The sequence below is a fragment of the Cetorhinus maximus genome, chromosome 4 (genome assembly GCF_964194155.1).
Source record: "Cetorhinus maximus chromosome 4, sCetMax3.hap1.1, whole genome shotgun sequence".
Classification (NCBI taxonomy): Eukaryota; Metazoa; Chordata; class Chondrichthyes; order Lamniformes; family Cetorhinidae; genus Cetorhinus; species Cetorhinus maximus.
This window is the reverse complement of record NC_135882.1, coordinates 162727329-162971121: the sequence shown is the minus strand read 5'-3', so window position 1 is coordinate 162971121 and position 243793 is coordinate 162727329. Positions and strand designations below refer to the sequence as shown.

The window sequence follows — 243793 nt, the reverse complement described above, 5'->3', positions numbered from 1 at the left end:
CCCAACCAGTCTTCATCCTCCACCATCCTCCTCTGCCTAGCTGAACTTGTTCTCACATTGAACAACCTCTCCTTTGACTCCAATCACTTTCTTGAAATAAAAACTTGTTGCTGTGTGAAACCATTTGGTCATAGCCTTCTTGTGGGAAATGTAAAATTATTTGTCCCAATCCTACTCAGGTCTTCTCCCTCATTTCCTTTTCCGTTACCATGAAGATTGTATCAATGTCGTTTCCTACTCTCATCTTGAATTGGAAAATTTAATTAACTTTGCTTCTGAAATTTCCACCCTTCCCTTTCCTCCATATGGTTCAATTCCAACTCTTCCCTTTCTCAACTTCTTTGCATCCATTCCTGGGGATAGGCTATTGGCCACTATCCACTGTAAGCTGGCTGACTCTCACAGCTACCTTGACTACACTTACTCACAACTCACTTCCTGTCAGGATTCTATTCCATTCTCTGAGCCTGTCCATCTTTGTCCCATCTGTTCTGACAGTGCCAGCTTCCATACAAGTGGTTCTGATATCTTCCTTTTTCTCAACCAAGAATTCCCCTCGTATTCCACCTGATTAGCCTCCACATTCTATGGATCATCCTTTGCCATTTCTATCACCTCCAGTGTGATGCCACTGCCAACATATCTATCCCTCCCCTTTGAGCCTTCCAAACAGATAGATCCATCCGTGACATCCTGGTCCACTCCTAAACAACCCAAACACCCCCCTCCCCTTCCCATGCAAGTGTAGGGGATGTACAACATTCCCAATGCGCAAGGTCTCAGAAGCTCCTTCAACATGAAACTTGTACTACTTTCAATTTAGCATACTGTATTTATTACTCATTGTGGTCTCCTCCACAGTGGGGAGCCCAAATCCAGATTGGGTGAGCACTTTGTGGAACACCTTTCAGTCTGCAAGATTCTGGTCACCTATTATTTTAATTCTCCACCCCACTCCCAACTCTCTTCTCTGTCCTCAGCCTGACTTACAATGAAGCTCAATGTTAACTCAAGGAACTGTACCTCATTGAAATGGCACTTTACAGCCTTCTGGACTCAGTACTGAGTTCAAAAGTTTGAGATCAGAACATTCATCTCCATTTCTTTGGATGACAGGTATTGGGGGCAAGGGTACTGCTATTTTCCATTTATACCTTCTCTATACACATCTTTTGTTTCTTTATTTGTCCCATTATCATCTCCTTTCTCCTTGAACTATCAGCCCTTTTTGTCATATAATTTGTCCTACCCCTTCCATCCTATCATGGACACCAATGACATGCATGGTTTCTTCAGCAATGTCAAGACCATCTATGGCCCAAGCACTCAAGGGCCCACCACACTGAGAGCCAAGCATGTAGGGGAGCTCATCAAGGACAGGGAGGTAGTCAGTATCCACTGAAGACAGCATTTTTAAACTCAACTGAGACTGACTTGAATGTCCTCAACTCCATTCCTGGCTCAGTCTCCATGTCACCAAGAAGTCCACAGCAAGGTTGAAAAAGTTATTCGACAGCTGAAAAACAACAAAACCTCTGAGGCAGATGGAATCCCTGCTGAAATTCTGAAACATGGCAGAGATACACTCCTGATATGGCTGCAGCACCTCATATCCCTCATCGGGGACAAGGAGTGCATGCTGGGGGATCGCAGGGATGTTGTGACCTGACTGAGGAGAGACAAGCTCAACTGTGCTAACTACAGAGGAATCTCACTGCTGCCTGCCACAGGGAAGATCTTTGCAAGGATCTTCCTCAAATGCCTCCTCCCAGTTAGACTCTGAAGAGCTCCTTTCAGAGTTGCAGTGCGGTTTTCACCCATTGAGAGGCACCACAGACATGAGCTTCACTGCGTAGCAAATCCAAGGAAAACACAAGGAACTAACTGCCGTACATGGCCTTTTCTGACCTCATGAAAGCCTTTGACTCAGTTAACTGTGAAGGCTTATGTAGCACCCTTACAAATTTGGCTGCCCTCAAAAATTTGTCACCATCCTCCACCTACTCCATGATGACAAGCAACTTGTGATCCTCACCAATTGAACCACAAGCCCTATCTCAGTGAAAACGGGTCAAGCAAGGTGATGACAACCCTCTCCTCCATCTTCTTCATTGCAAGACTGCATCTCAACAATTTGCAGAACAGACGGGAAACTGTTCAATGCCACCTTCAATTCAAAACTGAAATCACTCCAATTTCAGTCATTGAGTTTCAGTATGCAGATGATGCACTCACTCAGAAACTGAGCTCCAGGTCATTGTCGACTCCTTCTCCGAAGTATATGAGAAAATGGGTCGTTCACTTAACACCCAGAAAACTAAGGTCCTCTTCCAATTACTCCCATAACAAGACATCTCCCCCCAACCCAGCTGGAAAACGTGCACCATTTTACCTATCACAGGAGCTACCTCTCAGCGAAAATCATTATCATCTCCAATGTGCCAGCTCAGTTTTCAGCCGACTGAGGAAGGGAATATTTCAGGAACAAGATCCCAAACCTGAGACTAAGGTCATAGTTTACCGGGGAGCAATGATCCCCACATTCTTATATGCTTTGGAGACTTGAACAATCTACAGCAGGTAGCTCAAAGCACTGGAGAAGTGCTACCAGCAGTGCCTTTGCAAGATCCTCCAAATATGGTGGCAGGAAAGGCATTCCAACAGCAGCATCGTTTCCCAACCCAACATTCCCAGCATTGATGGGCTGATCACTCAAAACTTGCTACCCTGGGCAAGACATATTGTTCCTATGTCTGATGCCAGACTCCCAAAGCAACTACTCTACTCAGAATAAAAACAAAATACTGTGGATACAGCAGAAGCTGGAAATCATAAATAAAAACAGAAAGTGCTGGAAAAACTCAGCAGGTCTGGCAGCATCAGTGGAGAGAGATACAGAGTTAATGCTTTGGATTCAATATAACTCCTCCTGAACTGAAGAATCATATTGTACTCGAAATGTAACTCTGTTTCTCCCTCCACAGATGCTACCAGACCTGCTTAGCTTTTCTAGCACTTTTTGTTTTTATTCTCAACTCGGAAGTTAGTCACGGAAGGAGACTTCCAGGAGGACAGTGGAAAGGCTTTAGGGATGTTCTCAAAGGATCCCTGAAAAGGTCAAACATCCCCATCGACTCAATGGAGTCCTTGGCTTGTGCCCAACCAAACTAGAGAAGGTTCCTGTAGGAAAACACTGAACGCATTGAGAGACTTTATCAAGAACACACAGAGATGAAGTCGAGGCATCGGAGAGAGTGCACAAACTTCCAAACAACTCAAACCCAGCCCTCCAGGCACCGCCTACCTTGCAAGTGGCAAAATCTGCAGATCACACATTGGACTTATCAGCCATCTCAGAACTCATCAAATTGGAGTGGAGGCAAGTCATTCCAATCCTGAAGGACTGCCTAAGACGACAGTGCCAGTGGATACAATCCCAGCAATCACACAAGAATCATGACTGTGGATTAGCAGGTCTCATTTTCATTTGTTTGCTTAGGAACAGAAGAAATAGGAGTGGGAGTAGGTCATATTGCCCTCAAGCTTGCTCCATCATTCAATAAGATCATGGTTGATCTTTGACCTCAAATCCACTTTTCTACCCAATCATCACATACTTTGGATTCCCCTAAAGATTCTTCTCTTACATTGTACACATTCAAAATATACATCAGTATGCAGTTTGGAAGAATTTGCAGGAATGCTGTTTGAAACAATGCAGTTACTAACATCAGGTAACGCTAATAATAACTGTTTCAAAGAAAATATTCTTTATTTTTAAGCACATTTCAGTCAGTACTTAAGTGCAGCAATGTTCAACAGACTAAATTCTATTAAATACTTTAAACAATTAAAATTAAATAAAATTATTTGAGAAAATTAGGTTAAAATACTTGTTTGGTAGTACAGAAGTTGAATATTGTTGAAAAGAGGTATGTTGCCGAAGAATTTAGTCTTGCACTCATTAGGACAAATGTAAGAATGCCAAATTCCAAATGATCACAACAATTTATACTGCAGGAGAAAAGGGTGTCAAGTGGTTGACAAATTGACACTGATTGGCCAAGGCATTGCCATGGAGAAGGCGATGGGAACTTTTGACTCCCAAACTCCTGGGTAATTCAAAAAAGGCGCAAGGCTTGAACATATTACTTTTGTTTTCAGAGACCGGGCTCCATATGTATGAATGTATGTTGCTTCTACCAAGTGTAAATGGGCCACATTACCAGCTTGACTCAATCTTAAATTGGTATTTAGGTAGCTATTAGCATATTCAGGATTGTTCAGTAAGTGCCGCTCAATCGCAGTGTTGTGGTGCCTTTTAAGGTTTGACCACAAGAGACTCAGATACTGGTTAATGATTGTTTTATTCAAGCAAATGCAGGGAGAGTCTGCCTTAGACTGGCTAAAACTAAAATATCTTATTCATTGTATATTCTGTAAACTTGCATGAGGGTCAAAGGCCGCCATTTTTGGACCTGAAAAGTACCCGGTCTTCTTCAAATTACCCTAGAAATCAAAGTATCTCAAAAATTTTAACAACAGGTTAAGCAGGCCATTTTGGATTGCTACTATGCAGTGGCTAAACAAATAGTATTTTCCATGAACGGAATGCTGTCAAAAGTCCAAAAAGACATTCTGCCTACCACACAATTGAGCACCCCCCCATTACTGCCCCCACCCACCTCTCCTCCTAGCCTCCAACCCCATCTCCACGGGGCTGAGAAAATACAGCCTGACACCAAACTCACTCCCCCACCTACCCCAAACCACCCACCCCGGAGGCCCGACACTCCTACCCGACACCACCCTTGAGGCCCAACCCAGCAACTACCCCCTGTAGAGTCCTTACCCAACCACTCTGCCGAGAACTTCCCACCCCCAATTGAGCAACATTGTGTATGAATTTCACTGTTGGTGTGATGCCAGGTATGTGGGTTGTATGTCCCAATAATTAGCTGATCAAATCAAACAGCACGTTCCTTCAGTTTGTTATAGGGTACAGACCATACTCGACCAGCTCACGCTTGCAAAACCCAAAATGTTTTCCATTAGATATCATTCTGCTGTAAGAGTTAAGCAGGGATTTCTATGTTTTTAGTAAAACCAAAGGTTAGCACAATTCTCCAGACGAACCTTGTATGCCACAGGGCCGATAGCAGCAGAACTCTCCAGAATGACCTCGGGGATCATAAGGAATTAACTGGTCAGGAGACAGAAGGGGGGAATGAGGATAAATAGATAAGGTAAAGACAAACAGTTGCCAGGCCTAGAGCCAGACTAGAACGAGATAAAGAGGCCCTGCTTGGGTGAGTAAAGATAGGTACCTGGGACTGGAGACATCTGCTTGTGTGATTATATACTGACAAGAATAGAATTTGAGTAATGCAATGTGTACGTGACTAGTTGTGTATAAAAAAGATGGCTTTCTTGTAATATGTAAAATTAGTTCAAATGACAAGCACTGAGTGCTGGGGAAGTTTATAAAAGTAGATTTGCACAATAATCCTTCAACCCCAATACAATGGAAGCATGGCAACTGACCTGTTTTGACAGAAAGGAAATTACCTAAATATGACTGAAACATAACTGTCACAGAGAAGCTTTACACTTTCACAACCACTTCAACATAGGTCAATTTGAGAATCATTGGTCATAGTGACATTGATAGAGTTCACATTGATAGTTCCAATTCAGTCAATGTACTTCAGATGACTTAATCAGAAATGAGTTTGAAACCAAGTTTAGGAGTGAGGTATTAATAACGTGCTTCAGGATCTCCAGCCTGCACCCCTACTCACCCCATATCACATCACATCTGGATAGATCTTCCACAAAAATTACATACCTAAATTCCAACCTAAACACTGATTTTAAAAAAAGTTATAAAATTGGTGATGTAAGTTTGCAAGACCATGTAAACGTAATTCCAAAATACGTACACTTCATTTTATTGATCCAAAGCCTAAGGCAGTAATGCTATAATAACTCCACATTCAAGTATTAGTCCAATGCATTGCATCAAATACAAGACAGTGCATAATTCAAGTGTATATGTTTGTCCATCATCTCCAACTCCATTGTGAGAATAAGTCTTTTTCAAATGTACCAAGCTGATTTATCTATATACATCTGAAGTTTGACTAGTGAAAGATGTTACAAAAACATAATTTTTTTATAAAGAATCCTAAATGTGGCACCCCATATTCACAGGCTTGCCTGCTGGTTGTTTTATTTTAAGAAACTGAAAAGGTTTGAAAATTTGTTTGATACATTCAAGGTCAACTTTGTAGCTTATATTCTTCTCTCTGAAAAAAGGCATGAGTTGCACCTTAAAATGACACAGAACGCAAGTTACTAAGTGAATCTTCTGAACAGATGTCAAAGGGTGGCACAGCAATAAGCTAACCATAAATCTTTGGCAGCTGCGGCGGCCATTGCAGACTTCATATTTTCTTGGACAGACATTGCCAATTCTTCATTCTCCATATTTATTTCGTCTAACACCCACACTATTGTTTTGCAGCCCTGAAAGCAAACATATTAGAAGGGATCAAACACAAAATAGGACCAAACGAACTAGCAAGTAAAGGTTTATCAAAACCTTTCAAAAATGTTCAAATCTTACACTTTTCAAACGATGTGTAGAATATATTAAGCATTAAATCTAAATACTCAGCACCTTAAGACAAGAAATTTTGCATCCTCTTACATTTTGCAGTCACCCAGTAGAGGCCACTTAATTTGCTACTCGAGACATAATTTAGATAAGTTCGTTATATAATTGCCTATAAAACTGCTATAAATGTCCATTATTTCACACATTCGTATAATATCTAGCATCTATTAAAGCACAGATATGAGAAAGGATATCATAAATAAGAATTTAATTTGAATTAGAATTTAATTTTTGAGAACTATCCTATCAAAGGATTACTTATATAGTGGCACATACATTTTGTTTGATATAATTCACCAATTTATATTCCACACAACAGAAAGGCCCAGCTTTGCAGCACTAACATATCCGAGGCCACGAGAGTATTAGAAAGCTGCAATTGAAATCCGGTAAACAAAGCAGTTAAAATACAAGACATCCGAGCAAATATTTAAGCAAATTATTGCTTAATTATGGCTAATGCAAGGTTAAAGCTGAAATCCAGGAGACAAACAGTTACATTCAAAATATTCTTTTCAATACTCAGCTCCTGATTTAATTGATAAAAATAAGCTTTCCTCAGCCTAGTGTAGCAGGGACACTGAAAATTGGAGAGAAGATAACAGTATTGTTAGGGAATCAAGGGCTGCAATTAAAAAATAGGTACTGGACAGATTATATAACAAAATAACAGGCAAATAAAACTTCCATCATGCATTCACAGGTTCATAGGCAAATACACTAATGAAAACATACCACACATAAACGAGAATCTCAAGGGTAAATGCTAATGCTTATGTATCCAATTCAAGTGCATCATCATAAAATGTTGCCAATCAACAGAAATCTTTATTCTAAAAATAAGTCTACATTTATCTGGACATGCATTGCTTTCCACAGCATGCACAGATAAGTATATTTTATAGTTTCCAAAAGCCTTGTAATAGGGTCACCTTGTGAATGGTTAAAAAGTAAAGGCTATTCAGACCATCTAGCTGGCTCAATCTACTTTATCACAGATTCACTCTATTTAATCTAAGAGAATTTCTTCCATCAATACACCACAATCCCAAATCGAGCAAAAACATATCGATCTGTTACTGCTTCCCACTATTCAAACGAGTCACTTGAGGAAAGCTTTTCTTGGTTCCTGTGCACGCATTCCATGAGGTGATTTGAACATAATGGCCAGGATTTCTACCTTGTCGGGTGGGCCCGGGAGCGGTCTCGAAGCCGACTGCTGCCCATGATTGGGCCCCAACATCGATTTCATGCTGGCTGGCCAATTAACGGGCAGCCAGCATGAAACGTGCGATGCAGCGCTCAGTGCTGCCGGGTGGGGGGGCAGGAGGAGGGCGAGTGCGAAGTTCGTGCATGCGCACAAGTGCATGCAGTGAAGGCTCCCTGAGGCACAGAGCTGCCTCAGGGAGATGAAGGTTCAAAAACACAAAAATAAAAAATTTACCACTGTTAAAAACATGTCCCCTCATCTGACTCTGTCACATAAGCAGGGACATGTTATGAATTAAATTTAGATATTTTAATTTAATTTTTAATTGCTGTTGGAAACCTCATCCTGCCCGTGGATGAGCTTTCCTAAAAAATCCAAAGGCTGCTTGGCCTTTTTGCCTGCAGCGAAAAGTTTATGTCAATTATTACTTTAATAGCCTTAATAGGCCTGTTAATTGTCAGCGAGCTCGCTGCCGACTTCGGCACGTGCCCGCCGACTGAAATATCGCGTGCCATTTTATACTTGAGCAGGGTTGGGCGTGCACCTGCCCGCTCAGCGTAAATTTCTGCCCCATGTGTGTAAGCACTACACATAGCATGGCCCCCAGGTTTCCTCAGTCATTCGACATGTAACACTCGGGGTGGGCAAGGAGGAAAATTACTGCAAAGAATGCTAGCTGGTTACAGGATTTGGGAATGAAGTCCACATTGCTTACTATTTAGTGGCTGGACTCAAAACTGGTCTAACTGCAGATCAAAGTGAGATAGTTCTGGCAGATGCTGCCATAGTAATAGACAGCCAGATTTTTACATTGTTGTTTTAAAGAGTATTTTGGCTCCTCTTCTGTCTCAAGATAAAACTTCTGGATCCAAAGCACACAATGCACCCTCCTCAGTTAACAGAAATTGTAACTTACCCTGGATCTTTCTGAGCTGAAAGCTGTTACTATAATTTAAAAACCTTGAATTTTATATATGTATCAGTATTTCATAGAGTATAATAACTTGCAAAGTGCTTTGTACATGGCTATTAAATAGAAAAATCTCTTGTTAATGTGCTAATGAAATTGCTAATGTGGCTTGTAAGCTCCATTGGGCAGTTCAGGGCTCTGACATGATTCACTGTCCTATCAAAGTTAGCTCAAGATGAACTGCACTAGCTTTTTAATAACCCATAAGGGACAGATATTATAAGGGACAAATTATATAATGAATAGATTTTCCAAACATGCAATGCTTAGAAAAAAATGCATATAGCTGAAATAAACTCAAAATATTCAACATTTTCAACACAAAATAACACACCAAGTTCTAAAGTGGGTAAACATACAAACTAGGCGTGCAACCCATGCTACACAAACAGGAGCACATTCCATGTAATAAAATGCCATTAGATTGTTAGGTATTTTAATAAATAAATAGTTACCACTGGGGGAGTGCAATATGCAGAAGTGAAAGCTGTTAGCTAACAGCAGAGTTTTGAATTATCCACTCAATAGCATCCCACCCCTAGAGCAACACAGAAGAGGGACATCACACATGGAAGAACAGATACACGTTTGAAGTATTTTCACCATATGATTAAACAAATCTGTTCAGGATCACTCAGAGAAAAATACTTAAGAGGCAAAAGGAACCAAATAAATTCTTCACACAGTCCTGTAAGTGCTGAATCTCTGTTTTGTGTGCATTTAATATTCATGTAAGGTGTTCAGTAATTTTCAATTGTAACAAGATTAATTAGGCCTGTCACCTGTATTGCTTTGTATAAAAATATTATCAAGTAGCTCTGTCTGTTTCTGGTGCATTGATATAGGTTATATAGAAAACATATAGAAAATTCACACAAATAGAAAAATGATATTTATGCACATTAACACAACTCTCTGTAAAGTATATTTGTTCAACTAATGGTACTTTTGAGATTTAAGCTCTGCACATTGAGTGTTATTTTTCTGCTTATTTCCTATGGGAGTCAGTGTCTTTTATCAGAGTAAGCGAGTTGGTTTGAATGATACCATTATTTGCCATAATCTAGCGATGATCCTGAGATGGTATCAGACCCCCATGTAGAAGAACATTGGGACAACAGTGATCATTAGATTTGAGTTCATTAGCCAATTTAATGTAATGGCCAGATGTTAGGAAAGGTAAGTTTTTAAGGATGAGGAGGATTTGGGGTAGGGTTAATTGGGACATGATAATAGGTAAGGAAAACTACGGTGCTGATGATAAATGGAAGCCACACAAATGGTCAAGGAATATGTGCAAGTGCCTCAGATAAAAAGAAGGCTGCATGTTAAATGCAACCAAAAATGGCTTAATAGTGATGCCCAAAGACTAAAGAAATATAAAATGACTCGCATTTGTAAAGCACCTTTCATGACCTCAGCATATTCCAAAGCACTTTACAGCTAATCAAATGCTTTTGAAGTGTAATACCTTTGCAATTTAGGAAACACGGCTGCCAATTTGCACACAGCAAGCTCCCACAAACAGCAATGTGGTGGTGATCAAATAATCTGTTTTTGTGATGTTGATCGAGGGATAAATATTGGTCAGGACACCAGGGATAACTTCTCTTCTCTTTTCAAAATAGTGCTATCAGGTCTTTTAGGTCTACCTGGGGGGTAGACAGGGTTTCAGTTTAATGTCTCATGTGAAAGACAGCACCTCTGACAATGCAGCATTCAATCAATACTGCACTGGAGTGTCAGCTTAGATTTCGGTGCTCAAGTCTCTTGATACTTTATGAAATGAAACAAAATACTTCAGCACTCTATCAGATGTCAATTGAAGGTAACAAAATCAGATTTCCCAAATGATCAAAAATAACTGAGCGAAAATGCCTGGCCACTCACTTATGTTAGGACACGGAGTGATCAAGTATTACATAGGGTCAGGCATATTAGGGTAGAGGTCCAAGAGATGGTGGACATGCTGAATAGTTATAAGATTTAGACTAACACTCCAGTGCAGGATTGAGGGAGTGTTGTACTGGAGGTGCCATCTTTAAACCAAATCTCCCTCTTCCCTTTTGGGTGGATATAAAAAATTCTGGCACTATTTTGATGAAGAGGCAGGGAGTTCTCCCCATTGCCCTAGCTAATACTTATCCTCAAGCAATACCTAAGAACAGTAGGTCCTAACATTATCACATTGCTGTTTGTGGGGTCTTGCTTTGCACAAATTGGTTGCCATGCTTCCTACATTACAGCGTTGGCTCCATTTTAAATGTATTTCACTGATTGAAAGAAAGGAAGCAAGAAAGAAAGAAAGGAAGCAAGAAAGAAAGGACAGATAGACTTGGATTTATGAAGTGCTTCTCACGACCATCGGCACCCCAAAGTGCTTTACAGCCAATGAAGTACTTTTTGAAGTTTAATCACAATTGTAATGTAGGAAACGTGGCAGCTAATTTGTGCTCAGCAAACTCCCACAAACAGCAATGTGGTAATGGCCAGATATCTGTTTTTTTGTGATGAGGGTTAAATATTGGCCAGGTTATCGGGGATAACTCCGCTGTTCTTCTTCAAAATAATGCCATGGAATCTTTTACATCCAACCGAGCACTCTCTCAGTATTGCACTGGAGTGTCAGCCTTGATTTTTGCGCTTAAGCCCTTGGGATGCCCTAAAGTTGCGAAAGGCATTATATAAATGTTTTGCATTTGCTTTTACTGGTTTCTGCTGAATTGATAAAACTGAGAGGTAGATGCAATGCTAAAAATTAATTAATGGAAGTCAATACAAAGTAGTCATGACTTGATTTAGCAGGTGGCAGGGCTTGCTGGAGTATGAAGATGGGCACTGTATTGAACTAGCTACTTTAAAAACTTGTTGAGCTCTGGGATTGTTCCCATGGATCAGAGGGAGCTCATATGCTTCCTAGGGTTAAAAAAAAGGGAGCAAATTGGAAAGTGGGAATTATAGCCCAGTTAGTTTGACATCAGTTACAGTCAGTCTGTGTGATCATTTGGAAAATGCAGCTGTTATTAGAGAATTCTACCACAGTTTTTGGAAATGAGGGTCTTACCTCATCAACTTTGGTTTTTTTTTTGAAGAAGTTAAAGTTGATAGATGATAGTAGCCCATTAATATTTCAAAACTTAAATTTCTAAATACCTTCAAAAAGTGCTGTACAGAGGCTTAATGGTAAGTTGGCAATAGTTAAGATTGGGTTCTCAAGTCAAATTTTAAGGTGTATTATAAATTTGAGTATTGCTGAAAATAGAGACATGCTGTCAAAGCTTTTTACCTTGCACTCATCAAGACAGTTCACAAGAATACCAATAGTAAAGGGAACAACAATTTATACTGCATGAGAACACAGTGCTGATTGCTTTGCAAGTGGACTCTGATTGGTAGAGGTGTTGCCATGAGAATGCAGCGGGGAAGAGTTAACTGCCAAGCTTCTGTTCAAATTCAAATCACGCAGGTCGACTCTGATTGGTCAAAGCATTGCCATGGGAAATGAACCAGGCAATGGCTGTCCCCCGAACTTTTGTTTGGTTGAAAAAGGCACAATGTGTAGACATGCTCCTTCTGTCTGCAAAGAACAGGCCCCTGTGTGTAGCTTCTAGCATACCTAAGTGAGCCACACTGCGAGACTGGTGATTTTCAGTGTAATTCTTAGCACAATCAGGATTGTTTACCAAGTGTTGTCCAATTGCAGAGTCACATCTAATGTTGGCCACTATGTTTTTAAGTTTTGCAAGCATGGGCTGGTTCAGTACGATCCATACTTTGCCAGTTGCGGACAGCTGAATGGATGTGCTGTTGGATACAATTCGCCAGTCATTGGGACATATGGCCTACATACCTGGCATCACACCAGCACTGGAATTCATATACCACATTGCTCATTTGTGTGATAGACAGAATGTTTTTTTGGCTTGACAGCAGCATCCTGTTAGCGGAGAATACAGTCTGTGTTGCTACTGCATAGTAACAGCATGAAACAGCTAGCTTTACCTGTTGCTCAAATTTTTGAGGCACCTTAACCTTTCAGGGTAATCTGAAGTAGACTGGACACTCTTCAGGGCCAAAAGTGGTGGCCTTAGGTCCATTCATGACTTTGCATGATGTACAGCGAGCATTATCCTGCAGGATGGCTTTGATCCGCCCCAATTCAGTATAAAGCTTGCACGATGAGCAAATAGCTCAGGCTCTATTTAGAAAGCTGCAGATAAGGCCAATCTTATAGCACATGGTACTGTAGGTATCCCAATATGTTTATTGACCAGTGAAGGTAGGCTGACGGTGGACAGTAGTAGAGAACCCATTAGCAGATTTCTCAACTAGCACGTCGAGGAAAGGGAAATCCTTTGATTGGTCCATTTCAAAGGTGAATTTGAGGGCAGGATAAAGCCGATTAAGGTGGGAAGGAAGTTCTTACATGCATCTATGGATTCAAATATAGTAAATGTATCAGCTACAGAGATATGCAAGGGTAGGAGGTTAGTTGTCATTCCATCGAAGATGCGTTTCTTGTGGAAACCAACAAAGATGTTTGCGAGCGCATGGCAACACCATCTATTTAGGCATACATGTGTCGTTTTGACGGAATTCAACTGCATGGGTTGCTGAGTTCTTAAGTTCAATCAATATAGATTCAGACATGCTGGTGCATCTAGCTTGTCATGATATAGTGACGCAGTACATTGATGAATAGGCTAGCAATGCCAAACAAGCACATGGACACGGCATTGTTATCAATATGCAAGTCCTGTATGGTCTTCGCAAAAGTGCAGGAATCCTATGTATGTGGAAAACTTGTTGAGAACTGGTTGTAGCAACTTACCTAACCATTTGGCCAATTCATGTTGTGCAGAACTAGTTATAAAGTAGATTTTTTAAAAATTCCTTTATGGGAAATGAACATTGCTGGCTAGCCCAGCATTTATTGCCCATCCCTAATTGTCCTTGAGAAAAGCAAGATAGGGTGTAAAGGGCCATCACTTTTGTGTGCCTTGAGCAGCCCATATATACGCAGGACACAGTGAGTTGTGAGGGCAAATCGTATCATATATACCCCCGGCAGCTTGTTACTCTTACATAAGTTCAACAAGCATTTTTGTAACTTGCTTTCAAGCAGGTCTGTCAGGTCATGCTTAACGGCAGGTCCAATGCATACAAATTTGGACCCATTACTAAGAATGACATGCGTTTTGTTGATATAGTTACACTTTTTAAGGGTGACTATTCCAGTCCTTCTGTTAGGTTTACAAATATCTATGTCTGGGTTGGTCTTGAGGCCTTGCAACACTACCAGAATTCACGTTGCATGTGAAAATCAGCCAAGTCGTTCGGAATCTCGCAACGTGAGGCACTAAATCAGCTAGGCGTGCTTTCAAAGATTCAGCATCTTCAGTGGACGCTGGTTTGTGGTGGATAGCTGGGAGTAGAGGAGTTCGAACTCAGCAAATATCTCTTCCCATTTGATGTGGGATGAAGGCACACCAAAATCGAAGCCATGCCCTAGAACAAACTCTTCACTTTGAGAGAGTTCATGGTCAGACAGATTTACTACATGTTTGGCAGCATCATTAATTGTGCTGCCAACCCACTTCTGCTTAAGTGCAGGTGTGTTTCAAGCAGGTATTGTTTATGGTGGGGTCATCTATTGAGGCAATATAGCGGCACAAACCGAAAAATGAAAGAAATTTGCACACCTCAGACCAAGCTAGATCGTGGGGCTGTGCTTCACTTTAGCATTAGCTATGTCCCAACAACTGGCAGATTGTATCAAACAGCACGTCCCTTTGCCTGTTTGCAAAGTACAGACTGTACTCAACCAGTCCGTGCTTGCAAAACTCAGAACACAGTGTCCAAAATTAGGTACAGTTCTGCGATAGACAACACTTGCTAAATAATCCTGACTGTGCTAAGAATTACACTGAAAACCAATCTAAGATTATCAGTCGGGCTCACAGTGTGGCTCACTTACGCATGCTAGAAGCTACATATATTCACACACAGGGCCCTGTCCTTTGAAGACAGAAGCAGCATGTCCACACATTGTGCCTTCTCCAACTAAACAAGAGCTTGGGTGAACAGCCATGCCCTAGTTCATTCCCCATGGCAAAGCTTTGACCAGAGTCAACCTGACTCATTTGAATTTGAACAAAAACTTAGCAGTTAACAGTTCCCTGGTGCATTCTCCATGGCAATGCTTCTACCAGGGTTCACTCACCAACCAATCAGCACTCTCTTCTCATGCAGTATAAATTGTTGTTCCCTTTACTATTAATATTCTTGAACTGTCTTGATGAGTACAAGACGAAAACCTTCGACAGCATGTCTTTTTTTTCCAGCAATGCTCAAATTCTGTACTACCAAACGACTATGTGATTATAAATTTGCTGTATTTGGATTGTTAGACTTTGTAGCAGCTCTGAGAACTGTACAGATGGAAGCCTAGGGGAATCCCTGTTTGAACTGTTGCTCTTTGCCATCTTCAATGATTTTGATGAAGACACTGGAGGTAAAATCTCTGATTGCAGATGACACAAAAAGTTGTGCACGATTTAGGACATCAGTCAAGTTAACTAGACTGCATGCTGATCTAGACTTGTTTAAAGCATGAGCTCAAGTGTTGCAATTGTTCTTCAGCATGCAGAAATGCAGCCCAACATATCTGAAGTCGGATAATTCTTTGCATATTTGCATTATACAGGGTTACTTGCTTAAGGCTAAGGAACAGGGTGTGGTGTAGTAGTTCATGGAGTGGAGCCATGACCAGTGTCCTGGGAAATAGCAAATTCAAACAGGGTGTTAGGTTGAATAGTTAGGACTGTTGAATACAAAACTAAAAATGCAATAAAATTGTGAAGTACAACACCTTGGTAAGCAACATCTAGAACTGTGCCCATTGTAGTCCGCTCACAAGATGGAGAACACTGAGGTCTGGAAAAGGTCTCAAGGAGAGCCAGTAGAATGACACCTAATCTTAGAGCTCAGTTATCTGGATAGGGTTAACAAACAGCGATTTTTTTAAGTGGAAAAAGTATAGACTTCAAAAGGTTTATGATTGAGATCCTGGAAATAATGAAGGAATAGGCTCTATTTTAGATGGACAGGTTACTTGAACTAGTCAGAGAGGGGAGAACCAGGGGCATCAACTCAAAATAAAGGAAACAGGGTTAGAAAGTACTTAGGTTGTGAGTATGTCTCATGAGTGTGGAATCACTGCAGAGTTCCAATAAGGAGCAGATAGCTTCCAGCGAATGGAGAAAATCTTGTTTAGGAAAGTGGGCATGGCTACTTGCGATTAGTGCCATTTGTTACAGTAATCTTCTGGAGCTTTCTTGATTGATCTAGAGGGATCAGAGAGGAATTTCCCCAGAGTGCTATTTTTCCTTTTAAATGGATTAAGGGTTCTTTCTTCTGTTTACTGCCTCTTCTAAGGAGATTGTATAACTGTGGGTGGGTGTTGATGGCCCATGTAGGTTGCATCATGTCTGATATGATGAGTTGGTCTTCCTTCATCGTGGTCACAATCAAGGTAATTCCATAGTTATTCAAAGGTTACCAGCAGAGAGCATCACTAGAGCACAGTATTTCCTCCCAAGGCTGAGTGGAAACAACAGTTTGTAATCTCAAGTATTAAAGATCCAATGGACTCAAAACCAGCCATCAGCTCAGACCTGTACTAGTTCGTTGTTGGTAAATGTAAGTTAATGCATCAAAATCTTGAAATGTTGTAAAAATAAGTCTTGAGGGATCTGACTGGTCTCCTCTTGTTCCTATGTTTATAGACAGAGAACAATTAAAAAAGCCAAATTCAACTAACTCGTCAGGTCAGTGATCAAACTTTTCCTGTATGGGTCAGCAGCAGAATAAATGATGCATTTAACAAACTGTAAAGACTTCACAATGATTTTTAAAAAAGTAACTGGTATCTACATCACAAATCAGCAAAAATCTAAGACATTTTTGCCACCACATTCACAACCACTCATCGATTCCACTGCATATTCATTTCTGCCGCTGGGAGGTCATGTCCCAAGTCATCGCTTGTGCTGCTGGCTATAACTGCTACAAATTGTCTTATTACAATTATATTTCACATATTTATCTTTTCCAATTTGATTGAGAGCAGGAGCTCAACTCAGCATCCCACTATTTTACTATCCACAAAACAACCCAAGACAGTAGGTGCCCAATAACATTTTAGATGGAGGGTGAAAATGAGGGAGGGGGAGGAAGAGGATGAGGAATGGATGTAGATTTTTTTATCTGATTTGCTTTTTAGGAAGGTGAATCAGCCAAATTGAGACTCACTTTAATTAGTGACAACTGTGGTTATTCATTTATTCCCAACCTAAAGATTAGAAGTATTTGGATTGCAAAAGGTTCAATTCCCATTCAGAATGGTTTTAGCATTGTGTGGACCAAAAATACATCCATTTTAAATGAAACTGTACACGTACCTTTCCAGCATTAGCAGAAATTGTGCTGGCCATTAATCCTTCCAAATAGCTACTTAAAATAACTCCTTTCACTGTGATTATTGCCTCCTGGGTCAAAATGGTCCTAAAAGTCAATGTATTGTCAAGTGAGCCAATATTTAGTTGCATGGTTATGATTATATCAAAATATTCACATTTTAACTATCTTGGCATAATTAAATCTATAAATGTTTGCAGTTATTAATTGCATACCCTTAATACTCAAAAATTTGGATTAAAACTGAAATGAATCAATTTTATATACCGTAGACCACTCTCTCTCAAGTTGATTTTTTTTTAAAAAAAGGACCATTTACAATTTGATTCATCCAAAAGTACGCTTGTCAACTCGAATAAATTCCAGAAATCTGAATTGGACATAATTGGACATCTGTAACATTTGGTTACACGGCCCCCTCAAGTGCAGAAGTGCAGTAGCATTGGGTGCAGTATGTAATATTTTCCAATCCCATAAAAGAAATCACAGAAGTGATTCTTTAAAAATTAAAGTCCTTCTCGTTGTGATAAGCAGCACACTTCAGTTCTGGTCTCTCCATTTGCTTTGTCGTATCTTTGCATCTCAACAACCTTGACTTCAATGGCAGACTCTTGTATTAGCTTAATCTAATTGAAAACTAAAGTTTATAGCTCCTTAAATCTGAAGCCACCATCTCCCATGGCCCGGGTTTTGTTTTGAGAATAATTGTGAAGCTAACAGCACTCACCATTATTGTGAAGAAAATTAGACTGCCACTTCCAGACCATGCACATGTACAGCTAAACGCAGAGCCCTAGAAGTTGCATTTAAGTTACTCTGCTCATCCACAGGTTGCGCATCGAAATCAATGTAAGGACGTGAAGTTGCAGTAGTTACCATTAATTATTCACTATACATAACAGAGAAAGTTAGAGCTGGTGCATTCAGGTGCAAGTGAAATTTTTAATGGTGTGATCAGTCATAATTAATGCCAAACAACTTCTCTGGCCCTGAAAATTTAATTTCACAAGTGTGGAATTCCATTCATCAGGATTTAATCAGTGTTGAAAATTTTATTTTAAATTTTAAAAATACTTTTTGTTACTCTAATTTAAATCTAAGTTATGCTTCCTGGTTTATTCTCTAGGTGTGATTGATGTGCCTCACTGTTACTTGCCCAGCTCACACACCGCAGATCCTCTGTAGTGGGTGCCACTTTGGATCAGATGTCCATTGATGGTGAGTTTCTGCTCAAATGCCTGCAAAAACTCTATGGACAGCTGTGAACATAGCGAGTGGCAAGTGCCATTTGTTCGTCACTGACCACAAAATTCAGGCCATTGTTTAAAATAAACGGTTCAATGTAAATTACATTAGGTCATGGCATTTAAACTTTGTTTCTTTAGATAGATAAAATATCCAAAAAGCAAGATATAACCAGTAAAATAAAACAAAACAAAACAGTCTTATTTAGGTGTTTAATAAAATTACATTGAACTCACTTTTCTGGATTCTCAGGATGAGGTCGATATATCAGTCTTTCATCAACTGATACAAGGTTACTGAGAGTTATCTGTAACAAAAGAATTGAATAGGATTGGAATGCATATGAAATAGTATAGTCCCATTCACAGGATCCGTTCTTCCAACATCAAATATACAGGCCCCGAGACCTGTGTACTAACAAAAAGAAAAGTTAAAGAGAAAAACATTTAAGCTTCTTCTTTGACCTTGAAGAGTTGTTGTTAGAGCAGAATGACTTAACGTGTTAAGTTTCCACCAACAGTGGGAGGGGTAGTAATTGCAAGTCACTTTGGAGTGAAGGTAGGAAAAGTGAAGACATGTATACCTTTCACCTGTTTTCCGTGGAATTATTGGCTCATGGGTCGAGCCTACCATCAGCTTCAGAGAAGGTTCTGTGATCCACCTTGATGGAATTCTCTCTAAAAATGGGTTCTAATCAGTGTTTTTTGAAGCTTTCTTTGCAGCTGTTCCAATATAACAATGACCTGATGAATGATATTTCCTCAAACATAAGGATAAGTTTAACATAAGAACTAGGAGCAGGTGTAGACCATACAGCCTGTTGCGCCTCCTCTGCCATTCAATATGATTATAGCTGATCATGGGCTCAACTCCACTTTCCCGCCAACTCCCCATATCCTTCGAATCCCCAAGAGACCAAAAGTCTGTCTATCTCAGCATTAAATATTTTCAATGATGGTGCACCCACAAGCCTCAGGGGTAGAGAATTCCAAAGACACTCAACCCTTTCGGTGAAGAAATTTCTCATCTCAGTCCTAATGATTAACTCCTTAACCTGAGACTGTGCCACCTTGTTCTAGTTTTTCCAGCCAGGGGAAACAACATCTCAGCATCTACCTCTGTCAAGCTCCTTCAGAATCACAGAATGGTTACAGAACAGGAGGCGGCCATTCAGTCTGTCATCTCTGTGCTGGCTCTCCATAGGAGAAAGTCACCTAGTGCCACACCCAGCCTTCTCCCTGTAGCCCTACACATTCTTCCTCTTCAGATAATAATTGAATTCCCTCTTGAATGCCCTCAATTGAACCTGCCTCCACCACACTCTCAGGAAGTGCATTCCAGATACTATCTACTCATTGTGTGAAAAGGTTTTTACTCATGTTGCCATTGCTTCTTTTGTCAATCATCTGAAATCTGTGCCCTTTTGCTCTCAATCCATCAATCAATGAAAACAGTTTCTCCCTTATCTACACTGTCCAGACCTCTCATGATCCTGAATACCTCTATCAAATCTCCTCTCAACATTCTCTTTTCCAAGAGAAACAGTCCCAACTTCTCTAATCTATCGACGTAACTAAAGTTCCTCATCCCTGGAACCAATCTCATGAATCTTTTCTGCATTCTCTCTCTAATGCCTTCACATCCTTCCTAAAGTGTGACACTCAGAACTGTACACAATACTCCAGTTGAGGCTGAACCTGTGTTCTATATAAGTTTAACATAACTTCCTTGCTTTCATACCAGACAGTTTAAGCTCAGTAGAGAGGAAGCTTTTAGAAACGACTGTTTTTTCTGTAGAAGATGTTGTCCTAGAATATTTATTTCTCAACCTTGGAACCATATCACTGTAATGGTGATTAGAACTAAATCATTTATCTCTATTTGTGCCACTAGTTCATCTATTTTATTACAGATGATCTGCGCATTCAGATAAAGTGACTTTTTTTTTAGCTGCTATTCCCTGCACGGATTGTACTTTATGATGCACTATTATCATTAAACTCTGTCCCGTCCTGTCCCACTTGATATACTTTCCGATTGCCTCAACCTTTTGTTATGGCACAGCGGATGGTAAATGCTGAGCTGCTCAAATCCCAGAGGGAAACTTGAAACAGCTGCCACAACTGTTTTGCAATTTGTATTTTTCTTTCAAAATGCATGCCTTGAATTCAGTAGTAATAAGACAACCGAGTCTTAGAGGTTTTTTTTTACAAAACTAAATTAAACGTTTATTAATAAAAGAAATGATTTTAAGCACATACATGGGTTTACAGATTATTACTATAACTCCTAGCTCCCTTAATTAATCTAGCTCCCAGTTACACCTCCGTTAAGGCAACAATAAAGCAACACAGATTTCAATAAACCCAGGCGAAGCACACAATACCCCTGACAGTGATATTTAAAATGAATTCTCTTAGCTTCAGTTCCTGGAGACAGCAGCTTCGTTTATAGTTTATATCGTTTAAGTATATATCACACTTGTTGGATCTAAGAATGCCATCTTCCTTGCACATAACCTCATCTCCTTTATACATGTTTCTCCCTTTTTAGTGTAAATCCCATTGTTCCAATATGTCTTTGCAACGTTATTATTTCCATAATATAAATCTTTCATGGTACTCATTTAATCAGTAACCTTTGGGAAAAATGAACACACTGTTTAGCTTAGCCTCTTCTGGCTATGTGTAACACCTTACCATCTCTATGAAATTCACTACTCTGGTTTATCTAAAAACACAAATGTTCTTCACACCTCCCATTCTAAAACTTCAGCCATGTTTACGTATTTAGTATTTCAAACCTAGTTTCCCTTCTGATACATCGAAGCACCCAGACCAGCTGTCTGTAATTCAATTAAAACCCACACACACACACCTACACACAGAGAAACTAATCCAAACCCCAATATTAACCTACCTTTACAATAATGTTTTGAAAATTATTAAATTTTCCTGACATTTTATCTTTGGATTTCTAAATCTCCCTTCATCTGAACACTCCACTTCTGTTAGTTTAAAACCATTTTCCAGTTCTCTGACCATTTTTGCTAGTGCACTCTTAAGTTTGTACGCCCTTCCTGTCACACTCTAGATACAATTACCCCATCATCTCTCTTCAATTTTCCAAATCTCCCCTCACATGAACCTCCTTCCCTATGTGGGCAACCAGCCTCATCCCTAGTAGTGTATGGAGGGAGCCAACAGAAATATTATGCAAAATCTAGTCATTAACCCCCAGATGTTCCAACAGAAACACTCAGCTCCAGACCTTGTTACAAGTATGGACACAACTTTTATTTTATTCATTCGTGGGATGTGGGCTTCGCTGGCTGGGCCAGCATTTATTGCCCATCCCTAGTTGCCCTTGAGAAGGTGGTGGTGAGGCCTTCTTGAACCACTGCAGTCTATGTGGTACACCCACAGTAAACATGTCTGAAGGATTTTGACCCAGCGACAGTGAAGGAACAGCGATATATTTCCAAGTCAGGATGGTGAATGACTTGGAGGAGAGCTTCCAGGCGGTGGTATTCCCATCTAGCTGCTGCCCATGTCCTTCTAGATGGTAGTGGTCATAGGTTTGGAAGGTGCTGTCGAAGGATCCTTGGTGAATTCCTACAGTGCATCTTGTAGATGGTACACACTGCTGCTACTATGCGTGGGTGGTGGAGGAAGTGAATGTTTGTGGATGTGATGCCAATCAAGTAGGCTGCTTTGTCTTGGATGGAATCAAGCTTCTGGAGTGTTGTGGGAGCTGCACTCATCCAGGCAAGTGGGCAGTATTCCATCACACTCCTGACTTGTGCCTTGTAGATGGTGGACATGCTTCGGGGAGTCAGGTGGGTTACTCGTTGCACGATTCCAAGCCTCTGACCTGCTCTTGTAGCCACAGTATTTAGATGGCTAGCCCAGTTCAGTTTCTGGTCAATGGTAACCCCCAGGATGTTGATAGTGGGGGATTCAGTGATGGTAATGCCATTGAACATCCAGGGGTGATGGTTGAGTTCTCTCTTGTTGGAGATGGTCATTGCCTGACACTTGCGTGACACAAATGTTACTTGCCGCATGTCAGCCCAAGCCTGGGTATTGGACATGGACTGCTTCAGTATCTGAGGAGTCACAAATGGTGCTGAACATTGTGCAAGCATCAGTGAACATCCCCACTTCTGACCTTATGATGGAAGGAAGGCCATTGATGAAGCAGCTGAAGATGGATAGGTTGAGGACACTACACTAAGGAACTCTTGTGGTGATGTTCTGGAGCTGAGATGACTGACTTCCAACCACAACCATCTTCCCTTGAGTTAGGTATGACTCCAACCAGCGGAAAGGTTTCCCCGATTCCCATTGACTCCAGTTTTGCTAGGGCTCCTTGATGCCACACTCTGTCAAAGGCGGCCTTGATGTCAAGGGCAGTCACTCTCACCTCACCTCAGGAGTTCAGCTCTTTTGCCCATGTTTGAACCAAGGCTGCAATAAGGTCAGGAGCCGAGTGGCCCTGGCGGAACCCAAACTGGGCGTCAGTGTGCAGGTTATTGCTAAGCAAGTGCCACTTGATAGCACTGTTGATGACCCCTTCCATTTCTTTATTAGTAAATGAGGTGATATATTAGCTGTCCTCAATAAGGCAGCATTTATGGAATATGACTTCAAAGAGTCCTAGTCGTAGGTCATAGGGGGTAATAGGGTGTTTAGGTTCATTAATGGGGTGCCAATCAAGGTGCCATCCATGTCCTGGATGGTGTTGAGCTTGAGTACTGTTGGAGCTGCATTCATCCAGGCAAGTGGAGAGTATTCCATCACACCCCTAACTTATGCCTTGTAGATAGTGGACAAGCTTTGGGGAGTCAGATGATGAGTCACTCACCACAGAATTCCCAGCTTCTGACCTTCTCTTGTAGCCACAGTATTTATATGGCTGGTCCAGTTCACTCTGATCAATGGTAGCCTGAGGCTGTTGATAATGAGGGATTCAGCAACGTCAATGTCATTGAATGTCAAGGGGAGATTCTCTCTTGTTGGAAACAGTCATTGTCCGGCACTTGTGTGATCCGAATGTTACTAATCAGCCCAAGCCTGAATGTTGTCCAGCTCTTTCTGTATAAGGACATGGTTGCTTCAGTATCTGAGGAGTCACGAATGGTGCTGAGCATTGTGCAATCATTAGCGAACATCTGCACTTCTAACCTTATGGTTAAGGGAAGGTCATTGGTGAAGCCGCTGAAGATGGTTGGGCCTCCTGCAGCAATGTCCTGGAGCTGAGATGATTGACCTCCAACAGGAACTATCCTTTTGGGCTAGTTGTGACTCCAACCAGTGGCGAATTTTCCCGATTCCCACTGACTTCAGTTTTGCTAGTGATGCCACACTTGGGTCAAATGCTACTTTGATATCAAGGGCAGTCACTCTCACCTCACATCTGGAGTTCAGCTCTTTTCTCCATATTTGGACCAAGGCTGTAATGAAGTCAGGAACTGAGTGACTCTGACAGAACTCAAACTAAGCCTCAGTGACAAGGTTATTGCTGTTGTTGGTAGGAAGCTTTTACCAAATGCTCTGCAGTTGAATACATCCACATCTTGGTAGTTAATCTTAATATCATTTCTGGAGCTCAAATGTTTTTCGTGCATTTGAAATGTAATAAGCTGAGAAATTTAGCCATGGGTTGTAAGAAGTGGAGCAACAATTTTCATGTTCTTCAGGTCTACACAAGACTAGAACATTCAATTTGTACCAGAGCAGTGCAGAAACCCACAAGCATAAAGCAAAATAAAACCTGAAAAGTCACCTGATTCATAATTCTACATGTTGAAAGATTTTATTTTTCTCTTTAGAATGCAGGTACACATTACTAAAAAGTGCCAATAAAAACTAAAATAAAAAGATGGTCCCATACAATTTTTTAATATCTGTCTTTAATGTAATAAAATGTTCCAAGGTGTTTCACAGGAGTATTACCGTGCATAATCTGATACTGAGCCACATAAGGAGATGTTAGGGCAGATGATCATAAGCTTGGTCAAAGAATTTTAGGAAGATTTTTTAAAGGAGGAAAGAGAGGAAGAGATATGGAGAGGTTTACGGAGAGAATTCCCAAACATAGGGCCAACACAGCTGAAGGCATGCCGACCAATTATGGTGCAATGGAAATCAGGGACTTTTTTTTCTTTATTCTTTCATGGGATATGGCATTGCTGGGAAAGCCAGTATTTGTTGCCCGTCCTAACTGTCCTTCAACTGAACATTTCAGAGGACAGTTAAAAGTCAACCATATTGTAGGTCTGGAGTCACATGTAGGCCAGAACAGGTAAGGATGGCAAGCCCATTTTGTGGCACTTTATCAAATGCCTTTTGGAAGTCCATACACACCATATCAACCTCATTACCAGGCTGTAAGATTTTTAGAAAAGACAGGGAAGTTGGGAAAGGAGGAGAAGTAGCAATGTTGATAAATGGCAAAATTGGAGAAGTAGAAAGGGATTTCAGAGAAGCTGAAAGACTATGAGTAAAATCAAAGTATGCAAGACTCTGGTTGGTGTTGTCTACAGACCTTCAGATACTAGTCTCTTGTAGTTGGGGAGGGGAGGGATTTTGGGGATTATAAGTATGGAGATCTGGGAAGCACATAGCAAAGACAAGAGGAGGTGTTAATTTTCACTGATAGGTTGAAGCAGAACAGCCATGATAGTAAAGATAATGAATTTTATAATATATAATGTAATCCAGACAGTTTTCTAGAATATGTTTAAGAACCAAGAGAACAAGCCATTCTTCATATAGTGATGAATAATGAACCACAATTAGTTAACAATCTGAAGGCAAGGGTACATCTTGCGAAGAGTGACCATGATATGATTGAAATTGATGTTAGGGAGGGAGAAGCAAAAATCACGAGCTAAGGTTTTAAATTTAAGCAAGGCAAACTGCAAAGAAATAGATTAACAGCAATTAATTGGGACAGTCTGTTAATGGGTAAATCCATAAACACTGGAAAATATTCCAGGAATAGTTGCAGAAGATTAGGTAAAGTTCCTGTAATAATACTCATGTTTACTATGGGGAATGTGCATAGCAACACCACTGAAAGTACATGCAATCCATGCACACACATTGTAGCATGAACGCTTCAAATCCTATAGGATAGTAAACTCTGCACATATAGTAAAATGTACATTCATGTTTGCTTTATTTTGAACTGCAAGTTTTCTACTGTTTAATTGCACAAAATGGTTATAGCACAGAAGTAAATTCTATATATCTGAATTATATTTGGGGATCACAGGACAATGCAATTGAAAGTAATTCTTTGATTTCTAGGTTACAGCACTTCAGATGCAGATCCAGGTGCCTTTTAAATGAGTTGAGCATTTTAGCCTCAGCCACCAACTTAGGCAGTGAATTCCAGATGCCCATCACCCTCTGGGTGGAAAAGGTTTTCCTCATTTCCCCTCTAATCCTTCTACCAATCACCTTAAATCTATGCCCCCTGATAACTGACCCCTCAGCTAGGAAAACAAGTTTTTCCTGTCTACCCTATCTAGGCCCCTCATAATTTTGTACACCTCAATTATGTCACCCCTTAGCCTCCTCTGTTCTAAGGAAAACAATCCTAGCCTATCCAATCTCTCCTCATAGCTGCGATTTTCAAGCCCTGGCAAATTCTTGTACATCTCTCTACTCCCTCCAGAGCAATTCAGTCCTTCCTGTAATGTGCTGACCAGAACTGTACACAAAATTCCAGCTGTGGCCTAACCAGCGTTTTATACAGTTCCGTCATTACATCCCTGCTTTTGTATTCAATACCTTGCCCAATAAAGGAAAGCATTCCATATGCTTTCTTGGCCACCTTGTCCACCTGTCCTGCCACCTTCAAGGACCTGTGGACATGCACTCCAAGGTCTCTCACTTCCTCAACTTCTCTCGATAACTTCCCGTTAATCAGTGTTCCCTTGCTTTGTTTGCCCTCCCCAAATGCACTTATCTGGATTGAATTCCACTCAACCAAACCATTGATATCATTCTGGAGTTGACAGCTATCCTCTTCACTATCAACTACACAGCCAATTTTTGTGTCATCTGCAAATTTCCCAATCATGCCTCCCACATTTAAGTCTAAATCATTAATATATACAACAAACAGCAAGGGCCCCAACACTGAGCCCTGTGGAACACCACTGGAAACTGTTTTCCATTCGTAAAAATATCCATCAACCATTACACTTTGTGAGCCTTACGTCAGTGGTAGGGAAATTATTGGAGAAGATTCTTCGTGACAGGATTTACTACCATTTGGAAGCAAATGGGCGTATTAGTGAGAGGCAGCATGGTTTTGTGAAGGGGAGGTCGTGTCTCACTAACTTGATCGAGTTTTTCGAGGAAGTGACAAAGATGATCGACGATGGAAGGGCAGTGGATGTTATATACATGGATTTCAGTAAGGCCTTTGACAAGGTCCCTCACGGCAGACTGGTACAGAAGGTAAAGTCGCACGGGATCAGAGGTGAGCTGGCAAGATGGATACGGAATTGGCTTGGCCATAGAAGACAGAGGGTAGCAGTGGAAGGGTGCTTTTCTGAATGGAGAGCTGTGACTAGTGGAGTTCCGCAGGGATCAGTGCTGGGACCTTTGCTGTTTGTAGTATACATAAATGATTTGGAGGAAAATGTAACTGGGCTAATTAGTAAGTTTGCAGACGACACTAAGGTTGGAGGAGTTGCAGATAGCGAAGAGGATTGTCAAAGGATGCAACGGGATATAGATCGGTTGGAGATTTGGGTGGAGAAATGGCAGATGGAGTTTAATCTGGACAAATGTGAGGTAATGCATTTCGGAAGGTCTAATACAGGCAGGAATTTTACAGTAAATGGCAGAACCCTTAAGTGCATTGACGGGCAGAGGGATCTGGGTGTACAGGTCCACAGGTCACTGAAAGTGGCAATGCAGGTGGATATGGTAGTCAGGAAGGCATATGGCATGCTTGCCTTCATTGGCAGGGGTATTGAGTATAAAAGCTGGGAAGTCATGCTGCAGCTGTATAGAACCTTGGTTAGACCACACTTGGAATATTGCGTGCAATTCTGGTCACCACATTACCAGAAGGATATGGAGGCGTTGGAGAGGGTGCAGAGGAGGTTTACCAGGTTGCTGCCTGGTCTGGAGGTTATTAGCTATGAGGAGAGGTTGGAGAAACTTGGATTGTTCTCACTAGAGCGACGGAGATTGAGGGGCGACTTGATAGAAGTTTACAAAATTATGAGTGGCATGGACAGAGTAGATAGTCAGAAGCTTTTTCCCAGGGTGGAAGAGTCAATTACTAGGGGGCATAGATTTAAGGTGAGAGGAGAAAACTATAGGGTTCTCAAGAAACCATAGAGTAAAACTAGGAGAAAACTATAGAGAACTATAGAGTATAAACTATGTGCGGGGCAAGTTTTTTACACAGAGGGTAGTGAGTGCCTGGAATTCGCTGCCAGAGGAGGTGGTGGAAGCAGGTACGATAGTGGTGTTTAAGAGGCAGCTTGAAAAATATATAATTAGGATGGGAATAGAGGGATTAGGACCCCGGAAGTGCAAAATGTTTTAGTTGACAGGCAATATGATCGGTGAAGGCTTGGAGGGCCAAAGGGCCTGTTCCTGTGCTGTACTTTTCTTTGTTCTTTGTTTTCTGCCACTGAGCCAATTTTGGATCCAACCTGTTACCTTCACCTGTATCCCATGAGATCTCACTTTCCTGACCAGTCTGCCATGTGGGACCTTGTCAAATGCCTTACTGAAATCCATGTAGACAACATCCACTGCACTACCCTCATCAATCCTCACTACTTTCTCAAATAAATTCTATTAAGTTAATAAGACATGATCTTCCCCTAACAAATCCATGCTGACTATCCCTGATCAATTTGTGCCTTCCTAAATGACTGTGTCTCAGAACTGTTTCCAATAACCACCGAAGTCATAATGACCGGCCTATAATTTTCTGGCCTATCCTTCGCACCCTTTTAAAATAATGGTACAATGTTTGCAGAACTCCAATCCTCTGGGACCTCACCTGTATCTAGTGAGGATTGGAAAATGATGCTCAGAGCATCCGCTATTTCCTCCCCGGCTTCCTTCAACATCCTGGGATATAACCCATCGGGCCCTGGTGATTTATCCACCTTCAAGGATGCCAGTTCCTCCAGTACTTCCTCTCTCATTATGCTAATTGTATCTAATATTTCCCACTCCTCCTCTTTAATTAGAATATCTGCATCATCCCGAATATCTGCATCATCCCCCTCCTTAGTGAAGGCAGAGACAAAGTACTCATTGAGAACCCTGCCCATATCTTTCTGCACTAACCCACAAGTTACTTTGTACATCTCTGATAGGCCCTACCTTTTCCTTAATTATTCTCTTGCTCTTAATGTACTGGTAAAACATCTTAGGATTTTCTTTGATGCCAATATTTTTTCATATCCTCTCTTTGCATTCCTAATTTCCATTTTTACTTCATCCCTGTACTTTCCATATTCCTCTAGGCTTTCTACAGTATTAAGTCTTTTGTGACCGTCATAAGGGGCTGATTTTTCCCAGAATTGCACTAAGTGCAGTAGCGGGCATTTAAATTGGAGTCCAACTCGCCGATGAAAATGACAGGTTTTCACGCCGTATCTTCCCAAGCCTGCCTCATTATATCTTCACTCCTGCGAAACACGCTGTTTCCAGGGCGGGTGGGCTCTCATTCGCCCGTTCACCATCACCCCACTGTTGCATGACATGGCTGCTATCTTTAAAAGGCAGCCACCAGTAAAGCACTCATCGCCACCAGCTCACCACCACTGCCTGGGAGACATGGCCTGCAAAGACAAAAAAAGACTGCAGCCCCCTGCTTCAATGGCGGGTCCCTCGAGCGACCCAGACACTCCCCCCACCCCTCAGCAGGCGCCTGCGGGGCCAGGTTCCCCCGACCCCCGGTACCCGAGGCCTGTAAGCAACAGGCGAGCTGTGGAGAACGCTGTTGCTCACTCACCTCAGTTCCCCCAAAGTGAAGGCCGCCAAGCGCATGTCGCCTGCATGCTGTTGCAAAACACGCCGGTGTGCTTTCCCACCAATATGGACGGACGATACGGTGGGGTCCCAAGAGCCTGGTGGGATGGCATTTTAATTATATGCTAATGAATTACAATTAGCTCCCCGCCAACCGATGGCGGAAAATGTGGCCCACTGTCAGTGGGCTGAGCAGAAGATCGCGACCTGCTTTCAAGCCGTCGTGAAGTAGGTCCTGCCATATTTTCCGCGCACGCCATCTATCATGCCTGCCCCCAGCGGGCTCGGAAAATTCCGCCCGAGATTTCTTTTTCCGTTTTATCTTGGCCTGTATGCTTCCAGATAACTGGGGGGCTCTAGATTTGGTAGTACCACCCTTTTCCTTTGTGCAGACATGGCTACACTGTGCCCAGAGAATCTCACTTTTAAATGCCTCCCACTGATTTGACACAGTTTTTCCTTCTAATAGCTGTATCCAGTCCACTCTCTCCAGCTCACCTCTGTAAAATTTGTCTTCCCCCAATTTAGAACTTTTAGTCTTGTTCTATCTTTGTCCTTTTCCATAATGATGCCTAATCTAACTATATTATGGTCACTATCTCCAAAATGGTCCCCAACTGCTACTTCATCTACTTGCCCAGCTTCATTTCCTAAGACTAAATCTTGAATTGCACCCCATCTCGTTGGGCTTGTTACGTGCTGGCTAAAAAAAGTTTTCTTGAATGGGGTTCAAGAATTTTGCAACCCCTTCACACTGTTTGTATCTTAATTGATGTTAGGGTAGTTGAAGCCCCCAATGATTACTGCCCTATTATTATTACACTCAGAAGAGCAAACATGTAGACAGATTTCTAACTCCCTTCCACTCTTTGGGGGTCTATAGTACACTCCAAGCAGTGTGGCTGCCCCTTTTTTATTTCTGAGCTCAGCCCATATGGCCTCATTTGATCCTTCATTTAGTGTATCATCCCTCCTCACAGCTGTAATTGACACTTTAACCAATAATTCTGCACCCCCACCTTTTTTATCCCCCCATCCTATATCCAGGCATGTTGAGTTGCCATTTCTACCCCTCCTTAAGCCAAGTTTCTGTTATAGTGATGATATCATGCTGCCATGCGTCTATCTGTGCCTTTAGCTCAATCAGCTTTATTTACTATGCTCCTTGCATTTACATGTATACTTTTCAACACTGCCAAATTCCTGTTCTGTACACTTTTTAAACCTGTGCAGCTTTCGTCTTTCAGAGTCACTCGCTAATACTCTATCCCTGTTCCCTGCTCTGAATTCACCCTCAGGTTCCCAACCACTGCTCATCTAGTTTAAAGAAAGCACCTCCAACAGTGCAGCACTCCCTCAGTACTGCACTGGAGCATCAGCCTTGAGCTTTGCACTCAAGCCCTGGTGTGGGACTTAAACCGTAACCTTGTGACTCAGGGATGAGAGAACTACCAACTGATTCAACAGCTAACACTATAAATTCAATAATGCAAAGCTTTTAGAAAAGACAGTATCCCTGATGTTTTCTACTGTGGAATAATACCAGTTCCTAATTTTTTTCAAAGTTGTATGGAGGAGGAAGAAAAAGCCTTGGGTATTTGCATATTATCATACAGATGCTCCATGGTGTCAGGAGTTTCAAATTCATATACTTACATTAGAAGAACTAAGTTCCATTGTCCGTTCAACTGGATCTACAACAGAATGTTCTTTAATGTACGTAGTGGTCCTGCTCGTACCTAGGATCTAGCAAAAACACATTACGTAGGCTATTGTGTGAAACTACCCCAATGCTACCTTTATTTTACTTCAATTTCTGTATAATATTGTTAAATTCCACTAAATACAGAACTAGAATATAATGCAAATTTCAAGGAGTTAAGTGAATTTAATCCCATACAAGTCTTTTGGAGATATAATTACTGGGGTTTTGTATCTATTTTACAATAGTGAGTGCTGGGTTAATTTCCTTACACCACACCTCACTGCCAAAATTGAAAACACTCAGGCCACCAGCTACAAAATATTTACACTGAAATTGGAAACTTCCTAATTGGTGCTTGTGTTACATAGAAAATAGAAGAAGTAGTAGGTCATTCGGCCCTTCAAGCCCGCTCCATCATTCAATATGATCATGGCTGATCCTCTATCTCAACGCCATCCTCCTGCTCTCTCCCCATACCCCTTTATGCCTTTAGAGACTAGAAATCTATTTCCTTCTAAAATATATTCAGTGACTTGGCCTCCACAACCTCCTGTGGTAGAGAATTCCATAGGCTCATCAAACTCTGAGTGAAGAAGTTTCTCCTCATCTCAGTCCTCAATGGCCTACCCCGTTTCCTGAGATTGTAATCCTTTTTTCTAGACCCCCCAGCCAGAGGAAACATCTTCCCTGCATCCAGTCTGTCCAACCCTGTCAGAATTTTATACGTTTCAATGAGATCCCCTCTCATTCTTCTAAACTAGTCGGCCCAATCTCTCCTCATAAGACAATGCTGCCATTCCAGGAATCAGTCTGGTGAACCTTCACTGCATTCCCTCTCTGGTAATATATCCTTTCTCAGGTAAGGAGACCAAAACTGCATACAATACTCCAGGTGTGATCTCACCAAGGACCTGTACAGCTGCAGTAAAACATCCTTGCTCCTGTACCCAAGCCCTCTTGCAATAAAGGCCACTTGCCTTCTTAATTGCTTTGCACCTGCATGCTTGCTTTCAGTGATTGGCGTAAAGGACACCCAGGTCCCTCTGTACATTAACATTTTCCAATCTATCACCATTTTAAATAATACTGTGCCATTCTGTTTTTCCTACCAAAGTGGATAACTTCACAGTTATCCACATTATACTGCATCTGCCATGTATTTGCCCACTCACTCAACTTGCCTAAATCGCCTTAAAGCCTCTTAACATCCTCCTCACCACTCACATTCCCATCTAGTTTTGTGTCGTCAGCAAACTTGGAAATATCACATTTGGTTCCCTCATCCAAATCATCGATATATATTGTGAATAGCTGGGGCCGAAGTACTGATCCCTGCGGTACCCCACTAGTCACCACCTGCCACTCGGAAAAAGACCCATTTATTCCTACTCTCTCTTTCCTGCCTGCTATCCAATTCTCAATCCATGCCAATATATTACCCCCAATCCCATACGCTTTAATTGTTCACACTAACCTCTTATTTGGGACTTTATCAAAAGCTTTCTGAAAATCCAAATACACCTCACCCACTGGTTCTCCTTTATCTATTCTGCTAGTTACGTCCTCAAAAAACTCAAGTTACCACTCCACAGAAATGCCACATCCAATACAACAGTTTGTAAGAATATACATATACAAACACATACATATACAGGTACAGTGTCTCAAAACTGGCAACGTCAGGACAGAGCGCCTGCCGGATTTTCAATCCTGCTGCTTTTCAGGTCGGGTGCTTCGGGTCCAGCAGTTTGGGCTGGGCTGGGTTGGGTCAAGCCAATAACTAGTCAGCGTGCCATTGCGCCAATGCAGCACCGAGCCAAACAAGCCGGTAAGTTATTTTACACATCTAATAATAATTAAAATTCATGCATGGCAGCTTAAAAAAAAAGTCCCGGTCAGGCATCGCTGGTTTTTGGATAGCTGGATTTGAGACATTGTACCTGTATAAATAATATGAGGGATTAAGCAGGTTGGCTAAATTATTGTACTTTTACACCTGTATTTTCATACAGATTGCCCAACATTCTAACTATAAACCTGGACCTGAGTTCATTTACCATGAATTAGGCACATGAAGCTTACTAAAGGCAATATATAAACATACGAATTAAGAGCAGAGTAGGCTATTTGGCCCCTCAAGCCTGCTCCGCCATTTGATAAGATCATGGCTGATCTGATTGTGGCCTCACCACCACTTTCCTGCCTGCCCCTGATAAAAATCCAATAGTTTCAGCAACTAAATAAATAAAGCAAAGTATATGTCACTTCCTTAATCTCCACACAGGAAAATATTTGAATTTAATTTTGTTCCAGATTTAACTCAGAAACTAGGCTACTCTGCACTAACCTTTATGCAGGCTAACTGTGTGAAATTTTTAGGGACTTGCGCATTAACAGTCCATATAAATGAAGATCTTGGACCTTAAAAGCTCCTGTTGATTTTGACTATTTTGCATGAACAATATTAATCAATGGCATCAAAATTAATTGAAAATAATGTACAAAATACTGCTGTCAAACTTACAGCCATAACAATGCTGGGAAGTCCCCACTCTGTACTCAACAGACGTTGGCTGTGCAATCTTCCTTGAGTATCGAGATTTCTCTCCAACACATCCACTCCCACCACGTTGGGGTTCATGGGGTTAGGGTATTTTCGCATTGCAGCTTTGATGACCGTCTCCCATGGATGACTAAAGGACACAAACAAGTATAAGCAATTGCATATAAACTGACACTACTGTATTAGGAACAGGGAAAGAAGTAGGTGCAAAAGAGGTCCATTTAACAGAAAGGAAGTTACAAAACTATTACCCTAGCCAAGTTTATAATCTGCTAAAATGTGTGTGTACAACAGATACTTTAAATGCTCATATGCAGAGATATAGCAATGCACAGTGCACCACAGCATAGGAATTAACTTTAAAAATATTAGACCATTTAATTCTAGCAGAAAATACTGGAATTTCCTTTTTCCAAACCACAGTCTATTTCTCATCATATTTGTTCACTAAAATGTATTGTATATATTCCCATAATGTATGCCAAATGAATTGGTAGCAGCACTAAGAGTGAAATTACCAACATCACAAAATGTCTTTAGCTCACTCAGTCTGGAAAGAGGTGATCTGTATGATCACCCACAAGTCAGGAAGAACTCTTCAAACGATAAAAGCAAAATACTGTGGATGCTGGAAATCTAGAACAAAACCAAAAATACCTGGAATTCGCTGTTCTCAATGCAGTCTCCTTTACATTGTAGAGACCAAACGCAGACTGGGTGACCGCTTTGCGGAACACCTTCGGTCTGTCCGCAAGCATGACCCAGACCTCCCTGTCGCTTGCCATTTCAGCACTGCACCCTGCTCTAATGCCCACATGTCCATCCTTGGCCTGCTGCAATGTTTCAGTGAAGCTCAACGCAAACTGGAGGAACAGCACCTCATCTTCCGACTAGGCACTTTACAGCCTTCCGGACTTAATATTGAGTTCAACAACTTCAGATCGTGAACTCTCTCCTCCATCCCCACCCCCTTTCCGTTCCCCCTTTTTCCAATAATTTATAATTTTTTAACAAATATATTTTTCTTTTCCCACCTATTTTTAAATTTATTTTGATCTATTGTTTTATCTCCACCTTTCAGCCCATTTCAATCCCTTCCCCCCACCCCACCCCCACTAGGGCTATCTGCCACTAGCTTGTCCTGCTTGCTACCCTTAATGTTCCCATTAGCACATTCCTTAGATAATATCACCACCGTCAACACCCCTTTGTCCTTTTGTCTATGACATCTTTGGTAATCTCTTCTTTGCCTTCACCTATCACTGGCTCCCTATCGAGCTCTACCTGTCCCACCCCCCTCTACCAGCTTATATTTCACCTCATTTCTCGATTTCCTTAGTTCTGATGAAGGGTCATACGGACTCGAAATGTCAACTGTATTTCTCTCCGCAGATGCTGTCAGACCTGCTGAGTTTTTCCAGGTGTTTTTGTTTCTCTTCAAATGATGTTTAACTTTTTCAAACAGAGATATGTAAGAGGGTAAGGCCAATGGGGATTGGCAGAATGGCAGAACAGGCTCAAAAGGTTAAATGGCCTACTCCTGCTCCAATGTTCCTAAATGAAATGTAACGCTAACAAATGTTAGGTATAAGCATTGGAAAGAAAACTGAGCTGTGAAGGAATAGGGGTCAAATAATATGGAACTAATGCAGGAATATTAGGTTAAAAGTTACTTTGGGTAAACTCACAGTAAAACATATTTTAACAGGAGTCAAAACTAGCTTGCAAAAACAGCAAGTTTAGCTCCCTTCACAACAATGTGAATTCACCAATAAGAATTGCCTCACCTAAAAAACAGTATTCTATGGTTCTTGACATTATATTAGCATATACAATGCTACCCCTGATAATTAAAACCACAATCAGATAAAACAATGCTAGGCCTCAAGTCTTTCACCAAATATAGGATACTAATTAAGAACATAGGAAACATAGGAACATAGGAACAGGAAAAGGCCATTCACCCCATCGAGCCCACTCTGCCATTCAATACGATCATGGCTGATTGAATATTTCAATGCTGTTTACCCACACTATCCCCATAACCCTTTATGTTGTTGTTAATCAGAAATCTATCAATCTCTACCTTAAACATACTCAATGACTGAGCTTCCATAGCCCTCTGGGGTAGAGAATTCCAAATATTCACAACCCTCTGAGTAAAGAAAGAAATTTCTCCTCATCTCGGTCCCAAGTGGCTTCCCCCTTATTTTCAAAATGTGCCCCCTGGTTCTAGACTTCCCAACCAGGGAAAACACTTATCTGCATCTACCCTGTCTATGCCTTTAAGTATTTTGTATATTTCAACGAGATAACCTCTCATTCTTCAAAACTCTAGAGAATACAGGTCCAGTTTCCCCAATCTCTCTTCATAAGGCAGTCCTGTCATCCCCGGAACAAGTCTGATGAACCTTCGTTGCACTTCCTTAATGGCAATAATACCCTTTGAGATAAGGGAACCAAAACTGCACACAGTACTCCAGGTGAGGTCTAACAAAGCTTCTATACAATTGAAGCAAGACTTCTCTACTCCTGTGCTCAAATCCTCTCACAATAAAGGCTAACATTCCATTAGCCTTCCTAATTGCCTGCTGCACCTGCATATTAACCTTCAGTGACTTATGGACAAGGACACCCAGGTCCCTTTGTACATCTACACTTTCTAATCTCTTACCATTGAGGAAATACTCTGTTCCTTCTACCAAAGTGGATAACTTCACATTTTTCCACTTTAGATTCCATGTGCCATGTTCTTGCCCACTCACTAAGTCTGTCCAAATCCTCCTATAGCTGCTTTACATCTTCCTCACAACACACATTCCTGCCTAGCTTTGTATCACCCGTGAACTTGGAAATATTACATTTGGTCCCCACATCCAAATCATTGATATATATTGTGAACAGCTGGGGCCCAAGTATTGATGCTTGTGATGCCCCACTAGTCACAGCCTGCCAACTGAGAAAGACCTGTTTGTTCCCACACTCTGTTTTTTGCCTGTTAGTCAATCCTTAATCCATGCCAGTATATTGCCTCCTATTCCAAGTGCTTTTATTTTTCTAATCAACCTCCTGTGGGGGACTTTATCAAAAGCCTACATCAACTCTCCTCTATCAATTTTGTTAGTAATATCCTCAAAAAAACTCCAACAAGTTCGTCAAACACAATTTCCCATTCGCAAATCCATGCTGACTATGCCCAATCAGATCATGATTATCCAAGTATCCATTTAGCACATCCTTTATGATAGATTCTAGTATTTTCCCTACTACTGATAAGGCTAACAGGTTTGTAGTTCCCTGTTTTCTCTCTCCCTCCCTTCTTAAATAGTGGGGTGACATTTACTATCTTCCAATCTTCAGGAACCATTCCAGAATCTATAGAATTTTGGAAAATGATCATCAATGCATCCACCATCTCTATAGCAACCTCTTTCAACACTCTGGGATACAGAATGTCAGGTCCCAAGATTTATCAACTTTCAGTCCCATTAATTTCTCCAATACAACTTTCTTACTTGTACTAATTTCCTTCAACTCCTCATTTTCCCTAGTCCCTTGGATCTCTAAATCTGGGAGACTTCCTGTATCTTCCTCAGTAAAAATAGACACAATGTAATAATTTAGTTTCTCTGCCATTTCTCTATTCCCCATTATGAATTCTCCTGACTCTGCCTGCAATATCTTATTTGTCCACATTTGTCTTAGCTAAACACTTCCTTTTTACAAAACAAAAACAAAAATACCTGGAAAAACTCAGCAAGTCTGACAGCATCTGCGGAGAGGAACACAGTTAACGTTTCGAGTCCATATGACTCTTCAACAGAACTAAGGAAAAATAGAAAAGAGGTGAAATATAAGCTGGTTTAAGGGGGGGGTGGGACAAGTAGAGCTGGATAGAGGGCCAGTGATAGGTAGAGATAACTAAAAGATGTCATAGACAAAAGGACAAAGAGGTGCTGAAGCTGGTGATATTATCTAAGGAATGTGATAATAAAAGTACAGATAGCCCTCGTGGGGGTGGGGTGGGGGGCAAAGGGATTGAAATAGGCTAAAAGGCAAAGATAAAACAATGGATGGAAATACATTTAAAAATAATGGAAATAGGTGGGAAAAGAAAAATCTATATAAATTATTGGAAAAAAGGGGGGGGATCGGAAAGGTGGTGGGGATGGAGGAGAGTTCATGATATAAAATTGTTGAACTCAATATTCAGTCCAGAAGGCTGTAAAGTGTCTAGTCGGAAGATGAGGTGCTGTTCCTCCAGTTTGCGATGAGCTTCACTGGAACAATGCAGCAGGCCAAGGACGGACATGTGGGCATGAGAGCAGGGTAGTGTGTTGAAATGGCAAGTGACATGGAAGTCTGGGTAATGCTTGCGGACAGACTGAAGGTGTTCCGCAAAGCGGTCACCCAGTCTGCGTTTAGTCTCTCCAATGTAGAGGAGACCGCATTGGGAGCAGCAAATGCAGTAGGCTAAATTGAGGGAAGTGCAAGTGAAATGCTGCTTCACTTGAAAGGAGTGTTTGGGCCCTTGGACGGTGAGGAGAGGGGAAGTAAAGGGGCAGGCGTTGCACCTTATGCGGTTGCATGGGAAGGTGCCGTGGGAGGGGGTTGAGGTGTAGGGGGAGATGGAGGAGTGGACCAGGGTGTCCCGAAGGGAACGATCCCTGCAGAATGCCGCCGGGGGGGTGAAGGAAAGATGTGTTTGGTGGTGGCATCATGCTGGAGTTGGCGGAAATGGCGGAGGATGATCCTTTGAATGCGGAGGCTGGTGGGGTGATAAGTGAGGCCAAGGGGGACCCTATCATGTTTCTGGGAGGGAAAGGAAGGTGTGAGGGTGGATGCGCGGGAGATGGGCCAGACACGGTTGAGGGTCCTGTCAACCACCGTGGGTGGAAAACCTCGGTTAAGGAAGAAGGAAGACATGTCAGAGGAACTGTTTTTGAAAGTGGCAACATCAGAATAGATGCGACGGAGGCGAAGAAACTGAGAGAATGGAATGGACTCCTTACAGGAAGTGGGGTGTGAGGAGCTGTAGTCGAGGTAGCTGTGGGAGTCGGTAGGCTTGTAATGAATATTGGTGGACAGTCTATTACCAGAAATTGAGACAGAGAGGTCAAGGAAGGGAAGGGAAGTGTCAGAGATGGACCATGTGAAAATGATGGAGGGGTGGAAATTGGAAGCAAAATTAATAAATTTTTCCAGGTCCAGACGAGAGCATGAAGCAGCACTGAAGCAATCATCAATGTACCGGAGAAAGAGTTATGGGAGGAGGCCGGAGTAGGACTGGAACAAGGAATGTTCCACATACCACATAAAGAGACAGGCATAACTGGGGCCCATGCGGGTACCCATAGCCATACCTTTTATTTGGAGGAAGTGAGAGGAGTTTAAGGAGAAAGTTTTTACAGTCCGTTTTTATGTTTTTTGCTCGACTGCATTCATATTCTATTCTCCCCTTCTTTATCAGTTTCTTGGTCTTCCTTTGCTGTTTTCTAAAAACCTCCCAATCCTCAGGTTTACTGCTACTTCTGGCAACTTTATAGGCTTTTTCTTTTAATCTTATACAATCCTTAACTTCCTTTGTCAGCCACAGTTGACGGACTTTTTTTGGGTTTTTGCGCCTTGAAGAAATGAAAGCTATGTAATAGTTCTTTGAAGATGATCCATTGCCTATGTACAGTCATATCTTTTAATGTATTTTCCCAATCCACCACAGCCAATTTGTCCCTCATGCCTTCATAATTTCCTTTATTCGACTTTAACACCCTTGCTTCAGAGTGAAATACCTGGCTTTCAAATATAATGTAAAATTCTGTCATATTGTGGTCACTCATCCCTAAAGGTTCTTTTACAACAAGGTTATTAGTTAGCCCCTTTTCATTACATAATACTAGATCTAAAATAGCCTGTCCTCTAGTCGGCTCCTTAACATACTGCTCTAAAAAACCATCCCTAAAACACTCCAGAAATTCATCTTCCACAGCATTAGTGATCAATTGGTTTACCCAGTCCAAATGCAGATTGAAGTCACCCATGATTACTGTATTGCCCATGCTACATGCTTCTCTCATCTCCTGATTAATACCATGTCCCACACTACCATCACCATTTGGTGGCCTATAAACAACTCAATGTCTGCTGTCCTTTGCTGTTTCTTTGCTCTGCCCAAACAGATTCCACACATTGTTCTTCCGATCTGAGATCCTTCCTTATGAATGCACTGATCCCATCCCTTATTATCAGCGCAACTCCACCTCCTTTCCCTTGTCTGTCCTTCCTAAACGTCGAATATCCTTGAATATTCAGTTCCTTTCCACTTAACCATTAATTATACAAAATTCATTATAAATGTCTCAACTCAAACTTGAATCTTAAGATTCGTTAAGATTCTTGTAGATTGACTTCAGACCTGTTCTGAACCAGCGAATCTCACATACTCAGGGATTAAGGTAATATTATTTTAATATTAGATGGATATCCTTACTTTCTTTTGAAATGCTATATCTGTAACAAGTCTAAACCTAGGATTTTCTAAGAACTAGCTAAGATTCTAAGAACTAGGATAAAAGCAAAAAATTGCAGATGCTGGAAATCCAAAACAAAAACAAAAATAAAAATACCTGGAAAAGCTCAGCAGGTCTGACAGCATCCACGGAGAGGAATACAGTTAACGTTTCGAGTCCGTATGACTCTTCAACAGAACTATGAACTTATGAGGAAAGGTAGGACAGGCTAGTCTTGCATCCGCTGGAATTTAGAACAGCAAGAGGCAACTTGATTGAAACATATAAGGTCCTGAGGGGTCTTGACAGTGTGGATGTGGATGTTTCTTCTTGTGGGAGAATCTAGAACTAGGGGTCACTGTTTAAAAATAAGGGATCACCCATTTAAGACAGAGATGAGGAGAAATTTTTTTCTCTCAGTGGGTTGGGAATCTTTGGAAAACTCTTCCTCAAAAGGCAGTGGAAGCAGAGCGTGAGAGGACTAAGACCTCACACTGTATACTTTTTGTAAAATATATATAGATATCCTTGTGGCTATTTCTAAAATTTTAAAAACTGGACCAAGACCTTCTAAAATGGCTGAATCAATGTCTGTCTGTGAACTTTGAACAAAAGGAGCTACCTGGCAGTGTCGAAGAAACTTGCACCTCATTATCCCTGAGGAGACACTAACGACTCCCCAATGGGCTGCACAGACAAATTCAAAGAAAGCTATACAAAGGCCATCTGCATTTCTTAACCCAGATTGAGCAACCGGAGTCTACACGTCTGATAGGACAAAGGGCCCCACAACCTTCCTTTCAATTCTTAACGGTTGAGACATTTAGCCACCCCGGGGACCCAGGCAAGGGATATACATCCTTTGTCATAGATAATGTGGAGAGGTGGGAGTCATGTGACATGGACCTCTAGCTTGTGGAACCAGCTATATTGCCTTGCTGTACTGCAAACTCAGTTTGCTATTTTACCACCTAACCAGCAGCATCACAGAAAAAGGAGCTCTGCCAGATTGAATGCCTGGCACCATCTACACTGTCTTCTGTTGGAACTTCTGCACCATCACCTACAATACTGATTCCTCGCTGCATGCCATCACGTGAAGTCAACTCCACCAGTAAAGTGAATTATACAGCATCAGTTTTCCACCGCCAACCTTCGTGAAGGAATACCTTATTGGACTTTGATTCTAGATCCAAGTGTAACAATATTTCTTTTCTCTGTGGTCTCTGCACTGTAACTTTTCTGTATCCCTCTCCAACTGTATGAATGCAAAGGAGGCAATGCTGCTACCCTCCTCCTGCGGCTTGAGCGTGCGTAAATAAACTAACCCTTTGAGTTCATCCAATCTCGAGTTTGCTTTGGGATTATTAATAGAAATTGGATCACACCAAATCTGAGGGGTTGGGAAATACGCCACCGCTTATAAAGGGGGAAGCAAATCAACAACTTTCTGTTTATGGACCGATAGCGAGGGGAAAAATTAGTGTTGTTTAAATTAATGCCTCTCCTGTCTGTAACAAGTGTCTTTGAACATTTTTAAGGCAGAGGTAGAGCGATTCTCGAAAAGCAAGGGGGTGAAAGATTACTGGGGGTAGGTGGGAATGTGGAGTTGAGGTTACAATCAGATCAGCCATGATTTTATTGAATGGCGGAGCAAGTTCAAGGAGCCAAGTTGCCTACTCCTGCTCCTAATTCATATGTTTCCCATTTAAGACAGAGATGAGGATGAATTTCTTCTCTCAGAGGGTTGTTAATCTTTGGAATTCTCTACCCAGAAAGCAGTGGTGATTGAATGTATTCAAGACTGAGTTAGACAGATTTTTTAAATGTACTAGCGTTATGGGGGCCAGGCAGGAAAGCAGAGTTGGGGCCATGCTCAGACCAGCCATGATCTTATCAAATGGTGGAGCAGGCTCGAGGGAATGAACGTCCTACTTCCTTTTTCTTATGTTGTGATTGATTTTTTGACTCTAAGGGAATCAAGGGAAAGAGGATCTAGTTGGAAAAATGGAGTTGAAATCAAGAATTGTTATAGTCTGATTAAATGGCAGAGCAAGCTCGAGGGGGAAAATAGCCTAATCCAACTCCTACCTCTTATATTTTTATCAAGCTACATAAGGAGGTATTAGGACAGATGACCAAAAGCTTGGTCAAAGGAGTGTCTTAAAAGGAGGAGAGGTAAAGAAGCTGAGAGGTTTAGGGAGGGATTCCAGAGTTTAGAGCTGAGGCAGCACAGCTGGCAATGTGCAGCAATTAAAACCTAGTTTGCGCACGTGGCGGAGGGGGTTACAGAGATACGGAAAGACCAGGCCATGGAGGGATTTGAAAAGGTTTGTTTTCAAATGGCATCGTCAAAAGGATAGTATGCAGATGAGAAAGAGGAGGGGGCAGTGCCACTGGAACGAAGTTCATCTTTGGGGGAGCCTGGGGCCTCGATTCAAGGAATGCACCTCCAAAAGTCCAGCACTCAGCATGACACCTGGACATTTTGTAGAGTCAGTTTGCAGAGTGGGCTTGAACCCTGAACCTTCAAGGGTGCCAGCACTGGACCAGGCTGACACAACAACCATTACTCAGGGCTGGGATTTTGAGGTTTGACACCAGGTACACTGGTCGTACCTGCCGTATAAATCTCCAGATGGTATAACTGGGATTACCATCACATCTGTTCCCAGATAAACAAGGAGTTGGATACAGCTGGATAAGGGATGCAGTAAACAATTAAAATGCCTTCCAATGGAAGGTGTTTTGCACACAGAGATACACATGAATATTTTTTCAAAAATAGCAAACGTTCCTTCAGTTCTCTATGCAGTAGTCTCCGCAGTTTACGGGAGATATTCTGTAAAACATTTTCTGCGCAAAATTCATCGATTTCCACAGAGCCACAAGCTAAACTGCTCAAGCAGAGTTAAACATCATTGGGGTGACAGTCAGCAGCCGCATCGTACCGGCTCCCGACACAATCATCTCAGGGCCACTCACACCTAATCCCGCTGGGGCAGTGACTGCGGGGCAGACTGGAATTACCCCTTCCCCCCACGATTCAAAGCGGGACACCCCCCTCCACCGATTCAGAGCGGGACACACACACCCCTCCACCCCCTCCCCGATTCAGGACAGGACACCCCCCCCCCTGCTCCCCTATTCAGGACGGGACACACACCCCCCCCCCCCTCCCCTATTCAGGACGGGACACACCCCCCCCCCTCCCCTATTCAGGACGGGACACACCCCCCTCCCTCCCCTATTCAGGACGGGACACACACACCCCTCCATCCCCTCCCCTATTCAGGACGGGACACCACCCCCCCCCCCCTCCCCTATTCAGGACGGGACACCACCCCCCCCCCCCTCCCCTATTCAGGACGGGACACCACCCCCCCCCTCCCCTATTCAGGACGGGACACCACCCCCCCCCCTCCCCTATTCAGGACGGGACACCACCCCCCCCCCCCTCCCCTATTCAGGACGGGACACCCCCCCTCCCCTATTCAGGACGGGACACCCCCCCTCCCCTATTCAGGACGGGACACCCCCCCTCCCCTATTCAGGACGGGACACCCCCCCTCCCCTATTCAGGACGGGACACCCCCCCTCCCCTATTCAGGACGGGACACCCCCCCTCCCCTATTCAGGACGGGACACCCCCCCTCCCCTATTCAGGACGGGACACCCCCCCTCCCCTATTCAGGACGGGACACCCCCCCTCCCCTATTCAGGACGGGACACCCCCCCTCCCCTATTCAGGACGGGACACCCCCCCTCCCCTATTCAGGACGGGACACCCCCCCTCCCCTATTCAGGACGGGACACCCCCCCTCCCCTATTCAGGACGGGACACCCCCCCTCCCCTATTCAGGACGGGACACCCCCCCTCCCCTATTCAGGACGGGACACCCCCCCTCCCCTATTCAGGACGGGACACCCCCCCTCCCCTATTCAGGACGGGACACCCCCCCTCCCCTATTCAGGACGGGACACCCCCCCTCCCCTATTCAGGACGGGACACCCCCCCTCCCCTATTCAGGACGGGACACCCCCCCTCCCCTATTCAGGACGGGACACCCCCCCCCCACCGCCCGATTCAGGACGGGACACACGCCCCGCCGCCCACCCACCCCACTCCCCCCCCCACCCCCCCCCCCCACCTCCGGGCTTCCGGCCGGACTCCGACACCCGACCCCCACCCCCACCCCCACCCCCCGGCTTATAAATTACCTAAACAAGTGCTCCGAGCTCCAGATCTTCATGCTACCACCGGCCAGGCCGCTCTCCGGTGCTAACAGCACCGGGAAATGAGCCGCTCCCTCTCCCCCTGTATCCCACGCTGAGGCCAGCGGCTGAAACCGATGCCAAGCCCTCCCGCTCCCTCACTCGATGGTCGGTCTGACAGAAGCCGGTAAACAGGGCCGGATTCCTGGACAGGCGTCAAACCGCCATCCCCGCCCACATTCAGCGGCACTGCCGCTCGCCGTCAGTGCCCCGCCCCCGCGCGCGCAGCGCGAGCCACGCCCACGTTCAACGGCACTGCCCCGCCCCTCACCCCGCGCAATCCGCACCAGTACCTCTGTGGCCCGCCCCCTCACCCACGCCCCGCCCCCACCCAGCACTTCCCCGATGACGTCACCCAGCCCACCGCACTGCTGCCATTCCCGCAAACGGCGCGGTCACCAGAAACAAAACGGATAAAAGCAAACAATTGTGGATGCTGGAAATCCAAAACAAAAACAAAAATACCTGGAAAAACTCAGCAGGTCTAGCAGCATCTGTGGAGAGGAACACAGTTAACGTTTCGAGTCCGAATGACCCTTCAGCAGAACTAAGAAAAAATAGAAAAGGGGTGAAATATAAGCTGGTTTTGGGGGGGGGGGGGGGGTGGGACACGAAGAGCTGGATAGAGGGCCAGTGATAGGTGGAGATAAGCAAAAGATGTCACAGACAAAAGGACAAGGAGGTGTTGAAGGTGGTGATATTATCTAAAGGAATGTGCTAATTAAGGGTAGAAAGCAGGACAAGCAAGGTACAGATAGCCCCACCCTGCTCTCATGCCCACATGTCCGTCCTTGGCTTGCCGCATTGTTCCAGTGAAGCTCAACGCAAACTGGAGGAACAGCACCTCATCTTCCGACTAGGCACTTTATAGCCTTTCGGACTGAATATTGAGTTCAACAATTTTAGATCATGAACTCTCTCCTCTATCCCCACCCACTTTCTGATTTTTCCCCCTCCTTTTTGTTTTTTCCAATAATTTATATAGATTTTTCTTTTCCCACCTATCTCCATTATTTTTAAATGTATTTCCATCCATTGTTTTATCTCTACCTTTTAGCCTATTTCGATTCCTTCACCCCTCCCCACCCCCACTAGGGCTATCTGTACCTTGCTTGTCCTGCTTTCTACCCTTAATTAGCACATTCCTTTAGATAATATCACCACCTTCAACACCTTTTTGGCCTTTTGTCTGTGACATCTTTTGGTAATCTCCACCTATCACTGGCCCTCTATCCAGCTCTTCTTGTCCCAACCCCGCCCCCTCACTTAAACCAGCTTATATTTCACCCCTTTTCTATTTTTCCTTAGTTCTGTTGAAGAGTCATGCGGACTCGAAACGTTAACTGTGCTTCCTTCTACAGATGCTGCCAGACCTGCTGAGTTTTTCCAGGTATTTTTGTTTTAATAAACAAAACAGATTTTATTGTAAAAAGCAAATAACTGCGGATACTGGAAATCCAAAAATAAAAATGCCTGGAAAAACTCAGCAGCTCTGACAGCATCTGCGGAGAGGAATACAGTTAACGTTTCCTTTACATTGGAGAGACTAAACGCAGACTGGGTGACCGCTTTGCAGAACACCTTCGGTCTGTCCGCAAGCATGACCCAGACCTCCATGTCGCTTGCCAATTCAACACTCCACCCTGCTCTCGTGCCCACATGTCCGTCCTTGGCCTGCTGCAATGTTCCAGTGAAGCTCAACGTAAACTGGAGGAACAGCACCTCATCTTCCAACTAGGCACTTTACAACATTCCGGACTGAATATTGAGTTCAACAATTTTAGATTATGAACTCTCTCCTCCATCCCCACACCCTTTCTGATTCCCCCTTTTTTCCAATAATTTATATAGATTTTTCTTTTCCCACCTATTTCCATTATTTTTAAATGTATTTCCATCCATTGTTTTATCTCTACCTTTTAGCCTATTTCGATCCCTTCCCCCCACCCCACCCCCACTAGGGCTATCTGTCCCTTGATCGTCCTGCTTTCTACCCTTAATGTCACCTATTAGCACATTTCTTAGCTAATATCACCACCTTCAACACCTCTTTGTCCTTTTGTCTATGACATCTTGTGGCAATCTCCACCTATCATTGGCCCTCTATCCAGCTCTACCTGTCCCACCACAGCCCCCACCCCCACCCACTCCTTAAACCAGCTTATATTTCACCTCTCTTCTATTTTTCCTTAGTTCTGTTGAAGAGTCATACGGACTCGAAACGTTAACTGTGTTCCTCTCCGCAGATGCTGTCAGACCTGCTGAGTTTTTCCAGGTATTTTTATTTTTGTTTTTGTTACGGATTTATTGTTTATTCGGCTAGTTCAAGATAAACCGAAGCAATTAAAAAAAAAACCTGACCAGCAACGACACAATTTCTTAAACTGCAGAGGTAATAACTGCTTGCTACAATTTAAAATGTTAAGATTTTAAAATACAAAGCCAGCACTAAGAAAATAAATTGCCTCACCATTCGACAGAATGTATTCACCTACACATAGAGCAAAACCAGAAAAAGCCCATTCATGTGCTATCCATATCTAACTTTTTGGGTCCAGCTGGTAAAGAAGTTTTGTTCCACTCAAAAGATAGTTATTGTACTTTAGCTTGTACAGGAATTGTACAAGATGGTAAAAGCTCATTCCCAAAGATATTTCCTGAGTTTCTCACACTGATTCCATAAAAAGGAGCAAGCCTTTTGTAAAAATGTGTATATCTACTAAAACATCTTAACCTTCAAAGAAAAAGCATCAATGGCTTAACTCTAAAAACATCCACCAATTAGGTCTGGTCATCTCCTGATCTTTCTGTTAATGCCACTGAGGAAGTTTGGTCATCCTGGATTGGGTCCACATACTAACGATCTTCATCATGACTCGCAGAATAATAGTCACTTGAGTGAAGTACTGGTGGGTGCCTACCACACGGGCTGTACTGAAGCAGAGGGACAGAAGAGAACTAGCTAACAAAAATGAACAGAGGAAATAAAATTTCTGATGTATATAACAGTGTACTGCACCAAATTTGATTAATGGTTTGAAAGAATGGTTCCTAAGAACCAGAAATATTTTATATGTTCTAAGACTAAATAACAAGAATACCTGAAAAGCTATTTATCCAATGGAGGAAGGTTGTTTGGGCTACTGTTTACCACTCACTTGACGCCGATGGTGTGTTTGCCTCTCTGCCTGCTGATTAAATATCTTGCAGTGCGCTGTTACTCCTACAACTTCATTACTACATTGTTAGAATAATATGTTTATTAGCCATTCCTAGCCAATCTCACACGCTAGGAGTGAAAGTCATCTTGTTTGTAAAATGCAACATACTGTATTTGGATCTAAGAAAAAACTACATTTACCTAACTTCAAATGCAATTGTCTCACCTTACAATCTCACCCCTTAACGTTTCGACAGGTGGCATGTTTTTTGTTGGTTTTTATCTATAATTGTTGGCAAGCAATGGCCACAAAAAGAAGTTGCTAGTCAGGCAAGTAGGAGTCCATTTCAAAAAAAGAAAGAAGGGTTATAGTAAGTATGAAAAACAGAAAAATAAAACAAGAAAAATATCGGCAAATGCGGTAAAGCAAAGAAAGTAAAAAGCCCATCGCAGGGTTTGGTTGGATCAAGGTAACTTTGTTTGGGGTGCATGATGACGTAACTATGCGGGGTAATATGCTAGTAGGCGGGGCTAGGGTGGACCTGCGTCATGACGCAATACGCACATAAATTTCGTATGTATCCACCAGTGTTGAAGGTTCAGGGAATGTCGAAATGAGACTGGTCGGAGGCTGTGCTCAAATTCTGCGCTGTCCACACTGAATGAAATCATTCTTCATGTTAAGCGTTTTAAAACGAGGGAAACAATAGAAAAGAAATGGAATGGCGCATCGCCATCTCCTGATACACTAGAACATCTCTATTCCTCAGCACAGCAGCAGAGGCTGGTCGGAGTGATTGAGGACTTTAATCAGGGGGTCTCAGTTCTCCCAATCTCGCCTTTTCCTGTTACATTTTCTATCCTCCTCGTTCATTCATTTATTTATTCTATTGTTGGCCCTAATGAGAGATCATATCTCTCTCTTTCAAATTTCAATTAGACTTAATACATTTACTAACTTTTCTCCCCGGCTAACAGCTTGAGCTAGATTAGCTGTTCTCTGGTGGAAGTCTCCCATTGTTTGATTTTTCATTATTTATATTTTCTAACACTGAACCTAATGATGTTGTGGTCATTATTCTCCAGTTTTCTCTAAATCTTGTCAGATATGTCCCCAACGTAGTTTCCCAGAGTTATGCTTCTTTCTTTAATCAATACAAGTTATGAAAACACACAATTAAGTTAGATGCTAGAAATTACTTGCAGAGAATCGTTGGCCTTTGCAATAAGGTGTCAGCACGTGTAGATTCGCTTGCTGCATATGTTCAAAAGGCTGTTGGACGAGTTCCTGCAAGTGGAAGGGATCACAAGTCAAGTTGGATAGTGATATGGGTTAACGAGGATAGCGGTATCAGCTTCATGGTCTTTGAGGTTATCTAATTGTCTATGAGGATCAGAGGAATTTTCCAGTCTTTTATTCTCGATATTGGTACATAGTTTTTTTTTGCCTCTTATAGGAGATGGCAGGGGAGGAGGAGGGGGAGGGGAGGGGAGGAGGAGGGGGAGGGGAGGGGAGGGGAGGGGAGGGGAGGGGAGGGGAGGGGAGGGAATGAGTTTAATAGTGTGAGTTGGTTGTACCATGGGCGGGCTTGGTGGACTTTTCCAGGTATTTTTGCATTAGTGGACTAGAAATAAGTTTAACTAGGAAGCAGTATTTGATGCATTCTAAAAGATGTTTTCTACTTTGACTGGGATAAAGTTAATGAATCGTCAATCTTGGGATAGCTAACACCATGAACATTGTCACACAATTCTCCGCAGAGATTTACATTCTCTCATCTCTAATATATGGTTGCAGGTAATGCAGACCAAGAATTGTACCATTCCATTTCCTGTTTCTTAACTTAATCAATGTGGATTGTGTGGTACTGCAATTTTTACATTCTAACCCTGTGTTAAAATCCTTTATTAACACAGCCATTCCACCTACTTCCACCATCCCTCCCATTTGTAAATATAAAAATAATATAAAAATATTATCCTGATTCCAATTATTTAAAATGTTAACCGTATTCTTTCTTCTGGCTCTCTCATTCACGTTTTTGATATTCCTTGCTTTTTCTACAACGTATTTGTTTCTCACAGCACAAAACCTTCCTTTCTTCCCCTTTTCCTTCTGATTTCTTTCCTCACTATTTTAATTAAATCTTCTGTTTCTATTTCCAACTTTTGTATTAATCCTGATTCATGGAGCTAAAAATAAAACTCCAAGCACCATTCAAATTAAATCATGACACCAATGCAAGGACACCTAAATACAAGTTACTTCAGGATGTCAAGAAGCACTTCTCTAGATAAAGAATGACTAATTTTAATTCCTAGAATGGGCTTTCAGGTAGAGTAGTCAAAGGAAAACCTCTAGAGAAATTCAAGGTATATTTAAATGCTGTGATGGGGAAACAGGTTTCTAGAGAAGGGTAAGCCAAATAGTCTGTACACGTCTGTTATTCTCTATGGAATAGCGAATGATTTGTGTGTGCTCTGTTACTTCACAAATTTAAGTTAATTGGCAAAAGATGTAATAGAGATTTGAGGAAAAACGTTTTAACGCAGCGAATATTTAAGATCTGGAATGCATTGCCCGAGAGTATAATGGATGCAGGTTCAATCGAGACATTCAAGACGGAATTGGATTATTTTCTGAAAAGGAAGAATGTGCAAGATTGCAGAGAAAAGACAGAAGGAGTGGCATTGGGTGAATTGCTCCTTTGGAGCGCTAGCACAGACATAATGGGCTGAATGGCCTCCTTCTGTGCTGTAACAATCTGTAATATCTCTAGCAGTTAGTTAATTAAAACTCCGATTTTACAGTTGTTGCTTCACGGAACTCTGTTTTCCTGTAGACTAACAGCTTAGTTGGAATTTTTCGGATTTTTACCTAATCTAAGTGGGTAACCTACCTATAAGAGCAATGCAATGAACGTATTGAAAAAAATTTCAACTGAATACACGTTGCCCCATTTAACACTAGAAAACTCCAGCTCCATCTGCTGACCTGTAGAATTCTAATAACTTGGAACGGACAACTTAAAAATCCCAACATATTTGATGTTAAACCTACTGGGGGAGGGGATGGAGAAGAAAATACAAACAAACGAGTTTCAATTTTTAGATGAGCTTGCAGTTTGTCTCACCTTTTGCGATGATAAATCCTATTCCCAAAATGCCAGCACGTTGTTGGTTAGCATAGGGGAGCAAGAAGTCACTCATAAATTTCGTCATCAGGCGCAAAGAGCATGAAATCGTAGGAATCGAACAAGTAAATAGCAATGAAAAGACAGGTAAAAAATACGAAGAGACAAAACGATGGGCACAAACAACAGCACTGACACAGGCAGTATAAAAGCATGGACATGGCAAACTAGCCCAGAGTAACAGAAAGTTTCCCGAGTTTATTAGAGTCAGTGATGTAACTGTGCGAGGCACGTGACTGAAGCGGGGCTGGGGGGCGGGGCGGGGCGACGCAGTGATGTCACACGGCAGGCCCCGCCCACTCTGATGTCAGGCGCTTGACGACGCCGCCTTCGCCATGAGTGAGGAAGAAGAGGGGGGAGAGAGAGAGGAGGCAAGCCTGATATCCACCTCAATGTCCTCGCCGTTTCAATATCGCAAACGCGGATCCTAAACCACAGCCCGCCCAAAGACGAGGGAGGAGGAGGGGGAAAGAAAGCAAGAGAGGGGGAAAAAAAAAACAAGACAATAAGCAAGTGATGGCACACCGCTATTTCCTGATGGCCCGCTGCTGTCGGGGGTTGTATAAAAGCTTCGGCCCTCAGGATAGCAACCGAACCTGGAGACTGGTAAGCGAGGAGAAGGAGGGCTTCAACCAGGGTCACCGACCGGGCAGCATGTTGACACTAGAAAACCAACCCTCTATGCAAAACACCGTCCGGTATCATGTAATTTAAATCGACTGCTTGATGCTGGCAGGCTTTAAACCATTGACACTTGCATAATGACGTTGATCTTGTTTACAGGGTTACATCATAATACCCCTTTCCCCCTTTATAGCTGGATCACTTCTTAACAGCTAAAATAAACTTCAGTTTAATGTCCCACTGAGTCTTTTGCAGAACAATCTGTAATTTAATTTGCAGTTGTGACTGTGAGATTTTTTTTTTCTTATTATAAGGAGGGGGGCAACTTGATGAAGGTGAAAGGGCATTTTGATCAAGGCTTCACAGATAGATTTAGAGAGTACAGGGGCAAGGAAGCTGTACATAGATTTTATATATCATGTGCTCGGCCCCAGCTGGAGTATTGTGCCCAATCCTGGGCACCACGCTTTAGGAAGCATATCAAGGCAATGGATAGGGTGCAGAGGTGGTTTACTAGAATGGTACCAGAGATGAGGGATTTCAGTTACATGAAGCGACTAGGGAAACTGGGATTGGTTGGAACAGTGTCAGCACTCTCACCTCTGAATCACAAGGTTCTGAGTTCAAGTCCCACTCCAGGGTTTGAGCACCAACATTAAAGCTGACATTCCAGTGCAGTACTGTGAGAGTACTGCTCTGTGAGAGGTGCCACCTTTTGGGTGAGATGTTAAACCGAGGCACCATTTGCCTGCCCGGGTGGATGTAAATGGCCCTGTAGCACAGTCAACATGACAAAAACAGATTATCTGGCCATTATCACATTGCTGTTTGTGGGACTTTGCTGTGTGCAACTTGTCTTCCTTGTTTCCTACATTACCACAATGGCTGTAAAGTTATTTGAGATGTCTGGTGGTTGTATAATGCACTTTTTTTCACTTTTGTCTCTGACTATATTGATTCAGCTTTGCAGCAGGAACCTTGGAATCAGATTTTCTGCTTTTACTCCCAAATTTAGTGAAATTTCCTGCATTGAAACAAAGGAATTGAATCAAAAGAAAGATAAAAGGTTATTATTCTGGGAATAAATCACAAGACATTCTTTGGCCACAGTTTAATGTATTTCAAGGTGAATGGTGACCTTACTCTGCAGCTGTGTTTGCAATTAATCATTGATAAAACATCAGCAGGACATGCATTGACTAAACCTTGCTGTGAAAAATTTCTCTCGTGTGCATGTTTAAGGTTAATTTTCTATGAAGTCTGGCACCCTTGGGATGTTGCAAAACCAACTGAATAAAAAACTTTGATTTGGTATTATATCTGGGCCCTGAGAAAATGGCTCCTGTGACCAACGTTTGTTGGACCTATACCGTACATTTAGCCAAACTGGTGACATATGCTGAATATGAAGAGCAAATAGCATTGCCATCTCAGTCTAGCTTATAGTTCTTCACTACAGAATCACTTGGAATTTTAAATTAGGTTTACTATTGTGCATGTTTGAATAATATGTAAAGCAGAGTATTAGTGTTAGCTGGTACAGCTTGCCTTGGACCATCTCCATTTAGTGTGAAACATTTGTGAGGAGTTTAATGTTTTTAAGCTCTAGCTTTCTATATAGTAATTGCCACTTCTGTATACTACTGAAGCAGTAGATCATATGTTAAAGAGCCATTCTTGAATCTGAGTGTAAGATATAATGGTGTATTCTCATGATATTCTCTGTTGCAGTATCTGGTTGAAGGGATTTGTATGATTTATTGCTCTTGCAGTTCTCAGGTTGTGCACATAATTGTGTGGGATTGGATAGGAACAGCCTACTGGCAAATGTACTAGGTGTCTATGGACGGTTCTGTTCACGACCTCCAAAAGGTGAGATAATTTAAATTCTAACTAAATTTACAATCACTGCGAATAACAGTTAATTCTTTTTTCAAGCATCCAAAATCTTTTTTTAGCAATTGACATTCTCTGACCCCCACATAACCCACAAATCAATACAATTTGCATGTTTTCAAAATAAGATATTTAAATTATTCTTTTTATAGCAGGTTTTAATTCTGATGGGGCCCTGGATTAAAACTTTCTCTGACCAAATTATTTATAAACTGATGTTGGAGTTTGAATTGTGGGCAATCAGGCATTTATCTACATAATGGGACAGTATTACCCTGTCAGCTCCTGAGATGGTTGGTCTCAGAGCTTAGGACCAGGAGCAGAAAGGTTTCCCACCTGCCCGGGAAATTGCGAAGGCGTCCAAAAAAGGAGCAAAGAGAAAATAGCATTCTTAAAATATTAAAAACAAATTATTGGATTTTGTTGGCATATGAATTGGTATTAATTAAATTTGAAAATTAAACTAGCATTACAAACAGAAATCAAAATCACTGCTTTCTGAATTGCTCAGGGCAGCAGGCGCATGGGGACAGCATCACCTCCAAGTTCCACTGCAAATTACACACCACCCTGAATTGGATATATAGATCATTGTTCCTTCATCATTGCTGAATAAAAATACTGGGACTCCTACCTAGCAATGCTCTGGTTGTACCTTTGCTGTGTGGACTGCAGTAGTTCATGAGGGATGGGTAATGAATGCTGGCCTTGCTAGCAATGCCCACAACTTATGAATGAATTTAAAACAAAAATCTATGCTGCAAACAGCAAAACAGAAATATTGTAAAATGTGTTAACTTAAAACGTTTGCTGTGAAGTTAATTGTAGGTTATAATTTATGTCTTCCTTGTTGTGCATCCATAGAGTTGACTATGGGTTTACCAATCCCACCTTTGTAATTGGAATGGTAATTGTGGGTGCAGTAGTTGAGTGATCTCCGCTAGCATAATTTTGACTCCTTTAATAACCCACAATCCCATATTTTTTTCAGTTGGAAATATTCTCATGATTCCAAGACTACAAATAAATTTCATGACAAAATCAACCTGTTTCTATGAGATGGGTGAAGTCCAGTAAACAGGAACAGGGTTAAGGGATATATCACCTTGGGCCATGTCAAAGGTTATCCATCACAGTACCAGGATGTAAAAACTATTATACATTCCCATAGGAGATGCACAGAATTACCCTAATTGAAATTCTATCCCCAGCACAGGGGCTGAGTCATGTGCTTCTGTGTTGATCCTTAGTGTTGCCTAGAAAGGTTTAACTGAGCTCACACTACATGTAATTCTTAAACTGATTTTTATATTAATGTATTATTTCATTCAGGTTTTGAAAAATATTTTCCAAACAAAAAATCCAAAAGAGCAAGTGAATCCAATGAATCATCCAGTGAGGCAAAAGGTATTACTTGTAGTTTATTAGCATCACATGATTTCTGAACGATTTATATGAATTTAGAAATATTACTTGGTTTAAAATTAATATACAGAAAGTGTGGCCTCCATTAGGATATCGCACTTATAAGCAACCTTTCCTAGTACTTAATTTGTATAATAGTTGCACACATTAATTTAGAAAGTCATTCTGACAAGTTAAATAAAGTGAATTTTCCACTATTCTCATTGAATATTCACAATGTTTAAGGACCTAACTAATTGGAAATGGAGACTGGACTGTTTCTCATTAACATTCATTTATTGCATATTTCACAGAGGCAAAATCTGCAAATTCTCAGCGTACAGGGAACAATGGTGCAGGTGGTGGAAGTGGAGGAAAGAAAGGAGGCAGAAAGGATGAGTCTACCTGGTGGGCCAGATTACAGAAGGTATTTTCTGATAATACTTGTTCTAATCTGCTTGTGGAAAGTTGAATTCCCAAAATTCTAAAAACGTTGATTAGGAAGAGTTCAACTCTTTAACCAACAGGAGTAAGCCATTAAAAAAAATAATTCAAGGAATATGGGTGTTGCTGGCTATGCCGGCATTTATTGCCCATGCCTAATTGCCTTTGAGAAGGTGGTGGTGAGCTGTCTCCTTGAACCGTTGCAGTCAATGTGGTGTAGGTATACCCACAGTGCTGTTAGGGAGAGTGCTCCAGGATTTTGACCCAGCGATGGTGGAGGAATGGCAGTATATTTCCAAGTCAGGATAGTGAGTGGCTTGGAGGAGAACTTCCAGGTGGTGGTGTTCCCATGTGTCTGCTGCCCCTGTCCTTCTAGATGGCAGTGGTTGTGGGTTTAGAAGGTGCTGTCTAAGGAGCCTTGGTGAGCTCCTGCAGTGCATCTTGTAGATGGTACACACTGCTGCCACTGTGCATTGGTGGTGGAGGGAATGAATGTTTATGGATGGGGTGTCAATCAAACGGGTTGCTTTGCCCTGGATGGCGTCAAGCTTCTTGAGTGTTGTTGGAGCTGCGCTCATCCAGGCAAGTGGAGAGTATTCCATCACATTCCTGACTTCTGCCTTATAGATTGCGGACAGGCTTTGGGGAGTGAGGAGATGAGTTTCTCACTGCAGAATTCCTAGCCTCTGACCTGCTCTTGTAGCCACAGTATTTATATAGCTCGTCCAGTTCAGTTTCTGGTCAATGGTAACCCCTAGGATGTTGATTGTGGGGGATTCAACGATGGTAATCCTTGAATGTCAAGGGGCGATGGTTAGATTCTCTTTTGTTGGAAATGGTCATTCCTTGGCATTTGTGTGGCACGAATGTTACTTGCCACTTGTCAGCCCCAGCCTGGATATTGTCCAGTTCTTGCTGCATTTGGACATGGACTGCTTCAGTATCTGAGTCGTCACAACTGGTGCTGAACATTGTGCAATCACCAGCGAACATCCCATTTCTGACCATATGATGGAAGGAAGGTCATTGATGAAGCAGCTGAAGATGACTGAGCCTAGGATACTATCCTGAGGAACTCCTGCAGTGATGTCCTGGAATTGAGATGATTGACCTCCAACAACCACAACCATCTTCCTTTGTGCTGGGTTTGACTCCAACCAGCGGAGAGTTTTCCTCCTGATTTCTGTTGATTCCAGTTTTGCTAGGGCTGCTTGACGCCACACTTGGTCAAATGCAGCCTTGGTGTCAAGGGCAATCACTCTCACCTCATTTCTGGAGTTCAACTCTTTTTGTCCATGTTTGAACCAAGAGTGTAATGAGGTCAGGAGCTGAGTGACCCTGATGAAACCCAAACTGAGCATCAGTGAGCAGATTATTGCTAAGCCAGTGCCACTTGATAGCACTGTTGATGACTCCTTCCATCACTTTACTGATGATCGAGAGTAGACTGATGGGGCGGTAATTTGCCGGGTTGGATTTGTTCTGCTTTTTGTGTACAGGACATACCTGGGCAATTTTTCACACAGCTGGGTAGATGCCAGTGTTGTAGCTGTACTGGAACAGCTTGGCTGGGGGCACGGCAAGTTCTGGAGCACAAATCTTCAGTACTATTGCCGGAATATTGTCAGGGCCCATAGCCTTTGCATTATCCAGTGCTATATCTGTCTCTTGATATCAAGAGGAGTGAATGGAATTGACCGAAGACAGGCATCTGTGCTGATGGGGACCTCCAGAGGACAGTGAGATGGATCATCCACTTGACATTTCTAGTTAAAGATTGTAGCAAATGCTTCAGCGTTATCTTTTGCTGATGTGCTGGGCTCCCTCATCATTGAGGATGGGGATATTTGTGGAGCCTTCTCCTCTAGTGAGTTGTTTAATTGTCCACCACCATTCACGACTGGATGTAGCAGGACTGCAGAGCCAAGTTCTGATCCATTGGTTCCGGAATCACTTAGCTCTGTCTACCGCTTGCTGCTTATGCTGTTTGGCATGCAAGTAGTCCTGCGTTGTAGCTTCACCAGGTTGACACCTCATTTTTAGGCATGCCTGGTGCTGCTCCTGGCAAGCCCTCCTGCATTCTTCATTGAACCAGGGCTGATCCTCTGACTTGGTGGTAACGGTAGAGTGGGGGATATACTGGGCCATGAGGTTACAGATTGTGGTTGAGTACAGCTCTGCTGCTGCTGGTGGCCCACAATGCCTCATGGTTACCCAGTCTTGAATTGCTAGGTCTGTTCAAAATCTATCCCATTTACCATCTATTTATGGGATGTGGGGGTTGCTGGCCTGGCCAGCATTTATTGCCTATCCCCTAATTGCCCTAGTTCAGAGGGTATTAAGAATCAACCACATTGCTGTGGGTCTGGAGTCACATGCAGGCCAGACCAGATAAGGATGGCAGATTTCTTTCCCTAAAGGTCACTAGTGAACCAGATGGGTTTTTACAACAATTGACAATGATTTCATGGGCATCATTAGACTTTTAATTCCATACTTTTATTGAATTCAAATTCCACCATCTGCTGTGGTGGGATTCGAACCTCGATCCCCAGAGCCATTACCCTGGGTCTCTAGATTACTAGTCCAGCAACAATACCACTACAATATCTCCTCCCGCCTAAAGTAGTGCCACACAACATGGAGGATATCCTCAATGTGACGTTGGGACTTTGCCTCCACAATGACCGATGCATGTGCAGCAGGCAGGGTGATGAGAATGAGGTCCAGTTTTTTTTTTCTCTCTCGTTGGTTCCCTCACCACCTGCCGCAGACCCACTCAAACAGCTCTGTCCTTTAGGACTCGGCCAGCTCCGACTGTAGAGGTGCTACCGAACCACTCTTGGTGATGGACATTGAAGTCCCCCACCCAGAGTGTACCCTTGCCATCCTCAGTGCTTCCTCCAAGTAGTGTTCAACATGGAGGAGTACTGATTCATGAACTGAGTTGGGGGAGGCAGGGGTGGCGGTATGTGGTAATCAGCAGGAGGTTTCCTTGCCCATGTTTAACCTGTTTCCATGAGACTTCATGGTCGTCCAGAGTCGATGTTGAAAACTGCCAGGGCAACCCCCTCCCAACTATATGCCACTGTGCTGACATTTCTGCTGGGTCTGTCCTGCCTGTGGGACAGGACATACCCAGAGTTGGGGATGGTGATGGTGGTGTCTGGGATATTGTCTGTAAGGTATGATTCCGTGAGTATGACTATGTCAGGCTGTTGCTTGACTAGTCTGTGAGACAGCTCTCCTAATTTTGGCACAAACACCCAGATGTTAGTAAAGAAAACTTTGCTGGGTTGTCAGGGCTGACTTTGCTGTTGTTGTTTCTGGTGTCTAGGTCGATGCCAGGTGGTCCGTCAGGTTTAAATCCTTATTGTAAAAGCAAAAAACTGCGGATGCTGGAAATCCAAAACAAAAACAAAAATACCTGGAAAAACTCAGCGGGTCTGGCAGCATCTGCGGAGAGGAGCACAGTTAACGTTTCGAGTCTGAATGACCCTTCAACAGAACTAAGTAAAAGTAGAAGAGAGGTGAAATATAAGCTGGTTTGGTGGGGGGGGCCGGGGGAACACAAGAAGAGCTGGATAGAGGGCCAGTGATAGGTGGTGATAACCAAAAGATGTCACAGACAAAAGGACAAAGAGGTGTTGAAGGTGGTGATATTATCTAAAGGAATGTGCTAATTAAGGGTAGAAAGCAGGACGAGTTGTACCTGTACCTTGCTCATCCTGCTTTCTACCCTTAATTAGCACATTCCTTTAGATAATATCACCACCTTCAACACCTCTTTGTCCTTTTGTCTGTGACATCTTTTGGTTATCTCCACCTATCACTGGCCCTCTATCCAGCTCTTTTTGTCCCACCCGCCCCCCCCTTAAACCAGCTTATATTTCACCTCTCTTCTATTTTTACTTAGTTCTGTTGAAGGGTCATTCAGACTCGAAACGTTAACTGTGTTCCTCTCCGCAGATGCTCCCAGACCTGCTGAGTTTTTCCAGGTATTTTTGTTTTTGTTTTAAATCCTTATTGACTTCCTAGCGATTTGTTACAACCGAGTGGCTTACTAGGCCATTTCAGAGGCCATTTAAGAGTCCACTACATTGCTATGGACCTGGATTCACATGTGGGCCAGACCAGGTAAGCATGGCAGATTTCCTTCCCTAAAGGGCAGTCTGACGACAATGGACAATATTTTCACGGTCATCGTTGGACTTTTTATTCCAGATCCTTATTGATTCAATTGAAATTCCAACATCTGCCGTGGTGGGATTGGAACCCAGGTTCCCAGAGCAGTACCCTGGGTTACTAGGCTGGTGACAATACCACTACGCCACTGCCTCTCAAACCTGTTTTGCCATTCAGTGAGATCATGGCTGATCTGCGACCTAATTCTATGCAACTCCATCTTTGCCCCATATCCCTTTCTACCGTTAGTTAACAAAAATCTGTCAATCTCAGATTTAAATTAACAATTGATCTGGCAGCAGTTAGTTTGCAGCAGAAAGTTCCAATCTTCTACCATTCTTTATCAGTATAAGCATCTTCTAATCTCTCTCCTGAAAGTTCTGCTTCTAAATTTTACACAAGCCTCCCAGTCCTAATCTTTCCAACCAGTGGAAATAGTTTGTCTTCATCACCTTATCTGTTCCCCTTAATATCTTGAAAACTTTGATGAAATCACTCTTTAACCTTATAAATTCCAGGGAATACAGCCCTGGTTTGTGCAATCTGTCCTCACATTTTAACCCTTGGAGTTCTTGTATAATTCTGATAAATCTACTCTGCACTCCATCCAAGGCCAATATATCCTTCTGAAGGTGCAGTGCACAGAACTGCTCACAGTACTCCAGGTTATGTATAACTAGCACCCCCTTTGTATTCTAGGCCTCTAGATATAAAGACCATCAATCCATTTGTCTTTTTGATTATTTTCTGTACTTGTTCACGATGTTTTAATCAGCTCTGTACCTGGGCCCCCAAGTCTCTTTGGACCACCACTGTTTCTAACTTTTCACCATTTAGAAGGTACTCCGTTTTGTCCTTTTTAGATCCAAATTGGATGACTTCATATTTGCCTACATTAAATTCCATGGAGAGGAGTTTCCCCTCATTGGCTTGGCCTGATGAGTGGGTCCGGGAGCGGCTGCGCAACGGCCCACTGCCCATGATCAGGCTCCGACCGCGATTTCACGCTGGCTGGTCAATTAACAGCCAGCCAGCAAGAATCACGCACTGAACTACTCAGCGCTGCCTAGTGGGGCGGGAGGGGGGGTGAGCGTGGAAGTCAGCACATGCGCGCGAGTGTGCTTAATGAAAGCCCCTGAAGGCACAGAGCTGCCTCAGGGAGCTGAAGATTTCTAACATAATATTTTAAAATCGTTAAGGTAAACAAGTTCCCTCATGTGACTCTGTCACATGAGCAGGGACATGTTAAAAATGAGATTTAAAAATTTTTATTTTATTTTTAATTAACGTCGGAAACCTCATTCTGCCTGTGGATGAGGTTTCCTCAAAAATCCAAAGGCCGCTTGACCTTTTCGCCCGCCAACTGTAAGGTTAGACGGGCAGGGAAAAATTCACTTTGATTTATTAATGGGCTTGGCAGCCCTCTTAAGTGTCGGCAGGCACACTGCTGACTCCTGCATGCACCCGCTGACCGAAATATCGCATGAGTGTGCGATGATGTCGGGACACTCGCCCGACGTCATCGTGTGCAATTTCACGCTTGTGCTTGTCAGCGTGCACCCACGCACTAAACTGAAAATCCAGCCCCGTTTGTCACAGTTTGCCCATTCACTTGATCTTTCAATACCTCTTTGTAATTTTATACTTCATACGAACATACGAATTAGGAGCAGGTGTAGGCCACTTGGCCCCTCGAGCCTGCTCCGCTATTCAATAAGATCACAGCTGATCTGATTGTAATCTCACCCCCACATTTCTGCCTACCCCCAATAACCTTTCACCCCCTTGTTAATCAAGAATCTATCTAGCTCTGCCTTAAAAATATTCAAAAACTCTGCTTTCACCAGAGAGTTCCAAAGAATCATGGCCCTCTGAGAGAAAAAAATTCTCCTCATCTCTGTCTTAAATGAACGACTCCTTATCTTTAAACAGTGACCCCTTGTTCTAGATTCTCCCACAAGAGAAAATATCCTTTCCACATCCACCCTGTCAAGACCCCTCAGGATCTTAAAGGTTTCGATCAAGTCACCTCTTACTCTTCTAAACTCCAATGGATACAAGCCTAGTCTGTCCAACCTTTCCTCATAAGACTACCGCACATTCCTGGTATTAGTCTAGTAAACCTTCTCTGAATTGCTTCTAACGCATTTACATCTCTCCTTAAAAAGGCAACTAGTACTGTACACGGTACTCCAGATGTGGTCTCACCAGTGTCCTGTACAACTGCAGCATAACCTCCCTCCTTTTGTAATCAATTCCCTTCGCAATAAATGGTAACATTCTATTAGCTTTCCTAATTACATGCTATATTTGCATACTAACCATTTGTGATTCATGCACTAGGACACCCAAATTCCTCTGAATCTCAGCTCTGCAATCTCTCACCATTTAGATAACAAGCTTTTTTATTCTTCCTGCCAAAATTGACAATTCCACATTTGCCCACACTATACTCCATTTGCCAGATCTTTCCCTCTCATAACTTATCTATGTCCCTTTGTATCCTTCTTAAGCCCTCTTCACAATTTCCTCTCCTACCTATCTTCGTGTCATCAGAAAATTTAGCAACCATCCAAGTCATTTATATAAATTATAAAAAGTTGAGGCCCCAGCACTGATCTCTGTGGCACACCACTCGTCACATCCTGCCAAACAGAAAAAGACCCATTTATGCCAACTCTCTGCTTCCTGTTAGCTAGCCAATCTTCTATCGATGCCAATATGTTACCCCCTACAGCATGAGCTTTTATTTTCCGCAATAACCTTTGATGTGGCACCTTATCAAATTCCTTCTGGAAATCTAAGTACAGTATATCCACCGGTTCCCCTTTAGTTATAGCACGTGATTCCTTCAAAGAACTTCAATAAATTAGTTAAACTTGATATCCGTTGTACAAAGCCACGTTGACTCTGCTTGACTGCCTTGAATTTTTCTAAGTGCCTTGCTATAACGTCTTTCATAATAGCTTCTAACATTTTCCCTATGACACATGTTAGGCTAACTGGCCTATAGTTTCCTGCTTTCTGTCCCCCTCGCTTTTTGAATAAATTAGTTATATTAGCTATTTTCCAATCTAATGGAACCTCCCCCGAATCTATGGAATTTTGTAAAATTAAAACCAATGCATCAACTATCTCACTAGCCACTCCTTTCAAGATGTTAGGGTGAAGTCCATCTGGACCTGGGGATTTGTCAACCCACAGCCCCAACAATTTGCTCAATACCACTTCCCTGGTGATTGTAATTTTTCAGAGTTCCTCCCTCCCTTCCAATTCCTGATTTACAGCTATTTCTGGGGTTACTTATGCCCTCTATAGGGAAGACCAATGCGAAATAGCTGTTTAATTCATCCGCCATCTCTCTCTTTTCCATTATCAGTTCCCCAGACATACACTCTTTAGGACCAACGGTCACTTTGTCTTTTTTTATTTAAGTATCTATAGAAGCTCTTACAATCCATCTTTATATTACTAGCTAGCTTTCTCTCTTACACTAATGGATTTAAGTAATGGATTTCTATTAGCACTGCTTACAATTGTGTCTCTGAGTAACTGGCAAACTTGGATATTTGGCTTTCTATCACATCAACTTAAGTCATGAATAAATACTGTGAATAGTTGAAGGCCCACCCAGTTTTTTTCGGGATACCGCTTATCACATACTGTCAATTAGATTACCTGCACATTATCCCTACTCTCTATCCCCTGCCACTCAGCCAGTTTCTTAACCTGGTAAATAATTTGCCTTTAATTCCATTAGCTTCAACTTTAGTTAATGGTCTCTTACAAGACGCTTTATTAAATGGCCTCCGGAAGTCCATCCCTGTCCACTACTTTGGTCATTGCTTCAAAATATTCCATCAGGCTAGTCAGGCACAATATACCCTTTCTAAATCCATGCTGGCTTGCTCTGATTAGTTGAAAATTTTCAAGGTGTTGAGCCATTCTATCCTTGCATAGAGACCCTGGTAATTTCCTGATGACAGATGTTAGGCTAACGGGCCTCTCATTCCCTAGTTTTATTCTCAAATAGCGGAGCGACATGCGCAATTTTCTAATCTAAAGGTACGGTTCCAGAATTGAAAGAACTTTGGAAAATTAGCGTTAGGTGACAGCATTGACAATTCCCTGTTTACAACTTTGGGGAGGAAACCATCCGATTCTGGGAATATGTTTTTTAGTGCCATTAATTTTTCCATTATTGTTATTTTGCTTACGCTAATTTTGGGAGTCCCTCTCCCTGATTCAATATTAGTTTCAATAAAATGTCTGACATGCTAACCTCTTTCTCTACAGTAAATATTGAAGCAAACATGTCTGCCATTTCCTTATTTTCATTGACCATATCAGCATTATCAGTTTACAAGAGGCCCACATTGTTCCTGACTACCCCCTTTTTTGTTTCTAATGTAATTTTAAAACCTTTGTGTTGATCTTGATATCCCTTGCAAGTTTCTATTTGTATTCCCTTTTTGCAGTTCTTACCATCTGTCACCCTTTGCTGTTTTTTTTATCTGATACTTGGCAAGATCTATGCTGCATTTTGCATTTTTGTATGTGTTTTAAAAAAGAAAAATTATATTGTCCCTTCTGTGGTTGCCCATGACATTTTTTTTGGCAAGTAAATCTCTTTCCCCTTTGGGTTATAAACTAATTCTGTCTCGTATTAAGTTTTTTTTAACACCTCCAACTGATTGTCCACAGTGAACTGGACAAATCTGTTAATAGGTTAAAAAGCCTATTATTGTGTTTCTCATGTGTCGGTGCAGACTCGATGGGCTGAAGGGTCTCTTCTGCACTGTGATTCTGTGATCTCTATTTCCGCATTGAAGTCAGCCTTACTTAAATTCACAATCACCTTATTTGTTTCTCTTTCCTCCCTTTTCAACACTACGTAGAACGTGATCATATTATGATCACTATTAGATAAATGTTCATGCACCATTAGTTTGTTAACTAAGGCCAGAATTTTCCCGTCGGCAATTTGGGGGCGGGGCCCGCTGACCAACGGGAAAATGACGCAGGATGACGTCAGGAGGAACCCCTGACGTCATCCTGGTCCATTTAAATTTTTAGGAAGGCGGGCAGACAGCGAAATCAGCTGTTTGTCCGCCGACCTGTCAATGGCCAATTGAGGCCATTGACAGAGTAATTAAGATAATTAAAGACCCTGCCCGTCCAACCTTAAGGCTGGTGGGCAGGCCAGGAGCCCCAGCAGGCTTCTGATAATATATGAAACCTCATCCACTGGCGGGATGAGGTTTCATGTCCGTTTTTAAAAACTTTAATAAATTTTGTGTGATATTTATTAACATGTTCCATCTCGTGTGACATTGTCACATGAGGGGGACATGTTGTTAATTTTTTAACTTTTCTATTTTTAAAGTTTTTTAGACTGTCACTAATCTCCCTGAGACAGCACTCCTCCAATCTACCATTTTCCCTATCCTTCCTGCAGACCTCATATCCTGGGACACTTAGTTCCCAGTTCTGACCCTGTTGTAAAGGCTACCATCGTGTCATACCCTCCAAGTTGAAATTGCACCTGCAATTAATTCAGTTTGTTCCTGTACACTGTGTTTGTATATAGAGTGCTTCTTTGGGCCACATGCCCTAACCCGTCCTTCTGCTCTAATGTTTTACCCACATATTTCTTAGTCCACTCTTAACATTTATAACTGGGTTGTGAGCGTTGCTGACAAGGCCAGCATTTGTTGCCCATCCCTAATTGACCTTGAAAAGGTGGTGAGCAAGGACAGATCAATCATGGCAACCTTGGAGAAAAGAAGGCTGAGAGGAGACTTGATAGAGGTATTCAAGATCCTGAGGGGTATGGACAGGCTAAATAGTGAGAAACTGTTCCTACTCAAGAGAACATCAAGAACTAGAGGGCACAGATTTAAGATAATTGGCAAAAGGAGTAAATGTGATGTGAGGAAAATGCTTTTCACCCAGAGAGTGGTTGGAGTCAGGAGCAAACTTCCTGAAAGGGCAATGGAGATAGGTTCGATCAAGGTATTCAAAAGGGAATTGGATTGCTACCTGAAAAGAGAGAATGTGCAAGGTTATGTGGATAAGGCAGGGGACTGGGACTAGGTGGAACACACTTTCAGAGAACCAGTGCAGACACGATGGGCCAAAAGGCAGCCTCCTGCACTGTAAAGATACTGTGATTCCTAATGACCTCTACAAATGGTGAATCACTAAAATTGAATTTCACTAAACCTTTAGGTAATCTTGTTAACAAGACCGCGAAATGAAAATGATGGTGTACTTTATTCCTTCAAGAACTGTAAAATGTTCTCTATTTATACTCCATGCTGAGTTGGTTCTCGTGGCCATGTTGTTAGAGAAAGAGATCTCAACAATGTCATCAGTATTGTTGCTTAATTCACCATTTGCAAGTATGCCAGAGCAATGTGGGAGAATTGGACTAGTGTTTCAAATTTTCTTTGATAATGTTCATGTGAAGCACCTTGTGACATTTTACTGTGTTAAAGGTACTATTTAAGTGCAGTTTGTTTTTGTGGAATTTGACCTCAAGATGAAATCCAATTGTGAATATCAATAATGTCTAAAAGTGAGATTTGTACTGGGTGTTTAGTGCTCTAGCTTTCTTGTTTTGCTTTAGGAAATACTCCTGGGTAACTTTTATACAGATGATGGGATAGCGTATTAATAAAGGATGATATCGGTATAATAGTGAGAAATGATCTTGGATTGGAGGATTAAAATGTAGAATCCGTTTGGGTGGAGAATAGAATTGGCAAATAAGCCACTGGTGGGAGTAGATTAAAGGTCATCTGAGAGTAGCTACAATGTAGGGCAGAGTATAAATCAATAAATAATGGGGGTTTGTAAGAAAGATACTGCAATATCATAGGAGATTGTGATCTTCTTTAGACAAATCAAATTGGTAAAGGTAGCTGGGAGGATGAGTTCATAGGCTGTCTTCAGGACAGTTTCTCAGAACAATGTGTTTGGAACCAACCAGGGATCAGGTGTAGACCTGGTAATGTGGAATGAGACAGGATTACTTTATGCCCTTATGGAAAAGGATCCCCTGGGTAAGAGTGATCATGACATGATAGACTTTCACATTCAGTTTGATGGTGAGAAATGTGGGTCTGAAACAAGTGTCTTAAATTTAAATAAAGGCATTTACAAGGGTATGGAAGATAGAGCTGGCGAAAGTGGAATGGGAAAATAGATTAAAAGATAAGATGGTAGAAAAGCAGTGGCAGGCTTAAGGTGATATTTCATAATTCTCAACAAAGATATGTTCCATCAAGAAAGACTACTAAAAGGATGCACCATCTGTGGCTAACTAAGGAAGTTAAGGGTGGTATCAAATTGAAAGGAAAAACGGACAATTCTGTGGAAATTAGTGGTAGACCAAAAGATTGGGAAAATTTTAGAAACAACCAACCAGATTACTTTAAAAAAGGAAATTGGAGTATGAGGAAAAAACTGGCAAGAAATATAAAAACAGACAGTAAAAACTTCTACAAGTAACTAAAAAAGGAAAAGAGTAGCTAAAGTGAGCATTGGTCCCTTAGAGTGTGTGACTGGGGAATTAATGGGAAACAAGGAACAGGCAGACATTATGAACAAGTATTTTGTATCTGTTTTTGCAGGAAAAGACACAAAAAGAACCCCAAGAATAGTTGAAAAGCAGGGGGCAAAAAGGAGGGAGGAACTTAAAACATTCACGATCACCAGAGAAAAAGAACTGGGAAAACTAATGAGACTAAAGGCTGACAAGTTCCCTGGACCTGATAGCCTGCATCCCAGGGTCTTAAAAGAAGTGGCAGCAGAGATAGTGAAAGTATTGGTTGTAATCTTCCAAAATTCTCTAGATTCTGGAAGGTCCCAGTAGTATGGAAAACCACAAATGTAACTCCTCTATTTAAGAAAGGGGGAGGGAAAAAACAGGAAACTATAGGCCAGTTAACCTAACATCTGTCACAGGAAAAATGCTAGAATCCATTGTTAATGAGGTAGTAGCAGAACATTTAGGGTGGAGGCAAAGGGGTAGTGGTATTGTCGCTGGACTAGTAATCCAGAGACCCAGGGTAATGCTCTGGGGACCTGGGTTTGAATCCTGCAATGGCAGATGGTGGAATTTGAATTCAATAAAAATCTGGAATTAAAAGTCTAATGATGACCATGAAACCATTGTCAATTGTTGTAAAAACCCATCTGGTTCACAAATGTCCTTCAGGGAAGGAAGTCTGTTGTCCTTACCTGGTCTGGCCTACATGTGACTTCAGACCCACAACAATGTGGTTGACTCTTAAACGCCCTCTGAAATGGCCTAGCAAGCCACTCAGTTGTAACATACCACTACAAAGTCACAAAAGAGGAATGAAACCGGACAGACCATCCGGCATCAACCTAGGAACCAGAAATGACGCAATGGCAATTGCAGCCCTGTCAACCCTGCAAAGTCCTCCTTACTAACATCTGGGGGCTAGTGCCAAAATTGGGAGCACTGTGTCACAAATTAGTCATGCAACAGCCTGACATAGTCATCCTCACGGAAGCATAGCTTACAGATAATACCCTAGACTCCACCATCACCATCCCTGGGTGTGTCCTGTCCCACCGGCAGGACAGACCCAGCAGAGGTGGCGGGCACAGTGGTATACAGTCAGGAGGGAGTTGCCCTGGGAGTCCTCAACATCAACTCCGGATCCCGTGAAGTCTCATGGCATCAGGTCAAACATGGGCAAGAAAACCCCCTGCTGATTACCACGTACTGCCCTCCCTCAGCTGATGAATCAGTGCTTCTCCATGTTGAACACTACTTGGAGGAAGCACTGAGGGTGGCAAGGGCGCAGAATGTACTCTGGGTGGGGGACTTCAATGTCCAGTGGCTCAGTAGTACCACTACTGTCTGAGCCGGCCGAGTCATAAATGATATAGCTGCTAGACTGGGTCTGCGGCAGGTGGTGAGGGAACCAACAAGACGGAAAAATCATACTTGACCTCATCCTTACCAACTTGCCTGCTGCATATTCATCTGTCCATGACAGTATTGGTAGGAGTGACCACCACACAGTCATTGTGGAGACGAAGTCCCACCTTCTCATTGAGGATACCCTCCATTGTGTTGTGTGGCACTACCACTGTGCTAAATGGGATAGATTTCGAACAGATCTAGCACCTCAAGACTGGGCATCCATGAGGCGCTGTGGGCCATCATCAGCAGCAGAATTGTACTCGAACACAATCTGTAACCTCATGGCCCAGCATATTCCCCACTCTACCATTACCATCAAGCCAGGGGAGCAACCCTGGTTCAATGAAGACCACATGAGGGCATGCCAGGAGCAGCACCAGGCATACCTAAAAATGAGGTGTCAACCTGGTGAAGCTACAACACGGGCCTACTTGAATACCAAACAGCATAAGCAGCAAGTGATAGACAGAGCTAAGCGATCCCACAACCAAAGGATCAGATCTAAGCTCTGCAGTCCTGCCACATCCAGTTGTGAATGGTGGTGGACAATTAAACAACTCACTGGAGGAGGAGGCTCCACAGATATCCTCATCCTCAATGAAGGAGGAACCAGCACAGCAGTGCAAAAGATAAGGCTGAAGCATTTGCAACAATCTTCAGCCAGAAGTACCGAGTGGATGATCCATCTCGGCCTCCTCTGGAGCCCCCCAGCATCAGATGCCAGTTTCCAGCCAATTTGATTCACTCCACGTGATATCAAGAAACAGCTGAAGGCACTGGTTACTGCAAAGACTATGGGGCCTGACAATATTCCGGCAATAGCACTGAAGACTTGCGCTCCAGAACTTGCCGTGCCCCTAGCCAAGCTGTTCCAGCACAGCTACAACACTGGCATCTACCCAGCTATGTGGAAAATTACCCAGGTATGTGCTGTATACAAAAAGCAGGACAAATCCAACCCGGCCAATTATCACCCCATCAGCCTACTCTCGATCATTAGTAAAGTAATGGAAGGGGTCATCAACAGTGCTGTCAAGCAGCACGTGCTTAGCAATAACTGACTCACTGATGCCAAGTTTGGGTTCCGCCAGGGCCACTCAGTTCCTGACCTCATTACAGCCTTGCTTCAAACATGGACAAAAGAGCTGAACTCCCGAGGTGAGGTGAGAGTGACTGCCCTTGACATCAAGGCTGCATTTGACCGATTGTGGCATCAAGGAACCCTAGTAAAACTCGAGTCAATGGGGATCGGGGGAAAACTCTTCGCTGGTTGGAGTCATACCTAGCATAAAGGAAGAATGGTTGTGGTTGTTGGAGGTCAGTCATTTCAGCTCCAGGACATCACTGCATGAGTTCCTCAGGGTAGTGTCCTAGGCCCATCAGCTGCTTCATCAATGACCTTCCTTCCATCATAACGTCAGAAGTAGGGATGTTCACTGATGATTGCACAATGTTCAGCACAATTCGCGATTCTTCAGAAACTGAAGCAGCCCATGCCCAACTGCGTCAAGACCTGGACAATATCCAGGCTTGGGCTGACAAGTGGCAAGTAACATTCGTGCCACACAAGTGTCAGGCAATGACCATCTCCAACAAGAGAGAATCCAACCTTGATGTTCAGTGGCATTATTATCATTGAATCCCCCTGGGAGTTACCATTGACCAGAAACTGATCTGGACTAGCCATATAAATACTGTGATTACAAGAGCTGGTCAGAGGCTAGGAATCGTGTGACGAGTAACTGACCATTTTATTCATTCATGCGATGTGGGCATCGTTGGCTAGGCCAACATTTATTGCCCATCCCTAATTGCTCTTGTTCAGAAGGCATTTTTAAGAGCCAACCACATTGCTGTGGATCTGGAGTCACATGTGGGCCAGATTCCCTTCCCTAAAGGGCATTAGTGAACCAGATGGGTTTTTACGACTATCGACAATGGTATCATTAAACTTCTAATTCCAGATATTTATCGAATTCAAATTCCACCATCTGCCAGGTCCCCAGAGCATTACCCTGGGTCTCTGAATTACTAGTCCAGCGACAATACCACTACGCCATCATCTCCCCAAAGCCTGTCCACCATCTACGAGGCACAAGTCAGGAGTGTGATGGAATACTCCCTCCCCACTTGCCTGGATGAGTGCAGCTCCCACAACACTGAAGAAGCTGAACACCATCCAGGACAAAGCAGCCCGCTTGATTGGCACCACATCCACAAACATTCACTCCCTCCACCACTGACGTACAGTAGCAGTAGTGTGTACCATCTCCAAGATGCATGACGGGAATTCACCAAGGCTCCTTTGACAGCACCTTCCAAACTCACGACCGCTACCACCTAGAAGGACAAGGGCAGCAGATAGATGGGAACACTACCACCTGGAGGCTCCCCTTCAAGTAACTCACCATTCTGACTTGGAAATATATCGCTGTTCCTTCACTGTCGATGAGTCAAAATCCTGGAACTCCCTTCCTAACAGCTCTGTGCATGTACCTACACCACATGGACTGCAGCGGTTCAAGAAGGCAGCTCGTCACCACCTTCTCGAGGACAACTAGGGATGGCCAATAAATGCTGGCTCAGCTAGCGATGCCCACATCTCGTGAATGAATTAAAAAAAATCACAATACAATCAGGCAGAGTCAACCTGGTTTCGTAAAAAGGAAATTGTGTTTCACAAATTTATTTAGATTTCTTTGAGGATGTAACAGGAGGGGTGGACAAAGGGGTGCCAGTAGATGTACCTGGGATGGTAGGATTGTCTTATGAGGAGAGATTGGACCGACTAGGCCTGTATTCACTGGAGTTTAGAAGAATGAAAGGAGATCTCATTGAAACATATAAAATTCTGGATGGATTGGATGCAGAGATGATATTTGCTCTGGCTGGGGGATCTAGAACAAGGGTTCACAGTCTCAGGATACAGGTAGACCATTTAGGACTGAGATGAGGAGAAACTTCTTTGCTCAGAGGGCGGTGAACCTATGGAATTCTCTACCACAGAGGGCTGTGGAGGCCAAGTCACTGAATATTATTAAGAAGGAAATAGATTTCTGAACTCAAAAGGCAGCAAGGGGTATTGGGAGAGTGCAGGAGTATGGCACTGAGAGAGAGAATCAGCCATGATCATATTGAATGGCGGAGTAGGCTCGAAGGGCTGAATGACCTACTCCTATTTTGCATGTTTTTACGTAGTGTATTTTGATTTCCAAAAGGCATTCAATAAGGTGGGTACATAAAAGGTTCCTACACAAGGTAAGAACATATGGTGTTGGGGGATATATTAGCGTTAACGTGGATAGAGTATTGACTAACTAACAGAAAACAGAAGAGTTTGGATAAATGGATCATTTTCAAGTTGACAAGCTGTAACAAGTAAAGTACTGTAGGGACATGTGCTGGCGCTTCAATATTTACAATCTATGTCAATGACTTGGATGAAAGGACCAATTGTATTGTAGCCAAATTTGCTGATGACACAAAGAAAGGCTGGAAAACATTGTGCAGAGGATGCAGAGTCTGCAGAGGGATATAGATAGGTTAAGTGAGTGGGCAAAAATGTGGCAGTTGGAGTACAGTGTGGGAAAATCAGAGGTTGTCCACTTTGACAGGAAGAATAGAAAAGCAGAATATAATTAAAGGGAGAGAGATTGCAAACTGCTGCAGTGCAGAGGAATCTGGATATCCTTGTACATGAATCACAAAAAGTCAGCATGCAGATACAACAAGTAATTAGGAAGGCAAATAGTATGTTTGCCTTTATTGCAAGGGGAATGGAGCATAAAAGTAGGGAAATCTTGCTACAGCTGTCCAGGGCATTGATGAAACCACACCTGGAGTGCTCTGTACAAATTAGGTCTCCTTATGTAAGGAGTGATATACTTGCATTGGAAGAAGCTTAAAGATGGTTCACTAGGCTGATTGCTGGGATGAAGGGGTTTTATGAAGAAATGTTGAGTAGGTTGGTCCTATGCTCATTGGAGTTCAGAAGAATGAGAAGTGATTTTTTAAAAAACATATATGGTTCTGAGGGGACTTGACAGGATAGACGCTGAGTAGATGTTTCCCTCCGTGGGGTAACCTAGAACTAGGAGGCGCAATTTCAAAATAGGGGTCTCCCATTTAAGACTGAGATGAGGAATTTCTTCTGAGAGTTGTTGGTCTTTGGATTTCTATTCCCCAGAGAGCACTGGAGGCTAGGTCATTGAATCTATTCGAGGCTAAGTTAGACAGATTTTTGATCTACAATGGAGTTGCTGGGGGGCCCCACCCCCAGGGTGTGGTGGGTCAGTTGGGAGGCAACAAAGTGGAGTTAAGGCCACAATCAGATTTTTATTGAATGGCGGAGCAGGCTCAAGGGGCCGAATTGCCTACTTTTTTATTCACTCATGGGAATTAGGTGTTGCTGGTCAGGCCAGCATTTATTGCCCATTCCTAATTACCCTTGAGAAGGTAGCGGTGAGCTGCCTTCTTGAACTGCTGCAGTCCATGTGGTATAGGTAAACCCACAGTGCTGTTGTGGAGAGAGTTTCAGGATTTTAACTTCTGCCCCTATTTCTTATGATCACAGAATTGTTACGGTGCAAAAGGAGACCATTTGGCCCATCGTGTCTGTACCGGCTCTCTGAATGAGCATTATGTCTCCGTGCCACTCTCCTGTCTTTTCCCTGTAACCCTGCAGATTGTTTCTATTTAAATAATCATCTAATGGCCTCTTGAACGCCTCAATTGAAGCTGTCTCCACCACCCAGGCAGAGAAAAATTTTCTTTTATCTCACATCGCATTTGTTCCCTTTGCAAATCACTTTAATTCTGTGCCCTCTCACTCAGAGGGCACAGTTGGTTTAAAGTTCTGCATTTCAGTAAAGCAGATATTGATTACATATAAATTCTTCATTTGATGTATATTTTGAATGTTGTCCTTCACTTACATCATATACTGTTTAAGATCCCTTTATTTTTACTTTCCAGGGTGATATTCCATGGGACGATAAAGAATTTCGATTTTACTTTATAGGAGGTGCTGCATTTTGGGCAACTGTTGCTTATTACATTTTCTTCAGGAATATTGGCAGAGAAGTTACTTGGAAGGACTTTGTCAATAATTACCTTTCTAAAGGAATTGTAAGTGATAAAATATTTTGTATACCTAATTATTGCAAAATGGACTGTTATTTCAGATGGAGAATGGAACTTTGATATGTAAAATGTACACATGCAATTCAGATTATTTTCTTCTATCAAATACAGTCTACAATTATACATTCAAATGGAATTATTTTTAATCTGAAATTCTACTTTCTAATATTCAGCGACGTGAATATAGAGGCAACATGATCAAGGGCACTGGTTCATGGTCTCTGAATAATTCAAAACCTATCTTTATTACATGGATTTCCAGGAGTTTTACTTTCAGTTTAGGGTTCAAGGTTCTTTCAATAAAGTTAAAACTTGTCATGGAGATTGTTTCTCATTGTAACACTTTTAAAACATTGACAAATACTTCATGGTCACTAGAAACAATTTCAACATTCATGTATTTTTAATAAGTGTAATTTTTTGGCAACAACTACAAAATCCCTATGAGCCTTAAAAGTACAGCAATTTTCACCTTTCTCAACTCACTACTATAAAATAACTGCTACTGAGCACACCTATTTCACTTGGCTGTCTCGTATCTGATTCTCTTTTATTGTTTCTTTTTATCTTTAGTTTTTGTTTAAGAAGAACTTAGCTTTTTGAGTGACTTTCGTTTGTGAAATGTACCTATGGATTTGATTAATTTATTTTGATGGCCTTTAATCCAGTTTGGTTTGATCTGGCTACTTCTGATAGCTGTACGTCCCTCTCTCAAACTGACCTGATTTGGTTCTTGTGGCTTGCTGTACCATTTTTTTAACCAAACAGATAAATTGATACCTGACAACCTCCATTCCTAGTGGGGGAAAATAAACAGATTTGTTAAATGCTGACATATGGGTAGAAATTCTAACGGCTGCTTGATGCACTGATTTGCATACACTGAGGCACCTCTTTTGCATTGAAATCTGGCATTTCTTTTTCTAAATTGGAACAGTGTACATGTTAAGCTTACACTAGCCAGCTAGTATTTGATTCAAAAACTTGCTCTGCTTACCAACGTTTTAACTAGTTGACCCATTGAATCCTATTCCCGTGTTCAGCACAACCAGAAAAAATTAGCTTGGCTCTACAGGGCAGTTTGAATTCTATTTTAAGTACGAGTTCTACGTGTTTAAAGTGCCAGTGAGTGCAGTGCTTGTTGAAGGTTTCGTAAACAGATGTTTTGAAAATAAGCATTACTAAGTAAGAAATCCATTCATTGGAATAGTTCCCTAATTTGGAATCTTTCTTGTTTGGATGTCTGAAAGTGTTTCCTGTCGGTGTTCTTCAGGCAGACAGTAAACCAAGCTGTAGGGTGTACTTTTCAGATCTCCAGGTATCAAATGATCTTGTGACATCAGAATGCTCTACAACCAGTTTCACATGTAGGTGTATTCAGTGTTGTGATAGTAAGCAGACATTTTCTTAGGAGGATTTCATTGCAGCAATGTTGACTGGCAGTAATTTCAATTTCAGTAACTCCCAAAATAAGGAAAATTTGGGGAGGGTGGAGGTCGGATTCCCACACAGGGCTGGAACCAAAATCATGTGGAGGAAGGCAGAAGTTGCTGAGGAATGTGGGAAGCAAGATGTTGGGCACAAAATTATTCATGCAGTTACATCATGAACTTTTTTGTGGAATCTTTTTTAAAAATTAAAGAATGTTTGTTTTTGGTTAATGGTTTTTCTTCAATAAAAGTTGGGTAACTGGGCTATTCAGAATCTAGATAGATTGAAAAAAATTGCTTATTTTACTGTCATTGTAAATCTCCCTACTTTCAGTTTAAGGTCTAATAAATGGGTTTGTGAAAGACACATTCCTTGGGTTTCTTGGGAGTGCAAAGATGAAGGGTAATTTGAAGGTAATTAGATTGGTGAGGTTTTTTAATAACTAACCATATTTTCTGTTTTGTTGTTGCTAGGTGGACAGATTGGAAGTAGTAAACAAGCGTTACGTTAGAGTAGTTTTTGCTCCTGAAAAGTTAGCTGTGGATGGGGTAAGTTGGTCAAATACATTTCCAAAATTCCACATGGAGCATTGTTATGATTTGTTATATGCACTATATAAACAATAACTTGCATTCATAGAGAGCCTTTACCATCATAATACATTTGAAGTCACTTCCCTAGACAAAGTTTAATTTGTTAACATAAATCATGAACAACAGTGGATCCAGCAGGGATCCACTCCATTTCCCACCTCTGCCACTCTGAATAGCTACTCTTGTCACTACCCTGTTTTCTGTCATGCAGGTAGCTTGCTATCCATTCTTCTACCCGTCCCCTGACTCCTTTTGAATTGACCTTGCATGTTAGTCCATTATGTAATGCTTTACTGAAGGCCTTTGGGAATCCTGGGTATATTATATCTACTGCATAACCCTTGTCTATTTTATTTGATCATGAGATGAGGGCACCACTGGGAAGGGCAGCTTTTGTTGTCAATTCCTAATTCTGCTTGAGAAGATGGTGGTGAGCTGCCTTCTTGAACACCATCTACAAGATGCACTGCAAGAACTGATCAAATCTCCGTAGGCAGCACCTTCCAAACCCTAGACCACTATCACCTAGAAGGACAACGGCAGCAGACAGATGGGAACGCCACCACCTGGAAGTTCCCCTCCAAGTCACTTATCATCCTGACTTGGAAATATATTGCCTGGAACTCCCTTACAGCACTGTAGGTTACCTGCACCACAAGAACTGCAACAGTTTAAGAAGGCAGCTCACCACCACCTTCTCAAGGGCAATTAAGGATGTGCAATAAATGCTGGCCTAGTCAGTGACGCCCATATCCCATGGACGACAAAAAAAAAGATTTATTGAATTCCTTCCTAACCTGCAATGGTGGGAATTTAACTTATGACTATTGGATTGCTAGTTCAGTACTATAACCAGTACACTAGCATAGCTGAGGTAATGGCCCACATTTTGCAGTAGTAATGATTGCAAAGTGGCAGAAACTTCTGGAGGCCACACATGCACAGTTAAACATGGAAACCCAGAAGTTGCCATCATTGGTTCTATACTTCTCCTCGGGTAGCATCATTGAAATCCACACCGACTGTCATCGTTTGGAAAACACTGAACTGATGAGAACATGATGTTTTATGCTAACTGTCCCACTGTAAAATCTCTTGAAAAAGTTGCACCGTATATATTATATATTTGTGGAATGTCAAATTTCTTCATTAAGATATTAAAAAACCCCCACATTGACATTAAAAAAACCCCCACGTTTGATAGTTCAGATTCTATCTTAATCCCATTTGTATGCACCAATTTCATTCTTTGTAAAATGAAATTAAAAAGTGACGGATAATCATTGCATTTTTTTTCTTGCTATCTGTGAGAATACTTCAAAGTATTATGATATGGCAGGTGGTAACTGCCAGGCTGACCAAATCCCAAAGGGAAACTTGGCCAAGCTATCACAACGATTTTGCAATTTGTATGAGAAGGTACGTGCACTGAGATCAGAAGTAAAGATTTCACTACCACTTTTGGAGATTTTAAACATTAAATTAAAACATTTATTAACAAAAGAAAAGAAAACTTAAACACACAAGATTACGGTTAAACAATTAAATTTAATCATACAACATTTCTCAAAAGATTTCTACTTAACTAGACTCCCAAATAAACACCCTTTTCCAGGCAACAGTCCAAATAGATTCTTAATCTATAAAACATCAATAAAATTACCACAAGGCACGCACTGTTGCTATAAGGGAGGTATTTCACAGCTTCTCTCTTCCTCTCACTCAACACTGGAAATCCAAGGCTTTTATCAAAACCTTGATTTCTGCAACAAGCAAGCGCTTCTCTGGGGTGGCTAGAGGCTGTTTCTTCACAAGTCTGTCGTCACACAGTCCAACTTTCAAGATCTCACATGGCCACAGACCATACAGCTTTCAATCTTTTCTTAAATATATTTTCTCCCTTTTGAGCTTCAGAGACCAGTGTTTTAAACTTCCTTTGAAACTCAAACTCTTCCAAATAAACAACCTTTCATGTTCCCATTTTGCCTTTGCTTTTGGGTCAATAAACCATGATATCCGCACTGCTTGTTTACCTATGAACTCCTGCAAGATGCAACCATTTTCCTTGTCATCTTCTAATTCTCCTTTGAAATTCAAACAACCTCTTAATTTATCTGCAAATGCAAATGTTGGCTCATCCATTTCCATTTCAAAGTGCCTACTTACACCTGAGATAAAAACAAAAATATAAAAACAAAAAACTGCAGATGCTGGAAATCCAAAACAAAAACAGCAATACCTGGAAAAACTCAGCAAGTCTGGCAGCATCGGCGGAGAAGAGCAAAGTTGACGTTTCGAGTCCTCATGACCCTTCAACAGAACTAAGTAAAAATAGAAGAGGGGTGAAATATAAGCTGGTTTAAGTGGGGTGGGGGGGGTTGTTGGGACAAGCAAGCAGTGATAGGCGGAGATAACCAAAAGATGTCACAGACAAAAGAACAAAGAGGTGTTGAAGGTGGTGATATTATCTAAAAGAATGTGCTAATTAAGAGTGGATAGCAGGACAAGCAAGGTACAGATAGCTCTAGTGGGGGTGGGGTGAAATAAGACTAAAAGGGCATAAAAGGTATAGATAAATGATCGGTGGAATACGTTAAAAATAATGGAAATAGGTGGGAAAAGATGATGGAGGTGTGGACCAGGGTGCCACAGTGTCACGCATTCGCCCTCATGACTTCTCCTCCCTCCCAGAAACATGATAGGGTCCCCCTTGTCCTCACTTATCACCCCACCAGCCTCCGCATTCAAAGGATCATCCTCCGCCGTTTCCGCCAACTCCAGCATGATGCCACCACGAAACACATCTTCCGTTCACCCCCCCCGCCCCCCCCTCCCCCGGCGGCATTCCATAGGGATCGTTCCCTCCGTGACACCCTGGTCCACTCCTCCATCACCCCCTACTCCTCAACCCCCTCCTACGGCACCTCCCCATGCAAACGCAGAATATGCAACACCTGCCCCTTCACTTCCTCTCTCCTCACCGTCCAAGGGCCCAAACACTCCTTTCAAGTGAAGCAGCATTTCACTTGCATTTCCCCCAACTTAGTCTACTGCATTCATTGCTCCCAATGCGGTTTCCTCTACATTGGAGAGACCAAACGCAGATTGGGTGACCGCTTTGCAGAACACCTTCGGTCTGTCCGCAAGCATCACCCAGACCTCCCTGTCGCTTGCCATTTCAACACACCACCCTGCTCTCTTGCCCACATGTCTGTCCTTGGCTTGCTGCATTGTTCCAGTGAAGCTCAACGCAAACTGGAGGAACAGCACCTCATCTTCCGACTAGGCACTTTACAGCCTTCCGGACTGAATATTGAGTTCAACAACTTCAGGTCATGAACTCCCTCCTCCATCCCCTTTCCGTTTCTTCCCCCTCCTTTTTTTTTTCCAATAATTTATATAGATTTTTCTTTTCCCACCTATTTCCATTATTTTTATACCTTTTATGCCCTTTTAGTCTTATTTCACCCCACCCCCCACTAGAGCTATCTGTACCTTGCTTGGCCTGCTATCCACTCTTAATTAGCACATTCTTTTAGATAATATCACCACCTTCAACACCTCTTTGTTCTTTTGTCTGTGACATCTTTTGGTTATCTCCGCCTATCACTGCTTGCTTGTCCCAACAACCACCACCCCCCACCTTAAACCAGGTTATATTTCACCCCTCTCCTATTTTTACTTGGTTCTGTTGAAGGGTCATGAGGACTCGAAATGTCAACTTTGCTCTTCTCCGCTGATGCTGCCAGACCTGCTGAGTTTTTCCAGGTATTTCTGTTTTTGTTTTGCCTATTTACACCTAACTCCTTTGATGATTCAAACCTTGCAGTCTGATTGTCTTCAGTTTAATTAAATTAGTTACGCACACAATTCACACATACACATAGTCCCCATAAGCCTGCTTCGTATCCCACAATAATATTTTAAAAAATGACATTTCCTTTACAAAGATGATTAGTTGCATACCCTAGTGGTTCACATCACTATTGCTGGAGACCCCCTTGACTTGCTGCCAGATTCAAACTAATGTTGGGAAAGGGGAAACCTATAGAGGCTGCTAGATCTAAAGTGAGTCCTACAGCTCTCTTTGAGGTCAGCAATTTGCACCATTGCTTTACCACTGACCATAAAACCTGAACCATTCTGTCTTAATCTCTGAAGTAAAATCTAAATACAGTTCTGATGTATTCCAAAAGAGATTACAGTTCTATTCTCATCCTTGATAGTTATTCATAGTGATGGCTTAACTTGGAATCCTATGGTACATGATTAGACTTGGCCTTTTAATCACAGAACTCTGTCTTGCAGACATCACTTGAGTTGTACTTTACTTTTTTCTGTAGTTTTTAAGAAAATAATTACTTTGTGAGTATTCTATTATGATTTAAGATTTTGCCAGATATTTCTTTTGTGCTCTGTACCAATGGCCATTCCTGTATGAGAGGCCTTATACCCTGTGAAGCAAAGTGTGACTAACATGCAACATTTCTAATATAGTATTACCCAGGTGTAGAATAAAAAGCCTTGTTAAAAATATGTTAAAACTAAAACCATATTCTGTTAGTCTTTGGAAAAATAAACACCCTATTGCCTTGGGCTATTGACTATCAAATGAGTCACAGGTAAGTGTTTACTTGGCTTAGTGATAGCTCTCACTTCTGGGTCAGAAGTTGTGAATTCAAGAGGACAAGTACAGATTATCTAGGCTGACACGTCAGTGCAGTTTTGAAGGAGTGGCACATCATCAAAATTGCCATCAATTGGTTGAGAATATAAACTGGTTCAATGGCAGTATTCAAAGAAGAGCAGTGGATATCTGATGGTGTCCTTGCCAACCATTATCCCTCAGCCAGCACTACCAAAGCAGATTAACAGGTCATATATCTCTTCACTGTGTGCTACAATCAAATTGACCACTACGTGTGTCTACATAACAACAGTGGCTACACTTCAAAAGTAATTCATTGGCTGTAAATTACTTTGGAATGAACTGAGGATGTAAAAGACGCTATATAATTGCAAATTCTTGTTCGCAATTAAAGTTGTGCAGTAGTTGTTGTGATATTATGCCTCCAAGCTTCTCTGAAAAAAAATAATTGAAATGCTTTCTATTTTTAAGCAAACCAGTCTTAATTGTTAGACAACAAACCAATTAGGGTGTGGCATACACTTTTAGTGAGAATATGATCAGTTTCATACTTTAATTGCTCATGCTTTAATCTGTTTCCTTACATTTGCAACAGTATGTATGGTTTAACATCGGTAGTGTGGACACCTTTGAGCGGAATCTGGAGACGGCGCAGCTGGAACAGGGCATAGAAAGTGAAAATAGGATACCAGTTGTATATTCAACAGAGAGCGATGGGTAAGGAAAGAGCATGTTAATTATGCTTAATTGCTTTATTCGTAATTTCTTTTTGTACATAATCATTTTGTGCAACAAAAGTAAAAATATAAATTGAGAACGAAATAAAATTCTGTACTTCCTTAGTGTGGAAAAGTTGACAGTACAGAAGAAGGAAATGGGTAAAGCTCACTGATGACTCAGGCCACTCAGAGGATGCACCGTCACATCATGCCCCCCGCACCCTTCACCAGCGCAGACAGTCACCTAAGTGCGAAAGCATTTGAGATTAGGCTCAGGGTTACAACCACGGACATGTTGCAACCTGACGGAGGATTTGACAACCAAAGCCCCTGACTGTTGGAGACTAGACCCATCCTGATGACAGGCCCTGGGAATGTCTGCAAGAAACTTGCTGGAGATGCAGAGATATGTAGGGGATCGTCAGACAGAGATGCCAGAGGCTATGCTCTGCCTGGAGTGAACGGTGGAGGAGCCCATCCAAACCACAGTCCTGTCATATCTCTGGCATGTGAGTGCAGGACTTCCTCTATGGATAGGTTGGTGACCACCATGGAGCCATGGAGAGCTAGGTCCAGCAGGACACTTGGTGGCTGCCAAATATGTGCTCGGACCCATCGCTCTGGCTCTATATATTGCTGGCTAGGTGAGTGGAGCACCTTGATTGCCCCCTCCAGCTACCCACTTCCCCTCCTGGGGTCAGGGAGTGGGAGCACTCACAAGCTGCCTCAGGACCATCATCTCAGGACGCTTCAAGGGCAAGCTGCCACTCCTCCTCCCCTCTACCTGTGATCCCAGTGCCTCCACTAGGTGAGGCCAAGGAGCCTCATCTATTTAGGAGACCCTCAGGTGGCTGGAGCTCTCTAGGCCTCGGACCACCAAAGGACGCCCACCAAGGTCATCTTGGGCAATGGGGCATAGCACTCAGCAGAGTGTCTCCACCTCAGCTTCAGATGTTGAAGTCGTACCTAGGTGTGGTGTTATAAAATGTAAGCAAAGGTGATACAGGTGCCCAATCATTCTATACATTGTAAATTTATGTATGAATATAGTTTGAATCACTTTATTCATGTATGTTGAATGGTCATGTAATGGGGTGTTTTGCAACCAGACGGGAGCTTTTAAGGGCTTGGCACTTCACTGACAATCAATGATGGCTGATTATGGGCACACCATTTATTGTGGTACCTCAGAAGTAGTGGCATGTCTGAGCTTCTTGACATATGTATGCCATCAGTTGTCCCTTGCATCTGGGGAAATCCAGCTATGGAGCCAAATCCAGGTTACTCTGCCTGTGGTATATTCGGTTATGTGCAATTACTCAGGATTGTGCTGGCCCCACGTTGCCATCATCCTGAGCTGCCGCATTTCATTGACGTTCTGGCTGTTGATGTGCCATCATCTGCTGGTTCCTCTCCTGCTGCACCAGAGCCTCCAAAATCACTGGGTGCACAAGATCCATCTTGTCTACCTGAGGTGAACTACGGACACAGGCAGGTAACGATCTGGTCAGCAATGTCTATATGGCCCTCCTCCCTAATCTGAGCACTTCTGACCAATGGGAAGTGTGCCGTTTTGAATCATGAAACAATCATCAATTGTTTTAAAAACCCATCTGTTCACTAATGTCCTTTAGGGAAGAAAATCTGCCGTCCTTACCTGCTTTGGCTAGTAGGGTGGATAAAGGGAAACCAGTAGATGTAATAAACCTGGATTTCCTAAAGACATTCAATAAGCTGTTGTACAAAAGGTTAATAGGCAAGGTAAGGGCACATGGAGTCATGGGTAATATATTAGCATGGATAGAGGATTAGTTAACGGATAGAAAATAGAGTAAACATAAATGGGGCTTTTACAAGTTGATAGGCAGTGCATGGTGAGTGCTGCAAGGATCAGAGAGTAATATATTCAAGTTTACCGATGATACCAAGCTAGGTGGAAATGTAAGCTGTGAAGAGGGCACAGAGAGGCTGCAAAGAGATACAGACAGGATAGGTGAGTGGGCAACAAGATGTCAGATGGCATATAATTTAGGAAGAATGAAGTTATTCGCTTTGGTCGAAATAATAAAAAAGAATATTTTTTTAAAAGTTGAGAAACTTGTAAATGTTGCTTTTCAAAGAGACTTGGGTGTGCTTGTACAAGGAATGCAGAAAGTTAGGATGCAGGTACAGCGAGCAATTAGGAAGGCAAATAGCATGTTGGCCTTTATTGCAAAGGGGTTGGAGTACAAGATTAACGAAGTCTTGCTACAGTTGTACAGGTTTTTGGTGAGACCGCAACCTGGAGTAGCGTGCAGTTTTGGTCTCCTAAAGGATGTACTTGCATTGGAGGCGATACAACAAAAGTTCACTAAGTTAGTCCCTGGGATGCGGGAGTTGGCCTATGATGAGAGGCTGAGTAAATTGATTCTATATTCTCTGGAGTTCAGAAGAATGAGAGGCAAACTCAGTGAAACCTTGGAAATTCTGAAGGGGCTTGATAAGGTGACATTGAAAGATTATTTCCACTGGTCGGGATGTCTAAAACAAGGGGGCAGAGTCTCAGGATAAGGGGCCATTCATTTAGGGCTGAGATGAGAAGAAATTACTCACTCAGAGGGCTGCAAAACTCTGGAATACTCTACCTGAGAGGGTTGTGAATGCTTCATTGTTGAATACACTGGAATAGACAGATTTTTGGGGTCTCGGAATTAAGGGATAAGGGGAGTGGGTGGGAAAATGGAGTTTGAGCTCAAGGTCAGCCATGGTTGTATTGAATGGCTGTGATGGGCTGTGTGGTCTACTGCTGCTCCTATTTCTTATGTTCTTGTGGCCTACATGTGACTCCAGACCACAGTAATGTGGTTGACTCTTAACTGCTCTCTACAATGGCTTAGCAAGCAACTCGGCTCAAGGGCAATTAAGATGAGCAACAAACTCTGGTCTTGCCAGTAACGCTCATATCCCATGAAAGAATTTTTAAAAAATGACCCTGGAGTTGTACCCTCCCTTAGTCACCTTTGAAACTCCCTCCATCATCCATAATCCTTATTCCATCACCATTTCCCTGGTGACCCTGGACCCACCCACCATCACTCTTGATCAACTGTCTGTCATCTTAGAGCTGTCCCCAGCATCCTCGAACCTTGTCCTTGACCCACCTCCATTACTCTGAACTCTCCCAACCGCACCATTGATCTGCCCTCTATCACCCTGATTTCTCCTCCATCACGCTTCAGCTCCCATCGATAGAGATTGATCTTCCAGCTGTCACGCAGCTCCCTCCATCAGTTTCCCCCAAGACCCTCCTTAAACCCACCACAAACCCCTGTCCCGCCCTTGGGCAGCCATACCCTGACTTCCCTGAACAGCCATCACCCTCCAATCCATGGACACCTGTGCCCCAATTTCCCTGGATAGCCATCACCTGAGCTCAATGCAACTGCTCAGCCTCCTCTTCCCCCATCTAAAACAGTTCCCCATAAAAGAATTCAATCCAAATCTATCACAAAGACTACCTTGCCTGCTGCATGCCACCTTGAGCCATTCATAAACCTGAAGACATGTGCTTCTCGTTTGCTGCTGACTTAATTACAAAAGTACCATTAAATCTGGCAGCCTTTTGTTTTCATGAGTATGCACGACCTGCTAATGCGTTAAAAATAGGTTCTTGTTTTGGAAGCCTCGCTCCATCTTTAATCTGCTGCCAACTTAATTACCAACTTTCAGCCCACCATCGGAAAGCTGACATCTTGCTTTCCACACAATTAGATTTCACCCTAGGTGGCAATGTTGTGAAAAAATTACCTAAATGGAGTATATTTTCCCTTTTAATTTCCCTGGCCCTCATCATAAGTCTAGAATAAATCTCAACTTTTTTGTTTATTCTTGGGATGGAGATGTTGGCTGCAAGGTTTGCGTTTACTGACCAACTCTAATTGCCCTGATAAGGTGATGGCAGGGCTTGTTCTTGAAGCTGTTTGATGCAACTTTGTGGCTCGCTAGGTCATGTCAGATGGCAGCTAAGAGTCAACCATGCTGATGTGGGACTGGAGTTACATATAGGTTGCCCTGGATATGGCCAGCACATTTCCTTTCATAAAGTATGTTGGTAAAACCTGTTGAACTTTGCCAACAATCTGATGGCCATTTTTACTAGGAGCAGCTTTTTATTTCCAGATTTTAAAAAAAAACGGAATTCAAGTTCTCAAACTGCTGTGGTGAGATTTGAAGTAACATTCTTTGGATTGCCAGTCCAGTAACAAAGCCATTGCACTCTCAGCCTTTCATCCATGTTGCCACCTTGCACTGATATGGAGGTGTTCTGAAATTAATTTTATATTTTATCAAATTGTATATACTTTTGATTTACATTGTCAAATTGAAACTGAAAGTGCAGAGTTGCAGCAATTTTCTGGGATAACATTTCCACCATCGTTTGACCATTGTGTCTCAGGAGATGCAATTTGATTTATATGGCAAGTCTTGCATGCCTGCAAATTGGATGCCATATCCATTCATTGCAAAACATGCAGTTTCTGCTGTGTAGCCTTGTAATATTCTCCTATCCAAACTTCAGTTTCTTTTCTGGAATGGATGTCTTGCGTATGTGATAAACTAAATAAAGAAGAGTTCTTCCTAGATATTTGTTAAGTTGTAAATTATTGTATTTTCTACAGCCCACCTCTTTGGAGCCACGCTCAGCTAAAAGGGCAATTGAGGATCTGTTGCCTAGCTTTTAGCAACATTGCTCCATAACTGGTATAAGACATTCTTATGATACGTGCTCAAGATTGGGAGCTCCCTTTGGGAAATCATTGACATGAATCTGTGTCTACTGCAATGCTTCGAGCATTGACATTTCAGAACTATCTGTCAGCTTGCCAGTTATAGTCATGGGTTGAATGATGACATTTGAGTCTGGCAATCATAACTGATTAATTTTTCAGGTATATTTCTTTTTAGAAAGTATTGAATTTTCAGTATTTTGAATATTTGCATGTTCTTTGCAAATGCCAAAATTGCAAATTAATGATACTTGCACCAAAAAACTCACTTGATTTATGAAAATTGTAGACTATTGAGCATCTATTTAACTCATTGTATAAATATGTGTAAACATTTTTGTTCAAATTGTAATCCAAATAAGCTGTAGCAGTATGATTCATCCTAACGTCATATATAAATGTCCATGATGGCTGTAGCTGGAACTTGTAATCATTGGAATCTGATTCTAATGCCATGAGCACATGCCAGCAATTTGAAGCAAGGACTGTTTTATTTATAGTGATGTCTGTCAAACATTGAATCCGCTTCTTATTTGATTGCACAGATGTATTTTGTTTTGCATTGCTGATGTTCCAAAGTAATTTGTTGCAAATTTCAGAAATGCTGATTTTTTTTTCTTTTTAGGACTCCAATTTCTTGCATAAAGTCATTTTTTAAATGAATTCTCATATTTATATGTTCTCACTTTAATAGATCATTTATATTCTTCTCTAGCTCATTCCTACTGAGTATGCTTCCTACTATACTGATCATTGGGTTTCTGCTGTTTACCCTGAGAAGAGGAGCAGCAGGTGTTGGCCGATCCGGACGTGGTATGGGTGGACTGTTTAGTGTTGGTGAAACAACAGCAAAGGTTCTCAAGGATGAAATTGATGTAAAGTTCAAGGATGTGGCGGGATGTGAGGAAGCAAAGTTGGAAATAATGGAATTTGTTAATTTTCTAAAGAATCCAAATCAGTACCAAGAACTTGGAGCCAAAATTCCAAAGGTGAGTTGCCTTGTTAATCAATATCCAACTTCAAGATGATAAAGATGTGAAGCAAAGTGCTATTAACTTATTGCTATAGATTTTACTATTGTATTAGGATCCCTGTTTGTCCAAAGCTTTGAGGAAAATAAGCTAATATCCTAGTCTTTCTAAATGTGAGCAGGCAGTGTGGTATCTAAGGTTAATAGCTTTGTTCACTTGGATGCTAACTAGAAATAAAGTAATGGTAAGTGATCTGTGATGTCTCTGTGACTCCCCAACCCCACCAATCATCCTCTACAGCTTTCTGTTGAAATGCCAAATTGGACTGTACCAACAACCTTTCCTAGGAGTCTGTATTGAGTTGTTAGGATCCCTGTAGAGACTGGTTGCTTTTAAAAATATATTTAAACTTCCAGCAACCGACTGAAAGGATCACAGGACAAGATTTCAAGGTTTAAGACTTTTTTTCTCTAACAAAGAAGGGAGACGATGCTGTAGTGGCATTCTCACAGTGCTGTAGTGGCATTCTCACAGTGCTGTAGTGGCTAATGCTCTGGGAACATGGGTTCAATTCCCACCACAGCAGCTGGTGGAATTTAAATTCAGTTAATAAATCTGCAATTGAAAGCTAGTCTCAGTAATGGTGACCACTGCAACTATCATAATTTGTTATAAGAATCCATCTAGTTTACTGATGCCCTTTGGGGAAGGAAATCTGTCATCCTTACCTGGTCTGGCCTACATGTGACCACAGACCCACAGTAGTGTGGTTGACTCATAATTGCCTAGCAAGCCACTCAGCTCATAGGGCAATTAGGGATAGGCAACAAATAAAAGAATAAAGAAAGAAAAGCTAACTAAAAGCAACATTATGTAAACCCCATTTGGTAGGCTATTCATACTCTAAATCACAGAAAAGAAATTCTCCATTTAGCTTTCAACACAACTGAAAACCCCACGCCATGGATATACTTTACACTGTCCCTTAAGCGATCACTTTATTCCCCCAGAACCAGTCCAAAGTTATTCTCAGCTCCCGATGGCTTGCTTTCCTTTCCCTTCCCTGTCAGGTAACCTCTAATCCCAGAACTGACCTTTACAGTGAGGATTACACCTGTGACTCCTCCCTCTAGCCCAAGCTATGCTAATCTTCCAGCCCCCATTAAATCCTCACAAACTCACTTTCTTCAATCAGCGTGGTGCACAATAGAGTCAGCATTTTCTCTGCTGCAGGATTAGCTGCCTCTATCTCTTGCTCTCTGCATCTTGGATGGCTGTAGACCTGTCTGTTTCAGGGACATCTTGGAAAACTCCCAACCTGATACTATCATGGTTTTCTATTGACTTTTCCCTTCCCAAAGCTCATTTTCATGGCAACATGCATCATATGGACCTTGTATCCAGGTAGAAATGCTAATTAGCTACTTTCTAGACCACAAACTCCATTCTATCTTGAAATTAAATGGACAGCTTAAAGTACAACAATTGATAAAACCTGATCTAACACCTCCCTGTGAGACTTGGAGACCAAGGGCGGAATATTCCACTCCTGCCAGCGGCTGGAATCGTGGGGACAGTGACAGTTTCCTGCCATTTGTTTGGAATTTTGTTTCCCCGACTTTGATGGCAAGTTAAAGGCAGGTCGAATTTTCTGCTGATCTGTGTTGGGAACTACATTTGCATTCATATGCATCTTATGAATGCTCATTAAAGGACCAACTTGCCAGGATTATGTACCCCCTCCAAATTAAGCACCCCGCAGCGGATAATTTGGATGGCCTGTTTATAAGTGATGTGCACCTGACAAGCTTCACTTCATCAACATCTTTGAGGTATGTAGATGTTGGTTTTGCCTACCTTTTAAGAGCAGTGCTGCAGGATTTTGGTTACTTGTATCACCAGCTACGCCAAGGCTGGGCATGGGAGGCAATACCAGTGGCGAGGGAGAAGACGGAGGCAGGACTGGGGGGAGCAGTTGGTGGAGCACGGGAAGGAAGGGGGAAGACAGAGGCAGGATGGGGGATGGGGGGGGATCAAGGAGCAGAGTGGACTAGTGAAAGACTGTCCTGGGCAAGAGTTATAAGGCTGTCCATGGAGCAGTCAGAGACTGTCCTGGGGCTGAGGTCATGCTTTTGGAGCATATTCAACACTGTCCTGGGGCTGTACCAGCTATGTTAGAGGGGTCTGTGTGGCACGCATGTCTTGGTCTTGGGCGGGAGACGGCCTGTCTGGGCAGTGAAGGTAATATACCGTATGGTGTGCAGGGCATTGTCAGTGAGCCGGGAGATTAAAGAGCTGGCAGGTGGTGTGTCCCAGTTTGTGGACCAACCAAGATTCGGAGAAAATAAAGTTCGATGTCACAAGGAATCCGGTAAGTGATCGGTTAGTGAGTATTTTGCTCGTTTATCTTTCAAATACTAGTACAATTTATTGGTAACTAAGGGTTTATTCATAATGGGTAGAATTCTCCCTTCAGCAAGCAGGGGCGGGGCCCGCTCGCCAACGCATAAAATGACGTGCGGTGACATCGGCGGGTGTCCCGACATCACCACGTGTCACTTAGATTGTCAGTTTGGCAGGGGCGCAGCTGCATCGGCTGCGCACCCGCAGAACTATCAAAGGCCTAGTAAGGCCATTATTAAACTAATTAAAGTTGTTAAGAATGCTGCCCATCCAACCTTAAGGTTGGCAGGCAAAGGAAGAGCCCAGGCAGCCTTCAGAAAAAGCATGAAACCTCGTCCACGGGCAGGATGAGGTTTCATGAGGGATTTAAAATTTGTTCTACATTTTTAATAAAAGTAATTGACATGTCCCAGCTCATTGACAGTATCACAGGAGGGGACATGTCAGTAAAATTTTTCTCATCATTTATTATCTTTTTAAAAGTAACACTGATCTCCCTGAGGCAAAGTATTGCCTCAGGGAGATCTGTGTGCTTTATCACGCACATGGACGAAAGAGTGCGCTCCCGGCTCAGGGAGTGTGTCCCCCCACCGCCCGCACAGGGAGTGCATAGCGCTTCCTAGCTCACGTCACGCTGGGCAGGCCTTAATTGGCCCGCCCACGTAAAATGGCGGCACACCCCCAATCGGGAACCTGCCCACTCCCGCACAACCCCACCCGACGGGGAAAATGTTGCCCAATGCTTTTGTATGGCAGTAGTAAAGCTCATTGAGAGTAGTAAGGTTTGTTAATTAAAATAAGTAGATAAAAAATAAACAAGTAGAAAGAACTAATATTTTAAAATAAAATAATATAATTAAAATAACTGCCTAAAACACAGATCTATGTAATTAAGGAACATATAACTTTTAGTTGTAGGAGGTACTAGCATTTAATAAACACAGTAAATTGTAGTAAACATAAGAATTAATTGAAGTTACTTAAGAAAGTAATTAAATTAACTAAAAACATAAGTAACAATGGCAGGACAGGTGTTATGTTGCAGCTGTGGAATCAAGGCTGCATTTGACAGAGTGTGGCATCAAGGAGCCCAAGCAAAGCTGGAGTCAATGGGAATCAGGGGCAAAACACTCCACTGGTTGGAGTCATACCTAGCACAAAGGAAGATGGTTGTGGTTGTTGAGGTCAGTCATCTCAGCTCCAGGACATCACGGCAGGAGTTCCTCAGTTCCTTGGCCCAACCATCTTCAGCTGCTTCATCAATGACCTTCCTTCAATTATAAGGTCAGAAATGGGGATGTTCGCTGATGATTGCACAGTGTTCAGCACCATTCGTGACTCCTCAGATACTGAAGCAGTCCATGTCCAAATGCAGCAAGACCTGGACAATATCCAGGCTTGGGCTGACAAGTGGCAAGTAACATTCGTGCCACACAAGTGTCAGGCAATGACCATCTCTAACAAGAGAGAATCCAACCATCGCCCCTTGATGTTCAATGGCAATACCATCACTGAATCCCTTACTGTCAACATCCTGGAGGTTACCATTGACCAGAAACTGAACTGGACTAGCCATATAAATACTGTGGGTACAAAAGCAGGTCAGAGGCTAGAATCGTGCAATGAGTAACTCACCTCCTGACTCCCCAGAGCCTGTCCACCATCTACAAGGCACAAGTCAGCAGTGTGATGGAATACTCTCCACTTGCCTGGATGAGTGCAGCTCCCACAACCCTCAAGAAGCTTCACACCGTCCAGGACAAAGGAGCCCGCTTGATTGGCACCACATCCACAAACGTTAACTCCCTCCACCACCGATGCACAGTAGCAGCAGTGTGTACCACCTATAAGATGCACGACATGAATTCACCAAGGCTCCTTAGACAGCACTTTCCAAACCCACTACCATCTAGAAGGACAAGGACAGCAGATAGATGGAAACACCACCACCTGGAAGTTCCCCTCCAAGCCACACACCATCCTGACTTGGAAATATATCGCCGTTCCTTCACTGTGGCTGGGCCAAAATCCTGGAACTCCCTTCCTAACAGCACTGTGGGTGTATCTACACCAGATGGACTGCAGCAGTTCAAGAAGGCAGCTCACTACCACCTTCTCAAGGGCAACTAGGGATGGGCAATAAATGCTGGCCTAATCAGCGAAGCCCACATCCCGTGAATGAATGAATGAATGAGAAAGAACAAGGAAAGAGGTTCTGTATGAGGAGCTAGGTACCTAATTAGGAAACAGGATCTCAACGGTTATAAACACTGGATTGTTACCTGAGCTGCATGCAATTGGCATGGGACAAATAAGATTAGAAATGAATGCATAGCTTAAAGACTGGTTTGGGAGAAGTGTGTTCTGGTTTGTGGGGCACTGGCACCAGTACTGGGGAAAATGGGGGCTGTGTTCTTGTGAACCACATAACTAGGGAAGTAGAGAGGGTTTTGAGCTAAATAGTGGGGGGCAAGGGATCAAACATGGGAAGATGTGGTGCATCAAAGAGTAGCAACAAGGTAAGAGAGGAAGATATTAATATGGGAAATGATAAAACAGTCCATGACAGGAAAGGACAGAGCGTACAAATCTAAGAGTAAATCAGATAAGACTAAAGATTACAAAAATAATAAAAGGACAAAACTTAAGGTTCTGCATCTGAATGCACATAGTACTCTAAACAAAACAGATAAACTGATAGCTCAAATAGAAATAAATAAGTACGATCTGATAGCCATTGCAGAGACATGGCTGCAGGATGGCATAGATTGGGACCTGAATATTGAAGGGTATGTGACTTTTTGGAAGGATGGAAAGTTAGGAAAAGGTGACGGCGTTGCCCTGTTCATTAAAGACGACATTAGCACAATAGAGAGGGGTGACCTAAGTTCAGGAAACCAGGACATGGGAGCGGTTTGGGTAGAAAGGAAGAAGGATAAAGGCAAGAAGTCGTCTGTTGGAGTGGTGTACAGGCCCCCTAACAGTAATCACATGGTAGGATGGGGCATCAAAGAGAAAATAATGCAAGCTTATCAGAAAGGCACAGCGATCATCATGGGGGATTTTAATCTACATATAGATTGGAAAAATCAGATGGGCAAAGGTAGCATAGATGATGAATTCGGGATAGTTTCTTAGATCATGTTCTGGAGCCAACCAGGGAGCGGGCTCCACTAGAACTGGTATTGTGCAACAAGATAGGATTAATTAATGATCTCATAGTGAAGGTGCCACTAGGTAGCAGTGATCATATGATGATTCAATTTTACATTCAGTTTGAGGGAGAGAGGAGTGGGTCTAAGACTAGTATTTTAAACTTAAACTTAAATAAGATCAATTATGAAAGCAGAGCTAACCAAAGTGAATTGGCAATATAAGTTAAGGGATAGGTGAATAGAGATGCAATGGCAGACACTTAAAGGGATTACTCAGTATACACAGAATAGATGCGTCCCAATCAGAAAGAAATATTCCAAGGGGAGGACCCACCATCTGTGGTTAACTAAAAGTTAATGATGGTATCAAACTTAAAGGTAAAGCATATGAAAAAAGGCAAAGAATGACTAAAAGATTAGTAAGGAGGGAAAAAAATAGAGTACGATAGAAAGCTTGCTATAAAAACAGATAGTAAGGATTAAAAAAGTAAGCGTTGGTCCTATAGAAAGTGAGACTGGGGAATTAAAAATAAGGAGATGGCAAATGAACTGAAACGGTTTTTACATTGGTCTTCACTATAGAGGATAAAAGTAACATCCCAGGAATACCTGTAAATCAGGAAATGGAAAGGAGGGAGGAACTTAAGAAAATTACAATCACCAGGGAAGTGGTACTGAGAAAATTGTTGGAGCTGCAGGTTGACAAGTCCCCAGGTCCTGATGAATTTCATCCTAGTGTTTTAAAAGAAGTGACTAGTGATATAGCTGTTGCGTTGATTTAAATTTTCCAAAATTCACTAGATTCAGGGAAGGTTCCATTAGATTGAAAAATAGCTAATGTAATGGAGGCAGAAAGCAGGAAACTACGGGCCAGTCAACTTAACATCTGCCGTAGGGAAAATGTTAGGAGCTATTATTAAAGATGTTATAACAGGGCACTTGGATAAATTCAAGGTAATCAGGGAGAGTCAACATGGTTTTTTTGAAAGAGAAATCATGTTTAACTAATTTATTGGAGTTCTTTGAAGAAGTTGCATGCGTTGTGGTTAAAGGGGAACCGATGTATGTACTGTACTTAGATTTCCAGGAGGCATTTGATAAAGTTATTGCAGAAAATAAAAGCTAATGGTGTAGGGGTGACGTATAGGCATGGACAGAAGATTGGCTAACTAACAGGAAACAGTAGGCATAAATGGGACACTTTCTGGTTGGCAGGATGTGATGAGTGGTGTGCCACAGGGATCAGTGCTGGGCTCTCAACTCTTTATAATTTATATGATTTGGATGAGGGGAGTGAAGGCATGGTAGCTAAATTTGCTGATGACACAAAGATAGGTAGGAAAGGAAGTTGTGAAAAGGACATGAGGCTAAAAAAGGATATAGATAGGTTAGATGAGTGAGTAAAGATCTGGCAAATTCAGTATAATGTGGGAAAATGTGAGGTTGTCCATTTTGGCAGGAAGAATAAAAAAGAAACATATTGTCTAAATGGTGAGAAATTGCAGAGCTCTGAGATGCAGAGGGACCTGGGTGTCCTAATGCATGAATTGGAAAAGGTTGGTATGCAGGTGCTGCAAGTAATTAGCAAAGCTAATAGAATGTTATTGTTTATTGCAAGGGAAATTGAATACAGGAGTAGGGAGGTTATGCTTCAGTTCTATAGAGCATTGGTGAGACCACATCTGAAGTACTGTGTAAAGTATTGATCTCCTTATTTAAGCGAAGATGTAAATGCATTGGAGGTAATTCAGGGAGGATTTACTAGATTAATACCTGGAATGAGTGGGTTGTCTTATGAGGAAAGGCTGGACAGGCTAGGCTTGTAGCCACTGGAGTTTAGAAGAGTAAGAGGTGACTTGATTGAAACATATAAGGTCCTGAGGGGACTTGACAGGGTGAATGTGGAAAGGATGTTTTTTTTTGGTGAGAATCTAGAACTAGGAGTCACTGTTTAAAAATAAGGGGGTTGCCGATTTAATACAGAGATGAGGAAAAAAAATTTCTTGAGTGTTGAGATTTTGAAATTCTCTTCCTCAATATGTGGTTGAGGCAGAGTCTTTGAATATCTTTAAGGCAGAGGTAGATAGATTCTTGATAAGTAAGGGGGTGAAAGGTTATTGGGGTAGGCAGGACTGTGAAGTTGTGGTTAAAATTAGATCAGCCATAATCTTATTGAATCGTGGAGCAGGCTCGAGGGGCTGAGTGGCCTATTCCTGTCCCTGATTTGTATGTTCGTATGTAAGAAATTGGGTCCTAGGGCTTAGAGGCATGGTACTGTGAGGCAAATGGCACAGTCACGGTCAGCAATCCTGTATGTCGGTAGTTGAACAGTCATTGGTGGTTTTGGATAGACCCGTGGTCGGATGACCCTGGAAAGTCAGAATGCAAGTGGTCTCGAGAAGGGAAGGGGTCAGGCCGATAAAGGGCATGGGACTTCGACATTAAAGGGATCGGGGGGAGGACAAGAATATCAAGATAAACAATGATGGGGTGAAGTGTAACAGGAGGGAGTTTGGATATTGACAGGAGGAATGTGAATTAGGCAGTGACTATGGATAATGATGGGAGGAACTTGGTAGGTGATGGGGTAGGTTAGAAGTTCCTCACACTCACTAATCAGCACTATGTTTGCCTTCAGTGATCAATGACGCATTTGGAAAAACAAGCTTGATGAAACGATATGGAAGGAGTCTCAAGGTGTGTGGGAGGAGTTCTGCACAACTATTTTGGGCTTATTGAAGGGGCACCCTTTAACTGTTTTGCTCAAACTCTGGAGACCTTGGCTTAGCTGAGTGCTGGACTCAAGGGCCTCATGCGCAATGAATAAACTTGGCTCCTTTTCTAACGGTGTGACAATTCACTAAGTTTAGGTGCTGAGCTGCATAGGGTCTTAATTAGCATCTGATCCTCACAGAGGCATGACAGAATGGATGCAACAATCAATGGCCACATCTGCTGTGCAGAGGCAGCATGGCCCCTACAAGCCTCCATCGTCCCAGTGCATTGATCATGGCATTCAAGGCACCATGCTTGCAGTCAGGACAGAAGTGCAAGGATTGGGTATCCTTGTTGTTGTAAAGGCCACTAGAGGACAGCCAACACAAGGCTGACTGTAGCTCCTAGAACTTTTGAGCCTAATGAACCTTGTTGTGAATGTACATTCATGCCTGAGGGGAAAGATCAGCCACATGTTGTCCTTCAGGATGATATCACCCTGCAAGGAGTGGCCTTAGTATGCAATGTGCAGACCAAGGGAAAGTTAAGGCTGGAGAATGCATAGCTACCTTTTATAAGGAGGAAGACAAATCAGCTGGAACTAACATTGATTGCTCAATTGTATCAGTTCACAGAAGAAAGGAGGAGTTGAGAGTGCAGGTTGCAGGCAACGCTGCTTGAGAGCTTTAGCATGAATGAGGAAAAGAAGGGCCTGTTGCTGTTTGGCACAGCTCAGGGAAAACCATCACCTTGAGAATCAAGAGCCAGTGGGGCCCCAGAACGACCCAGATGTTGATGAGGAGGGGCCAAATCTACAAAGATGTTTGGCACGAACAAGGGTGTACAGAAGACGCAGCTCGTACATGGAGACAAATGAAAGATAGTGCCGCAGATGCTTTCACTTGTCTAGGGATGTGGTAGCTCATAATTGCCACATTCTCTCTGAGGATCTCCTGCTCTATGGAATGAACAGGTATCCAACTCTGGTTGCTCTGACGGTTACCGCCGCAACTTTTCAGCCAGCAGATCCTTCCAGGGCTCCACTGGGAACCTGCGTGGAATCTCACAATCAGCAACACATAAATGCATTAAAGAGGGGACTGATGCCCTTTTCAGTAAAGCTCACCATTACGTGCAGTTCAGCATGGTGAAGCAAACCAGGCTGCCAGAGCTGTGGGATTTGCTGCGATCTCAGCCTTTCTGCAAATGTAGGGCGCTATCTACTGTACACGTGTGGTCTTGAGAGCTCCCTGGCAGCATCCTGAGAGATTCACTAATAGAAATCGATTTCACTCTCAAACATCTAGCTAATCTGTGATCACAGAAAGCAGATCATGCATGTTTGTGCCAGGTACCAGGGAGCTCTCAATACTGTTACATCTTGAGTCACCTGCAGGTGCCACAGTCCTTTGAGGGCCCTCATAGCTACAAGATTCCAGGAGGAATAAGGTGCTGACAAGTTGATATGGGTGCAGCTTCCACACACTTCAATTCAGAGGAGACAATCAGACCTTCATTGTCATCTTCGACATCTCATGAAAGGTCATCCATCTCAAAACTGAGGAAGTGTACATAAGTCATCTTCAACCCTAACGATGGGGTCATCTTTGGAAGGCTCAGTAGCCTAGGGAGCATGTGACCACTGAAATGGGACAAATACTCCACTAGCGCTCATACTTAAGCAACTACACTTAGTGCAGATAAAAGCAAAATACTGCAGATTCTGGAAATCTGAACAGAAAATGCTGAAAAAACTCAGCAGGTCTGACAGCATCTTTGGAGAGAGAAACAGAATTAAGGTTAAGTCCATAAGACTCTTCAGAGCTCTGAAGGAGAGTGACACGGACTCGAAACGTTAACTCTGTTTCTGTCTCCACAGATGCTGTCAGACCTGCTGAGTCTTTCCATCATTTTCTGTTTTTATTACACCTAGTGCAGTCCATTCAACTGTGGTGCGAAAAAGTCAATTAGTTGAAACGCCATTGCACACACCGATGCACTCATGCCAGTATGACAGCAGCTTACCAAGGCAGCTCTAGGAGGAAAAACATCCGTCAATAGTTATCACTTGACCATCTGAAGACTGAGCTACACCTGGACAGCTACATCCCTCCAAACGCCAGCTCACGTGCATGATTAATGCAGAGGCTGCATCTTGATATTGAGCCTCAGGATGCCATCTGACATCAGGATGCAGTGATCTTTCACATGGCAGCATGGATGCAAACTTGTGAATTATGTTGGCATTGTACACAGTGGTTTAGCAGGATCATCATGTAATTATTGACAAATACTACCATGCATTGCCTTGGCATTTGGGAGAGATGTGGCCCAATCAGTTTTGCCACTGCAGTCACTGATAACTTAATCCTTTCATAGGTACTGATGAGCACTCAGATGATGTGCTGGAGCATTGCTTTCATACCTCAACATTGTCCATCTCATTAAGGTTAATCTCATGATATGAACCCTGAGACACTGATTGCACCGTCATGTAATGTAATCCATGTCGACTGGCATTCTGTGATCTCATAGAAGGATTCTGGCAAGCAACACTAGGCATCCATTCAGGAGCAAAGTAAGACCCTCACAGGTAATTAGATAGCTTCATCAGGGTGAGCACATGCTACTGACAGTGCACGCTCATGCCCATCTGGCAAACATTTCAGATGTCACCGAGTGGACCTAACTTCCACAGCTCAGCTTCATGCATGTGGAGAGTGGGAACTAAAAATGGAGTAATGTTCAACCTTAAAAGCGGAGACAAAACAACAATGCAGGGAGGTGTGAAAGGCTATGGTGCTCGACAATTACTAATACTTTTACCGAGACCTCTGCCATAAAGGCCATTGCAAAGTGCACTTGGGTGGGGGAAAGACTCTGTAGGCTGTGATAAATAATTATAACATCCACAAAGAACAGACTTCAGTGCGGCAGCATCAGTATAATAATTAATCTTTCATGAACAATTGTCATGCGGTGACATAATGTGAGCCTCAGATGCAAAGCTTACAAGCGCACTGTTCAGCCATCATCCTCATGTAGGAAGTGCCTTTGTTCATTTCGCTGATGTGGAACCAAAGGCGGTTGACTATGATAAAATTGAGTGAGACTTCATGGATCTGAGGGACAAGATGGGAGGTAATTGGGGAGGAGGGAGGTGTTTAGGGGCGTCATTTGTTACCATTGAATGAGCGCGTGACCTTGAATCACATTACATCACATCGATGAGCCATTCAATACCTGAGACTTGGGGAGGGATAAAAGCGAAATATACTTACAATAGTGCAATGAATTAACACCCTTGCCATCAATGTGCATTTAAAACGTCATAATTTTCCTCACTGTATCACTACGCCTAGCTGCAGCCTCAACGTTCGCGGCAAAGGCGGAGGCAACCTGTTGACTGCAATGACTTTGGCAGAGGTCCTCTGGAGGCCCAAGGCAGAGAGGATTTGGAGCAGCAGTACACCTTTGGAGACTCTTGGGTGGAGGCCTCCAGGTTGCATGTCTGGCGCACCCCCTCCCTTTGAGTGCCCTTCATGACTATTTGATGAGAAGGGGCACCTGGAGGGAGGTTGAGGTGCCCTGTCCCCCTCTCGCCTAGACACTGCTGGAAGGCACCCATGGCTTGAGCGATGGAGTGCTGTTCGGAGCTCAAATCGAGCAGAAACTGTACATTCTGCTGGACTTGTGTCTCCAAGGTGGCGGCTGCCACTCTTCCCATGGAGACTTCAGTGCACTCACATGCCAGAGCCATGACATCAGACAGAACGTGGAGGGACTCCTTCACCCTTTCTTCCAGTCTGTGGATGGCCGCTGACAACACTGCCTTATGTTTCCCTGTCTTTGCATCTTCAACGTTTCTCTTAGGACTATTTGCAGAGGTTCATCATTGGATTCAGACTCTGCAGGGGCCTGGTCTCCAGCAGTCCTCTGTGCGTCAAAGACCTCAGCTGCTACTGTCTCTGCCAGCTCTGGATGCATTTCCATGAGGTTGATCACCAGATTGTGAACCTGACCCTACTGTATAACTAGGTCCCACCCCAAGGTGTGTGTGAGCTGATGGAGGTGAATGCAGTGAAGGTTCTTCATCAGATGGAAGGTCTGCCTCCTCATCTGAGATGGCCTGGGGTTGGTCTGAGTCGTCTGGAGGACGACGCCCTTCGCCTTTTCTTGCTGGTGGCTGGAATAGAGAAAAGAAATATTTAGTGATCAACTAGGCAGGAGTGGCCACTATAGGCCACTCACAGTCATTGTCTGCTTGTGGCTAAAGTAAACTGGATGGACCCTCACTAGCTTGTTGGGGGAGGCTGATTTTGCCTTCTGTGCAGGACTGATCCCTATCCTCTCCAGCCGGCACTGCGGCCTGTTCCTTGTACAGGGAGAGTGTCCTCAACTCCAGGTCTTCCCTCCGGTCTTTGAGCTCTTCCTCTGATTATAAGCGAGCTTGTCCTGGATAAAGACAGGTAGATTGACTGTGAACATTGTGGATGAAAGAGCAGTTCAGAAGCATGCATGCTTGCTGTGTATGCTGAGCATTCCCCAGTAAGGTATGAAGACACCATTTGCACAGGATCTGATGTGAGATGGGGATCTTAAAGCAGCTGGCAGACAACATACAATGCTGCCTCCCCATCTCCTGATCGTATGTGACATTCCTGTGGACTCTAAATGCTTGGATGGCCTGATGCCCTTATGAGTGTGAGTTTGCAGTGAGGGGAGTTTCACTTACTCTGGCGAAGCAGATCAGATCATTCATCCTTTTCCTGCACTGCAGGGCTATCCTTTTTTGGTGGCCATGGGCGCTGACCTCCCTGACAACCTCTTTCCAGGCCACTGTGGTCAGGTGGGTGGACCTCCTGTTTATGCCCCTCAGAAAGAGGGCCTCCTGCCTTTCCCCTAGGGCCTGGAGGAGAATTCTCAGAGAGGCCTTGCTGAAGCAGAGGGTTTTGTACATTTGGATAGTGTGCTAATGTAGAAGTTCAGCCGAAATCCTGGCCTGCAGTAAGTGAATGTGTGTGGGGGGCCATTTAAATATGGTGCCAGGACCTTCGACCCCATGAGGTAATGATGGGGTGGACGAATCACTGCCCGCCCCACCATGAGATCCGACAAGCTCCTCGCTGATGCATAATTAATGAGCTGAAAAGCAGAAGATCTGGTGTGAAAATCTGCCCTACCTCCCAGCTGGAATCACACCGATTTTCCTGCCCAGCACCGCACTTAGAGCAGAGATTTCCATCCTGGAGGCCAACAGTCTACCCATAGCCAGCACAACTGCACTTGCCATTGTCTACAAATGTGAACATCTTGCACCTTCTTCCCAGTAAGTCAACCTGGCCTCCCCCTTGACCTCATAGCAGAAAACCACCCAGACTTATTGTCGGGCAGAATTCGGAGCAAGTCACATGACCCTGTCCATTTTATCTTACAGACATAGTCTCAAAATATAACAATCTTATAAACTTAATTTAGCAGAGTTTAAAAAAAGGGGGGTGCACAGTTCACTACCTATAGTGTTTGATTGATTTAACTAGCCAAATATCTTTCCAACTTTGAACATTGACTGTTGCCAGCATTAATCACCTTCATGGACCATCCCTTTCCTGTGTTTCATCCCATGCTTTCTCATCATCCTTGAGGCCATGGTGAACCATTTCTCAGGGTTCGACTTGTTGATATTCTTAAGGATTTGAATACCTAAATAAGATCCCTGCTTGCATTTCGTCTAGTGTAAGTAAGCATAATTTCCATTATCACTCCTTTTGACTCCGATGTTTGACATCAGGTATCATGGAGCAATTCCTCCAGTGCTATGATGCCCATCCTGTCATAAGAACTATATGCAATATTCTCAGTGGCACTGAGCCAATGTCCTGTGTTGGTTCAGTTTCCCATCCTTTTTTTTAAAAGATTTTATTTCTGATTATTGATTGAGAAGATAGAGTAGGTTATTGAGCATAAAATATTAGACCAATTTATAATCATTGTTTGAAGGAGCACCTTTGATGTTGTATTCAGTTAAGTAATAGCCGAATTAGACCAGCGTTGGGTTAGGTAATAAATGGCACATATGTGAAAGATAAAGATCTACATAAAGTCCCAAGTTATTTGCTTTTTTGGATCACAGAGCTGTATTTTGCACTGTACCTATAAATGAATTGATGAACTTCTCTAAGCATGGTATAAAGTGAATTCTTTTTACAGGGAGCTATTCTTACGGGTCCTCCGGGCACTGGAAAAACTTTGCTAGCCAAGGCTACTGCAGGAGAGGCCAATGTTCCATTCATCACAGTTAATGGATCTGAATTCTTGGAAATGTTTGTTGGTGTGGGTCCTGCTAGGGTAAGTCTTCTGCTATTTAGTGTGAATTTCAAATTATTCTAAGTAATTTGATGGTCTCTTATAGATACCATTTTGCATATTCTGGAAGGAACTGAATAAAGGAGGTCTTCAGGAGAAAGTCATTCCCATCCCGAAGGGATGACCTTCTTCCCATCATAAGGTCAGAAGTGGGGATGTTCACTGATGATTGCACAATGTTCAGCACAATTCGCGATTCTTCAGAAACTGAAGCAGCCCATGTCCCCATGCAGCAAGACCTGGACAGTATCCAGGCTTGGGCTGACAAGTGACAAGTAACATTCGTGCCACACAAATGCCAGGCAATGGCCACCTCCAACAAGAGAGAATCTAACCATCGCCCTTTGACATTCAATGGCATTGCTATCACTGAATCCCCCACTATCAACATCCTGGGGTTACCATTGACCAGAAACTGAACTGGACAAGCCATATAAATACTGTGGCTATAAGAGCAGGTTAGAGGCTAGGAATCCTGCAGCGAGTAACTCACCTCCTGACTCCCTGAAGCCTATCTACCATCTACAAGGCATAAGTTAGGAGTGTGATGGAGTACTCTCCACTTACCTGGATGAGTGCATCTCCAACACTACTCAAAAAGCTTGACACCATCCAGGACAAAGCAGCCCGCTTGATTGGCACCCCGTCCATAAATATTCACTCCCGCCGCCACCGACGCACTGCAACAGCAATGTACCAACTACAAGGTGCATTGCAGGAACTCAACAAGGCTCCTTAGACAGCACCGTCCAAACCCACCACTGCTACCACCTAGAACGACAAGGGCAGCATCAACAATTTTAGATCATGAACTCTCTCCTCCATCCCCACCCCCTTTCCGATCCCCCCTTTTTTATCTCCCCCAATAATTTATATAGATTTTTCTTTTCCCACCTATTACCATTATTTTTAAATGTATTTCCATCCATTGTTTTATCTCTACCTTTTAGCCTATTTCGATCCCTTCCCCCCACCCCACCCCCACTAGGGCTATCTGTACCTTGCTTGTCCTGCTTTCTACCCTTAATGTCACTTATTAGCGCATTCCTTAGATAATATCACCACCTTCAATACCTCTTTGCCCTTTTGTCTATAAGATCTTTTGGCTATCTCCACCTATCACTGGCCCTCTATCCAGCTCTACCTGTCCCACCCCCCCCTTAAACCAGCTTATATTTCACCTCTTTTCTATTTTTACTTAGTTCTGTTGAAGAGTCATACAGACTCGAAACGTTAACTGTGTTCCTCTCCACAGATGCTGCCAGACCTGCTGAGTTTTTCCAGGTATTTTTATTTTTGTTAAGGGCAGCATATAGATGGGAACACCACCAGCTGGAAGCTCCCCTCCAAGCCATTCACCATCCTGACTTGGAAATATATCATTTCTTCACTGTTGCTGAGTCAAAATCCTGGAACTCCCTCCCTAACAGCACTTTGGGTACCCACACCACATGGGCTGCAGCGGCTCAAGAAAGCAGCTCACCAGCACCTTCTCAATGGCAATTAGGGATGTGCAATAAATACTGGCCCAGCTAACGACACCCACATCTCGTGAACAAATGAAAAAAGAACAAATAGATAATTTACAATGAAGATACAATCTCCCTCTTGACCTTTTACCACAAACAAGCCTAAATATGAAGATAATTTTAGTGGGAGGTTACTCTGCAACCCAAAGAAACCAGAAAGATAGTAGCTTTGTTCTCTTAAACAATACTAATTGAGTTTTGCATCAGAGCTTGACCAATATTGCTTTATGAAAACAAACAAGACCAAGTCATTCAGCCCCTCAAGCCTGTTTTGCAGATGGATCTGTTTAAGGTCGATGTGTATCCCAAATCCACTTACCAACCTTCAATCCATATCATCTTTTATGTATTTTATCTAGCAAAAGTCTCTCAATTTCAGTGAAAATGTCAATTGATCCAGCATTCACAGTCTTTAGGCAAGAGAGTTGCAGGTTACCACTATCCTCTGTGTTGGAAAAATGATTCTTGATTTCATTCCAAAATTTTAAAATTGTGTCCCCTTGTTCTGGATTCCTCACAACAAGAATTCTTCTATTGAGTACTTTTAGAATTTTAAACACCTTGATTGAAGCATAGAAAGTAGGAGCAGGAGTAGGTCATTCAGCCCTTTGAGCCCGCTCCGCTATTCAATATGATCATGTTTGATCCTCTATCTCAACGCCGTACTCCCACTCTCTCCCCATACCCCTTGACACTTTTAGAGCCTAGAAATCTCTCTATTTCCTCCTTAAATATATTCAGTGACTTGGCCTCCACAGCCTTCGTGGTAGAGAATTCTACAGGTTCACCATCCTCTGAGTGAAGAAGTTTCCCCTCATCTTAGTCCTAAATGGTCTACCCCGTACCCTGAGATTGTGACCCCTTGTTCTAGACTCCCAAGCCAGAGGAAACATCATCCCTGCATCCAGTCTGTCCAGCCCTGTCAGAACTTCATACGTTTCAATGAGATCCCTTCTCATTCTTTTAAACTCCAGTGAATACAGGCCTAGTCAGCCCAATCTCTCCTCATATGACAATCCTGCCATGCCAAGAATCAGTCTGGTGAACCTTCACTGAACTCCTTCTATGGCAGGTATATCACTTCTTAGGTAAGGAGACCAAAACTGCACACAATACTCCAGGTGTGGTCTCACCAAGGCCCTGTATAGCTGCAGTAAAACATCCTTGCTCCTGTATTCAAGTCCTGTTGCAGTTAAGGCCAACGCACCATTTGCCTTCTTAATTGCTAGTTGTACCTGCATGCTTGCTTTCAGTGATTGGTGTTCAAGGACACCCAGGTCCCTTTGTACATCAACATTTCCCAATCTATCACCATTTAAATAATACTCTGCCATTCCGTTTTTCCTACCAAAATGGATAACTTCGCACTTAACTACGTTATACTGATTCTGCCATGTATTTGCCTACTCACTCAACTTGTTTCAATCACCTTGAAGCCTCCTAACATCCTCCTCACTGCTCACATTCCTGCCAAGTTTCGTGTCGTCAGCAAACTTGGAAATATTACAAGAACAGAAAATGCTGGAAAAACTCAGCAGGTCTAACAGCATCTGTGGAAAGGAAAAAACAGTTAATGTTTCGAGTCCGTATGACTCTTCAGAGCTAAAGAAAGAGTAAAGATGTGATGAAATTTATACTGTTTAAGGGAGTGGAGCAGGTGAAGCTGGATAGAAGGCCAGTGATAGGTGGAGGCAAAGGAGAGATTGCCAGAGATGTCATGGACAAAAGGACAAAGGAGTGTTAATAATAGTGGTACTGGCTAAAGGAAGTGCTGATGATGGCATTAAGGTCAGAAAGCAGAATGTGATAGTAGCAAGACAAGGGTAAGCACTCTGGAAAGAACAACATGAACAAGTGACAGATGGCCCTTGTGGGGGTGGGGTGGGGGGAGGGGACTGTGGTGGGAAAAAAGATTGAAAATAAGATAAAAGGTGGGGATAAAACAATGAATAAAAATGAAAATAAATAAAAATAAGTGGATAAAAAATAAAAATGAAAATGAATATTGAAAAAAGGGGATTGAAAAAGGGGGTGAGGATGGAGGAGAGAGTTCATGGTCTGAAGTTGTTGAATTCAATGTTAAATCTGTTAAGTTGTAAAGTGCCTAATCGGAAAATGAGGTGCTGTTCCTCCAGTTTGCATTGGGCTTCCATGGAACATTGCAGTAGGCCAAGGACGGACATGTGGGCATGAGAGCAGCATGAGGTGTTGAAATGGCAAACGACAGGGAGGTCTGGGTCATGCTTACGGACAAACTGAAGGTGTTCCGCAAAGTGGTCACCCAGTCTGCGTTTGGTCTCTCCAATGTAGAGGAGACTGCATTGGAAGCAATGAATGCAGTAGACCAAATTGAAGAAGGTACAAGTGAAGTGCTGCTTCACCTGAAAGGAATGTTTGGGCCCTTGGACGGTGAGGAGGGAGGAGGTAAAGGGGTAGTTGTTGCACCTTCTGCAATTCCATGGGAAGGATGATGAGGGAGATGAGGTGTTGGGGGTGATGGAAGAGTGGACCAGGGTGTCCCGGAGGCAACAATCTCTATGGAGTGCCAACCGAATGGTGTGAGGGTGAGTGAGAGGAAGATGTGTTTGGTGGTGGCATCATGCTGGAGTTGGCGGAAATGGCAGATGATGATCCTTTGAATGCGGAGGCTGGAGGGGTGAAAAGTGAAGGCAAGGTGGACCCTATCATAGTTCTGCAAGGGAGAGGAAGGTGTGATGGCAGAGGCACAAGAGATGGGTCGGACATGGTTGAGGGCCCTGTCAACCACAGTGAGTGGGAAACCTCAGTTAAGGAAGAAGGAAGACATATCAGAAGTGCCGTTTTGGAAAGTGGCATCATCGGAACAGATGGCGAAGGAACTGAGAATGGAATGGAGTCCTTACAGGAAGCAGGGTGTGAGGAGCTGTAGTCGAGGTAGCTGTGGGAGTCAGTGAGCTTGTAGTGAATATTGGTGGATAGTCTATCACCAGAAATTGAGACACAGGGGTCAAGGAAGGGAAGTGTCAGATATGGACCATGTGAAGGTGATGGAGGGGTGGAAATTGGAAGCAAAATTGATAAATTTTTCCAGGTCCAGATGAGATCATGAAGTAACACTGAAACAGTCATCAATGTACCAAAAAAAAGAATTGTGGGAGGGCGCCTGAGTAGGACTAGAACAAGGAATGTTCCATATACCCCATAAAGAGACAGGCATAACTGGGGCCCATGCAGGTACCCATAGCCACATCTTTTATTTGGAGGAAGTGAGACAGGTTTAAGGAGAAATTGTTCAATGAGAGAACAAGTTCAGGCAGACAGAGGAGAGTGGTGGTGGATGGGGATTGCTCGGGCCTCTGTTCAAGGAAGAAGCAGAGAGCCCTCAGACCATCCTGGTGGGGGATGGAGGTGTAGATATATTATTGGAAATATTACATTTGGTTCCCTAGCTGGGGCCCAAGCACTGATCCCCGTGGTACTCCACTAGTCACCGCTTGCCATTCTGAAAAAGACCCATTCATTCCTACTCTGTTTCCTGCCTGCTAACCAATTCTCAATCCATGCCAATATATTACCCCTAAACCCTCGTACTTTAATTTTTCACACTGACCTCTTATGTGGGGCTTTACCAAAAGCTTTCTGAAAATCAAATACATCACATCCACTGGTTCTCTCTTATCTATTCTGCGACTTACGTCCTCAAAAAAACTCCACTAGGTTTGTCAAACATGATTTCCCTTTCAGAAATCCATGTTGACATTGTCTAACCTCATTGATGTTTTCTAAGTATCTTGTTATCACATCCTTTATAATGGATGCTAGCATTTTCCCTACTACTGATATTAGGCTAACCGGTCTGTAATTCGCTGTTTTCTCCCTCCCTCTTTTTTTAAATAGTGGGGTTATATTTGCCACCCTCCAATTTGCTGGGACAGTTCCAGAATCTACAGAATTTTGTAAGATGGCAACCAACGCATCCACTATTTCCATGGCCACCTCCTTTAGTACTCTGGGACCTGGGGATTTACCGGCTTTCAGTCCCACTAATTTCTCTGGCACTGTTTTTTTAGTAATACTACTTTCCTTCAATTCCTCCTTACCAGACCCTCGATTCCCTAGCATTTCTGGGAAGTTATTTGTGTCTTCCTCCCTGAAGACAGAACTAAAGCAGTTCTTTAATTGCTCTGCCATTTCCTTGTTTTCTATTATAAATTCTCCTGTTTCAGACAGTAAGGGACCTACATTTGTCTTTACCAATCTTTTATTTCTTACGTACTTACAGAAGCTTTTACAGTCCTCTTTTATGTTCCTTGCAAGTTTACTCTCATACTCTATTTTTCTCCTCTTAATCAATCTCTTGGTTCTCCTTTGCTGAATTCTAAACTGCTCCCAATCCTCAGGCTTGCTACTTTTTCTGGCAACTTTATATGACTCCTCTTTGGATCTAATAGTATTGTTAATTTCTTTTGTTAGCCATGGTTGGGCCACTTTTCCTGATGTGTTTTTGCGCCAGAAAGGAATGTAACTGTTGCAATGCATACATTCGTTCCTTAAATATTAGCCATTGCCTATCCGTTGTCATGCCTTTTAATGAAGTTCCCCAATCTATCTTAGCCAACTCATGCCTCATATCTTCGTAGTTTCCTTTGTTTAGATTTAGGACCCAAATTTCAGATCGGACTACTTCGCTTTCCAACCTAAAGAAGAATTCTGTCATGTTATGGTCATTGTTCCCTAAAGGACCCCGCACAGCAAGATTATTAATGAATCCTTTCTCATTGTGCAAAACCAAATCTAGGATAGCCTGTTCCCTAGTTGGTTCATCAACGTACTGGTCTAAAAAAAATCTCGTACACACTCCAGGAATTCATCAGCCACAGTATTATTGCTAATTTGGTTTATCCAATCTATATGTAGCTTAAGGTCATCCAAGACTACTGTAGCACCCTTGTTACATGCATCTCTAATTTCCTGTTTACCTTACTACTGTTTGGAGGCCTATAGACAACTCCCACTAAAGTTTTCCACCCCTTGTTGCTTCTTAGCTCCGCCCAGACTGATTCTACATCTAGATTTTCTGAGCCATCTAGATTGCCCATCACCTGCTAAATTGAAGGTAATGTAAACCAAGTTTATGCAATCCTGTCCTCTTAATTTAGCCGTTTCAGCACCATATCATTCTGGTGAGTTTGTGTTTTACACTCAACAAGGCCATTCTATCCTTCCTGAGGTGCAGTACCTGAAGCAAAAAGTGCTACTTCAGATGGGTTCTGAAATGTAACTTCCCCTTTTGTATTGCAGCCCCATTAGAAAAAAGCTAACGTTCCGTTCCTTTTGAACCTATGCATTGCCTTTTAGTGATTTGACTATCTGGACATCCAAATCCCTTTGCTCCTCAACAGCTTCTTGTTTCTCGCCATTCCATAGACCATAAGATGTAGGAGCAGAAGTAGGCCATTCGGCCCATCAAGTCTGCTCTGCCATTCAATGAGATCATGGCTGATCTGATAATCCTCAATTCCACTTTCCTGCCTTGTCCCCATCACCCTTGATTTCCTTACTGATTAAAAATCTGTCTATCTCAGCCTTGAATATACTTAATGACCCAGCATCTATAGTCCTCTGCGGTAAAGAATTCCACAAATTGACTACCCTCTGAGAGAAGAAATTCTTCCTCATCTCTGTTTTAAATGGGCGCCTTCTTACTCTCAGATTGTGCCCTTTGGTCCTAGACTCTCCCACAAGGGGAAACAACCTCTCAGCATCTACCCTGTCAAACCCCCTAAGAACCTTATGTGTTTTAATAAGGTGACCTCTCATTCTTCTAAACTCCAATGAGTACAGGCCCAACCTACTCAACCTCTCCTCATAAGAAAATCCCTTCATCCCTGGGATCAACCTAGTGAACCTTCTCTGGACTGCCTCCAATACCAATATATCTTTCCTTAGATGAGAGGACCAAAATTGTTCACAGTATTCTAGATGTGGTCTAACTAGTGCCTTGTTTAGTTTTAGCAAGACTTCCCTATTTTTGTACCCCATTCCCTTTGAAATAAAGGCCAACATTCCATTTGCCTTCCCTCTTACCTGTTGAACTTGTATGTTAGCTTTTTGGGATTCATGCACAAGGGCTCGCAGATCCCCCTGCGCTGTAGCCTTCTGCACTTTTTCTCCATTTAAATAATATTCAGCTCCTCTATTCCTCCTAACAAAGTGCATAACCTCACATTTTCACACATTATATTCCATCTGCCAAGTTTTTGCCCACTCACTTAATGTGTCTAAATCCCTTTGTAAACTCCTTGTGTCATCCTCATCACTTACCTTCCTGCCTATTTTTGTGTCATCCGCAAACTTGGCGATAGTACATTCACTTCCCTCATCTAAGTCATTAATATATATTGTAAATAATTGAGGCCCCAGCACTGATCCCTGTGGCACTCCACTACTTACAGGTTGCCATCCAGAAAATGCCCCCCTTATCCCAACTCTCTGTCTTCTGTTAGTTAGCCAATCCTCTATCCATGCTAATATACTACCCTCAACGCTATGGGCCCTTATCTTATTAAGTAGCCTTTTGTGCAGTACCTTATCGAACGCCTTTTGGAAATCCAAATATATAACATCTGCTGGTTCCTCCTTATCTGTCCTGCTTGTTACCCTCTCAAAGAATTCTAATAAATTTGTTAGGCATGATTTTCCCTTCGTGAAGCCATGCTGACTCTGTTTGATTAGATTATGTATTTCCAAAATGCTCTGCTATTATATCCATAGAACCATAGAACACTACAGCACAGAAAACAGGCCATTCAGCCCTTCAAGTCTGTGCCGAAATATTAATCCGCTAGTCTCACTGATCCTTTATAATAGACTCCAGAATTTTCCTAATGACAGATGTTAAGCTAACTGGCCTATAGTGACTGTTTTTTTGTCTCCCTTTTTGAATAAGGGTGTTACATTGGCCGTTCTCCAGTCCTCTGGGACTTTTCTCTAGTGTTAGTTATTGTATTTATTTCCTCCCCCGACTTTTGCCCCTTGGTTATTTAGTATTTTTGGAATGCTATTAGCATCTTTTACCATGAAGACTGAAGCGTAGTATTTATTCAACTCATTCATAAAATATTCCAATTTTCTTTCTTGGATCGAAAGTGGATTACTTCACACTTCCCCACATTGATGTCTATGTGCCACAGTTTTGCCCACTGACTCAACCTGTCCCTTAATAATTTCTTGTTCTCATCTACACTAATTGTGCCTCCTATCTTAATGTCACCTGCAAACTTGGATGTAGAACTCTCTTATTTCTTCATCCAAGTCATTAATGGGTATGATGAAAAGCTGCAGCCCAGTATAGATCCCTGGGGAACACTACTTGTCACATCCACCTAATTGGAGTATATTCCCTATATACCTGCTCTCTGTCTTCTACCTCCTAATCAATTATTGACCAGGAAATCATCATTCTGCATTTGCACTTACTCAGTGACCAGACCTGTTGATGATATATTGGGTTCCAGAGCAGTCTCTTCCTTTAAGATCAATCTTCAGGGTTTTGACTTACTAAGCAACACATGAGTGATATGAGGTAAGCTCTTTACCTTTTCATTTAAACAGTATATAGCTGGCTTCAAGTCTGCCTCTATCTTTGATGCATTTTTGTCCTACTGAGAGTGAGGGGTTGTACTGATGGTCATGGTGCTCACCTTCTAGTTTTTGCATAAGGCAATCCCAGATCAGGTGTAGTGTGAACCATAGATAGAATAGAGCTTCTTGCACTCTGCTGCAGCTCCACTGTAAAAGATCAGCAACAACTGTGCCAGTTCCCATGCATTCCACTGCCTTCACTAGCCACATAATACCTGAAGGCAGTTGCCAAAAATACATTTTGTGAAGTGCTATGCTGTGAATTTGAACCCTTTACTTTTATTTTACTGTTGGATCTTTAAAAAGAAATCACAGCTGTATTTGAACTTCAGACTCAGAAGATAATATCTAGTACTGACTTCCTGATGCTCCTATGCCATGCCAAATAAATCAATGCAAGATTTTTGACAGGGAAATTGGATTTCAGCTTCCACACAGTCCATGATGCTAAGGTGTAGAATTGCATATATGTTAAGGACAAAGGCTATATTTAAGTACAGCTATTACTAGTTATGAATGTCACCAATATGAAACTGTGGTGATGAAACTATGAATTGTTGCTATATGTTTCTGAATCTCTGATGTTAGTCTTGCTGTGTAGCCTGCTGCAATCTGTCACCTTTTTTCTGTTGAGGCTACCTCTTATCGACAGGCTATAAATTAGCAGCTCAGAAGAAAAGTCATATGGCGTTAAATCTGCTTCTCTCTCCACAGATGCTGCCCAGACCTGCTGAGTTTTTCCAGCATTTTTTGTTTTTATATTATATATAAATTAGCAAGGTTCCTTTTGTGGTGTAGAATCTGCAGTTGTCAGTTTGTCCCCATTTATTTCCCCACACTTTGCAGAAAATCAGTAGTCAAAGCAGCATTTTCAAAAGAAAACACAAGGATATCCTGTTTAAACATTCATTAGTCATGCTTCTACGCTACCTTTCCAGGTTCGGGTTAGTTTGTTGAAGAATAAACTCTTCTTTCTGCTGAGCTTAACCTGACAAAAACTGCATGCAGAACCATTAATATAACCAATTATATATTTACTCCACTTTCTGTTTGTTTGTCCAATGGTTTTTTCCCTTATCTGATTTTTACTTTTGATTTGGGTGAGGACCTAAGGTACGTTACTCGTTTTGAGTTCCATCGTCACTTGATAGATTGACATATTTCTTTTAATATTCAGATGAGATCTGATTTACATGTTTGGTTTTGAACAAGCAGATTAATTATATTACTGTCATCTATTGATTTAAATCTAAAGTCATTACCTGATTCCCAAAGCTGACTGACAATCATCTGTATATAGGTTTTTAGTACAACTGCTGTAAGAGACGTTTTTGGTCCATGCAGATGCAGATAAATTATGCCGGATAGCCTCATATATTTGAAGGGTTGTGGGGTCTAAATCAAAGACTTTCAGGTGAAAAATCCTGATTTGTGTCAGTGTATGTAGCTAAATGATTGCTCTCTGGCACATATTTCAGACTGAGTGCTTCTGTGCAAATTATCTATTAAATTTGGTATATGAGGTGCAAGTTCCGTTGAAAACTACATTGTAATTAGCTTTTAATCCGATGTTAATTGCTCCAGCATTGGTGGCATGCGTTCTGCCGCTTACACTTGTCTATTATTTGTGTTCTGTCGACAAAAGACTGAATTAATGGCAGTTGTCAGATGAGAGGCAGAAGTCAGAGAAAAGGGGAAGAGAGCCTCCAATTAGCACCTTTTATCCTTTGTGCTCAGAAAATGTTAGCATTCGGATTAATATTGTCTTATTAACAACAGAGAGAGATCACCTTAATTTGTTACCTTTCCTCATTTTCATCCCCTAAAAAATACACGACTTAATAGTCTCCTCCTGTGCTGTAATTTTTATGATTCTGTGATGAACCTAGATGGTTGGCTGTAGAGTGCTTTGGGACAACTTGAGGTTGTCAAAAGTATTATGTAAATGCAAATTTTTCTTCTTCCTTTCTACAAATTGATGAAAGCCAGCCAGCCTGATTTCAGTAAATTTATACCATGTACACATCTCAAGTAACCTGTCTGTCTTCCAGGTGAGAGACCTGTTTGTGATGGCTCGGAAGAATGCTCCTTGTATCCTTTTCATTGATGAGATTGATGCAGTTGGAAGGAAAAGGGGTAGAGGTAACTTTGGAGGACAGAGTGAGCAAGAGAACACTCTAAATCAGCTCCTGGTAGAAATGGATGGTAAGTAGAAGTCACTGGTTAAAGTAGTTGTGACTTTGGTGTGTGTGTGTTGTCTCTGTTGTGTGCGTGAATGTAAAGTTCAATGCCTATTGAGTCACACATCAATGTAAAACTTTTATCCTCGGTTGTAATTCTGAGTTCAGATTTGTGCATTTTCAACTGATAACTGCCCTTGTCATAAAGCCAAATGACCAGCATAATCTGAATCCAACCCTCCTCAGGTTCTCCCAAAGTGCATGGTTTCTGATTGTATCTCAGTTGGAGGGGGCGATATACGTAATATGATATGTAATTCTTTGCACAATCTTAGGGAATTCTGGAATTTATCATGTTTTGTTAGCTGCAGTAATCACCCATATTGAAAATTATCTTCTATTTGTAATGGATCACTTATAATTGGAGCATCTATTTGGAAGGAAACATCATCCCAGCATTGTGAGGTATTTATGCAACCATGCAGTAATGCAGTAAAGTGATGGTCAATTAAAGCTATGTTAGTGCAGATTGTTCATGTAAAGGTGTTACAAAGGAGACGACATAAGTTTTGATATTTGAGTTTTAACATGGTACATGCTATTTGTAGGAGAGTTTCTGTAACTGTACCTAAGCATTTTCACACTGATCTTCAGAGAGCTTTTCTTATTTCCATTCACTTTGGTGACGGTGCATAGCTGAATGCGTGGATGGAAAATGGTACTTTTGGCTTCCTTCTTTCCCCACCTCATTTTTCAGTAAAATAATTATTGCTCAGGGTAAGATAATACTCCACTGAAGTATTGTGTATGTGTTACATTTGGTTTTTTCCCCTTGCCCCTGCCATTTTACATGTTTCTATGCAGCTGTTACTCCCAGACCCACAGCCACTGCCAGTACTTCTTTGTTTAACCAGGAGGTGGTGCGCAAGAATAATCCAAGTTGACTGCCTGCTTACTGTTTTGCTGCAGATGCAGACAAAACTTCTTCATGTGTGGAATTGTATGGCTGAACACCTCCACAAGAAGCTTTTGATTCTCTCTCCTTTCCTGTTGTCACTACTGTGCCTCTGCTTGGTTCCTCTTTCTTGCTATGTTTCAGATTGTGGAAATACAGGGACATTCATGTCAGATGAGTCGATGAGAAGGATGAACCACCCGTGGCTAACAAAGGTGGTCAAAGAGGGTATCCAATCAAAAACTAAGGCATACAAAGCAGTGAAAACTAGTGGTAGGCCAGAGGATTGGGAATTTTTTAGGAACCAGCAGCGGATGACTAAAAAGCTAATAAAAAGGGAGAAAATTGATCATGAAAGTAAATTGGATAGAAATATAAAAACAATCAGCAAGAGCTTCTACAGGTATATAAAATGAGAGTAGCCAAAGTGAGCGTGGGACCCTTGGAGGATGCAACTGGAAAATTGATAACAGGGAACAGGGAAATGGCAGATAATTTAAACCAATGTTTTGCATTGATCTTCATGGTGGAAGACACTATAAACATCCCAAAGATATCAGATAAGCAAGCAGTTAATGGGAGGAAAGATTTGTAACATCTCTATCACGAAGGACAAAGTAATGGGACTAAAGGCAGACAAGTCACCAGGACCAGCACAGAATAAGCAGCAAAGAATCGTACAGCACAGAATAAACAGCACAGAATAAATTGCACAGAATAAAGAGCAGAGAATAAACAGCACAGAATAAATAGCACAGAATAAATAGCACTGAAAAAACAGCACAGAATAAACAGCGCAGAATCAACAGCACAGAATATTACAGCACAGAATAAACAGCTCAGAATAAATTGCACAGAATAAACAGCAAAGACTACGTAACACAGAATATACAGCAGAGAATGATAAGCACAGATTATACAGCAGAGAATAAACAACACAGACTGAACAGAACAGAATAAACAGTACAGTATATACAGCAGAGAATAATAAGAACAGATTAAACAGCACAGAATAAACAGCACAGAATAAACAAAACAGAATAAACAGCACAGAATAAACAGCAGAGAATAGTACAGAACAGAATATACAGGACAGAATAGTACAGCACAGAATAAATAGCACAGAATAAACTGCACAGAATCAACAGCACAGATTAGTACAGCACAGAATAAACAAGACAGAAAAAAAAGCACAGAATATAGAGGACTGAACAGTACAGCACAGAATAAACAGCACAGAATAAACAGCAGTGAATAGTACAGCACAGAATAAACAGCACAGAATAAACAGCAGTGAGGGTTTTAAAGGAAATGGCTACAGAGATAAGGGAGGCATTGGTTGAAATATTCCAGAGCTCACTGGATTCCGGGAGGGTCCCAGCGGCTTGGAAAACCGCTGATGTGACGGCCCTGTTCAAGAAGGGAGGGAGACAAAAAGCAAGAAACTATAGGCCAGTCAGCCTAACATCCGTCGTTGGGAAAATGCTGGAGTCCATTATTAAGGAAGAAATAGGACATTTAGAAAAGGTTAACACAATCAAACAGAGTTAGCATGGTTTTGTGAAAGTGAAATCATGTTTGACAAATTTGCTAGAGTTCATTCAGGATATAACAAGCAGAGTTGATAAAGGGGAACCAGTAGATATAGTGTATTTAGATTTACAGAAGGCATTCGATAAAGTGCCACATAAAAGGTTATTGCACAAGATAGGAGCTCACGGTGTTGGGGTAATATATTAGCGTGGATTGAGGATTGATTAACACACAGAAGACAGAGTCGGGATTAATGGGTCTTTTTCAGGTTGGAAAGACGTAACCGGTGGAGTGCCATAAGGATCAGTCCTAGGGCCTCAATTATTTACTATCTGTAATAATGACTTGGAGGAGGGGACAGAGTGTAATGTATCCAAATTTTCTGATGATACAAAAATAGCTGGGAGGGCATGTTGTGATGATGACATAAGGAATCTGCAAGGGGATATAGATAGGTTGAGTGAATAGGCAAAAACTTGGCAAATGGAGTTTAATGTAGGAAAGTGTGAGGTCATGCACTTTGGTAGGAAGAATCAAAAGGCAGACTATTATTTAAATGGAGAGAGACTCCAAAAAAGTGCAGCACAGAGGGATCTGGGTGTTCTTGTGCATGAAATGCAAAAACTTAGCATGCAGGTGCAGCAAATAATTAAGAAGTCAAATGGAATTTTGGCCTGTATTGCTAGGGGGTTGGAGTTTAAAAATAGGGAAGTCTTGTTGTAACTGTACAGGGTGCTGGTGAGGCCACATCATATTTAAGAAAGGATATACTGGCATTGGAGATGGTTCAAAAGAGATTCACTTAAGTTGATTCCTGGGATGAAGGTATTGATTTATCAAGAACAGCTAAACAGGTTAGGCCTTTATTCATCAGAGTTTAGAAAAACATAATTGAAATGTAAAAGATTCTAAGGGGGCTTGACAGGGTAGATGTTGATAAGATGTTTCCACTAGTGCGGGAATCTCGAACTAGGGGACGTAGTTACAGAATAAGGGGACACACGTTTAAAACTGAGATACGAAGGAATTTCTTCTCTCAGAGGGTAGTGAATGTCTGGAACTCTTTACCCCAGAGAGTTGTGGAGGCTAGATCACTGAAAGTATTTAAAGAGGAGGCAAATAGATTTTTGAAATATTGGGGAGTTGAGGGCAATGAGAAGCTGGCACGAAAGAGTTGTTGAGGCCTGGAGCAGATCAGCCAATTGAGGGGCCGAATGGCTTACTCCTGCTCTTATTTCTTATGTTCTTATATTACTTCCTGTCAGGTCATTGGGCCTGCAGTGTTTTACAGCATCATTCCCCATTGTCTTCCTGGTTTTAGTATTCTTTACTTTTGCCAAGAAAGACAGAAAGAAGAGAAAGGCCTTCTTGTTTGGGTAATTCTTCCAAATTCAATGGAAATATTGCAGTCTTTTTTTGCAAAAAGACCTGATTGCACTACAGTTGATTATTGTTTTGAGTTCAGTATTTAGATGGCAGTTTAAAACCTTCTGTAGTGAGAACAAGGCCTTTTATATTTTATTAAATTGTGAGTCCATTGGCAAAACATGGTGGAATAACAGGATATGGGATTACATAAAATTACAGCACAGAAATAGGCCATTTGGTCTAACTGGCCTATGATCCACATGAGCCTCCTCTCACTATACTTCATCTTACCCTATAATCAAATGCTTCTATTCCTTACTCTCCTGTGTTTATCTAACTTCCTCTTAAATGCATCTATGTTCATCATCCCAATAAGTAGGTTCCACAGTCTAACCACTCTCTGGATAAAGAAGTTTCTCATGAATTACTAATTGAATTTATCAGTTACTATCTTATATTTATGATGACCAGTTTTGGCCTCCTACCCTATCACAAGTGAAATTGTCCATAGGATCATACCCATTACTGTGATTCTCCACACAGTTGAGTCCCCAATCTTTCTGGAGCTGAGAGAAAATTAAGTTTCTTCACTCTTTCCACAAAGAGGAAGGGAAAACTGTATGGAGATTCACCCATCTTTCACAGACCCCTAAGTCACCAGTTACTGAACTCTGGCTGCTTTTTCAATTGAGGAATGGTGTCTAGCACAAAATTTTCTGTTGCTGTTCCTATGTCGTGCTTTTTTAATTGAAGATGAAACCGTACAGGCTGTTCCTACATGTTCTATCAGCCAGTTATTGGCATTTGCATTTCAACAGCCAATGAAAACTCCTGTATCATCTATTAATTTGCAGTGTTGGAAAGTATTATTGGCTGGGGTGAAGGCACTGTGTTTATATAGAAAAAAATTCAGAGCAAATGATGATTGTTCCAGTACATACATTCTCGTTGAGCTTACCCCATCGCAGAGCAAAGATGTCAAATTCAGGATAAAGTCAGTATATCAAGAGAACTTGGCTACCTTTCAAAAGTAAGAAATTCTGAACTTCTGTGAAATACATTTGCATTTTAAACATTATGGAGAAAAGACAGCTGCAGCAAGATTTACATAAATATTTTGATATTACACTTCTTTAGAGGATCTGTAAATTTAGAAGAAAATGTTCACTTGATAGTCATGCCTCAAAGTTGCACAGCCTGTGTTAATCTGTAACAATCCTCCATTCGCTCATCAAAAATTAGACAAATATGGAAGTGAAGCTTGGAACAGGCTGAGCTACAGAAATTGGCTCGAGTGCTTTCCTACTTCTTTCCTGTTGTGTTCAACTGTATGTTCTCGATTAGAGTACAGGAAAAGAAACGGTCCCGACCTTGACGCACATTGATGTTGTTGTATTAATGAAATCCTTGCATCGACTGCAATTGTTTTTGGCAGGGTTCAACACTGCAACCAACGTGGTGGTTTTGGCAGGCACAAATCGCCCAGATATCCTGGACCCTGCACTGATGAGGCCAGGTCGATTTGACAGACAAATTTTCATTGGTAGGTCGGAACATATTACATCTGCTTTATTTTGAGGCAAGTTGAAGCTGTGTGTATCATTTTATGCAAAGAGTATGTATCATTTTATGCAAAAACATATATGAGAGTAAAACATGAGAACACAAGAGATCGGAGCAGGAGTAAACCATACGGCCCATCAAACCTGCTCAGCCATTCAGTAGGATCATGTCTGATCTTCAGCTTCAACTCCACTTTCCTGCCCGCTCCTCGTATTGCTCGAACCCCTGAGAGACCAAAAATCTGTCTATCCTTTCCTTAAATATATTCAATGACCCACTGGAGTAGAGAATTCCAAAGATTGACAACCCTTTGTGTGAAGAAATTTCTCTTTATCTCAGTCCTAATGATCATCCCCTTATCTTGAGATTGTGTCCCATGTTTTAGATTCTCCAGCCAGCGGAAATAACCTTTTGGTCTCTACCCTGTCAAGCCCCAGTTTTGAAGAAGTCATATTGAACTCAACATTAACCCTGCTCCTCTCTCCACAGATGCTGCCAGGCCTGCTGATTTCCCCAGCACTTTCTGTTTTTATGTTTTATCACAGCTTACATTCCGATCTAGCTTTGTATCGCCAGCAAAAGAGGTATTAGAATTGGTGATACGCACTCTTGATTTAATTCTCACAGCAGAACCCTTTGAAAATTACTGTGCTTGGTTGGAAAATTCTCTTTGTCCTGTCCTTGGGACAGCTCACTCCTTCAGCTCCCTCAACTGGACTTCAGGTAACAGTGGGAGACCAAGGGAACAGCCTTTTCAGGTATCCTGTCAATTCCTGTGGGGCCTGCAGCCTAAAAATATCCAACTGCTGGTGAGCTTCTCTGCAAATGTCATGATTCCTTTGGAGAATAAATCATGTCTCTGGTAAAATGGCTGTGTCATCCTGACAAGACACACACACACACACACACACACATGTCACCCCCCCCCCCCACCCTTCTGTACTAATCAGGGAGCTTGGCAGGCAGGCTTTTAATTGATCACTATCTGGAAAGAGCAACCGGAAGGCCCCCCCTTTCAATGTTCAGGTTCCCAACATAAAAATGATTCAGATGTTTTCCACCCAGTGGGCTGAATTTTGCCGTCAGCGAGCAGGGGGCGGGGCCTGATCGCCGAAGCGTAAAATGACACAGGATGATGTCGGGCGGAACCCCCGAAGTTACCCCGCCCCATTTAAATTTTCAGGAAGGCGGGGGCACAGCCAAATCAGCTGTCTGCCCGCCGACCTGTCAATGGCCAATTGAGGCCATTGACAGGATCATTGAAACAATTAAAGGACCTGCCTGTCCAACCTTAAGGTTGGTGGGCAGGCCAGGAGCCCCGGTGGCAACTAGAGAAAACATGAAACCTCATCCACCGGTGGGATGAGGTTTCATGTAGGGATTTAAACAGTTTAATAAAGTTTCAGTGTAATTTATGACATGAGATGGGACATGTTAAGGATTTTTTATTTTTAATGTTTTTCAAAGTGTCAGCGATCTCCCTGAGGCAGCATTTAGCCTCAGGGAGATGTGCGCTCTTTCATGCGCATGCGTGAAAGACCGCACTCTCGCTTTTGGAGAATCCCCCCCCTGCCCCGCACAGGAGCGCATAGCGCGTCCCGCCGGACGTCACACTGGGCGGGCCTTAATTGGCCCGCCCACATAAAATGGCAGCGGGGCCCGCTTCTCTGGTGGGGATCAGCTCCCTGCCCGCCGGAGTTTGGGTCAGGCCCGCCCGGCAGAAAATTCTGCCCAGTATTTCAGATTGACCTGGTTTACTGATCCTGACCATCTAGTGATCAACTCTTGGCAATGCACATGTATAGATGAGGGCAAGATCACATTTGGTAAATGATACCAGTGTACCTCTTGCCTTTCCAAGCTCTCATAGGAAGAATAGTCACTTAAGGTGGAGTACTGGTAAAATTGCCTGTGGTTTCAAAACAGTACCGAGGGAAGAGTAGGGAAGCTTCGAATGAGATGGGGAGAAAATTGGATTTTAAAAAAATTGCCATTAAACATCTGAAACTTGTATCTTTAAAGCAATCCAGAGAGAAGCACTTGAGTTGGTGCAGCCTAAGCAAACTGACACAGCTTGTATTAATTCTGATCTGTAGACTGGATCTTGTGTGCTTTATGTCATATCCATTTTTTTTTTTCTAAAGCATGGAAAAGGTGGAACAGCACAAAATGCTGTTCCTTGCATATGTTATCTTTTTTGATTTCATTAGGAAGAGGATGTGCAGCAAATCAAGCTTCTTGCCATGGACAGGGAGAAGCGGGAGACCTGTTACTCAGGCCTGCACTTGTGTATTTCCAAGTATATGCTTGCAGCAGACTATCTTTAAAACAGCTCATAGGTAGATTGTGTTGATGTAACCTTTTGTTTTAAAATCCTTGCAGTACTAATTGTGCAGTGTGAACTTTTCCTAATAAAGGGCCACCTGACATTAAAGGAAGGGCTTCAATTTTTAAAGTTCACCTCAAACCCTTAAAATTAGAAACTTCTATCAAAAAGGAGAATTTGGCAAGGAAACTAGCAGCTTTGACTCCTGGGTTTACAGGTAAGTGTTAATAATTATGCCAATAGACTAAGATACAGTGCTGATAGTGCATAAATAATTTCCTCCTATTAAAATTGCAAAATTGTCAAATTTATGGTTGCACCTTTTAATTTTCTCTGGTCTATTTATGCATCTTTTAGCTTAAAATTAAATGTATAGATCTCTCCTCCAAGATTGGAAAATTGCAAGAATACTGTATTGTCCATTACAAGAGCATCGTTTGTAATAGCCTCTACATTTTTTTGAGGAACTGGCCATCTAAATAGTCTGTGGAAAACTAAGCAATGTTTTACTGAGACTTCCAAAAACATTTGACAAAGTTTCACATGAAAGCTTTCTAGTTATAAAGCACTGTGAATTAAGAGAATTGGGAATTTGTGATAAATTTGTTTAAGGCTATAAAATTTCAGGTACTAATTGTCAGGGTAGGAGGAAGTGTTGAATAGAGCTACAAGGTTTAGTGTTGGGATCCTTTACAGTTTCTAATGTGCATGAGTTTACACAAATTACTTGAATTGGAAACTTTATGCACATTGGTTTGCTGTCTTCATCATTAGAAGTACAAATGATCACACTTGCATTGATGTTACACCTTTTACAATTTCCGAGCATTCCAAAACAATTCACAATGAAGTACTTTTCAGAGGTAGTCACGAATAAAACTGAAGTCGTTGGGGATCTGGAGAACAATCTCCAATAGCTGGAGTCACACCTAGCACAAGGGAAAATGCTTGTTGTTGTTGGAGGCCAGTCATCTCAACCTCAGGACATCACGGCAGGAGTTCCTCGGTAGTGTCCTAAGGCCAACCTTCATCAATGACCTTCCCTTCATGATAAGGTCAGAGCAGGGCTGATGATTGCACTGTGTTTAGCTTCATTTGCAATTTCTCAGATAATGAAGCAGTTCGTATCTGCATGCATCAAGACCCAGACACTATTCAGGCTTGGGCTGATAAGTGGCTTGTAACATTCATGCCACATAAGTGGAAGGCAATGATGATCTCCAGCAAGGGAGAGTCTGATCCCTTGACATTCAATGGCATTACCATCGCCAATCCCATATCATCAACATCCTGGAATCTGATCAGAAACTTAACTGGGCTAGCCACATAAATGTCGTGGCAATCAGAACAAGACAGAGGCTTGGTATTCTGAGCGAATGACCACTCTTGAGGCTGGGTTGCTATCTTGGATGTTTCAACTGATCCAGCATCCGCAGGATGAGAACTCCTGATTCTGTTATCCTTTTATGTGCAAGAGTGGTTCCTGATTGCACTCCTAAATGGCCTAGCTCTAATTTTAAGATTGTACCGCCTTGTTCTGGATTCTCACAACAGAGGAAAGAGTTTCTCTGAATCTATAAATGGAGAAACTTGCGATGCCTGAAAATGTTGGTTTAATTCCCAATGAAACATTGTTTTCTGCCAGTGATAACTCTTGCTTTTGGAATGTCGTACTGGAAGTGAATCATATTTCTGTTCTTGATGACTTATTTTCCTTCAGGAGCTGACATCGCTAATGTATGCAATGAAGCTGCTTTAATTGCTGCCAGGCACCTCTCTGAGGCCATTATACAGAAGCACTTTGAACAGGCCATTGAACGTGTAATTGGAGGTAAGGGGTATGGGCGTTCTGAATATTAACACTTTACCAACAGCATTTAGAGCAACAGTGCTGAAACAATGAATTGTATTCATTGATTTTTAAAAAAACATCTGCAACAGCATTATTGATATTTCAATAAATTGTCATGAACTGGGTAATATGTACATTGAAACCTGGGACAAGTTCTCATTTTAATAACACGAGCTATGTCCCTGAAATGTGTAAGGAAGAAAATCCAGACTTGGCCACCCAGACTTCCGCTGCACACTTTGTAGTGGATAGTAATGGAGGAACAGGAGAAAATACATCAATTGAATGCAGCATTATGTTGGACCAGTAATAAAGCAGCTTCGTCTTGAAATTCCCTACATTGAGTCCCAAGTCTTGCCTGGGCCATTGGAAGATACCCTGATCTTGCACTCCCTTGAGTATCGGGTAGGGCAGGGTGACGAACTCTTGGAAGAGAAAGAGAATAAGAAAAAATTAAGATACACTTTGGCGTGGGGGAGGGGAATGCTGTCAAGACGGTGGAAATGAGACACCGGTAGCAGTTCACAAGTGCAGATGCATGCTGCACACCTGCGAGAATCGCATCTGAAATAGAGGGCAAAATCCATCCTGGCAGTAAACAAGCCAGGACACCGACAACTACCTCAACTACGGGAGGGAATCCCATAAAATTCAGGATGGTTCATCATTCTGTCGTAGAGTGGTATTTTCATACACTTGTCAATTGATTTTGTGTCAAGCCACTTGATATATGTTGTAGAGATTCAAAGGAAAGATGTAAAAGCAATTGTTGCAATATTTTCTAAGTAGAAACCACAGGAGGTATAATTTTTGGTTTAAGGAATATTGAGTAAGAATTTATTTTTGGTTTGATTGCATAGTCTCAAATATGTCCCTTAACTGGCAGCAAAAACAAACACTTGCAGCTGCTGGAAATATAAAAAATATTGTAAACACTCAGATCAGTTAGCATCTGTTGAGAGAGCAAACAGGTTATCATTTCAGGTGTGATCCCTTTGTCAGATCTGGAAGATAGTACAGATGAACAGAATTGTAAAATAAACAGAACAAAAGGGGAGAGAAAGCACTCGCATGCAAGAAAGAAATAGAATGAGTAGGAAAGTGGCAGACATAATGAGAAAAGACCAAGAAATTCAAGACGCTTGCAAGACATTGGGGAGAATTTTCCCCGTCGGGGGTGTTGTACGGGGGTGGGCATGGACCTGATCGGCGCCCTTGATTGTGTCCACGCCGCCATTTTACGTGGGTGGGCCAATTAAGGCCCACCCAGCATGACGTGTGCCTGGAAGCGCTGAGCGCTCCCTGTGCGGGCGGAGGGGGGTTTCCCTGAGCCGGGACCTGCGCTCTTTCATGCAAATGCATAAAAGAGTGCAGAAAACTCCGAGGCACAGAGTTGCCTCAGGGAGATTACTTTAAATTCCCAAAATTTTAATAAAGAAAAGAGAATTTTAAGACATATCCCCTCATGTGACAGTGTCACATGAGCTGGGACATGTCAATGAACATCAATGAAAAAATTGTATTTAATTTATAAACCCTTCATGAAACCTCATCCCGCCCATGGGCGAGGTTCCATGAAAAATACGAAGGCTGTCTGGGCTCTTTGCTTGCCCGCCAACCTTAAGGTTGGACGGGCAGCTCAGTTTATTAGTTTAATTGACATTTAAATGGCCTTAATAGGCCTTTGACAGTTTGGCGGGTGCGCAGCCGAATTGAAAATGTAAATGACGCGCGGTGACGTCGGGACGCCCGCCCAACGTCACCACGCATCATTTTACACCTCGGCGAGCGGGCCCCACCCCCACAGCCGAAGATTCAGGCCATTAAGAACATGTGAATAGTTGTGGAAGTGGTGGGTTGTAAGGTAGGTAGAAATGGAAGCACAAAAACAAACTGGCAAAGCATAGCAGGCTCCAGTGGCCCAGTAACCTGGGAAAAGAGAAAAGGAGGTTAACACCAATGATGTGGACCATCCACAAGCATAGCATCCTGACAAAAGGTGCTCAGCCCAATATCCAACCCACCTCCCTCTTCTCCAAAATACTGGAACCTTGCCTCACTGCCAGAAATTCCTATATAAGAGATGGTAAAAGTTTAGGTAATTAAAGTCATTATTAAGGCTAGAGGGCCACAGCGTGCCTAATAGATGAAGTGCTGCACTTCAAGTTTGTGTTGAGTGTCACTGGATTGTTGAAATGACCAAAGGTCAAAAGCTCAGAGTGTAATGAGGAATTGTAGTGGTGATAGGTAGCATGAGGTCTCAGACAGAATGGAGATGTTCTGAAATGCAGTCATCTAATCTACATTTAGCCTCCCCAGCCTGAAGTTGGTGGTTGTGTACACAAATTGCTGTCTCACCTGGATCCTGGACAGTGACAGGTGAATGGGTTATGAATTATCTCCTAGTCTGACTCATTCCACATGGAGTCTGGCTCAAAGTTCACTTTTCTGTTTTGGATCTATCTTCTGCACTGTTCCAATGAAACTCAGCCGTGCCTCAGTTGGTAGCACACTTACCTCTGAATCACAAGGTTCTGGTTTCAAGCCCCACTTGAGTACAAGAATCAAGCCTGACATACCAGTGTAGTATTGAGGAACTGGAAGTGCCACCTTTCGGATGAGATGTTAAATCGAGCCCCCATCTTCCTGTTTCAATGGAGGTAAAAGATCCCATGTCACTGTTTTAAAGAAGAGCAGGGGTGTTCTCCCCAGTGTCCTGGCCAATATTTATCCGTTAATCAACATCTCAAAAACAGATTATCTGGTCATTATCACATTGCTGTTTGGAGGATCTTGATGAGTGCAAATTAGCGGCCACGTTTCCTGCATTAGAACAGTGACTATACTTCAAAAATTATTTTAGCTGTAAAACACTTTGAGATGTCCAATGGTCGTGAAAAGCACTATATAAATGAAACTTTTTTATATTTTTACTTCAACCTAGGTGATCATCACTTCATTTTTCTATTAGCAGCCCTCTGGTCATAATATTAATGAATAACTATAACTATCACTTTCCCCTTGGCGGTATAGGTATGCCAGCATTTGGGAAGGGACATGTTGGATTTTTAAATTTAGGGATAAAAGAGACAACAGCTAAAGTGATGAAGAACCACCAGATCAGAAAGGGTTCAGGTATATGTAGGAGACGGTGGGATTGTATGTCAACACTACTTACTGGGCCTCCCATAGTGATGTAGGAACTCATGCACAGTGACCTATGGCAACCTCTGAAGATTTCATGGTAGAGAAGGCAACAGTTTTTGCTTTTTGTGTGACATGTAGATTTAAAGGGCAAACTCACTTAATTCTGACTTGAATACATTTGATGTGAAAATCGCAAGTCATTAAGTACTTTATTGATTTGGTTGCCTCATTAGTGTTATGTTGCAAAGGAAGTATTTCCTTTACACGTTTATTCAGGGATGCATGTTCCCTCCACCTAAAACGTTCATGAGTTCACTAAAGAAATTTGAACCTGCAGATTTTACGCTTTGTGAGTTTTTACATTTTGCAACATTTTCTCCCTGTCCTTCAATTTAGGGCTGGAAAAGAAAACCCAGATTCTACAGCCAGAAGAAAAGAAAACTGTAGCATATCACGAGGCAGGCCATGCAGTGGCTGGTTGGTTCCTGGAGCATGCTGACCCTTTGCTGAAGGTAAGATAAATTAAAGCAAATATTGGAAGCCTAATCCAGTGCTAAGTCATGTTTATAAAACTGTTGAGAGATTTCTCCCCTGTAGAGCCGGGAACATTGCTTCAGAATTCCAGCAAAAGAACCTAGAATATTCAGCGCTAACTCGGTTGAGTTAATATTCCCATTTGAACAATAAATTATTTGATGATATATGAAGAACTTTTACAAATGATCACCAAGAGACAACTGCAATTTTTTTTCATTCATTCACGGAATGCAGGCATTGCTAGCTAGGCCAGTATTTATTCCTTGGGCACATGTTTGGAGAGAGAAACTAGAATATCTGGTGGTGACAGGTAAAATGGAGGGCAGCAGAGTGAAAGGGAGACGAAGGAGGAAGTGCACCGACAGCTTAAGAAGCGGCATAGGTATGAGATTTGAGAATAACACCAAGATGTTGGCTGTTATCAATGACCATGAGAGTTGGAGATCCATGATCACTGACATTACAAAACATGGCACCGGTGGAAGAAGAATAATACATGAAATGTCTTTCCCTCTTAAAGGTGCCATATAAATGCAAATTCACAGAATGCTTGGTAGTGCAGAATTTGAATATTGCTGAAAAGAGAGACATATCTCTCAGCAATAATCACAGAATAGTCACAGCACAGAGGAGGCCATTCGGCCTGTTGTGTTTGTTCTGGCAATTGTTGGATGTATATTGTTGTAGGTACATTTTTGATTTTTTTGTACTTATGCTGGAAAAACAGCAAGTTAGTACTTGAAAAGCTGGAAGGCAAGTTCATATTTTGAATGTGCAATCTATGTTAGAGATATGATTGTAGTTGTTCTCTCTAAGGAAGTAATTATTGATTGCATAACATGAGATTGCCTCAGCTCTGAGACCCTAGCACTCAGGCCAGTACTGCTAAAACAGTTCCATATGAATGGTGTTGGTATAGCCATTATGGTGAAAACAAAGTGTAAAAATCCCATGGGAGATGCTGGGAAGCCTTCCATTACCATAACCTAACAAAAGATACGAAGGAGAGAACTTGCATTTATATAGCACCTTTCACAACTCGCCATCCAAAAAAGCTGATGATTCTTTATTCATGGGATTTGCACATTGCTGGCAAGGCTAGCATTTGTTTCCCATTCCCAATCACCCTTGAGAAGGTGTTGGTGAGCCGGCACCTTGAACTGCTGCAGCCCATGTGGTGTAGGCAAACGAACATTTTTGAAGCATGTCAGTGTTGTAATAAAGGGAAAGGGAGCAGCCAATTTGCACACACTGAGGTTCCACTAACAAGCGAGATGCATTTGTTTTATTAGATGTTTTATCAGTGTTGGTTGACGGGTAAGTATCAGCCAAGTTACTGCGAAAACTTTGCTATTCAAATAGTGCCGTGTGATCTTCTACATCCGCCTGAGAGAGCAGGATGGGTCTTATTTTAACGTCTCATTCGAAAGGCAATATCTCATACAATGTGCTCTCAGTACAGATGTGGGACTTGAACCCAGAACCTTCTTACTGTGGCGAGAGTGCTAACCACTGAGCCAAAGTTGACATAGGGTTTCAAATTAAACCTGTTTTATACTCCTACTATGAAGCATGGGTAGCCATCTCTATTTGCAAAGTTACGATCCTTGGCAATTTATCTTCACTGGGGACTTCACTATCTAAGAGAAAAAAGACACTTTCTCAGCAGGGGAGGATTTGAAGAAATCCAAATGATCCTGGTAATTGGGTATGGATAATATGTTGGAAACCACACTTCATGATCAATTCTCAGCCCCTAAACAAGACTATCAGTGACTTTGCAGAGTAAACAAGAGTCATATTCTTGTCCATAGTGGGGACCACTGCCACAAGAGCCCATGTGGCTGATTTAAGATAGATATCTCTGAAGGGGATGGAGGATGTAATGGTAATGTTAGTGGACTAGTAATCCAGAGGCCCAAGCTAAGTAGCAGGGGCTCAAATCCCATCACAGCAGTTGCAAATTATTCAATTAATCACTGAATCTGGAATTAAAAGCTAGTCTCCATAATGGTGACCATGAAACTATTGGATTTTCATAAAAACCCATTTTTGTTCACCCTTTAGGGAAGGACATCTGCCTTTCTTACCTGGCCTGGCCTACATGTAACTCCAGACCAACAATCATATTTAGCTGCTTCATCAGTGACCTCCCCCCACACACACACTTCCCCCCCCCGCCCCACCACCCCCAATCATAAGCTCAGAAGTGGGGAGTGGGGGTGATCACTTATGATTGCAGAGAGTTCAATACCATTTATTACTCCTCAGATTCAGAAGCCATCCATGTCCATATGCAACAAGACCTGGACAACATTCAGGCTTGAGCTGATAAGTGGCAAGTAACATTCACACCACACGAGCCAGGAAATGACCATCTCCAACGAGAGAATCTAATCATCTCCCATTGACATTCAATGGCATTGCCATTGCTGAATTCCCCACTGTAAACATCCTGGGGGTTACCATTGACCAGAAACTGAACTGGATTAGCCAGATAAAATACTGTGGCTATAAGAGCAGGTCAGAGGCTAGGAATGCTGTGGTGAGTAACTTGCCACCTGACTCCCCAAAGCCTGTCCACCATCTACAAGGCACAAGTCAGGAGTGTGATGGAATACTCCCCACTTACCTGGACAAGTGCCTCTTCAACAACACTCAAGCTCAGCACCATCCAAAGCAGCCTGCTTGATCGGTACCCCGTTCTGCACCTTCAGCATTCACTCCCTCCGCCAGTGATGCAGAGTGGCAGCAGTGTGTACCATCTATGAAATGCACTGCAGCCACTCACCAAGACTTCTGCAACAGCATCAACCAAACCCGTGATCTCTACCACCTAGAAGGACAAGGGCAGCGGACACATGGGAATGCCTTTACTTGCAAGTTCCCCTCCAAGCCCCACACCATCCTGACTTGCAACTATATTGCCATTCCTTCACTGTCAGAAAATTCTGGAACTCCCTCCCTAACAACACTGCGGATGTACCTACGCCACACGGACTGCAGAAGTTCAAGAAGGCAGCTCACCACCACCTTTTCAAGGGCAATTAAGGATGGGCAACAATTGCTGTTTTAGCCACCGATGCTCAAATTCTATGAAATAATTTCCTTTTAAAAACCTACCTGCAAACAGTTGGGTCCAAATGACATCATTGGACCCTAACATTGAAGTGGTTGTGAGACCCTGGCAAGCAACCCTGACGCTTCTGGAAAGCTGGTATTTAAAATTCAGTATTGTGCACCCAATTGCCATTTTAACCACCCACCTGCCTTCCATGTTACTGCTGGGGGAGCTGGGTGAAAATTAACCATTAGATTTTTGTTGCTTGATATTTGACAGTGCCGAAAGAAGCAGGTGGAATCTGCCAGATACAGGATTTCAATCCTGTAAATGAAAGTATTTTGTAACAAGTAAGCGATTACATTTTCAAAGATTATCTAGACAGTGTGCCCAACTTAAAAGCTGCCAACTTCCATTGCCATAATGGAGCACCACTGGAAAGTTTTGTGGGTTCAGTTTCCAGGTGAACAATTAGCATTACAAGGTGTTCAATTTTGGCTTTCCTGTACATAGAATTCTCAGGAATTGCTTGGTCACAACGCATTTCTTGAATGCTTGGTAGAAGAAAGGTCTTGTATTCATTTAGGGCCTTTCACGTCCCAAGAGCATCAAAGGGTCCAAAGCGCTTCAGAACCAATAAGAGAGCTTTATAAGTAAACAAGGTGATCAATCTACACATGAAATTGAGACATTCTTCCTGTGTATTTTTAGGTGTCCATCATACCCCGTGGAAAGGGACTTGGATACGCTCAGTACTTACCTAAAGAGCAATATCTGTACAGTAAAGAACAGCTTCATGACCGTATGTGTATGACACTAGGCGGACGAGTTGCAGAACAAATCTTTTTTGGTAAAATAACAACTGGTGCGCAAGATGATTTAAGGAAGATTACCCAGAGTGCCTATGCACAGGTATGCCCATAGTTCAACAAGTTTGAAATGTAATGTGCTTCAATTGTTCTATTTCAATTTACTCTTTGATGTTAGTTTTTGCTTGGTGTTAATGCCCAATAATTTGCAAGCAAAACCAGTTAGATATAGTTTAAGTATAAAATATCTTGAGGGCATTCTTAGTTGCTATAGATTTTTTGAATCGCGTGTTTGGCTAAACAATATGATCATAATTAGAAGCTGATCCTTCTCAGATTGGGAAGGTGGACAGTGCAAGATAAAATTTGGAATCCAAATTTGAGACAAATACCAATGAACTAAGGAAGAATGGTCTCCTGAACTTCTCATGTTAACTATTTTGAATGACTGGGGCTGAATCACCTTGTCTTCAGAGGTGATGAACAGATACTTTTCAGATAGCAACTTTAATTCATGGGTAGTGAGACCCTGCTCCTAACTGAAGCTTCCCTGTCTATGTTGTACATAATCTGGCATGGTCAAGCTCATGTTTCTACCCACTTGAAATGTAATAATGTCACCCATTTGAAGTAGCTAGAAACATTTGCATTTCACTAAAAGTGCTATGATTTTCCAATCCCTCACACTACAGTGACTTTGGCTGCTTTGCACTATAATATGTACATGATTCCTTGTCACAAAAAAAATTTCAGTTCTTTTTCACAAATATCATGTGTTTCAAGCTACCTTATTCCAACCCTTTTAACCTTACGTCTGTAACACTACTCAAAATGATGACCTTGCTCAACAGCAGGTAGTATCTCTCTCTTCCTTCTGTTATCGATGTTTTGTTTCCTTCTCTTATTTCTTTGTATGTCTTAAAATCCTAAAAGAGTTTACATATTTTCCCCTATAAATATAGAGAAAGGCTGAGTTTGAAACATTGGAATTTTACACTATGAAGAGAGTTGATGTTTTTTTATTTGTGGAACAAGTCATGTCAAAATTAACCTGGGTTAGTATACTCTGCTGAAAAAATTACTGATATTGGGTGGGAGGGGGACAATGGAGAGCAAGGATTGTTTTGCTTGGTTTACTAGAAAAATTAGTCTTTTTTAAAGGGGGCAGGGTGAGGGTTGTGTTGTTGAACTTGGTAACATTGTTCACTTAAGCTACAATATGATGAATGCTCATGGTTGATTTTTCATGGTCTTTCTCTAGATTGTCCAGTTTGGCATGAATGAAAAAATAGGCCAGGTGTCCTTCGACTTCCCACGACAAGGCGAGATGGCTTTAGAAAAACCATATAGTGAGGCCACTGCCCGACTGATAGATGAAGAAGTACGATCAGTCATCAATTCTGCATATGAGAGGACGCTGTCACTTCTAACAGAAAAAAGAGCAGAAGTTGAGAAGGTTAGAAAATATTGATATAACCTCAAAACCACCTTATTATTGACCCTTGTGAAGGTTACTTTGAATACAGTGGGAGCCGACTAAGTTGTTTTGCACTGCCATCTTAATCCATAGATTCAGAGTCATACGTCTCTTAAATGGAAGGAAAATTGGATAGACTTCTATATATGCATGTGTACAGATTTCCTCAACTTCCTCATATCCTATGTGGGCAGAAACCCAGGAAAAGCACTGCTCGTGTCTCCTTCATGGATCTTCACAAAATGTACTTAAAACTGAGCATTCTCTTACACACAAGGACAGCACTCCTCACCAGGCAACCAAGTAGTTCATATAGCAAAATTTTAAAGCCATAACTAAGCTCTCATGAGGTCAGATCCCAGACTTGAATTTAGAGGGCATCTAACCTGATTAGGTCGATTTTGCAATTTTGAGAAATTCTAAGAGGAACCCTGCCTAGCACAGTTTTCCCAATAGAGGTACCTTTATGTAAAATTATCATGAGACTTCATAGTGCCCATTAATAAGCCTACAACCCAAACCACTTAATTTTCATGCCTTCAGAAAAACACATATATATGCTGTCTATCTGTATCTGGAATTTTTCCTACAGGGAAGTTGGTCTTAGTATGATCGCTGAGTGCAGGAAGGCCCCAGTTTCGATCTCTGGCCTGTGTTGAGCTAACCTGCTGGCAGTAGCAATCCTAAGTTCCTTAGGAAGGGAATAAATCAGCTAACATTATCAATTTTTAATGATGGCCAATGATCCACACATGCATGTATGTGGCAGGAGGGTGAGTCTGTGTGTGTGTGTGTGTGTGTGGAGGGGGGAGAGTCTGTGTGTATGTGGGGGGGAGAGTCTGTGTGTGTGTATGTGGGGGGAGAGTCTGTGTGTGTGTGTGTGGGGGGGGGAAGAGTCTGTGTGTGTGTATATATGTGTGTGTGTGTGTGTGTGGGAGAGTCTGTGTGTGTGTGTCTGTGGGGGGGAGGAAGAGTCAGTGTGTGTGTTTGGGGGTGGAGTGTGTGTGTGTTTGGGGGTGGAGCGCGTGCGTGTGCGGGGTCGGAGCGCGCGTGCGCGCGGTGGGGTCGGAGCGCGCGAGCGCGGCGGGGAGAGCACGCGCGGGGGTGTGGGGAGGGGGAGCGCGCACGTGGGTGTGGGGAGGGGGAGTGCGCACGTGGGTGTGGGGTGGGGGAGCGCGCACGTGGGTGTGGGGTGGGGGAGCGCGCACGTGGGTGTGGGGTGGGGGAGTGTGCGCGCACGTACGTGTGTGGGTGTGGGGTGGGAGAGTGTGCGCGCACGTCCGTGTGGGTATGGGGTGGGAGAGTGTGCGCGCACGTACGTGTGTGGGTGTGGGAGAGTGTGCGCGCACGTACGTGTGTGGGTGTGGGAGAGTGTGCGCGCACGAGGGGGTGGGGTGGGAGAGTGCGCGCGCACGTACGTGTGTGGGGTGGGAGAGTGCGCGCGCACGTACGTGTGTGGGGTGGGAGAGTGCGCGCGCACGTACGTGTGTGGGGTGGGAGAGTGCGCGCGCACGTACGTGTGTGGGGTGGGAGAGTGCGCGCGCACGTACGTGTGTGGGGTGGGAGAGTGCGCGCGCACGTACGTGTGTGGGGTGGGAGAGTGCGCGCGCACGTACGTGTGTGGGGTGGGAGAGTGCGCGCGCACGTACGTGTGTGGGGTGGGAGAGTGCGCGCGCACGTGGGTGTGGGGTGGGAGAATGCGCGCGCACGTACGTGTGTGGGTGTGGGAGAGTGCACGCGCACGAGGGGGTGGGGTGGGAGAGTGCGCGCGCACGTACGTGTGTGGGGTGGGAGAGTGCGCGCGCACGTGGGTGTGGGGTGGGAGAATGCGCGCGCATGTACGTGTGTGGGTGTGGGGTGGGAGAGTGTGCGCGCACATACGTGTGTGGGTGTGGGAGTGTGTGTGGGTGTGGGGGGGGGGGAGTCTGCGCGCGTGTGTGTGGGGGGGGAAGAGTCTGCGCGCGTGTGTGTGTGGGGGGGAGTCTACGCGCATGTGTGTCTGTGGGGTGGGAGAGTGTGCGCGCACCTACATGTATGGGTGTGGGGTGGGAGAGTGCGCGCACGTACGTGTGTGGGTGGGGTGGGAGTGTGCGCGCGCACGTACGTGTGTGGGTGTGGGAGAGTGTGTGGGTGTGGGGGGGAGTCTGCACGCGTGGGGGGGAGAGTGCGCGCGTGTGTGTGGGGGGGGGGGGAGTCTACGCGCGTGTGTGTCTGTGGGCGGGGGGGTGGGGGGGAGTGTGAGTGGGTGTCGGGGGGAGAGTGCTTGTATGTGTTGGGTGGGTGAGTCTGCGCACGTGGGTGTGGGTGGGTGTGTCTGCGCGCGTGGGTGTGAGAGTGCTTGTGTGTGTGGGGGGGGGAAGTCTGCGCGCGTGTGTGTGGGGGGAGGTCTGCACGTGTCTGTGTGGTGAGCTGGTTGCGCGTGGGCGGATCTGTATGCGTGTGTGGAGGGGGTGGCGGGTGTGTGGGGGGCATCGGTGTGTGTGTGTGTGTACGGGTGAGGCGTCTGCGTTTGTGGGGGGCCGTCTGTGTGTGCGTGTCTGTATGTTTGTGTGTGGGGCGTGTGTGAGAGGTGGGGGCATGGGTCTGTGTGTGTGGGGTGCATGAGGGGTGGTCACTGATGTCCGTGCGTGTCTGTGTGGGGGGGGGAGGAGGGGCTGGGTGTCTGTGTGTAGGGGAGGGGGGCTGGGTGTCTGTGTGTGTAGCGTATGATACATCTGCTGAAAACACAGTCAGCCTCAGTTACATTTCCAACCCCAGCCCCCTGCCCTGTTGGTGCTCTTTGGCTAAGTTAACATAAGATTGCTCTCTTGCGGAAATTAGCACAAGGCTGCTGGCACATGTGGAACTGTACTGTATCATGAAACGTTTCTTTCAGGGAGTGGGAGGGAAAGAAGAAAACTTATTTTGCCTATTTTATTGTGTTACTGCTTCAAATTCTTTTCGGCTGCATTGTTTCAGAAGGCATAGTGGTTTTGTCACTGGACTAGTAATGCAGAGACCCAGGGTAATGCTCTGGGGACCCGGGTTTGAATCCCGCTACAGCAGATGGTAGAATTTGAATGCAATAAACATCTGGAATTAAAAGTCTAATGACTACGAAACCATTGTCGATTGTTGTAAAAACCCATCTGGTTCATTAATGTCCTTTAGGGAAGGAACTCTGCCGTCCTTACCTGGACTGGGCTACATGTGACTCCAGACCCACAGCAATGTGGTTGACTCTTAAATGCCCTCTGAACAAGGGCAATTAGGTATGGGCAATAAATGCCAGCGACGCCCACATTCCATGAATAAATATAAAAAAAACTTTATAGATCTCATTTATAAACTAAGTTAAGACATATGTAATCTTGGAAATGACATAAAGTGGCTAACCTCTATTTAGTTTGCATTGTGATTATTTAGTTTGCATTGTGGTAACTTGTATTTAATGTTTATCTTCGTTGTTTTAGCTTGCTTTGATCCTAATTTGGTTGCTGTTTACAATTTGTTTTGGGGAGCTACAGCTGGAACATATTGTTTACTTTATTTGGTGGTTTATGATATTTTGCATATCGGTGGTCATAATTGTAAATTAATTTGATGTCCATTTGCACACCATTTATTTAATAAGGGCACCTCCATCCTGATCACATTAGTTACAACTCCTGAAGGTGACCTGTTTCCACATATTTGATGATGATGGTTTGACCAGCTATTTGTAGCTTTCGGAAATTACTTCAAGCAATGGCATTCTCTTGCACCTCTCTTCACGCCTCCCTCACTGTGGGAAGTTCCTAACCTCCACCCAGTTATTTGTTGGGATTGAGAGCTGACTGTGGTGAGGTCCTCCACCATACTGTTGTTTCATAACATTGCATGGAATGTACAGTCCAGAATCTGGCCTATGTGATTATGTTCCATATGAGCCTCCTCCCACCCTATTTCATCTAACCCTATCAGCATGTGTTTATCTAGCTCCCCCTTAAATGCATCAGTGCTATTCACTTCAGCTATTCCTTGCAGTGGCTAGTTCCACATTCAAACCACTCTCTGGGTAATCAAGTTTCTCCTGAATCCCATATTGGACTTATCTTGTGTTTATGGCCCCTAGTTTTAGTTTCACTCACAAGTAGAAACATTGACTCGTCATCTACCCTATCAAGCCCTTTCATAATCTTAAAGGTCAGGGCGCCCCCTCAGCCTTCTCTTTTCTGTTTATTATAGTATTTTGTATTTCTCATTTGTGTCTGGCTATCATTTGTGTTTTGTGCAAATTCCAGATTGCTCAGCGATTATTAGAAAAAGAGGTACTAGACAAGGCAGACATGGTTGAACTGTTGGGGCCTCGACCCTTTGCAGAAAAGTCAACATACGAGGAGTTTGTGGAAGGGACAGGAAGCCTTGAGGAGGACACGTCCCTCCCCGAGGGCCTCAAAGACTGGAACAAGGATCGTGAAAACGAGAGAAAGTATCAAAAGAAGAGCAAATTGGAAGAGGGTTCGCTGGAGGGCTGGGATACTAAATGAGGCAAAATAATTATTTAGCTTTGTGTTTTTAAGAAATTGTGAACCTACAATAGGAAAATTGTGCCTCCTTGATTGTGTTCAGGCTTGTTGGTTAAAGAATTTCAAAACTCACATATGGTTCAGCAGCTCAGCTCTCTACATTCAATGTGGCTTTGCCAGTAATTAATTTCCACTGGGCCAACTTGTTCTGTCAAAATGAACATGAAGCAAAAAATAGCAATTTGTTTTAAGGTCTTAAATGCATTTTTAACAAAGATTGCTGCTTCACTTTAGCACTTGGAGATGTAAGTCTCTGACTCTGCACACTGCATCTGGTTTCATTTGAATGGAACTTTTATTTATGAATCTGTTTTGCCATACATTTGAAGATGGGAATGTTTTGTCTGCTGAGTTAGCAGGCGCAGATGGCTGAGGATTAACGTACACAATTTTCTGTACCCTGTGGCCTCTCGATCCTCCTTTGTTTGGGGCCGCAAACAGTTGAAGACTTGAATGTAATTAATAGTTTGTGTAAATAATGTTTATTTTGAAACTTCAAAAAGTGTACAAAAATAAAAGGTATAATATTGAATTTTGTTATCGGTCTTGGGCTGGTATATAGTTTGTTAGGAAAGGTTGTGAGTTCCGCTATTAATACCTGCTTTAATCAAATACATGCTGTGCCAGACCATCAGTTGATTACAAAATGAAACACCAAAGGGCATCACAACAATAAACAAATGAAGTTTACAACAGCTCTGACTTTTCCTGAAGTGAATATTAACGGAACACTTTGCATGTTACACTCTAGTTAGTTTCAGCATTTGATTGGTCAATGTTTTACACATGATTTTTCCAAGGTTTCTCGGTAAATTCGGATGTTTCCCAGTCTTGATGCAGTTGTTACAGACAGGAGGGAGGCTAATTTAAACAGCACTGATTTTTCCTCTCACCACTCGTCTGTAAATAGAGAGCTGTTTTGATTTGTTTCCCTCTTTATAAGCCATTTTGGTGTGATCCAATTTTTTATTAATAACCCCAGAGCAAACTCAAGATAGGATGAACTCAAAGGGTTAGTTTACACACACAAAATGCAAAAACAGGGTTAACAATGCCGCCCTTGCCTTCAGATAGAAGAGAGAGGGATAGAGAAAAGAAAAGAACTATTGTTTCACATGGGTTCCAGAGTCCAGAATCAAAGTGCAATGAGGTATTCCTTCAGAGGTTGGTGGGTTGAAAACCGATGCTGTATAATTCATTTTACAGTGGTGTTGACTTCACACGATGAGATAGGCATGCAGAGATAAATCAGTCTTGTAGGCAATGGTACAGAACTTCCAAAGGAAGCAGCGTAGATAAGGCCAAGTGTTCTGTGAGGATGCCAGTTAGATGGTAAACAGCAGACTTGAGCTTTGCAGTTCAGCAAGGCAATATTGTCACATGACTCACACCTCTCCATACTGTCTTTGATAAGGGATGTGTATCCCTTGTCTGGGTCCTTGAGATTATTAAAAGTCTCAACCATTAAGAATTGAAAGGAAGGTTGCAGGGCCCTTTGTCTTAGCAGACAAGCAGACTCCTGTTGGCCAGCCTGTGTTATAAAATGCACATGGCCTTTGAATTTGGCTTGTAACGATCCTCCACAAAGGATCGTTAACAGCTCGCCAAAGATAATGATGTGAGAGTTTCCCAGATACTGCAAAGTAGCTGTTTTAGTTCAAGGCTCAGACAGATAGATTTAGTCATTTTAATGGTTTTTGTCCAGTTTTTAAAATTTTAGAAATTGCGATGATATCTATATCTCTATATAATATTTTAGAAAAATATAGTGAGGTCTTAGTCCCTCACAGTTTTTAAATGAGGTTCCCTTGTTTTCTCTTCAATTAGCATGTGTTCCATTAGATCCCACCTTCTTTACTAGACCTCCCCAGCTTGTGCAACTAAATAATGGGGTGGTTGATCTCTTACTAGGCTGCTGCTGCCAAACCTGTACTCAGCCGTTGCAAGCTAATTTCTAAACTCTCCAGCCTTTCAGGGAATGGAGAGGAATTCATCCATGGTATTGGGGGCAGACTCCATTACATGAAGAATGCAATGGGTTCCTTTGCGTATGTTGGAACCATGACTGCAGAAGCATTCTTGTGAATTGCAGTATTTTGCATTTTTAAATAATGCAAAGTGTTTGTTAACATTGCAAAATACTACCTTGTGTTTCCAAAAATGAGGATTCATGTGGCCAGGTGCGGATCATGAATTATGCAAAGGAAGGTGTATCCAGAGTAAGGACGTTAGAAGGCTTGTGAGGTGTTATTTTTCATGCAGCTAGATCCCAACAACATAAAATATCCCAAGGTGCTTGACAGGGGCATTATAAAACAAAATATGACACACAGCCACATAAGGAAATATTCTAAGATAAAAGCAAAATACTGTGGATGCTGGAAATCTAGAACAAAAACAAAAATACCTGGAAAAACTCAGCAGGTCTGACAGCATCTGCAGAGAGGGATACAGTCGACGTTTTGAGTCCGTTTGACCCTTCATCAGAACTAAGACATATAGAAATGAGATGAAATATAAGCTGGTAGAAGGGGGTGAGACAGGAGAGCTCGATAGAGGGCCAGTGACAGGTGGAGGCCAAGAAGAGACTGCCAAAGATGTCATAGACAAAAAGACAAAGGGGTGTTGACGGTAGTGATATTATCTAAAGGATGTGCTAATGGTGACATCAGTCGTCTCAATTTCTCTGCTCCTCTCACCCACTCTAACCTGTCTCTTTCTGAACTTGTCACACTCCGTTCTCTCAGGTCCAACCCTGACTTTGTCATCAAACCCGCATTACAAGGGTGATGTTGGTGTTGTCTGGCACACTGACCTCTACTTCGCAGAAGCTGAGCGTCAACTCGCAGACACTTGCTCCTACCTCCCCTGGACCATGACCCCACCACTGAACATCAAGCCATTGTTTCCAGGACTGTCACTGACCTCATCTCCTCTGGAGATCTTCCCTCCACAGCTTCCAACCTCATAGTCTCCCAACCTCGGTCGGCCCGCTTCTACCTCCTACCCAAAATCCACAAACAGGACTGTCCCGGCAGACCGATCGTGTCAGCCTATTCCTGCCCCACGGAACTCATTTCTTGCTATCTTGATTCCAATCTCTCTCCCCTTGTTCAGTCTTTTCCCACCTACATCCACTATTCCTCTCACGCCCTACATCATATCAACAATTTCCAGTTCCCTGGCCCCAACCGCCGCCTCTTCACCATGGACGTCCAATCCCTCTACACTTCCGTCCCCCACCAGGATGGTCTGAGGGCTCTCTGCTTCTTCCTCGAAGAGAGGCCCGAACAATCCCCATCCACCACTACTCTCCTCCGTCTGGCTGAACTTGTTCTCTCACTGAACAATTTCTCCTTAAACTCCTCTCACTTCCTCCAAATAAAAGGTGTGGCTATGGGTACCCACATGGGCCCCAGTTATGCCTGTCTCTTTATGGGGTATGTGGAACATTCCTCGTTCCAGTCCTACTCAGACCCCCTCCCACCACTCTGTCTCTGGTACATTGATGACTGCTTCGGTGCCACTTCATGCTCTCATCTAGATCTGGAAAAATTTATTAATTTTGCTTCCAATTTCCACCCCTCCATCATTTTCCCATGGTCCATCACTGACACTTCCCTTCCCTTCCTTGACCTCTCTGTCTCAATTTCTGGTGATAAGACTGTCCACCAATATTCATTACAAGCCTACCGACTCCCACAGCTACCTCGACTACAGCTACTCACGCCCCACTTCCTGAAAGGACTCCATCCCATTCTCTCAGTTCCTTCGCCTCCGTCGCATCTGTTCTGATGATGCCACTTTCCAAAACAGTTCCTCTGACATGTCTTCCTTCTTCCTTAACCGAGGTTTTCCACCTATGGTGGTCACAGGGCCATCAACCGTGTCCGGCCCATCTCCCACGCATCTACCCTCACACCTTCCTCTCCCTCCCAGAACAATGATAGGGCCCCCCCCCCTTGTCATCCCATCAGCCTCCGCGTTTAAAGGATCATCCTCCGCCATTTCCGCCAACTCCAGCATGATGCCACCACCAAACACATCTTCCCTTCACCCCCCAACCCCCCACCCCCGGCAGCTTTCCGCAGGGAGCGTTCCCTCCGGGACACCCTGGTCCACTCCTCCATCAACCCCTACTCCTCAACCCCCTCCCACGGCACCTTCCCATGCAACCGCAGAAGGTGCAACGCCTGCCCTTTTACTTCACCCCTCCTCACCGTCCAAGGGCCCAAACACTCAAGTGAAGCAGCACTTCACTTGCACTTCCCTCAATTTAGTCTACTGCATTCTCTGCTCCCAATGCGGTCTCCTCTACATTGGAGAGACCAAACGCAGACTGGGTGACCGCTTTGCGGAACACCTTCGGTCTGTCCGCAAGCATGACCCAGACCTCCCTGTCGCTTGCCATTTCAACACACCACCCTGCTCTCATGCCCACATGTCCGTCCTTGGCCTGCTGCAATGTTCCAGTGAAGCTCAACGCAAACTGGAGGAACAGCACCTCATCTTCCAACTAGGCACTTTACAGTCTTCCGGACTTAATATTTTCAACAATTTCAGATCATTAACTCTCTCCTCCATCCCCACCCCCTTTCCGATCCCCCTTTTTCCAATAATTTATAATTTTTTTACAACAATATTTTTCTCTTTTCCCTATTTTTAAATTTATTTCGATCTATTGTTTCATCTCCACCTTTTAGCCCATTTTGATCCCTTCCCCCCACCCCACCTGCACTAGGGCCATCTGCCACTAGCTTGCTTCCCTTAATGTCCCCATTAGCACATCCTTTGTCCTTTTGTCTATGACATCTTTTGCAGTCTCTTCTTGGCCTCCACTGGCCCCCTATCGAGCTCTCCTGTCCCACCCCCTTCTACCAGCTTATATTTCATCTCATTTCTATAGTCTTAGTTCTGATGAAGGGTCATACAGACTCGAAACGTCAACTGTATCCCTCTCTGCAGATGCTGTCAGACCTGCTGAGTTTTTCCAGGTATTTTTGTTTTTGTTGAGGAAATATTCTGTCAGATGAGCAAAAGCTTTTTCAAGTAGGTAGGTTTCGAAGGTGTTTGAAAGGGGGAAAGCATGGTATTTGGGGAGAGGTTTAGGGAGGGAATTTCAAATCTTGGGGCCTAGAAAACTGAAGGCACAGCCATCAATAGCGAAGTGATCAAAATCAAGGATGCTCGGGAGGCCAGTATTAGAGGAGCGCAGATATCTCAGATGATTGTGGGGGTAGATTGCAGAGATAGGGAAGGGATGAAGCCATGGAAGGATTTGAGGAGAAAAAAAAGGATAGAATTTTAAAATCAAGGCATTGCTTGACCAGCAGCTGATGTAGGTCAGCGTGATGTAGCAAGCACAGGAGTGTTAGGGAACAGGACTTGTTGCGAGTTAAGATATGGGCAGCAGAGTTTTTGATGAGCTCAAGTTAATGGAGAGTAGGATGTAGGAGACCTGCCAGGAGTGCATTAGAGTTGTCAAGTCTAGAGGTAATGAAGGCATGAAAATTCCATATTCAATAATGAGATGAATAACCTATTTTTCAAGGTGCTTCTTGTCATAAGAATATTGGCCAGGACTTCAGGTGGTCTCCCTGCTCTTCAAATAATGCATGGGAATTTAATGCCTTATACTAGGAATAGGCAAATGGGACGTTCATTTAATGCCTCATATGAAGTATGCACGTGCAACTGTGCAGGACTGTATAAGGGTTATTTTATGCACTGTAGCCCTGGAAAGGAGCTTGAACACACATTTATCTAACTTACAGGTGACAATGCTACTGACTGACATGTTGAGGAGAAATGAAGTGTTTACGCTGAAAATGTGAAGTAATAATCTTTTGAGGCAGCTTTAGGAGTGCAAGAGATGGGGGAGTTCTTTTTGTGATAAGGGAAGTAGTGAGACCAACAATGCCAATATATGAGGAAAGACAAAAATTGGAACCATCAAAACCAGTACATGGTAGACCACACCCCCATCTTCCTTACAAGAGTCATGAAGAAATTGTTTGAAAAAATTGAAAGAAATAACATTTCCATTTTCCCCATTGAAATGCATAAAGGAGAACAAGAAGAACTGGTTCCACCAAATAGAGTGTTAGCATTGAGGGTGTAGATCTGACAGATGAATCTAGAATACAACCATCAAAAAAAATTGATTGGTAGGAATGATAGTGGTGGTTATCACTGCTGGGAGGAAGATGGAGAGAGAGTGAACTGGAGGTCCACCCGAACCAATGAAAGAAATCATTAAATGAGCCATCATCTGTAACTCGTGGGTTGACAAGAAACTGCATCGCCATGATCTTAGATTTGATGGAAGATCATATGGTGATGTCAAATGAAAATGTTCACTAAGCATCAGATAATTCACAAATTTTGAAGAACAGATTGCTATAGGTACAGGATGTAGAAACCAACATCCCAGTTAAAAACTGCCTTGCTACAGACCACAATGGTGTTTATGGATTAGGCCAAAATCTTCAAGGCATTGAATAATTCCTTAGACAGCACCTTCCAAACCCACAACCACTACAACTTAGAAGGACAAGGGCAGCAGACAGATGGGAACACCACCACTTGAAAGTTCCCCTCCAAGCCACTCACCATTCTGACTTGGAAATAAATTGCTGTTCCTTCACTGTCACTGGGTCAAATCCTGGAACTCCCCCCCTAACAGCACTGTAGATGTACCTACACCACATGGACTGCAGTGGTTCAAGAAGGCAGCTCAAAACCACTTTCTCAAGGGTAATTAGGGATGAGCAATAAATGCTGGCCTAGCCAGCGAAGCCCACATCCCAAAAATTAATTTTAAAATTGTTGAGTTTAAACAAACTTCTGTAAGGTTATAGTGAACCAATGTAAGAGCAATAATGTATTAGGAAGATAAAAGGGGTTATTTTTCTTAGAAATGTCCATGGACAGGAAAGCGAACAATATATAACAGGTTTCATAAACAATCTGTTATATTTGTACTATAAGCCCTCCTTATTTTAAATATATATATAATTTAATGTTAAAATTTATAAAAGCTTCAAGATGTGTGCCTCTGAACTTAGCCTAAACTACAGCATGTTTTTCAATTTGTGTTACTTTCAGTTCACCTTTCTCTACCTTTGGCATATGACTTGCCTTCTCCAATACATTGGATGTGATGTAACACAGTTGTTTTGGGTTTCTCGCTAACAAACCAGATGAAAAACTGATAGTTCTCAGATATAATGGCCCAGGTCTACCAGTCTCCGGATAATCAGAGACTGGACACACCGCGGAAGATGTGCTACAGGACCCTCGGAAGTCCCAACACACTGACTCTGTGGGAATTGCATGGATTGATCTTCTGATGGGCAATTTCCCTGCTCCCCGGGACCCTCTGAAAAACTCTCCTGCTCTAAGTTAGAGCCAGAGACTTAGGACGATCCTAATTTGCTTACCTAGGTAGTTACCCAGCAAACGTTAGACTGAAAAAGCCTAGTCTAACTCCTGGGTAACAATACAACTGAACATCACCGCCCCCTGCCCCAGTCACTCACAGTGACCTCTCCTAACTCCCTCCTCAAACCCCGACTCCCCAACTTCACCCCCGACCTGATCCTGCCACCTGAGTCCCCCCCTTGATCCGTCCCAACTCCCCCCAACCCAACCCAACCTGATGAGCTCCCACCACCTGACTCCCCTGGCCTGACTAGCCCTGACCTGACAACTCCACGTGTCCCAACTACCCCACCGACCCACCTAACTATTCACCCACCTGCCATCCTACCCAATTACCCACCTACCCTCTTATCCACCCTACTCCCTTGCTTTGCCCACACTACCCTTTGCTTTACCCGCACTACCCCCTTACCCACTTTCTTTACCCACTCAACACCTCCCCCCCCCCAACCTACTTACCTTCTCCTTGTAGCTTTTCAAAGAAGCGGCGGAATATTTGAATATTTACTTACTGGAATACGGCAGTTGGTGCCGTAAAAGGTGTCTTCTTGTCTCCCCGCAACGCCCCCCCCCCCTTCGCCACCCGCCCCAACGACGATCCCGCGCTACGAAGAAGCAGCAGCTCCATTTCGGGTAAAGCACGCTCTGCGTTTCTGGAGAGGTTGCGATCGGATGTCCCGGCCAAAAAATGCAGGGCGGAGAAAAGCGGGAGTGGAGTGACATTCCGATGATGATGGTCACTCTCTCGGGAAGGTTCAGGCCGTCGCCTCTCCGGGCGGGGATTGTCCGGCCCCGACCCCGGCGGCCATCGTCGTGCGCGCGACGGGAACGTTAGGAAAGCCGTTATTCCCCCCCGCGCGCGATGATACCCGATCCCGCCCTCTTGTCTCTCTCCTATTTTGTATGGCTCACGAGCATTGCTTAGAGGGGAAAAAAACTAGTCTGCAAACATGGTGAGAGATTCAACCGTGATCTTTCTCTGGCTCTTCAAAGATTTGAAAAGGATCACTTCAAACCTATGAATGGGGAATGCTTTAACTAGACAAATGGAAAGTAGAACAAAAACCTGGAAAAAAATACCTGGAAATACTCAGCAGGTCTGACAGCATCTGCGGAGAGGGATACAGTTGACGTTAGGACTCCTATTGACCCTTCATCAGAACTAAGACATATAGAAATGAGGTGAAATATAAGCTGGTAGAAGGGGGTGAGACAGGAGAGCTCGATTTCCGCCAACTCCAGCATGATGCCACCACCAAACGCATCTTCCCTTCACCCCACCCCGGCGGCTTTCTGCAGGGATCGTTCCCTCCGGGACACCTTGGTCCACTCCTCCTTCACCCCCTACACCTCAACCACTGCACCTCTCCATGCAACCGCAGAAGGTGCAACAACTGCCCCTTTACTTCCCCCCTCCTCACCGTCCCAAACACTCCTTTCAAGTGAAGCAGCATTTCACTTGCACTTCCCTCAATTTAGTCTACTACATTCGTTGTTCCCAATGCGCTCTCCAAACCAGGATGACAAATGGAAAGTTTCTGTTCAGCTCATTTTAGATCATCCACCTGGAAAGAACCTACAACCTTCCCATTCATAGAATCCAGCTGATTCCCAGCTTTTACCTCTGCCACTCTATCCTACAAGGAGGTCTATTTCATGTCTTAAGGAAAGAAGAGCTTGCATTTATATGGTGCCTTCACAACCTCAGGATGTCCCAAAGTGCTTTCCAGCCAATGAAGCACTTCTGAAGTCTAGTCACTGTAGTTGTGTAGGATAGTTGTAATGTAAATGAGTATTGTTTGCAGAACTTCCTGAATTCAGTTCTAAATTTACATTTCAAAGGTTTGAATGTGTGCTCTCCCCTTGTCTTATTTTGATAATTTAATTTGTGTTCTAGATTGATTTCTTTGGTATTCTTTATTATCTCCTGTTCCTCTATAAAGTCCACTTCTCAATCATTTCCTGTCTAAATCTTTAAACAAAATAGTGGGAGCGAGGGGGATCATGTGAGAGGAGATATGGTAAATTAAAGAGAAAGTGCTAAGACAATAGAGCAGGTTAGCAATATAGGTAATGATAGCCAGCAGGAAGGGGCAGAGTGTACAAACTTAAGAGTGCAGCAGCAGATAAGGCCAGGGTTTGCAAGAATGGTGTAAAGACTCTGGCCAGAATTTTTCCGTCAGTGAGTTGGAGGCGGGGCCCGCTCACCGACGCGGGATGACGTCGGGAGGAACCCCCAATGTCATCTCGGTCCATTTAAATATTGAGGGAAAAAAAATTCTTTCGAGTTATCAACAGTCACAGATTGCAACTCTTTTGAGTACAATCACAGTTCCTGGTTTCTGGGAGTGGGACATGAACCCACAACCCTCTGATTCAAAGACGAGGGTGCTATGAACTGAGCCACAGCTGACACCTCTTAAATATTGAGGAAGGCGGGCGGACAGCAAAATCAGCTGTCCGCCCGCCGTCCTGTCAATGGCCAATTGAGGCCATTGACAGGATAATTAAGCTCATTAAATGCCCTGCCCGTCCAACCTTAAGGCTGGCGGGCAGGCAGGAGCCCCAGCAGGGAATAGAAAAAACATGAAACCTCATCCACCGGCAGGATGAGGTTTCATGTCCGTTTTAAAAATGTTTAATAAACTTTATGTCCTTTTTATTAACATGCCCCATCTCGTGTGACATCGTCACATGAGGGGGACATGTTAATACATTTTTTATTTGTCTATTCTTGATGTTTAAATAACTTTCAGTGATCTCCCTGAGACAGCACTCAAAATGGTGGCGGGTCCAGCTTCAGCGGCGGCCCGCCCGCCACTGAGCCGGTGGGGCTCGCCCGCCCACCAAGGGCAAAATTCTGCCCTCTGTATCTGAATGTGTGCAGCATTCATCACAAACTAATGAATTGATACCATAAGTAGAAATAAATATGTATGACCTGTTAGCCATTTCAGAGATGTGGTTGCAAGGTGACCAAGGCTAGGACCCTTGCATTCTAGGGTACTTGGTGTTTCAGGAGGACAGGAAGGCAGGAAAATGTTATGTGGTAGCTTTGTTATTTAAGGATGAAATTAGTACGGTAGAGGGAGATGACCCTAGTTCAGAAGATCAAAAGGTAGAATCGGTTTGAGTAGAGGTAAGAAATAGAAAAGGGTAAGAACACTTGTGGAAGTAGTTTATAGGCCCCCGAACAGTAGCTATACTGTAGGACAGTGTAACAGGAAGAAATAATGAGGGTTTGTAAGAAAGGAACTGCAATGCTGATGGTGAATTTAAAAAGATTGGGCGAATCAGATTGGCAAAGGTAGCCAAGAAGATGAATTCATAGAGTGTATTTGGGAAAATTTCTTAGAGCAATACATTCTACAGCCAACCAGGCAGCAGACTAATTTATACCTGGCAATGTGCAATCAAACAGGAGTAATCAATGTCATCATAGTAATGAACCTCTAGGCAACAGTGATCATAGTTCATATTCAGTTTAAGGGTGAGAAGTGTGGGTATTAAATGTATTAAATTTAAATAAAGGCAATTACGAGGGCATGAAGACAGAGTTGGCTAAAGTGAACTGGGAAAATAGGTTAAAAGGACAGTAGAGGAGCAGAGGCAGACATTTAAGAAGTTGTTTCATAACTACCAGCCAAGATATACTCTATTAAGAAAGTAAAAGTCTATGAGAAAGATGCACCATAAAGGGGCAACTAAAGAAGTTAAGGATAGTATCAAATTGAAAGAGAAAGTGTGCAGTGCAGTGAAGATTAGTAGTCAAAAGATTGGACAGATTTTAGAAACCAGCAAAGTCTAACTAAAAAGAAAAGGGAGAAATTGGATTGCGGGAGAAAGTTAGCTAGAAATATAAAAACAGGCAGCAAGAGTTTCAACAAGTATTTAGAAAGGAAAAGAGTAGCTAAAATGAGCATTGGTCCTTTAGAGGGTGAAGCTGGGGAATTAATAATTGAAACAAGAAAATGCTCGAAGCATTGAACAGATATTTTGTGTCTGTCTTCACTGTAAAAAACACAAAAAGCATCCCAAGAATCGTAGAAAATCTAGAGGTAAAAGGGAGGGTGGAACTTAAAACAATCACAATCACTAGGGAAAAGGTGATAGAAAAAAAATTAGAACTAAAGGCTATCAAGTCCTCTGGATCTGATGGCCTTTTTATTATTCATTCACAGGGTGTGGGCTTCGCTGGCTGGGTCAGCATTTATTGCCCATTCCTGGTTGCCCTTGAGAAGGCGGTGGTGAGCTGCTTTCTTGAATGGCTGCAGTCCATGTGGTGTAGGTACACCCACAGTGCTGTTAGGAAGGGAGTTCCAGGATCTTGACCCAGTGACAGTGAAGGAGCGGCGATATATTTCCAAGTCAGGATGGTGAGTGACTTGGAGGGGAACTTCCATGTGGTGGTGTTCCCATCTATCTGCTGCCCTTGTCTTTCTAGCTGGCAGTGGTCGTGGTTTGGAAGGTGCAGTTGAAGGAGCCTTGGTGAATTCCTGCAGTGCATCTTGTAGATGGTACACACTGCTGCTTCTGTGCTTTGGTGGCGGAGGGAATGAATGTTTGTGGATGTGCCAATCAAGCAGGCTGCTTTGCCCTGGATGGTGTCAAGCTTCTTGAGTGTTGTGGGAGCCGAACTCATCCAGGCAAGTGGGAAGTATTCCATCACACTCCTGACTTGTACGTTGCAGATAGTGGACAGGCTTTGGGGAGTCAGAAGGTGGGTTACTCATCGCAGGATTCCTATCCTCTAACCTGACCTTGTAGCCACAATATTTATTTGGCTATTCCAGTTCAGTTTCTGGTCAATGGTCACCCAAGGATGTTGATAGTGGGGGATTCAGTGATGGTAATGCCATTGAACATCATGGGGCGATGGTTAGATTCTCTCTTGTTGGAGATGGTCATTGCCTGGCACTTGTGTGGCACAAATGTTATTTGCCACTTGTCAGCCCAAGCCTGGATACTGTCCAGGTCTTGCTGCATTTGGACATGGACTGCTTCTGTATTTGACAAGTCGCGAATGGTGCTGAACATTGTGCAATCATCAGCGAACATCCCCACTTCTGACCTTACGATGGAAGGAAGGACATTGATGAAGCAGCTGAAGATGGGGCCGAGGACACTACCCTGCAGAACTCCTGCAGTGATGTTCTGGAGCTGAGATGACTGACCTCCAACAACCATAACCACCTTCCTTTGTGCTAGGTATAACTCCAGCCAGTGGAGAGTTTTCCCTCTGATTCCCATTGACTCCAGTTTTGCTAGTGCTCCTTGATGCCACACTCAGTCAAATATGGCCTTGATGTCAAGGGCAGTCACACTCACCTCACCTCAGGAATTTAGCTCTTTTGTCCATGTTTGAACCAAGGCTGTAATAAGGTCAGGAACTGAATGACCCTGGGGGAACCCAAATGGGATTTGGTGAGCAGGTTATTGCTAAGCAAGTGCTGCTTGATAGCACTGTTGATGACCTCTTCCATTACTTTACTGATGATTGAGAGTAGACTGATGGGGCAGTAATTGGCCAGGTTGGATTTGTCCTAATTTTTGTGTACAGAACATACCTGGGCAATTTTCCACATAGCCGGGTTGATGCTAGTGTTGTAGCTGTACTGGAACAGCTTGGCTAGGGGAGCAGAAGTCTTCAGCACTATTGCCAGAATACTGTCAGGGCCCACAGCCTTTGCATTGTCCAGCGCCTCCACCCTTTTCTTGATATCACATGGAATGAATCAAATTGGCTGAAGACTGGCACCTGTGATTCTGGGGACCTCCAGAGGAGGCTGAGATGGATCATCCACTCGGCACTTCCAGCTGAAGACTGTAGTAAATGAGTCAGCCTTTTGCACTGATGTGATGGGCACCCCCATCATTGAGGATAGGATATTTGTGAAGCATAAGAACATAAGAAATAGGAGCAGGAGTAGACCATCCGGCCTTCAAGCCTGCCCGCTATTCAAAAAGATCGTGGCTGATCTGCCCCGAGCCTCAACAACACTTTCGTGCCTGCTCCTCATAGCCCTTAACTGCCCAATATTTCAAAACCTCTTTAAATACTTGCAGTGACCTAGCCTCCACAACTCTCTGGGGTAGAGAATTCCAGACATTCACTACCCTCTGGGAGAAGAAATTCCTTCAGATCTCAGTTTTAAATCAGTGTCCCCTTATTCTGTAACTATGTCCCCTAGTTCGAGATTCCCCCAGTAGTGGAAACATCTCCTCAACATCTACCCTGTCAAGCCCCCTCAGAATCTTGTACATTTCAATAAGGTCACCCCTCATTGTTCTAAACTCGAATGAATAAAGGCCTAATCTGTTTAGCCATTCTTGATAAGTCAACCCATTCTTCCCAGGAATCAGCCTAGTGATTGTCTTTTGCACTGCATCCAATGCCAGTATATCCTTCCTTAAATATGGGACTGAAACTACACACAGTACTCCAGGTGTGGCCTCAACAGCACCCTGTACAGTTGTAACAAGACTTCCCTCTTTTTAAACTCCAACTCCTTAGCAATACAGGCCGAAATTCCATTTGCCTTCTTAATTACTTGCTGCACCTGTATGCTAACTTTTTGTGTTTCATGTACAAGAACACCCAGATCACTCTGTACTGCACTTATTTGGAGTCTCTCTCCATTTAAATAATAGTCTGCCTTTTGATTCTTCCTACCAAAGAGCATGACCTCACACTTTCCTACTTTAAACTCCATCTGCCAAGTTTTTGCCCAATCACTCAACCTATCTATATCTCCTTGCAGATTCCTTATGTCATCATCACAACATGCCCTCCCACCTATTTTTGTATCATCAGAAAATTTGGATACATTACACTCCTCAAAGTCGTTAATATAGATAATAAATAACTGAGGCCCTAGGACTGATCCTCGTGGCACTCTACGAGTTACGTCTTTTCAAACTGAAAAAGATCCATTAATCCTGACTCTCTGTCATCTGTGTGTTAACCAATCCTCAATCCATACTAATACATAACCCCCAATACCGTGAGCTCCTATCTTGTGGAATAACCTTTTATGTGGCACCTAATCAATTGCCTTCTGGAAACCCAAATACACTACATCTACCAGTTCCCCTTTATCAACTCTGCTTGTTATATCCTCAAAGAACTCTAGCAAATTTTTCAAACATGAGCCTCCTCCTCCTCCAGTGAGTTGTTTAATTGTCCACCACCATTCACGACTGGATGTGGCAGGAATGCAGAACTTAGGTCTGATTCGTTATTTGTGGATCGCTTAGCTCTGTCTATAACTTGCTGCTTATCCTGTTTGGTATGCAAGTTGCCCTGTGTTATAGCTTCACCAGGTTGACACCTCATTTTCAGGTATGTCTGGTGCTTCTGGCATGCCCTCCTGCATTCTACATTGAACCAGGGTTGATCCCCTGGCTTGATGGTAACGGTAGAGTGGGGGATATGCTGGGCCATGAGGTTACAGATTGTGTTTGAGTACAATTCTGCTGCTGCTGATGGCGCACAGCACCTCATGGATGCCCAGTCTTGAGTAACAAGATCTGTTCGAAATCTATCCCACTTAGCATGGTGGTAGTGCCACACAACACAATGGAGGGTATCCTCAATGTGAAGGCAGGACTTCGTCTGCACAATGACTGTGGTGGCCACTCCTACTGATATTGTCTTGGACAGATGCATCTGCAGCAGGCATGTTGGTGAGGATGAGATCAAGTATGTTTTACCCTCTTGTTGATTCCCTCACCACTTGCCACAGACCCAGTCTAGCAGCTATGTCCTTTAGGACTCGGCCAGCTCGGTCAGTAGTGGTGCTACTGAGACACTCTTGGTTATGGACATTGAAGCCTCCCACCCAGAGTACATTCTGCGCCATCGCCACCCTCAGTGCTTCCTCCAAGTGGTGTTCAATATGGAGGAGCACTGATACATCAGCTGAGGGAGGGCGGTATGTGGTAATCAGCAGTAGGTTTCCTTGCCCATGTTTGACCTGATGCCATGTGACTTCAGGTGGTGTGGAGTTGATGTTGTGGCCTCCCAGGGCAGCTCCCTCCTGAATGTATACCACTGTGCCACCACCTCTGCACCTGCATCCTTGGGTCTTAAAAGAAGTGGCTGCAGAGATAGTAGATGCATTCGTTGTGATCCTCCAAAATTCCCTTGATTCCGGAAAGGTCTGAGTGGATTGGAAAATTGCAAATGTAACACCTCTGTTCAAGAAAGGAGGGAGACAGAAAGAAGGAAACTATAGGTGAGTTCGCCTAACATCTGTTATAAGGAAAATGCTAGGGTCCATTATTAAGGAGGTAGTAGCAGGACATTTAGAAAATCATAATGCAATCAGGCAGAGTCAACCTGGTTTTGTGAAAGGGAAATTATGTTTGACTAATTTATTACAGTTCTTTGAGAATGTAAAAAGCAAGATGGATAAAAGCTAACCTGTAGACGTGGTGAGCTTGGATTTCCAAAAGGCATTCAATAAAGTGCCATGTCAAAGGTTACTTCACAAACTAAGAGTTTATGATATAAGGGATGACATATGAGTATGGATAGAGGATTAGATAGCTAACAGGAAGCAAAGATTAGGGATAACTGGGTCATTTTCAGGTTGACAAGCTGTCATTAGTGGAGTGCCATGGGGATCAGTGCTGGGACCTCAACTATTTACGATTTATATTAATAACTTGGATGAATGTACCAAATAAATATATGGTTGCTAGATTTGCTGATGACACAAAGATAGACAAGAAAGTAAGTTGCCAAGAGAGCATTAAGTGCCTATAAAGAGATTTATATAGTTAAGTGAATGGATGAAAATTTGGCAGATGGAGTATAACGTCGGAAAATGTGAACTTGTCCTCTTGGCAGGAAGAATAAAAAAGTAGCATATTATTTAACTAGTGAGAGATTGCAAAACTCTGTGGTACAGAGGGATCTGGGTGTCCTGGCATATGAATCACAAAAAGTATGCAGCTACAGCAAGTGATTATAAAGGAAATAGAATATTGGTGTTTATCGCAAGGGGACTCGAGTATAAAAGTAGGGATGCTTTGCTACAGTTGTATAGGGCCCTAGCGAGACTGCTCCTGGAGTGCTGTGTACAGTTTTGGTCTCCTCACTTAAGAAAGGATCTTATTGCATTAGGCTGTGGAATTCTCTTCCCCAGAGAGCAGTGGAGGCTGGGTCATTGAACATATTCAAGGCTGTGTTTGCTAGATTTTTGATTGACAAGAGATCCAAGGATTATGGGGAGTGGGGGGTGGTGCAGACAGGAAAGTTGAGGCCAATCAGATTAGCTATGAGCTTATCAAATGGCAGAGCAGGCTTGAGGTTTGAGAGGGTGCAGAGGAGGTTTACCAGGATGCTGCCTGGTCTGGAGGTTATTAGCTATGTGGAGAGGTTGGAGAAACTCGGATTGTTCTCACTAGAGCGACAGAGATTGAGGGGCGACTTGATAGAAGTTTACAAAATTATGAGTGACATGGACAGAGTAGATAGAAGCTTTTTCCCAGGGTGGAAGAGTCAATTACTAGGGGACATAGATTTAAGGTGAGGAGAAAGCTATAGAGGAGATGTGCGGGGCAAGTTTTTTATGCAGACGGTAGTGAGTGTTTGGAATTCGCTGGCAGAGGAGGTGGTGGAAGCAGGTACGATAGTGGTGTTTAAGAAGCAGCTTGACAAATACATGAATAGGATGGGAATAGTGGGATACGGACCCCGGAAGTGCAAAATGTTTTAGTTGACGGGCAATATGATCGGCGCAGGCTTGGAGGGCCGAAGGGCCTGTTCCTGTGCTGTACTTTTCTTTGTTCTTTGTTCTTCGAGGTGCAGATGGCCTATTGCTGTTCCTAATTCTTCTGTTTGTGTGCTCTCATGTTCTTCTGTCAAGGCTGAAAAAACTCCTCCAGATTTTCCTCACTCTCCAGTGCAGTTATCTGATGCCAGGGCTTATGGATGCTGGCTGTCTTATGGTCCCTCTCTGAACCATCCCCAGGCTCCAGTATCTCTCTTACAACTTTGTGCCCAGAGTCAAACAGTGCTGTAGGTAAGGCCTGATTACAGCACTATGCAGTCTAAGCATGGCTTCCTCTGACTTCAACATGACATCAAGTGTTGGAAAACACCCAGAACGACAAAGGCAGTAGGTGCACGGGAACACCAGCACCTCCAAGTTCCACTCCAAGTCACAAGCCAGCCATCCTGACCTCGAAATATATTACCACTCATTCATCGTCGCTGGATCAAAAACCTGGAAATCCCCACCTGACAGCAGTGTAGGAGTAACTTCATCACACAGTCTGCAGCAGTTCAAGAAGGCAGCTCACCGTCACCTTCTCAAGGGCTATTAGGGATGTGTAATAAAATGCTGGTCTTGCCACTGGCACCCGCACAAAAATTGATTAATATTAGAATGAACATTGCATTTAGCAATCAAAGTAATGATTTCTGGAACATTCTTCCTTTGTTGAAGGAAAAGCACATTACTAAAGTTAATCTGCCATGTGTCACACTGAGTACAACAAATATCCAACACTGGTCAAACACAAGCCACCATTTTCTGCTCCAGACGAAAGGCTGTTGTTCTGGAAGTAATTAAGCTGTAATTTGATCAGTGCTGACATTACTAAACTAAGCCAAACAGATGCTTTTTCACCTCCCACACACAATGTTCCACAAAATCCATTAGCTTGTTTCCCTCATATAGTCTCTTCACCCTCTCCTACACAATATACCAATAACACTAGTCTTTATTATCTCTTACTCCTCAATCGTTTACTGAGTATCGTAGAAAAATATTTTCCTTTACCCTCTACTTCCTTTCACTGAGCTGTGGATGTAATCTTGACACTAAATGACAATGAGGTAAGATATTTTTAATAGAATAGCCTTTAAAATTCAGATCTACTCTATTATGTAAAGAACTTCCTAATTCTGGCATTGATAATTTTGTTCACTGAGGTAGATAAGGAAGTACAACAGTTTTGTTTGAACAGATTGATGTAATGCCAGAAATAGTATTCCTTCTGTCAGCCATCCCAATAATTCTAGCCGTAAGCATTAAACTCTCAGACGGGAGTTGTGAGTTCAGGTCTTCACATTCATTCACTTTGGCTGAAGTGAACATTGGCAATTCTAATGTTCTGATGAAAGGTCATTGACCTGAAATATTAACTCCGTTTCTCTTTCCACAGATGCTGCCACATCTGCTGCATCTATTTTCATTTCAGCCTTCCAGCATCTGCATTCGCAATTCTAACACAGGTTGCCAACGGCCGAATCATAGAATGGATTACAGCACAGAAGGAGCCATTTGGCCTGTTGTGTGTCTATGCTGGCTTGCTGAAGGAGCGATATGCCTAGAGCCGCTCCCCCACCTTCTCCCTATCGCTCTGCACATTCTTCCTTTTCAGATAATAGTCCAATTCCCTCTTGAATGTCTCCCATCCTCTGCACCACTCCAGTATCTTAGGAGCATTGGAAGATTGGTCAGTACCTCTTCAAATTCCACCTTAAAAGAGTAGGGTATTTTCAAATCCAAGGTGCACAGTATAAAAATAAATACACTTCTAACAGGGTAAAAGGGGTTGTGTCCAAGAAAGAATGGATAGAGAGATTAACTTTAAACTGAAACTTGAAAGTTTCCAAGTTAAAAGTTTAAAAAGTTAAAATGTTTAGGGCTAACAATACTAAAGATAATCAACAGAAATATTGAATGGCAGCTGGAATGTAAAAATTAGTTTAGAAGGGCAAAGAGAGACTACGCAAAAAAAGACTAGCATGATTAAACAAAGGCAATGGTGACGGTTTTTAATCAGCTAAGGATAAAGGAATTGCAAATAAAAGGGTAGTAGCACTCACGGATGAAACAGGGAGTCCCATTGTGGAAGATGAAGTTATGGCAGCAATACTAAATAAATATTCTGAACTGATCTTTCACAAATGACTGTGGAAGTGGGAATATCAGTATCCTGAAGCTGATCCAGAACAATTGATAGGACTAATTGAAGGGAAGAAATTAGCTCTGAAAACCTGAGTAGAACTCAAGGTGGATATGCCACCAAGCCTTGGTGTTACACACCCTTAATCTGTTAAACAAAATCAGATGAAATAGCAGATGCTCTGAGCACAATTTTCAATCTTCCTCCAATGTGTGGAAATGGAGTGCATCCAAATAACTACAGACTGGTTGGTCTAACATCATTTGTGGGGAAACTCTGAAAATGCACAATTTGTAATAAGATCAGTAAGCAGTTAGAAACGTGGATTAGTCTGCAGTCAGCACAGATTTAAGTCACTTTGGGCAAATAATAGTTTTTTGAAGTAGTGACCACTATTGGTAAATAACAGGAATGAAATTGGTGAAGTATATGTGGGTTTTCACAAGACATTTGGTAAGCTAAATAAGAGGTTTACCAGAAAAATTCAGGCATGTGGTACAAGAGGAAATGTAGCAACCAATTACAAGAGGGTTGGTTGACAGGCAAGAAATAACGAGTTAGGGTGAATGTTTCCTGAACTGGAGATGAATTGGAATGGGTTTACCTCAGGTCTCAGTGCTGGACCCACTTTAGGTTTGGTAAGCAGTAAAGAGGATTGGAAAAGGTTTCCGGATGACAGGATAGCAGAATGGAAAGACAGGTGCAGTTACAATTTCACATTGTTAAGTGTGAAGCCATACAATTTGGGTTATGGAACACGCAATGGGAAGGTGCACCCAGATCAAATCACCCTAGGAAGTGTGACTACAGGTAGTCATTATGACAGAATATGAGGAAAAAGGCCAATAATATTTTGGATTTTATAAAGCACGAAAGAGCTAATGATTTTATACAAGCAATTAACTAGGTCACAGCCTTTCACAGAAAGGACATTAAAGCCATACAAAATATTCACTGCAGATTTGTCAGGATGATCCCAGCTAAGCAGAGTGAATTGAGATTTATAAAATTATGAATGAATAGGGAAGACTATTTTCCTTGTTCAAGGTGTCGTTGATATATTGATGATCATTACCATTGAGAGGGAGGGAAGACGTCAGGACAGTGCAATTAGTTTTGCTTTAGTAAAGATCCAACACAAATGTGATGGGATAAATGGGTAGATGCTGCAAACGTCTAGGGTTCTAAAACAAAGAGTAGGAACAATGAAAGAAGAAATGCACATTGTTGACGTTGCCTAGTGCACGCCATACTTACTGTGAGACACACTACCAGATCTCAGCCCTCCAAACAAGCTTCCCTTAAACCTTCAAGCTTTAGAACTTTGCATTTAGGGAGGTGCCAAAGAAGTCAAGATAACATCCATTTAAGGGGCAAAATCTAAATTTGCTGGTGACACCCAACACATCAGCTAGTATCTATGAAGAAGAGAAAAAGACAGAAACCCAAGATTTCTACCACCGAGAATAACAAGGTCAACTGGTGCATGGGAACATCGCCAACCCCTGCCTTCCTCAAAGTCACACATTATCCTGACTTGGAACGAAATCTTCATCCATTCATCGTCACTTGGAAAAATTCCTGGGACTCCCTCCTTAACAGCACTCTGGGTGCACCCACACCACATGGAATGCAGCGGTTCAAGAAAAAGGTTCACTATCACCTTCTCAGGGGCAATTAGGGATGGACAATAAATGCTGACCTTGCCAGTGGTGCCCACATCCCATAAGCAAAGAACGGGTTAGAAGAATGAGCGGTGATAATATTGAAACCTGAGGTTGTGAGGTTTGATAGAGTAGATGCTGAGAGGATGTTTCTCCTTGTGGGGGAATCTAGTACTTGGGGGCATAGTTTCAAAATAATGGGGTCTCCCATTTAAGATGGAGATGAGGAATTTCTTCAACCAAAGGTTGTTGTTCTTTGGAATTCTCTTAGAAGCATTGAAAAATAGAAGCAGGAATAGGTCATTCTCTTTGAGTCTGCTCCACCATTTAATGTGACCATGGCTGATCCTCTATGTACTCCCGCTGTCTCCATACCCCTTGATACCTTTAGAGTCTAGGCCTAAATATATTCAGTGACTTGGCCTCCACAGCCCTCTGTGGTAGAGAATTCCACAGGTTCACCACCCTCTGAGTGAAGAAGTTTCTCCTCATCTCAGTCCTAAATGGCCTACCCCGTATCATGAGATTGTGATCCCTTGCTCTAGACCCCCCCCAGCCAGAGGAAACATCATCCTTGCATCCAGTCTGTCCAGCCCTGTCAAAATTTTATACGTTTCAATGAGATCCCCTCTCATTCCTCTAAACTCCAGGCCTAGTTGGCCCAATCCCTCCTCATATGACAATCCTGCCATCCCAGAGAGTGGTGGCGGCTTGGTCATTGAAATTATTCAAGGTTAAATTAGATAATTTTTGATTGTCAAGGGTTATGGTAGATGGCTGGGGACAGACGGCGGGTGGGGGGGGCGGGGGGTGCAAGTACAGAAGAGTAGAGTTAAAGCCACAATCAGATCAGCCATAATCTTATTAGTAGCAGAGTAGGTTTGAGGGGCTGAATGGCCCACTCCTGCTCCTATGTATGTTCTTAAAATAACTCATACCCAGAAAGATAAATAGGATGACTTTTTAAGAAATCTCCCTCTTCAAACCCCCATCTCACCCACTGCTTTCTTAATTGCTGTTTATTTGTAATATCTTTCAATTCTGAGGAAGAGACATAAAATGATACAGCAGAGGAGGAGGCTACTTAGCCCATGGTGACTGTTCTGGACTCCCAAACTACCTCATCCATTCTCTCAGATGCTGACTGGCCTGCTAAGTGGACCAGTGTTTTTTCATTTTGTGCCAGTATCTGTGGTGTTCCACCTTTGAAGTGACTTTGATCCTGTTTTACCAGCTGGTAACAAAGCTTGCTAGCGGGTAACCCAAGTCCTCACGCTGAGGCAGTCATGCAAAGCAGACGGAGCTGGAAAAAGGTCAGAATAATTAACCTTGCAGCATTAGGGTTGTAGCATTTTAATAAGCTCAATTTGTAATACAAAAACCAGTTGCCACCTTATTTCTTGACCTACAAGCTACTTCCAATATTTATTTTGAACTTCAGTCTCTTACAGTTGTTAATTATAGCAAAGGCACATCAACTAGGGATTGGGGATAGACAAAAGTAGCTTCAACTTAGAACATTATATCTTCTAAACCAGAAATCTTTTATATTGACAAAGGAAAAGTGTGAAACGTTGAACAATATCATTTGCTTCATTGAGCCTCATCCAGTTCTTCCTCATCCTCTTCAAAATCCTCGCCTTCATCAGCTGTTGCATCTTGATACTGCTGGTATTCAGATACCAGATCATTCATATTGCTCTCTGCTTCAGAAAATTCCATTTCGTCCATTCCTTCCCCAGTGAACCAGTGCAGGAAAGCCTTCCGGCGGAACATGGCTGAAAACTGTTCCGAGATCCGTTTGAAGAGCTCTTGAATGGCTGTGCTGTTCCCGATAAAGGTGGAGGCCATTTTCAGCCCCCGGGGTGGAATGTCGCAAACGGCCACTTTGACGTTGTTGGGGATCCATTCCACGAAATAGCTGCTGTTCTTATTCTGAACTGCAAGCATCTGCTCATCTATTTCCTTCATTGACATGGGACCTCGGAACACAGTAGCGACAGTCAGATAACGTCCGTGGCGAGGGTCGCAGGCGGCCATCATGTTTTTGGCATCGAACATCTGCTGGGTGAGTTCGGAGACTGAAAGGGTGCGGTACTGTTGACTGCCCCGGGCTGTAAGAGGGGCAAAGCCAGGCATAAAAAAGTGCAATCGAGGGAAGGGCACCATGTTTACAGCCAGCTTCCTCAGATCCGCATTCAGCTGGCCAGGGAATCGCAGAGATGTTGTCACTCCACTCATTGTTGCAGACACTAGATGGTTCAAATCCCCATATGTTGGAGTGGTCAGTTTTAAAGTACGGAAGCAGATATCATACAGTGCTTCATTATCAATACAATATGTTTCATCTGTGTTCTCAACTAACTGGTGAACTGACAAGGTGGCATTATAAGGCTCAACTACAGTGTCTGATACTTTAGGAGATGGCATAACACTGAAGGTGTTCATAATTCTATCAGGATATTCTTCACGAATTTTGCTGATCAGGAGTGTGCCCATACCAGAGCCTGTGCCACCTCCCAGTGAATGAGTGAGTTGAAACCCTTGGAGGCAGTCACAGCTCTCACATTCCTTTCTCAGCACATCCATTACCGAGTCAACAAGTTCAGCTCCTTCTGTGTAGTGTCCTTTGGCCCAGTTATTCCCTGCACCTGTTTGTCCTAATAGACAAGAGATAAAGGAAAAAAAATTACAGGTTGATTTGAGCTAATTCTATTCACAGTACAAGTATGAAAATACAACTGAATAGCTTTCACATCACAAATGTGGTTTGCAAAATTTTTGTCCTAAACATAGACACAGAAAATCCAAGAGATCTTGCTGCACTAACTTCTGCAGTCAACTTTTTAACATCAAAAACAGCTTAAACTGCCAATTGTGACCAACTGGTTCAACTGTTGAAATTAACCTTCTAAAACTTGGGTTTTCTAGTGTATTTTAACATGCCATTTTCAAAAATTTAAGAAGACAAGTTTATTCCACTCAAAGACCCACTCGGGTGTCTGATGATATCAGCACTTTTGGGATTAAATTGGTTATGTACTATACCATCTCATACACCCCACACCTCTTTTGGGTCTCCAAATGCTGGAAACAGTAATTATATCTTTTTCTAATGTTAATGACTTTTTGAAATGCCTTTCTAGCGTTGAGCAATTCTGCACAAATAGTCAAGAAATGCAAAAGACCATGAAGAGCTGTAGATAGTGGAGGATGAAGCTGGACAGATGATGAATGTACTGGCATCACTTGTCAAAGCTGCTGTCCCTTGGAGTTTTATCAATTGTGGAAAGTAATCTACCCCCAACAAAACTGACCAGTAAAGTCTTCCCATTATAAACAAACTATCTCACTGTGCATCTGGGCCAGAGGACATATGCTCTATCGAACTAGGTATATCCATTTTGTACTGTTCCCCCTCATTGAAATTTCAGTTGCCCAGTATTGGTCCATTCAACATCTCCAATGGGCATTAACAGAACTCATCCGGTCTGGACAGTAGAGTTGTCAACCCTCCAGGATTGGCCTGGAGTCTCCAGGAAGACTAATGTCCAGGACGCTGCTATGTGCAGCCCTGGAGGAAAATAAAAGAAGACGACTTCTTTTTTCATCATTTTCTTTGAGCATTTCTCTTTACGAAGTATAAAAATATCAAAAAAATAGGGAAAATAGCTGTTTGTCTGACAGTCCAGCATCATCCAATCGGGTAATGAGTCTTTTTGCTTTCCAATTAGTGTAGGAAGGCAGTGCATCACAAGGATGGATATGTTGGCCAACTAATGGCTGGGATATGGGGGGAAAAGTCTTGTGATGAAACCTCCAGGAATACATTTAATCACAGTTGGCAACCCTACTAGACAGGGTTTGAAACACAACCTTTCGAGTGGTAGAACAGTAAGGATTCAACATCTTGTAGAGCTGCTAAATGCTTTATTCTTATTGCTTAGAATTTGTCACTCATCTCATTAAGAGAAGAGCATAGGAAGTAGAAGGTGGCTATACTCAATATGATCAAGGCCGACCTCTGACTTCAACACCATTCTCCCGCCCAATCCCTCGACTCCCTTAGAGTTCAAAGATCTATCGATCTCAGTCTTGAATAAAGTCTATGACTGAGGACCCACTTGGGGTAGAGAATTCAAAAATTTGTAACTGATAAATTTTCCCTCATCTCAGCCCTAAATGGCTGACCCCTTATCCTGACTATGCCCCATAGCTCTAGACTCTGCAGCCAGGGTACAGCCTCTCAGCATCTACTCCGTTTAAGCTCTCTCAGAAGCTTGTACATCTCATTTTTCTAAATTCCTTACACAAATGAAATTATGAATAGCTTACTGTTTTAAAAATGTGAGCACTAGATGGCAGCTTCAGACTTCTAACAGCTAATTGAGTAAAATGGGTTGATTTTAGAAAGTATCTTTTATTTATTTTTCCATTAACTACCCCATCACATCACATCTTATTTCCCAACTCTGAGAAAATAAGTCTTTTCAATCAGTCGCTAGGAAACTGTGGGATTAGGGATCATTAGATTCTCTGATTTCCCCTATTTCTGAGAAAGAGCCTTAAAATTTTTTCTTGGGACCAATATTCCCTGTGTGGCTGTGTGGCCATGCAACAGGGAACAAACAAGCTGTGCATAAACAGTATTCCCTTAAGATGCGTGCATGCATGGCCACACAGTGGTCTTAAAAAGGGACCACACAGAGCAAGGAAAGGGCCACGCACAATCAAGGGAAATTAGAGGGGGAATTATGTTGGACATAGGTAGCATTCTTTTTTGCCCATTCCTAGCTGCTCAGCAGGCATTAACCACAGATTTTGGGACTGGAGTCACATGCAAGACAGACTAGGGTAAGGGTAACAGCTTCCCTTCCCAAAGGTGGGCCAGTTGTGTTTTAAACAACTTAGCAGTTGTTTAACCTGCCAGGGTGGAATTTGAATTCCTGCCCTGAGTTGAGTAGCTGTTTAATGTTATAATCACTAGGTTATTGTACATCTATCTCTAATCCATATTATCCTTCCAGAGACCAGATCAGATCAGGACCTAATCATGTAGGATAAACAATTATAGGACTTAGACATTTTAGATAGGACTCCACTACAACACATTGTTTCAAACTCCAGTACTGTGATATAGCAGCACTAAAGGGAGCTGGTAGCTGATCTTTGTTTTGCTGCAATTTGCCTCTTCAGCTCTCCCAAATTATCTGAAGTCCAGATAATAAATTGCAGAGTGTGCCGACTGAGGTCACAGCCACACTGCTGAATAAGCTGAACACTTTCAAACTGCTGGCATCAGCCACACTGTAGCTCGTCAGTCAGGATTTTCAAAAGAGTGCTGTACGGCTGAGGCAAAAATGTATTGAGGTCATTACAGCTGCATCATCTCATTGTAGTGGGCAATTGAAGAGAAGTACAACTGAAAAGAGTGTGTTTATTTAAACTTTCCGGAACAGTTAGAAACACTTTTTGGGGTGCGGGGGCAGTTAACTCTATTATACACTCTGAAAAACACTTCTGCCATTAATATTCTAGTGGTCACCTGGTTTCTGTAGGATACATTTTGGGGAGTTACACTTACATTCTAAACCCTGCACTGTGCCCCCATCCCCCCACCACACACTCCCATGTGATTCCATTAAGAGGCCACGTAAATCTGTAACAGCTGCTGAATTGCTGTCTCTTTGACAGTTTTTTAAATTGCATTATTTAAATACAAGCTGCATGGATGAGGGTCAGAGCTCAAAGTCCTTGCCTGCATGCAAGAAAAAACTTGTTTAACAGCATCATTCCTTTGCAGTTATGTAATTTTGCCCTCTTATACAAATGTCTATATTTGAAGAGAACAGAGATCAAAACTCCACCTCCAGAATATTGAGTAGTCAAGACAATGTAATTTGGTTCCGAGTTTCCCCCTGTGCGCTGGCCTATAGGAGTTCGATGCAATGACAACACATCATAGCCATAATATCATCATTAGTTGTTAAAAACTTGATAGTGAAACAGTTTGTATCCAAACCAGTCTGTAGGATAGCATCCTGTTCAAAACAAAACTGGGCCTCCATTTTCAGCAGAGGAAGCTCAGACGTTCAGTACAAAACCAAAATTAGTCACACAGAAAAGAACTCTTGTGCATAAAGCTGGCATTTGAGAGAGATGAAATTTCCATTTTGTGTTAGGCTGCAAAATGGGAGATACGCAGTGAATCTGTCAACATTGTACATCAAAAACTGAAATTAACATCAATGGTGTTGAATTAAATAACTGGCAAATTGTGAAATTAAATTCACTTTTATTCCAAATTGAGTTTAATTCGCTGCATACTTTATAGCCTCCCTATTTTCCATGCTTCCCGTCTCCGTACACAGAGGTCACTATGCTACACTAATGAAAGATTAACTGCCCCGCACCCCAAAATGAAACCAGCAGAGCACAAAGTGCTCAGCTTCCTATCACGGTTACAAGTGACAGCTAACTTAGACTATCAGTCAAATTTCAGATTGCTTGGTTGGTGAAGCAAAACTTTACTAGTAAAACAAAACTAGGATCTTTGGTAAACCGAATCTATTTTATACAGCTGTACAGATCATCTGCTCCAGGTCATATTCAGAGATATAGTTTCTTTTACATTAATTCACAGGATGATTGTCGCTGGCAAGGCCAACATTTATTGCCCACCCCTAATTGCCTTTGAGAAGATAGCGGTGAGCCACCTTCTTGAACCAGTGCAATCCTTGTAGATACCACAGTGCTGTTAGGGAGTTCCAGGATTTTGATCCAGTGACAGTGAAGGAACAGAGACATATTTCCAAGTCAGGATGATGTGTGACTTGAGGGAAGTGGGAGTGCAGGGAAGGTAGCTCGTCGAAATGCAATTCACCAGATTAATCTTACCTAGCGCAAGCTTCCTCCCTATTTGCTTTTCCTTCCCCTGCAGGAGGCTATGGTTGCAAAGGAAATAGCTCCCTTGTAGCGCCTCAATCCCTCATTAATCAGAAAGCTATTCAACCATGAGGCATATCACAGTCATCCCTAATTCCATTCTCACTGTGTTCCAGCAGCAATCACATGTTAGTGAATGGAGGGGAACCAGTCATTTTCCTTTCTCCTCTCTTGGGATGAGGAGACCAGTCATAGCACCTTAAGAAACTAATGCAACATAAACTTGGAAAGAAACTCAAGAGTTCCCTATTCTCTGTGGATTACTAATTTATATACCCAATCAGGAAGCTACTCTACAGCCAAATTCAATTCAAAAGGGAAGCATAATTTAATTGATGGATAATTTGATGTAAAGGAGGTCAGTAATTACAGTGCCTACATCTAAAAGAAGGCAGACCTTTCTGACAACCTTTGAGCTGATAGAGGAAGTGTACCAGAGTACTCCAGAACAACACAACCCTCCACACCATAGGATTGCACTGAAATATATGCCCATCTGCCCCTTTTACTAAACATATTGTTTGATAGGGTAGACATAGAGATGTTTCCACTTTCAGGGAAAGACAAAAAAAGGAGCAGCTAAAAATACAAGATAATCATTAATAAATCCAACAAGGAATTCAGGAGAAACACCTTTACCCCGAGACTGGTTAGAACAGTGCTTCCAAAACTTTCTGCCACTGTGACCCCATTTTAATGCCTCAGACCTTGTGACCCCCCAGGGGTGAAAATCCAGGGGTATGAGAGTTTGTTGAATTTGTGGGGGCTGGTGAGGCAGGCTTCAGTTGTTGAGCAGGGGAGGTGGGGAGGAGTTACGCATATCCCATCTCCCCATTCCCACCCTCCCCTTCATCCCCCCCACCCCCAACCATCTCCTTTGATGAAAAGGCAGTGTTTCTCAAAAAAAACAAACATCTAACTATTTCCAGGCTTTTTGCAGCAGCAACTGGACCTCGGAGAGCAGTCCATTAGGCCGCGCCCACTAACAAAAAAATCCTGATGCTTTAAAGGGGCCTCTTGGCTGCCAGAAATCAGCCTGAGCTCCCTGGCACCTTGGAGCTCGAGACCCCAAAATCTCATCTTGCAGCCATGCTGGGGGTCACGACCCATGGTTTGGAAAGCCCCGGTTTAGAATATAGAACTCGCTGCCACATGGAGTAGTTGAGGTGAATAGCATCGATGCTTTTAAAGGGAAGCTGGAAAAACATATGAGGGAGAAAAGAACAGAAGAATATGCTAATAGGGCGAGATGAGGTGGGAGGAAGCTCATGTGGAGCATAAACACCTGAATTAGTCAGGCTGAGTGGCACTACCTAATAGCACTGTGGGTGTACCTACACCACATGCTGCAAGTGTTAGATAATTCCTTTGCTGGCTGTGGAAAAAACTGCTCTTTGTAGGTCCTGAAAGGGACTTTCCAACAGCTGTGAGGGGAGTCTGCAATGGGCCTTCCCCCTCATATGAGAAGTCCGCTCATTGACCTGCCCAGTGTGCAGCTCCATATCTTTTAAAAAATTTATCTATGGGATGTGGGCTTCGCCGGGTGGGCCAGCATTTATTGTCCATCCCTAGTTGCCCTTGAGAAGGTGGTGGTGAGCTGCCTTCTTGAACCACTGCAATCCATGTGGTGTAGGTATACCCACAGTGCTGTTAGGAATGGAGTGCCAGGATTTTGACCCAGTAACAGTGAAGGAACGGTGATATATTTCCAAGTCAGGATGGTGAGTAACTTGGAGGGGAACTTCCAGGTGGTGGTGTTCCCATTTATCGGCTGCCCTTGTCCTTCTAGTTGGTAGTGGTCATGGGTTTGGAAGGTGCTGTCAAAGGAACCTTGGTGAATTCCTGCAGTGCACCTTGTAGATGGTACACACTGCTGCTTCTGTGCGTCAGTGGTGGAGGGAGTGAATGTTTGTGGATGTGGTACCAATCAAGTGGGCTGCTTTGTCCTGGATAGTGTCAAGCTTCTTGAATGTTGTGGGAGCTGCACTCATCCAAGCAAGTGGGGAGTATTCCATTACACTCCTGACTTGTGCCTTGTGGATAGGCTTTGGGGAGTCAGGAGGTGAGTTACTTTTCGCAGGATTCCTAGCCTCTGGTAGGGGATGTAATCTGAACAGTTCAGTTGGCTGGGCCTCTCATGAGCTGTGGTTAGAGTGAGCTGTGTGGATGGTTACTCCACCCATTATGCCGTCTATTTCTACTAGCAGGGTATAATTATATACATGTATATTGGCCCTTTTATTACACCATGGGTTGCTAGCGTGGCAAATGCCATAGATGCAATTAAGAGCAAATGGTTTTCAATCTATGCAAATGTGAGGTCAGAATGAGGAACGAACATGGTACTTTCCAAATGGTGAAACAATGGCAGAACTAATAGACTTGGGGATCCTGGTTGATTGAAACTTATAAGATCCTGAGGGGTCTTGACTTTCCTCCTATGGGAGAATTTAGAACTAGGGGTCACTCTTTAAAAATAAGGGGCCACCCATTTAAAATAGAGATGAGGTGAAAATTTTTCACTCAGAGTCTTTGGAACTCTCTTCCTGAAAAGGTGGTGGAAGCAGAGGCGGGGGGTGGGGGGGGTGAGGGGGGATAGGTTATTGGGGGCAGGCGGGATGCAGATTTGAGGTTAATATCAGATCAACCATGAACTTATTAAATGGTGGAGCAGGCTCAAGGGGCCGAATGGCCAACTCCTGCTCCTTGTTCATATGTACATAGATTATTAAAAATGTCTTGAACAGATACAGAAAAGAATGCTGGTCTTTAAACTTACAGGGCTAGAATATATGGGGGTAGAATGATCCAAATCCCTGGGCAGATCACCTGTGGAGTAATGAGCAGTTCTGGGCACTATACCTTAGGAAGGCTATCCAGAACCTCGAGGGAGTGCAGTATAGATTTACAAGAATCATATCTGGACTCCACAGAGTGATTACACAAACGAAGGTTGAATCACCACCTCCTCATGGGCAACTAGGGAAGGGCAATAAATGCTGGCCACATCCCGCAAACAAATATTTTTTTAAAAATCCCTGGAATCTAGAAGGCAATTTGATTGAAGTTTTCAATGGGAACAGATGAGGTAGATGGAGAGAAGCTATTTCTGCTGGTCAGAGGGTCTAGGACTGGGAGCAAAGCCTAAAAAATAGAATCTGGCTTCTTTTGGGGTGAAATTAGGAAACACTCCAATACCCGAAGAGTGGTAGAAGTTTGAAATTCTGTTCCACAGATGGCAACGGATTCTGGATCAACTGTAAATTTTACATTGTTGTCCAAAGGTGTTAAGGGATATGGGGCAAAGGCAGTTAAGTCACAGATCAGCCACAAAGTGACTGAATGCAGGAACAGGCTTGAGGGGCTGAATGACTCATGTTCCGGTAAGGATATGTTGATGGGGTTAGATGAAGAAGGGTGGGTGAAAGCTCATGTGGCGAATGGACCAGTTGGGCTGAATGGCCTGTTTCTGTGCTGCCATTCGATGTAATATTGAACAGCTAGGCTATCAGGATCTTACAGATAGAGCCCATTCGGCCCATTGTCTCAGTGCTGGCTCCTTTAATCTCAATTTAATCCCTTTTCTGTGCATGAGGGGAGCAATCAGGGCAGATTTGCAGTAAAGGCTGTACCAGGAATTAATACTCTCTGGAAAACACCCAAAACTAATGAGGCCCCACTAACACAAATAGGATTAAACCTATTTATTTGAGAGGATGTTACTTCTCCAAGTTTCTCAGATGTGATTCATACATATGCGAATTCCTGTCATGTGATTTTCATAGCTCCCTGCTCGCCTTGTTTTACTGTTCCGCAGTAATCATTTGGGAATATTGCTCACTTTCGTTATCCCAGGGGGACTGATTGCGAAGGTTTTCGATGGCAAAAAAAAAATCGACCTGAAATTGATTTGAAGCTGGGAGAGTAAATGAGACTGAAGCAAATTGCACTGCATCTGTAATCTATACAACACAGAGGCGTCCAGTTCCTGGCACACATACAGAACAGATTACTCACCGAAGATAAAGTTATCGGGTCTAAAAAGTTGTCCTAAACTACCCGATCGAACACTGTCCATCGTCCCTGGCTCCAAGTCCAACAAGATGGCCCTGGGGACATATTTCTGTGCTGAAAAATCGGACGTATTTGTTTTAAAAAAAGAAAGTTAGTGTATAAAAAGTTAATTACTGCATAAAATGGAACATATGGAAGTCAAAAAACCATGAAGATATCACTCCCATCCCAGCTGGTTGTACCAAGAATTTAAATTCCCCGGTGGTGTCAGAAATCCACCTTTAATTACAGATTGATACTTTATTTGGCTGTATCGAGTAGACTCACACGTCGCTTCGTTATAATAGACATTGATCCTCTCCAACTGCAAGTGAGAGTCTCCATTGTAATTGCCCTCGGGGTCGATTCCGTGTTCATCACTAATCACTTCCCAAAACTAAAACAAAACAGAGCGAAAATTAGTGTCAGCGAGAGGGTCGAAAAATATAAAAAAATCTTGACTAGGTGAGAAAAGAAGTTTATCTTCATTTTCTTCCTCCATTCAGGAGACCTGTCCGTTTTTACGATTAAATTTCTGATCCTTCCTGATTTTATGGATCTGCTGGTTCACCAGTGAAAATGAGTTTATCTCTCTGGCTCCGAATTGAGAAACACAGGCACTGGGGGCACATGGTGACAGCTGCAAACTCAGCCAATGCCACTCCCTGAGCTGGGGAATGAGAGAGAGGGAAAGAATCGGACTAACTGTGTGAAACCGGCAGAGAAACACATACCAGAGGGAAAAAAAAACATCAGCCTTGACTAAAGTACAGTTCACCTCATTAATTTTTAAACTGCACTCTTCAAATTGATTTGGAAAGTCCAACAGGACTTTAATAATGAGATAAATGAGAAACGAGCACAAATTTTAACTGCCAATTATATTCCTAAAGTAAACGGACAGAAATACAACAGCCACACCCACACAGTAAGTTCAGGATTAAAGTGTTTTTTTTTTAAATTACAGTTACACTGAGAATGCAAACTGATTTCACCTTGCTTCCGATTTGGTTTCCACATTGTCCGGCCTGTATATGGACTATTTCGCGCATTCTGCTGCTCGTTAAGATCTCCCGAGTTTGCCCCTGTCCAGACTTTCCTCTGCTCAGACGCCGCTCGCCCTCTCTCTCTCCCTTTTATATCCAAAGTCTACAGGAGATCTCAGACAAGGGCTGTCCCTATTCCGCCACAACCTATGCTGCTCAGGATAGGCGGGACCCAGAGCAGAACAAGTGTTTCCTAAGTGCTAACTTGTGTTTCAGTGAAAGATATACTTCGACGCTGAGGGACAATTTCTTGTCTCTTCTTCGAAACAAAATTCTGCCTTTTATTTTTTTTTTGTATTGTTAACAAAAGAAAATTCTCCATCACTTATTTATTTAATACAATACAATTTAATACAATATTAATATTTAATATAATACTCACCTATTCAAACTTCCCCCTCCCCCCAATTCTCCAATTACACAGAAGCGTTTGACTTTTGAAAGTATGTTCATGGAATCATACAGCGAAGGAGGCCATTCAGCCCATTGCGTTTTTCCCTGCTGCCTGTTTGAAAGAACTATCCAATTAGTATCACCCATCCGCCCCCCTCCCCCTGCAAATTTCTCTTTTTCAAATATTTATCAAATTCCCTTTTGAAAGTTAGCATTGAATCTTCTCGCACCGCTCTTACAGGGAATGTTTCCCAGATAGCTGAGTGAAAGAAATGTCTCCCCATCTCCTATCCGCTACCAGTTACCTTAAATCTGTGCACAAAAACAAAAATTGCTGGAAAAACTCAGCAGGTCTGACAGCATCATATTTCGAGCCCATATGACTCTTAAGACCTGCTGAGTTTTTCCAGCAATTTTTGTTTTTGTGCACAGATTCCCAGCATCTGCAGTATTTTGCTTTTATCTTAAATCTGTGCACCTTCTTAGGTGTCAGCTGTGGCTCAGTTCATAGTACCCTTGCCTTTGAATCAGAAGATTGTGGGTTCATGTCCCACTCCTGGAAACCAAGAACTGTGAATGTACTCGAAAGAGTTAAAACCTAGAATTTCATTTGAGGTGTCAGCTGTGGCTCAGTCCATAGCACCCTCGCGTTTGAATCAGAGGGTTGTGGGTTCATGTCCCACTCCTGGAAAACCAAGAACTGTGATTGTACTCGAAAGAAGTTGGATATTTATTGTGTTAACAGTATTATAAATGAAGATCTCTTCTGCCATCTTGCTGTCATTGTGAGGTAATCATTATCATAGAGTGATAGAGGTCTATTGCACAGAAAAAGGCCCTTTGGCCCATCGAGTCTACGCCAGTCAAACAAGTACCTAACTAAAACAGAATTACCTGGAAAAACTCAGCAGGTCTGGCAGCATCGGCGGAGAAGAAAACAGTTAACGTTTCGAGCCTTCATGGCCCTTCGGCAGAACTGAAGCATAGTTAGGAGAAAGGAGAAATATAAACTGGTTTAAGGTGGGGGGGGCGGGGGGAAAGAGAGAAGTTGAGGGTGTGGTGATTGTGGAGATAAGCAAGCCGTGATAGGAGCAGATAATCAAAAGATGTCACAGACAAAAGGATCAAAGAGGTGTTGAAGGTGGTGATATTTGTCTAAGAAAAGTGCTAATTAAGAATGGAAGACAGGACATTCAAAGTACAGCTCTAGTGGGGGTGGGGTGGAAAGACTAACAAGGTTTTAGTTTTAGATTTAAAAATAATGGAAATAGGTGGGAAAAGAAGAATCTATATAAATTATTGAAAAAAAAGGGGGTGGGGGGGAAGAAACGGGGTGGGGATGGGGGGAGGGGGAGTTTAAGATCTAAAGTTGTTGAATTCAATATTCAGCCCGGAAGGCTGTAAAGTGCCTAGTCGGAAGATGAGGTGCTGTTCCTCCAGTTTGCGTTGGGCTTCACTGGAACAATGCAGCAAGCCAAGGACAGACATGTGGGCAAGAGAACAGGGTGGAGTGTTAAAATGGCAAGTGACAGGGAGGTTTGGGTCTTTCTTGCGGACAGACCGCAGGTGTTCCGCAAAACGGTCGCCCAGTTTGCGTTTGGTCTCTCCAGTGTAGAGGAGACCGCATTGGGAGCAACGAATGCAGTAGACTAAGTTAGGGGAAATGCAAGTGAAATGCTGCTTCACTTGAAAGGAGTGTTTGGGCCCTTGGACGGTGAGGAGAGAGGAAGTGAAGGGGCAGGTGTTGCATCTTCTGCGTGGGCATGGGGAGGTGCCATAAGTGGGGGTTGAGGAGTAGGGGGTGATGGAGGAGTGGACCAGGGTGTCCCGGAGGGAACGATCCCTACGGAATGCCGTCGGGGGGGTGAAGGGAAGATGTGTTTGGTGGTGGCATCATGCTGGAGTTGACGGAAATGGCGGAGGATGATCCTTTGAATGCGGAGGCTGGTGGGGTGATAAGTGAGGACAAGGGGGACCCTATCATGTTTCTGGGAAGGAGGAGAAGGCATGAGGGAGGATGCGCGGGATATGGGCCAGACACGGTTGAGGGCCCTGTCAACGACCGTGGATGGAAAACCTCGGTTAAGGAAGAAGGAGGACATGTCAAAGGAGCTGTTTTTGAAGGTAGCGTCATCAGAACAGATGCGACGGAGGCGAAGGAACTGAGAGAGTGGGATGGAGTCTTTACAGGAAGCGGGGTGTGAGGAGCTGTAGTCGAGGTAGCTGTGGGAGTCAGAAGTACCTAACTATACTATTCCCATTTTCCAGCACTAGGCCCATAGCCGTGTATGCCATGGCATCGCAAGTGCACATCCAAGTACTTCTTGAATGTTGAGGGTTTGAATGATTACAGTACACAAGATGGCAATTCAGCCTATCATGTCCTGGTCAGCTTCATCAAGAGCAACTCAGCTCCCACTCCCCTGTCCTTTCCTTACAGTCCTGGAAATGTTTTCTCTTCAAGTGCTTATCCAATTCTCTTTTGAATGCCTCAATTGCACCTGCCTCCACCACACTCCCAGGCAGTATATTCCAGATCCTAACCACTCGCTGCATAAAAAAGCTTTTCCTCATGTTCCCTTTTCTCATTTACCTCTGGTTCTCGATCCTTCCACCAATGGGAACAGTTTCTCCCCATCTACTCTGTCCAGACCCCTCATGATTTTAAACACTTCAATCAACTTAACTGGAGTCCCTCATCCGTGGAAAAACTCCTATAAAGCTGTTCTGTACCCCCTCTAAAACCTTCACATTCTTCCTAAATTGTGGTGCCCAGAATTGGACACAATAGTCCAGTTGAGGCTGAACCAGTGTTTTATAAAGGCTCACAGTAACCTCCTTACTTTTGTACTCTATGCCACTATTTATAAAGCCCAAGGCCCCAAATGCCTTTTTAACCACTTTCTCAGCCTGTCCTGCCACCTACATCAATTTGTGTACATATACCCCCCAGATCCCTCTTTAGAATTGTAGCCTTTAGTTTAGATTTCCTCTCTTCCTCATTCCTACCAGAATGTACCACTTTAATCCAGTCATGATTTTTATATCATTTTTTCATTGAATTATTCTACATGAGGCTGCCAGGTTGTGAAGGCATGATTTATCTTGATAATCCTCTTACCTTAAAATGGTTTTATTTTTATGTTGTTGGACTCATATTTTCATTCCTGTGTGTTCGAAGCTTTCTCTTCTGTTGGAAACTTTCATTACTAATAATGGGTGCAAAATCTATCTGGAACTCTGAGAGTTCTTGTTTGTGTCCATGTACCATTGGCCATAAGCTGTGTCATGGGGAGTAGGTCATTCATTTAAAAAGAAAGACTTGCATTTATATAGTGCCTTTCATGACTACCAGACACCTTAAAAAGCTTCACAGCCAATGAAGTACTTTTAAAATGTAGTCACTCTTGTAATGTAAGAAATACAAGGTGATAATTGTTATGGGTGTTGGATTCCATTCAGTAGGCCTTAATGACATCTCCATAAATTGACCGTATGTATTCATTAACTTTTTAAAAAATTCTTTCACAGGATGTAGGCATCACTGGTGTTATGACATGGCAGATGATGTGTGCCAGGCAGACCAAATCCACAAGGGAAACTTGGTCACGCTGCTAGGCGGGAGACGATGGCCTGGTGGTATTGTCACTGGACTAGTAATCCAGAGACCTAGGTTCCCGAATCCTGCCATGACAGATGATGGGACTTGAATTCAATAAAAACCTGGAATCAAAAGTCTAATGATGATCATGAAACCATTGTCGATTGTTGTCATTGTTGATTGTTCCCTTTAGGGAAGGAAATCTGCCTAGATGTGACTCCAGACCCTCAGTTATGTGGTTGACCCTTAAATGTCCTCTGAAATGGCCTAGCAAGCCACTCAGTTGCATCAAACCACTACAAAGTCTCAAAAAAGGAACGAAACCCGATAGATTGACCTTGGCACCGGAAAAACCAACAGCAAACTGTCACCTCCGCAAAGTCCTCCTTATGCAACATCTGGGGGCTAGTGCCAAAATTGGGAGAGCTGTCTCACTGACTGGTCAAGCATCAGCCTGACATAGTCATCCTCATGGAATCATGCCTTACAGATAATGTCCCAGACTCCACCATCACCATCCCTGGGTTGGTCCTGTCCCACTGGCAGGACAGACCCAGCAGAGGACTCACTGGAGGAGGATGCTCCACAAATATCCCCACCCTCAATGATGAGAGAGCCTAGCACATCAGTGCAAAAGATAAGGCAGAAGCATTTGCAACAATCTTCAGCCAGAAGTGCCGAGTGAATGATCCATCTCGGCCTCCTCTGGAGGCCCCCAGCATCACAGATGCCGGTCTTCAGCCCATTCGATTCACTCCATGTGATATCAAGAAAAGGCTGAAGGCATTGGATGGTAAAATAGGCTATGGGCCCTGACAATATTCCAGCAATAGTACTGAAGATTTGTGCTCCAGAATTTGCCACGCTCCTATCCAAGCTTGTCCAGTACAGCTACAACACTGGCATCTACCCGGCTATGTGGAAAATTGCCCAGTCCTGTACACAAAAAGCAGGACAAATCCAACCCGGCCAATTACTACCCCATCAGTCTACTCTCCATCATCAGTAAAATAATGGAGGGGGTCATTAATGTACTTGCTTAGCAATAACCTGCTCACCGACGCCCAGTTTGGTTTCCACCAGGGCCACTCAGCTCCTGACCTCATTACAGCCTTAGTTCAAACATGCACAAAAGAGCTGAACTCCCGAGGTGAGGTAAGAGTGACCGAGTGTGGCATCAAGGAGCCCAGCAAAACTGGAGTCAACGGGAATCGGGGAAAACTCTCCACTGGTTGGAGTCATACCTAGCCCAAAGGAAGTTGGTTGTGGTTGTTGGAGGTCAGTCATCTCAGCTCCAGGACCATAATACATAGGAGCAGAAATTAGGCCATTCATCCCATCAAGTCTGCTCTGCCATTCAATCATGGCTGATAAGTTTCTCAACCCCATTCTCCCGCCTTCTCCCCATAACCTTTGATCCCCTTACCAATCAAGAACCTATCCATCTTGGTCTTAAATACACTCAATGACCTAGCCTCCACAGCCTTCTGTGGCAATGAATTCCATAGATTCACCACTCTCTGGCTAAAGAAGTTTCTCCTCATCACTGTTCTAAAAGGTCTTCCTTTTACTCTGAGGCTGTGCCCTAAGGTCCTAGTCTCTCCTACTAATGGAAACATCTTCCCCATGTTCACTTTATCAAGGCCTTTCAGTATTCTGTAAGTTTCAATCAGATCCCCCCTCATCCTTCCAAACTCCATCGAGTATAGACCCAGAGTCCTCAAACGTTCCTCATATGTTAAGCCTTTCATTCCTGCGATCGTTCTCGTGAACCTCTTCTGGACCCTCTCCAGGGCCAGCACATCCTTCCTGAGATACGGGGCCCAAAATTGCTCACAATATTCTAAATGTGGTCTGACCAGAGCCTTATAAAGCCTCAGCAGCACATCCCTGCTTTTATATTCTAGTCCTCTCGAAATAAATGCCAACATTGCATTTGCCTTCCTAACTATCGACTCAACCTGCAAGTTAACCTTAAGAGAATCCTGGACTAGGACTCCCAAGTCCCTTTGCACTCCAGATTTCTGAATTCTCTCCCCATTTAGAAAATAGTCTATGCCTCTATTCTTCCTATCAAAGTGCATGACCTCACACTTCCCCACTTTGTATTCCATCTGCCACTTCTTTGCCCATTCTCCTAACCTGTCCAAATCCTTCTGCAGCCTCCCCGCCTCCTCAATACTACCTGTCCCTCCACCTATCTTTGTATCATCTGCAAACTTAGCCAGAATGCCCTCAGTTCCTTCATCTAGATCATTAATGCATAAAGTGAAAAGTTGTGGTCCCAAAACTGACCCCTGCGGAACTCCACTAGTCACCCGCCGCCATCCTGAGAAGGACCCCCTTATCCCCACTCTCTGCCTCCTGCCAGACAGCCAATCTTCTATCCATGCTAGTACATTGCCTCTAACACCATGGGCTCTTATCTTACTGAGCAGCCTCTTGTGCGGCACCTTGTCAAAGGCCTTCTGGAAGTCCAAGTAGATAACATCCATTGGCTCTCCTTTGTCTAACCTACTCGTCACCTCCTCAAAGAATTTTAACAGATTTGTCAGGCATGACCTCCCCTTGATGAAACCATGCTGACTCAGGACATCACTGCAGGAGTTCCTCAGGATAGTGTCCTCGGCCCACGTCTTCAACTGCTTCATCAATGACCTTCCTTCCATCAGAAGTAGGGATGTTCGTTGATGATTGCATAATGTTCAGCACCATTCGTGACTCCTCAGATACTGAAGCAGTCCATGTCCAAATGCAGCAAGACCTGGACAATATCCAGGCTTGGGCTGCCAAGTGGCATATAACATTCGCACCATACAAGTGTCAGGCAATGACCATCTCCAACAAGAGAGAATCTAACCATCACTCCTTGATGTTCAATGGCATTACCATCACAGAATCCTCCACTATCAATATCCTGGGATCTACCACTGACCAGAAACTGAACTGGACTAGCCATATAAATACTGTGGCTACAAGAGCAGGTCAGAAGCTTGGAATCCTGCAACGAGTAACTCATCTCCTGACTCCCCAAAGCCTGTCCTCCATCTGCAAGGCACAACTCAGTAGTGGGATGGAATACTCCCCATTTGCCTGGATGAGAGCAGCTCCAACAACACTCAAGAACCTTGACACCACCCAGGGCAAAGCAGCCCGCTTGATTGGCACCACATCCACGAACATTCGCTCCCTCCACTACCGACACACAGTAGCAGCAGTGTGTGCCATCTACAAGGTGCATGGCAGGGATTCACCAAGGCTTCTTAGACAGCAACTTCTAAACCCATGACCACTACCATCTAGAAGGACAAGGGCAACAGGTAGGTGGGAACATCACCACCTGGAAGTTCCCCTCCAAGTCACTCACCTTCCTGACTTGGAAACATATCACCATTCCTTCACTGTCGCTGGGGCAAAATCCTGGAACTCCCTTCCTAATAGCACTTTGGGTGTATCTACACCACATGGGACTGCAGCGGTTCAAGAAGGCAGCTCACCACGATCACTTTCTCAAGGACAATTAGGGATGGGCAATAAATGCTGGCCCAGCCAGCAAAGCCAACATCTCGTGGATAAATTTTAAAAAATCATAACGGTTTTGCAATTTGTATTTATTACAAGATGTGTGCACTCAATTCAGAAATAATGAGTCCGCCAAGATCTTTAGAGATTTAAAAAAATAAAAGATTTCAAGCACATACATAAGACTACAATTACTCACTACTATAACAAATCCTAAAGTTACTAATTGACCTGACTCCGTTTTGAGGCAACAGTCCAAAATAGATTTTACATTTAAAACAAAACCAGCAAGTTAACACAATACCCACTTGACAATGGAATCAACTAGGCACTTTACAGCCTTCTGGACTGAATATTGAGTTCAACAATTTTGGATCATGAACTCTCTCCTCCATCCCCACCCCCTTCCCGATCCCCCCCTTTTTCTTCCAATAATTTATATAGATTTTTCTTTTCCCACCTATTTCCATTATTTTTAAATGTATTTCCATTGTTTTATCTCTACCTTTTAGCCTTTCTTGATTCCTTCACCCCACCCCACCCCCACTAGGGCTATCTGTACCTTGCTTGTCCTGCTTTCTACCCTTAATTAGCACATTCCTTAGATAATATCACCACCTCCAACACCTCTTTGTCCTTTTGTCTGTGACATCTTTTGGTTATCTCCACCTATCACTGGCCCTCTATCCAGCTCTACTTGTCCCACCCACCTTAAACCAGCTTATATTTCACCTCTCTTCTATTTTTACTTAGTTCTGTTGAAGGGTCATTCGGACTCGAAACGTTAACTGTGTTCTTCTCCGCAGATGCTGCCAGACCTGCTGAGTTTTTCCAGGTATTTTTTTGTTTTGGATTTCCAGCATCCGCAGTTTTTTGCTTTTATCTTTTTGTTTTTTTCCAAATAGCTTCCCCACCTTCAGTTACTTTACATAGCAGACTTATGCACAAATAGCTGGAGATTTCTTGCAGGTTGTTTCATACACTCCTGTTAGATCTTACATGGCCCTCTCCTCACATAGCCTTTCATTCTTCTTTATATATGTTTCTCTCCCTTTAATATGTAAATTCTATTGTTCCATATGCCTTTGAAACTGTATCTTCCTCATGATATAAAAACTTTCATAGAAACTAGGAGCAGGAGCAGGCCATTTGGCCCTACAAGCCTGCTCCGCCATTCATTATGATCATGGCTGATCATCCAACTCAATAGCCTGCTCCTGCTTTCTCCCCATACCCTTTGATCCCTTTCGCCCCAAGAGCTATATCTAACTCCTTCTGGAAAACATACAATGTTTTGGTCTCAACTACTTTCTGTGGTAACAAATTCCACAGGATCACCACTCTCTGGGTGAAGAAATTTTTCCTCATCTCAATCCAAAATAGTCTACCCCATATCCTCAGACTGTGACCTCTGGTTCTGGACTCCCCCACCATCGGGAACATCCTTCCTGCATCGACCCTGTCTAGTCCTGTTAGAATTTTATAGGTTTCTATGAGATCTATGAGATCCCACCTCATTCTTCTGAACTCCAGCGAATATAATCCTAATCGACTCAATCTCTCCTCATATGTCAGTCCCACATGTTGCCAATATTTTCAGTAACCTTTGGGAAAAAAATAAACACACTCCTTGGCCTTGTTTATCTGGCTAGTTGTAAACAGGCTAACACCCGTTTGAAATTCAATAGTCCCTTCCCTTATCTAAAAATGCAAATTATCTTCACACCTTACATGTTAAACTAGCATCCATGTCCACTCATTAGCATCTTGAACACTAGCTTCTTCTGATGATTTCAAGCTTGCAGTCTATTTGACTCCAAATGTAATAAAATCACACAGACAGAACCACCTATACATACACCCAAAAACCTACTTCACAATAACCAGAAAAATATTATGAAAACTATTATACTTTTGTCACACTGGCTAGGTCAGCATTTTTATTGCCCATCCCTATTTTGCCTTGAGAAGGTGGTGGTGAGCTGCCTTCTTGAACCGCTGCAGTCCAGGTGGTGTAGGTGCACCCACAGTGATGTTAGGGAGGAAGTTCCACTATTTTGACCCAGCAACAGTGAAGGAACGGCGATATATTTCCATGGCTTGGAGAGGAACTTGCAGGTGGTGATGTTCCCATGCATCTGCTGCCCTCGTCCTAGGTGGTAGAGGTAGCGGGATTGGAAGGTGCTGTCGAAGGGCCCTTGGTGAGTTGCTGCAGTGCATCTTGTAGGTGGTACATACCGATGCCACTGTGCATCAGTGGTGGAGGGAGTGGATGTTGAAGGTGATGGATGGGGTGCCAATCAAGCGAGCTGCTTTGTCCTGGATGGTGTCAAGCTTCTTGAGTGTTGGAGCTGCACTCATCCAGGCAAGTGGGGAGTATTCCATCACACTCCTGACTTGTGCATTGTCGATGGTGGACAGGCTTTGGGGAGTCAATAGGTGAGTTATTTGTCAAAGGATTCCTAGCCTCTGACCTGTTCTTGTAGCCACCATATTTATATGGCCGAGATGGATCATCAATTTGACACTTCTGGCAGAAGATTGTAGCAAATTCTTCTGCCTTATCTTTTGCACTGATGTGCTGGGCTCCGCCATCATTGAGGATGGGGATATTTGTGGATCCTCCTCCTCCTCCTGTGAGTCATTTAATTGTCCATCGCCATTCACGAATGGATGTAGCAGGACTGTAGAGCTTAGATCTGATCCTTGGTTTTGGAATCCCTTAGCTCTGGTTATCACTTGCTGCTTATGCTGTTTGGCATACATTTAGTCCTGTGTTGTAGCTTCACCAGGTTGACACCTCATTTTTAGATATGCCTGGTACTGCTCCTGGCATGCCCTCCTGCACTCTATATTGAAACAGGGTTGATACCACGGTTTGATGGCAATGGTAGAGTGGGGGATATGCCGGGCCTTGAGGTTACAGATTGAGGTTGTATATAATTTTGCAGCAGCTGATGGCCGATAGCATCTCATGGATGTCAGTCTTGAGTTGATAGATCTGTCCAAAATCTGTCCCATTTAGCATAGTGGTAGTGCCACACAACACAAAGTAGGTATCCTCAATGTGAATACAGGGCTTAAGGACTGTGCGGTAGTTACACCTACCAATACTGTCATGGACAGATGCATCTGCGGCAGGCAGGTTGGTGAGGATGATGTCAAGTGGATTTTTCTCTCCTGTTGGTTCCCTCGCCACCTGCTACACAGGCAGTCTAACAGCCATGTCCTATAGGACTCGGTCAGTAGAGGTGCTGCCAAACCACTCTCAGTGATGGACGTTGAAGTCCCACACTCAGAGTACATTCTGTGCCCTTGCCACCCTCAGTGCTTCCTCCAAGTGATGTTCAACATGGAGGAGCACTGATTCATCAGCTGAGGGGGTGGGTGGTAGGTGGTAATCAGCAGGGGATTTCCTTACCCATGTTTGACCTGATGCCATGAGACTTCATGGAGTCTGGAGTTGATGTTGAGAATTCCAGGGCAATTCTCTCTAGACTGTATACCACTCACCACCTCAAGTGGGTCTGTCCTGTCAGTGTGACAGGATGTACCCAGAGATATTGATGGTGATGTCAGGGACATTGGCTGTAAGGTATGATTCAGTGAGCTTGACTAGCCTGTGGGACAGCTCTCCCAATTTTGGCACCAGTCCCCAGGTTTAGTAAGGGGGACTTTTGCAGGGTTGAGAGGGCTGTGTTTGCTTTTATTGTTTCTGATGCCTAGGTTGATGCTGGGTGATCCATTCTGTTTCATTCCTTTTTGTGGGCTTTGTAGCGGTGTGTTAGGCCATTTAAGAGTCAACCACATTGCTGTGCATCTGGAGTCACATGAAGGCCAGACCAGGTAAGGCAGATTCACTTCTCTGAAGGAACTCAGATGGGTTTTTACAACAATCAACAATTGTTTCATGGTCACTATTACAGAGATTAACTTTTTTAATTCCATATTTATTAACTGAATTTAAATTCCATTCTGTGGAATTTAATGGGATTTGAACCCATATCCCCAGAGCAATAGCCTGGGCCTCTGATTATTAGTCCGGTGACATTACCAGCATCCGCCATCACCTCCCCCAACTACAAGAGCTATATTCATATATACAGTAAAGTGTTCAAGCTTGGAGCTGTCTCCATTCTTGCTTGGGTACACGATTCTGTCCAACACTAGACTGACCCCTAGGTGCAGGTCATTTGTTCTCTTACACCACTGAGTGGACAGTACTGTACTCAGTCCCACGTTAACCCTATATGTGCCAGACCCTCATATACAATAATGACCAGATAATCTGTTTTTGTGATATTGTTTGAGGGATAAATATTGGTCAGGTCACCGGGGAGAACTGCCCTGCTGTTCTTTGAAATAACATCATGGGAACTTTTGTATCGGCCTGAACAGGCAGTTGGGGCCTTGGTTTAACATTCCACCTGAAAGACGGCACTTTCAGCTGAGTAGCACTTCCTCAGTACTGCACTGAGAGTGTCAGCCTTGATTTTTGTGCTCAAACCCAAAGCCTTGTGACTCAGAGGTTGGAGTGCTACAAACTGAGCCACAGCTGATGCTACTTAGCTTTGCTTTTGTCCAAGATTGTGGTATCATGAATGAGAGATGGGACACAGAGCTATAGCTGGTCACAGAGTGAAACAGGGAGGAGGAACTCAGAAACAATGAGACTGAGGCAAGAGAAAGGACCAAATAAAACTAAGTCAAGCAGAGAGGAAGAGCGTTTGAGATGGTGCAAGAATAGTGTGACTAAGAGAGAAAGGAGCAGAGTGTGGGAGGAAGGCATAGCAGGAAAGACTTTAACTGTTTGACGCCGCAGTGTTTTCTTAATGTCACACACTACTGACTAATTAAACTGACCCTTCCATCTCAGGCTTAGCCTAGAGTTGTAGAATGTTGACCTATTGATTGTCCCTCCGCACACTGTGACCAACGGCACATTCATTCACCTCTGCAACACCACCTGCCTCTGCCTCACTTGTCTCCCTCTACTGGCAAGACCCGAATGCATGATTTATCATCATTCCCTGTTTGTTGGTTACCCCTGTTTTTACTACTCATCCAGTGCAAATCATCCAGGAGCCTTGTGTTCTTAGCCATTCTAAGGCCCATGTCCCCCTCACCCCTGTCTTTGCCAAACTTCATTGGCTTCCAAAGTCCCAGAAAACAGATTCCCGCACTCATTTTCAAATCATTACAGCTTCATTCCTCCTTACCTTGTGACCTTCTCCAGCATTCTATTCCTGTGTGCACCAATCTGACACTAGCCCATTTCATATTGCCCACATCCACTTAGCTTAGTGGCTAAGCTCTCTGCCACTATCCTCTGGATCTCCTTCCTTCAGCAACTCTACCTTGTCAACTCCTTAAAAACATCCTTGTTGACTTTTTTTTTTAACTCCCCCTTGATACACATCCCTTCCTCCCCCCATGCCTCTGTGTTGTTTTATTCTTTCATGAGATGTAGAAATCTCATCTCTAGTTGCCCTTGAACTGAATGGCTTGCTAGGCCATTTCAGAGGGCAGCTAAGAGTCAACCACATTGCTGTGGACCTGGAGTCACATGTAAGATTTCCTTCCCTAAATGATCCAGATGTGTTTTTACAACAATAAGTGATAGCTGTCATGGTCACCATTACTGAGACTAGCTTTCAATTCCAGATTTATTAACCGAATTTAAATTCCACCAGCTGCTGTGGTGGGATTTGAACCCTTGTTCCCCAGAGCATGAATCTGGGGTCAGAATTTTACGTTGGTTGGGCGGGTGCACGAACGCATGTGAAATTGCAGGAAATGACGTTGGGTGTGCGTCCTGACGTCATTGCACATGTGAGCAATACTGAGGTCGGCGGGCATGTGCGGAAGTCAAAGCTGCGCCCACCAACAATCAAAGGGCCAATTAAGGCCATTAAAAGCCCGTGTGATTTCGTGCTCGTCGCACGGGCAAAATGGGCAGGCGGGCAGCCCATTTTTAACGAATTGTCATTCAAGGACGGGATGAAAAGGGTCCGGAGCATTGCCATTGTGAGTAGTGAGGAGTTTAGGAGATAGTTTGCTGCTAGTTACTTAGTGAAACTCGACAGCTTTATCTCTGTTTTGAGCTTCAATCATGGCATTGCTAGCCTTCATTTCAGGACTTATTGGTGTCTCCAAGGCCCCTGGAGGATTTAGACAAAATGGACACTTCCGGTCACCAAACAGCCTTCTCTGTTACCCTGATAATGGGGATTGTCTACTCAACTGGTGGCAGCTCCTCTGAGGAGAGAGAGAGGGGCAAAAGGGAGAGGAGGCCAGGTGTCCACAGGCAGAGTCCAAGGGAGTGACCTGTGGGAGGAGAGGTGCAGGCACATGTAGGCGCAGGGCCAGCAGGGAGTCCAAGGCAGAAGGGGCCTCAGAAGGTGCCACTATCCTGCTGCCAGAGTTTAAAGGCAGCGATTCAGCTACCTCAATTGTCCAAGGCGTAATGCCGAAGGAGGCTCCGCATCTCCAGGCAGACTGACCTTCAGATGATTGGACTTGAGTTCACCTCCAACTATGTGGGTGGACACCCCATGCCAATGGCTCTGAAGGTCACAGTGGCCCTCAACTTCTATGCCTCCAGCACTTTCCAGGGGTCAGTGAGGGATCTTTGTGGAGTGTCCCAATCAGCTGTCCACAGTTGCGTCAAGCTGGTGACAGAAGCTCTGTTCAGGTGGGTAATGACATTTATTCATTTCCGTACGGATGATGCAGCCAAGCTGAGCGAGTCAGAGGGTTTGCCACGATTGCTGGGTTCCTCCACATCCAGGGTGCAATCGACTCGATGGGCCAAATGGCCTAATTTCTGCTCCTATGTCTTATGGTCTTATGGTCACACGTGTGGTCATCAAGGCACCAGTGGGTCAGCTGGGTGCCTTTGTCAACAGGAAGGGATTCCACTCCAGATACTTTGCGACCACAAGACGCAGATTCTGCAAATCTGTGCAAAGTACCCTGGCAGCTCCCATGACGCTTACATCCTCCAACACTCACAGGTGCCAAGGCTATTCAGTGCTCCAGCCCGACTGGATGGATGGCTGCTGGGTGTCAAGGGCTATCCATTGAAAAGGTGGCTTATGACGTCTCTCCGGCACCCAAGAACAGAGCGGAGCAGAGGTATAATAGGAGTCATGCCTCCACAAGGGTGGTGATTGAGAGGACCATAGGTCTTCTGAAGATGAGATTCAGATGCCTGAACCGTTCAGGGGGAGCACTACAATACCCTCCAGAGCGGGTGTCACTGATAGTGGTTGCATGCTGCGCTCTCCACAATCTGGCACTGGCAAGAGGGGGACCAACTGGTGGAAGAGGATATTGAGGCAGTTCCACAGGCCACAGATGATGAGTTCAGTGGTGAGTCAGAGGAGGTGCCCGGGGAAGAACACGGTGAGGACGTGGAGGCAGTCCTCTGGATCCTTCAGGGAGACAGGGACACCAGGGAGACCTTGATTCAACACTCCTTCAGCTAGGCTGCCAAGGCACTGCTTTCACCTCAAGCCAGGGCTGCTGCCTCCATCCCGGGCGTTTGAAATGGCCTATTCCATTGAACCCAAACTCCACTCAGTATCTGTTTGGAGGCACTCACGTCCAGCATGTCATACTGGCAAGTGAAGCATTCTCAGGCCATTAACACAAAAGCAAAATTTATACAATGTTGGCACTCACAGAAAATTAACTTAGCAATATAAGGTGTTAATGGTCATACCAGTAAACAAATTAACAAAACATGGCAGAACAGAAGATCACCCATGAAAAGTCCCTCTTGTGCTCATGGTGTCTTAAACTTATGCTTGCGAGTGCTGCGTCTCGGTGACCACCCCCCACCCCCAGCCTTTCTGGCAGCGGCATTGGAGACAACCTGCTGACTCTGCCGCCTTGTTGGCCTTGATGACCTTGGTGGTCGTCCTTTGGCCAGTGGAGCCTGTACTGGCCCTGCCTGGGAGCGAGTGGCCAGTGCCACAGCTGCCATCTCCCCAGCCATCGCAGCCTCATCAGGTGTCACGGTCACTGGCAGAGGGGCAGAGGAGCTGCTGCCATCATCCAGAGCGCCCTTAGAGGAGCCCACAGAGACGACAGGCAGCTTGTGCACCAACGTGAGGTTGGTCTGGACCTCCCTGTTCACCATTGATGGATGGGCACCTAGCTGGGATACTGGGTGCCTCATCCATCTCCATACTGGCACTGACCACCTGAGGTCATTGCCTGTGTGAGGGCTTGCAGGTCCGAGCGCAACCCCAGGAAGCCCTGATTTTGTCCCTGGAGCTGCCTCTCCATGAGAATCGCCACTCTCTCAATGGAGGAGGTAGTGCGCTTGGTACTGAGGGTCAACACAGAACTCATGCCCCACATAGACTCCTCCTTAACAGAGACCATGGCACGCATACCCTCATGGATCTCTGCCATATCCTCCCACACATCTCGCTGGACCTCCAGCATCTGCCGCCTGATAGACGACTCCAGAGGCTCATCATCTGCCTTTGGTTCAGCCTCCGACTGCCGGCACCCTAGGCACTCTCTGCCTCCGCCTGCTCCTCATGCGAGTGTGATGTGCCCTCACCGCTGTGCATTAACATTGTAGCTGATAATCTAATGCCCACCAAGGTGCTGGTATCTGCGCTGGTGCCTGGTGCAGCGGGGAGGTGTGATGCAGGTGCGTCTGATGGCCCCTGGTCCTCCGGCATCAAGGGTGGTTTATCGGGCTTCTGTATTCGCTGGCTGGATGGCGATTCTAGAGGAGAAAATCGACATGTCATTAGTATTAGTCATCACACTGTCACTGTGCATGCCAGGCACCCTGGTGAGACAATGGAAATCTGCATCATGGTGCCATCGTCTTTCAATGAACAATGGGGTCTCCAGGTTTGAGATTTCCATTATAGATAAGACAACACAACAATGTTTACACACTCTGACACTCTCACATCTGTGCACTGCACTCTTACCTTCAACAGCAACCTCTGCCTCTCCACGCCCAGCGGACTGAGTTGGGTGTCAGCACTCCACCTCCAGGGCATCCATCTCGTACCCCGTCAATATGAGCAGGTTTGGGGGGCCTCCACTTGTCCTTAACCTCTCGATATTGTTATGACTTCTCTTCTCCTGAAAGGACAGAGGAGCATTGATTCGTCCACTCTCTACCTGCAGCACCATTGCAGCCTGGCCAGCCCCACCAGAGTTACACCTTGCAGGGTACATCCGAGTCGTGGCCCTCAACCAGCAAAGCGATCAGGCCAAGCAGCCAGAGCTCACCGCCTTGGCCAGTACCAATGTGCCAGTTGGCACTCAGACCCTTACACCCCTGAGCACCAAATGGCAATGGCCAGCCATTAACACTTCTCCACACTGATGGATGCCAATTCGGTACTCACCCTTGCTGAGTGCAGCAGATCGTTGGACTTTTTTGTGGCACTGCACCCATGTGTGTCACACAACATCACGGCCGCTGACCTGGGCTGCCATGTCTGCCCATGCTTTCTTGGTTGGGTGTGGTGGCCTTCCCTTGCCATCCCTGGGGACGAGGATATCCTGCCCAGCACCGACCTCCTCCACGAGGATTCCCAGGCACTCATCCAAGAACTAGGGGCTCCAGTGCCCTCAGGACCTGCCCTCCAACCTAGTGTGCCCAACAGGTGCAGATGCTATTGCAGCCTAAAAAAAATATTTTGTTGAACAACTCCAAAGCTACAAAGTGTCCCCTGGCCGCCTTCAGGGAGCTGCCTCTGCTGCTTTTAAATCCCCCCACTGGGTCGCCATTGGACCCAGGGTCTGACAGGCTCCCGCCCCCACCTGGCCCTTCTGACCATTGAGCAGCTACGGTTTACGCTGGGCGGCCCTTAATTGGCCACCCATCATGAAATTGCATTGGAAACGCAATCTCACCCGGGAGTGGATTGTTTGTCCACTTCTGAGCCTGCCGACTTGGCGTGCACATCAAGCATGAAATTCAGGCCTGGGCCTCTGGATTACTAGTCCAGGGACATTAGCACTACACCACCATCACCCCTTGGAGTGTCTACTTACTATCCAGCACCCTGTAAAATGCTCCAGGTGTATCTTTGCATTTCATGGGTGTTATAGAAATGTAGGCTGCTGTTTGTTGTTACCTCTAGAAATAGAACCTGAGGAACCTAAGGTATGGGATGAGAAAAAGCCATTAGGCCCATTGAATGAAGTTCCACTAACAAACTATTTCAAGTTGGCACCATCAAGATGAACATGGTTGGGGCAAGCTCAGATTTTAGAAGGAGCCCCACAACTCTTCATCATATTTCCTACCCATAATAATTTCATGTCAATATTTATTATCACTTCACTCCTGTTCAGACAAAGCCGTGGTTGGATTCCAGTGTGCACTCCAAGACTTTGGTTAGTGTGTTGGAATTTGGGGTATGGTAAGTCAGTTAACCCTTTATCCCCTTTTGCCAAATTCTAAAATGATTTAAAGTGTTAACCCTTATTGGTGACAGTGGTTAGATTTTATTCAGTGTAAATAGTATTTGACAAGCACTGATGTTTGAACAGTAATATTAAAGCACAGCAACATTACCATTGCTTAAAGGGGAGGCAGAGGCATAATGGTATTGTCGCTAGGCTAGTGTTCCAGAAGACCTAGGGAAATGCTCTCGGGACCTGGGTTTGAATCTGGCAATGGCAGATGGTGGAATTTCAATTCAATAAATATCTGGAATTAAAAGTCTAATGATGACCATGAAATCATTGTCGATTGTTATAAAAACCCATCTGGTTCATTAATGCCCTTTAGGGAAGGAAATCTGCTGCCCTACATGTGACTCTGGACTCATAGCATTGTGGTTGATGGGCAATAAATGCTGGCCTAGCCATGAATGATTAAAAAATACTAGAAGCATGATCTCCATTTAATCACTCTCTAGTTGTGCCTGTCAATGCAGCACATATGCATGAGGTCCCTCCACCAGCCCTGTTCTCCAGTGAAGGCCCATCTATGGGATGGTCCCAAATCTCCTCTGGCTGAATATTTTTCTCTCTCTGCCCAGGGAACCCTTTCTGGTACTTTCTTTTTACAGCACAGTCTATGGAGATCGATTTAACCCAATCATCACCTTGCTAAATTTGAACGGTCCAATTACAAAAGCAGTCATTGAACCATTTGTTCCTGCCCAAGCCAGGCCGAACTTTCAAGATCTTAAGACTCCCAACACTTTGGCACCAACCAGGTCGTAAACATTCCCCTGCTAGTGTCTGGCCAACTAGTAGCCTTGGCACCCAACCTGTTTTGCTTTGGCCTTAGCTGCATCTGAGCCTTTGGGAAGTGATTGTCTTTTAGTTGCTACACAGCAAATGTCTGTTTTCACACTTTACTAGATTCTGCTGAAGTGTGCTTTTTGACCATTTGAACACCTTGTACACCTCTCAGGCCAATTTTCATTAATTTGTAAGAAAACCTGTTGTAGGGATTTCTCAGAATTCTTACAAGTGGGAGTAGAGTTGAGCCTGCTTTCCACTTCTGGTCACTATCTTTGGAATGAGTTGAGGATGGAACCACTGCCCGGAGCTGGTGGTGAGGTGTAGGTAGCTAAGGACTCTAAAGCCATAGTTGACATTCAGCAAGTGAACCGGAACAACCAAGCCAGACTTTGAGATTGAGGTAAAGCTGCTGGTAGCCTGGTTCTTGAGGCTGAAATTGATACCGGGAGTATGAAGTCAGCCTAGGCCTCAATCTCAGAGTCAGGGCAGCAGATATAATTTACCTCTGCACATGGAGGTTTGGGGGAACGCCCCTGGTTCATGATTCATCCATAATTTACTTGAATTCCTGGGTGAAGTAAACAGCCACAGGCAAATATTGCAAGTGAAGAAGATTCTGTGGAATTTCCTCCTGATCGTAAACTTGTTACAATCCCCATAGAGACCAATAACTTTCAAAAAAGAAGTTCAAACTCCAGATGGTAGCTGAAAAGATTTCACTTTTTAAAACTTTTACTGTAGCAAACAGACTAAAAGCAGTAATGACTAGACAGTATCATTGTAAGCAACTTATACTTTAAACTACAGAACAGAAGCTTCCCCTTTTTTAATACAGTTGAAAAACCCATTCTCAGGTCAGTGGTTCTCAGGCTTTTTCACTCATGTACCCCTAATTCAGATTTACCAGCTTGTTGTGTATCCCTACAGGGAGTTTCTTTGTTAACTAGCCGTCTAATGACCAGCCATTTTGGAAATGTTACAACCAAAAAGGCTCGAAAAGGGGCAAAATGTTTGATGCCATGTCATATGATCAATGGATGTTTTTTTCTGCATTCGTTGTACTCTCATGGGTACATTTGAAAATAATTTAAATATTTTTAAACTAAATATTTTTAAACATTTTTAACAATATAATGAAGAAGCTAATTACAACATTTTGATCAGCTTGTTGTGAAAATATTTGCTAACTAATAGACATACCAATGAAACCCCTTCCCCCCCCCACAGAGTCACTCAATCAGAAGCCCCATTCCCAAAACTCCCGCCCTCACGCACTCACTCAGCAGCTCCTCTTTCCCCCCCTCCCCAACACTCACCCAGCAGCACCTCTTCCCAAACCCCCACCCCCACACACTCCTTTGTGCCATCGCGAGACAGCTCCTCCGCCGTGTTCGTCCAGCACTTGGCTCACCGTGGGCCAAGCAGCCGCCTCTCCTGCCCGGAGAGTGTTTCGGCCAGCAGCTGCTGCTCTCGCCGCACCGCCACGCCGGTGCTCAGGCCCATGTGCCTCCACTTACCTTCCTGCTGCTCCTTGCTCCTCCAGTCACAGGTTGTTTCTCTCCCGTGCTCACTGTAAACAGGCACAACTGCATGTTGTTAGTCTGCCTCTTAGCAGCGGTGCATGAGCCTGAGTGTCAGAGGCACCTGCAGTTGGGAATCCTTGGAGATCACAAAAAAAAAATTCTCATCCCTGAAAATCCACATTACGTAATTAAGATAAAAGTGCCTCTTATAGGCATCTGCTATACCCCCAGGGGTGCGCATAATCCCAATTTGGGAACCACTGCTTTACATTGTGCCTTAGATACCAATGACATAGGTCAGACTAGGGAAGAGGTTCCGCTGAGGGACTATGAGCAGCTCGGGGCTAAATTAAAAAGCAGAACCACAAAGGTAATAATCTCCAGATTACTACCTGAGCCAGGTGCAAATTGGTGTAGGGAAAATAAGATTAGAGAGGTAAATGCTTGGCTCAAAGAGAGAGAAATGGGTTGCCATTCATGGGGCATTGGCACCAGTACTGGGGAAGGAGAGAGCTGTTCCACTGGGGCGGGCTTCATTTGAACCATGCTGGGACCAGTGTCCTGGCGAATCGTATAACTTGGGTTGTAGATAGGACTTTAAACTATTTAGTGGGGGCGAAGGTTCAATTGAAGGGAAGTTTAAAAAATCAAAAAGAAACGAGAGAGCAGAGGTTTAGGGTAGTGAAGAGATGAACGATAATCAAAGTGTGACAGGAAGGAGCAGAAAATATAAACAGAAGAGTGCAGCAGAAATTAGAACCAGAATGAGTAATAATGGCAAAAAGTCAAAGCTTAAGCCTCTTTATCTGAATGCACGCAGCATTTGTAACAAGATAGATGAGTTGACAGCATAAATAGAAATAAATTAATATGATGTAATAGCTATTACAGAGACGTGGTTGCAGGGTGACCAAGACTGGGAACTCAATATTCAAGGATATTCGACATTCCAGAAAAATAGGCAAAAAGGAGAAGGAGGTGGGGTAGCTTTGTTAATAAAGGAAAATATCAGTGCGGTGGTGAGTAGTGATATAGGTGCAATAGATCATGATGTGGCATTAGTTTGGGTGGAAATAAGGAATAGCAAAGGGAAGAAGTCACAGGCCCCTGATGAGTTGTCTCACTGTAGGACAAAGTATAAATCGGGAAATAATGGAGGCATGTAAGAAGAGTGCTACAATTGTCATGGGTGATTTTAATCTGCATATTTACTGGACAAATCAGATTGGCAGGGGTAACATGGAAGACGAATTTGTTGAGTGCATCAGGGATTGTTTCTTAGAGCAATATGTTGCAGAACTTACCTGGGAACAGGCTATTTTAGATCTAGTAATGTGCAATAAGTTGGCTTAATAAGAGATATCATAGTTAAGGATCCTCTAGGGTGTAGCGATCACAACATGGTAGAATTTCAAATCAGTTTGAGGGTGAGCAACTCGGGTCTCAAATCAGTGTCCTCAACTTAAATAAGGGCAATTACAGAGGTATGAAGAAAGAGTTGTCTAAAGTGAGTTGGGAAAATAGATTAAGGGGAAGGTCAGTGGATGAACAGTGGCAAACATTTAAGCAGATATTTCATAACGCTCAGCAAAAATTTATCCCAGTCAATCGATGAGGAGGGTCAACCACCCGTGGTTAACAAAGGTGGTCAAGGAGCGTATCCAATCAAAAACTAAGGCATACAAAGCGGTGAAAACTAGTGGTAGGCCAGAGGGTTGGGAAATTTTTAGGAACCAGTAAGAGCTTCTACAGGTATATAAAAGGAGAGTAGCTAAAGTGAGCGTGAGACCCTTGGAAGATGCGACTGGAGAATTGATAATGGGGAACAGGGAAATGGCAGATAATTTAAACCAATATTTTGCATCAGTCTTCATGGTGGAGGACACTATAAACATCCCAAAGTCATCAGATAAGTAAGGAGCTAACAGAACGAAAGATCTTGTAACAGTCTCTATTATGAGGAACAAAGTATTTGACAAACTAATGGGACTAAAGGCAGACAAATCACCAGGACCTGATGACCTGCATCCAAGGGTTTTAAAGGACATGGCTGCAGAGATAGTGGAGGCATTGGTTGAAATATTCCAGAACTCACTAGATTCTGGGAGGGTCCCAGCGGATTGGAAAACCAATAATTTGACGCTCATCTTCAAGAAGGGAGGGAGACAAAAACTGGAAATTATAGGCTAGTTAGCCTAACATCTGTCGTTGGGAAAATTCTAGAGTCCATTATTAAGGAAGAAATAGCAGGATATTTAGAAAAGCTTAACGTAATGAAACAGAGTCAACATGGCTTTGTGAAAGGGAAATGCAAGCCACCTAAAAGGACAAGGGCAGCAGATAGAAGGGAACACCACCACCTGGAAGCACCCCTCCAAGTAACCCACCATCCTGACTTCGAAATATATCGTCTTCCTTCATTGTCGCTGGGTCAAAATCCTGGAACTCCCTCCCTAACAGCACTGTGGATGTACCTACATCACATTGTCTGCAGCGATTCAAGAAGGCAGCTCACCACCACCTTCCCAAGGGCAACTAGGGATGGGCAATAAATGCTGGCCCAGCCAGCGGAGCCCACATCCTGTGAATGAAAAAAAAATCATGTTTGACAAATTTGCTCTTGACAAAGTTCTTTCAGGATATAACAAGCAGAGTTGATAAAGGGGAACTGGTAGATGTAGTGTATTTAGATTTACAGAACGCATTCGATAAGATGCCACTTAAAAGGTTATTGCACAAGATAGGAGCTCACGGTATTGGGGTAATGTATTAGCATGGATTGAGGATTGGTTAATACACAGAAGACAGAGTCGGGATTAATGGGTCCTTTTCAGGTTGGAAAGACATAACTAGTGGAGTGCCACAAGGATCAGTCTTAGGGCATCAATTATTTACTATCTATATTAATGACTTGGAGGAGGGAGCAGAGTGTAATGTATCCAAATTTGCTGACGATACAAATATAGGTGGGAGGGCATGTTATGATGAGGACATAAGGAATCTGCAAGGGGATATAGATAGGTTGAGTGAGTGGGCGAAAAATTGGCAGATGAAGTTTAATGTAGGAAAGTGTGAGGTCATGCACTTTGGTAAGAAGAATCAAAAGGCAGACTATTATTTAAATGGAGAGGGACTCCAAAAAAATGCGACACAGAGGGATCTGGGTGTTCTTGTGCATGAAACACAAGTTAACATGCAGGTGCAGCAAGTAATTAAGAAGGCAAATGGAATTTTGGCCTGTATTGCTAGGGGGTTGGAGTTTAAAAATAGGAAGTATCGTTGAAACTGTACAGGGTGTTGGTGAGGCCGCATCTGGAGTACTGTGTACAGTTTTGGTTCCTGTATTTAAGAAAGGATATACTGTCATTGGAGACAGTTCAAAAGAGATTCACTAGGCTGATTCCTGGGATGAAGATCAAGAACAGCTAAACAGGTTAGGTCTTTATTCATTCGAGTTTAGAAGAATGAGGGATGATCTTATTGAAATGTACAAGATTCTGAGGGGGCTTGACAGATGTTGAGAAGATGTTTCCACTAGTGTGGGAATCTCGAACTAGGGCACATAGTTATGTGAAGGAATTTCTTCTCTCAGAAGGTAGTGAATGTCTGGAATTCTCTACCCCAGAGAGTTGTGGAGGCTAGATCACTGAAAGTATTTAAAGAGGAGGTAGATAGATTTTTGAAATATCAGGGAGTTGAGAGCTATGAGGAGCAGGCATGAAAGAGGGGTTGAGGCCTGGGGCAGATCTTCCATGATCTTATTGAATGGCGGGGCAGGATTGAGGGGCCGAATGGCCTACTCCTGCTCCTATTTCTTATGTTCTTAAGAAGTCATTTTATTTTCCTGGACCCAATCCACAGTGATTCTTAGCTCTGGAGAGATTACTTCCATTCTTTTCCATTCCCTCCCTGGCAACTTTGAACTCTAGAACTGTCTTTCATGGTGAGATTTTTCCTGGAGATTCTTCCTCTAGTGCAAGCTAGGCAAATCTTCTCGTCTTGGCTCATTAAAAATATTTGTATACAAACAGGGCCTCCAGACTTCCCAGCACCCAGCTCACAAAAAAACTTTAAATGAAACTAGAACAATGTTCCACCTTTCTTAGCACACAAATACAATTTAAATTAAACACAAAGTTATACATTGTTCCTGAGAGGTGTTCACACTTGGAGACAATGACAGCAGCACCTGTGTTTGCAGTAGTTAGATTGCTAGTCCCCAAAGTCTCAGGAAGGTGTTGAGAATGTTGGGTTGTAAACAATTGCACTTTAAACTGTCCATTTACTTCCAAAATGGAATAGAATCGGGGGTATAAAGAATAGTTAATCAGCCTGTCCACCATCTACAAAGCACAAGTCAAGAGTGTGATGGAATACTCTCCACTTGCCTGGATGAGTGCAGCTCCCACAACACTCAAGAAGCTCAACACCGTCCAGCACAAGCAGTCTGCTTGATTGGCATCACACCCACAAACATTCACTCCCTCCACCACCGATGCACAGTAGCAGCAGTGTGTACCATCTACAAGATGCACTGCAGGAATTCACCAAGGCTCCTTCGACAGCACCTTCCAAACCCCCGACCACTACCATCTAGAAGGATAAGGGCAGCAGATAGATGGGAACACCACCACCTGGAAGTCCCCCTCCAAGTCACTCACCATCCTGATTTGGAAATACATCGCTGTTCTTTATCTGTGGCTGCGTCAAAATCCTGGAACTCCCTTCCTAACAGCACTGTGGATGTACCTACACCACATGGACTGCAACGGTTCAAGAAGGCAGCTCACCACCATCTTCTCAAGGGCAACTAGGGATGGGCAATAAATGCTGGCCCAGCCAGCGAAGCCCACATCCCATGAATGAAAAAAAAAGATGATGAGCCTCTGTACTCGGTCCTAACTGGTGATGTCCAGCAGTGGCTACGCGAGAGGGGGCCAGGCTATCTCAATTCACTCCAGGCGCCCCTTCTCCTCAAGGCGCCAGCCAGTGTCCCTTGGACATCCATTGGGATGAGGACCAGCAGCTGGACACCCCGGGATACCTGGAGTGAAATTGAGATAGCCTGGCCCCCTACCGCGTAGCCACTGCTGGTCATCACCAATACCCACAGCGATGGAGTGCAATTCCTGCAGCAACACAGGCACTATGTCCTGGACCAAGGTCTCCATGGTGGTTGCCATCCTACCAGTGGTGACCTTGGTGTGCTGGCATGCTGGCACTATCACCTCAGACTGAACGCGAGCAGACTTCTTCATCGTATGTTGCAATCTGTGGAATGCAGCTAGCAACCCTTACTAATATTCCCCTGATTGTTGCTATAGCTCCAGCAAGTTAGGAGCTGAGTTAGGACCGAGCACAGAGGCTCATCATCTATTTTTTAATTCATTCACAGGATGTAGGCTTCACTGGCTGGGCCAGCATTTATTGCCCATCTCTAGTTTCCCTTGAGAAGGTGGTGGTGAGCTGCCTTCTTGAACTGCTGCAATCCATGTGGTGTAGGTACATCCGCAGTGCTGTCCGGGAGTGTCCAGCCAATCCAAATCCCCTCTTCCTGTGACTCCATCACCTCCAACTCTACAGGCCGAGGAGGGTTTACCTACCCCACAGCAGGAGACCCTAAGCGGGCCGGGGCCCTCCAGGTCTCAGCCCTCCAGAGGATGTCACCAAAGTATTCACAGACAGGGTGTAGCAGTCAGCAGGCTGCCTCCACCTCCGCTGTGGATATTGGGGATGCACCAAGATGTAGCGGTAGGGCTCAGAACAGAAAGAAGTATTAGGGGCACAACAGTGGCACAGGTGTTCATCACATGTACATACTTCTCACCACTGTAAATAGCATGGCATCCATTCCTCTTGTGTATGCCTCCTCTTTATGCTGAGCTGAAATCAGGTGTAACACCATGGTCCTCCCCACCTACTTATTGCGGATGTTGCTCTCATGTACCTCTGTTTGATGTGTGCATCCATCTCACCACAGTATGTGTCCATTCTCAGTTCATTTCCGACATCATTGAAGCCTCACCTTCAGTGTAAAGTGTTCTTTTGGAAGGAACCTCATTCACATGCTTTGCCGGGTCATGTCATGTTCATTCTTGGCAGTGTAAGATTGAGGCTGAGGTGTTCACTCGACTCACCTACACTCTTGAAAGGTGAAGGTGTAGTTTAGAAGGATAGATATTGAAATGTCTGGAGAAAGGGAATAATTCCTCGAGCTCCATGTATTCTCTGTCATCCCCTGAGCCCATGCTCAGAGCTCAAGTGCACTCCTTTCTGCCCTGTGCATTGCTGACTCTCCAAGTGTACAAGCTAAGCTCACCAATAAGTGTGAGCACCTTCCCACTCCAATGTGCCAGAGATCTGCCCATCGTAGCCATATTATTGTCCTGGCATTCGAAGCTACAACATTGAGCGTTTGTTGCCCACCTTGTAGTTGTCTGTATTGCACCCACAAGGCCATCATCACTATGTAGGGATGCAGCACTGGACCATATATTCTGCTTAGCATCCTCTCACCTAAACATCCACCGAGGTCAGCAGTCATAAATCCAAATGGTAATGTATTGCGGTCAATGGAACCTTTGAGCATGCTCTTGATGCACTCATGCTGGCTTGATGGGAAGACAATGTTGAGGGCAGCAATGGGCTGGGAGTGAGGATGTAATGAAGCTGGTGTTTGCTCTTTATTATCAATGAAGCATCACATTGAGGGCTCCATGGTGTGGTGACATATAGAGATACTACCCCCACCCCCCCGCCCACCTATACTGAGGGCTTTATAACACATATAGCTATCCTATCTACTGAGCAATGGAGTGAAAATTGTTTGGACTCGATAACAGGTTGTCAGTTTACCATCTGAAGGTGATAATTCCCCTCACTGGGCCTACTTTAACTGTATGATGACCATTAAGGCTGGACTCAGGAGCAGCGTCAACTCAAAGATGCTATGATGGAGATCTGATCCGAGAACCGAGTCAAGCAACTGTTAATTGTAAGTTTGAGGTGGATTCAGCTGTCCAATGCCACTTGTGCTGTCATTAATCACTCAACAACTGAGACTATGTTTGCAGCAGGGACCATATGCGCTGTGGGTTTTGTCAGCAGGATAATCTTGTTTCATAAAGGGAAGAAATATGATAACTTGAGGCCTTGAGGCAATTGCACCTTACCATAGCCAGTGACACGATATGGATCTCATACTAATGATAACATTTACCAAGTTATTGTACTAAGCTTGCTTTGCTCTGTACTGTGAAATCCTGCATGTTAAAACAAAAGAGATCCTTCTTATTTCACTTATGTAGGAGATTCTAATTGGACAAATAAGTAAACAGCTACCATTTTGCAGGCTTTCGATCAGTCTCATCTGCCCCGACCAAAGGAGACTGGGCTCTTATCTCCTTCACATCCCTTTATGCTATTTCTGAAAGTACAAACATTCCAAGTTCATTAAAGCAGCCTTCTTAACAAGTAACTGGACATCTTTACACAGCAATGATATGAACCGGAACGCACTGCCTGAACAGGCAATGGAAGCAGGTTCAATAGTAATTCAAAAGAGAGTTGGATAAATACTTGAAGAGAAAAACATTTGTAGGACTATGGGGAAAGAACAGAGGAAGGGAGCTAATTGGATTGCTCTACCAAAGAGTCAGCAGAGGCATGATGGGCTGAATTGCCTCCTCTATGCATTGAATTCTATGATTCTAAGGACAAACTTCAAATTTATTCATGCAGACTGGATAGATACTCATCATTTGGACCTATTGTCAACGTTTGTCAGACTTGATGTTGGGGGATCATATTTCTAGAGCAATTTACACATGCAAAATGTGGAGGGTGTGTTGACTCTTGCAATTTGAGATGAGCGTTCTTAGACTGTAAGGATTTTGTACCGTAATGTTGATTAGATTTCTTCTATTCATGTCTGGACAAAACAAATAATAAACTATTGGTGTTTAAAGAAAAATCAAATACAATATAGATGCAGTTGGCCATTAAAATGCAGGAAAGGAAGATTGATCCTGTTTCCCAGATTAAGTGGGAAACTGGGTGATGTGCAAAGCAATGCGGTCGATTTTACCCCTAGCCACTCAACACAAATTTGGGAGGATTGTGAAAATTGACTGATGGCTTACGGCCGCTATCAGCCCTGGATCCTGCCAGTTTCATTTTTTGTCAATTTATTCTTTAGTGGGATGTGGGCATCACTGGCAAGGCCATTATCTGTTGCCTACCCCTAATTGCCCAAGAACTGAATGGCTTGCTGGTCATTTCAGAGGGCAGTTAAGAGTCAACCACATAACTGTCAGCCAGATGGGTTTTTACAACAATCAACAATTATAGTTTTGTTAAATATTGGACTGTAGCTTTAAGAACAGTCCTGTGATGTAAGATCACACAATCTGTGTAAACCAATGTGTTAGCAGCGTGGGCTACCTCCACAGGCAGTAGAGATAGAGTTATGGGGCAGAATTTTATGGCTCTGTTTCGGCGGGGACGGGGCTGTAAAATGCGGCGGGCGGTTATAAACCCCATTGACGACAGCGGGAACGTAAAATCCCACTGACGTAAAATTCTGCCCGTGGAGCCGAATGAGCACATGTAGTTGCTGCTGCCTGTCTTGTAAATAAACCAAATGTTTCCACTAAGAAAGTTGTCTAAAGAGCAACTCAATCACAAATAGACAACACTACAACAGTCACCATCGCTTTGTGTTCCTGATTTAGTAATTGAATTTAAATTCCACCAGCTGCCATGGTGGGATTTGAGCCCGAATCCCCAGAGGATTAACCCGAGTCCCTGGATTACAGGCCCAGTGACATTACCACTACACTACCATTTCCTGCTTTTGTGACCTGACAGGTTCCTTCTTTAAATTCTAAGATAAGGGTCTAATGATGTCATCTTGACGTGATTTTAACTCTGGTCTGAATTGGGAACTCGCTGCGACATTCCCACTGATGAAACTAACTGAGAAGATGATCTGATGCAGGAGAGGCCGTACGAGGTCAGTTTTCTACCTTCCTCTGTGTCCCGTGGCTGGAAAACCTAGAATTAGGAGTCATACTCTTAGGATAAGGTATCAACCATTTACACCTGAGATGAGAAATTTCTTCATTCGGCAGGCTGTGAATCTTTGGAATTCAGCCCCACAGGGTTGTGGATGCTCAGTCACTGAGTATATTCAAGACTAAGATTTCTAGGTTTTTGAACACTAAAGGAGTCAAGGAATATGGGGATAGGGCAGGAAAGTGGAGTTGATGTGGAATATCAGCCAAGATTTTATCAAATGGCAGAGGAGGCTCAAAAGGCAGTTGTTGGACTGTTACTTGTTCTATTTAATTTTTTTTACTTTAAACACTGGAATACAGACACATCAGTTGAACCAATGTAGAATCAACTCTTTAATGAAATATTATACTTAACAATCCAGTATGTGTGCTCAGGTCTCACACTTTAAAATTCCAGTATGAGTGTTGGTACATCACACTCCACAATCCTGTATGTGTACAGAATATGGTGCTTCACTCACAACTCTTATACCAATTCTACCTTTGATTTCTACACTCTATGCATACTACCATCAAATCAAAGTACGTCAATTGTACATAAAAGTGACATCAGAACAACAACACAATACCAGCAATGTGCACTTAGCTTTTCTCAATCCCTTCCAATCATTCTGTTTCTGTGGCCATATGTCCCAATTAACCTCTGCGGTTATTTTATTACTATAAACACAAGCGACAGACATCTTCCAGAGCACCAGAGACGTGGATGATTGATTTTACATATTCCATCAGCCCCTTAATCTTAAGAAAATACCCTTACCTCAGGCCCACTTACAACACTTCCATACAGAAAGCTGTTTTAACTCATTGATTCCTGATCCCACAAAAAGCCTAGGACAGGTTGTATGGCCTATTCCTGTTCCAGTTTCTTATGTTCCCATGGCCAAGAGTGCTCCTCTAGGCCCCTTGAGGAAAGTGAAAGGTCATTCTTCTTGGGACTTGTCCCACTACCACCCCTACACTGCATACGCAAGACTACCTCTTACCACAAACCCTGGTCCCCACATGTATCTAAATTCTGGTAGATAGGCAAAGGCTGTCCGAATTTCTGCAGTTTGGCGGCTTCTTCCCATTCACTTCCCGCCCATTCCAAGTGGGAAGTTGGCCAGTGGCGTATTAATGAGGTCCACGTAGTTAAACTGGCCATGGTCCCATTCTGTCGTGAACAGACAGGAATCTAACTAAAACCAGTGGTTGATGGGACAGTGGGGGGTCTCAACTGAAATCCAAAGACACTTAAATTCTCCTTCAGATACTTTACACTATATTCAATCACCATGAAAGACTTGTTCAGATCAGAGTTCCTTAGTGCTCACATTTTAATAAATATTGGTTAGAGTGTGGGGTTTATGATATTAAGGATAGGTAAAGACTGAAATAAAAATAAATTTGCCAAGAAAACTTAGCAGGTCTGGCAGCATCTGTGGAAGGAGAAACAGAGTTAACACTTCGAGCCCGTCTGACTCTTCTTCATCTGCAGTATTTTGCTTTCATCTAGGTAAAGACTGAGATAGTCAAATGCTCCATAGGACGCAATGAGGGTATTGGAGAATGAGGATGAATGAACAATTTTAATTTTACCATTACCTTTGAGCCTCAGAGTGCTCGATGATTGGCAGATTGTACAGGCTTTGTTCTATTTTCTTACATTTTCACTCAGGCTTTCCTGATTCTTTTCCATTTTGATGGAAAATGTTTCTTGCTTGTTCTCTCCTGAGAACAGAATGGCATACACAAACCAATAGTTTCATCACCAATTGACGAAAATCAGTCATACTACAAATGGAAGGGGATAAATGTGTATTTTTGCTTTACTTTAATTTAGTCTTATGATGAAAGTTCTGAAACATATTAATGCAAAAAAGTCCCACTATTTAGTGAGTGGTGTGGAATTTATTGCAGGACAAACAGCAGTCCATTTTACAACAAGCAAAGTCTATTGACTCAGCAAACATTGTCTATTTAAAATGAGTCTGTACAAACTACAGCAAACAGAGCCCATGACCAAAACTGCAGCAACCTCTCCTGATAAAAGTAGCATTATTTCTCCAGCAAAATGCAGTGAGTGGAGAACAGTTACGTAATACCAATCCTGTGCGCAAAATCAATTCCAGTTACTTACAGCAATGCAGTCTCCACGCGTGATTGATCGCGGAGTTAGCCAATCCCCTCCATTCTGGCTGCAAATAGTGGTGGCAACTGGTGAAATTCAAATTCAATTAATAAAATCTGGAATTGAAAGCTAGTCTCAGTAATGACGACCATGAAACTATCGTTGTAAAAACCGTGATTGTTGTAGGGAAGGAAATCCACCGGCCTTACCTGGTCATGTTACCTACATGTGACTCCAGACCCACAGCAATGTGGCCTCGCAATCCACTCAGCTCAAGGGCAATTAGGGATAGGCACTGATCACCACATTCCCATTAACAAAGTAATATCCATGTCTGTAATCACATTATTGGGCTACTCTTATCAAATTTCATTTTTAATCACCTTTACCTTCTCTCAAGTCAGATGTAGTTTCGAGAATGACCTGTCAATACCATTGTTGAATTGTATGAATCTAGGACAGAGATTGCTTAGAAGTATAGAGTGGTTACGCACAGAAGAAGGCCATTCATCCCCTCATATCTGTGCCACCTCTCTGAAAGAGCAACTCATTTAACCCCACTCCCCTTCCTTTTCCCTGTAATTTTCTGTCTTTAGATAATTATCTGAATTATCCAATAATTATCCAATTCACTTGTGCAAGCCATGATTAATATAGGGGCCTAAGTAAGCAGCTCTTATTAAGACCCCTACATCAGTACAGTGGTTTTATAGATAATGGTATCATACAAACCAGGAAAGCTATACATTCAGTTTCCAGTTCAAGATGAGTTAGCTGCTCTTGATCAGTATCTATGAGTGAGACAGGGGAAAATTTATCTGGGTTCCTGCTCCTAATCACTATCTAGAAATTCCTATTGAAATTGCACTTGTGTAAGCATATAGTGGTAAAGGAAAAGAAAGGCTTGAATTTATATAGAACCTTCACAACCACAGGAAATCCCAAAGTGTAGTTACAGCTGTAATGTAAGAAAAGCAGCAGCCAATTTGTGCACAGCAAACTCTCACAAACAGTAATGTGATAACAACCAGATAACCTGCTTTTTGTGATTTTGATAGGGGATAAATATTGGCCAGGACAAACTCTCCTGCAAAATAGTGCCATGGGATCTTTTATGTCCACCTAAGAGGGCAGGCAGGGCCTCCGTTTAACATCTCACCTGAAAGGCACTGGAGTGCCGGCCTATGTTTTTGCACTCAAATGGGACTTGAACTCACAGCCTTCTGTCTCGGAGATAAGAGTATTACCAAGAGAGTTACAGCTGACACTCTAGTGGGGTCAGCCTTGGTTGCAATGTTTTCCCCTGACGCTTACTGCTCAGGCACATAGACAAAGACCAGCATCTTGGGTGAGTAACTGCAGGCTGCTAGTGCCTGGAGTTTTGCACCCCTGCATGAGTCACTGCTTGCAAGGGGCGAAAGACTTGTCATATTTCAGTGACCTCTAGGTTCCACATTTCATCCAACCTCAAAGAACACCAGCTGTTTAAGTTTGTGGGCTGCTATTAATGAAGTGTCACCTACACTGAAGATTAATGTTTGCTTGCCAGCCAATGGCATTTCTAGAATGACAATAATTTCCCATGAAAATAGTCACATTCCATGAGTAATGCAGACGTGAAAAGATCTAGTGAGGTTACTGAGCCCCTCCAGGTGCTCACAATCGAAACAACTGAGACTTGAAGGCACTGCCAGAAGTTTTAAGTTTGGTTCCTCTCAGCGTTATTTTAGACAATTGCAAAAAGGCCTATTTCAATTGCAGACTAGACGGGGCATGTAGAGAGCAGCATTATTTCTGACGTAATGTCTCAGGAATGCTAAGAATGTAGAAGGTCAGGGAGGCACATAGCTCTCTCACCCTGCTGTCCGCCTACATTGAGCACTGTGCTCTCTGTGGTCCATTTGTTGTGCTCTATAATTGGACTTGAAGCTGGAGGCTAGCTGATTAAAATACACATTTTGGACACAGTAGAACTATTTGCATGATGGAAACCTTTTGTGTTATTGTATTGAATTAGTGATGCCAAATGCTAGCAAGTTACTGGTGTCACGAATTACAGATTTAAGATAATTGGCACAAGAGTCAGAGGTGAGTAAAATAGATTTTTTGTTTAACACAGCAAGTTAGTGTGATCTGGAATGCACATCCTGAAAGTATTGACTTTCAGAAGACAATTGGTTAAATACTTAATGGGGGAAAAGTTTGCAAGGCCATGGGACCTGATTGGACAGCTGATTGGACAGCTCTATCGAGGAGGCACGATGGGCTAAATGGCCCCCTACTGTACCATAAGATTTTATGGTTTTCTGGCAAAATACCATATCCTAGCTGCTTTTCACCTGCTCATGAACAGGACGTTAATAGCCTTGCAATTTTATGCAGAAATGTAACACAACTTGATGCATGATAGTTTGCGGTCAATAAACAGAACTGCACATCACACATGTTTAGCTTTCTTTATCCAATCTGCTTAGATGAAGAAAGTTCAAGAATTCAAACTGTTTTCATTGCCAAAGAAGCAATTTCCATATTGATTTTTAAAAAATCCTTACCAATGCGATTTACTAATTACCATTGCATTTCTTGCAATCAGCTTATAGCACGAGCACCCGGAACTTCCTCATGGGTCCAATGAGCTTACCCAGTAACTTGCTCTACAAATCTATTATCATTTTGTTGAAAAAAGCTTCTCACTCTCCTTGTTTCTACAATATATTGACAATAATAATCTCAAGAAATCTCAATAAATCCTCCCCATCTCTCTCCTGAAGACACAAACTCAGTTAGAGTAAAAGATGATTGTTAATAAAATCTCCAAACAACGAGTGATAAAATAGTCTCCTCATTAGCATCACTTATTTTTGTGAATTGGGAAGCTGGCACCTCTGGTACTTTATGGAATTAACCATTCTTCACATGAAAGAAAGTGGACTAGCATTTGAATAGAACCTTTTCACATCTTACAGAAACTATGAAACGCTTGACATACAATGATTAGAGATAAATCCAGCAGTTATTTTGCATAAAGCTGGCTGACCCTTCCGTGCATTGCTGAGGGAGTGCTGCATCGTTGGAGGTGCCATTTTTTGGATCAGACGTTAAACCAAGGCCCCATTTTGTTCCGCCTAAGATGGATGTAAAAGACCTCCTGGCACTATTTTGAAGAAGAGCAGGGGAGTTGCCCCCAGTGTCCTGGACAACATTCACCCCTCAATCTCTATCACTATATATAAGATATCAGGTGATGCATGCCATTGCTGTTTGTGGGACCTTACTGTCATGCTCCCTGCATATCAAACTCGTTTCTAAGACAAAAACATCACGTTCCTACATTATAAGAGTGGCTACACTTCAAAAGTACTCATTGGCTGGGAAGTGATTTGGGGTATCCAGAGGACTTCCTTTTTCTTTACAAAAATATGCAAAAAGCAGCCACAAGATGGATGAAAAATTAATCTCTTTCTGTCGTGTTGGTTGAGGGAAGAGTGTTGGCCAAGACATGGAAGAAGCCAAGCTCTTCTGTTCCTGATCAATGTCTGCTGTTCTGAGATCTTCACTGTGGGAGGTACTACATAATGCAAGTATTATTCAATCACAGTTGAGCTAGGTCTCCAAGAAGGCACTTCACTCAATGATATTATTAGAAGAACAATGGGAAAGAAAGTGCACTAGCACATTAGGAAATGAGCTCTAGTACCAATTGAAATAAAGTTCTGATTGACTTTGGTAAACTGTGTCCTTAGCAAATTAATAGGTCAACATAATTTCCAATATTAACACTTCATGCAGGCTTGGGACTCGAATAAGCCTAGGAATCGACCAAAGAAAGGTCATCAACCTGAAATATTAGCTCTCTTTCTCTCTGCATAGATGCTGCTTGACATTTTGAGTATTTCCAACATTTTCTGTTTTTATTCTAGAAATCAATTTTCTGCTTTTAACTACTCTAAACACCAGAAGTTTATCAAGGGGCAGAATTTTCTCTTTGACGTGCGGGGGGGCGGGCCCCACATATCAGCGGGTAAAACAATGCGCGGTGATGTCAGGCAAGTGTCCCAACGTAGCCGTGCACCATCGTGATATTTCGCTGGGCTAGCGCGCGATGAAGTTCGACACGCGCCTGCCATTAATTAACAGGCTAGTTAAGGCCCTGAATTCGTCAATCGACGGCGATTTTCAGGCGCCTGTGTGATCTTCGGGTCGGTGCACAGGCCCAAAGGGCAGGCGGTTAAGAGACTTTTTAATGAATCTCATCCACAGGCAGGATAAGAGGGCTCAGTGGGGTCATGAGTCTGGTCTGTGAAGTATTTATTGGAGAAAGTTTTTTAAACTTGCCTGTGTGATCTGCAGCAGTTCAGAACAAATTCCAGCAGCTGTCTGTGTACTTTGAACCTTCAGCTCAGCACTCTGTAGTCAGTAATCTTTATCATGCCCCTACAGCTTTCCGGAGGCCTCCCCTTAGCCTGGGTATGGGTTCTGACATGTCCACTGGAGGCAGTTCCTCTGAGGAGGAAGGGAGGGCTAGAATAAGGAGGAGGCCAGGAGTGCACATTCAGCCTCTAGGAGAGCCACCTTTGGGAGCACAGGCGCAGGCACAAGGGGCGCAGGGCCAAGAGGTAGTCCAAGGTGGAAGGGGCCACAGAAGACGCCACTATCCTGCTGCCAGGATATACAGGTGGCGAAGCAGCTACCTCAATATGTCTGAGGTGCAGTGCTGAAGGAGGCTCCGAGTGTCAAGGGAGACAGTCAACTATATCTGTCAGATGATTGGCCCTGAGATCTCCCCTAACTGTGTGGGCAGGCACCCCATGCCAGTGGCTCTAAAGGTCATAGTTACCCTCCACTTTTATGCCTCTGGCTCCTTCCAGGGCTCGGTGGGTGATCTTTGCTGTGTCTCCCAATCAGCTGTCCACACTTGTGTCAAGTAGGTTACTGACGCTCTGTTCAGGTGTGCATTGACCTTCATCCACTTCTGCTGGGACCAGTCAAGCCAGGCACAGCGAGCCAGAGGCTTCACAGCCATTGCTGACTTCCCCTGCGTCCAGGTTGCAACAGACTGTACAAATGTAGCCATCAAGGCGCCAGCAGGTGAGCCCGGTGCCTTCGTCAATAGGAAGGGCTTCCACTCCATGAACGTGCAGATAGTGTGTGATCACAGGATGCTGATTTTACAAGTTTGTGCAAGGTACCCTGGCAGGTCCCATGACGCCTACATCCTCAGACACTCCCGGGTGCTGGGGCTGTTCAGTGCTCCGGCCCGGCTTGATGGATGGCTGCTGGGTGACAAGGCTATCCCCTCAGAAGGCTCATGATGCCTCTCCGCCATCCAATATCAGAAGCTGAGGAGTGCTACAATAGGAGCCACGTCTCCACAAGGGCTGTTGTGGAGAGAACCATCGGTCTTCTCAAGGTGTGCTTCTGATGCCTGGACCGCTCAGGGAGCGCACTCCAGTACCCCCCAGATCATGTGTTGGTGATAGTGGTTGCATGCTGTGCTCTCCACAATCTTGCGCTGGAAAGGGGGGACGCAGTGGACGATGAAGACGTCGATGCAGTGGATACGGCTGCACACGATGAGTCCAGCACTGATTCGGAGGATGAGGAAGCACAGGGGAATGCTGAGGGGCTAAACGCTGACCCGGGACTACACCAAGGAGGCAGGGACACCCAGGAGGCTTTAATCCAATGAATCTTCAGCTAGCTCCACACGAATGGATCAGGAGGACCAGCCTTGCCTGGCGCTTCCATACTCAGCACCTAAGTGCTAAATCTGCCAGGTCATCAGAAGCAACTAAGGGCCTTGGACATAAACTTGAATGTCTAAACAAACACTCATGACATTTATCTTAAACATGCAGAACAAAGGAGCCACCCTCAGCCATGGAAACACATCTGGTTTTTATTTTAACCATCTCACAAATCCAAAACAAAACATTAAGCAAGCAGAAAAAAATTCTAAGTACCTAATCTCGGGCCAACACAAAAGCACCAGTGAGAAACCCGTGGTGTGCCTGAGGTGCCTTACGTTTATGTTTAAGGGCGCTATGTCTTGGTACTGCCCCATCGTTCAGAGTGGCATCTGAGCCAGCCTGCTGACTCTGCTGCCCTGTTGGCGGTCGTCCTCTGGCCCATGGACCCTGTGCTGACCCCGCCTGGGAGGGAGCTGCCAGTTCCACAGCTGGCATCTCCCCAGTCGTCACAGCCTCACCCAATGAAGCGGTCACTGGGAGAGGGGCGGAGCAGCTGGTACCCTCATCTAGAGCGCTGTGAGAGGAGCCCGCAGATACGACAGGCAGCTGCTCTGCCGACGTAAGGTCGCCTTGGACCTCCCTGCTCACCGTGGAAGGATGGGCAACGAGCTGGGAAACTTGAAGCCCACACCATCTCCCACATTGGCACTGACCAGCTGTGGCCAATGCCGCTGTGAGGTCTTGTAGGTCTGAGCGTAGCTCCAGGAGGACCTGATTGTTCTCCTAGAGGCGCCTCTCCATGAGAGTCGCCACTCTCTCCATGGAGGAAGCGTGACGCTCTGCCATGAGGCTCATTACATTATTGATGCTCCACGTAGACTCCTCCACCATGGACACCAAGCGAAGCACAGCCTTGTGTATCACTCCCGGATGCTCCCACACACCCGGCCGCATTTCCTGCAGCTGCTGCATCGCGGACGACTCCAGAGGCACATCATCAGGCGCCGACTGAGCATGTGCTGGTCCCCTGCAGTCCTCCGACTGCTGGCACCATGGGCACTCTCTGTCTCTGCCAGCTCCTCCAGCGATTGTGAAGTGCCCTCTCCAATGTGCCCCGGGACACTAGCCGATGTTGCAATGCCCATCGAGGTGCTAGTATCTGCGCTGGTGCCTGCCTCGCAGAATTGGTGTGACGCAGGTGACATTTGAGGGCCCTCAGGTGTGAGAGGGGGCATCTGCAGCACCTCCTGCTGGCCATGCTCTGATGATGCTGAAATGAACAACAAGGACAGTGGATCAGTTAGCGTGCACACAGTGACACACTTCATCCCTTTCCCCACGGCTCATTATGCACTCAACCTTCCAGAACCAATGCACATGAACATTGGTGGGGCGGCAAGTAGTGAGTAGGATAGCCTTACATTACAGGAGGATATAGACGGGCTGGTCAGATGGGCTGATGAATGCCAAATGGAATTTAATGTGGGTAAGTGGCAGGACTAATAAGGCACGGGAATACACGATGAATGGTAAGGCCGTGGAAAGTAAGGAGGATCAGAGGGACCTTGGTGTGCATGTCGACTGGTCCCTTAAGGTAGTGGGACAGGTACATAAGGTGTTTAAGAAGGTAAATGTCATACTTGCCTTTATTAGCCGAGGAATAGAATATAGGAACAGGGAGGTCATGTTCCAAGTGCAGGAAACGCTGCCTATGTCACAGCTATAGTTTTGCGTGCAGTTGTGATGTACGCTTCATGGGAGGGATGTGATTGGAGTGGAGAGAATGCAGAGGTTGTTGACCAGGATGCTGGCTGGGCTGAAGAGTTTGACTCATGAGGAGACATAGTATAGACTGGGGTTATTTCCCCTGGAGCAGAGGAGATTGAGGGGGACATGATTGAGCTTTATAACATTATGAGGGCATAGATAGGGTCGACAGAAAGGAGCTTTTCCCCTTGGCATAGATTTAAGGTAAGGAACATGAGGTTTACAGGGGATGTGATGAGCAACTTTTGCCCACAGAGGGTGGTGGGAATCTGGAACTCACTGCCTGAAAGGGTGGTGGACACAGAAACCCTCCTAACATGTAATAAGTATTTGGATGTGCAGCTGCGATGCCATGGCATACAAGGCCATGGGCATAGTGCTGGAAAATGGGATTAGGAAACATAGGAACGTGTTTGACGCGTGCATCCTCGAAGGGCCGAAGGAACTTTTTCTATAGAAACATATAAATTGGAGCAGGAGTAGGCCATTCGGCCCTTCAAGCCTGCTCCGCCATTCATTATGATCATGGGTGATCATCCAAGTCAATAGCCTGCTCCCGCTTTCTCCCCATACCCTTTGATCCCTTTTGCCCCAAGAGCTATATCAAACTCCTTGAAAACATGCAATGTTTTGGCCTCAACTACTTTCTGTGGTAGCAAATTCCACAGGCTCACCACACTCTGGGTGAAGAAATTTCTCCACATCTCAGTCCTAAATGGTCTACCCCATATCCTCAGACTGTGACCCCTGGTTCTGGACTCCCCCACCATCGGGAACATCCTGCATCTACCCTGTCTAGTCCTGTTAGAATTTTATAGGTTTCTATGATATCCCCCCTCATTCTTCTGAACTCCAGCGAATATAATCCTAACCAACTCAATCTCTCCCCATATGTCAGTCCCACCATCCCAGGAATCAGTCTGGTAAACCTTCACTGCACTCCCTCTATAGCAAGTACATCCTTCCTCAGATAAGGAAACTAAAACTGCACGCAATATTCCAAATGTGGTCTCACTAAGGCCCTGTACAATTGCAGTAAGACACCCCTGCTCCTGTACTCGAATCCTCTCGCTATGAAGGCCAACATACCATTTGCCTTCTTTACCGCCTGCTGCACCTGCATGCTTACCTTCAGCTACTGGTGTATGAGGACACCTTGGTCTCGTTGCACATTCCTCTCTATCAGTTTATAGCCATTCAGATAATAATCTGCCTTCTTGTTTTTGCTACCAAAGTGGATAACCTCACATTTATCCATATTATACTGCATCTGCCATGTATTTGCCCACTCACTCAGCTTGTCCAAATTACACTGAAGCATCTCTGCATCCTCCTCGCAGCTCACCCTCCCACCTAGCTTTGTGTCATCTGCAAATTTGGAGATATTACATTTAGCTCCCTCATCTAAATCATTCATATATATTGTGAATAGCTGGGGTCCCAGCACCGATCCCTGTGGTACCCCACTAGTCACTGCCTGCCATTGATCCACACCTCTGACTCTATCACTCTGTGACCGAGCAATGTTGCAACAATAACAAATTAAACAATCATAAGTGCTATGGATGATGGGATGACAGAGCGGATGTCACTGTTGGCCTCAAATACCTGGCCGTTCCACCCCAGCCTCCCCGACACCAGTTGATCTGGGCACATGGTGCCTCTCAAGCACCAGGGCCTCCTGTTCAAAACGGCTTAACACCATCAGGTGAGCCTGGCCGCCTCCAGTCCTCGAATGCTCCAACGCATTATGAGCATTCTTCTCCTGAAAAATAGAGAAGACTGTTCATTGTAGCAATTTGCACATGAACTCTGCACGCGCATGTCTCACCCCAACCACAGTGGGCCATATCAGGCCTCCAGTGCCTCCTCTCCCTGCTATTGCTGATCAATCACACAAAGATAGTACGCCTGCTCCCAACCCCCTCCACTTGGACACATTCTGCATACATCACTTCAGGAAACACACGGTCTTTGCTCCCATAGCAAGGGTGCGCAACTACATGCAGCGTCAATGGCAGCAGATGGTTCTTGGCCACAAGACCTTGAGGCTCCCCTTCCACCATCTCATCACCCTGAATAGGACATGTGCCGGAGTTCGGAGTATGCGCCTAGCTGCATCTCCTGCAAGTTGCCCCCAGACTAATCATGTGCGACTAAGAGCAACACATGGTGCGGGGGAGAACTCATCTCTTCATGAACCACTCAGGCTGATCAAAGCATGGGCACCATCTGCTTGCCCACCCCGCATACGAAAAATGCCCAACATGATTCAATGCAGTCACGACAGTAAGACTTGGTGGTGGGGGGGGCCTCAAAGGCTAAGGCTACCTGCTGGATTAAATGCCCAATACCAACATGGTACTCACCCTGCCAGGGCGCAACAAATCGTTGAAGCGCTTACGGCACAGGATCCAGGTGCGCCGCACCACGTCGCAGGAGCTCACCACCTCCGCCACCTCCTCCCAGGCACGTTTGGTCATGTGGGGGGGCCTCCTCCTCCCATCCTGGGGGACCAACACCTCCTGCCGTGCAGCCACCTCCTCGAGGAGGGCAGCAAGACATTCATCTGAAAAGTGAGGGGCACATTGGCCCTCCGCTGGCCTACCCTGCAGCCTGGCCTGTTCTTGTGGCAGACCCTGCAGCCTGCCCTGCTCCTGTGGCAGACCCTGCAGCCTGGCCTGCTCCTCTGCCCTTCCCTTCAGCCTGGCCTGCTCAGCCGACCCCCTGTGGTGTGCCCTGGAAGTGGCCATTGTCACCAGCCTACAGGAGGCTGCCAGGCCTTCCTTTAAACAGGCCGCCGGGTCGCCATTGGACCCAGCGGCCTGTGCACACCCACCGCAGCCCACGCACTCCTGCTATTCACAGGAGTTGGCAAATACACTGGGCGGGCCTTAATTGGCCCACCTGCGCAAAATGGCGGCGCGGACACCGATCGGGTCCGCGGCCACTCCAGCTCCGCCCGCCCGCCCGACAAGCAGAAAATCCTGTTCAAGATTCCTTTTCCATTCAATGATACAGACACCTACTGTCTGAAGTTCTGGAAGGTAAATCCAGCTGCTTCTGTGGATGACGCTGGCAGGATGGAATTCGTTAACACACTCATTTTCCGGTAAGTTTATTTTAGAGTAGGGAGAACATAGTGATCACAAAGAGCATAAAGCTCTGGTTTTTGTCGCATCAAATTCAGTATTTTCGAGAATAATTAACATACATCACAATTGAACAGAATACGCATGAACTATAGTGTAGGAGCTCACGTGGTTCACAAGGCCAGAACGTACCAAATCAGCTCCTTATAAGCTGACCCCATAGCACAACAGGCTCCGAATTTGGTCCGAATGATGTGGTTAATTTTGACGTTGTGTGATAGGGTAAAACAGTTGATAGTGAATTGGCGCCTAAATGACACGTCTCCTGATCAGATTGCGGTAGAGAGGACTTGGCACCAGGTGAATTCACAGACCACAAGGGAGCCAGGAGAGTGGGAAGTGGGTGAGGATATACTGCCATTCCAGTACCTCCACTTCCTGATTTTCTCTTATGTCCTTTGCAGCACTGACTGAGGAATGTTTTCAGAGAAGGTGGTCCTGATGCTCTCTTCTGTGTAAAGTAGCCTGGGTCACTTCCCCAGCAGTGTCCAAATCCAGACTTTTAGGCATGGTAAATTTGTGCATGGCACAGCAAGCTACAACTATGCATTGCACACAATCTGGAGCATACTGCAAAGCCAGATCTCTGGTCTGTCCAGGTAGAAAAAACATGTCTTTAAAGGCACAATGGTCACCTCAACGATCACTCTTGTGGAGAGCTGTGTTTTGTTGTTCCATACTCTACTGCTTCTCATTCAACTTCAGTAGGGCCTTTATCCATGGGGGAGCTGCAGATAGGTTTTGACACTCACAAACCATCCTTTGATGTGATTTTCTTCTCTAAAGTCTTCAAGGAAGGCGATGTTTCAAAGAATGAATGCTTTGGGCCAATTTCCAGCAGATTGGCTGTAAGCACATAGGATCCTTTGGGTGTTGTCGCACACAATTGTGCATTGAGGGAGTTGAAGACCTTACTGTTGAGGTGATTGAGAGGGCTTTCTGTAGGAGCTCGCAAGGCAATGTGGGTGCCATCAATTGGATGGGCCTTGGGAGAGCCAGCATCCTCATGAAATTTGATGTCCCAATCTTGCTGTTGTGTTTCTGTGATGTCAAAGGTGATGATGGGGAGTTGGTAGTATAGTGGTATTGTCACTGCACTGGTATCCCAGAGACCCAGGGTAATGCTCTGGGGACCTGGGTTCAAATCCCACCATGGTGGTGAAATTTGAATTCAATAAAAATCTGGAATTGAAAGTCTGATGATGACCATGAAACCATTGCCAATTGTTGTAAAAACCCATCTGGTTCACTAATGTCCGTAGGGAAGGAAATCTGCTGTCCTTACCTGATCTGGCCTACATGTGACCCAGACCCACAGTGATGTGGTTGACTCTTAAATGCTCTCTGAACAAGGGCAATAAATGCTGGCCTAGCCAGTGATGCCTGCATCCCATGAATGAATAAACAAAAAAATACTCCAGCTCTGGCCAATTGCTGAAAACATGCACTGACTGCACCCTGCTCTGTATTATAGAGATTCCCCCAATGCTACAAGCCTGTACCACAAAAGCTGAGTGCGGTTATCACAGAGAATGCGGTGAGAGTGGCTGCAGTAGGTAGCAGAGCTGACATATTGCCTGGTTCATAGTATGAACTCTCCTAATGCACATCTCCTCCTTAAAGGTGTCAGCCCTTCAACCCTAGCTCAGAAGGTTGTGGGCTCAAGAGTCACTCCAGAGACTTGAGCACAAAATCTAGGCTGAGTCTTTAGTGCTGTTCTGAGAGAATGCTGTACTGAGAGGTGCTGTCTTTCGGATGAGACATTAATCTGAGGCCCTGTCCACTATCTCAGATGAGTATAAAAGATCCCATGGCACTATCTGGAAGAAGAGCATGGGAGTTCTCCACAATGTCCTGGCCAATATTTATCCATTTTTACCACATTGCTGATATGGGAGAATGCTGTGCGCTAATTGGATGCTGTGTTTTCTAGATTACAATTGTGGCTACATTTCAAAGACAGAAACATAGAAATATAGAAAATAGGAGCAGGAGTAGGCCATTCGGCCCTTCGAGCCTGCTCCGCCATTCATTATGATCATGGCTGATCATCCAACTCAATAGCCTGCTCCCACTTTCTCCCCACATCCTTTCGCCCCAAGAGCTATATCTAACTCCTTCTTGAAAACTACTTTCTGTGGTAGCGAATTCCACAGCTCACCACTTTCTAGGTGAAGAAATTTCCCCTCATCTCAGTCCTAAATGGTCTACCCCGTATCCTCAGACTGTGACCCCCGGTTCTGGACTCCCCCACCATCGGGAACATCCTTCCTGCATCTACCCTGTCTAGTCTGGCTAGAATTTTATAGGTTTCCATAAACGTACTTCATTGGCTGTAAAATGCTTTGAGTTGTCCTGAAATCAGGAAAGGTGCTTTGGAATTGCAAGTTCTTTCTTTCACTAAAGTCTTCATATGTTGCGTTGCCTGTGTTTTCAATGGATGGGGATAGGGTTGATATCTGGTGGGGTGTCGGGTGAGAAAATATCTCCTATTTGTCCCTCATTGACAGAAGCAAGTGACAAGCACCCAGGTCTGTAGAAGCAGAATCACTGCAGAAGGTAATTCTCAGCTACAGAAATCACTGCTGAAACTTTCCACTCTCTTCAAGCTCACAAAACATCTCAGCTGTTCCCGGCAACAGCTGTGCCTCCTAACTTATGGTCCTACATGTACCACATGCATTGAGAGTGTGCAAGCAGGGAACTCGGAGCTGCAGTGTCACAGGCCCACATTATAATAGTTCATTGGAAAGTTGATGGGTAGCTCACAGGAAGGGTCTGAAAACACATAAGGAGATTCAGGGGGAGTCAATTTCTGGGCAGAAAATTGCCGTGAACAATTTCCAATTAGCCAAAAGAAATGTCTTACTTGTGCACTGAAATGAGCTGGGCACAGACATGATGGGCCAAATGGCCTCATTCTGTGCTGTATGATTCCATGACGCCAAAACATCATGGAAATTCCAGGCCTAAAGCCTTATAGCTCTATTTATAGATGAATATTTGAATGGAGCATTTGTTCATTATCAGCTTATCAGAAGCAAGGCACGCAATGAACATAATAGATATTTAGACTGCAAAGGAGGCAAATTAGTTTCAAATCCCAAACTTCACTTTATTCAAACACTTTTCCTAGCCAACTGATTTAGGAGTAGCATTGGCAATACCAGGGGGATATCCTATCCTCTGCTATAATGTCCTCCTGACGGATGAGGATAAATTGGATATGGAATGGGGATGGGGAAATACCCGAGGGGTGTGGAGAAGAGAAGCAATATTTTTTTTTTAAAACCTAAACAAGTACAGAAAGAAATATTTGAATTTATGTAGCACCCTTCTCAACCTCAGGACATACAAAAGGACTTCACAACCATTGAAGTACCTTTGAAGTGTAATCAGTGTTATCAGAACCTTGGGACACTTTGCTACGTTGGAGACATTATATGCAGTAAATGCAAGTTGTTGCTTTTGTAATGTATGAAACAGGGTAGCCAATTTGCATAGAGTAAGGTCCCACAAACAGCAATGTGACAACAAGCACATCATTAGCTTTTATGATGTTGATTGAGGGATAAATATTAACCAAGGTACAAAGATGAGCTCCAATGCCCTGCATGAAACGTGCCATGAAATCTTTAATGCGAGGGAATAGGGGCCTCAGTTTAACATCTCACAGCAGTGCCGCACTCCCTCTCGACTTGGTTATTGGAGTGTCCGCCTGGGATATATGCTCAAATCTCTAGAGTGGGACTTGGACCATTGACCTTCTCACCTCAGAGGTAAGAACACTACTTTTAAGTCAAGGCTAACTTGCTATATGCTACTTGAACTGTCTGTACAAACAAAATCATTTGAAAAACAGGAAAAAGAAAGTCTAGCATTTATATAGTGTCTTTTATGAACAACAGATGCCACAAAGCATTTTACAGCCAATGAAGTACTTTTGAAGTATAGTCACCGTTGCAACGTAGGAACATGGCAGCCAATTTGCACACAGAAAGCTCCCACAAACAGTGATGTGATAATGACCAGATAACCTGTTTTTTTAATGTTGGTTGAGGGTTTAAATATTGGCCAGGACACCAGGCCTGTTCTTCCTCAAAATAATACCATGGGATCTTTCACTGAGAGGGCAAATGGGGCAGCGGATTAATGTCCCCTCTGAAAGATGGCACCTCCAGCAATGCAGCACTCCCTCAGTACTGCACTGTACTCAAGTTCTGGAGTGAGAGATCATTTCAATGGGAAACTGGACAATACAAATATTTAAACTATTATTCTGTCACAACAATTTAAATTTAAAAAACACTATACAACCATAAGTGCATTAAAACATTGAGCGTGTGTAACAGCACACCGGAGGGGTCCCCGGGTGGATTAGTGAATTAATTAATTCAATAAGTAGCTAAGACAGAATGGAACAAGATAGGAAAAAAAGAACGAATTTAAATGGTACAAGAGGTCCCAAATGCTTCGCAACCATTGAAAATCCAAGCTTCAATCCCCAGCCTGTATTGAATGTCATTGATCTCTTCCTGTAGTTTTGAGGATGCTTTGTCCACATTGTTTTACCCCATCAACAGCAACAGAAAGGAAGAAGCATAGATTAGGACACAACTGGCAGGCACTTGCCTGGAAAGGTCAAAAGGAATAAAATCTTTGTTAATTCAATGAAATAGCTTTGGCTAACAAACAGTGCATACTTGGGTAAAGGGTCAACAATAGATTTACAGGTTGTAAGGCGAAATCTTCAAGAAGAACGAAGATTTATATTTTAGTTTGCACATCCCTAGCATGACAAAACAGGACAATAATTCCAAATTCAACTTCCATATGTTATGGCACAGCCGATGATAAATGCTCAGCTGCTCAAATCCCAAAGGGAAACTTGAAACAACTGCCACAACTGTTTTGCAATTTGTATACATTTTGAGATGCGTGCCTTGAATTCAGGAGTAATAAGACCACTGAGTCTTAAAGGTTTCTTACAAAACTAAATTAAACCTTTAGTAATAGAAGAATTGATTTTAAGTACACATGTAGATCTACAAATTACTACTTTGATAACTTCTAAATCCCCTAGTTAATCTAACTCCCAGTTACACTTTCATTAAGGCAACAGGAAGACACATAGATTTTAAAAAACCCAGGCAAAGTAACACACAATACCCTGAATAGTCGAATTCAAAGTGAGAAGTTCTTGGCTTCAGTTCCCTGTAGAGAGCAGCTTGAGGTTTAGATGCTGGAGGCTTTTCACACTTGTGTTACATCTTAGAATTCCTTCTTTCCTACACACAGCCTTCTCTCCTTTATACGTATTTTCCCCTTTGAATGCAAATTCCCATTGTTTCACTATGTCTGTGGACTTTACATCTCTAATAATAAAAATCTATCATGATACCAATTTTACCAGTAGCCTTTGGGAAAAATAAACACATTGTTTCTTAACTTCTCCTGGCTAGATGAAACATTTCACCCCCTCTTTTGAATTCAAACTAGTCTAATTTATTTAAAAATGCAAACGTTCTCTTTACACCTTACATTCTAAAACTTCCCCCATATTTACCTACTTAACATTTCAAACCTAGCTTATGTTCTGATACATCAAAGCCTTCAGACCAGCTGCCTTATATTTAATTAAGTCCTCCCCACACACACCAACATAGATGCAGACTCCACTATTACTCTGCTTTACAGTAAATTCCAATAACATTATGAAAATTGTTATATCTTTCTGACACACAGAAACCTGGAAACACAGTGAACCAGAACACCGATTCTGTACATCTAAGACAGTACAACTGAGGTCAGAATAAAGCTATTCTTTACGTTCACCTGCGATTCCCCCCAATAATTCATCTAACAACAACTTGCAGTTATGTAGCACCTTTAAGTTGGTGATTATGAAGTACCAATAAGTATTCTGAAAACGGATGCCGTGCCAAGAGAATAGAGATTAGGAGAGAGAAGCAAATTGTGACTCTTTCATGACTTGACGTTTAATAAACAGCCTGTGATGTCAAGAGAGCATAGCGGAGGGATAGGGCTGGCTATCAGGTGAAAGTTGAGCAGTGTCTGCAGATGATACTCTCGACGGGGAGCATGTAGGTGAGGAAGAGGAGGATAGATTCTGGGGACCCCATAGGTGACAATAGAGGGTGATGAACTGAAACCAGTGCTGGAGATGTACTGGCTGTATTTTGGATTGGCAATAATAGAACCATGCAAAGGGAGGGCCTCAGACCTGGACAAGGGAGATGAAGCATTGGAGCATAAGGTATGCATTGAGCTCTGTGAAAAGACGCAAAGGAAGCAAAGAGCGGAATTTTACAGCCCCGTCGTGGAGGGGGGCGGGGCTGTAAAATGCGGCGAGCCATTCAAAACTCCATTAAATTCGGTGGGGCCGGAAGATGCCACCGGTGGGAGGGGCCGTAAAATTCTGCCCAAAGTGTTAGTGCAAAGCGGCCATAGGCACGTTTCCAGTCTTCAACCTTCAATAGACTCCCTAAGCTGCGTTTCGTTTAAATTGAAAGTTTATCCCCAACATTTAGGAAAATGTCTACATTTGGTTTCATAGCTTCACTGAATAGGGAAGAGTCCAAAGCAATTTTTTTTTTTACATCTGTGACTACAACCGAAACAATTCTGTAATTTTAGAAAACCGACCGAGTCTCCTGTCACTGGGGTGTGTGCAGCCTAGCAGGTGCCGGACCAGCAGCTCACTGCTGCACAGGAACAGCTGCAGGAGTGACGGAGGACGAGTGAAAAGAGTTTTCGGGGTTTGAACATGTCATTTGATTCTGCAGTTGGCTGACTCACGGGCCGTGGGTTTCAAAACTGAGCCACAAATTTGAAAATGCCGGTAAAACAATCCAGAATAATTTCTTTACAAATAACAGAACTCAGGGCCGGGATTTTACGACCCCCCCCCCCATTCATGGCAGGAGCCTCCGCGGGAGGTTCCTTGGCCCAGCCAAATGTCTTTTGGCTTTTGGTAGGACCGGACCACCCTGGCGGTGGGACGGGGCCGAAAAATCCTGCCCCAGGGGTTGTTTTCCAGCTGCAGTTGTTTCAAACAACGTAACTCTCACCTGACAAACTCGAGGTCAGGAATTTACTTTCCAAATGTGGCATAAGAATTGCACAGAAATTGCACCAATGCCCAAGCTATGTTGGCGTTTGTCTTCCGTACGTACAGTAGTTCAAAAGTCACGGGCAGAATCGTCCCAGATTAGCCCCAAGTGTGGTAACGGGCAAGGAAAAGGGTATCTCACCTGCCGGCCGCAATGGCGGCTTTTCACACCGTATGTCCCATTCCCGCTTCATTCATCATACATTCTCGGCAAACATGCCAGCTCACTGGCAGGGTGTCCTCTCATTCGCCTATCATGCTGTGACATCAGGCCTTCAGTAAACCGGGTGCCGTATTTAAAGGCCGCCCCCTGCGATGAGCCAGCCCTCTTCAAGGGATAGGAAGCTGCTGGGAACTGATGGCTGGCAAAGAGAGGAAACATGCTGCCCCCAGATTTACCAACACCTCTCTCCAGCACTTACTGGATGCGGTGGAGGCCCACTCTGGATGAAGGCCAGCAAGCAAGGTCACCAATCCAGCATGGGAGGTGGTGGCAGCGGTTGTCAGCTCCAATGTCCTGCAAAAGAGGACAGCCACCCAGTGCCGATAGAGGGTGAATGATCTCCGTTCCACCAGGGTAAGTCACTCTTCTCATCACTCTCAACTTAAGGTTGGTGGGCAGGCCAGGAGCCCCGGTGGTAATTAGAAAAAACATGAAACCTCATCCAGCGGTGGGATGAGGTTTCAAGTAGGGTTTTAAAAATTTTAATAAAGTTGTTATGGAAATTATGAACATGTCCCAACTCATATGACATTGTCACATGAGGGGACGTGTAAGGGATTTTTTTTTTCTATTTTTAATATTTTTGACAGTAGAGGTGATCCCCCTGAGGCAGCACTTAGCCTCAGGGACATGAGTGCGCTCTTTCAATTTTGGGAATCCACCCCCCCCTCCGTGCCCGCACAGGGAGCGCATATGCGCTTCCCTGCGGATGTCATGTTGGACGGGCCTTAATTTTATGGCGCCGTGCCTCCGATCGGGGGCGCCGATTGGAAGCGTGCCCGCACGCGCCCACCCATCAACTTCCCCCCCAATGGGGGGAAAATTCTGCCCAGTGCATTTCAGATCCCAACAACTTGCTGAGTAAAAAAATCCTCATGTTGTCTCTGGATCTTTTGCCAATCACTTTAAATCTGCATCCTCTGGTTACTGACTCTTCCGTCACTGGAAACAGTTTCTCCCTATCGACTCATGCTTTTGAATACCTCTATCATTTTTCACCTTAACCTCCTCTTCCCTGAGGATAACAACCCCAATTTCTCCAGTCTCTCCACATAACTGAAGCCCCCCACCATCCCAGCTATCATTCAAGTTAATTGCTTCTGCATCCTCTCTACGCCTTTCACATCCTTCCTAAGGTGTGGCGCCCGGATTGAACACAATGGGCGGGATTTTCCGCACTCCCCCGCTGCTGGGATCTTCCGGTCCTGCCGCAAGTCAATAGACTTCTGGCTGAGGCACCGCCTCGCCTGCGGCAGGCCCCGCCCACAACAGGGCCGGAAAATTCTGGCAAATATTCCAGCTGTGATCTTTGATGTGTTTTTAACTATCTTCTCCCACCATTTCATACCATAAATGACTTTAACCCAATTCGAGGTCCAGCGATATAACATGTGGTGCAACATGATGCATGTAGGACATGTGTAGCAGACCCAAAGCTCACCACACAGCAAATTCCTAATATCAAAATACCTAATACTGAAGATGGTGCAAAGAGGGGGTAAAATCCTTCTGCTCTAACTTTATATCCATTCCAAGTGGCAGATCGAACAACCCTGAGAGCAAGTTATCCTCATCTGTTGATGTTGAGGAAGAATATTAAACAACAGAGCAGAGAGATATAAATAATGAATCTTCATTCACGAGACCTTGCAGTAAATGTACCTCCTTTCACATGTACCAACTGTAGCTACAGACATTTTCTAACTCACGCTGGTGAGAACTGGGGGAGGGGCAAAGTCCCACTGACAGCAAACTTGAGGAATTTTTGAAACTAAACAGTGGCAATAAAAGTTTATTTTACAATAAGTAGCAGAATACAGATTCAACATACAAGTAATTTTGAAATTAAGGATTACTTTAAAAAAGAAATCTGCACCCTTACAGTTGACATTTATGAACGCTCCTTCCAATCACACTAGTGAGGAAGAAGAGACAAGTTCAGTTAAAGTCACTGTTTAGTTCCCTTGTTTAATAAAATAAATTTGTGGATTTTGTTATCTTAAATTATCAGACCATCATTAATAAGTAAAGTAGTTTACCATTTCAGACACAAGTTGACCAGAGATATGATCCCAATTTGGACTCCAAATGTTTTCTGGCTCCAAAAACCCTAAAGGCTCTTTCTTGATTTAGTTCCAGGCCTGTAATATACGGTGAATCACTCTAGTCCTTAGTGTGGAGTTAGCTGCTTCACACATTCCCTGTCAGCTGTCCCCTTACAAATCAAAATGAGAAAAGCCATAGCAACATTCAGAGAGCTGGTGAAACTAACTCGATACACCAGCATTGAGGCCATCAGATGTTTATTGAGGTCTAAACATAACCTCATTGTGCCTGTATTATGGACCTAAATGGGTGTGACAGTAACCAATTTAGCAAAGCAGAGGCCCATGCCCAAATTGCATGTACTCATGAATGTTAGTTAGTAGTTAGGGCTTTTCTTTAGATGATCGAAATGAACTTAGGCCTAATATCAGATGGTATCTGTCTGTCTTGGGAGATGATGGACTGCGCCCGGGCTGTATGTCACTTCTGGATTGAACATCGTCTGTTGTGGCCATAGAGGCCAATTCATGAGCGGCATTACCCTCCACAGCTGGCACAGATGAGTTGCGTTGCCTGAGGTCAGCTGATGTTTTTTTCCTCCGCCGGGCTCTCTTTTCCGCCATCTGGTTGTTTATTTTGCTCTTTGCCAATCGAGTGAGAGCTTGTACAAAAACAAAATTACCTGGAAAAACTCAGCAGGTCTGGCAGCATCGGCGGAGAAGAAATCAGTTAACGTTTCGAGCCTTCATGGCCCTTCGGCAGATGAGAGCTTGTAACTGGTAACTGTTTCTTCCCAAGCTGTGCCAATTGTAAACCTGTTATGACAGGCGGATGGTAAATGCCAAGCTGCCCAAATCCCCGAGGGAAACTTGAAGCAGCTGCCACAGCTATTTGCAATTTGTACTTATTTCGAGATACAGGTTTTGAATTCAGTAGTAATAAGACCACAAGTCTTAGAGATTTATTACAAAACTAAATTAAACATTTATTAATAAAAAAAATGATTTTAAGCACATACTTAAGTTTACAAATTACTACTGTAATAATTCCTAACTCCCCTAATTAATCTAAATCCCAGTTGCACCTCTGTTAAGCCAACAATGAGACATAGATTTTAAAAGACCCAGGCAAAGTAACACACAATACCCTGAATAGTCGAATTCAAAGTGAGTTTTTCTCAGCTTCAGTTCCTTGTACAGAGCAGCTTAAAGTTTAGATGCTGGAGGCTTTTCACACTTGTTAGCTCTTAGAATTCCTTACACACAGTCTTCTCTACTTTATACATATTTTCCCCCTTGAATGCAAATTCCCATTGTTTCACTATGTCTTTGGACTTTTACCTCTCCAATAATAAAATCTATCATAGTACCAATTTTACCAGTAATCTTTGGGAAAAGTAAACTGGGCTAAATTTTCTGTTTGGCAGCGGGGGTGGTGTGAGAGTGGACGCGGGTGGGCGCGGACCTGATTGCCACCCGCGATCAGGACCACGCCACCATTTTACGTGGGTGGGCCAGTTAAGGCCCGCCCAGCGTAATGCGCGACTCTCAAGGAAAGCGAGAGTGGGCGGGCGGTGGCGGCCTGTTTATCTGAAGCGCTGGAAGCCTTTGCAAGGCTGCTTACAATGGCAAATGGAAGGGCTCACCAGAGGGCTTCTGATGGGCAGGCCAGTCTGGAGGGTAGGGCGGGCAGCCAGTGTACCCCTCGTTTCTCGGATGACTGCCTTGCTGCCCTCCTCGAGGAGCTGGCAGCATGGCAGGAGGTGCTGGTTCGCCAGGATGGGAGGAGGAAGCCCCCCCACATGACGAAACGTGCCTGGGAGGAGGTGGCGGAGGTGGTGAGCTCCCGCGACATGGTGCGGCGCACCTGGATCCAGTGTCACAAGCGCTTCAATGACTTGTTGCGCTCTGGCAGGGTGAGTACCATGTTGGCTTTGGTCATGTAACCCAGCAGGTCAGCTTACCCCACTGCTCCCCCCGCCACCCAAGTCTGAGTTGACTGCATTGAATCATTGACGGCATTTGTCCTTTGCTGGGTGGGCCAGCAGATATTGCCCATGCTGAGGTCAGCCTGAGAGGGTCATGAAGCGATGTGTTTTGCCCCCGCAGCATGTGTTACACTGAGTCCCACCTGACTGGTGTGGGGGCAACCTGGAGGAACTGCACCTAGACGCTGTGCTTGAACTGCAGGCCATGTCCAATTCAGGGTGATGAGATGCTGGGAGGGGAGCTTCAAGGTGGAGCAGCAACAAACTATCTGCTGCGCTCTGCGCTCCACGTGCTTGCACCTCTTTGCTATGGAAGGATATACCGTTTGGTGCCTAATGTAATGTAGGCAGCATGTGTCCAAGGGGGTGGGGTGAGGGGGTGGGGAACAGGCCTAGCATCTTTGTGGGAGTGTTCAACAACAGCAGGGTGAGGAGGCACCGGAGCCCTGATATGTCCCACTCTGGTTGGGGTGGGCCGTGTGCGAAGAGAGTCCATGTGCAGTTTGCACAAATCAATGCTCGTCTCTCATTTTCAGGAGAAGAATGCTCATAACGCGGCAGAGCATGCAAGGACTGGCGGCAGCCAGGCGCAGATCGCCATTCTTAGCCACTTCAAGCAGGAGGCCCTAGATCTGGAGAGGCACTATGCGCCCAAGTCCACTGGTGTCGGAGAGGCTGGGGTTTATGCCCAGCAGTGAGGTCAGCATTGTTCTCTCAACAGCCATAGCACTGCTGAATGTTAAATTATTTAATTGTGCAACATGTCTTGACCATTGGTTATGGAAGGATGAGCGCATGATGATCTGGGGACAGGGATGCACATTGACATTGTCTCCACGTTAACTGATCCACTGTCCTTGTTCCTCCTTTCAGCATCAGCGGACCAGGGCCGGGAGGAGGAGCAGCAGATGCCCCCTCTCACACCTGAGGGACCAGAAGTCTCACCAGCGTCACACTATTTCTGCCAGGCATGCACCAGCGCAGATATTAGCACCTCAGTGGGAATTAGAACATCGGCTAGTGTCCCGGGGCACAGCGGTGAGGGCACTTCACACACCTGGAGGAGCTGGCAGAGACAGAGAGTGCCCATGGTGCCAGCAGTCGGAGGGCTGCAGGGGACCAGGCACATGCTCAGTCGGTGCCTGATGATGTGCCTCTGGAGTCGTCCGCGAAGCAGCAGCTGCAGGAAATGCAGCCGGGTGTGAGGGAGCATCTGGGGGAGATACACGAGGCTGTGCTTGGCTTGGTCTCCGTGGTGGAGGAGTCTACGCGGACAATCGCCAAAGCAATGAGCCACATGTCTGAGCGCCATGCGTCCTCCATGGAATGAGTGGCGACTCTCGTGGAGAGGCTCCGCCTGGAGACCCGTCAGGGCTTCCTGGGGATGCGCTCCAACCAGCAAGCCCTCACATCGGCATTGACCTCAGCTGGTCAGTGCCAGTGTGGGAGATGGTTTGGGCATCAACTTTCCCAGCTCATTGCCCATCCATCCATGGTGAGCAGGGAGGTCCGAAGCAACCTCACGTCAGCGCAGCAGCTGCCTGGCGCCTATGCGGGCACCTCTCAGGGCGCTCCGGGTAAGGGCAGCAGCTCCTCCGCCCCTCTCTCAGTGACCGTAGTATCTGGTGAAGCTGCGGCAACTGGGAGATGCCAGCTGTGGAACTGGAAGCTCCCTCCCAGGCGGGGCCAGCACTGGCTGCACGGGCCAGAGGACGACCGCCAAGGTCATCGAGGCCAACAGGACAGCAGAGTCAGCAGGCTGTCTCAGATGCCACTCCGAACGATGGGGCAACACCAAGACGTAGCACCTGGAAACGAAAGCATAAGGCACCTTAGGCACACCACGGGTTTCTCACTGGTGCTTTTGTGTTGGCCTGAGATGAGGTCTTTATGATTTGTTTTGTTTGGTAACACTATTGTCTTTTTTTTTTGGAGTAAGTTGGTTTGCTTGATATAATAAATTCAGATATGTCACCACGGCTGAGGGTGCCTCTTTCCTTCTGCATGTGTATGGTTTCCAAAACTAATGAGTGCTTTGTTGGACATTCAACTTTATTAACAAGGCCCTTAGTGACTGTTCCCAGCCTGGCAGATTACGCACTTGGCCCTCTTTTCACAATAGTTATTCTGCTAGCCAGCCATGAGGGCTGAAAGTAAGATGTGACAAGCAGACTGAGCACTACGCACCACTCACTACATTAACGCACGTGATGCATCACATCAACCAGAGACCACAAAGTCTAATATCAATATTGGTTAAAATTAAGGATATTTTTCACACTGCTGGTGAATTTTGTTTTGATGGTTGATGGCTGATGGAGCAGCTGGCATAAGCATGATCAACATGGTTGATGCAAAGGTATAGCCTAATCATAAACGTTGAACGAGTAAAGGAAAATGGGAACTGGGCATACGTTACATATCACAGGGCAATAGGTCTGCACTGTCATCAGCCTATTCATTGAATTCTGACCTAGCTCAAGTCTCACATTCTTGAACCACTTACTTGGGAAGGGTAGCTGAGGTACTTCTGCCTAGATGGGCAGTAACCATGGCTAAAAAGGCACAGCTACGAAGGGGGTTGGATTCACTGGTGCTTATTGCATGCAAGTACCCTCACTGGGTGCCAGACCAGTATTCAGAGCTGGGAATGTCCAGAGTGGAGTCCAAACCACCCCTTCTGCCTCAGAGGTAGGAATACTATAACTGAGCCAATGGTCACTCTGCCCTGACCCGAGTACCCCAGCTGGATGTTAAGCCTGTATTTAGAAATCATCTTCCAATCTCCACTTGCCAGGGCTTGAACCTTTGACTTCTGACTCAGTGGTAGGAATGCTAGCTAAGTTAAAAGCTCACTCCGAACTAGGCTATTGTACAAGATTTAAAGGAATCATCTCAATAACAGTCACCAAGAAGGAGGTGTTCCTGAAAACTAAAAGTACCTCAAAAGTCGGGCAACAGTACAATGGAAAACAAAAATTCCAGCAAAGAATTAGTAACCTAACATCATTGTCTTGTGATGCAGTGGGTAGTGTCGCTGCCAGTAGCTCTGGGTTCAAGACCCATTCCAGAACTTGAGGGCCAAGGAAGGTGTTTCATAATGTGGCCAAAGAGGTTGAGAATCAGCTTGTGAACCCTTCCAACATGTGGTAAGAGTTGGAGCAATTCCTACTCAGCCATCTATAGAAAGCAATGGCAAACCACGACAGTACCTTGCCAAACATAACTGCGGACCAAGAAGGCCATGGTCCAGAAAAAGCATGTTATCTTCTGCAGTCTTTGAACAACAAAAGCAACTTGTATTTATATAGCACCTTTAATGTAGTAAAATGGCCCAGCGTGCTTCACGGGAGCGTTGTCAAACAAATTTTCACACCGTGACAGAAGCAGGCCTTAAAGGAAAGAGAGAGCTAGAGTTTTAGGGAGGCGGTTCCAGGGAAAGCTTAGGATCCAGGCAGCTGAAGACACGGCCAATCAAGATGGAGTTATTAAAAATCAGATCTATTCAAGAGTCCAGAATTGGAGGAATGCATTTATCTCGGAGAACTGTGGGGCCGGAGAATGTTACTGATTCTGTGACGCAGAGTTGGGAGTGGACGAGGCCCATGGAGGAACTCAGAAAGAATCCAGTATAGAGGGGGATGTTAATGGGATGAATATGAAACAGTTGTTTTTGGTTCGCTAGCTTTACTTTTAAATTAGGTACAGTGCATGAGATCCGAAAAAGCTACATACATCCTTAAGATATTTTGTTACATATTTCCTAAAGTCTGTTGTTATCGTTAACCTGCCAACAAGGTTGAAAGGAGATTCAAGGCACAATTTTCAAATACATACAAATTCTGTGATTGGTTCAGTTATGAATTTGGCAGCCTTTTTTTTTTGGCAGTAATTACTCAATCTAAACTTTGGCAGCAAGCCAGGGGCTATAAAAAGAAACAAGTGAACAACCTTTGGAGTGTAGTTAAATTGAGCTCACTGATATGTTCACAGAGAGGCAAATAGGTTCTAGCTAGTGCCCAAGAGGTTGCAAGGAGACAAGTGTTACGAGCAAGGGAGGGAGGCAAAACGCAATTCCTTTATTTTTTCGCCATCTGTCCTTAAACAGAGGAGTTTTAATTTTGAAATAGGCTGTGGCATGTTTCCCCAAACTGTTTGTGAAGTCAATTTTAAGGTGACTCACAGGAAGCCCTCTTTAGGGTTAAATCAGAAATAAAGTTTATTCATACATTCAAACCCACACAATAAGAAAATAAGCAAGAGGAATAACTTAAATAAAAAGCACCACAGATGTGACGTCAGTTCACATGATTGCCAGAGCCCTGCAAGTCAGAGTCTAGTGAAGGTTCCTTCATGGAGGAGCTACAGTTCAGCTAACTGAAGCAAGATTTTGCAGAATTCCTTTGAAGTTGATGGTGCCAGATTTCAACCAACCTACAGATGAAAAAAATTTTCCTCGCGTCACATTTACTCCTTTTGCCAATTATTTTGAATCTGTGCCCTCTAGTTCTTGATGCTGTCTTGAGTGGGAACAGTATCTCGCTATTTACCCCATACCCCTCATGATCTTGAATACCTCTATCAAGTCTCCTCTCTTTTCTCCAAGGAAAAGAGTCCTAACCTCTCCAGTCTATCCTCATAGCAAAAGTTCTTTATCCCTGGAATCACTCTTGTGAATCTCCTCTGTACTCTCTCTAATACCCTCACATCCTTATTCAAGTGTGGCACCCAGAAATAGACATAGTACTCCAGATGAGACCTAACTAGTGTCTTATACAAGTTCAACATGACCTCCTTGAAATGAAATGAAAGTCACCATAGTCCCATTAGAGAAAGACCACTGGTGGTGGGTTTAACCTGAGGGTCACCACACCTCAGGCAAGAGGCAAGGTTAAGAAAGCAGGGCCTTCATGGATGACCTCAGCCAGTACAGGAATTGAACCCATGCTGTTTGAGTTACTCTGCATCACAAGCCAGCCAACTGAGCTAACTGACCCCCTGCCCCTATTAATAAAGTCTAAGATACTATACACTTTATTAACTGCTCTCTCAACATCCCTGACATCTTCAATGACCTATGTACATATATATTGAGGTCCCTCTGTTTCCTGTACCTCCTTTAGTCCCTCCTTTAATTTTATACTGTCTCTCCATATTCTTCCTGCCAAAATGGATCACCTCACACTTCTCTGCATTGAACTTCAGCTGCCACTTGTCTGCCCAATCCACCAACATGTCTAGGTCCTTTTGAAGTTCAGGACTATCCTCATCACAGTTGACAACATTTCCAAGCTTCGCATCATCTGCAAATTTTGAAATTATGCCCTGAACACCACAGTCTAGGTCATTAATATATATCAGGAAGAGCAAGGGTCCCAACACTGACCTCAACACTGATCCATGCTGGCTTTTCTTAATTATCCTGCACTTATCTAAGTGACTATTGATTTTATCCCTAACTATAGTTTCCAGAAGTTTCCCTGCCACTGAGGGCAAACTGACTGGTCTGTAGTTGCCAGCTTTATCATTGCATCCCTTTTTTTTAATTCATTCATGGGATGTGGGCTTCGCTGGCTGGGCCAGCATTTATTGCCCATCCCTAATTAACCTTGAGAAGGTGGTGGTGAGCTGCCTTCTTGAACCGCTGCAGTCCATTTGGTGTAGGTACACCCACAGTACTGTTAGGGAGGGAGTTCCAGGATTTTGACCCAGCGACAGTGAAGGAACAGCAATATATTTCCATATCAGGATGGTGAGCGACTTGGAAGGGAACTTCCAGGTGGTGGTGTTCCCATCTATCTGCTGCCCTTGGCCTCCTAGATGGTAGTGGTCATGGGTTTGGAAGGTGCTGCCTAAGGAGCCTTGGTGAGTTTCTGCAGTACATCTTGTAGATGGTACACACTGCTGCTACTGTACGTTGGTGGTGGAGGGAGTGAATGTTTATGGATGTGGTGCCAATCCAACGTGCTGCTTTATCCTGGATGGTGTCAAGCTTCTTGAGTGTTGTGGGAGCTGCATTCATCCAGGCAAGTGTGGAGTATTCCATCACATTCCTGCCTTGTGACTTGTAGATGATGGACAGGCTTTGGGGAGTTAGGAGGTGAGTTAATTGTCGCAGGATTCCTAGCCTCTGGTCTGTGCTTATAGCCACAGTATTTATATGACTAGTCCAATTCTGGTTTTCTGGTCAATGGTAAACCCCCAGGATGTTGATAGTGGGGGATTCAGTGATGATAATGACATTGAACATCAAAGGGCGCTGGTTAGAATCTGTCTCTCCCCCGTTTTAAACAAGGGTGTAACATTCACAAGTCTCCAGTCCTCTGGCACCTCCCCTGTATCTAAGGAAGTCTGAAAGATTATCACTACAGCCTCTGCAATTTCCACTTTCACTTTCCTCAGTACCCTTGGATGCATCTCATCCGGTCCTGGTACCTTATCTATTTTAAGTAAAGATAGCCTTTCCAACACCACCTTCCTCTCGATTGTAAGTTCTTCTAGTTACCTCATCTCTCACCTCGTCCTGGGTAGCAAGTTCTTCCTTTGTAAAGACAGATGCAAAGTACTTGGTCAACACCTCCGCTATTTCTCCAACCTCCACATGCAAGTCCCCTTTTTTGTCCCTAATCAGCCCTAATCTTTCTTTTACCACCATTTTATTATTTACATGCTTATAGAGAAAAAAATTAACACTTTTTTTTACAAGGGGTTGCTTGAATAAAGAATGCAACATTGCAAGTTAATTGCAACGTTTAAGATGGAATTAGATAAACTTGAAGGGGAGATAGGAAAGGGAAAGACAAGGAAGTTGCTATTGAAGGAGATTGGTCCTTTTGTTCAGCTGGGACTAGTACAGGCACTATGGGCCAAATGGCCTCTTTTTGTACAGAACATGATTCTACAATAACAATATCTTCTGCATTATGGCCTGGAAGCTCTAAGTTTTACAATTTTACAAAGCCATGGGCTGGGATTTTCCGTGCCTCCTGGTGTCGGGCATGTTCAGTGGCGTGAGTGGACAATATGGCGAGAAGGCCAAAAATTGGTTTCACAACGTCATGAAACTAGTTTGCGATCGTTCGCTCCGCCCATTGATGGCGGGTCACGTTCCCCACCACAGGACATTGGGAAACCTCACTGTAATACATCAGTATATCATTATAAGGCCAGCCCACTGGACTCATTACCACCCCCCACCCCCGCCGCTGGATTGTCTGCCCACATCGGCGGGAAAACATACCGATGCAGAACATGTCTCGACAACAGTGATGTGCAAAAGTTGGGACTTACCGCCAGGGCCTTGCTCACAGCACGGACATCCGAGGAGCATAAGATGCTGGAGCTCGACACCAACGGGATCCTGGAGGAACGTCCATGGGATGCTGGGCGGATTCTCATGGACATGGCTCTGCTGCGAAACAGCTCACGGAAGTTGGAAAGTCAGCATTGATGCTCACAAGGTGGCCGAGGGTGTGGGAGAGGAATGTCTAGGATCAATTGGGAGAGGAAGAAGTATCGGGGGGGTGAGATTGGGGGGCAAATGAAGGTGTCGGGTGGGTGAGGTTGGGAGGGGGGAGAATGAAGGTGTCAGGGGGTGAGGTTGGGGGGGTGATGAAGGTATTGGGGGTGAGGTTGGGGGGGAGGGAGTACGGGGGAAGGATGGGGGTAAAGGGGGACAAGATGACAACTGGGGAGGTAGGTGAACGGAGGGAGGAAGATACAAGGGAAGGAGCTCGGAGAGGGAAGGGGTGTGGAGAGGGGAAGGAGTCCAGGGGGACAAAGGAAGACGGAGAGGGGAGGGAGTCCAGAGGGAAGAATGACTGCGGAGAGGGGAGGGAGTCTGGGTGGAGGAAGGAGTGTGGAGAGGGGAGGGGGGAATGTCCGGGTGAATGTGCAAGGGAGGGGTCTGATGAGTCCATAACTTTTTTTTTATTCGTTCATGGGATGTGGGTGTCACTGGCATTTATTGCACATCCCTAATTGCCCTTGTTCAGAGGGCATTTAAGAGTCAACCATATTGTTGTGGTTCTGGAGTCACATGTAGCCCAGTCCAGGTAAGGACGACAGATTTCCTTCCCTAAAGGGCATTAGTGAGCCAGATGGGTTTTCACAACAATTAACATTGGTTTCATGGTCATCATTAGACTTTTCATTCCAGATTTTTATTGAACTCAAATTCCACCATCTGCTGTCGTGAGATTCGAACCCAGGTCCCCAGAGCATTACCCAGTCTATGGATTACTCGTCCAGGACCTGCCTCCTGGGGAGTGAACTGAGGGCAGATATGGTATGAGGGAATGGAGAGAATGACCGAGGGCAGGATGAGGCGGTTGGGTGGGAGGGTGAGGGTTCAACGGTGGTGGTGGAAGGAACGGCGAGGGTGGTTGGTGGGGACTCGGAGGCAGACACGGACCCTGGGGGAGGGAAGGAGGAGGTCAGGGAGGTGAATATGGATGGGGGTGGGATTTTCGGGAAGGAAGGGAATGTGCACATTCACCTGGATATCCCTGAAGGAAAAGGGTTGTGGCTGGTAGGTCACGGAGGGGAGGTGGAAGGTGATGCCGGTGGGGGGGGGGGTCAACAATGATGGGGGGAAGGAAATGGGTGACTGGTGGAGGGGAAAAGACAGGGGAGCTGAAGAAAAAGCGAATTCAGACCGTGCTGTCCAAATCAAAAGTGAAATGAAAGTTATGGTGGGCAAGATCAGGTGTTGCATAGGAGTGTGGTCATTGGGCGGGCAGAGATGCAGGTCAGCTCAGATGGGCAACTGAAAGCAAACCCCAGCAGGCAGCATTCAAAATTCTCAGGGCGTTGAGGTGCGTATGATACGTGAATGATCTGCGTGCATGGGAGAATGCTTGCACAAAACTCTGAAAGGTCCTGCCACACACACACTTCTCCCCTCCAGAATGAGACGTTGGCTGGCTCCTCCCTCTGCAGTGACAGAGGACGAGGTTGAGGGGCTCACAGGTAAAGGGGACTCGGAGGGAGAGGACAGCCTCTGAGATTCCTGCGTGGATGACCCAGGGGTGTTCAGCTGCCGCTCCTTCTCCGCTCTGGTGCCCGGGGCCCTGGCCTGACTCCTTGAGGGGAAGGAGCACCTGGAGGGATGTCAAAGTGCCCCGTTTCCCTCTTGTGTTGCCACTGCAGGAGCTCACCCATGGCTCCCGCGATGGAGTGCAGGTCTGCACACATCTCCACGTTCTGCTGGACCAGGGTTTCCATGTCGTCCGTCATCCTCCCCATGGAGACCTCCATATGCACACATGTGGGCACCACTTCATCAGAGAGCAGACAAACGCATTCCTCTGACTCATTGAGGCCTTCCAACAGCTCTGTGTGATGTTCCCCGCCTTCAGCTGACTCTCCAGGATGAGTTGGAAGGCCAAATCTAGAGGCTTGTCATCTGACTCGGACCTCACAGATGCCTCTTCCCCAGCAGTCCTCCGACTGCCGGGGAATTCACACGAACCTGTCTCCTGCTACTGAGGACACGTGTCCGTGCGGTGACCACCAGATTGCGAACCTGAGCCTGCTCTAGATCTAGGTCCTACCGAGGTGTGTGTCTCTGCGCTGGTGCAGGGTGTGGGTAAGTGCTGTAACCGCTCTTCCAGGCTGCTTATTTCCAGCTCTTCAGTGGAGGAGGTGTCCTCTTGTATGGAGGTGAGAACTTGCATGAAGCTGAGGGACTGGCTGGCTGAGGATGTCGGTCGCTTGGCAGAGCTCCCTGTGACTAAAATACAGATAATTAGTGCATGGCAGCAGAGTCAAAAGCAGAAGAAAGAGCACTCACAGTTGCGTTGAGAGAGGGGTGATGTGGTGCAGAATCCTCACGAGGGTGTTTGCCGCCGACCTCACCGTCACCGCAGGCACGGTCCGAGTCCTCATCAGTCAGTGCAATGGCACACTCCTCAAAGTATGTGAGGGGCCTAATGTGGGCCACTCCACCCCCGGAGCCAGCTTCTCCCACATGAAAAGAGATGGAGAGAGTGTGAGCAGGACACATGGTACTGCATGCTGTTTGTGTGGTGAGCAGAGCCTTGAACTGTGTGAGGGCACAAGCTCGAGAGGGTGTGAGCCTGATGGAGATGTGAGTGTGTGTATGAGAATTAGTGGTGTTGTCCCTTGAGGTGTGAGATCCCTGTGGATGTGTGATGGGTTTGTGAGTGTGTGAGTTGGGAGTGATGAGAAGAGTGACTTACCTTGGCGGAATGGATGAGACCATTCATCCTGGAGCGACAGTGAGTGGCTGTCCTCCTTTGCAGGGCATTGGCACTGATCACCGCTGCCACCGCCTCCCAAGCCGGATTAGTGAGGTTGTTGCCTATCCTGTGGTCAGAATTGGGGTAGAGGACATCACGGCGAGCCTCCACTGCATCCAAAAGGCGCTGGAGGGGCACATCATTGAACCTGGGGCCTGCAGTCTTTTTGCCTTTTGGGGCCATGTCTTCTTTGCAACAGTCGTGGACTGGAAGCACTGAGAGGTGTGCGCGTGGCTGCACTTTAAATATGGTGCCCGGTGTGATGAAGCAGCGAGGTGGTGGTGTGGCGGACGAATGAGAGCCCGCCCGCCATTGAAACGGCATGTTTCCCGGGAATGCATAATGAATGCGGCGGGTTTGGGACAATATGGCATGAAAACCTTCCATTGCGGCCGGCGAGTAAAGTCTCATTACTGCACTTAATGCAAATCTGGGACGATTCCACCCGTGGTTTTCAAAGTTTACATCTGTAAAGATTACCATCACAGCCTTTTCAAAGGCACCTTAAGCCTTTCTTCAGTCCATCCTCCTTTTACATTTCTGCTCAATCTCTTAATAGCTTTTTAATACAAAGAAACATTTTTTCAGTCTACTGCTGCCCACACTCCACAATGTCTGGCTCTCGTATTAACTTGCAAAATGTAACTCAGCTCAGTTTCAATTGCGAATGCTTCCAATGCCTTCTATTGCCCACATGCATAACTTACACATGAACTCAGAACTCAATCCATACACCAATAAATATCAGTGGGTATATTAATGCCTTGCTTCAGGGCATGATAGTTACCTGTAGACTTTTTCTTTTTCCAGATAGATTTTGACGGAATGAAGTGCTGGAATCTAGGGGCACTCTGGTGTAGTTGTTGTGTTACTGGAGCTAGGAATCCAGAAGGCCTGGATTAATGATCCAGTGACATGAGTTCAAATCCCAGGTAGTTGGGGGATTTGTACTCAATTATTTAAATTTTAATAATTTAATTAAAAAGCTAGGGCTGGATTTTGGCTATAGTGGCAGGTAGCTCCAGTTGGGAAATTACCCGCCTTGCTGGACTGGCCTCAGTTAAAAAGTGTCCCCATTCACGAGATTTTTGCTCTAGCATGGCAGATACGGGTGAACTCAGACCCGCTGACCCTGGAAGCAGATGCTAAAAGGACACAGGGTGGGCGAGTGCCGAGATGGGTTGGTTAGAAGGCCCACCTCAGTTCTCTGAAATTTGGTCCCAATTGTTTTAGAAGATTTTAGGGCATCTAGCCCTCACCCCTCATGCCAGCTCATGGCCCCACCCCCATGGCCCCTCAAACCCCATGCCAACTCAATGCCAACTCATGCTCTCCACCTAACCTCCCCATGACCCCCTCATAATCCCATGCCACCATGCCAACTCAATGCCAACTCACCCAGTATCCATCATGGGCAGATCGCAAGAACCATGGTCAGATGAAAAAACTAAGCTTCTAAAAATCTCATACAACTCTCACTATTCTTCAGTTCTCTGCCAAAGGTAAGCCTGACCCACAGTGCCACAACTTCCAACATGGGTAGGGCAAGGAGGCAGGCCCCAAACCCATCCAAGCCAGATCAGGGATAGAAACTAAGTTATTGGCACCAATCAGATCCATACCAGCTATCCAACCAAATGATCCCCAAAGGAGTCCACATTGCTATGGCAACATGCACTTTTACATGCATGTTTTAGTCCTTGGTTATGAACAGTAATGGTAAAGCCTCCAATTTTCTTTCCATCACATGGCTGACCAGGAATTTCTCCCACTCTTACACCTGTCATGAGTGTATGCTGGAAGGATTTACAGGTTGACCTGTTTAGCACACAATTTCCTTGGCCATCAAGTCCTGGAGTGAGACTTGAACCCAAAGCTTCTGGCTTAGAGGAAGGGAAACTATTGCTGTGCCTCAAGACCTCTAACTCTCACGAAACAGACTTGATGTTGCAAATAAAAACTCCCAACCATGAAAGCATCAAAGTTTTTATACCTCCTCAAGAGTTTTGTTCAAACAACTTTGTTCATACTCCTAATCCTTTCATTGTCTCTTTAAGCTGTCAAACTGTGAACTCAGAACCCCCTCCTGAGATATATGTAGCATTTAAAACTCAGCCAAACATTCATAATGAATAACCCTTAACGAAATGTCAACAAAGTCAACTCTATTGAAACTGTTCAAATAGATGCTGAACCAGTTGGCCTGTCACTCAAAACACTCCAGCAGAGTTTTTTTTAACAGTCACTGCCAGTTGAAGCCTTTTTTACAGTTTAAAGAGTGGGGGGGGGGTTTAAAAAACTTCAGATCATGACAGTTAAACAGACTTTATTTGCCCTTCAAAAGCATTTATGTCTCTCCATAAATTTGTAAACCCCACACTTCGGGTTAAGGCCCTTGCAACAGCCAGGATGGGGTCTGTTTGATCACAGTACTAAGATCAAATAGTCCTGCTGAGTTTGGGTTTCCCTCCTGGGTGATTCATGCCCTGCCTCCTTTTCCCTACCGGCAAAAATGGGATCTGTCAGAAATGGGGCCAACACCTCCATGTCCAGGTCCTACCTGCCATTTATACATGTCTGTGGAGTTGGGAAGAATCCATGAAAATCTTACCCGTAGTTTCAGACTATCAAACTACCAGATTAGTGTAAAAACCATCCGGTTCACTAATGTCCTTTAGGGAAGGAAATCTTCCATCCATACCCAAACTGGCTTACATGTGACTGCAGACCCACAGCAATGTGGCTGACTCTTAACTGCCCTCTGAAATGGCTTAACAAGACCCTTAGTTGGATTAAAGAAAGTTGGTTGCCATCACCTTCTCAAGGGAAATCGAGGAAAAGCAATAAATGCTAGTCTTACTAGTAATACTTACATCCCATGAATGAATAAAAAATGAAATAAAAATAGAAAAGGCTGGAAATACAAAGCAGGTAAGTCAGCACCTGTGAGTATCCCATCATAGGTGTCAGCCATGTCTAAGTGGGCAGCATTCTTGCCTTCAGGTCAGAGGGTTGTGGGTTCAAGTCTCACTCAGGGACTTGGACAGAAACTCCAGTCTGATGCTTCAGTGCACCAAGGGAATGCTGCACTGTCAGAGATGCTGCCTTTCTGATGTTTGCCCTTTTGGGCAGACATCAAAAGATCATATCATCATTTCAAAGAAGAACAAGGGAGTTCACCCTGATGGCCTGGCCAATGTTTGTCATTCAAACAGCATCACTAAAAAAAATCAAGAAAAATCTGGTCATTTATGTCATTGCTGCTTGTGGGAGCTTGCTGTGTGCATTTTGGTTGCTGCATTATCTACGTTACAACAGTGATGCTGCTTCAAAATTAAAAAGCTCTTTGGGCCTTTTACAGTGTGAAAGGTGCTGTGCAGATACAATTTATTTCTTTCTTTAAAAAGAAAGGACAGGTTTATGATGTTTTTTATGTTTTGTGAATATATTCTGAATCGGAGAGAATGCATATTCTGCAACCCCTCATAACGTTCCAGCTAACAGGCCACACAGATTAAGATACAAGGCCACACATGAATAGCAGAGGATCAGAGGAACTACAGCTCTCCTGTTCCAAAAGTGAAATCCATAAACATAATTTTATGTAACGAGTGAACTCTTTGTGAACTCTCAACAGCAGTGTATAGGTCTCTGTATATTTGATAAATGTGTGTTTAAAAGAAATGAATTACATAAAATGCAGTTTGACTACTTCAAACTTCCACTGGGGTGAGATTGATTAAATTTCAAGTTATCACGATCAAGATTTTCAACTTATAAAAAACACATTGTAAATGTCTGCAGAGTCCATCAGATGCTCTGCAAAGTTCATTAATAGCTGTGTGGTTATGCTTACAATGTATATAGTACTCCTCAGTTTTAAAAGGTGAATTTGTAGAAAGTTCTCAAAATTGACTTACTGGGAGCCTGGAAGATGCAGATGATGAGTATACTGCTTAACTTTGTGACTCTGTTTGAGGTCATGGACAGATCACCAAAGTGAAAAATCTTCAAACATTAAACAGTGGAGTTCACATCTTAACTGCTTCAATTATATTTCTACCAGGGATGAATTGACATAAAGATAGGAGCATTAGTGGACCAAATGGCCCCTTGATCCTGTACCATAACACTCAAACACTCCCAATCTAACCAGGATTTTTTCAACTCAGACATATAGGACAATGACTCATCTCTTGTCATGTAGTGCCATCTGCTGAATTTGCTGCATCTTTCTGAGTTCCTGTTATAATTAAATGATACACAGATTCAAATTCATGTGCTGCAATCCCAGTGGTTATGTCAGGAATTCGCAGGTCAGCCAGAGGGCTTCTCATTTGCGTGCACTACCTGCCCCACTATGAGTGCACCTCTGTGAACACAGAATATACTCTGGATGCAGCCTTCAGTGTCCACTAAGGATGAATCCTGAAGGACATAGTTGCCCGACTGGCTTGTGTCAGGTGGTGAGGGGACTAATCTATTTGACCTTTCCCTTATCAGTCTATCTTTGTAACATAACTGTTTAAGATATAGATGGACTGACCACTCCATAATTCTTGCAAAGTCTAAGGCTTAGATATTGGATGGTGCATTGCTGTGTTCCGGGCATAATGAGTGCCTATGCCTCCAATATAGGAGGAAGCTCACACTCATTACAAGTCAGATGCACATCACCTGCCATATTGATCAGTCAGAAAAATAGTCATCCAGGGCTTATGAAGCAACCCAGGCTGGACTAGAGTACCACCTAGATACCATCCAGGTTTAGGCTTACAAGCAGCAGGTAACTTTTGTGTAAGTAAAATGGTGACCAATGGCCATCTCAAACAAGAAAAGGCCTAACCAGCTCTTCCTGACTTTCAAAGCACCATTACCATTGAGCCCCTGGCTATCAATAAGTTGAGGAACCCCACTAGCAGTTTAACTGGAGCAGCCATATCAAAAACATGGCTACAAAAGTAGGGCAGGGAACTGGGGAGATAGTGGTGTAGTGGTAATGTCACTGGACTAGGCTAATACTCTGGGATCATGGGTTCAACTCCCACTGTGGCAGCTGGTGGAATTTGAACTTGATTAATAAAAATCTGGAATTGAAAGCTAGTCTCAGTAATGGTGACCATGAAACTATTATTGATTGTTGTAAAAAAACCCATCTGGTTCACTAATGTCCTTTAGGGAAGAAAATCTGCTGTCCTTGCCTGGTCTGGCCTACATGTCACCCTAGAACCACAGCAATGTAGTTGACTCTTAACTGCCCTCTTAAATGACCTAGCAAGGTCAGTTCAAGGGCAATTGGAGCTAGATAACAAACACTGGCCTTACCAGCAATGCTAACATCCCATGAAAGAATATTAAAAAAACTCCTCCAAAGTTACTACCCACAACATGTATTTCTATCTTCCTTGTAGACAACTCCATCTTTTCCCAGTTATTGATGGTAGAGTTTTCACATACCTATGTGTTATACTTTGGAGCTCCCTCCCTAAATCTCTCCACCCTCAGCTGCCCTCTCTTTTCAAAAATTCTCAAAAACCCTCCACTCATTATTAATGTTCTCTGCTCCTCAATGTTCAGTAATATGCATTGGGACATTTCGTATGTTAAAGAGCTTCCTAAATGCAAGTTGTTGATGGTGAACAAATTGCATTTTGCACCATTCCTGGTCGTATGAACTCACTTGCTGCTTACTTTGCAAAGAGATTTTGAAAGGCATTCAGACAATAGCAAAACCGAGCCAAAGGGATCTGTGAAAACATTTTATAAACCACAGCTCATATTGTCTAACCTGATGAAAGAGAAGAATAGAATAATAGATGCCTGAGTGACCAGTCAGAACCCAGCTTGCAAATGGACATGTGTTGGCAAAGTCCCAGGTATTAAGAACACACTCTATTCTGAACCCAGTGTGCCCCTTCATGTGGTGTTCTTGTGATTAGCCTGAAGTTTACAGAAAACAATGAGCATTTCAACAAAGATGGGGAAAATCAGAGTGAGGAGGACTGGGAGAGGCGTTGGAGGGAGCATGGATTAAGAAGAAATCATTGTTGTGCCATTGTGGGAAGCAATGGAGATATGATTAGAAATCTAGGGCCATGGTTCTGAAACTTGTTTTTAGGTCCCTTTTTCAAATAGATTAGTAATCAATGACCCTGAATCTAAATTATAATACTATCTAATACCCCTAATCTGAAAGTGCTGGCATGTAAAGAATGTTATACTAATGCTATTAAGAAAACAAATACTTTCTTCCAGACATCACTGAGATGCTTCTCATTTCAGAGTGTGTCTACTGGTGTTGTGATGTTTGGCAATGACACTCAAATCATTCCCCACTTCCAAATGGGGCCTGTATTTTGTCTCCATCGCTCTCATAGCAGAAAACAATGTTACACGAATGTATAATAAAAACAGAAAATGCTGGAAAAACTCAGCAGGTCTGATAGCATCTTTGGAGAGAGAAACGCAGTTAACGTTTCGAATCCGTATGGCTGTTCTTCAGAGCTCCAAGGAAGAGTCATATGAACTCGAAACGTTAACTCTGTTTCTCTCTCCAAAGATGCTGCTAGACCTGCTGAGTTTTCCAGCATTTTCTGTTGTTTTTATTTCAGATTTCCAGCATCCGCAGTATTTTGCTTTTAATGCAATAATGTATGTTGTTGGGAACGGCAGCAACACCTTCCTTTGCTTCTTTTACCAATTCTAGTTACTCAACACCAACAGATGGTCACAACTAGGAAGGTGTTTGTTCCTGAAATTTAATTCTCAGTGAGCGGCACAGAACAGTTTGACCAGTTTCTCTTCTGCTTTTCCTCTTAGGCAACAAGGTGATGTCGCAAATGTTGAAAATGGATCCTCTACTCAATCGTACTTATCTGTGTGTATATTTTCATTATAAACACTGGAGTTCTCTTCCAATGTTGAAAGATGAGGAATGATCCTTTCTCTCACACACTCAACTGTCGCTGTGTTTACATCCAGTAGTGGCAATTGGTCTGGAACTCCACTGATCAGTCTAATTTTCCTAATCTCAATTTTCTTCTGAAATGTTGCAGTCCTGTCACTCATTTGAAGTATGGTTATAAAGCTCCCTTGTATTGATGGATTCAGCATATTTAAGAGGTTAAGATGTCAGCCAAGTATTCACGTTTCATTATCTGGTGAAAGAAAAGAATAGAATCATGGATGTTTAAGTAACCAGTCAGAACCCAGGTTGCAAATGGACATGTGTTGGCAAAGTCCCAGATTTTAAGAACACACTTCTATTCTGAACCCAGAATGCCCTTTCATGTGGCGTTATTGTGATTGGCCTGACAGGTTTACAGGAAACAATTCTTGATAAGCAAGGGGGTGAAAGGTTATCGGGTATAGGCAGGAATGTGGGGTTGAGGTTACAATCAGATCAGCCATGACCTTATTGAACGGTGGAGCAGGCTTGAGGGGCCGAGTGGCCTACTCCTGCTCCTAATTGTATGTTCGTATGTAATGTGTATTTCAACAATGATGGGAAAACCAGAATGGGGAGGACTGAGGGAAGGGTTGGAGGGGCATAGATTAAGAGGAAAACCTTGTTCAGTGATGTTTTCAGCTAATGTAGGGTTGTGCACAGAAAGAAAAACCAGCAGCTTTTTATGAAGCTCCAAAGCTCTTCCTAGGACTGTGTTGTGGGAGAGTCGATGTATTATTGTTATGGACAGGGGAGATGAGATTAAGGCACCCCTTTTTTCACCGATCCACTGACTGGAGACAACATGTTTTTAAAAAAAACAATATTTCTGAACTCCTGAGTGTTTTAATTGTCAGGAACAGGAACTATTAGTTTTTTTTGTAAATTTTTAAAGAAAGATGAATGTTCAATGCCTCAATGTACACAACTATAACCATGCTGACACTCACACAGATACACACACATTCAGGAAAGGATTGCGATTATAAAAGTAACATGCACTTATGTTTTATGATTTCAAGCACTCTTTGTTACACTTGCTTTTCCCTGGGGTGAAGACTTCAAATAATGCAGTCCTGTACTCCTTTTGTACACCGCAGAAGAGTTCTGGTAGTTTAGAGGGGCAGATTCACTGTTTTCTGTTTGTTGGAGCAGATTTCTCTTATTATGCTCCAGTCTGAGCCTTGGTATGATTTGTCAGCTAGAGAGTTCAAGACCAACTCATGTCTACATGCGGCTTAAGAGCAGGTGTTCTTAAACAGGGTCTTTTCCCTTTGTTGAAGGGTCATGAGGACTCGAAACGTCAACTTTATTCTTCTCCACCGATGCTGCCTGACCTGCTGAGTTTTTCCAGGTAATTCTGTTTTTGTTTTCTTTTCCCTTCGTTGGTGTAAATGTTTCTGCCAGCCTGACCAGAATATGCCTTATTAAAACCCTTATCACAAAACTTGTCTCTGGTCATTTTTTAAAAATTCATTCACAGGATGTGAGCTTCGCTGGCTGGGCCAGCATTTATTGTCCATCCCTAGTGGCCCTTGAGAAGGTGGTGGTGAGCTGCCTTCTTGAACCACTGCAGTCCATGTGGTGTAGATACATCCACAGTGCTGTTAGGAAGGGAGTTACAGAATTTTGACCCAGCGACAGTGAAGGAACGGCGATATATTTCCAAGCCAGGATGGTGAGTGACTTGGAGGGGAACTCCTAGGTGGTGGTGTTCCCATCTATCTGCTGCCCTTGTCCTTCTAGATGGTAGTGGTCGTGGTTTTGGAAGGCGCTGTCGAAGGAGCCTTGGTGAATTCCTGCAGTGAATCTTGTAGATGGTACACACTGTTGCTACTGTGTGTCGGTGGTGGAGGGAGCGAATGTTTGTGGATGTGGTGCCAAACAAGTGGGCTGCTTTGTCCTGAACGGTGTCAAGCTTCTTGAGTGTTGTGGGAGCTGCACTTATCTAGACAAGTGGGGAATATTCCATCACACTCCTGAATTGTGCCTTGCAAATGGTGGACAAGCACTGAGGAGTCAGGAGGTAAGTTACTCATTGCAGGATTCCTAGCCTCTGACCTGTTCTTGTAGCCACAGTACTTATATGGCTAGTCCAGTTCAGTTTCTGGTCAATGGTAACCCCCAGGATTTTGATAGTGAGAGATTCAGTGATGGCAATGCCATTGAGTGTCAAGAGTTAATGGTTAGATTCTCTCTTGCTGGAGATGGTCATTGCTTGGCACTTGTGTGGCACAAATGTTACTTTCCACTTATCAGACCAAGCCTGGATATTATCCAGGTCTTGCTGCATTTGGACATGGACTGCATCAGTATCTGAGGAGTCGTGAATGGTGCTTAACATTGTTCAATCATCAGAAAACATCCCTACTTCTGACTTGATGATGGAAGGAAGGTCATTGATGAAGCAGTTGAAGATGGTTGGGCCCAGGATACTGCCATGAGGATCTCCTGCAGTGATGTCCTGGAGCTGAGATGACTGACCTTCAACAACCACAATCATCTTCCTTTGTGCTAGGTATGACTCCAACCAGTGGAGAGTTTACCCCCTGATTCTCATTGATTCCAGTTTTGCTAGGGCTCCTTGATGCCACACTCGGTCAAATGCGGCCTTGATGTCAAGGGCAGTCACTCTCACCTCACATCAGGTGTTCAACTCTTTTGTTCATGTTTGAACCAAGGCTGTAATGAGGTCAGGAGCTGAGTGGCCCAGGTGGAATCCAAACTGGCCATCAGTGAGCAGATATTGCTAAGAAAGTGCCGCTTGATAGCACTGTTGATGACCCCTTCCATTACTTTACTAATGATGGAGAGTAGACTGATGGGGCGGTAATTGGGCAGGTTGGATTTGTCCTGCTTTTTGTGTAGAGGGCAATATGGGCAATTTTCCACATAGCTGGGTGGATGCCAGTGTTGTAGCTGTACTGGAACAGTTTGGCTAAGGGCACAGCAAGTTCTGGAGCAGAAGTCTTCAATACAATTGCTGGAATATTGACAGGGCCCATAGCCTTTGCAGTATCCAGTGCCTTCAGCCATTGCTTGATATCGTGTGGAGTGAATTGAATTGGCTGAAGACTGGCATCTGCGATGCTGGGGACCACCGGAGGAGGCCGAGATGGTTGATGCACTCGGCACACCTGGCTGAAGATTATAGCAACTGCTTCAGCCTTCTCCTTTGCACTGATGTGCTAGGCTCCCCCATCATTGAGGATAGGGATATTTGTGGAGCCTCCTCATCCAGTGAGTTGTTTAATTGTCCACCACCATTCACGACTGGATGTGGCAGGAATGCAGAGCTTAGATCTGATGCACTGGTTGTGGGATCGCTTAGCCCTGTCTATCACTTGCTGCTTATGTTGATTGGCACACAAGTAGTCCAGTGTTATAGCTTCACCAGGTTGACACCTCATTTTTAGGTATGCCTGGTGCTGCTCCTGGCATGCCCTCCTGCACTCTTCATTGAACCAGGGTTGATCCCCTGGTTTGATGGTAATGTCACCAGAACATGTCACCATTTCCCATTGTCCTTATAAATAGTCTCTGATGGTTAGGCGATTGGGAGACAACAGTGTCTGGATGTCACTCATCCACATAGCATCCTGATTAAAATAAAACTTTTCACACCCATTGTTTCTGAATTTCAAGTTTGGAGTCACGAAGGCTGCAACAGTTTTGTGAACCCAGTCTTTTTAATTAGTTGGAAAAATGCAGCCATTATCACAGGTTTGCATTTTAATAACTTCACGAAGACTTGCCCAGACATGAAAATTAGCTGAATGTTCTTACAGTTCCGTGTGTTGACAAGAAAAAGGTCGCCTTATCTCTCAACTCCATTTTGTGTTACAGAAACGTGTCCATTTTGGGTTTGTACTTCATAAGTTCATATTTATGGCTCATAAGTTCGTATTGCATGAGTGTGACAATGCAGTATGAAACAATCATTTTTCACATCAAGTACTCCCGTTTCTGAACACAATTTTGCAACAGATGTGAATTGACAGATACGGACTTCACAAAATTCGCAGGCGTCACAGTCACATTTATCGCAGCAGGTAACTCAGGTTCCATTCTCTTTGAAGCAAGGTTCTGG

General features: G+C 43.8%; 3 protein-coding genes across 5 annotated transcripts; 1 reads left to right on the top strand and 2 right to left on the bottom strand.

Moving 5' to 3' along the window:
- Window positions 1-5520: 5520 nt before the first annotated feature.
- LOC144679995 (PRELI domain containing protein 3A) lies at window positions 5521-48105 on the bottom strand. 3 transcript variants are annotated; one of them, XM_078541056.1, is made up of 7 exons: window positions 48045-48105; window positions 34423-34513; window positions 33839-34007; window positions 31266-31355; window positions 18819-18889; window positions 17322-17424; window positions 5521-6528 (listed from the first exon to the last, which is right to left on the bottom strand). In XM_078541056.1, the coding sequence occupies exons 3-7, from the start codon at window positions 33974-33976 to the stop codon at window positions 6382-6384; spliced, it is 549 nt and encodes a 182-aa protein (XP_078397182.1). In that variant the 5' UTR covers window positions 33977-34007; window positions 34423-34513; window positions 48045-48105; the 3' UTR covers window positions 5521-6381. The 3 variants fall into 3 exon arrangements, with proteins under 3 accessions (XP_078397182.1, XP_078397183.1, XP_078397181.1); XM_078541057.1 differs by lacking the exons at window positions 34423-34513; window positions 48045-48105 and adding exons at window positions 9315-9397; window positions 44605-44912; XM_078541055.1 differs by lacking the exons at window positions 34423-34513; window positions 48045-48105 and adding an exon at window positions 44605-44865.
- Window positions 48106-51335: 3230 nt separating this feature from the next.
- On the top strand, window positions 51336-136478 carry afg3l2 (AFG3-like AAA ATPase 2). The gene is made up of 17 exons (XM_078541062.1): window positions 51336-51618; window positions 53409-53508; window positions 54865-54939; window positions 55251-55363; window positions 73505-73657; window positions 75577-75651; window positions 80940-81061; window positions 86545-86818; window positions 101284-101421; window positions 112643-112796; window positions 118063-118170; window positions 120608-120733; window positions 122237-122347; window positions 125912-126027; window positions 129825-130025; window positions 131184-131378; window positions 135662-136478. The coding sequence occupies exons 1-17, from the start codon at window positions 51529-51531 to the stop codon at window positions 135905-135907; spliced, it is 2397 nt and encodes a 798-aa protein (XP_078397188.1). The 5' UTR covers window positions 51336-51528; the 3' UTR covers window positions 135908-136478.
- A 21837-nt stretch (window positions 136479-158315) lies between these two features.
- Window positions 158316-169121, bottom strand: LOC144679994 (tubulin beta-5 chain). Its single transcript, XM_078541054.1, has 4 exons — window positions 168972-169121; window positions 168265-168373; window positions 167941-168051; window positions 158316-159638 (listed from the first exon to the last, which is right to left on the bottom strand). Exons 1-4 carry the CDS (start codon window positions 169026-169028, stop codon window positions 158572-158574), a joined length of 1344 nt encoding a protein of 447 aa, XP_078397180.1. The 5' UTR covers window positions 169029-169121; the 3' UTR covers window positions 158316-158571.
- Between the last annotated feature and the right edge of the window lie 74672 nt (window positions 169122-243793).

Coding starts and splice junctions, on each gene's coding strand:
- LOC144679994 (XM_078541054.1), bottom strand. CDS start 169,028: ATGCGCGAAATAGTCCATATACAGGCCGGACAATGTGGAAACCAAATC. Junction 168,374..168,971: donor GAAACCAAATCGGAAGCAAG/GTGAAATCAGTT, acceptor GTTTTGTTTTAG/TTTTGGGAAGTGATTAGTGA. Junction 168,052..168,264: donor CTATTATAACGAAGCGACGT/GTGAGTCTACTC, acceptor CCGATTTTTCAG/CACAGAAATATGTCCCCAGG.
- LOC144679995 (XM_078541055.1), bottom strand. CDS start 44,636: ATGAAGATCTGGAGCTCGGAGCACTTGTTTAG. Junction 18,890..31,265: donor TGGAACTTAGTTCTTCTAAT/GTAAGTATATGA, acceptor CTTTTGTTACAG/ATAACTCTCAGTAACCTTGT. Junction 17,425..18,818: donor CATCCTGAGAATCCAGAAAA/GTGAGTTCAATG, acceptor ATTGACTTTTAG/GACCATTTTGACCCAGGAGG.
- afg3l2 (XM_078541062.1), top strand. CDS start 51,529: ATGGCACACCGCTATTTCCTGATGGCCCGCTGCTGTCGGGGGTTGTAT. Junction 112,797..118,062: donor GCTCCTGGTAGAAATGGATG/GTAAGTAGAAGT, acceptor TGTTTTTGGCAG/GGTTCAACACTGCAACCAAC. Junction 130,026..131,183: donor CCCAGAGTGCCTATGCACAG/GTATGCCCATAG, acceptor GTCTTTCTCTAG/ATTGTCCAGTTTGGCATGAA.